Consider the following 283,842-nt stretch of genomic DNA (forward strand, 5'->3'; position numbering starts at 1 on the left):
ATCAACCCTCACATCTAGGTGCGGACTCACCCCTGGGCTTGGCTTTGTGTTTTGTTTCTTTAACTTTGTTTGGCTGTGCAGTGTCTACTGTCAGCTCAAACGGAGATGGACACAATTCTGAAATCCCGGAGCCAGGCCCTGTGGATTAACAGCTAACCCAGGCAGGTGTTTGGCTATTTATGAGACAAAGAAGAAATAATCCCCAGTGTAAAACCAGGTGCTACCAAAGGCCGGGGACTAAGCTGCCACGTAGAGGTGTGAGGTGAGGGGACAGCCTCGGACCTCCCAATGTCTCAGGTGGCTCAGGCTGGCTGAGGCCCCATCTGACCGCTGACTTTGCAGAATGTTCGGCTGCGCAGGGTGCTGAGATTGCGTCAAGAGTCCCGATATACGTCAATAAGATAATAGGGTATGGCATGCGTCCATAGATGTTTCTAGTAAATATTAGTAGGTTTATTCTCTCAGACTTTCATGTCACAGGTGCCACAGCTGAGCAAACACCCAAGTCAATACTTTCCAAACCGTGCCTTGTGCTAGCCTGGGTCTGCGGCTCGTATGGCTGCGGGACGCAGGAAGCACCCTGGGTTCCCTCTGATTGAGGCCCCCTGGGTCTCCACGCAGCAGTGCAGCATGCCCACAAGTAGCTAGAAAACAACCAGAACAACGGACGGACCAGCCTGGCCAAATGTTACCATCAGCCTTTGGAGGAAGGTGTGGGGAAGACTCTGCCTCCAAATTCCATCTTCTCAGCAAGTTCAATACCGCCCCTCAGTACTGCCTAGGTTCCCACCTTTGGAGGGTCAGACTTCTCAGGGCCTGAGTTTCCTCGCCTGCAAAACGGGGATTATGTTATAGTTATCCTTCAGCCACTCTGTCAGTAACAGGATGTCAGGCTGCAGAAGACTAGAATATTCTCGGGGGTATTCTTCATGCTGTAAAGTGTCTGATACTTGCAGAGTGCTCAAACATTGTAATCAACATGGATGGGTGACAACCAGTGAGGGGGCATCTAAGGCCAGCAATCCACTGTGCAGCTTGATGGGGGAGCCCAGAGTGGGAAGAGCCAGCAGGACCTGAAGGAGCTGGGAGGCCTGGGCAGAGGGCAAGGTCTGGGGCATTCGGGCTTGACCAGCACCCCCGACCTTGGCTGTGTGGTTGTCCGGATGAGACGTGGCACAGTGGGCTGAAGTCGGAATTTCAAGTCAACACCTGGTCCTGCCTGTGTTGGCCCATTTTGGATGCAGAAAAATACAGGCATAGGGATAACCATGTTAGCAGTCTTCTCGGTCCGATCAGACCCAGAAACTGTGTTTAATCGCAGCCGGCCTTGAGTTGCTGTGCACCCCAAGTGTACGAGCAGGTTGCACAGCGCTGGGTTCGAGCCGGGCTCTGTGCGCAGGCATTTACCCAGGCAACCCGATGGCGTCCTCATGTCTTCTTTCTCGGGCTTCATGGTAGCACACGGGTGGTCAGCGTGGTATTCCTTAGGCCTTTTTACACATTGGAAATATGTCATAATGATTTTGAAAAGGACGATGAGGCCTAGTCCCCACCAGCAGAGAGCAGCCAGTGCTTGACCACACAGCCTGGAGGAGAGGAACAGAGACTCCAAGAGAGAGGGGGCCACCAGCAACAGGGCGGCATTTCGGTTGTTTTTCCTAACTAGTCTTAAGACAAGTCTCTGAACAACTGGGAAGGGAGATAGTCCCCCCAGAGCACGGTGAATGGGGGAAGGAGGCCACTCAAGGATGAAGTTTAACCCAGATGGTCCCCAGGGCGAGAAAGGATGGCACAAGGTTCAGTTTGAGGACCTGTGGTGCTCTCTTGTGCTGGCCACAAGGCCCCTGGGGGCCGTGGGCCTGGCCCAGTGAGGGGCCTACAGAACTGGCTCCACCCACAGGCCCCCTGGGCAGCGCCCCCCATGTGTGGGGTGTCCCATAGGGACCATGCCGGGACGAGGTGAAGAGCAGGCAGGAGAGGTTGGTCGTCTGACCACGCAGAAGGGCTCCCTGCTCTCCGTAGTCAGGGCAGTCTTGTTCTTGCCTCTCTGCTTGGGCTGGTCTCTGGACAGTTCCACCAGTGCCGCATGCTGGCCACGTTCTCAGATTCTTCCCCACTCCGGTGGACTTAAAAATAATGATGTCCCGCTCAGGTTCTTTGTTTGAAAGGAACAAAAACTACCTCTGCGTAACTTGAGCAAAAGGGGGAATGGGTCACAGGAAACAGGACAACCAAAGGAGCGAAGAACCAGGCGTGGCAAGGGCAGGGAGCTGGGCTGGCCCTCCCTCGGGGTCTGGGGAAGGAAGGGTGGAGGCGTATTGGTCCACCTGCACTCGGTGCCTGAAGGGAGCCTGTAGGGGCATGTAAGGCTGAGTGAGTATATGGGTTTCTTTTTTCCTGTATCCTGTGTGCCTCCAAGCAAGACTCTGCTACTGTTAGAAGGGTCCTGGCTGTCTGGCATGTCACGTGCCAGCTCTGGCTGGAGGAGGGCTGGGCATCTCCCTGCCAGGCACAGAACCTGCCAGTCTGAGGCCATACCTCAAAAGGCAAGTGGGCGCATAACAGAAGATGGGTGCTGGGCTGAGACCCAGCAGGAACCGCACCCCCAGGCCGTCCGCTCCGCCTTGTTTTCTCCTCTGGCCATTTCCACAAGCCGTCCGCCTCCCTGGCAGATCCCAAACTCCAGGAGGACAAGGACATCTTCCTCCTCTTCTGTTTCCCTAGGAGGGGCAGGCAGGAGGGGACTCAGCACCATCCTGAACACTTAGGAGCTGCTTAATAACTAACTATGCAGGGAACTAAATTCAGTGAAATCAAAGAAAAATGGAAATGCAGAACGTTGTGAAGTACATTCTGGCTGTTAAAACATTTTGTACTCAAGGTGAAGTGGCAAGGATTAAATACAGGGGCGGGCAAATTAGGGTTAGTTACCATTGTGCGTACACAAAACAGTTGGTTCATAGGCGATTACATCTCTGTGTTACAGCTTTGTGTTTCGAGGCCACTTGATCCTGGACGCTCCTTTTTGCTCACCGTGACCTTTGCCCCCTCTGGGTTGGCTCCCTCCCTCTGGCATTGCCGAGGGATGGAATAATTCTGCCATTTACTGCCAAGACACTGCATCCAACAATGAGGGTTTTATTCAGAGATAAAGTTTGGAGAGAGGCTCGACAGATGCCAAATGCTAACTTCCATGTTTGAGAGAGGAAGAAATACACATCACAGCAGAGCTGTGTCTACGCGCTCAGCCTCCTGACGCTGGAGCCCTGCGTAGTTCCCTCCGGGACTGGAAGACCATGACTCATTGCCTGAGTCGAAGGCCGGGGGTGTTCTCCCAATCGTGAGCGCACTTCCTTTCTGAGACTGGGTGAGGGAGCCATGGTAACAAGGGCCATGCATTGTCTCCGAGAAAGCTTCACCGGGGGTGGCCCAGTGGCCAGCCTCCATGGGAGCTTCGTTCCCAACAGCCAAGAAGTGGGAACAGTCCACCAACTTGCCTACCACTGAGGAGAGAGTGAATGAAATGTCGTGTCCACACGAGGGAACAGTGCCCAGCCGTGAAACAGCGTGAAGTGCAGATGCGTGCTACCGTGTGGAGGAATTTTGCAAACATTCTGCTGAGTCAAAGGAGCCAGCTATAAGGAGTCCGTCTTGTGTGGTTCCTGTTATATGAAATGGCCGGAATAGGCGGATCCACAGGGACAGAAAATCGGTCAGGGTTTGCCAGGGGCTGGAGGGGCGCAGCTAGGAGTGACTACTGATGGGTCAGAGGTTTCTTGGGGAGTGACAAAAAGTCCCCAAGCTGATTGTGGTGTTGGTTGCACAACTCTGTGACTGTATTAACAGCTATTGAGTTGTATACTCTAAGATTCTATGCTATGGGATTTATTACATTGCCAACTTGTTTTAAAAGTTACACATTCTAACACACTACACAGATGTTGTAGGTGACCTCTGGCATGACTATTCAGTGTGTGATTCTTAAATTCAAAAATGATGGCACCAACCCAGATGAGGCAGGCCCGGCCTTTCTGAGACTCAGTCTACTCAGAGAAGCCAACATCCAAATGCCTGGAACAGGAGAGGGATGGTGGGCGCCTGGTACAGGAAAAGCACAAAGTGCAAGACAAAACGACAGAAGACAGAGCTGCAAATCCCACCTGCTCCTTCCTCCACTGAAGGAGATGAGCCTGGTGTGGTGGGAGGGAGGGGTCAGCAGGGATGACCCCCCGCTTTCCTGTGGGAGCCCTCTGAAGGCGCCCCACTGCATGGGTGGGCAGGCGGGGGAGCCAGGGCAGCTGTGCACCCCGGGGCACAGAAGGACTAAGGCACGGCCTGTATTGTCTAGGAACCTGTAGCCCCACAGGCAGGGATGCGGGGAGAGACTGGCACACAGAGCCAATGGCCTGTGGAAGGCAGCGGGGCACAGTTGCTGGGTCAAGTCCCCAGGATGGTGAGTGCAGCGGGAATGCCGTGTCCTGCTTCGGCTCTTTCTGGACTGTGCTCCTTACACCCCTGTGTGTGGGCAGCCGCCTGCTGGGCCTGCCCACGTGTGGCAGTTGGTAGTTTGGACCAGGGCTTAGGGATGAGACGACAGAGCTGCAGCCACTGTGAGCAAGGGCGCATCCCTGAGAGGAGTCACTCACACATGTCGTGTATGTCCACAATGCCCAGGAGGGGCACCGCAGAGAGGGGGAGCTGACACTATAGAAGTGAGTAGAGCAAGGGACAGGCATGAAGTCCCAGCCACTGGCAGCATCCACAGGTGGAGAGACGGGCGTCGGTCTCCAGCCAGGCTGCTGCGGTGGCGGCTCAGGTCCGGCGGACAGGAGGTCTGGCAGGGCTCCAAGCACGACCCATGGTGTAGCCCAGCTGAAGCACTGGGTGGTCAGAGCTCTGAGTTCTTATAGCCCATGAGGGGTGGGAGTCCCATTCATATCAGTGTCCAGACTTTTGGTGTGGGGTGTCCCAGGCCCCTCCTAAGGGCATTCCTGTTACCCTTCATCACCTCAGTTTTGACAGAGCACTTGACCTGTCATGGCTGCCAGTGATTCCACGTCGGATTGTCAAAGGTCTCCCAAAAGTCCCCTCTGTCCCTGCTCTATAGAGCCGGACACCTGCTGGGCAGTCAGTGACAGAGGCTGGAAGTCCTTCTCCAGGGTGTTCTGGCAAGGCGAGCGAGCACCGCCGACACTGCTGGGTGTGGACATCCACAGGCACCTGCACCAACTCCAACCACAGCTGCCGGAACAACTTTGACTAAAACAGGATGCAGCTGTCCCTGGGCTCCAAGTGGCCTCTGCCCCTCAGGGCTGAGGTTATCATCACCCTCATCGTAGCTACAGGGCATCTGGCACCAGGAGCACCTGGCATTTTCAGTTTCTCCAATGGGAGGAGCATTCGGCCTTATCGGTGGAGGATTCGCCAAATACAGGAAAGGAGATGAAGATCCAGGTGCACCCTGACCGGTGTGGCTCAGTTGGTTGGGCATCGTCCCATAGACTGAAAGGTTGCAGGTTTGATTCCTGGTCAGGGCACATGCCCGGGTTATTATGGTCCAGGTCCCCAGTTGGGTGCATGTCATAGGCAACCAATCAGTGTTTCTCTTGTGCAATGATGTTTCTCTCCCTCTCTTTCTCCCTCTCTTCCCACTCTCTCTAAAAACAAATAATTAAACTCTGTTGAAAAAAAAAAGAACCCAGGTGACCACAAAACTGGGCAAATGGCCATTCTGCCTCCTGTGAGTGTTAATTGTTTTTCCTACTCTCTCTGAGTTTGGTAATGGTCACCCAGGTGGTCATGGCTGAGCCAGCCACTCAACACAGTTGCTGAGGTCTCTGGCCAAGTGCAAGGGCCCCATTTCCTTGGAGAAGCTTCTCAGAGGTGTGTTCTGCAGCCGTGAGGACCGTTTTCTCCTGGGAAAAAGGGTTAGCTTGCCCGACTGCAGCAGAACAGGGGTTGCAACACAAGGACATTGTTAAAAAGATGTCCTTTTACAGCTTAAAAAAGAAATTTTCGTGGGGTGAGGACCAGTGTAATAATATCTGTCCTGCTCCTCCAGCAACAGACACATTCGAACCGCCCGGTCCGTGGTAGTTCATCAAAACATAAAATAGCTTCCTGGAATAGACGTTGCTGTCAGCCTCTTTCTGCTGACCACAGACTATTCTGGGCTGCATTTTGAAAACAAAACTCATTTATTAAAAGCTTGCAACAGGAGGCAGGACGGCTGGCTTGACTGCCTTGCTGTGGGGAGAGCCCCAGGACGTGACCCCAGGTCATGAGGGTGAGTCACCCTGGGAGTGCAGCAGTGGCCCGAAAGCTTGGTTCTCTTGTCTCTACTGTCCCACTGTGTCCCTCTTTGCCATATGACCCTGGGCAAGTCACTTGGCTTTAGTTTTCTTGTTGGTAAAGCAAAGCCGAACCCCTCAGGGGTCCTTGGATGGGTGGAAAATAATACCAACTGCAGCCACTTCACGGTGGAGCCGGAGCTGCCATCCCCGAGGAGCTGCCCTGCACGTCTTACTCCTCAGACCTTTGGAAGGTTTGAACTGGGCGAAAGAACCTTTGGACTGGCCGAGAGCAACTCCGAATTCCAAACAGCTGTGCCAAGTGAACAGGAAAGCGGACACTCCTGACCACCCGCCTGAAAATCACGGACCTTCTTTAGAATCCGCACGACCCTGTACAGCTGAAGAACCGCTTCACTGGCCCACACCCGTAGACACGCCCTCCATGGCTTATTAACACCAATAGAAAGGCTTCCTTCTGTTCAGGTAATAGTTTCCTTTCCCTTTCTTGTAAAAACTCCTCGCCCTCCCCCTCCAACTGGAACACTATTTGGAGTTCTGCCTGAATCACTGTTCCCAAATAGCAACTCATATGAACCTCATATAAATGCTTATTGCCTCTTACTCTGGCCTGTTTAGGTTAACATTGGTAAATAGCAGGAATCCGCGTGGGTCAGCCAGGAGGGGTGTTTGTTATCAGAGAACACAGCAGGGGAACTTCCTGTAACCTGAGGACAGAAGGCAGCCGGGCCTCAGGCAGCTGAAGAGAGTGATATTTCTTCAACTCGTGTTTCCTGATTTACCACTACAGGTTTCAGGCCCTGTTCAAGGCCCACAAGATCCAGTGATGAGCAAACCCACGGGATCACTGTTCTCGAGTTTATGGTGAACCAGTAAGCAAGTACATGTGACGCCTTGAAGATGTACGCCTTCAGGTACGCCTTGAAGATGACACTACAATATAGACACCAAGGCAGGCTCCTGCAGAGGAAATGACATTTAAGGACATTCCTAAGTGCAGGGAATGACAGAGGGCAAGAGTTCCAGGTGGACAGAGCAGCCTGTGAAAGCCTCAGGTGGGACTGAACATGCTTGCTGGAAGGCCAGTGTGCCCAGAGTCCCAGGAGCCAGAGCCCATGATCTGGGAAGGTCCAGGACGGAGGCTGGGGCCTGAAAGGCATCCTGGAATGGATTATCTCTGTCTCCATCTCTCGGCTTCTGGGTCTGCCTCACTCTTCTTCCTTCTGCAGACTGGCTTCCTCTGCTCCTCAGACCACATGGCAGAACAGCGCTGACCTGGAGTACCAAGTTCACTGCTAGGGTCTCACTGCCCAACGGGACCACTTCACTCAATTTCCAGGAAAAGAGTGGTCACAAGCACATCTCTGGTCCAATTAGCTATAGCCAAAAAACCACAGTAGCTGCTGGGAGGCCTGGCAATTCTCAGGACTTCATGGTAATAACAGGGCAGCCACCCCTAAATTATCTACCCCAGAAGCAGTCTCAAAGGTCGTAAGTTGATTTAAATCAGTCCTCAGACTTGATTGTGCATCAGAATCCACCAGAGAGCTTGTTAAACACACATGTGGCTGGACCCCTGACAGTTTCTGATTCGGTAGGTCTGGGCAGGTTCAGCCCATACATCTGCATTTGTAACGAGTTCTGATAATGCTTTAAATGCGTCGTTTCTCATAGTGAGGTCCACACCCGGGCTCTGCCAGTTTCTTCTACCTGCAGGTTCCAGAGTCGGGCGTGGAGAACGGGGCTTGGAGCCTGGCGTGCAACTCCAGCCTTCCGGACCCCTCTGCACCCTCAGGGTTTGAGAATCTCGAATTTAAAATCCATCAGACATGTCTTTGTTCCCAACCTGACTGGCAGAAAGAACAGATGATCAGCCAATAGACTTTGCTCAGCGTGCTAAATGTCTGGTTAATAAAGGTGTGATACTGAACCAAACAAACCAACCCTCCACTTTCACCAAAGAAAACGAGGGTTTCCCCAGCATAAGTAAATCCAGCCTCTGGGATGAGTAAGAGGCCTTTCTTCTGGGCATTTTCATCTCTTCCTGCAGGAGACCGGTCCGAATCATTGCGTGGCTGCTTTCTTAGGGTAGATAACGTCTGGAGAAAGTTTGGGGACCCTCCTTCCCAGCTCAGACTCGGGTCCCAGACAGCGACCCATCACCCTGCCCCGCTGAGTCGAAGGCTTACGGATCCGCCAATGAAAGGCCGATAAACTCCATGACCTCATCCATCCGCTCTCTCATTGGCCGCCGCCGCCGCCGCCGCCGCGCCGAGCCTGCCCCTTTCATTAGAGCTCTGGAAAGCTGCGCCGGCCCAGCCAGCTAGGCTGCGGGAGACAGAGTTCCTAACCCGGTCTGCTGGCCTTGCGGGCTTCTTCGCAGCTGGGAACTGCTCGCTGACACAGACCTGAGCGTTCCTTTCAACCTGCCGAAGTGCGGTACTGGTTTGCTGCGTGGACCTTAGCTGATGCGTTACGGGGCGGGGTTAGCTGGCGCCTTCGCCTTCCCGGTGCCTTCCTAAGTACCCGCAGATCACACTGACTTCCCACTTATTCTAACCATGCATTTAAGCGAGTTTCGTCTTGCTTCTCAGCGGATGAATTTCTCAAGCCTGACCTTACTGTGGAATGCTAGAGATCATCTCCCCCGCAACTAATTAACGTGGGAACTAACTGACGCCCAGGCAGGGAAGATGACTTTCACAAGGTCACACAGCAGGTGACAGAGATGAAAATCAGATCTGGCCTCCTCACTCCAACTTCAGAGTCTCATTCGTCGCTCCACACCCCGCCCCCCCATCAGTGGCCCAAGTGCGAAGAAGGGGGCTGCAGTCCAGGAACAGTGGCTTGTGGGAGAACCCACATACCAATGAGGGATCACCGGGGTTTCCTCGCATTCTAGCAGCTGCCCAAGTCTCACTTTGATCGAAGGGAATCATGAGTGGGAGCTCGGCAGCCTGCTGGAGCAGTGATCTCATTTTACAAATGAGAAAATTGCATGGTGTCTGGTCACGAGGCAGCTGGTGACGCAGAGGCAGGCCTTGACTCAGGCCTCCTCCTGCTCTTCTCACCCAGTGGTGACCTCCAGATGCCAAAGGAATGGAATGCCCAGGAGTCCCCAGGGAGAGAGGTCCTGCTCCGGGCTTGTACTGCAAGCATCTGATTTGAGAGCAAGAAAACAATCAGAAGTGTTTGCATGCTTCTGTGGCTGCCTAGCCAGTCAAATGATCTTTACTTTGTTCTTACTCAAAGGTATAAGTGGATATTATAAGCCACTTTTTGCCTCTCTGGAGGAAAGTAGGACAGGTGACATATAAGGTAACAGGAAAGTGTCCCCAGAACTCCGAGTGTGAAAAAACACTCAAGAAGGTAAGGGATTCCTATCACACAGGCTTAAACCCCAAAGCCCAGCTTGACTTTGCTATGGGGTCCAACCACTAGGAAAGGCAGGCATGCGTGCAGATGAGAAATGAAAATTCACGGAGCTGGTCCAGCCACATCCTGGGCAGGGTGGCACAGACATGTGGGTATTCTCAGCCCTGGAGTGGTGGTCTCAGGAATGGGACCAAGACAGCCCACAGAGCTCTTCCAGGTGACGACCTTCTTGGGACTTCCCCCTCTCTTGTTCCAAGTCCATGTTCAGCAAACAAGCTCCTAGCAACCACTTCCATTTTGCACGCATCCTGACGCTGGGATCGGGGTCTCTGGGTGTGGGACCCCAGGGGAACAGCTTCCATCATACATGAAGGTTGGCATGGAGTGTAAACAATGGTGTCTGATGAGCTTCATTAGTGGGAGTAGGGGAAGCACCCTGCAGCACCCACGTGTTTCTGGACTCGCAAAGCTGCAGGCTACCCTAGGAACAGACTCCCCTTGGGGCCAGCCAGCATCCTATACCTCGTTATCCCTTTCAAATGGCAACAGATGGTAAATTAGAAACACCAGTTCTGTGCCTGCACCCACACAGCTCAGCGAGGTTCCCGCTGGCTTGTCCATGCAGTGGGGACCACGGCTCCAGGCAGCAGCAGCTGACCCTTGGGAAGGAAGTCAGGAGCTCTTCAAGGGGGAGGGGCACAGAGCCATCTTAAGGCCCCCTCCGAAACCCTGCTCAGAACAACGGCCCTGATGCCACTTGTACAGACAGTAGCCTTGTTTATACAGGAATAAACCTGGGCACTGAAGATACAGACCTGGAGGGTGGATGACTCAAGTGTGGTCGAGTCATACAGAGAGGATCACGCACCAGAGAAAAGGAAGGAACCGCAGCTACGTGCAACAAAAACAAATCTAGGAACAGAGTGAGCAAAAGAGTAAGTTAAAGAACACGATGCCATCTGTAATATACATCTTTAGAAAGTGTGAAACCAAATAATAGCATGTGCAGGGCTATGTATTACACTCATATTACAAAGGATGGCAGAAAGTGAGTGTGGTGGGTGATAAAACTCCTTTTTTTAAAAAGCAAGGGTATCATAAACACAAAAATCAAGCTAGTGGTTAACTCTGGGATAGTCAGTCAGTTCCCTGGTGTCCATTGTATTATTCTATTACATGGGTGCCTCTTGATTACATATGTTTTTATAGGTATCAAATATTTCCTAATTAAAAATGATCCAAAGGTACTGCTATTGTCATTACTGTCATTGTCAAGGCCCAGGCCTGCAAGCCGTGGTGTGGTTTCCAGGTGCCCCCGAGACTGCTGCAGCCCCTGTCCACAGGGCCAGCTGCTCGCGGCTCACACGTGCCAGGCTCCGTGGCTCAGGCAGCCAGATGACAGGGCTGCTGCTTGGCATGCAGGGCTGATCAAAGGTTAGAAGTGACTGTCCTGTGAGTACATGGAGACCCCTGCCCTTTCCTGCTTCAGGATTTCTGTCTGCCCCTGAAAGCTGACCCATCTGCTTCAGAAGCTGACCCCCACTTCTCTGTGGGCCTGTCCACTGGGATGCTCAGGCCTGGAGTCCCCCTGTCCCACCCAGCCCCCTCCACCCCTGTCTGCTTATTCACCCATTCGACGAATATTTACTGAGCACCTACTATATGCCGGGTGCCATTCTCAGGGCTGGGATGCAGCAGTGAACAAAAACACACAAAAATCCCTGCCCATGTGGAGCTTACATCCCACGAGGGGAGAGAGGAAAGAAACACTAAGGCGATAAACATAAGTCAGGGGTGACAAGAAGAAAACCACAGCACATTGAGAGGTTGGGGAGTGAAGAGTTTATATAGCTGGTGAGGGAAGACCTTCCTGAGGATGTGGCCTTGGGGCAGAGACCTAATGAAAGGTGGGGAGGATGAGGTGGCTATCTGGGGAAGAGCCTTCCAGGCTGAGGGAGACACAGGGCAAAGGCTTTGGCCCTTCCTCTCACTGGTGTCTCCTCCCCCTGAGTCCCCCACCCCCCACGCCAGTGGTTTCTCTCAAACCCTCTCCCTCTCCGCTCACCTCTTCTGCTACTCTGGTTGTGCAGGGAGTCCAGGCTTTCGGGAAAGAGGGACAGGAGGTCTCCAGACCCCAGAGGTGCCCCCATTTGCACTGACCTTCACTCTGAGGCTGGAGTCTGGGTCTTGGGTCCCCAGCAAGCTAGCTTTTCTCAAGGAATACCCTGGGGCCATCTTTCACTCAGCTTGTTTCCTGCGGGGGCCACAGGGCTAGATCCGACTACAGGCTGTGACTTTTCTTTTCTTTTTTTTAAAATATATTTTATTGATTATACCATTACAGTTGTTCTATTTCACATCCTTGTCAAACCTGTAATACCAATGCCTGGGGAAAAAAGTGTTGGCTTAATTACTATTATTAGCATACATGACTTTCTACTCCCTGAGTACCACCTGCAGGTAAGCTCACCTGGAAAACAATTGGGGGAACTGCTCCTCATTCGATCACGTGGTTGTGGCAGCTGCCAGGGCACCCTGGGCAGGGGGTGGAGATCAAAGCCTTGCAAGTGTGGGAATGAACCCAGAGACTGAGAGGCCCCGTGCCCTGGCCCCGCACAGCGAGGGCTCAGAAAGTCCTTTCCCTCTGCTAGGTCAGGCTGACAATGTTTGTCTGCCTTTGCTCTCAACCCCTACCCCCAGCACCCTCAGCATTCAAGCATATGGTCTAAAAGTACTCGGGCGGGTGTCGGTCACTTCCGTGGTGGTCTGCAGTGAAGGTGGAAGCCTCAAATGTAGTCATATCCACGTATTTATTATTGTGTTAAACCCTAAAGGGAAATATTTGAAGGTTGATTCTAGATCCTAGAGGTCTCCATCTTCATCCATTCATTCGCTCTTTCGTGCACACTCCTGCACTGTGCCAGGCCCTGCGCTGAGTGGAAGGGGTACAGAAACACAGAATGACAGCTCACATGTCTTGCACTCTTAAGGCCTACCAACCCCATTTCAGTGTGTTGCCTGTGCTTCCTCATTTAATCCTCAACCAGCTCCATGTGGTGGGCATTGCAGAGGGGGAGCTGTAGGTATGGACAGCACGCAGAGGTTCGATGCCACTGCCTGGCCACTAGCTGAGCCAGGGTCCAAGCTCCACGCTGCCCTTGTGAAAGCACAGGCCTTGTTCTTGAATGAATCGGCTGGCTGGGCATAGAGATGGGCACCAATCACTTACACTGCAGTGTGGCAACTGAGGCGGCATAAGCAGGAGTCGTGACGCAGCGGGGTTTGCTGTGCGAAGGCCTATCACAGAGGAATCGCCGCTGCTGTGGGATCTCACAGGCTCTGCCAGACATCGAGCAGGCTTCCTGGGGGCCTTCGAGCTGAGTCTCAAAGAATGAGCAGGCGTTTCCCTCCTGGACTGGAGGGGAGAGAACATTCCAGGCAAACATCTGGAGGGACAGGCCTCTGTGCTACATTTAGCACAGAGGTGACCTGGGATGTAGTAGGTGACCACTTAACAGGACAGTCTAGAGGTCTGTGACATTTCTCCAGTGGAGGTTCCTTCTCCTCGCCTCCGTATATTCCCTTTTGGTGGAACCAAAGGGTCCCCTGCTGAAACTGACATTTCTTGGTGTTGGAGGTCCATCAGCTCAACTTCCATCACCTTGTTGGCCTTGGGGATGCCTTGGAGGTTATGCTGATCATGTCAGGAGGCATCTCATGGATGTCCCTTCTCACATCTCTCAATGTCTGAATGTCAGCGTCCTTATTGCTAGCCCTGGGTCCACAGCATCCGTTCTTTCCAAGAACAGCCAAGGGCTGCGGAGGAGGTAGGAGGTCACCCTGCCTGTGAGGACTCCTGGGGGCTCAGGGAAGGTGCAGAGGGGCAGGGGTGTTGCTGACGGGGACTTGGTGCTTCCTCGTACCTGGTGTTCCAGGCTGTCAGCTCCATCCTCAAATGGAGCAAGGCTCCACCACAGCAGGGGTTTTAGTTTCTGCTTAGTTCTCCACTATGTCATTGGCCCCTAAAATGGTGCCTGGGATGTAGTAGGTGACCACAACATAGTTCCCCAGTAGCCAAGAGAGAATGCATAGCTGGGACATCTGCCCCCAGCGCTCAGTCTGCAGGCCGAGACAAAGAAACCCCACTGGTGACTTTGCATTCTTCTCAGAGGGCAGCTCAGTGGGAGCTGGCCTCTGAGGGGGAGCGGTCTTTGCCTCGCTCAGTTCAACTCAACAGACATTTACGGAGCCCCTCCCCCGTAGGCGCTGCGTCTGTCTGAGATGGATGACTCTCAGAACACCCGGAGCTGTGTGGCGGTCAGCGCTGCCAGAGGCAGAGTGGGGGCTCACTAAAGGGCACCAGCCAACCCAGGCCCAGAGGGAGCTACTGGAAACCTGAGATGTCAGGACAAGCTCAGGCAGGCCTGCCCCTCACACCCGCTTCATACCAGGCCTCAAGCCACTACAAGCTAGCCCTGTGCGGTGACCTTCCCCCGGGTCACTGCCTTTTCCAGGCCTTGGGGTCCGCCCCACTCCCACTCCCAGTCTCTCCCTTCCTCCAACCCAGTACTCTCCCTCTGTCGCCTGGCCCCATCCTACCGGGATCCCCTAGCCCCCTACCCCGACCTTTCCTCCCTGCCTCCACCACCCCCGGGGCCCCCACCCCTTCCACCTCGGGGTCGACCCCAGTCCTCCCCAAGTCCCGCTGACGGGGCCTCTCTCACCCTCCCTGATCTCCCCTGAAACTCGCCGGTCCTCACGCCCCCCGGCTCGGGCCCCGCCTCCAGCCCCGACCCCCGCCCACGCTGCGGCTCCGGCCCCGGCCGGCAGGGGCCGCTCCTCGCGCCGACCCGGGAGCCGCCGCCGCCCGCCGCCGCCCGCCTCCCCGCCCCTTCCCAGCCGGCGCTCCCGTTACGCCGCGGAGCCGGGAGCCGGAGCCCGAGCCCGCGGCGGCGGCGGGCGGCGGCGAGGGGGCGCCCGGGCGACGGCGGCGCGGCTGCGGGGCCTGCGGGCTGGCGGGCCGGGCCGGGCCAGGCCGCGATGGCGACCAGGAAGGCGGGCTCGCGGCTGGAGACTGAGATCGAGCGCTGCCGCTCCGAGTGCCAGTGGGAGCGGATCCCCGAGCTCGTCAAGCAGCTGTCCGCCAAGCTCATCGCCAACGGTACGCGCCGGCCGGGGTGCGGGGGGGCGCCGCGGCCTCCGCGCGGTGGGCCGGGACCCCGAGGCGCGGCGCGGGGCACAGGCAGGGGCGCAGCTGGGCCGCGAGGGTGACGGGGCGCGGATGTGCGCGGGGCCAGGGCCTCGGGAGCCCGGGGTCCCTGGGAATCGCGTGGAGGGGCGTCCGGCGGGTGAGGGCTTGCGCCTGGCGCCCCAGACGCGGGCTTCTGTGCAGTCTGGTGCAGGGGGTCTCGAGGAGTCGCCTGCTGTACCTGGGTCCCAGGGCGTCAGGGGCCGGCCTTGGGGTTCTAAGAAGTTGGAGGTGCTGGGAAGGCTGCTTCCTGAGGACATGGGTATGAGTGTGTGGGGTTTCCAGGGTGTGTGTATGGTGTACCCTAGGAGTCAGGATGTATTTATAGGGGTGTTGAACAGAGACCCCTGGGAAATAGGGTTTGTAAACATATGGCGTTCAAGGGGCTCCAGGTGGAAGCACAGGCTTGGTGTGTGCGGGGGGCGGTGGTGGAGGGCGGGTTGAGATGTGTGTCCTGGGGTTCAGGGAGTGGGTTGTCCAAACGGTGGACCTAGGGAGGTCACCTTTAGGATTATAGGGCAAGCAGACTCAGGGGAGTCCAGATGGAGAATACTGTAGAGAAAGGCGGGAATGTGGTTGAAGAATGGTGGGAAGTGGGGTTGGGTGGGGGAGTCTCAGGGAGGCACTGAGTGGGAAACTGGGCCTGGAGTTAGCCCATGACCCCACTGGCTGAACTGGTTCTTGTACCCACTCAAATCTAAATTGCATCCAAAACTCCCATTTCAGAGTTCAGCTCCACGTGTCCCTATTTGTTTTGGAAGCAAGCATTGTTGATATTCGCTTGTCCTTTAGTGCCCGCCCAAACCACGGGCACCAGGGGGCTGGAGAGAGGGCAGAGGTTTTGTCTTGGCTCATCTCAGGCTTCCTGAGGCTGCGTGAGCACACGGCTGAACAAATGAATGAAAGAAAGAAAGAATGAATGAATGAATGACATTGCTCTAAGGAAGGACATCCGCGCACTATTTTCAACCTTCTCACCTCAAACTACCCAGAAATAGAGAGGGATGTCACATGTCTTCTCCAAGACTAGTTTATATTTGGGCCTTTTATGTTAATCGTGCCTTGAAATAAGGACTTGGTTTTACACACTCACAGCTGTGCTACCTATCACACTTGGGGCAGGCTTGTCCTGGGCGAATGCAGGTGCCATGGTCCCTCCAGGGACATGGAGGAAGCGCAGATCTCCCTGGGCTCAGCACAGAGGAAACACGTTTGAGGCGAAGGCACTTGGGCCCATGGCAGCTTGACCTTGCTCTCCCCGGAAGGCTCACTAGCTTTCCCTCCTACCTCTCCCCTCCTCACCTGCAGCATTTTCTCATTTCTTCTTGGCGTTTACGTTGTCGCTGCCCAGCTATGCGGGCATATAATACCTTCGGGGCAGGCTGGAGTTAGGATTAAATGGGTTCATGTGTGAGTCCCCTGGTTTTTCTTCCAGAGTCACTGGTTCCTGCTGTATTTACTCACCCATCCAACCAGTGCTGGCATGCCCACCTGTGCCAGGCACAGACCCGCTCCCACCCTGCTTCCCCTCCTCTGAGGAGACCGACAGTCTGCAAATATGGAAATCAGTAAACAGGGCAGTGTCAGGTAGTGAGTGTTTAAAGAAAACACTCACTGTGTTTGTGGGTTTGTACAATCGAGAAGGATGGGCAGCGAAAGAAGGGCAGCCCAGGGCACCGTGGGATGCGCGGCAGCTGGGTTTCAGTGGCACAGGTGCCTGTTACCTTCACAGCCCCCCTAGACTCTGCTCCCTTTCCGGGGTCTTGTCCCTGTGGCCTAAGCCACAGTCATTAATGGGTCTTGGGGGATAGCGAGTATGTGGGGCACTGTGGCTCCTGGGTCTGTGTGTAAGGCCGGTTTGTGGAAACTCACAAGAGATAGATTCCTGCCCCAGAGCCCACACGGTGAGCAGCGGCCAGTGGTGACAAACGGTTACCCAGGCTTCAAAAGGTTGAAGAGATTGCTCAGGAAGACTGGAAAAACAAAGAGCAAAGGAAAAATGGAAACAACACCGGAAGTACTGTGGCTTTCTTTTGGGGTTCAGAGAAGTGATCGAAGGAGGGTGTCTCCCCTCCCTCAGCTGATAGGGCCTCCCTTGAACCAACTGGTCGGTGGTAGGCCTTCCTCCTGGCTTCGGGGGCATGAGCTGCCCCGTAGACCCTCTTGGATGCACTAGACCTCAAGTTCCCGGCAAATTTGGAAAAGTTCTTTTTAAGATTTTATGTATTTATTTAGAGAGAAGGGAAGAGAGGGAGAGAAACATCAATCGGTTACCTCTCGTATGCACACCAACTGGGGACCAGGCCCACAGCCCAGGTGTGTGCCCTGCCTGGGAATCAAACCTGTGACCTTTTGCTTTGTGGGACAGCATCCAACACACTGGACCCTGCTGGCCAGGGGGAGATTTGGCAAAATTCTTAAGCTAAAGCATTTGCTGCTTACAATAAGGAAAGTGAGTTAATGTCGTGTTTGTCATACTAAGACAGTTGTTGCCTTGGAGGCAGCCACAGGCAGAAACGAGCATGCTCGGAAACCAGCCAGACCGGAGCCTGAGTCCCAGACCAGCCACTTCGTCACTCTGTGTCCTCGGCCAGTCCTTTAAACACTCTGAGCCTCAGTTTCCTCATCTTACAATGGGGATTAAAAGACTAACTTCGCAGGGCTTGTTACGAAGTTCAAAGGAGCTAATGACTCCCAGGGCTCGTCCCAGAGCCCGACACTGTGGTAGGCATGCCATTCATTCATCCATTTCACAATACTGAGTACTTGCTATGTGCTACCCTCTGTTTTAGGCACAGGGGATGTATCAGTGAACAAAATAGACAAAAATAATAAACACCCCTGCCCTCGTGAAGCCCACATTCCAGTTGAGAAGGGGCAGGGAGACAGACCTGAGCTCATTAACTAAAATGGACAGGATGGCAGGTGGGGGAGGGCCATGGAAGGATAAAGCGGGTGACGGGAGAGGGCTGTGGAGCAGGGTGGTGGGGGCACAGGGACAGCTAGTCCCACAGGGTGGCTGAGGACAGCTCCACTGGGAAGGCCGCACCCGAGATGACACCAAAGTTCCAGGGAGGGGACTTCAAAGGCAGAGGGGTGGTGGGGCCAGACCTCGTGGGGCCTCGTGGGGCCCGGTTAAGGCATCGGCTTTTCTCTGAGTGAGATGGGAGCCACTGAGGGCTCTGAGCTGAGGACTCCCAAATTCTCGGGGCCCCTGCTTGCAGCCCACGTGCCCCCGTTCCCCAGCGGCATCAGTTTCGTATGGAAAGGGAGCATGGCAGTCCCCCCTGTGAAGGGCGCTCAGTGGCAGTACTTCCAGAGCCTGCTGCTCTGGCCTGACTCCTTCCAGGTGAACGGGTGCAGACAGTTTAGCCAAGAGGTGGATAAGGAGGAAAAGGGCCAATGACCAACTGAAAAAAAAATCCAGATATTTGTTTTCTGCCTCATGCATAATCACCATTTTAACCTCGTCATCTCAGAAAAAGCAAAAATGTGTGTCAACAACATGCCAGGACCCTGGGAGTCCCCACGAGAAAGTGATCATGCAAGTTAAGGGTAGCAAAAAATGCCACTCACGTCTAGGCTGTTGCTGCCTGACATGAGGTCACCGTGGGCATTGCCCGAGAGCACGTGAGGAAGGCGACTCTCAGTCCCCACGCCAGACCTTCTGGGCCAGACACCGCAGCTTAGCAAGGTCCCCAGAAAAGTCATGGCCCAGGGCGGTCCCAGCTGCCCTCTCTCCCCAGAATGTCGCCCTCTAGCCTCCCAGCGGCGCGGTCCCCTGCTGTGGGAGGAAGAGTGGCGGTCTGGCACCGGGCCCTCGGTTGGTCTCTACCTACCGCTGGCCAGGCAGCCTGGAGCCTGTCCCTCAGCCTCTCAGAGCTTGCCTTTCCTCGAGGCACGACAGAATGGCTGTGAGGACCACGTGAGCTGATAGAGGCGGACTTTGGTGCATGTGAATGCTGGCGTCCACGCTCCAGCTGACTCGGTATAACGCCGGGCAAGGCGGCCACACCCCAGATACCACCTGGGTGGGAAGAAAGAGGAGGAGACCTAGGAATGACACACCTGAGCCTGTGCCTGGTCAAGACTCGTGTGCATGTTGGTGTTTTGGAGGCCTGTGCCAGCCCCAGAGGACAGCCACTCCTGGTCTGGGGCAGGGTCTCCTTCTCCGCCTTCCCCAGTTGTTGATCTTAGGCACAAGCTCAGCTGGTGAACCCAATTAGAACATTTGGGCCCCAGATGTAGTTTCTGCTTTAAGGAGTCTCCTCCCTTTGGATTAGGTGTGATTTTTGAGACATTTTAATTACCTCTTGGTGATGGGTCGGTAGGGAAATGGTGCCTGAATAAAGATGATTTCTGGGGCGACGTTTGGTTACAAAATGCATTTAGACCATTGAGCGGGAGTGAGGCTCTTGCATTTGCCCGTCGCTGATATTCCCAGTGGTGCTGTTGCCTGCAGCCCCATGGCTTCCCTCCTGGGGGCGGGCTGGGCTCCTGGGCCGCCCCAGGTCTAACTCAGGCCTCTGGACCCTCCCAAGGGGGTGGGAGTTAATGGTGGGCCAGCCCCAGGGTCTCCTTGGAAGCAAGGCTGAGGTTTAGCTGAGCATCTGCTCTGGGGTGAGAAGGTGGCGCTGTTGTTTAGAATGACGTCTTTGGACACTCGCGGGGTACTGCAGTCTGCTGGGAATCCAACTGCCCTCCACGGGAGGGAAGGACACCCAGACCCCAGTGGCCCTCCCTCCTGACCCTCCCAGGGCGGCCATCCTGCGTCCAAATACTCTGTCCTGTTGTCCTCTAAAAGTCATACTTGTGCGGCAGACCACATGTCCTGACTTCCGGATTCAAAACACTCGCTAATTCAACAGTAAACATGGATGGCCCAGTTGGGCATTGGAGCTTGTGGTCACTGTAGTCAGGACAGAAGTACCGTGGCCTTGTGGCTGCACAAGTGGGGCCAGGGCTGCTCGACTCCCCCCTACCCCCGGCCTCCTGTTTGGAGGAATTTCAGGCTCTGGCTGGGGAGGAAGGAAGATTTCTGCCATTCATTCCCCTGACCAGCCAACCTTCCCAGCTGTCCTGTCCTCCCTCACCCCGGTTGCTGGGGCCTCCTCCTGCTCACCTTGCTTATTGTCTTTTCACCTATGCTTGTGCCGTGAGGCTCTGGAGGCCTCTCTGTGGGTCAGAAGTCTACCCATCTGTCAAGGCCTGGTCCAGATTCTTCCCCGTTGTCCTTCCTTCATGGAAAAGGTTGTTTGCCTCAAGGAAGACAACCACACATTATTAGAACTGGCTGGGATGGGCGGGGTCCCGCTGCACAGCAGTTTTCAAAATGCACTCTCAAGGAACCCCTCTGGGGACATGCTTGTGGATCCTGGTGGCTGGACAGGTAGACTTCACTTACAGGAGCAGTGACACTTTTCCTTCAAGTCCCCTTTGAAGGGACAGTTAATGTGCTTAAAAGACACACTTGAAACCCACCAACCTAGTCCAGCCTCCCCATTCACAGATGGGGACACAGGCTCAGAGACGGAGGTATCTCCGGTAGAGCCACGGGCCAGCGAGGACAGGAACAGATGGAGCAGGTCAGGGCTCTAGCCTGGCATTCATTGCTCAGCTCGAAGTGTGGTGCTGCCGTCTCCTAACGAGAGTGACTTTACCCTGAGATACCCTATTCGTGCCATGGGGACACACGTCCAAATCCCTTTTCTGAAACCCGTGGGGCCAGATGTGTTTCAGATTGCACAGGTTTTCAGAATATGGTACCTGTGCTGGACAGTGTGTGATCCTCCAGGGGAGTCAGGACAGCGCCTCATAATCCAACACGTCAGTGTTTCTGCATCAACACATATAAACAGTCACTGCAAAAGGGGTAAATAGCCTACACATGGCGTGGTGTCGGTTCAGCGAGGTTTTGCTGCCCAGGGAGTTAATAGCAGCACAAACCAGCTTTTGGTGTTTAGAGATTTCTGGATTTTGGAAATTATGGGTAACGGATTGTGACCCTGTGGTGATAGTGCCCAATTTGTAGGGTGGCAGTAAGGACCCAGTGAAGAACGAAACTACAAACATCTACCTGAATGTGCTTAGCAGGCTGCTGCTTGCCCAGGGCAGCCCTCCTGCTTCTGGTGGCAATGGGTGTCGACTCCCATTTCCCAGTTCAGGGGTGTTCCCCCTCCCCCACATCGCCTACAGGGGCGTGTGCCCTGTCTCCTCACTAAGGCGGTCTCCTCACTAAGGTGGTCAGCCTCTACCAGACACGGACATGGTTCTGCTCCAACAAGCCCATGGGCTCATGACCCCTTCTCCGCGGGCGGGCTGTGTTGAGGTGGCCCACAGCCTTTCCGAGGCGGGGCCCTGGAGCAGCTGGAAGAGGCCTGAGGAGGTGAGTCAGAGGGCCTTGCAAAATGGGGAGAGGGCCGAAGTACAGGTGAGCACCCCATCCCTGAGAAGTGGCATCCTTCAGGGGCTGGTGTTTACTTTTGGGGCTGCAGGCATCCAGTGAGTTCCGGCCAGCCGGAGGCACCCTGGTTGTCAGTGCAGCATTCTCCACCTCCATCATCTTCCTCCTTCCGATTGAGCCCTGGGTTTGTTCATCTCTCAGCCCTGCTGTGTACCAGGTACCACGGGCCATACGCTTCACTGCAAGTGGGCTTTGGCCCCAGTGGGTCCACCCCCTTGCCTGTGATTTGTTGAAGCATGAGCATGTGACTTAGTTCTAGCCAATGAGACATCAAGGATATTTGCTGTAGAGGGGGGCTTCTGAGAAAGATTTCCTCATGCTTCAGAGTGACGTATACGTGTTTCAGGGGGAAGGAGAATGGTCTGTCTCCGCCCCCCCCCCGGGGGGCCCCCAGAGATTGTTCTGGTTTTTGAGGCCTGGAGCTGCAGTCATCTCAAGGGCACCCGGCCCAGGGGATGAGGCCAAGCCAGGGAGAGTGGAGCACAAAGACAAAAGAACGTGGGCCCTCATTGCATTGCTCACCTTCCCTGGACTTGCTGTTATAAGAGAGAGTAAGTGCCTTCTTGTTGAAGGCACGTTGAGTCGGGCGTTTGGCCATTACTTGCAGCTGAGGTCATTCTAACTGGCATACTTCTGTACTTATCGGGAGCACACCCCCCGCCTCCGGCCAGCTTTGCACTGGGCGCTCCCGCAGGATGACCCTTGCTCCTGACTCACGCTGACCTCACGTGGATGGATTCCTGCCCCTCTGGGTGACCTCATGCTTGGCAGAGGCTGGAGGGTTGCAGGCCCTTGACTTGTGTGAAAGCCAGTGTTTCCCATCGGAGGAGCCAGAAAGAGGGGAGAGGGTTCCTTGAGACCTCTGAGAACCGCCCCCATCAGCCGCCAGGACCAGCCCGAGCAGTGCCGGCAGCTGGATTAGGTTGGTGCAGTCGCAGGCCGCAGGAAACCTAATGGTGTGGCGACTGCTCCCGCCGCCCTCCGGGCTTGTCTGTCCCTGCTCATCAAGTGTGGCAGTGGGGGAGGTGCCAGAGCCGGCCAAACAGTTGGTTCCTGGTTGGTCTAGAGGCTGCGGGACCTGGAGTCCGAATCCCCACCCACTTCTCCCCCCAGGGCCCTCCTGCACATCACTAGTTCTTCCGGCTCCTTCGTTTTCCCACTGCATGGGTGTTACAGTGGGGCCAGCAGGGGAGGAGCAGGAGCAGCATTTCGGAGTCTCTGCTGTGTGCCAGGTCCTGAGCGTGAACGTGGACGTGGATCCCAGTCCACCATCACAGCGACTGCCTGAGGACTGGGGTCGGGCTCAGAACCCACACAGGGCATATGTGGACTGAGGCTCAGAGCTGTTCGTGGAGCCAGATTCTAGCTCTTTCTGTCTCACTCATCTTTTTCTGAACTTGCTCAGCCCCCGAATGAGGAAGGTGGCTTGTGAGAACCCCGACTGTCCCACCTCGGGACGCAGCAGGTCTGGGGTGGTGAAGGTGAAGGTGATGCCGCTGGCCCGTGGCCATGCTTTGGGGGCCTGGTCTCAGGGAGCCTGGATGTTGTGGCCCCCCCACAACCTCTCCTTTGGAGTGGTGACTCTCTGGGTCCCAGATGGGCTGGAAATCTGCATTTTTAAAGATTTTATTTATTATTTATTTTTAGAGAGGGGAAGGGAGGAGAAAGAGAGAGAGAGAAATATCAATGTGTGTTTGCCTCTCACATGGCCCCCACTGGGGACCTGGCCTACAACTCAGGCATGTGCCCTGACTGGGAATCGAACCAGTGACCCTTTGCTTTGCAGTCCACGCTCAACCCCTGAGCAGCTGAGCCACCTAGGGGCTGGTCAGCACTTCAACTTCCCAGGCTGGGCCCCAGCTTCTGCCTCAGGAGGTCTTGGTGGGTTGGTTCAGGAAGCAAGATTGTGAACTAGCTCTCAAATCATTGTGACGCAGGGGGTTCAAGGATCAGACTTGGCATCCATCATCCAAGGGGTGGGACAGAGCGTCACCCTGCAGCCGGAGGAGAACAATGACAGCATCGCTCACAAGACTGCCAGGGGGCTGAGGCAGGGTGGGCCTATGTGGCAGCGGGTAAGGCCCGGCAGAGAGCCAGGAGGGTGTTGGAAAAGCCAGGCTTAGGGTGACTCACACATCCTAGCTGACCTGAGACATACCTGGTCTTCACACTGGAAGCCCCACCCCCCAGGGACCCCTCAGCACTGTCAGGCGCATGGGGGGTTTTAGCAGAGGGGAAGGCAGGAGGAGGCAGTGGACTTTGCCATGTGAGACCCGGGTTTGATCCCACCTGCCACTTACTGCCTGTCCGGACTTGGGTAAATAAGTCACTTATCTTCTCTGAGCCTTACCCTTTATCTAGAAGGTGGTTTGGGGGAGCGAATGAGATAATGCAGTTTCTGGCAGCAGTGTTATCATCAGAAGCAGCCCAACTGAATCAGGAGTTTTGTGTGTGGGAGGAGGGTCCCAATACTCAGTCCTGTACAGGGGCAGAGGGAGCGGGCAGGATCTCACTCAGAACAATGTCAGCAAAGAGGGGCTGCGGGTGGGGCTGGGGTCCTGTTGTGCGGCCCGTGACTGAGGCCTGAAGCGGACGGCAGGGTCTTTGCTGGGTCACAGAACTGCCAAAGGCACAGCTGGGGCTGCAGCCAGGTCTGACAGACTCCCCGGGCCTCCTCTTGCGTCGTGCACTCAGCCCTTCAGTGAACCAGCGGTAGGATGTGGGGGGGCAGCAGTGTGCAGTGGGGACACAAAGATGAAGGAGACCGCATTGCTAACTCTCAAGCACCAATAGCACATTTGGCACACAGTAGGCACTCAAGTAATTGTTAAGTGAACAACTGGGCCTGTGCCTCGGAGGAGCTGAGTTGGATTCATTCACTCATCAAACGTCTACTGAGCACCTACTGTGTGCCAGCCCCCATCCTGAGGCCTGGGAAGGCCGAGATCGCTGAGACCATCTGTGCACTTGAATCTAGTACATAGAGTCCTGGCACGTGTGTGGTCAGGGCTGGAGTGGCGGAGGGACAAGGGCTGTGGAAGGCACATCCCCCCAGGGCTGGTCCCACATCTCAGTGTCTTGGAGTCATCTGGCGGTGACTGTCGCCCTACTTGCCGGGGCTCTGGGTGGATTCCGGCTGACGGATTGCTCTCTCCACTGATTGACTGCTGGCGACCTCACCCTGTTGCTTGTGCAACTGTAGGGTGGACGCTTGTGGAGCGGTCCTTCCCAGGGCAGGGTTCCGGGTCCCAACGCTGCCCCTCCTTGTCCCCTCTGCTCGCATGCAGCTGGCTCGGCCCCTGTGCCGTGAACCCTGGCTCCCTTGAGGACCTGCCGTGCCTGGCCTCACAGGGTCACCGCCTAGCAAGAAGCAGTGTTTTCCCTCACATTCACCAGCCCTGGGGGCTGTCCGGCCGGGGAGGGCATGCTGGCAGGGCAGCCACGCCCAGGGACCTGCAACAGCGCTGCTTTTCTTTCCCTGGCCCACCAGGCCGAGGGAGGCAGCCACGGATTTCTGGGCCTGGAGGCCTGGGCAAGTAGCTCTCCCAGGCCCTCCGCAGCTGTCCACTCGCCGTGGTAGCGCCCCCCGCCCCAGCCCCACCATGGACACACCGATTGTGTCCAGTGTCCCTTGTGCCCACAGTCTCACTTGGAGGAATTCCTCAGGCCCAGACCTCTGACACCCTGCTGAGTGTCCCTGGTGGTCTTTCCACACCGCTGTGCCGGGGCTCAGTGGTACCTGTCCCCCCTCAGACCATTCTTCTTGAGGGCAGGGACTGGACGGGGGCTTTGCCCTTTCAAGAAGTGTGTATTGATGCTGCGGGTGCTCATGTAACTTGTTTGCGTGGAGCCGACTTCCGGAAAGAGCCATTTCCAAGCCGTCTGGGCCGGCCTGATAACGTGGCCCCTGACCCGTCCGAGTCACTTCCTGTGCTTCTGAGCTCTGGGCACGGGCCAGACCCACTGCACGCTCATGACTTTCGAGTTACCTTTCTCTTCTTAGGCTCGGACTCCAGGGGAAGTGTGCGTGCGCATGCGCGTGCCCGTGTGTGTGGCCTGCACAGCAGATTTACTGTCTCTGTCCCACACTTTGCCCTCCTGACCTGGCCTTCCAGCTTCTGCATTATGTGTGGTCGCGGGGAGGAGGCATTGGCATGAAGCCTGGGCTCCAACTACCAAGGTTTTCTCAAAGTATCATTTCTGCCAACTTGTTTTGAGCTCTTTAATCTTTGACTTTTGTCGTCTTTGCCTTTCAGTCAGGAGTTTTCAAACAGCCAGGCCAGGCCCTCTGAACTGGGTCACAATCAAAACAAAGACAGTGGAGGGGGAGCCATGGGGCCCGGGGGTAGAAATGCCAAGGCCCGGGTCTCAGTCAGCAATCAAACCCCCGCCATGCACCAGAAACCCCAGGGAGGTGCCGAGTCTGCCGAGAGGAAGGTGCTTGGCTGGGCCCTGTCCGTGAAGGGGAGACGTACCTATTGACTCATTCCTGAAATCTGTAGGGAACACCCGCTGTGTGCCGAGCTGTGAGCACGAGGGGGTGGAGGTCGGAGAGCCAGGTGATAGATTACGAGGATTTCGGTTTTCACTGTGAGGGAGATGGGAGCCATTGGAGGGTTTTGAGGGGGAAGAGGCGACATGGTACGACTTACATTTTAAAGCAGGTGTGGGGACAACTGATGGCTGTTTTCTAGTTTTCTAGTTGAGGTAGGTGCCCCTCTCTTCTCCGTCCCGCTGGGTGTCAGTGCCTGTACCCTGGCCAAACCATCGCCGTGCCTGGCATGTGTGGCCCAGCAGCCGCATGCTCTGCAGAAGGCCTCCGCCTCGCTGGCCACTTGCACCTGGTGACCGATGATCTCCCGGGCTCTGCCACTCTCCCGGTGTGTTTGTACCCCCCCCTCCAGAATGTCTGCCTCAGATGTTCTTTTCTCTCCCGGGGCCTCTTACATCCGCTGGACGTCCTCCCCCCACCCTTGCTCAGGACCTCGCCTCATTCCTTGTTGAGGAAATAGAAACAATGAGGAAACCCGCTCGTTTCCGACCGCGGAGTCCGCCGCTCTCCTCCTGTCACTGCCTGGAGGTTTCCGTTCCTTTCCAGGGGCAGCAGCCCTTCCTCCTCCACTCAGAATCCCTGCTGCTCTGGCCTCCGCAGGACAGGGCTGCTGCAGCTGCTCTTCTCTCTCCTGAGTCGAGCCTCTGCCTCTGTCTCGTTCCTGGACCCCTCCCTTCAGGGGACACCAAGGCCTTAGCCCTTGCTGTTAGAAACCTTCCTTAACCTCACGTCGCTGTTTATTGCCCCATCTCTCTGTCCCTTTTCAGCAAAGCCTCTTGCAGAATCTGCAGGCCCCCCGTCCTGCTAGCTGGGCTTGTGTTGCTTGCACACCCCAGAGACTTCCAAAGCCAAGGTCACCCTCTGATGTTGCCTCTGTGTTGCCAAATCTGATGGCTGTTTGTTGTCTTTTCCTTCTTGATATTCCCATTGCTTTTAACCCACTCGACCTGTTTCTCTTTCCGGAGACTTTTTATTCTCGGTCTCTGTGACAGACACAGGCCTGGTTTTCTCTCCTTGGACCTTGCCGCTCAGTCTGCGCCGGCTTTGACCCGGACCCCCGTCCGCCGACTTGGTTTCTGGTGTGGACAGCAAATGTCAATGAAGTCGGTAAAAACAGAGCTCCTGCTTTCTCTCCTCCTCACCTCGGCAGACGGCCAAACGGTACCACCGCTTACTCTGCTGGGCAGCCTAACACCTATTCGCCTTTAGTCCCTCTCCCTTCCTCTTCCCTAGTGCATCAGTTTCCTGTTGGCAGGTCACGATTTGCTGGTTTAAGACAGCATGAGTTTGCTTTCCTCTTGGATGGTCTCACTGAGCTGAACTCGGGTGTCAGCACAGCTGTGTTCCTCCTGCCAGCTCTGTGTCCTGGCCTTTTCCAGCCTCGAGGGGGGTCCAACCTTTGGGCATCTCCGTGCCACCCTGGAGGAAGAAGAGTTGCCTCGGCCACACCTTAAATACATTGCAACACGTAATCACAACCACATCTCATCATGTTTTAAGTAAGTGTACAGTTTTGTGCTGGGCTGCATGCGGCCCGAGGGTTGCTGGTCGGGGCCCCGCTGCACCCGCCCAAGTTCATGGCCCCTCCTCCCTCTCTGAAGCAGTTTCATTTCCCCCTGTGTCTCTGCAACTGCCCCTGTGGCCTTCGCCACATCTTCTCTGACTCTGACCTTTCCACTTCCCTCCTCTGAGGACCAAAGTGCCCACCCAGATAACCCTCCCATCTCAAGATCCTGAACTTCGTTATAGCTGCAAAGTTCCTCTTGCCATGCAAGATGACATTTTTGCAGGTTCCAGCAGTTGGGACGTAGACATGTTTGGTGGGGGTACTAACTCTGTTCACTGCCCATCCAGGCCAGCCCGTCAGTGAGTCTTGTTTATTTTACCTCCAACTGCCCTCGCTGGGCCCTTTTCTTCCTTTGTCCAACGTTTCTGAACTCTCACCCTGTTGTCTAAGTGTCTGTCACCTCTCACCAGACTTCTGCTCTTGCCCCCCGCCCCCCGGCTTCAGCCTGAGTTCCTTCCTCACACAGCAGACAGGGAGCTTTTTAAAACCTAAATCGGTGTATTTTGTCCCCCTGCTTATGCCCACCCCCCCCTCCAGTGCAAGGCTTGCAGCTGCAGTTAGAATGAACACCGCGCTCTTCACCACAGTCGGCAAGAACACTGGTCTGCCCCGATTGGATCCCTCCACGCCAGCTTCCCTGGCCTCTTTGCTGGTCCTGGAACCCACCAGCTGGCTCCCACCCCAGGGCCCTCTGTGCGCCGGGTGAGGGGCTTCCTCCGCCATTCACTCACTGTCATCACCCAGGTCCCCTTGGAGACTCTCCCTGATCGGACCACCCCATCATCTCAGGCAGCCGCCCAGCCCTCCCTGTCAGTTTTAGTTCCCTGCACATCTCTGACCACCGTCAGGCCCTTTCCTGGTTTATCTCTTCGTCTCACCTGTCTGGGAACGTCAGTTCCATGTGGCAGAGACCTGCCTGGTCTCACTCACTGCTCAAGGTCCCTGGTGCACGCGCAGGTGCGGAAGGAATGTGGGCTGACCCATGAGTGTGCAGAGTGCTGTGAGGGTCGCTCAGGCCAGGAGAGCCAGGTGAAGCTTCTCCCAGGTGTCTCTGAAATGCAACTCAGATGATGCCTGGGCTTTTGGCAGGAGAAGGGAAGGAGGTGTAGCATGTCCTGGCAGGCACCCTCAGGTGAGACATGTGGCCAGTGGCCTGGGGAGGATGCTGAGGGCCTGGAGCATGGGTGAGGAGAGGCTGATGGCCCAGGGACAGCGGAGATGGACGGGGGGTAAGAACTGCAGACTTATGACTCCATCACTTGGTTCTGAGGTGACAGACCAGGTCATGTGAACCCCTGTGTGGGCGACCGGACCAGCCACTGCAGGCTCGGAGCACACCGCGCCACGGCCGTCTCTCTCTTTTGGATCACCTGGTAGTTTTGTGTAGTAACGGTATACATGGCAGTCATGCTCCAACGATGCAAAAGGGTGTATAATGACAAGTAGCGGCCTTCCTGCATCACCTGCGTGTCCTCGGGCCCTTCCACAGAAACAACCACTCTGAGGACTCTCCGGGGTCCTTTTAGAAATATGCCGTCCGTGTATCTGTATGTGTAGGAGGCAGTCTGTTGTTGGTTTTAGTTTTTACACACAATAATGATATACACCACACCCTGGTTTGTGTCTCTCTTTGAGGCTGTTACCTTCTGCTCTGTAAGAAACCACCAAAAACTGAGTGCCTTAACACAGCCACATTTTGTTATTTCTCATGGTTGTGGGCTTCTCAGGGCCTGCTTGTGTGTCCTCGGCCAGCTGTGGATCACCTCAATGACATTGCTGCCCGGCAGCCTCCTCGCCCCAGGCCAGCCCAAGCATGTTCTTGTGGTGGCCGCAGAGGAGGCTGAGGGAAGCAGAAGCAGACAAGCCCCTTCCCAGGTGCCACGTGCATCAGACCCGTGCTGTCCTGTGGATCGGAGCAGGTCCTGCTTTGGCTGCGCCCAGGGCCAGTACAAGGGCCGCAGGTGTGGAGTCAGGGAGGCTGACGGCCTGGGGCCATTAGCGCGGTCCAGCCATGTGGACTTGTGTTTTGACCTCTCCCCTCGGCTCGGCAGGCGCACTATGTCCCACCGCATGGGCTGCCCCACAGTCCGTGTGACAGGCCCTGGTTACTTCCGCCCTCTGCGTGCAGTAGACGGGCTGCGTGCAGCAAACATCCCTGCTGTCTCCTGTGTTCCGGAGTGCCTGCGTCTACAGGGCGAGTTGCTAAAACTGGAATTTCTGGGTCAGACGGCGCAGGCGCATAATTGTTTCACAGGTGCCGCTAAGTTGCCCTCTGTGGCCACTCACACCAGTTCATGTTCCTGCTAGCACCATCCGACGGGGCCTGTTTTCCGGCCAACACTCTTTGCGGAGCAAAGGGATGACCGGTACCAAACGATAAGTTACCTGTGACTTACAAGAAGCCAGATTACAGGGGGGTGGAGCTCCCCGAGGTCCTACGGAGACTAAGAAGCGGAAAACCTGGCTGTGGCTGTCTCTGCTGAGTAACAAAGGGGATGGCAGGACTGGCTCCTGCCTGAATGGGGTTTGTGTTTTTCCTCTTGGATGGCAGCGCCAGCAGGGACTGTTTGAATAGACCTAAATGCCTCTCTCTTGACATATAAACCGAGTTGTTGAGTTTTTTTCTCTCTTTGTATTGATATCAAGTACTCCCTGGAATAGAGTGGAAATGCTAGTTTTTTCTGCATCACACGATCAGATCTCTGTGTCAGCTGCTTATTTTGCAAGGGAAAGGACTGTGACGGAGGGGCAGTCACCTGAAGTGACAAAGGCCACAACCCATCCTTCCCTGGGGATCAGGAGGCCGAGGCCACCTGGGCTTTGAGCTGTGCCAGCCGCCAGGCTTATGGGATTGGGGCCTGTCGGCCTGGAGATGAACCCAGGGCCCAGGAGCCCCTGTGGGGGACTAAGTCCCACGCTGTCCTCGGGGGCGGTCTCCACCTGATCTCAGGCTTTATCTTGCTCCAGGTCCCTGGGGAACTGGTTTCTGCAGCCTCCCTTAACCCCCCCCAAATGTTTGTGGGATAGGTGAACACAGCCCTGCGCACCCTCTAGCCCCTCCTCCCTCCCGTCACTGGGAATCCCAGCAGTGGGGGCAGGAAAGAGATGGGGAACTGCCCGTCTGGCCCTGCAGCAGAAAGGCAAAGCTGCTTGGCTGGGCTCACATGGCTGGTTGGGAGGGAAACGGGCTCCATCTCTCGACAGTTCATGCCTGGCAGGCAGAGGAGACAGCTCAGGGAGATGGCATGGGCTCAAAGTCCAGCTCCAGGACAGACGGGCTCCGTGATCTTGGGCTCCGTGACCTTGGGCATGCCGCTGTGCCTCTCACGCCTGATTCCCTGCCCATGAGTTGGAGACCATAGTATCCCCTCCCTGGTGGTGTTCGGGTGACTAACAGCGTGGTGGAGACTGCTCAGCACGGCAGTTAGCCGGAGCTTGGGGTGGCTTGCTGTGAGTGCAGCACAGCGTTGGCAGCCTCCTACGGGAGGTCGCAGGCCTCCTACGTGCAGGGACCAGGTCTGGTGGGGCTTCCCGGCCCCACCAAATCCAACCTAACCACTCTGGGAAATAGTCCTAAATGAATGAAAATAACAGTAATGGAAACTAACCTTGATTCAGACCTGCTTTGTACTGTATGTGTTACAGGTGTTATCTCTAATCTTCTGGTAGCTGAGTGAGGAAACCAAGGCTCAGAGAGGTTAGGTAACTCTCCTCGTGCCACACAGCTAGTCAGCAAAGTTGCTGGGATTCAAGCCTAGGGCTGCCTGAGGCCAGAGCTCTTTCTCCTACATTGTACCGCTCGGCTTCTCCATTCTGGAAGGTGCATCCCGGCCCTGCCAGCCATCCTGCTGCTCTGCCCGCGGTGGTGGGACGCCCAGCTGTGCTGTGCTCCATGCCCGGTGGGTGAGCAGGCATGGAGTGAAGAGACTGTGACTGCGGTCTTTCCTGAGGCAGATTTCCCGTGGGAGCATCCTCTGTCCCCGGGGGACAGCGGAAACTCCCAAGGCCATCTGGGGCTGACCTCGTTTCTTACCCAGTTCTCAGGCATGGCTTTCCTCTGTTGCCTGATGTCCGAGGTCTTGAAAATTGTTTTTATTTAGAAATATATCCTGTCATGGTTTTGTGGTTGTTTCTGGTGGTAGGTTAAATTTGGTCTGTCATGGCTGGAAACCAAGAGTTACTTTATATTTAACTCTTTAATCCGTCTGAAATTACCTTTCTGTGTGCCCCGAGGTGTCTTTTCCCCTTGTGTCTCGCTGTCCTAGCAGGTGGCCAGGTGCACTGTGGGGCAAGAACAGCTGGTGACATGATGTCATTTTCCTTGGTTCCTGGTGGATTTTGCATGGGAGCCCGGGGGGTCCTGGGCAGGTATACCTGGGGCCGTGGAGTGTCGGGTGGGCCACCGAGCCGCCTAGGCGGTCAGGTCCGAGCCTCACAGCCCCTGCACAGTTGCTCTGGCCTGAGCCCCTTGGTGGTTTAAGACCTCTGCCCTGGGGGGTGGGAGAGTGTGTGGCAGGGCATTAGCCTTTTTGAAGGAGAGCAAAGAAAACAGTTTGTTTGAGAGATTAACTGGAACCTGGAACTTTCTTTTAAAACTTCAAAAATGACTTTGTGGCCACCATGGTGAATTTAAATTAGGCTATAAGCTCTTGGCTCGGAGCGTGCGGCTCCTTCCAGAAACGAGGAGCTGATCCTTGCCCACCGGCTGGGAACTCCCACCGCCATCCCCTCTTCCCCTCCCCGCCCTCGTGGTCCAGCTCCAACAAACCCCTTAGGAGTTCCCCCAAACCACCAGGCTGTGCCAAACCTTTGCATGTCCTGTTCCTTCCTCCTGGAATGCCTTTCCCCACACCTTCCACCTTGAGAACACACACACCTGTCATGTTCTCGGCAGAGGCCTTGCCTCCTCCTGTACCCACCCAGGACCACACGTGCCGTCATTGGAGCCCACACATGTTCGTTGGGTCTGGAGGACTAGACCCTCCATGAGGAAAGAGGCTGTGTCTCCTAATTCCTCCCGACCGAGCCTCCCCCAGGGCCCTCCCGGTTGTTCTGACAGTGCTCGGCTCCCTCCACACCTGGGCAGCCAGACTCTGGTGCGTTCCCCCAGGGTCAGGAGGTTACTTAGTTAAAAGGATGTAAATCCCACCCTGACCAGGTGGCTCAATTGGTTGGAGCATTGCCCTGTACACCAAAAGTTTGCGGGTTTGAATCCTGGTCAGGGTGCATACCTAGGTTTCGGGGTCAATCCCTAGTCAGGGTATGTATGTATGGTAAGCAACCAATCGACGTTTCCCTCTCACACCAATGTTCCTCTCTCACTTCCTCTTTCTCTGAAATCAATAAAAATACATGTCCACAGGGTGGATTTAGAAAGTAAAGGGTAAAAGGATGTAAATCCCACACACAGAATGCAATGGTCATGGATTTTGCACTCCCTTAACTACACTTTGGAGGTGCCAGTGTTGAAGCAGACTTGTTTCAGAGCCTGGGTGTGAAACCAACGAAACAAGAGAGGGGCGGAGTGGGGATCTCTCTCCACCAAGGCCCCCTGCGGGGTTGTGGGGAAACCTGTGAGCTCGTGAGCTCGAGGATGGGTGTGGGGAAGGTGTTCTCAGCCGGTGGTTCCCGGCTTGGAGCCTGTTTCGTGTGTGGGAGATCTAGTTAGGACTCCAGTTTGGCCCCTGAAACAAAGGCTAGAAGAACAGTGACTTGGACGTAAACAAGGGAGAAGTTGATGCTTCTGTTTCGTGTAACAATTGATTGGCGGCGGCGGCAGCAGCAGCCAGGGCGTGGCGGCAGCTCCCGGGTGTGGGAGGCCGAGGCTCCTCGTGTCGGTGGCTCTGCCGTCCTCAGTCGATGGCCTCTGTCTCATGGTCCAAGATGGATGCGCCATTGCCCCCCAGCACGCTGTGTTCCAGATAGTGGTGGGGTGAGGAGGCCCCAGAGGGCAAGCCCGTTCCCTCTGAGGGCACAGCATGGAAGCTGCATGTAACACTCCTGCTCTCTGACCAACGGCCATAACTTGGTAGCGTGCAGAGCCTAGCTCCTAGGGAGCCTGGGAGGTGTGGTCTGTACCTGGGCAGCCGTGTGCGCTAATAAGACTGGCAGGTTCTGCCACAGCTGGGGCCAGGCCTGACCCTGGAGGACGTGGCCCAGTGCCCAGCTAGTCTTCGACCTACCGCACCATTCACCAAGCACTGAGTCCGTGCCAGACACGGAAACAGACGCACACCAGCTCTTCTGTTGAGCCTCTCGGCACGGTCTAGAATGGGCAGACGGGTAGAGAATCACCTAGTTTGGGGTGATTGAGGTTCTTGGGGCAGCTGGGGGTGGCTTGGAAGGGGGCACGCGGGGGCAGACCAGAGCTGGAAGGACTGGTAGGTATGGAGTAAGTGATGGTGAGTGGCGCCCCCAGTGTTCCAAAGCATCCCAGATGCTCGAGGGGTGCATCGGGCTGGTGCAGGCGCAGAACTTGGCCAGGACCTGTTTTCTGCCTCGAGGCACGTGGACCTCATCCTGTGGGGCTTCGCGGAGTTGGGGGTGGGGGCTCGGTACCCAGTAAGTCCCCACCCTCTGCTCCTAGCCCAGTCTCCCATCTCTGTTTTCCTCATTGCACCCTGTTCTCCGCCACGGGGTTCTGTGGGCTTCCTATGCCTCAGCACCTTCCTTACGCTACGCCCTTCCCTCAGCCTGGTGTGCCCTTCCCTCTCCTGTTTGCCCGTCCACATTCTTCAAGGCCCCGTTGGGAGGTGCGGTCATTGCAGACACTGTGTTTTCCCCCTGGAACTCGTTAGCTCCAGTCCACATTCCTGCTGCGGTCGTGGTACTGTCCTGGTCTTATAAAAGGGGACATTGATGCACAAAGAGGGTGAATACTGTGCCCCCAACTCACAGCTAGAAAGAGGCAGCAGGTAGCAGGGGTCCTTTCTGCTTGCCCACCAGGGGATTCTGCTCAGGGCGGCCACGTTCAGGTGCGAGGTCGCAGGAGTCCGCAGTCACTCCGCCCTGGTGGTGAGCAGGGCAGGATAAGGGAGAAATGGGGACTAACAGGGCGTAATGTGGGATGAGGGGAGAGAGGAACCTCATCTTCGGCGCACAGTGGGGCTTCCCTGGACTTTCCCCCAGTGCTGAGGTTAAACCAGAGTGCCAAAGTCGCGGAGTGCCACACTGGAATTGAAATCTAGGACTCTGAACCTGTTGTATCTTATTTTTTTTGAAATTTAACTCCCCAGGAAAGAAATTCAGTGCCCACTGGTCATTTTACTAGTCAGAAGTTACCACCGGAAAGGTCCCTGTTTTCAAAGAAAACATACAGTTTTCTTTTCTAACAGCAATGCAGAATGGTTCCCCTCCATAGAAATAATTCTGATTAGAAAGATGAGGATTTTAAAATTATTCCGAGTCCTGTCATTCAGAAATCCCTGTCTTTTGCTCTGATGTAGCCATTCTCGGTGTCTTTCGAAGGACAGGGACAGGTAGAAAGGTAAGCCGCCACACCTCCATCTGCAGTGGTCTTGGTCCTGTCCCACACAACAGCTCTCGACCACCTGCAGTGCGGCACATTCGAGTCAAGCTGGGCTGTGGGTGCGCAGTCCACACCGGGTTTGGAAAACTTAACATGAGGAAAGAATGTAAACATTGCAATAATTTAGAGATATCAATTACTTGTTAAAACTGATAATATTTTGAATATATTCAGTTATATGGACTATACTATTAAAATTAATTTCAACTGTTTATTTTTAACATAGCTACTAAAATTTTTAAAATAATGCGTGGCTTGAAAATATTTCAATTGGACAGTAGCACTCTGTTTTTTAAAAAATTAGGTATTAATAAGGGTTCATGGGAAAAAAGAGAACCTTAAGGAATTGTCACGCTCCAAATAAACATTTCACCATGTGACGTCTTTTCTTAGAAGAGTCCTATCAAGTTTTAAAAATATTGGTGTCGTGTGTGTTTCTTTTAACCCATATTACAGGGTTTTGAAAGATGAGGACATGGCCCTCGGAGGCTTCTCCCAGTCTTCAATACGCTGTTGTTTTTGCATTGTGTTGGTTTGTAACAGTCAGATTCTGTCTGTAGCAGTAATGCTTGGAAGCATGTGGTGTTCTGTGTGTGTGAATGCCCTGAAACTCACCCATAGGCCTTTGCCTGCTGACCTCCACCCCTGAGCCCGAGACTTCTTTCTTAGCTGGATTGTAGTTCTTCTGGGAGAAAGCTGCTTATCGCCTTCGAGCCTGACTAGTGTCCCGCTGGGTCCAGTCCACCCAGGCTGCACTTCATGTCCCCGTGTCCTCTGCAGACATGGCTTCCTTGTCTTCTGGTGGCTGACTCTGCTGTGGGCCCTGCCTGATGTTCTCGGCAATTTGACTTTTCTTCTTGGACAATTGAAAAGTTCTTGAGTTCAGCAGCTTAACTGCCCAGTTTGGGCGTTGTTCAGCATCACCCAGGACCCTAGGTCTTAGCTCTAAAGGATTATTTTTGGCCTCCCAATGCACAGACAAAGGCGCTGCTAAGAACTGTTGAACATACTTACGGCAGCTTTGGGTTGCTGACCAGGGGACTTGGAAAGGCTCTCATTCCAGCTCTTGGCCTCTGGTGGACCTGCCCCTTGCCCCCGAATCTCAGTTAACTTTAGATGCACAAATGATAGACATACCTGTTGTTGTTGTTATTGCTGTTTCCCCCCCTAGGACCAGAATGTCCTTACTGGCCACTAACCGCAGCTGAGGTTCTTTTTCCTGCATCATGGTGGGAACTGCTAACATGGGTTTGAGGCGTCCCCCTTCAGACCTTTTAAAGCTGCTCTTACGTTCGGTACAATTACATTCTGTGCCATCACAGAAGTAGGTTGCCAACACAGTACAATTACGTTCTGTGCCATTACAGCTCAGGCTGGCGTATGAATTGTTTGGGTTTGTCCGGAGCAGCCTGGATGTGTGGATTCCAAAGAGCTGCTGCTGGAGGGAGCCTTTTACTCTGTTAACAAGCCAGCGCAGGCATCAGCAGTCATGGCTGCGAGTGCTGTGCTCTCAGGAATAAGGCTCCACGCCGCCACTCCCACACCCGCGTCTGCACGGCTTTGACTTTCAGACACAACCATACTGCCTGCATTCAGGGCATTTTGAGACAATCTCGTTTTAAGAGTCTAACTGTATAGGACATTCTACCTTTCGACATCCATGTGGAAGGTCGTGGAGCACAGAAGGCGAGGGGTTCCCCTGCATCACTCTCGGAAAAGACGCGGTCCTGGCTTTTGTATGTTTTATGAAGATCATACTAGGTAAATTGCAAGGCAACTTTGTGGTTTTTCTGCTGAACTGCAGCGCTCTCTGTGTTATTATGTATCCATCTCTACGTTCAGTAATTACGTGACAGAGGATGAGAGTGCCCGAGCCACCACTTGTTTGAGTACTTCCTTCTGGAACATTCTTTACTGATGAATGACCGCACTGTGGGATGGTGCCCACTGGACCCCATCGGAGGTTATGAGGTTCCCTTGCTGGGGGTGTGCAGCAAGGGGGTGGGTCCCGGCACAGAAACCAGCCCTCATCCCCATTTACCTTCTCACTTTGCTCTTCGTAGATGACATGGCAGAACTGCTCCTTGGGGAGTCGAAGCTGGAGCAGTACCTGAAGGAGCACCCCCTGCGGCAGGGCGCCAGCCCCCGGGGCCCCAGGCCCCAGCTGACTGAGGTCCGCAAGCACCTGACCGCCGCCCTGGACCGAGGGAACCTCAAGGTACTGTGGGTCCCTGGGGTGAGGGGAGCCTTGGGGAGTTGCTGGTCCCCCCTCACCTGAGCCGCATGGTTGCGGATGATGCCCAGGGACACCTGGGTGGTGTTCAGAGAGCATTTTACTGCCATGCTTCTCTTCCTGGACTCAGGCCAGCTCCCTGTGTGGTCCATGTATCAGCCCCCAGGCTGGCCGGACACCTCGTGGGGGCTTCCGGCTCAGGAGAGTCTCTCTGTTGAGAGTCTTCAGGGACATCTTATTTTGAAAAATGGCACTAATCTTCCCCAGGTGCTTGGAATCAGCATAGGTCATGTGTGACCCAGAGCTCGGCCTGACACCCTGTCCCACTATAGGAAAGAGGGTGACGTGGGGTGCCACTTACTGCACCATCTCCTGCCAAAAGCTGTGGTCCTTGAATGTCCCAGGCCGCTGTGGCGCAGAGTGGAGTGTGGTGTCACACCGGTGACAGCAGACTCGAGCCTTGGTTTGTGGGGGAGCTGGGACAGGAACTTCCCCTGCCTGGGTGACGACACTGGTCCCCCCACAGGAAAGCCGGCGTGCCACCGGTCCATACAGCTGCCCCATTTGTGCTCAGTGTGCGTCCCCCTCCCCAGTCTCCCCTTTCTCACTTCCTCTGGATCCCCTTCGCTCTCGCCTCCCCTTGCCCCGCCCCGCCTCCCCACCATCCTCTCCAACACTGCCTGTGTAGTCTCTGCCGCCTCCAAGAAATGCCTGGAAGTGGGGACCACGAGGCCAGGACAGCTGCTTGGCCACACTCTGCCTGCTTCCCTGTGTGCCGTCCACCCTCTCGCAGCTCTGGGTCACAGGACTCGTGCTCCTGTGAGCTGAGACATCGAGCCTTGTGTGGCTTAGGTTCTGAGGAGAAGGCCTGGGAGAGGGTGATGAATCTGTTTCCTTATATAGATGCCTGGGAGGCCTCTTCTGTCCCTGCTAGGCGAGGGGGCAGGGGCAGCCAGGAGCCTGAGGCTGGTGGGTGTGGCCTGGGGAAGCTGACCGCCAGAGGACAGTTGGAGCTGGCAGCCTCTGGGCAGGGAACCCAGGGCCAGTCACCTTAATGCAATGGAATGACTTGGGGAGGCCAGCTCGCCCCTGGAAAGAAAGCAAGCCCTGGTTTTTGCAGCAGTTGAGAAAGCCTCTCTCCTCGGGTAGTTTGGGATGCACTCCCGGCGCAGTGGCCACGACCCCCGAGGATGCCCATGGAAGCTTCCTTTTTGAGACAGGTGCTTTTAGGTTTTGTCCATAAAGCATTCCTTAGATTTTTGCCCCAGCCCAGCCCGGCCGCCTGAGGGGAGCCTCGGGTTTTTTGTTTTGTTTTGTTTCGCCACAACTTTTTTGAAATATAATTCACATGCCACATAATCTACCCATGAAAGTGTATGATTCGGTGGGTTTTAGACTATTCACTGAGTTGTGCAGCCTTCACCTGGATTTTAGAAAACTTTCTTCATCCCCCAAGGCAGCCCCCAACGGTTCCCAGGCTCCTCCCTCTCCCGCCCGCCCAGCCCGGGACCGCATTCTGCCTCTGTGGATTCCAGCGTTCTGGCCACTCCATGCACTCACCAGCCCTCTGTGCCCGGCTTTTTCACAGGGGCGAGTGTTTTTGAGGTCCACCCCTATTGCGGCTGTATTGGAGTTTCCCTCCTCACTATGGCCGAGTAATATTCCGCTGCGAGGCTCCCCGGCATTTGGCTCATGCGTCTCTAGCGGGCGGATGTTTGGGCTGTTTCCACCCCGGAGCTGCGGTGAGCAGTCTCGCTGTGAACACGCATGCGCGCCGGTTCTGCACGGGGCGCCCGGCTTGGCCGCTGGTAGCGGGGCCCCCAGGCAGCGTCCGCCGTCACACAGCGGGAAAAACGGGTCTCCTCTCCTTTTCCTTCTAGTCAGAGTTGCTGCAAGAATCCAATCTGATCCTGGCCAAGCTGAACTATGTGGAAGGAGATTACAAGGAAGCCCTCAACATTTACGCGCGGGTCGGCCTGGAGGACCTGCCGCTGGTGGCCGTCCCTCCCTACAGGCTGCGGCTGATGGCGGAGGCCTATGCTACCAAAGGTGAGAGCTGGCCGTCTGCCCCTGGGAGGGCAGTCCCCGGGGTCGTGCTGTTGGAGCCAGCAGAGCCTCCCCGGAGGCTGCGGTTTGACCCCTCGCCCTTGGCTGGTGATCAACTCCGACAGCCCCCAGCAAGGCCCCCCGGGGTGGGCCGCCCTACGCTCGCGTGGAATCATTTGAAGCCCAGCCACACAGGGTTTCTTCAGAGCCTGAGGTCTTTAGTTATCACTGGAGGAAGTGAAGAAAAAACGTTTCAGGAAAGTTTCCTGGTAATTAATATGCAACCGAAGCAGGGACTTTTCTTGGCATTTAAGATGCGGCAGAACATTTATAGGGATTCTTTTTATGTGGCCACTTGGCCACGTGGCTGACCACACGTTTATTCCTCGCCGCCACCCCTGTGCTCATGAAGGGCTAAGTGCTTGTCAGTCACCAGCGTTAAACCGTGTGCCCAGGGCTCGGGAGAGAAGGAAGGGCGACCACCACCCTAGCTGTGGTGAAGGAGTTTGTGACCTAATGGGAGAGAACGCAGCCCATGGAAAGAGAAATGACAGAGAGGCAGGACACACGTGTTATTTGACTTCTTCAAGTTGCCGCTTCCTCATCTGTGACCTGGGTATAACCACAGCCCCTTCATGGAGTCATGAAGATGACATTAAATAAGGTATGCAGGGCACGTAACTGACGCGGACGCCGGCCCACAGTGTCCACGGCGTCATGGATGAGACATGGGACAAAACACAGACTACTGAGTCCTGTGGAGGAAAAGGGACAGCTTGGCTACTCCCTCAAGGTGGGAGTGCCTTGGAGTGGCCTGGCCACTCTCTCAAGAGGAGAGGGCCGCCTGCTCTTGCCTAGACAGGCTTTTATTGGGTTCATTTTGCACAGGAGTACAGGTAAAGCTCATTAATCATTGTCAGGCAGTAAGGATCAAACGATAGATAGTGTACAAAGAACTACGAGGGTTTATTCTGAGTCAGGGTCTGTTAGCTAAAGGGCTACAAAACTTTGGGAAACAAACTCATTTCCTGCTTAGACCCTTATCGTTTAATTGAGAGCATTCTTAGTAAAGCAGGTCTCACAGGAGTTTACGTATTCTTTCTCAGGCCTGATCACCTGGGGAACCCGCCCTTACCAGCTCAGGGCTGCACCACCCTCTGTCACTGTTTCAGGCTTAAATCAGGCAGGGGAAGTGAGGCAGCCAAGAGATTAGGAGGCTTCTCGCAGACAGAAGGAGGACTCAGGCTATGTCAAAGCTGAGGGGTGAGGGTCCATCACCCTGTTTTGCTGTAGCCTCCCAAGTCCTTCTCTGGGGCCTCCACGTGATCATACCTGTCTTAGGTCATTCCCCCTTGGGGAATCTTACCCCTCATTGGCTAAGCGATCAAGCATTAGGGGGCAGTTATGGATGAAGTAAAAGGAGCAGAAGTGGCATTCCTGCCAGGGAGATAAGCTTTGTCTCCTTAGTGGCTCATTGTCCGAAGGTTGCTCACTCTGCCTTAGCCAATGGTGGGGTTACAGCTCCTGAAACCAGGCAGGGCAGTTCCCAACACTTAACACAATACCTGGCCCATACCAAATGCTTACTAAATGATATTTTAGAGTGTCAGCCCCAAACAAGGGAGCAAATGGTAAAAGCTGGGCGTGGGTCACAGCTTTTCTGAGGCGAGAGCACTGCAGGCCAGCAGGTCCAGAAGGCTTCCTGGAGGTAGAGAGACACTTCAGGCTTTGCTGAAGGCCAGGGCTGCAAGGACCTGGGTGGGCCAGGTGAGAGGCCTGTCCAAGAAGTGGACCACCTAAAACAGCTCCTTCCTTCCCGCCCCCTAATGTCCAAACCAGGCATCGTGACTGACTGCGGCTGACCCAGAGGCCGGGGGCCTAGGGTGGGGCGACCCTCCAGAACAGCAGTGAGCTGGCTGCGTGGGGAGTGCCAGCTGTCTCACTTGGCGTCCCATGCAGTGGTGAACAAAGACCCAGCTCGAGGCACACTGAAGAGCTTTGTGATGGCTGCGACGTAGTCCCCAAGTTGCCCGGGGAACCCTGAAGGCTGCCAGGTTCATCTCATTAATCTTGTTCATGTTCCCGTGGACTTCGAAAGGATGTGTCACTCTTGACAGGGCGTGCTGGCGGTATCACAGGCACAGTCCTTTCTCCAGGGGCTCTGAGAGTGCCTGGCCCGTGTCTGCCTCTGTCTGAGCCGTGCGGCGTGCTGGAGTCTGTGCCACATGGCTACCCTCTTCTCCTACTGATGCTCACTGAGCCACCTCCCGTGCCTTGGGCTTATGGGAGCTGTGCGTGCGTGTGTGTGTGTGTGTGTGTGTGTATGTGTGATTTCGGGCCAGGAATGATATTCTGCAAAGAGAGCAGAGCTTCCTCTGGCAGTTTCCAGTCACCTGATTGACGTGGGACCGGGTAGATCGTAGCCAGGAGTGGGTTTGCTAGTGAGGGCCGGGGGTGGCTCTGGGACGGCTCAGCATGGAGAGCTCGGGTCTTGGTATTGGCCCCGAGACAGCCTGTCTACAAGTGGTACTGCCAGCCTCCTCTTATGGCTGCAAAAGGAGCAGGAGGTACAGGAGACTTGGGCCCTGAGTCTGACCCTGGGTGATGTGTGGTTCTCAGTGGGTCCCTAACCATGGGGCTGAGGCACCTGGCTCTTGGGACACACTGGCTGGCTCATGGGAGACCCGACCCTGGCTAGTTTCTAACTTCTGTAAACACATGTGGAATCACACGTGTACAGGGAGAGGGCGGGGTCACTTTTGCCCAGAGGAAGTGGCCTACAGCCCCCAGGACCCCGGCTGCGAGGGCCTGGGCGGGCCAGGTGAGAGGCCACGTGCACTGATGGTTATGAGCACTCCCACCTCGGCCGGGTGCTGGCTGTGGGGCCTTGAACAAGTTCTTAACGTCTGTGTGCCTCCGTTTCCCCATCTCAGGCTCTCGTTGGGTTGTTGTAAAGATGACATGAGATGGTATATGTTGAATGCTTAGAACATAGTGAATGTGATGTAAATGTTAGCTTAAAACTTAAGTGTTTGGTGGGGGGAACACTACAAGTGACTTAAAATAGCAGAAAATTGCCCCTCCAGTTCACAGAAATGCCCACAGAAGGCCAGTTCTCTGAGGAGTTCAAGAGGCTCTTGGCTGAGCTCTGTGTCAGAATAATCTTGGTTTTCCTTGCTTCAGCAGGCCCCTGAGAATTTTTAAAGGGTGATTGCCAGCAAGGATCTGATGAGTGTCAATGTCCAAAGTACCATATTTTGCGTGTATAATGCACTCACAGGTATAATGCACACCCATGTTTTTGGCCCAAATTTTCAGGGAAAAATCTTTAATTTTAACTTTTCAATTCATTTTTTATTTATATTTAGAAAGAAAACTGATTATCGTATTCCAGGGCATTATTTTGCGTACAGATATTGTTATTGCTTTCTAGAGTTACACTTTTAACACATAAGCATAAGTAAAACAATTAAAAACATTTACATAGGTACAGAATTAGCAGTACCCATGTATAATGCGCATTCTTATCTTTTCCTTAAAAATTGGGGCAGGACAGTACGCATTATACGTGGCAAATTGTGGGTTCTTCTCAACCAGAAGTCATGAACGGCTGGCCTGCAGGCACTGGGTCAGGGGTTGTTTAGTGTGCTTGGGGTTTCCAGCGCTTCCGAATTAAACAGTGGCTAACGTTTCCAAATTGGAAACAGTTAACAATTTGGCTTTTTGTCTTCTTGGAAAGAGGGGAGAGCCATCCCTCCATTCTCCCAGGGCAGGACCAGGCTGGAGCTGAGTGCAGCTGCCCCTTGGGTGGCCATGCATCCCACCGGCCTCCCTCCCCTGGGCCACCCCTGTGGGTGGTGGCCTTGACCTGCACACGCTCGAGGGTCACCTAGACGTCTCCATGGTCTCCGGAGGCCTCACTTGCCCAGGGCTTTCAGCCAGACTGGTTCTTCCAGCCATGACTGGGAGCTCCTCCCCCTGCCAGGTGGTTAGCATAACTTCTGGGGAATCAGAAGCCACCATCGTTCAGTCACGGAGAACCTCCCGTGGGCCAGCCCCATGTTAGGGCTTTTCTATCTGGTTTGTCCTCCAATTCCCTAGGTGACAGACAGAGGAATGAGACTGGCGAGGTTACCAGGATGGATGCCAGGGCCTCCTCTGTGCCAGGAGCTGTGCCCTTTACTTGGGTATCTCAGCTGATTTTCACAAATCCCCTGTGAGGTGTTATTCTTTCCATTTTACAGATGAGGACACTGAGTACAGGGAAGGTAGGTAAGCTGCTGAGGGTGCTACAGCTGGGAAGTGGCAGAGGCAGAACCAGCCTCTGAGGCTGTCCCTGGGCCCATGCTCTCCTGCTGGGCACGGGCCGGGGCTGACTGGGTCGGAACAGGGTTCAGCTCCAGCATGTGTCCTGGTCACATGCTCTGTTGGCCGGTCCATCAGAGCTCACTGGGGCCAGGTCAGGACTCCTCAGACAGAAGGCAGTCAGGTTCCTGGAGAACATCCTAGATTTGCACTTACCCCCCTCTTCTCAGCCCCACCCCCCGGTTTCTCCACCGTGACTCCTTGCCCTTGGCCAGGTATCTTCCTGTAAGTTGTGTCTCTCAAGCTCAACAGGTCTTTCTTCTCTGAAGCCCTCTGGGATCCCCCAGTTGAGAGTGGGTCACGTTCAGGACCGTCATAGCCCAGAGTGGCAGTACTTGGGGATGAGGGGTGCCATTATCAGACACTCCTGCTAGAGAGTGAGTTCTTCCAAACTGCAGGCTGTCCCACCTTTTGGCATCTCTGCGCCACACTGGTAGAAGAAGACTTGTCTTGGGCCACACATTAAGTACATTGTGACACGTGATCACACAAAAATCTCATCATGTTTTAAGTAAGTTGACGGTTTTGTGTTGGGCTGCGTTCACAGCCATCCTGGGCCGCATGCGGCCTGTGGACCGCAGGTTGGCCACCCCTGTGAGGGAGAATGCTTCGTTTTGTCTGCTTGCCCTTGTCAGAACTTAGCACGTAAGTAGGGCTCAATTATTGAATGAAATGCATGAAACTTCCCTTGCTTGGATCTCTGCTGAGGTGCCCATTGTGTAATTCAGGTGATTCTGGGTGTCTTTGCTTTCGCCTGTCCTGGTCAGATGTGGGTGGGGTTTTTTTGTCTGTAGATGACATTCTGAACATATTTTGATGATTCAGAGTCATCTCTGCCAATCACGGGACACCTGTAAGAGCATGATGACATCTCACTGTGACCGCACCTGACGTGGGTCCCTGTCCTAAAGGTGGCATGTTTTGACCATGTCCATCCCCGGGGAGCTCCTAAGTGGATCTCAGTCCCCGCCCCCTCCAGCCCCCAACTCCTTCCTCCGTCTCTTAAACTGAAGTAGAGAAACAGAGAATGGGAATAGAAGAAATGGAGAGACTCTAGCTTCCGGTAAAACTGGGTTAACCAGATGAGTAGAGACCTTTGCTCTGGGGTACAGGAGACAGCAAATGGATCTTCAGATACTGAGTGCCACAGACATTCTTTCCCAAATGAGGAGGCTTGGCTTGGATATGTTGGACACAAGGCCACTGTCTGTTTTGGGACCTAGGTCTACTGGACATGGGGTAACTTTCCACAGCTAGGACAGTGGGAGCTGGAAGTGGTTTGCCTTCCTAGAGATGGCCTTTGTGCATGCCTTGGTGTGCGCCCTGTCGTGACAAAGAGACTGGAGTGCACTGGCTGCAGTGTGAGGGGCGTCCTGCAACGGTCCACCTGGTCGAGGCTGGCGGGGCAGCTGTGGTCTCTGAGGCTCCTGCCCCGCCCCCTGCACCTGCCGGGTGCAGTCCCCGTCTGTGCTATCGAAGCCGGGTTGCTGGGGTGTTGCAGCTCATGGAAAGAGGAAGAGAGCAAGTCCAGGATCAGCGGGAGTGACACACATAAGATCCGGTGGCCGTTCATGGGTGAGAAATTACTGCAGGGCTGCAGCCACCAGGAGCCTCTGTTCACAACTTAGTGTATTTTTCTATTCTGACCCTATGTGTGAATTTTTAACATAAAAATGTGATTATACCACACACACTGCTCTGTGGCCTGCTTTTTCCACTTCACTGCAGATCATAACACTTTCCGTGACAAAAGACACATTTGTGTATCGTTGCAGCATGTCATCGTGTGGGTGAGCGGTGACATTGAACTCAAAGCCTCTATTTTGGGGCATGTAGGTTCTTGTCAGCTTTTCACTGTCACACTTGAGTCTGTGACCCAGCCTGTCCTCTGTGCCTGTTCCTGTGCTTTCCCTTAGAGGGCTCCGCAGGGGCGGGGTTTCTGGGTGGGCGGAGCTTCTGGGTGGGCGGGGCAGGGAGGGTTTCCAGGCTGCCCTGCTCATTGGCTCTACCTGTGCGCTTTCCTGGCGTGTGGGGCCATCTGCCTCTCACTCCCGCCCACACGGAGTGGCATCCCTCCGATCTGAAAGGGAGCATTTATTCTTCAGTTTTTTGTTGAGTATGGGCCATTTGGAAGATGAAGAAAAACATAAAGCAGGAAATAAAATCAGCCTCCATGCTGCCTTTTGAGCTAGTCAACCACTTTTAAAGATATAGATAGATATAAATATCTGCATGTACCATCTGTATATGTCTATATATACCTTTATAGATTTAAATTGTATTTTAAATATTTAAATATATCTATGTATTTAAATTATATAAGTATAATATATTTCCATTATATATCTAAATACATCTATATATTTAATTTATAAATATGTAAAGATATATAATACTTTACCCGTGGTTAGAATTATTCTGTGTATATCATTTTACATTCTACTTCTTCACTGTGTGTGTCCATATGTGTGCACAATTATTCTTCTGTGTCATCAGATAATTTCGAAACCACTTGCATGATTGCACAGTGGGTGCCTTGTGGATATTTTTGAATCAGTTACCCATGGAACGAATGTGTTATTTCAGTTTCTTGTGTTACCAATATACTCCAGCCTTTTTTAAAAAGGATTTAATTTACTTACTTTTAGAGAGAGGGAGAAAGAGAGGGAGAGAAAGATCCATGTGCAAGAGAAACGCCTATCGGTTGCCTCTGGTGCACCCCCTTGGGGGACCTGGCCCACAACTCAGGCGCGTGCCCTGACCGGGAATCCAGCCTCTCTGTTCGCAGGCCAGCACTCAGTCCACTGAGCCGCACCAGCCTGGGCTCTAAAGCTTTCTTTAAAAAAAGCTTTATTGAGATATTCACACACCATAAAGTAAAACCCTGTACAGTGTACAGTTCAGCGTTTTTCAGCGTATTCAGAGCGGTGCAGCCATCACCGTAATCCACTTTAGCGCATTGTCATCGCCCCAGAGAGAAGCTGTGCCCATCGGCAGTCCCTCCCATCACCTGATGGGCGTCCCAGCCCTCGCCAACCGCCGATCTAGTTTCTGTCTCTGTGGGTCTGCCTGCTCTAGACACGCTGTGTAAATGGAGTCACAGAGTCCGTGACATTCTCTGTCTGGCTGCTGTCACTTAGCATCAAGTGTCCAGGTTTCCTACATGTTGCAGCTTGTCTCTTTCCTTTTCGTGGCAGAATAATATTCTACCGTGTGGACATGCCACGTTTTATTAGACCTGCACCAGGCAACGGGAATGGGATTGTTTCTACTTTCTGGCGATTGTCACTCATGCTGCTGGGAACATTTGTGTACCAAGTTTGGAGTTGGTGTGTGCTTTCATTTCTCTTGGTTATGTACCTGGGAGTGGAATTACCGGGTCACGTGATAACTCTGTGTTTAACTTTCTGAGGAGCTACAGGCTGTTTTCCAAAGTGGCGGCACTGTTCTGAAGGTTCCAGTTTCTCCACAACCTTGTCAGCATTTAATTGAATTTGATCTTTTGATTACAGTCATCCTAGTGTGTGTGTGTGAAGTGGTGTCTGATCGTGGTTCTTATTTTTGTTTCCTTAATGACTGATGAAGTTGAACAGTTTTTCATGTGCTTATTGGCAGTTTCTATATCTCCTTGGAGAAAAGTCTATTCAGATCTTGTGCCCACTGTTTAATTGGGTGATTTGTTCTCTGTTATTGAGTTATACTAGTTCTTATAGAATCTAGATACAAGTCCCTTTGTAGACACGTGTTTTTCAAAATATTTTCTCTTATTCTGTGAGTTGTCTTTTTACTTTCTTGATGGTGTCCTTTGAAACACAAACATTTTTTGCTTTTATTTATTCCATTTTTCAATTTTTTTATGGCTTTGGTGCTTTTGGTATTGTATCTAAGAAATTATTCCCTAATCAAGGTGACAAAGATTTATTCCTGTTTTCTTTGACTCTTACATTTAGGTCTATGTCTCCTTTAAGTTCATTTTTGTATCTAATGTGGGGGAGGGGCCCCACTTCATTCTGTTTTGCATGTGGATACTCAGTTATCCCAGCACCACTTGTGGAAAAGACTATTTTTCCACACTGAATTGTCTTGACACCTTTGTTGGAGTCAAGTGAACATGAATATGGACAGAAGAGTCACCTCTGGACCTCGGTCCTGTCCCACTGGTCTGTATGCTGCCCTATGGTAACACCCCGTCATCGCGGTCGCTGTAGCTTTGGAGGGAAGTTTGAGACTGGGAAGGGTGAGTCCTCCAGCTTTGTTCGTTTTTTTTAAAAGGTTATTTTGACTTTAATGGGGCCCTTATGTTTCCATGTAAATTTTAGTATTGAATGGTCAATTACTGCAAAAAATAAGCTTGCTGGGAGTTCAATAAGGATTATGGTAAATATGTAGATCAATTTGGAGAGTTTGGCCATCTCAACAGTATTAGGCCTCATCCATGAATGTGGGTGTCTTTATTCATTTCTTTTTTAAAAGATTTTTAAAATTTATTTATCTTTAGAGGGGAAGGGAAGGAGAGAGGAATAGAAATATCAGTGTATGGTTGCCTTCGTGCATCTCCTGCTGGGAACTGGCCTGCAACCCAGGCATGTGCCCTGACTGAGAATCGAACCGCGATCCTTTGGTTCAGAGGCCCTCGCTCAGTCCACTGAGCTACACCAGCCAGGGCTGTCTTTATTCATTTCTTTAAAAAAAAATGTTTTGTAGTTTTCAGTGTATGAGTCTTATATTCCTTTTGTTAAATTTATTCCTAAATAATTTATTCTCTTTGATGCTGTCATAGTGAAATCTTTTAATTAATTTCACTTTTAAATTGTTCATTGCTAGTATGCGACAGATTTTTTATATTGTTCTTTTATCCTATAACCTTGCTGGCCTCATTAGCTCCAATAATTTTTTGTAGATTCTTTAGGGTTTTCTGTATATAAGATCATGTCATCTGCAAATAGGATTGTTGTCCTTCTTCCTTTCATTTCTTTTCGTTGCCTTGTCGCATTGGCCAGAACCTGCAGCATGACATTGAATGGAGATGCCCAGAGCAGAGGTCTTCGTCTCAGGGCGAAAGTGCTCAGCCTTTCACTAGTGAATACGGTGTTGGCTGTGGGCTTTTCATTAAGGGACTTCATTGGGTTGAAGAGGTTCTTTTATGTGTCTAGTTTTTTGTGTGTGTTTTTGTCATGAAAGAGTGTTAGATTTTGTTAGATGCTTTTTCTACTGAGATAACCATGTCATTTTTGTCCTTTATTTTTCTACTGTGGTGTATTATATCTTTTGATTTTCATATGTTAAACCAGCCTTATATTTCTGGGATGGATCCCACTTGGCCAGGGTAGGTAATCCTTCTTATCTGTTGTTGCTGGCTTGGTGTGCTAATATTTGGTTGAGGGTTTTACTTCTCTGCTCATAGTGGAGATGGGTGTATTTGCCTTGTGATGTCTTTCTCTGGTTTGGGCACCAAGGTATTGCTGGTGTCACAGAATGAGCTGTGACAAGTTTCCTCCTCTTCTACTTGTTGGAAGAGTTTGTGCAGGATCGATGCTGATTCGTTAAACATTTGGTAGGACTCACCAATAGTCCATCTGAGCCCGGGCTTTTCTTTGTAGGAAGGTGTTTTGTTTGTTTGTTTTGTTTTTAGTTACTAATTCCATCTCTTGCCGCTCTGTTCCTTTAATAGAGTTTAATAGCCTTTACTCTCCACTTTCTTCTACAGGGCACCTTTCCACTGGAGCCCTGAGCCGTCTAGTCACGGCAAAGTGTCCTGGTCAGAGAGCATTTAGGGCGGACGGCCTTGAGGACTGGCCCTGTTTTCCTCTACAGTGATACCTTCAGCAGCAGCGCAGCCCGTGTTAGAAAGGAAGCTCAGTAGAGTCGAAGGGAAGCAGCATTTCCTACATTTGCAATTGACCGACAAAGTCAGCCTGGCGGAAGCGTCCTTTTTGTTCTGAAGGAAACTGCCAGCCACTGCCAGGTGTTAAGCAGGCGCACTTAATTAAATTTATAAGTGAGAAAGATATTTCTGCGCAGAGTGGAGAATAGAAGGAATTAAAGATGATGGGGCTGGAGACTGACTGGGGAGGTGAGCTGGCTTTGGGCCCTTCCCCTCCATTGTTGTGCATCTCAGGAGGTCTGACTGGTTCCGGCCCAAGCCACTCGCTTCTGCCTGGGTGGGGCCGGCAGGAAGCCCCGGCAGGAAATTGGAGGGCTGGAGGGGCAGGAATCCGGGCTATTTCTCCTTCTTTACCCCGGGCAGCACCTGTGACCTCAATTTGCTCTCTTCAGTTGCTCCAGCCTCGGTCAGACAAACCTCCACGGGGGTTTCAGCTTCCTTGACGAGCCTCTGCGGGCTTCTGTTTCCCCGCCCAGTGGCTCCGGCTCCTGGGCTCTCGCAACTCCGCCTCCTTCCTTTGTCCTTTCCAACCCCAGGAGTGTTAGTGGCCTCCTGCTGTTGCAGAATTCTGGGGTGCGATGCCATCCTCTGTGTCTTCTCATCTGTTTCATCCCCAATGCAGACAATTCCATACATTGCCTCCTTTATTTGAAAGAACTAGATTGATTGCTTTGTCCTAGCTGGTTGCAGTAGGCCGTGGGGAGAGTCTGTGATGGAGAGTTGGTGTGGGAAGGTGGTTGAGGGAGGAACTGAGACGACTGAGATGCTCTGTGTAGCTCACTGAACAGGCAAGGAACGATGTAGTTAAACCAGGTAAGGAGTATGGGACCTGATGCTGGGCAGGAGCTGAACATGATGATACCTCTGTGGCCACAAGAGGGCGTGATCAGGGAAACATTCTAGTTCTGGGGCTGCTGCTCTGCCTAAGGGTCTCTAGGTGATTGGTTGTTTGGCTTCAGGATTCAGGAACTGGTCGTGTGTAGATTTGGATACGACCCAGGGGTGGCTGAAGCTCACCCAGAGAACCACAGGGAGTGAGGAAGGCCAGAACCAAGGCCAGGACTCTGGGCTCATGAAGGGGAGGGGGGACAATGACACAAAGCGTTCCCCTGGGGACCACTTGGAACAAGATACACAAACATTTGAATGTTTGTGGCAGACTTCTATTCTTAAGCAAGTTGAGGTTAAAATGCGGTGAAGTCAGTAACAGGCAGTGGCTTGGATGCTAGAACCAGTTGTTCTGAGGTTTAACCTAACCATGGACAAATCCACACTGGGGTAATCCTGAGTAAACCCCCTCCACCACAAAAGGCATCTTTTCCCTTAGTGTGGAAGCTCAGGTTCCCAGGGAGCCCTCCTGCTAACCACACAAGTCTCCGCATGGCCATACACTTCTCTAGATTTCGTAGTCTATGTCCTGCTCTGTGCCACCCACGCTCTGGTCCAGGCTGCCTGCCGGCGTGCCCACACACCTCCCTGCCCTCAGCACCACCAGGCCCATTCCCCACCTCTGCCTGTCTTCTCTCATCCAGCCTGGAGTCCTCTCCTCTTCCCTGTGAGCGGCCCACCCTCAGTGACATCTCGGTAACCACTTCTCCAGCTCCGTTGTCCCCTGAATCCCTCCTTCTTCTGACCCACCTCTATTTCTAGTTGGTACCATCCAACTTCGCGCTCAGTCTTTGTTCAATTATTTCATACCTGTCCCTTGCCTCTCTCAGTCTAGACTGTATAATTGATTCATTAAACCAGCAACTAAGTGCGTGCCTGCCCTGGGCTGGGCTCCAGGGCCATGTCTCATCTCTGCTGCTTGCTCCATGTTCCTGCATTCACACCAGGGGCCGTGCCTGCCACACAGGGTGTGTGGGGGGTGGTTCTCAGACACCTTCCACCGGCATCCAGGGGCAAGCTATCGAAGATACACTGTGTCTAAGCAACACACAAGTTGCTTACGGAGAAGTGCAATGTTTCAGTGTATTCTGAAATCCTCTCATTTTTAGATGAAAATACATTTTGCTTTGGGCCTATTATGAAACAAATAATCTTGTCTCCATCTCTTTTCTTCCCACACTCGGCTTCAGGGTGGTCATGCCAATTTGTGGACTGTCTTTTAGCTTGTTTGGTTCTGAAGAGACATCTCCTGGGGCTCATTTTCTTTGAAAGCCAGAGACTCCTTGGACCTCCTTAATATAATTTTCTCCCCTGCATTGTGGGCCAGCTGCTGTATTTTTCACTCTTAGGATTTGGGCCCTCACTTCTGGCATCTGCTTGGGGCCAGGTTATAAAAAAAGTCACCTGGCCCAGACTCCTGTCTAATATTTTAAAACCAGGACTCGTGACTCCTCGTACAGTGCTCATCTGCCACCTCCCGTAACTCAGCTGCTTTCATTTTCGGATCATGCCTGGTGTTCATTTTCTTCCCCCAAATGTTCCCAATGCTTCGGGAATGAAACCGTATTCACACTTGGAAATCTGGGCGCTCTCTGGGGGCGGGAGCGGAGCACAGACTGCTCTGTGCAGAAGGAGGGTGTCGCTCTCCCGGCCGCCCCCCCAGTCAGTCTGGCTGGTGCGAAGGAGCAGGAAGCGGGACTGGGCGGGGCCGGTCCTCCAGGGCCTTGACCCCGCGAGTCAAACCGACCAGGGCACAGCACAGCCTTGCAGGGGAGAGAGAACTCATGCTTGTTGAGCTCCTACTATGTGCCAGGTTCTGGAGAAATAGTAGTAAATTATAAATAATTACAGCGTTAAAAAATTCCTTGTAAACACCTTCTAAACACTTGCCCCTTAACACCCTTAACCCTCACAAGGACCCCGAGAGGGAAGGGCTGGACTCCCCAGTCCACTGGGGGAGGGAAGGGTGGACCCCCTGTTTTAGCCCTGGTGCTTTTTCTCCTTCCTGTCAAGGGCTTGCTGCATGACCCAGGCCGGCATACCATTCGTACCATTTTTGTAGAAACTCGCAGGTGCCCGGACTGCTGAGGCCACTGAAACAGGCCAAGGCGACCCCGGGGTGCTGCGAGATGCCTTGGTTTCTGACCAGTGGCTCCCAGAACCAGCATGCGCATCGCAGGAGGTCTTGGAAAACGTCTTCTGCCTTGACAGCACCCAGACTTCTTACTTAAACAGCAGGGTTCTTTGGGGTTCTGGGCACGTTCAGACACTGGAATTCCACAGAAGGCCTCGGAGCAAGTCCCGCGGTAGAAGCTCTGCCTTGGGCCGCACCACCTGGGCCTTGCCTCCTGGAGCCCTCCGAGGCCGTCCCCGCGGTGCCAGCCGTGGCCGCCAGGGGGCGCAGGAGCCCGTCGCCTGCGTCCTGGCGCAGGCGCGCAGCCGCCCCAGGCACCTCTGTCTTGCACTCTCCTCCAGTCTAGGGCGTCTTCCTTCTGCGTGTGCTCATCACTCCTAGGCCCTGAAATGTCAGAGATTTGGAGGGAAAAGGTGAACCTGACACATGGCTTTATTAACCTTGGATCAGTGGGCCTTGTAAGGGAGTCCGGGGCCGTTTCTAGAGAGCTGTGCCTTCCCCAAGCGTTTACACACCGCCTGGCTGTCTCTTCCAGGCCCGGGCGAGCGTCTGCAGTGTGCGCGTTTACCCTCTGCGAGCGCTTTGAAGCGAGGCAATAGAACATTCGGTGCAGCGATCACTTGGGAAGGGGAAGGATTTCCAAGTGTGTTTTACTGGTGGTGGAGCTTTGGTAGCAGGTGACGGCTTGCTTTTCACCATGGACCAGACAACCCGCGGTGATAAGAACTGTAGGAGCCCAAAGGGGGCGGGGGTTCCCGCAGCATTGCTGGTAGATGAATGTTCAGGCCTTGAAGTGACACAATCTAATTCTGTCACGACCTATACAAACTGGAGATATGCTAATGACCATGACCTTCTAGGGTTCCTGAGACAGGACAGACTAGTAACCGCTGCCTCCTCTAGCGCAGGGGCGTGCTCCAGTCTGGGGGGCGCTGCGTCCCAGCTCTGTGGGCCCGCAGTGAAACCCCCTGAGCCTGAATTTCCTCCTTAGAGTGAGAGGAGGAGGGAAGATAGCGAATCCGATTTTTTCCCCTTTAGAAGTAGCTTGCTTATTTATTTATTTATCTATTTATTTGGATGCCTTGAGATTTCTTCAGGTGCAGTGAAAAAAACTAGTTTTATTGAAAAGTGCAGGAGTGGAGGGAATGGGGTGCTAGAGGTGGGGCCAGGGGACAGCTTTCGGAGTAGGGGGAAGGGCAGTGAAGCCCGGGCCCCTGCGACCTGCTGTGTGAGCTGCCCTGGGCTTCCACCCAGGGACCTCTCAGCCCCCTCCCACCTGGAACCAGCAGCTCTGTGAGGGGTGGGAGGCCGATGCTGTGCTGCATGGCCGCTCATCTCAGGTTGCTAGTCAAATCTTCCTGTTTATATTTAGATGGTGTAAGAAGAGTCAGAGCCCTTTTCCTGCCTCTGACCCACATTCATATTTAATGTCGGTTGTGTGAGTCGACTCCTCGTGGGGTCTCTGTCTGGCAAGCAGAGACTCAAAGAGCCCAAGGGGAGTTTGGGGGCTGGAGCCTCTGTCCTCAGTTCTCCCGTGACACCGTGTCTGCTTCAGCGATGTCCTCTTCACATTGTTTTGAAACCTTCTTTCTCTTCCATTCTGCTGGAGGTGGAGCTTCTGTAGAAGCCTGGTCCTGCTCTGTGAGGCGTGGCGCCCAACAGAGCACCACAGGGCACTGCAGAGAACTCGTTGAATAGAGAAAGGACAGGCACACCGCACTTTGCACCCACGGGATCGCCTTGGGTGATGAAAGGAACTCGAGCCAAGACCCAAGTGTACAGGGCCCTGTGTGTAATGGAGGCTGAGGGCCTGTGCTCCGGTGTTAACCATGAGGAATTCAGAGTGGTGGGGTTAGGGATGATGGTTATTTTCTTCTCTGTATTTTCTGTATTTTTGGACACCTGTCAAAAAAATTGAGAATTGTCATCGTCCCCAGGAAAGGTGCTTGTTAATAGTAGTAGCTGCTGTTTATCAAGTACCTGTTTATTGTATGCCAGGCACTGAGCTGAGCCTCAGAATAACCCACTGGAGCAAATGCTGTTACTCTCATTTGCTTGACGTGGAAACAGAGGCTCCAAGATGCTGAGTAGCCTGCTCAGAGCCGCAGAGCTACTGAAGGGAGAAGCCAGGGTTGGAGTCCAGGTACATCTACTCAAAAGTCCATGCAGTTTCACTTCTTAATGTTTTTCCCAGCAGTTGGGGAGTTAGATGATAGATAGGATTTTGGGCACAAAGATGAAAAATAATAAAACGATGGATAATAAAACATAGGCTTACCTTATGACCTACCAATTCCATTCTATGTTTACATCTCAGTTAATGGAAAATATACATCCACCTCAAAACCAATACATGAATATCTATAGTAACATTCTTTATAATATTCAAACAGTTTAAATAACCAAATGTCTATCAACTGACGAATGGATAGATAAAATGTATTATATTCACACAATGGAATATTATTCAACAATAAAAAGGAATGGGTGTTTGGAACTAGACAGAGAAGGCATTGCACAGTGTTCTAAGCACCCTGCCTTTTACATACAAAGCTGTGGACGAGGAACCAGGGAGCCCGGCTCCAGAACCCACATTCTCAGCGCTGCTGTACGTCTGAAGACAGACAGACAAACCAGAGACATGGGAGAGAGTGTCACGCAAAGGCTAAGAGCTAAACTCAGGAGTCATGGTGTCTGGGTGGAGTTCGCACTCTGCCACTTACTGGTTGTGTAATCACGGGTGAGTCACTTAACAGCTCAGAGCCCTGTTCCCTCATCTCGAACATGGTGGTGACAGCAAGTCCTCCCTCATTCTTGTGATGGGTGGAAGAATTGTGTCAAACTCTCAGAACAGTGTCTGGCGTGCGGCTAGCACCCACGACACGCTATTACTATTACGAGGTTACTAAGCAGAGACTTAAAGAGCATACATTCAAACTGCACACTCTCCTTCAGTGAGCATTTCAGGTTGAATAAGCATCTCATTTGCTCACAGGACTGTGGAAGGGACATTGAAAGATCACATGCTCCAGCAGGCGAATGTCTAATTCAGGCCCTGGCACGCTTTTCTTTTGAGTGACAGTGTGTGTGTGTGTGTACACATGCACAAGAGAGCAATTGGTGAATGCACCGAGGAGGCCCAACCATGGCTCCCAGGCCAGGGACCAGCAGCAAGCACACAAGCTCTGGATAGACAGGGACGTCTCGGGACGTCAGGGCAGCCACAGCATCCTGCCCCTGCCCCCTCAGCATGTGGAGGTTTCCATCGCTGTCCCCTCTCTGTGCCCCGCAGGGTCTTGTCCGCTCGCTGAGTTGAGTCCATCCAACACCCATGGGAGGGGGGCCACTCTCAGCAAGAACGCGGGCCGGCCACCTGGGGTGGCCTGTGCCAGCACTGTGCTTTGAGGATCTTGAATCCCTCTTTTGAGTTTCTTTTCAGCCTTGGAAATTGAGATCCCTGGAAATTGTCCTGATGCGTTTGAAGCTCACACCGCAGGGCTGGGTCATCAGAGACAGGGTGTAATAATAAAGTTTTCCTGGTGTTTCTAGTTGTAAGCTCCCTGTGTGTTACACTGTGGCGCATAGTTCACGCGATTGCACTGTGCAGCCTTCGTTGTGTTGCGTAAGTTCATAAGGAATGAATTCCATGTTCATTTTAATGCGATTATAAAATCGAAATATTTGTTTTGGTGCCTACTCTTCTTTTTATTTATTTATTTTTAGAGAGGGGAAGGGAGGGAGAAAGAGAGGAAGAGAAACATCAATGTGTGGTTGCCTCTTGCATGCCCCCTACTGGGGGCCTGGCCCACAACCCAGGCATGTGCGCTAGCTGGGAATCGAACCCATGACCCTCTGGTTCACAGGCCAGCACTCAATCCACTGAGCCACACTAGCCAGGGCTTGTTAATCTTCTAAAGTTGTACAGCTCAAGATGGCATCCCTGGAGCTCAACCCCGGGGAGCACAGACTCGGAGAGGGAAGCCGCCCTCCGTGAGATTGCCTGGGGTGGTGCGGCTCCTGCCGGAAGGAAAGTTGCTGCCCTCGGGCTCTGATTTCTCTACCTTTACAACTCAAAACTCATTTGTATCATCTTCGCTGCTATTCAGGCAGCGAATGTGCTGTCAGCGGCTGGGTGAGTGCAGGGTATTGTGAACAGGGCTTTGTAGTCACACAGACCAGGGGTCCAAACTTGGCTCTATCACCTCCTAGCTGTGGAGCCTTAAGTTCAGTCCTATCTACAAGGTGCCATTAACACCTCCCTTGCAGGGTGGCTGTGGGGATTATAAATGGTGCCTGTCAAACTTGAGTATAGTGCTGGGTGCTGAGTAAGGCCTTGATGAATGTACCTTTTATATTATTGAAGTGGTTTGGTCTTATGTAGCCGGACCAGGCTCCTGGCTGAGGGGTCCTGAAAGAGCTGTGGATTTTTTTTTTGGCAATAAGCTGTATAGCACTCCACTTCCTCAGCCAAAGCCCCAGGGACAGACAGCCCTCCTTTTAATCCAGAGGATGGGAGTTTGATGTGGAGGGAACGGGGTGGAGTCCAGTGCCCTGGGCTATGTTCTGTAAGCCACACCCAGATAGAACACTGCTGAAGTGAAGCGCGCTCAGATTTTAAACTCCCCAGGGTCCTCAGCCTGCCCCTCAGCTGCCTGGTGCCCCTCCGAGCAGCTGATGCCCCACTTGTCTCCTGGCATCAGTATCTTTGCTTCCACACCGCACCCTGCATCAGGATCAGCAGTCCTGTTTCCTTTTAAAATGTTACCTTGGGCAGGACGCATTTGCCCCAGCTCCTGGCTCCCTTACAACTTCCAGTGCTGGCTGCCGTGCAGACCCAGGGCAAGTCACTCAGCTGTTCTGGGACTTTCTTTTCCCACAACGTTGGAAGGCGGCAGTAGCCGTGCCACAGGCCCAGAGCAGCTGATGCGTGCAGGAGAGCACCCAAAGCCGTCAGGTGTGAGCTAAATGATTTTCTTATCCCTCAGTTACTTAAAACGTGTTGCCCTTCACTGAAAGCACCTTTCGGAAGTGACTCCCCGGGGGGGTCCCCTCCTGTGGCAGGGGGGCCACTCAGCAGCCCCTAAACCACAGCCAGTGCCCGGCCACTTTTTTGAGCCATGCTTTGAAGTTGGCCTTGATGACTGCACAGGAAGCACCGAATTTCTCTTTGTTCTGGGTGTGCACATCTTACTGAGATGTTCATTCGGTATTGCTGTCGTACCAGGTATTTATTCAGTCCGGTGCTTGCTTTTTTGTCATGCATTTCTCTGGGAAAAAGGAAGTAACTAAAAACATTACTGATGATAGCTTTCCAAACTGACCAGGCGTCACCTCACGTTTTAATGAGGGCTGATTTGGGCCGTGACCTTAGGACTCTGCTTCTCAGACACCATTGATCTGACCCCAGACCCTTGAAATTTTACAGTCCACCCCAGAGGGTCCTGTAAGCAGCTTTTGACAGAGAACTAGATATTCTGGAACTGAACTGCAAGGCCACGAGTCCCTGGTGAACCAAGACTCGTCTGTTCTCCGAGATGTGCCCCAGAGGCCCATGGGATGAGAGTCACAGCATTTGTGGGGAGGAACAAGGTTTACCGTGAAGACTCTCCTACCCGAGGATGGACTCCTTGCCGGGGGCCCATTTGCCAGCAGAGACCTTGGGTGCCCACATATCCGCCCACTTAAAACCCAAACCCACCAGTCTCTCCTCAGTGGAGGGTTAAGTTTTATAGGTCATTTAATGTTCATACTGACCATGAATGGTCACAGATTGCAGCCCCAGATGACTGGGTTTCAGTAACTCAGAATTCAAAATACACCTGATAGTCAAACCGTTTTCAATTGGATTTGGCTTTCCTTTGATTCAGTGGGCTTGGCAGGCCCCAGGGGCCCCTGGTCATCTCAGTGAGTCTCAGTGGCCCAAGGCGAGCTGCAGTGGCACCAGAGTGCCTTCCTCCCTGGCCCTCCGACACACTGGAGAATTTGTTTTCTTTATGTTAAATCTCTGATACTGATTTGTGCATTCTTTGGTTGCTTCTCATGTAGCAGAAGGCAGATTGTGAAACAATTACCTCTTTGTTGTTGTCTGGTAGTTACAATTTTGCACAAAGCAGAACTTAGAGCCCAGGTGGGTGCTTCAGTCAGGTGCTTGCTTTTGAGTGGTTCTGGAGTTGTTCTACAAAACGGTGAATTTGTTCAGTTGATCGTGTGTGCTTCACAGAAAATTTCAAGAGGTTGTAACAGACTTCACACTGGAGAGGCTGCTTAGTGATTTTGGTTGCAGCTGCACAAACAATTTTGGCTCCAAGTGGGAAGGAAATTAAACCCCTAAGACTAGAGGGACATTAAAACAGTTATTGCAACTGTGTTCCTTATGCTCAAAAAGTTTAGTAGAGGCGTGGAAGTTAAAGACAGACCCAAATCATGTTTCTGGAGAGGAAAACGATACCGATGTGATGAAAGGCAGATTAGACATTGAAGACGAGGTGGGTGAACTTGAAGACCCAGCGGCAGAAACCGGCGACGTGACACCAAGAACAAGGAGGTGGTGTGAGCAAGCTGCGGAACAGCTTCCAGTGGCCTAATGGGTGTCACCGGAGTCCCCTCGGGAAGGAGGAGAGCTGACAGAAGTAGTTTAATGAGTAACGCCTGCACACTCTTCAGATTTTATGAAAACTATAGGCCCTTAGATCCAGGAAACTCAGCAGAGCTGAAGCACAAGAAACACCGAGGAGACTAAACCAACGCACTTCGTCACCTGAACCGCTCACTATACCAGTGGCGAAAGAAAATCTTAACAGCAGCCAGGAACAAAGCGCGTTGCGGGCGGGTGGACAACTGTGTGGGTGGGGGCAGGTGAGACTGCCGTGGGGCGGGCGTTTCAAGTGGCGGGCGGCAGAGGAAGCAAGCTGCCCACTCCGAATTCCATAGTCAGCGAACGTATTTCTCAACAAGGAAGGCCCAATAAAACCACGTGGGCTGGGGTTTATAACCTGCGTAACGGTAAAAGGTACAGGGTAAGAGAGTAAAGACCGGGAAGAGGGATGGAAGTAATGCAACTATAAAGGTGCTGTGCCATGTGTGAAATGATGTCACGTCGTTGGAAGGAGGCTGTTGAGTGACACCGTCCGAACAGCCACTGACAGGCCTGAGACTTCAGCGAATGAGGGACAAGTAGACAGCGGGTCGACAGGACAGAGGCGCCTTGGGACAGCACAGTCGCTTTGTCAGGAAGGCGTGTTTGTCTAGCTGGGCCTTAGGACCGTATGCTCACTGCACAATTCACAGTTGTGTTTCTTGGTGTTTTACCTAATTGAGTTGAAAACTGTGTTTGCACAAAGACCTGCACGTGAATGTTTGTAGCAGTTTTATTCACGTTTGTCCCAACTCTGATGCAGAGCAGATGCCTTTTAATAGACTAATGGGGAAATGGAGTATTATTTAGCAACAAAAAGAAATGAGCCGTGAGGCCACCGAAGGACATGAGGGACCTTACGTCGGTGTAGCTCAGTGCAAAGAAGCCACTCTGAAAGGGGTTCGTGCTGTGTGACTCCAATTCTGTGACATTCCGGAAGAGGCAGAACTACGAGGCAGTAGAAAAGCTAGTGGTCGCCAGGGGCTCGGAGGAGGGGTGGAGAGATAAAGAGGTGAGCAGGGCACGTTTTTGCAACAGCAGACTTACCGTGCACAAGGCAATAATGGTGGATATTTGATTGACATCATTAAAACATTTGTCAAAACTCACGGACCTGCACAACATAAAGAGTGAACCCAGATGTAAATTATGCACTTGATAAAAAAAATTAAATAAAAACAACAATAATACTGAAACATTGAAAACAATGTGTAGTTTGTTGCATTTCAATCTTATCCCTGTGAAGCTGTTAACCGTATCTGGATCTGTGACGGAGCCACACCCTCCGTGACCGAGTGGTGACCTCTGAGCTCGCACGCGGCCCTGCGTTTCTGGCTCCGGGGGCACAGAAGAGGTTTCTCCTCCTCCCAGACAGTGAGGTGTCCCCTGCCTTTGTCCACAGTCTGGAGGGACTTGCTGTTGGAGAGCAACTTGGATGAGGCCGTGGGCAAAATGATGCACGGGGGGCTTTGGGCCATTTTCTGGTGTGTTTAGAGTGCCACCCGATTTCTGGTGTGGTGGCCACTGAAAGTCAGCAGCAGCCTTGATGGTCGTTGCTGGGGCGGCCAAAGGCCTGGCTTCTGATTCCCGTGGTGCCAGGAACTGACTGCAGGTTTCAGGCTGGTCACTTACTTTATTTACCACGGCAGACCTCGGCGTCTTCCTCGGCAGGACTCTCCCATTACAGACCCCGTTTCCTCCTCACACTTCCACAAGGAGTGGAACACGTGGGGCCTGCGTATGTGTGCATCCGAGGGCCCTCGATGCAGCCGAAGCCCTGTCGCGTGTGGAGGCCCCGGAAGCCCCCCCGTGCAGAGTTCCCGCTGCCTCCCGTTGTGGTAGAACCCGAGTCCCCCTTGCTCGGGGCCGGATGCCCAGGGCAGGGTTGGAGGTGGCGCTGGGTTCCAGGAGCAGCCGCTCCCCTCAGCATTGAGAATTGTTCAGCCTTTCCACCATCCCAGCCCTGACGTCTCTCTTGCTTAAGAGTACCTCCCCCACCTGCAAAGAGATGCCCACAAAGCGAAGTTCCGGGGCTTTTCTTGGCCCAGAACTGAGAAATGGCTGCCCTCCACCCCCCACTCTAAGGCTGAGGGCTAGAAGGTTTTCTAGTAACTGAGCCTTCTGAGAGTATCTAGTTTTTTTTTATTCACACTTGGAGATAGAAAATATTTCTTAGCTAGTATTGTTCTGTGAGCCTAACTTTGCTTACCGTAAAAATTCTTTCAGGACCTTGGGACATAATTGATAAAGAAGCCCAGTTGGGTCTGAATGAGGTCACAGCGACCGAGTTCCCAGCCCAGATATCAGAAGCCAAACGGCTCAGTGGTGCCTCTTCGGCCGTAACTTGGATGCTCTTTTCTGGCTCCACTTTGATGTTCTCTTTGTCCTTGAAGAGAGAGGGGGCGGAGAATCCGCTTCTCTGACAGTGTGTGGTCTCCGGGGACCGCTCTCTGGCCCTCCAGAGCAACATTTTAAAAGTCAAGCCCGTGAAAAGCAACTCACCCAGTTTTTGTGTTTAATTTTTCCCAGGACTTTGTTTAGAGAAGTTGCCCGTTTCCTCTTCTACCAGTAACCTCCACGTGGACCGGGAGCAGGATGTCGTCACCTGCTATGAGAAGGCCGGGGACATCGCGCTCCTGTACCTCCAAGAGATAGAAAGGGTGAGCGTGGACCGTGTGTTTGTGCCCGTGGTTAATTTTTTAAAAATCTCAAATCCAATTCTAGAGAACCGTGGACACCCTCTGAAAACCTGCTGCCTGTCTGTCCCCCGGGGACGCAGCTTCCCTCACTCTCTGTGATGCCGAGGGGAATCCTGTGGGGATCAAGGGGCCTGGGAAGCAGGCCAGTGTTGGGAAGCGTTTCAGCAGCCTCGGAGCAGACCCAGAGCCTGCACCTGTGTATCCCCCTTAGCACCCGAAGCTGACTGATTGTTCCTGCTCTGTTTTGCAAAACGGGTCAATCTTCGTTTGTACTTGCGTGGACCATCTGTACAGCTGGGTGTGGGGGGGCTTCACCTCAGTGTGACGCCAGAGATCTGCTGGGGACCCTCGACTGCCCTGCTTGAAGCAGGCGGTGGATCCCCCGAGGCCATCTGGGACGGTTCCTCCCATCGGCCACCCGTGTGCCTCTGGTGAGGGAGATGGAACCCAGTGGCAGACAGGAGGGCCCCCTGAGCAGAGAGTGAGTGAACAAGAGACCAGAGCTCACACCCTCGGGCCCAGGACGAGGGAGGCAGGATGGGGCCGTGTCCCTGGTCTGTTTAGAAGAGTCTCTGTCGGCCCTTTAAAACTCGGCACTGCTCCGCCCCAGCTTCCCCACCTGGAAAAGGAGATTAGCTGTAGTTCCTATTTCACAGCATTCTTGTGGGGATTATAAAAGGTCAGGTAAACAAGGCACAGAGCCTGGGGTTCTTGACAAATGTCACTTGTTTTTACTCAATAGCTCCCAGCCATCTCTGCCCCCAGCAGAGTGTTCTAGAGTTCTAACCAAGGCCTGACAGTGACATCCCCCCTTCAGACCCTGAGACGCATCCTGGGAGGTATTTTGAAATGATGGGAAGTCCCGTGAGGCTGAAAGTGATCTCAGCCCCATTCCCATCAGGTGTATGGGCTCTGCGTCTCCGTGAGGGTAGAGTGAAGAGCAAGAGCGGCTACCAAAGTCTTGTCAGGTTTTGTTATTTAATAACATACAGACCAGAAGTGATTTTTAAAATATGTCTTTGTATGTTAATGTATGTGATGAGGGTCGGAACTGCCTTGTGAGAAGTAGGGAGATGATGTGTCCTGGCCTGCACCAGCATGGGCTGCAAATCATGGCTCGTCGTGTCTGGGAGCTCACAAGCTCTGTCCAGAAGAAACCCAGCCACGTAACATGAAAAATAGAGACATTTACTGAAGAAGACACAAGAAACATTGTACACAGGACAGTGATGCCTCAGTGCCCTTCCAAGTAGGCACCTTGGGACCTCACACAGTTCTCCCGGTCACCATCGGCTGTCCCATCATATTTTCCTGAGTCTTATCAGTGGTCTGAAATCTTTTTCCTTTCAAAGGTGATTGTAGTTTTGGGAAAAGCCAGAAGTCACAGGGTGCCAAATCTGGGCTGTAGAGGGGCCGAGTCACCTGGTGATTTGATGTTTCACAAAAAAACTCTGCACGAGACGTGATACATAAGCAGGCGTATTGTTGTGATGAAGCTGCCAGTCACCAGTTGCCCATAGCTGCAGCCTTCTGAATCATCCAAATAGCTTCTGTGGAGGAATGTTCAAACTTGAAAATTTGATGCAGATTTGTGGCTCTAGTTACTTGGTTATTTTGAATGCAACAGCCACACAGTGCACACGCTCACTCAACGGTGTCTACCACCCCCACTGACTAGTACAGTGAAGTCGTCATTGTTCATGCATGTGCATTCCAGTCCCCTCGGCGCCCGGTTTCACCTGTTCTCGTTATATTAACAGTGGCTGGACTTTTCCCAGATGGGCCTTGCCAGAATGGCCTATCTGCAGGCCGCCATGAGAAAGGAATCTTTCGTCATTCAGAATTTAGGTCAGGGTCTCCAGAGAAGTGACCGTGCTTTCAAAACCCACATTACTTCCGCTGTCGGCTTCCGCCATTGCTGGTGCTCGGCAGTGGGGAAACCCGTGCACCCCAACTAAGCTTCTCTTGTCTCCCCTCCAGCCCCCGCCACTTGGGGGCCCTTGTTTTGCACCCCACTGCTCAACAGTTGTCCGGCCCTGTCGTGCTGAGTCTGCCTTTTCGGGCTGGGAGGGAGACAGGTGGACTCTGGCAGATCTGGGCCCCTGCCTGTTGTGTGCCTTCTATAACCACCTGCTTGCCAGCAGGTTCTTCAGCCAGATTGTCAAAGATACAATCATAGGACGTAAGACAGAGATTTTTGTGGGTTTGGGGAAAGTGATCCTGGGGTGTTAGGTTCTGAGAAGGAAGTGGAGGCCCAGAAAGGGAGCGCCTAGGGCGCAGAGGAGTTTGGGGCCAACACTGGAATTGGATCCCAGCCCTTTCCTGACGGAGTCCAGCCCTCGCCCGCTTCCCTGCCCCAGGCCACTGGAGGTCCCCACACCCTTATACATGGACAGTGCTCCATGGGTGTTTCCCCAGGCCGACCAGAGCTCCAAGTGGCAGGGGGGGCGCCACCTCGGCCCACGGTCGGTCTCCGGATGCCCTCACATCTCTGGCTCGGGTTTTCCTGCCTGCGTTTTCCTTTGTGGGAGACCACTTGGAGCCCTCCCCCCTAGATCCAGCAAGTCGAGATGTTAGCAATGAGAGAGACTGAGTGAATCCAACGTCAGTTCTGACTGTAGTAGGTATTTAAGAAATATGTGTTGATTGATAAGGAGTCTGGGGGGAAAATGCCCCTCCTTAAGTGCCCGTGGGGCAGGTGAAAGTTCAGGGGTTCTGAGGCGAGAGAATGGGTGCTATGCAGAGGAAACCTCTTGGACTTAAACAAAAAAAATTTTGAACTTAAACGACTTTTAAAAGTATGCTAAATTAAAAACTGAAATTTTAAGGAACTAGAACCTGAACTAAGTCCAAGACCAGGGCAAGCTCAGGCCTCGATTCTCCAGGTGGGCGGCCCTCTTCAGTGGGAGCGCCAGCCGCCAGGACCTCTGGGCACTTTGTTTATTAGCGTTGGCTCTTAACTTCTTGCACGAGTAAGGATAAGATTTGGGGAGAACTCGGGAGGACAGTGGCTTTCGCCATCGGGGACCACCACATCCGATTTCTGCGGCGGCCCCACTCTGCGTTTCCCTAAGAGTGAAGTGCATGTCACTGTTCAATGATGTTCAAGTTGTTTGCTTCCTGCGGAGCAGCAACCCTCAGAGAGGGAGATGACCTTGGCCTCCCCGCAAGCCGACTTATTGACCTGTGGGAGGCAGCAGAGCACGGCTGTCAGGCGACTGCTGGCGACTGCTGGTGTTGGGATCCCGGTCCTGCCACCTCTTAGCTGTGTGACCTTGGGCTGTGCTGCCAACCTCTCTGTGCTGCCTCAGGACCCTCGTTAGTAAAAGAGCAATGCCAACGGGTAGGCCGTGGTAGTCAGGATGAAGTGGCCATGCACTGCCCCGTGCGCCCGTGGTTGGCACACAGTTGGCGTTTGTCCCGTAGTCATTCTCTGTCCCTGTGTCACCTGGCAGTCGAATCTTTCCTGACCTTAGAAGATTTCGGATGTGCAGGTAAAAATCTGGAAAGTTGTAAACACATTGTTTTATGTAAAATGTTGAAGAATTTTCAGGGGAATGTTAATGGGGGGACTTTTTCAAGAAAGTGTTGCTTTCTTTTTCTTGGGCAGAAGACAATGGGACATTTTGCCCAGAGTCCCTGTGTGATGTCTGGGCTCTGCACCCCTGTTCACCTCTGATCGTGTGGCCTTGGCCCAGTCCTTTGTTTCAGCTTTTGTTTTCTGGGTGGGCTTCACACTGCCCGGCCTTCTGGGGCTAGAGAACCAGCGAGTCTCCAGTGTCTTCTAGCGAGCCCGCCAGGAGCTCCCCTGTGCCATTCTTCCCTGGTTCCAAACCAGGGCAGAGGCAGGGCCGGGGAAGACGTGAGCACACGCAAGCAGTGCACATTAACTATTTGTGCAGTGTCGTCCTTGTCCCCGAGGCATCTACTGATAATTTTCTCTGATAATTTGTCCTCTGAAGGGGAATAAAAGGCCCCTCTAACACTGTGCCCATTAAATAATTTAATCAAACCAATCAGATTGGAGCAGATAGAATTCGAAAGGCTGTGGGATGGCCTTGATTAGTTTATCTTGAGGTGGTGGCGTTCTGCCAGCGCTAAATAACGTTATCTGCCCCGCAAGGAGCTTCTAGTGGTGCAAGGACAGGAATAAAGATGACTTCATCCTTGAATATTATAATGTGAGCTCTGCTTTTGGCAAATGAAATCATGCTGCCCCTGTCCTTTGCGCGCATCCGCCAGCCAGCTGGTGATGGCTTTCTTGAGCCAGAGCAGTGCCAGGGTGGAACTTTACCCTCTGCTGACAGTCCATTCCTTTACACCCTCTTTTAGACAGGGAGGCAGTGCTAACTTATGGGCCGTCCACAGACTCGTTCTGGGCTGTTCAGCACTGGAGTTTGGAAAGAAACACCCAGCCCCGCCCCGGGCCAGGCCCCACCTCACCCCGATATCCTCTGCTCGGGGGTCAGCGTGGTCACCCCTAGTTTGTGGAGCCCGCCCAGCGGGAAGGATCCCAGGTTGCGGACTCAGAACTGGAGGAGGTGAAGGTTCTGTTGTGTGTGGGATTCAGACCAGAGGCCCTGCCACGGAAAAGCACTCCGGTGCTGTGACGGGAGAGCCAGGGCGCGACTCTGGAGGTCCACGTGGCCGTGCCCCGGCTTTACATGTGAGATGCTAGGAAAAGGGCAGATTCTCCCTTCCCGTCCCCGCCCCGCTCGAGCCACAGCCACAGGCCGCAGTTGGCAGGCTGACACAGCGTACCTGGAGGAAGGACACCTCCATAGAGAAACATCCAGAAGCCGGCTGGCTGGGCGTGCGCTCGGACGCAGGCCTGCCAGCCTGGGAGCCAGAATGGGAGTCTACGACCTACTTAAACCCGCGTTGTAAACAGTAGTTTATTTTAATTTTTGTGTTTCCTCAGTCAGCCTCTGGCCTCATAATTTTACAGCATTAAAGTGTTTTTAATCTGTTTTAGTTTTCACTCAACATTATGTCAGAGCCTTAAAGTGTTTCCCAGGCTATGCCCTATTCCATCAGGGGATGGTCTCTGTGGTGTGATTGACCCACTGGCAGGCAGCACCTGTTCCCAGCACCACTGCCACACCCACTCCTTCAGGTGGCCTTTGCCTTGTTCCTTAAGGTCAAGGTCCCCTCAGTGGGGGCGTTTTTAGATGCTCCTGTTGCTACGTAATGTGCCTCATTGCTTTCTATAAGTCCTACTGCCCTCCTCCACCCTTGGCCATCCAGGAGGGCAGTGGATTTTTTGCTAGATCGACAGGCTTGCTGTTGTATAAAATAGCAACTACTTCGCTGATTTGCTCGGTGAAAACGGTACCTTGCAGTTATAGTTTGCATTTCTTTGACAATCAGACAGGTTGGATTTTTTTCATCTATTTGTTTACTAGTTATCTTTTACCCTTTTTATTACAACATTATAAGATGTAATTTACATACCATAGAATTCACCCTTTGAAAGTGTACATTCCAGTGGTTTTTAATATATTCACAGGGCTGTGCAGCCATCGCCAGTATTAATTCCAGGACATTTTTGCCACCCCAAAGGAGACCCCATGCCTGCTCACCTGCAGTCCCCCTCCCCCCCCCCCGTCTCCATCAATTTGCGTGTTTGGGGTGTGTCAGACACGCAGCACTGCACAGCTGGCACCATCCCCGCCCCCTGCAGAATGGCTTCTGGGCTTGGCCTCAGGGTCTGAACATTCACCCTGTTGCAGCGTGCACCGTCCTTCAGCCCTTTCATGGTCAAATAACGTGACCGCCATGTGGATACACTGCACGGTGTTTCTCCAGTAGTTGTTTTTGTCCTTTAATTCTTTGGCTGTTGTAAAATGTTGCTGTAGTTCACATACAAGATTCCGTGTGGACAAATGTTTTCACTCTCTTGGGTATATACTTAGTAGCAGGTTTGCTGGGTTAGATGGTAACTTTATGTTTAACCTTGTTATGCTTCTTTTTCATCTGTTTATACTTTCTGTTCAATTTTGGGATGTAGCAGGGATTTTTACAATGTGAATAAAGTCTTTATACCATAAATAGGTTAACTCTTTATCATTTTTACTCAGAATGTTTTCCCAATCAGTAATTTTTCATTTTAAGTTGCTCATAAATTTTAAATCTGTACACATTTGAACCTAATTATATTTTTGTCATATTTTTTTGATTGTTTTAAAGATGAAATTTGGGATAACCCCCTTCTAGGATTTAAAGAGTTTTTAACCATTTTCCATGTTTTTAAAAATAACTTTTCATTTCCAGATCTTCTGGGGATTTACCTTGGTGTATGGTATCAGGCATGACTCATGTTCTCCCCAAATTTCAGAGCCGCTTTAAGATGATCTTACATCTCTTTTTCATATTTTCCGTCGTATACTTTAAGTCATTCAAAAACGTGTTAATACAACAGTAACTTCCGGCTTTCCTATTTTGTTCTGCCATCTTATATTGCACCAATAGGACTCTGTTTAATAAGAACTTTTTAATGATGGGTTTTAACATCTGAAAGGAGTAGTAACTGCTTATTCGTGTTTTCAGAATATCTTCTGCCCGTGTCTGTGGGCACCTCTAAATGAATTTTAGAGTGATTTTGTTGAGTTCTAATTTGCTTACACAAACAGTTATTGAGCTTCTGTGTTCTGCGCCCCGTGCTTACTTACACGGTGAGTAAGCCACAGAGAAAGTCCCAGGGAAACGGGGTCTCATGGGGACCCAGGGGCGGACACCCAGAGGGCACTGTGAGCCCAGACAAGGTTTTTGGACCGGTGTGGAAGTTTAGGGCTGGTTCCTGGAAGAGAGGATACCTGAGCTGTCGTATCTTGCAGGCTGACAAAGATAGGGTCATTGACCACAACACTGAACTCCTCTACAAGAATAGGGTTGATTCTTTTTATTCTTGCGAGAGCATGGATGTATGGCAGAAGGATGGTGTTCGCTGGGGTTTCTTCCTTTCTGGTATTTTCCATCTTATCTCTCTCATGTCCTATCTCCAGACTTTCTAAAACAATGTCAAAAAATAAAGGTGGTAGAAAATGTTCTTCTTTTGTTCCTACTTGAAGAGAATGCTTTCATATATCTCCATTAAAGATTATTGTGTTCATATTCTCACTAAATGTCTCATTTGCAACTTACCACAATCATGTGAGCTATATATCATTATCCCATTGTACAGAGGAGGAGAATGAAGGTCTGAGAGGTCAAAGGAATTCTCCAAAGTTCACTGGTGGTGAGGGGGTCAGAACCAGATCTTGAACCTGGGTCCTTTGATCTGAGATATCTGGCCCCTGCTCCCTTGCTTCCAGGCTTCCTCAGCCGTGGGGGCTGTGGGCACACCGAAGCAGGCCACGCTTGTTCAGGATGCTTGTTGGCATCGTCCCGTGGGGAAGTGTTTATCCACAGAACAGGTGGCGGCTTGACCGCCGCCGAACAGTGTTCCTGCTCAGGCCCGTGTTCGAGGCACTTGGTGGAGGAGGGATTAATTCCAAGATGCTTGGGCTTTGGAGCAGCCCTGAACTGAGCTGTTCCCTCTGCCTCCCCACTTGCATCTTTCCCATTAATAACCTAAAGCTCCATCCTGGCAGCCGTGACCCCTTGTCCACTGGGCTCTGTTCTGCAAGCAGACACAGACTGATAGGACAAAGCGGGAGGAGCTAGCGTGCACAGTCAGGTGGACCTGAGTATCAGCACCAGCCCTAAATCCCTAGCCATGTGATTCGGGCAACTCCCTCCGTGGAGCGCGGTCTGAGTGTCCCCTTCAGTGAAGAGAGGACAATGGTGTGTGTCCCCAGGGGGTTCTGTGGGAGGGTACATGAGATAACCGCGGTACCTACGTAGTGCCAAGTGCCACAGTGGGTTGTTTCTGGTTGCTTTCCTCCTGCATTTCTGATTGGCCTTGCAGACTCATTCGTTCATTCATTTACTGCACATTTCATTCATTTAAAACATGCGTTGAAAGTTTTCCCTGCAAAAGACTCTACTGCAGTAGACATTGGGTGTGTTAGTAAATGACAGAGAGGTGGCCCTGTCTCGTGACAGTTGTGGCGCCATGGAGGCCAACAACCAGTGATCAAGTTAAAACCACACTGGTAAATGCAGGGCAGGTGTAGACTGGGACATTCTACTGAGAGGGAACCACAGAGGAAGGCCTCCTTCATGTCGTGGGGACAGTGCAGGTGGGAAGGTGACGGTCAAGTCGACACCTGAGAGATGAGAAAGAACTCAAGTAACATGACCCAGAGTGTGTTATAAAAATGTATTCAGGCCCTAACCGGTGTGGCTCAGTTGGCCGGGCGTTGTCCCGCAAAGTGAAAGGTCGCCGGTTTGATTCCCCATCAGGGCACATGCCTGGGTTGTTGGTTTGGTTCCTGATCAGGGCGCATTCAGGAGGCAACTGATTGATGTTTCTCTCTTACATCGAGGTTTCTCTCCCTCTCTTTCTCCCCACCTTCCCCTCTTTCTAAAACCAAATAAAATATTTTTCAAATATATAAAAATGTTATTTGGGCTGCTTGTGGAGAGTGACAGGGAAGGAAAGGAGCCGGAGAGGACATGGAGACCCCGTTTAGGAGGCTGTTGTAAAGTCTAACAGCAAGCGACAGTAGCTTCAGTGAAATAATGGCCCTGGAAACGGACAGATGCGGACATGTCTGAGAGCCAGTTTGGACACACCTGGTAAGAGATTAGGTGTTAGAGCGTCGGGGTGTTTGCGCTCACACCCCAATGTCTGACTTGGGCAGCTGGGTGGACGACCTTATCTATTAAATGGGTGATAGTGGAGACTTCAGTCTTGAGCTCAACCTAGACCCCTAGAGCGTAACGATGCTCCAGGTTGTCCTGGGGCGGGTGGGAGTTGGAGGCACTGGTCCGAGGAGGTGTTCTGGGCACTAGGAGGGCAATGCCCAGAACGGGGCCCTTGAGGGCGAGCCCTGTCCCCAGGGCACTGGGATTAATGACCTCAAAGCGCAAAGGCTAGGGAAGGAAATGGCTGTATATTGTTATAAGGTGTTTGTATGTGAATTGGTATAATATTTTTGAAGACTGTGATAGACTGTGACAAACTAAAGAGCTATATTGTAAACCCTAGGACAACCACTAAAAATAGGGAAAAAAAGATAATCATTTGATAGTGGAAATAAAATGGAATCCTCAATTTAGAAAAGGCAGAATGAGAGAGAAAAAAGGAACAAAGAACATATCAAACAATGAAAAACAACTAGAAAGACGGTTCTGACCATGTGAATAATTACTTTAAATGTAAATGGTCTAAACACCCCACTTATAAGGCAGAGATTTTCAGATTGGACAAAAAAGCAGGACCTAACTATATACTAACTTCCAGAAAACCATTTAAATATTAATATATAGGTAGGCGAAAAGTAAAAATGCATACTATGCAAACAAAAGTCAAAACAAAATTAGAATGGCTGTATTATTATATCAGAAAGTAGAATTAGGAACAAGGAATTAGTGCAGGAGATAAAGGGAGATATGAGATAATAGAAGGAGTCCATTCATCAGTAAGACGTTGTAATCTTAAAACTGTGTGTACCTAAAAATAGAGCTTCAAGATATATAAAAGAAAATGTACAAAAGTATTTATAACATTAAATGCTTACGTTAGAAAGGAAGAAAATCTCAAAATCTCATTTAGTCTGTAGGACGTGCTAAAACCACGCTCTGTCCCTGTCTTCATTTTACCACTGAGAAAACTGAGGTATGGGGAGACTGGGACTCGCCCAGAGCAGCGGCCCGACTCGGGCACCTTGCTTTCTACTACCGATCTGAATCTGTAGACTGAGAGTTCCTTCTGTGTGCTAAGCAGACCGGGCACAGAGGGATGGAAGGCAAGACAACTCCTCGTAGATTTTCTAGACTTCGGGGGAAAAGCAGATTGCTCTTTGCTGATTGTGTACACAGGGAGAGCAGTAGGCCGGCGCCTGAGTTCTCCACAGTGGCTCTCAGCATTAGGAGGCTGGGAGGTCATCGGCAGGGCTCTGAGGGAGAGGAAGTGGGAGGCCCAAGGGGCCCACCCCAGGCAGGCTCCGAGCAGGAAAAGTGAGACAGGCTTCTCGAACGTGCGAGAACTTGGCCTGTAGCTCCCATGAGCCCTTCTGGGCAATGTTCTAGCAACCAAGAATCAATTCAAAATAAAGAATTTAAGAAGCGGAGAGTGCATTTTCATATAGAACTGATGCAAAAAACAGTTACAGGGTGGAACCTTGGGAGACTTGGCAATATAAAAAGGAATATAACAAAACTAGGAAGTTGGGGAGAAGACAAAATAGTAACATGAAGTACGAATATGTCAATCTCCTCATCTTTACTATGAATCTGGAGGTACTGTGTAAAGTTGAAATGCATTGGTAAAAGAAGCACCCACTTTCTCTTCTTGCTCTCTTTCCCTACACACACCCACACACACATAATAAATACGAAAATTTTTTAACTTTAGAGAGACCTCTTATGAACTATGTGGGGGAAAAAGTCCCCATTTTTCTGAAGTTGAATGATTACTTTGGTCACACCTTCATTTCTTCTAGCAACTTTAATTAAAATTAAATGTAATGGTTTACATTTAAAACTGACGTAGAGCGCAATCTCAGTTTCTGGAAAATGATTTTCACTTCCCTCTCCTCTTGATACACACGCATACAGAAATATCTGGAATAGAGTTTAGCCGATGTTAACTGGTTACTTCTGTGGTGGAATTTTAAGATGATTTATAACTTTCTTTTTGTCCTGTACTGAGTTGTTTGGCTTTAAAATAATCATGGCACTCTTTGAAATTAAAAACTATTTTCAAAAGCACATGAAGGGTAGTTTTTAAAGGTTTCAGACTTGGACTCACAAATGGAGATGCCCAGGAAGTAGTTCCATATGTGAGCCTGGAATTCAGAAGGGAAGTCTGGACTACAGACTATCAGTGTGGGAGTTGGCAGCATGTAGATGCTTTTAAAATTTTATTTATTTACTTTTAGACAGAGGAGAAGGGAGGGAGAAAAAGGGAGAGAAACATTGATGTGTGAGAGAAACATCAGTTACTTCTCGCATGCCCCCACCTGGGGACCCGGCCTGCAGCCAAGCTGGTCGTCCCTGGTCGGGGCGACCAGGAATCAAGCTGGCAACCTTTCCGTTTGCAGGACAGTGCCCAACCCCCTGAGCCACACTAGCCATGATAGCATATAGATGATTTTTGAAGCTCAGAGGAGTGAGTGAGATCTTCTTTGGACACGTGCTCAAGGACCCTGCTCCATGCACCTCCATCACTTAGAGAGTGAGGAGGGAGGGCCCTGCATTAAAGACAAAAACGCTCCAGCTCTCTGGAGGGAGAAGGAACACCTACTTCTTAGCACCTGCAGAGCCAAGTGCTAAGTCATGAAGCAGCCAGGCAGCTTTGGTGAGATGCTGGGATGCAGTTCAAATGCAAGGGTCGCCCACCTGGATTTCACTCCAGAACCTATTGTTCATTGAGTGCCCGCTACTTTTCTTTTCCCCAGATCTTGTGAGTTAGAGAACTAGCAATTGCTTCAACTCCTTTTGGGGAATAATTTCAAGACCCCTAGAATATTTGGGGTTTGACTAATGAACCCTTGAGCCCTTGAAGGGTCCTTGAAGAGCTGCTGACTTTCAGCAAATGTGGACAGCGTTTGGAGAGCCCTTGTATGGTGTTTAATGGGCCACAGTAGGTTTCTGTTTGCTTTATTTGACTTGTGACTTTAAAGGGAGTAGCCTGTGGAACAGTCGATACATGTGCAGACTTCACTGTAACCCACTCAACTTGCAAGCCTTTCTCCTGATTAGTTGGGAGTCTTTCTTTCAAGGCTAAATATTGAAATTTTTGAAACCTTGTTACCTGGTGACAAGAGGTCAAGTGTGGGAGACCAGAAGTTTAGGCTGTTTGTCTCAGCTCCTCCCCTGAGAACAAGTGACTGCCGGCTCAGTCCTCAGGCCTCACTTCAGTAGCCTGGAGGGTTGGTCGTCCCTGGTTAATTGTAGGCCAGGCCAATCATGGCGCTTCTCAGGTCTTTTGGGAGCTCATCAAGCTCTTGCAGGGCTGAAGCCGCAGCCTGCCAGTCAGTGGCCTTGGCCTTCGGTGGATGATGACTATTTCTGCCTACTGCTGCCTATTTCTGCCTGGTGCTGGGACCTGCTGCTGTCTTGCGCAGCCTCTCTGTCAACATCCTGGCATTTAGCAGCGCCACTCCGGCCCTGGTGCTTCTCCTGGCACCACACGTGCATCAGCGCCCTCCACTCCTCGGCCTCTGGTGCCAGGAAGGCCACACGTGCCCCAGGTTGCTTGGTTGCTTCCCGTCTCAGAAAAGTCGTTCTCTCTGCTCTCCTGATCCTGGCACGTCTGCACCGGGGCCTTTGCACTGACATCTGTTTGCATAAGGAAGTCCATTTGTCAAGCTGTGCAGTACATTTAGCAATAGGGTTGGAAGGAAGTAGACTTGGATGTGAATCTGATTAGTTTTCCGATTTTCTCCCCTTCTAGGTAATACTCACTAATATTCAGAACAGAAGCCCTAAGCCCGGCCCTGCTCCCCACGATCAAGAACTAGGCTTTTTCCTAGAAACAGGACTTCAGAGAGCCCATGTCCTCTATTTCAAAAATGGGTAAGCCTTCTTCACTTTTTCTAAAGAAGGAGAATAGAAAGCTTTGTAGTACTGTCTTCAGTTTATTTATTTTAACAAAACAATTTTAAATACAAACTATAATTGGGATTTTTTAAAAAAGAACCTAGGCTCACTCTTCTTCCCGCCATCCGGCTCTATCACTTTCTCATGAGATTTGAAGGTGGGAGGCAGGAAGGGGGGTCCTGTGTGAGGAGGCCCAAGACCAGAGGGGGGATCTGATGGGAACCAAGCTTCATGCTACCCTTCCCCTTGGGAATGGTACTGTACAGGCCCCCCCGCAACCCCCGGGTTGGGGGGGAAAAGTAATGAATTGGAAACCTGTCACACGGGATCACCCTCCTTGGAATAGCTGACCAGTTCAGAGGCTTGGATTTGCCAAGTCTCGACGGTACTTTGATGAGAGGGAGTGTGGCCACGACGTCCCACGAGGACCTCTTCTACTTGAGCTGCCCGTGCAGAGGGTTTAAGAGAGGCCCGAGGCCCGAATGTAAGGGACAGAGCTCGATAACGCACTTGATGTTTGGTTTCCTTTTTGTGTTGTCTGATGAGCAGTGCCACCGCTCTGTTCCAAGTCTCCTCAGCTGTTCCTTGTTTTGTGCTGCAGGATAGATGTGTATGAAGACCAACAGTAGGTATCCGGTCCCCCGGAGCTCCTCCTGGGCTGTGCATGGGGGCCTTCGAGGCCCGGTACCTTCCCCTAGGACTCGGGTCCCAGCCTTTGGACAAATGAACAGTGGAGTCGCTCCCTCTTCATTGTTACGAGCTTCAAACCTTGGGGCGCAGCTCGGGGGAGTGGGATTTCATCTTGCTGGGGCGCATACTTATTTTTCAGATCCTTCTTAAACTGTGGACAAGGCCTGTTTTGCTCCAAAGGCCACTGGTCCAGATTGGCATGGTCACAGCTAACACCCCAAGGTTTGGAATGGCTCGGTGGCTTTGGCACAACGATGTGCTCAAATTTGATCTCAGCCGACACCGACTGAGATCGTCTGAGTGATGTTGCATGTTCCCTGAGCTGAATTTTGAGTTCTCTTTTCCTTGCTGTTTTAAATGGAAGTGGGAGGGAACGTGGACCATTTCCCAATGGTCTGTTTCTTCTCCCTTTCACAATAAAAGGCACCCATCACAGAGGATGCCCCCAAGCACTGCTGTCCCTCCCTCTCACCTGTAGTGTGTGCGGCTGCTATGCAAGTCCCGAAACAAGAATGAGCTCCCTGGGGGCTGTCGGGGGTGCTGCATCGGCTCCTTCTGTTGAAAACACCCCGTGTGAGATTAAAAAGGGTGGGCTGGGCGGCACACCCTCACCTGTGACAGCTGTCTGCTGAGGAGGGAGAAGCAGGGCCCCCCGGGCTCTGACCACCTGCTGCGAGACGCTGGCCGCCCACCGAAGTCCAGCTGAAGAACGATGATGACGAGAGCTTTAGTGCTTATCACTAGATGGTGGATTCCGTGCCGGGAATTGCTTACCGCCTCATTTCTCATTTTATCCAAGTTCAAGGAGAGTTGCACCGACATGGCCACCGTCCTGTCGCCCTTCTCTCCGGGCTCTAAAGACCAGGGGTGACATCAGCTTGGCTGTTCTGCAGGGTCTTTGCGCACTGCAGCATCTGAAGCCTGGGCTTCTCAGCAGGAGATTGCTCTCGGGGTGGTGAAGGCAGAGGCCAGCTTTGAGACCACAAGATGTGGATGCAGGGAGAGAAATCTGTGGGAGGTTTTGGACAAGCCAAGTGCCATCAGGGTTCCTCAGGGCCCGAGAGCCACACACCGGGTCATTTGTCAGGGGGCACCCACAGTCAGCGTCTCTGTGGTGCCAGTGGAGGCACACGGAGGTGGCTGCTGTCCCTGAGTACCTGTGGCTTCCATAGCCCCACTTCTGATGCACCTGCCCCTTGGTTGTCTCATTTCTTTTCTGTTTTCTGCATTTTAAAGACACACATCTGCACCCTGATTGGTGTGGCTCGGTGGGTTGGGCGTTGTCCTCCAACCCAGAAGTTGCTGGTTTGATTCCCGGTCAAGGCATGTACCTGGGTTGTGGGTCAAGTCCCAGGCTGGGGGTGTCTGAGAGGCAACCTTCTCTCTCACATCAATGTTTCTCTTCCTCTCTTTCTCCTTCCCTTTGCCTCTCTCTAAAGAATAAATAAATAAACTCTTTTTAAAACGTAGGCATCTGGGATGGTACAGTGGGCGCAGTTTGGCCTTCAGGGGCAGGGAAGTGCAGTCAAGGGGAGTTCTGCAGTAAGAGGTAGAAATTGATAAAGCACTTCTCTTTTTTTGTTAGAAATATACTTAAAGATATTCAGCTTTGGGGGCGTCATCCCTGAGGACTTAATGAGTTACAGAAACCACTTTTATTCCTTTATAATTCTCCATCTTTGTCAAGAGCGAGTGCCAGACTGGTGCCCTTGAACCTCTTCCAGAGAGAACCTGAGCCCCGGACCGCTTCCTGGGCCCCTCCAAGCCCCTTAGATCCCAGTGACACTTTTATGTACCGAGCACCTTTCCTTCAATGTCCTTACCCCTCACAGGCGCATCTCGTTGTGCGCACTGCCACCCGTGTGGTTGGCGGTACAAATCCCATTGCCCCCATTTACACACAGGGACCTGGCTCCCAACTTCTGCCTTCAGGCCTTTTAGCACTACACCTCCGTGGGTGAAATACACCCCTCTGTGTGGAGGGGCTCAGTGGACCCTCAGACAGTGGCCTTGGCCAGCGCCCTGCCTCTCTGTGAGGGTGCACCCGGCCCCTAGGATGAGGCCTGGCCAGGGATGCTTCCCGGCCGCTGGCTGCCTGGGGTATCCTCATCACGCCCTTCCTCCTGCCTCATCTACAGCGTGTTGCACATCGCCGGCTTCTTCTCCTCGCCTCCCCCTCTTCCTCTCCCTCTCTCCTCTCCCTCTCTCCTCCCTCTCACCCTCGGTCCACTCTCTGACTGCCACCCAGCCCCACGTGTCCCTGGGTGCGGTCTGACCTGGAACGCACCCTCTTCTGTTTCACAGCTGTGTCTCTCGTCCCCGTGGGCGGCAGCGACAAGCTGGTTAAGGATGAAAAAACCTGCTGAGCTGCTGCAGAGGGTGAGATCACAGAGCCTCAGCCTCAGGGCACCAGGACGGCGCCGCCGGGGTTCGCAGGGCCCTGAGCCAGAGGGCCCGATTGGGAACCAGCCCTTCCTCCTCTCCTCTGTCTGTAAAATAGGGCTCATCCACCTACACAAGTACTGTGCTCAGGCGCAGATAAGAAAATGCTTGTGGAAGCTCTGGGGAAGGAAGCAGCAGGCAGACAGCCAGTGTAAGTGGCCATTTCCCACCGTGGCGATGCCCGGCTGACTTTCCAGCTGGATGCAGGACCGGGTGAAGGTCAGGCTCCCACTGACGTGGAAGTTCACGGAGCAGGCACCCCATTACTCACATGATGGCTGAGCCTCACGCCAACAGCATTTTCCAGGAACAGCCCATTGCCACTGCCATTTAAGAGAGTTCTGCTGACGCAGACAGTCAGCTTGGGTGACACCCAGTCACCGACGGCCGTCCGTGTTCCAGACGAGGAGGCCTGCTGACTGCCCCGACGCGGGAGCACTGGGTGTTCCCTGGGCAGGGGAACAGCCTCAGCGTGGGGCTCCCTCGGCCTGTGGAGGCAGAGAGATGTCACCCGCCCCCACACCCTGCCCCTCCTTGCGTTGTTGCAGCCAGAACTGCCAGGGAAGCCACCTAAGTGGCATCTGGATGCCACTTTCTTCCTGCACTGTCACTTCCTTGGGAGGCCTGGCCCATCACCCTGTTACTAAGCAGGCGCTCCCCACTGTTTGCTCTCACTGCATCCGTTCATTTTCCCGTACTCACCACAATTTGTAATTACACACATTGCTGAGCTTGTTTATTATCTGTCCCCCTCACTAGGCTGTACCGTCTTCCCCAAGAACCTGGGCTGAGTTTCTCGGGTTCACCAGTGAAGTACCAAGTGCAGTTCAGGCACGTAGCAAACTCAGCCAACACCTGTGGGGTGCTGACCTGACCTGCCGCACCTGGGCCCTGTGCCGAGAGGCCTGCGTGCCTGTGGGGTGTAAGGGGGCCGCTCTGGCTGGAGTGGGGGTTGTTACGGAAATCTCGTGGATTCCTTGAGAATTGGTTAGATGGAGTGGGGACATGGCGAGCATCAGATTTGGAAATGGGGATGTCTAGGGGTTACCTTTGGATGCGCTGTGTTTGAGATGCCTGTGAGACAGACACGTGTCTGAGCGGATTTGCCAACCGGGAAGATACATGAGCACAGAGGGAGGGTAGAGCTTGACCTCTGAATTGGGAGTGTCACCAGTTGGTTATATATAAAGCCCTGGACTGGTGAGGTCAGTGAGGGACAGAGGGTAGGGGGAGAAGCAAAGACAGCCCAGGACCCGGAATCAGATGTGGACTAAAGGGGAGGAACCAGTGGAGCCGCTGCCTGGGGCAGGAGGGCCACCCTCGGGGTGCAGGGCCAGCTGCTTCCGGCCCAGTCACTGCCTTTGGTCGGGGAAACAGTAAATGAGGCGATAGGATTCACTCGGTGTCACACAGCTGGTCAGTGGCCCAGCTGGCACCTGCGCCTCTTTCTCCGACACCCAGTCTGGGTTTCTCACGACTCGGGCCATGCTGCCCACACCCTGTTAAGACTCTTCTCAAAGTGGAGTACCTGACTGAGCGAAGGAGAATACAGTGTTACACTTGGAAAATAAGGACTGTAAAAAGTTGGTGTAGTTGTAACTGTTGTGTAATAAAAAGTGTCAGCCAGTTTTCTGTTTGGTTTAAATGCATGGTAGGTCTGCATTTAATGTCATCAAAACTTTACTGTGGGAACAAAGGCGTCTTTGTCCACTTTAATTACGAAACTCTAAGGCCACTCGAAGTGATGAATTATGGGCGACAGGTAATTTCTTGGGTGTACTTCTTAAGTACTAGTACTTAATGAGCGTTAAGAGTCCTGTGCCATCCAAGAGCTTTGTCGGTGTTCACCGAGGTGAGTGTGTCTGATTTTAAAGAAAAATCAGTTGGCTTTAGCAGAAGAACTGAAGGTCATGCCAGGGATCCAAAGCGCAGGGAGTGTGGGGTGGGATGGATGGGGTGTGACATCTGTGCACTCTATTGTGCGCTCCCCACCTGACGTTCATTTCCTTCCACTACCGAGTGTTGGACCCTCTTTACTCACTTTACCCCGCCCCCCCCAGGGTCATTTTCAACATAAGCAGTGTTTCCTAGTAACATAACTGACATTTTATCTGTATTAGGTTTCCAGGGAAATGGAACTGGAAAGTTAGCCTAAGGTCAAATTCTCAAGCAGGAGAAGAAAGTAATTTGTTGTCCCTTTGTCCACATTGTGTATTTTCTTACCCAGCTCGTTCACTGTCTTCCATCCCTGGAACACAAGTCCCACTTGGGTAGGGATTTTGTCTGTTTTGTTGGGGGAGGGACCTTGAGCAGTGCCTGGTATATAGTTGTATGTGGAGGGGTGAATGACTGACTGAACTTTTCACTTTCAGCTGAGGTGGCTCTGGCTCACAGATGCCTAGCAGTTGAGTGTTTTCTTTAAAATCAGTTAATGAAACTCCCACTTGCTGATAGCTCCATTGGTTTATTGAGCACTGTGCTCGGTGCTGGGGATACAGGGATGAACAGAATCACCTGGGCCGGCTCCTGGAAGCTGCTGCTCCGATGTCGGCTCCTTGGTGGCAAAGAGGGAAGTGCTCGTTGACCGTCTGCGTTAGGGTTCCCTGCACACGCCGTCCTTCTGTTAAAAGAGGGTGAAGGGGGCCAGGTGTCGGATGGTTCCCTTGATCTCAGCATGAAATGATATGTTTTCTGGGTCTGCCCTCCCCCGAGGTCGGGGGAGGGGTGCTATGGGCACGTCTGGGCTGGTCCCAGAGCCCCCACAGCAAGGAGGCATGTTTCCGTCTCTGTGGTTTGCTGGTTTGAGGACATTTGCTCCCAGGCCTTCCAGACCCACCTTTTAAAAATAAAATAACGCCGCTCTTCGCGGGCTGAACAAACTGGACGCCGAAGCGCAGGAGGAGAGTGTGTCTGTGTGGCCTTTGCAGGCCGCCCTCAAGGGCAGACCGTGGAAACGACGCGCACGCTTGTGTTGGGAAAGAGGAGTCCACATCCTGTCTGGTCCGGGAGGAAGCCAGAGCTCGCCCTCGAGGGCTGTGGGGAGATTCCTTGGTAATCTAGTGGCATCTGGGTGCAGAGCAGGCCCTGCTGCCCCCGCCCTGGGGAGGAGAGAGCCGGCAGAGTCCCGCCCCGTTCTGGCTCGCGGTTCTCCCTGGCTGCGGTGGCAAATGCAGTAACACCTCACAGGAGGGCAGTGGGGGTGGAGGCCCCAGCTCTTTCCAAGGGATACTTCTTACCTGTTTCTTTTTATTTTTTAAAGATTTTGGGTTTTTTAATCGTTTTTCTCTCCTTTTTGTTTTCCAGAGGTGTTTTTGGTTAACTCTTAGAGAGAGATTGAGCTAAAGCCCAGAAAGTTACTGAGACATTTTTGGAGAATTTCTGGCTTTTTAAAAAGGAAACACTATCATCTTCTACTGACAATTAGAGGGGCCCCTGGTTCTCCTACAGACCTGCCTTTGCACACTGTTCGTGCAGAGCTGTCTGCGTAATCTGTACGTCAGCAAGGAAATACGCAATCAACTTGTGTGCGCTCACAGCAAGATCTTGCATTGAATTACAAGGTTTAAAAAGTTAATGAAGCCCTGGCTGGTGTGGCTCAGTGCACTGAGTACAGGCCTGTGAACCAAAGGGTCGCTAGTTCGATTCCCAGTCAGGGCACATGCCTGGGTTGCAGGCCAGTTCCCAGCAGGGGACTCATGAGAGACAACCATACATTGATGTTTCTGTCCCTCTCTTTTTCCCTCCTTTCCCCTCTTTCTAAAATAAATAAAATCTTTAAAAAATAAAAATAAAGTTAATGAATTAGTTTTTAAATTGATGTTTGGTTTTTCCACCTTCCTCTCTATTTTAGATTTGAAGTTTTACTTTTCAAGTCACAGGAGACTTTGGTGGTAATTCCCCAGGCCTCACACAAATGCACTGCATCTTTCTGCCGGCTCTTCCCACAGCACCTCCCTGCGGCAGGTGCTCGGTTGGTGGGTGTGGCAGCTGGTTCTCCTTTCGGTCTGGCAAATTAGAGTCAGAAGCAGCAATCTCTGCATGTTGGAACCCAGGAGTTAAAATATCAGAAAGAATCCAACGCTGTGTTTCTTCCCAAAAATACCCAGAAAAAATCTTTAGGCACACTTGGTAAAATCTCTAAATTACAGATTATTTTTTTAAAGGTGCAGTTTTATTGTTTTTCAAGTACATTTTGAGTTCGTTAAGAAAAAACAACAAAAAGTTATTGCCTACTCAGTTCCATGGATGTTTATCGAGAGGCTGCGAGGGGCCAGTCCCCAGGGTGAGCTCTGGAGGTAGGAGATGAGCACAGAGTGTTCTTTGGGCTCCAGGGAAGACAAGGGTGTAGGTGGTAAGTAAGTGTAACACCCGTTGAAAAGCTGGAGCCTGAAAGATGGGAAGTGGGGGGTGGGGAGGAGGAAGAAGCTACTTGCCTGGCTGAGCCCATCAAGTTTTTTGGGAGAATTGACATTTGAACTTGGTCTTTGAGGGAAGGGTGAGATTCACCCTACGGCAGGCGTGAGATTTTCGTGTTTTGGGGAGGGCCGAGGGCGGGGGTGGCAGTCATGGTGGAGTGCCAGATCTACCAGACCAGAGCCACGGCACGGGCTCTGGAGAGTGGGCTGCAGAGTGGGCGTGGTCCAGTGGTCAAAGAGCGCTGGCTCTGGCTCCGGCTCCCTTTCACATTTACCGTGACCTTGGCGACTTACTGGACCGGTGCTTCGGTGTTCTCAGTTGTGAACTGGGGATAATAATAGAACCTACTTCAGAGTGTTGTTCGGGGATTAAGTGACTTAGTAATTATAGTGTGCTTGGACAGTGTCTGGCACATGGTGCGCACCATGACGGGCCAGATGAATAAATAAATAAAACCCTGCCGAGTGAAGGTTTGGCCAGCTCCCTGGACAGAAAGGGAAGAATTGGCACTTGAACTCTAGGAAGATGATAACCACAGTGGCAGCGTGGTTTTGGATCTTCACGTATATCCACATAAAAAAGACACAGCAACAAGCCCTGGCTGGAGTAGCTTAGGAGATCGAGTGTTGGGCTGTGAACCAAAGGGTCGCAGGTTCAATTCCCAGTCAGGGCACATGCCTGGGTTGCAGGCCAGGGCCCCAGTGGGGGCCACGTGAGTCCAACCACACGTTGATGTTTCTCTCCCTGTCTTTCTCCATCCCTTCCCCTCTCTCTAAAAATAAATAAAAATTTAAAAAGACACGGTAACCAGAGAGGAAAACCAGAAACCCATGGACACCATTTACAGCAAAACTAGATGGCAGGGTATACTCAAGAATCCCAAAGGACAGGCTGGTGAGGACCAGCCGCCAGCAGCTACAGACTGGCAGGCACTTTGCATTTGTGTGCTGAGGCCGGGGGCGTCCGAAGGACCTGAGAGCGGCAAGTATTTATTGGAATATTGGGAAGTCCCTCCGGCAGCTGGAAATGAGAGGCACTTGCCAAGTCAGGCCCACGGGGCTGGAGCAGCCTGGCCCTGCTGACCAGGAGGGCGCTGTGCTGGGACCGGCCCCATGAGAGTGGATGGAAATGGAGCAAGAAGTGACAAAAAAGAAGGAAGACAGAGGTCAAGTGGGGGGAGGGGAGATAGCCAGGAATTACTGGAAAGCAAGCTGCTATATGTGTTTTTGGCCACTTTATTCAGGTATAATTTACATATCAAAAATTCCCAGGTGGCAAACACACAGTTTTGTTGTTTTTAATAAGGTGATACAGCAGTGCGGTCACCAGAACAGTTCGGTTTGGGAACAGCTCATCACCCCGAGAGGTCTTTACACCTGCGCCCTGGGAAGTCACTCCTCTGCTCTTTGTCTCTCTAGATTTGCATTTTGTCGGAATTTTATGTAAACGAAATCACAGCATCTGTAGTCCCTTGTGTCTTGCTTCTTCAACTTAGTAAGATGTTTTTGAGGTTCACCAACATTGTAGCATGTCTCAATAGGTCCTTCCTTTTTATGGTGAAGTAGTTATTTCCTTGTATGGATATTCCATGTTTTATTTGCCCATTCACTAATGGACGAACATTTGGGTAGCTGTTGTAAATAATGCTGCTACGAACATTTGTGAACAAATCTTTCTACAGACATTTGTTTTCGTTTCCCTTGGATGGAATCATAGGAGTGGAATCGATGGGTCATACGATAAGTTTCTATTTAGCTTTTTAAGAAACTGCCAAACTGTTTTCCAGAGTGGCTGTACCATGTTACATTTATGAGTTCCAGTTTCGTTCCATTCTCTTCGGTACCTGGTATTGTCAGTTTTTCAATTAGAGCTAATATGGGGGGTTTGTGGTGGTGCATCACTGTCGTTTTCATTTGCATTTCTCTGATGAGTCACGATGCTTGGTAACTTGGTATGTGCCCGCTAGGCATTCGCACATCTTCTGTGTTGAAACATCCGTTGGAGTATTTTGCCCTGTTTTCTGTTGGATTGTCATTATCAAGTTATGAGTTCTTTATACATTATGGATGCAAGTTCTGTACCAAATACAGCATTTGCAAGTATGTTCTGCCAGTTTATGGCTTGTATTTATTTTTTAATGGTGTCATTTTAAAGAGGAAAAGTTCACTTTAAGGAAATCCAATTTTTCCATTTTTCTTTTTATGGATTTTCCTTTTGGTGTCATAAGCAAGAAATTTTTACCTGATCTGAGACCTCAGAGATTTCCTTTTATGTTTTTTCCTACAAGTTTTATAGTTTTAACTTTTTTTTAAAAGATTTTATTTATTTATTTATCTTTTAGAGGGGAAGGAGAGAGGGAGAGAAACATCAATGTATGGTTGCCTTTCATGTGTCCCCTGCTGGAAGTTGGCCTGCAGGGAACTGGCCTGCAACCCAGGCATGTGCCCTGACTGGGAATCGAACCGCGATCCTCTGGTTCGCAGGCCCGCGCTCAATCCACTGAGCTACACCAGCCAGGGCCTTATAGTTTTAACTTTTTTTACATGTGGGTCTCTAATCTATTTTGAGTTAATAATTGTGTATGGCATGAGGTAAGGATCCGAGTTACTTTTTGGGGGCATCTAGCTACCAGTTGTCCAAGCACCATTTGTTGAGAAGTGTTCACCTTCCCTGTTAAATTTCCTTGACATATTAGTAAAAAATTAACTAACTGAACATAAATGTAAAGATTTATTCCTGGAGTCTCTGTTTGGTTTTATTAATTTATGTGTCTGTTCTTAAGCCAATGCCCTACTGTCCTGAATATATAGCTTGATAGCAGGTTTTAAAATTAGATAGTGCAAATCTTCTAACTTTGTTCTTTTTCAAAATTATTGTGGCTATTTTCAGTCCTTAACATTTTTATATATGTTTTAGAATCATCTTGCCGATTTCTACTGAACACAGCCCTCCGGGATTTTGATGAGGACTTCCCTGCAATCGGTCGGTCTCTAGATCAGTTTAGGGAGAATTGTCTTATTAACCGCAGGGAGTCTTCCAGTCTGAGATCTCTCTAGTTAGATCTTTAATTTCTCTCAAAAATGTTTATAGCTTTTATTTTATGGGTTTTTAATTTTTTGTTAAATTTTCGATGAGTATTTTACTCATTTTATTCTATTATAAATTGAGTTGTTGTCTTCATTTTCAGATTATTTTTTTGCTAGTATAAGAAATACTGGTTGTTTTTTTAAAATATGGATATTGTGTCCTGCAACCTTGCTAAACTTACTAATTAGTTCTTGCAGTTTTTAGAAAGATCACTTGGGAGTTTTACACATGGGATCCTGTCATCTGTGAATAGAAGCAGTTTACTTCCTCCTTTCCTCACGGGTCTTTTATGTCTACCTATTGCCCCATTGCACCTTCAAGCACCTCCGATACCATACTAAATGCAGGTGGGGAGAGCAGGCACCTTAATCCTACCCCCGCCTGCTCTCAGCGAGAGAGCATTCAGCCTTTCGCCAGGAGCTGTCAGGTGAGCTGTAAGCCCTTCAGAGATGCCACTCTGTCTCTGGGGACATGTCCTCCCTTGCAGGCTGTCTGTTCCGATATTGCTGTAGCCCCTCCAGCTTCCTCGAGGTTCCTGTGTGCATAGCGTGTCTTTTTTATCCTTTTACCTTCCACCTCTTTGAGTCTCTGAATTAAAGCATCTCGTCTGTCTGCTACAGTGTGCAGTTGGATCTTACTTTTTTACCCCGTGTAAAACTTGTTGCCTTTTCATCAGAGTGTTTAATCCATTCACATTCCCTACAACTGTCCGTGTGGTTGGCTTTGCATCTGCCGTTTTGCTCTTTGCTTTTCATGTGTCTCATGTCTTTTTTGAGTCTTTGTTCCTCCCTGTTACCCTCTTTTGTGTTAAAAAATACTTTTGGGGTATTGCATTTTAATTCTTCTGATGATTTTTTTACCTGTATTTTAAAAAAATGTTTTATGGTGATTTCTCTATGAATTACAGGGTACATCTGAAATGGTCACAGTCTGCCTCAGGTTAATACTGACTTAATTTCAGTAAAGTATATAACGCGGCTCTAATGTAGCTTCATTCCCTCCCTTCTCTGTGCTGTGAATGTCTGTATGTTATAGACACCACAATGCAGTGTCATAATTATTCCCTTACATTAGTACAATCATATTTGTTAGAAATTAAAAGAAAGCATTTTAAAATCTTGTATTTGTACAATATTTATGTTTACCCACATATTAACACCTCTGGTACTCTTGTTAATTTATTACGGTGGATTTGATTGGGTCATGGGTTCGATTTCCTATCAGGGCACATACCCGGGTTGCGGGTTCGGCCCCTGGTCAGGGTGCGTACAAGAGGCAACTTTTCTTTCTCTTTCTCCCTTCCTTCCCCTCTAAAAAAAAAAAAATAGAAGGAGCATGCTGATAGTGTATGCAGGAGATAAGTTTTTGACTCTCCAGAAATCATAACAGTGATGATATTATTAGTATTGCTATTCTGAAACATTTCGTGTAACACAGAATAGAGAAAATGAATTCTTCTAGAATGCTGTAATTCTGTTATCCCCTGTGTCCTTGAGAACCAATACTTTTCATATGGGAGAAAGACAAAAGAGATTTAAGATAGAAAACCTCTGAATTCCTGAATCTGAATGATTGTATCGGAAATATCAGTAGGATGTGATTGGTATCTGTGTGTCTGTCTGTACATGTATGTATGAGGGCACGTCTGTGTACACACATGGTGCGGCAGACGTCGGGTTACTGTTGTGAGTACACAAAACAGTGTGTTCTTGTATTGTTATTTATTAATTATGGTATTGCTTTCCATACAAACACCTGTAAACCTACTTTTGCCTCACCCTGTATATACGTGTATATGTGTGTGTGTGTATGTGCAAGAGAGGAGACAGAGAGGAGGAGGGGGCGGGAGGGAGGCCTGACTCAGCGGCAGGGACTGTGCCCAGCGCCTGGACTCTGATGCTGAAGAACCTTTTTTCAGTGAAAGAAACCTGGATCCTGCTCTGGAGTAGGAAGTAAAGGAGACGAGCCTGGAACACCTTTGCACACCAGACTGCAAGGAAGCTACCAAGGATTTCCAGGGCCACATTAAAACAATTCAGGCCAAATACGGGACAGTTCGAATTTCAAGAAGCGTAAAAAGTGCAACAGACTCATCAAACATGTTTAAATTCATGAGTTGTGTCTTAGTATCTAGCCAAGTAAATAAAAAGAACCAAATATTCATCCTACTTTGCTATATGAACTAGAAAACCAAATATTAGATAAACCAAACACCTCCCTCTAAAATGATCCCAGCCAGTAAATGAAAATGCCGTGAGAGAACTAGCATGTTGCCATTTTGTTATCTTGCAGCGAGTTAATGTGCTTGACCACCGAGCACTGAGGGCTGCTAAGGTGACAGAGCGGTCACCAGACATGACATGCCTCCTGAGGGATGAGCACGCCACTGGCCAAGCCCGGCAAAGGGGCCGAAACTGAAGTGGCCACTCCCCCAAATCCAGCTGCCGCCTGCAAGCAATGCGGAGGCCAGAGGGGAGTGCCAGGCCGCACCTCGGCCGTGCCCTCTTCCAGCCCACGGGGAGCTCTGCAGCTGGAACAGCTCAGCCTCTTTAACCGGCAGATTCTAAGGAAAAGAAAGAGGTAGAAAGGGAACCTGTGGATTAAAAGAGATTTTAAAGATTCAACATGTAAGAAAAAAAATATGGGCAAGATGAAACTCTGCATGCTGGAGCGATTGAGCCATAAGGAGATGGAATGAAGCAATTCCAAACAGCCCATTACTTTTGGGTGGAGGGCGGGGCCTGTTAAGTGCAATGGGGTGAGTGATAATGGTTTTTTTAAAAACTTGGATGGTAATTACAAGGACGTTTGCCTTATAATACTTCCCTAAACAATATGTTTGTTTTTTATGGCTTTCTGTATCTATATTTTATACAGTGTAAAAAGGATAAAAAAGAATGGTGGGGGCAATAAAGGATGGGACAGAGCAATGCCCAGCAGAGGGCAGGAGGCATCCCTGCATGGGAACCAAGGGGTCTCTGTGCCAGTCCTGGCACCCCGAGGCCTCTCTGGGACTCAGTTTCCCTCTCTGAGGTTGAAGACAGTGACAATGCCCAGCGTGCCTCACCAGGTTGTGGGGAAACTGCCTGGAGCAATGGGCTGGTTGGTGGCCTGGAACTAGTTAGTGTCGTCTCAGCAGAAGGTGATGACGGGGCTCTCATTTCCTGAGCAATGATGCTGCCTCATGTGGTCCCCGCAGCAGCCCTGCGGGCCCGGGGCTGTGGCTGGGTCTTCCTACTCCACCCTCGCATGTGAGCACCCAGACTGTGGCCGGAAGGGGCCGGACGTCGTAGGCGACTCTCTGGATGACAGCATAAAATAACTTGTAGTTTATCTTGCAGGTTTGTTAGTAAGTGCCTGCTCTTGTGGATGACTTGAAGGGGCTTGGACATAGCCCCTGCCCCCAGACAGATTCAGCATTCACCCCACAGATCCATTTGCCCTGCTCAGGTGCCAAGCAGTGCTTTTTTGTGTAGATGGTGCGAAGGTATAGTCGAGCCTGCCAAGGGACTGGTTGTGAATTTTCACTGGGAAGGGCCAAAATAAAAGCAGCCAGGATGAAAGAATTTGATTGAGAAGCTTGTTCTAACCGCTTGCGCACACACCCATTTCTCTGTCATCAGCGTTTTGTCTGGCACTCGGTCTGCTGTCTCTTTGTCATCCACCCCCACTGGCAGGGGCCGAGGGTCCCTTCCTCCTTCAGAGCCCCTGCAGTGTGGCCCATCTGGCCCTCCGTCTTCCACCTTCTCTTGCTGCGCCCCTGCCCCTGCGATGTTTTTGTTTGGTGTCACAGGAGTTAGTCACAGTTTCCAGCTTGTCTGCGGGCTTCTGCGTGACAGGGTCATCTTCAGCTTTTCTGGGCACCGGACTCAGGGCCTGGGTTCAGTCGCCAGCTCTTCTCTTTGTGGGCTGTAGGACGGTCACGGGCATGTTAGATCATTTCTCTGAGCCTTTGCTTTCTCACTCATAAAACGACTTGTTAACTGAGAGGAAAAGTTTGACGTAGTACGTAATAGAAAACAGTTCTGATTTTGCACTCTTTTCTGCTAAACCAGAGATGCACAAACATACCAGTGGCTGCTCTTTGGCTTCTGCCCAACAAATGTTTATCTGTGGAGTGGAGGGCCAGATGGCGGGTGGTGGGAGGCAGCGGGTGGCGGGGCAATGGGACGTTTGACATCTTTTTGAGCACTGGGCCAGCAGCTTTCCAGGCGTCCTCTTGCCGGGCGTTGGGGGTGGGCATCAGTCCCGCCGTGCAGACGAGGGCACAGGCTGCGCAGGGTGAGGTCTGCTGCCCTTGCTCTTGCCCTCCCCAGTGGGTGCCTAGCATCCCCCAGTGTGTGTGCCCTTTGCTATGTGTCCACGTGTCTCACATTCCGTCTCCCTTCCTCCTCCTCTTCTCACCTTCACTCTCGACCTTTGCCCTTTTCTTCTTTTTATTCCCAACTTACAGCTCTTTCCCAGGCTCCAGCACGTTACCGAGCGTGACTCACAAGAATGTGTGAGAATGGCACCATGCTACCTCCAGCCAAGCCATACTGCTTTGTAGGGATACAAACAATGTTGGAGGCTTTTATTTACCAATTTCCCAGCCAAGCCTCTTCTTTCCCAATTGAGTGGCCTGGTTTGGATTAGGACCCCACAGGCAGGCCTGGGCCTGAGCCCCACCCTGGGGGTTGCCCCACTCCCAGCCTCTCCTCACCCACCCCTGCTGCCAGCTGGGTTCCTGAAGCCATTTGGACCTGTGACCCCTGTGTTTAAAGGTCTTCAAAGAGTAACAGCAACAAACAACTCCCTTGGACATTTTTAGTCATAGCTTTTGAAATATTGTCCCCAGAGGTGGTTTTGGAAATGCATATCGAAATGGAAGTGAACATTGTGCTCTTACCCTTGCCCTTGACCCTCAGCTCAAGAGCGGTGGTACGTGTAGAAGGACTGTCTTCCCCTTAGTGTCCTTTCTGCCCTTCTCCGTCTCCACAGCCCAGTTGGCTAGACAAACAGGACAGTTGGAAGTCCTTTCATCTACGTGACATTGCTGCTATGAACAGGTTAATTTGGAGTCATCGTGGTAGCAGACCGTCTGGACCTCTTAGACTGGGTCTTTCTTCCACTTGATTGTTGACTTTTAAAATGAATATGGAACTGGCCTGGTGCTCATCCTGCCCCGTGTGATTCTGTCCCTGCTTATGAGGCAGGTCATCTGGAGCCCCTGCGTCACACTACGTGTGCCTGTCTCCCTCTTGGGCTGGGGCTGGGGCACACGTGTTTCTCAGGGGCAGTAAGTTATGTTGCCGCTTAGCTCTCTCTCGTCAGCTCCGTATCACACTCTCATGGAGCTTTGGCTGTTCGGCCACCCACACAACCAGTGGGAGCCACTGACACCACTCTGGTGGCTCAGCCACCCAAGTTCACGTGTTCGAGTGTGGCCTGGCTCTGTTGACTGACCAGAACGTCACCAGTGTCAGCTCTGTTGACTGAGGTAGGACAAGGAGGATTCGGTGGCTGGCACCCTCAGTCCCTCCACGCGCCAGTGTCGCACTCGGCCCCAGGGCCTGTGATGGAGACTCTGTACTCCTCCCCAAGGACACTGGCACTCTCGGGAGATGTCACCACCATTTCCTGGGAGAAGGGCCACAGGGTCCCACCGAAGGAGCACTTTTCTATCCTCATCTGACACCAGTTGTCTTTTGTTATTGGGGACACGATAGGCTTTCAATAAATAGCAAAGTGATGGAATGAGTCCAACTGGGGAACACCTTTTATTTTTCCTTTAGAATTAAATGACCCCAAAGAAGTAAAACAGATTTCATCTGCTGTAAACTGACTGGAAGATAGAGTCTAGCATTCCCAAACTGAGCAACGGCCACGTTTTGAGGATACTAGTAGTAACGATGGCAAACCCCAAAAGCACTTACTACAGGTATTAACTCATTGAATTCTTGCAGCCAGTTTGTGAGGCGGGTACATCTGTTATTGCCATTTTACAGATGAGAACACTGAGGTGCGGGCATTTTCCCCAAGACCAACAGCTGGTGAGTCACAAAGCGTGGAAGTGAGGCCATACGGTCTGGCTGCAGAGGCCCTGTTCGGTTTTGTCTAAATATAGGTTTGTACACGGGGATATAGGTTTCCAGGTGAATGCTCTGAAGGGCAGCCCACCCTTATATGCTAGATCCTGGCTTTGTTGAAACTATTTCATTAGACGAAGGAGTCCAACTGTGTCCCATGCTGTTGGGCTTCCAGGGCTCAGCCAAGCGTCATCCCACGCCCACAAGGAGGTGTTGGTTGGCTGGCCCACTGTCACCTCCCCTGTGCACAGTAGGTCCTCACCATGTATTTTGTGAATGAGGATAGATATCCTTTGACTCGTTCCAAAAGGTGGAGGGGAGGAAGGACATGAGGCCCGGCGAGCCTGTCTAGATTTCTTCTTCCTCAGAGACTCGGGGTTTGGGTGAGCGGGAAGGCACAGGCAGAGGGTGCATTGTTCTCTGACCTGAGCCCCTGGGGCAGTTTGTCCAGCTGTCATCCCTAGGCCTTCCACATGCCATGTCAGAAGGACCCACGCACATGTCCCTGTCTGACCCCCAGCAGGCTCTTGGTGCCCCTTTGGACCCATACGTCTGCTGCCCAGGGGCGGGGCCTGCCTGTGAGCTGCCTGCGGCCGGTTGGCCAACCCCAGCGCCCGGTTTCCTCGCCTTTGGTCACGAGGAAGCCTCCGTTGCTGAGGTAGTCAAAAAAAAATGTTGTTAAGCCTAGTACAACTCTCATTAGGTTTGAAATGAGAGTTCCGGAAGCTTTGCCTGTTTGTCCACATCCCAGAGTGGACGGTTGTCACACCCTCCACTACCATATCTAGGCTGCAGCTGGCTCGCCCCGAGGATCAGAGCGAGTCCTTGCTAACGAGGCCAAGGTTGTGGGTTTGATCCCTGGCCCCCGAGTGCAGCAAGCCATCTGTCTTCACAAATGCATGTCACTGGATACGAGTGAAGAGTGTGTACACAGCGAACAGGAGCCGGAACCCATTCTGGGAAAAACAGCTCCCTGATGGCCAGCCAGAAGTGTCCTTTTGGACTGTGAAGGATGTCTTTTTCTTCTCCCACTTCCCAGGACGGGATATCTGGTTTTCATTTCAGACTTTTCCAAAGAGATGATACTAATGGTTACATAAATGCAGGGGAGGCGGCTCCCAAGCTTGAAAACTAAGAGAAAAAGACCTGGAGATGTGTGATAGATCCTATTTTTCTAGAGTTTTCTGTGTGGACAAAGTGCAGAATCCCGATAGGCCTATCTCACACTGTGAGACTTGTCTGCTTTACTCATTGCCTTGGTTACTAAGGAAACTCTTCAGCGAAGAGAACGGGAAAGGGATTTCAGAACATATGGCTGGGCTCACTCTCTTCTTTTGGGGGGTGGTGCACAGCTTACCAAGTGTCACTGGGTGCCCGGCTGGCTCTGTGAGGCGGTTGGGATGTGGAGAGGCAGGTGGGCCTGTGCTCCCGAGAGGGTCACGGTTTGGTGGGAGGACATACACAGACACAGAACTCAGTGTGTGGAGGGCCACGTGGGCGCCAAGTCCGTGCAGACCAGCGGGCAGCAGGCGGACGAGTGCCTCCTTCCTGGAGAAGCTGGGAGCGGTTCCCAAGGGTAGCCTTTTCTCCGGGTCTTGAAGGATGGCTTAAAGCGCCTTCGGAAACTTTCCCTGAAATGCTTCCCTGAAGTGTCTGGACAATCCTCATTATCCACGTGGCTGCCTGGAAGCTGTCACTTGGTACAGGGGGCACCCATGCTGCAGAGCCACCGAGGACAGAGGAGTTGTATTCTGTTGAAGCGGGTGCTTGTCTGTACTGCCTGCCAGTCATACGCGGTGAGAGAGAAGGGGACGAGAACGGGTGGGAAATGTGTCCCCTGTGGTCCTGGTTCCTGAGCGTGTAGTAGTTCTGAATTTCACTCATTCCATGAATGCTGATGGGGCACTCTCTGTGTGCCAGCCTCCGTTTGAGGGACGTGGGACATGCCGGTGAGCAAAGCAAAGGGCTTGGTCCTTGAGGCACTTACGTTCTTATGGGGGATGTGAAGCCATCTAAGCTCCCCGAGGCAGGGGTGGTGGCCTTGGTTCACCAGTGTCTCCTTGGGGACAGGCCTGGCACTTGATACCATAATCATGCAAGAAGCCAGAGGATCTTAGCTCTAAAAGACCTATTGTGTTGACATGTTCTGTCACTAACCTCCAGTTATAAAGTTCTCAATCACAAAGAAGGGAAAAAATACTGAACATAACTCTCAGAGGATACCTTTTTCTTATTACCTGGGTATATGACATCCAGCACAAAAAGCATTTTGCTCATGTCAGAACGTTGAGTCTGCGTACCAGTGACTGCAGGCCCGGGCCAAAGTCTGAGGCCGGAGATGACTCAGAAGGATAAGTTAAGGGGCAGAATTGTATTTTCCCATTGTACTCCCAAGAAATGACAAGAGAAAACGCAAAACACTGTCTTGAGTTTGCTGTTGAAGCATCCACCCATCAGGAGGTGACGTGGTTCTCAGTCTCTGAGTTTCCCACTTCGAGTTGGATTTCGGGGCTCTGGCTTCCTTCCCATGTGCATTTCCCCCTTGGTGTGCCGGCACAGAAGTCCAGGTGACAGTGTTCAAACTCTGAGACTGTGGCTCAGAGTCGTAGGACGGAGCCAGGCACCTCCATAGGCTTGTACATGGAATGTAAATTGCAGGGCCCAGGGGCAAGAGGCAAGCCGCGTGCTGGCACGTGCTGGTGAGTGGCGCCGTCCCAGGTCCGCAGGAAGTCATGCTTTTGCACTGACCTAAGGGCCAGCAGACAAGCCCTGGGAGGAAGAGATCAGATGAAACCTGATGGAAAAGGGAAAAGAGAAAAGAAGTGGCAGTGGGTCAAGGGGGAAGAAGAATGTGCTGCCATGGCAAGTGAGTGGGCTTTCCTGGCAGAGGTGGAGGAGAAGGCTGCCTAGCTTTGCACAGAGCAAGGCAGGGACACTGGCCTGAGCTCTCCCTCCTGGGGGGGGGGCGGGGGGGCGGCAGGCAGCCATGTTGGAAAGGGAAAGCATGATTTCGCCTGTTTGTCAGGCTGGTGCTCAGGGACTGGCTGACCCTTTCTCCTCGGCCATGGCCGAGCTGCTTGGGAATCATCTGGCCCAGGCAGGAGTGCACCCAGCTCAGGAAGCTGGCCGAAGCAGGGTGCAGGAAGTGAACCCTGAGTTCCGACGGCTTGCCGAAGCACCCGCTGCTCGCTTGGAGAATGGTTCACCCTAATGAATTCTGACATCATGCTGCCCTGCCAAGGGTGGTGGAACGGAATGAATGACCTCATGTCAAGGGTCCGTGGAAACCCTCCAAACCAGGGAGACCCTGCGGCTCTCTCTCTCCATTTCAGAGTGGGGGTTTTAAGCAGCAGTTCCTTCCAGAGAGTTGATAGATCTCAAGATTTTCAGGATAAACTAATAGTTCAGAGACTCAAAAGCAGTCACGTGGCTTTTGTTTATTCCCCTCAAATTGGGTTATTTCATAGCATTTAGAATGTAATTCTTGCAGGTTAATTTCCTTTTTTATTCCTTTCTATCATGATGATCCATCCAGATTTTAAAAAGTTTTTTATTCCGCCATCAACAGTGAAAATGCTTGGTTGAATAAAATTATGTGGCTAAAAATGAACGGTGTAGGTGTCAATGAGAATTGCATGTTTTTGCTTTGGGGATACTCTTTATTTTTCTCATACTTAAAATGCACAGGCTTTCACCTTCAGTTCCTCCTTCCTCCTGCTGTCACATCAGTCTGTGGTTGGACAGCCAGCCCTGCGGCCGTCCCCATGGCTCCACGGGCCCCGTGACCGGCTCAGCCCCGGGTCTGCCGAGACAGGCCTCCTCGGTTACTAGGGACCCTTTGTTTACAAGCAGGATGCCTCCCAGTTTGTGGGAGAATTTGCTTCTGAATCCTAACTCTCTCCAGAAATAAACTAGAAACGTTCGAGGAAAACTTGTATCTGCTTCCAATAAACTAGAAACAGTTCGAAAAAACTTGTATCTGCTTCCAAGGTAATGTCGGTGCTTTGGGAATACGCCCTCAGTTGCAGCTGGCTTTGCGTTAGGGTGTGTGGGCATCCCTTCCGTCCCAGAGAGTTCCCCCAGTCGTCCACCAGAGGGCCTCGGTCCTGCATGGGAGAAGCCACCCTGCGCCTTTGAGGGGAGGTGAATTCCTCTGTGGTTTCTCTTTAAGGTAGCAGAGGCAGCAGCCTTGGACACTAGCCTGCTTTACCTGGGCCAATGGACTTTCTTTTCTAGTTGTGAGCTCGTTGCTGGGAATATCTCATTAACTGTGATCACTGGAATGCATGAACTTTGTACTGTGTATGTATATTAAGTAATTTGCATATTAATGATACAAAACAGAGACCTGAGCTTTTGCATTCATATTTTGTTCTTTCTCCTAGAGTTGCACTTCAGCCTGAGAATTTACATTTCTTTTGCCCAAGAGGGTGACCGAGCTCCCGGCTCACCCTCTTACTCGGTCTGTGAACCTAAGCAAGCCATGTCACTTCTGTGCCACAAGGACTGGCTGGTGGCGGGTCATTTATAGCTAGAAGATTCGGTGCTTCTGTGCCTGGATAAGTAACTCCTTCCAGTTCCTATCTTGGAGCCTCCCCTGAGCTACAGGATTTGGATTCGAAACTGCCCGTTCAAACCCCTTTTCCAGCCCTTGAAACCTGGGTCTCCAGTCATGTTGCCTCCACCCCACTCGTTGCGTGCAGGTCGGAATGCCGTTCCTGTCATACATCACACATTGCAGGAGCTTAATCTGTGATCCTGGAACGAAATTAGACCACTCCGTCCTACCGTCCATGTGTTAGCTGTCACCGTTTCCTTCCCCCCTTGCTACTGAAGAGAGCTGAGCTTCCGTCCAGAGCAAATGTGCTTTGTTGCCTGAGAGCCAGGTCCCATAAAAACCAATGAAGGGAAAAGCAAAGCAGATTGCATGTCCCAGGGCCTGTTACCTAATTTTTATTCACGTCGCTGTTAGATTTCCTTCAGCGCTGCCTGGTGTCCTGAGTACAAGCTTCTCTTTTTATGCCGTTGTAAAGCTCTCTGGTCTGCCATCACCCGATCCGTGTGGGTGGGAGAAATGTGGGAGTATTTGTGTGCCTGTGCCAATAAACTCTCACCTAGGTTCTGGGGCTGTTCTTGTGAATGAGAGCTCTGGGATGTCGTGTTGGTATAAGAGACGAATTAATAGCCCTTGCGAGTGTTTGTAACATACAGAACCCACATTCAATTTGATTTAATACCTTTGTGCAATTTAAAATGTCATCCAAGAAGCGAGCCAAATGCCTAGAGCACCTGCCACAGCCTGCAGGGCTGGCTGACAGGTTTGCACCGGCTGACCCGCTCCGCGGCGCTCTGGAAAGATGAGATGCGTCCTAATGAGCAGGTTATAAATATCCCCGAGTTATGTCATAGGTGGTAGCAGCGCTCGATGTAAAGGGACCAGTGCGGAAGTGCCACCGGCTGAGCCTCCGGCTTTCAGAGAGGACAAGTGGGGCTTGGATATGTCGACCAGGATGTTACCAAAGAATCATTTGTCCCCTAACGAAATGTGTCAGCAAACATGTCTCTGGGAGGCAGGCAGGGCAGAAGACGAGAGGTGTCCGGAGCACAGCCAGGCAGCTCAGGCTCCGTGTTCATACCATTGCTGGCAGAAGGGGCCTTCGAGCCTTGCTTCTCTGCAGGGTTGGGGCAGGAGGGGTGGGGTGATGGGTTTGCGGGGCGGTGATTTGTGGTCTCAAAGATGGGGGTGGTTGTTTGGTGGAGCCCCTCGATTTTCACACCTTTGACCTCTGTCTTACCCATACAAGTTACAAGAGGCCTTCCCCTACATTGCCGGCAGTGCCCTGGGGATATTCCTCTTCCCCGTTTGCCAGAAAAGACAGCTTCAGTGCCACGGAACAGAGCGGGAGAACCCTACAGCCACTGTAGGGGTGAAGCTAGACTCTTGCAAGATATCTTGCTTTGGGGGCTGGTGGGGGCCGCCTCACAATTGACTTTCCAATTTTTGTTTTCTTGAGAAAATTTGGTTGTGGAAGCAGAAAATTTCATCAGTCCCAGGTCAAATTTTTCAGATTTGAACAAAGATGGACAGACGCATTCAGAATCATTGTTTGCTTAAAATCTAGCCAACAGCTTTTCTGTAGACAAAATGCATGGAGCTATGTGTATAAAATATTTAATATGAATGCGCAGCAGATGGAAACCCTGTCAATTCTGTGTGCACACAGGAACTTGACAAGAGGAGTCGGGAGATTCAGAGAGCTACTCAGAGCGGTCGAAACGAGAACGACTCAAAACCTGCGGATGGTGAGTGTATTGAAGGAGTGTTCTCTCTCTCTCTCTCTCTCTCTCTCATATATATATTATTTAGATATAGTTTACAGCCCTGGCTGGTGTGGCTTAGTGGTTTGAGTGGGGGCCTGCAAACCGAAGGGTCGCCGGTTTGATGCCCAGTCAGGGCACATGCCTGGGTTGTGGGCCAGGTCCCCAGTGAGGGCTTGTAAGAGGCAACCATACACTGATGTTTCTCTCCCTCTCTTTCTCCCTTCCCCTCCCTACAAATGAATGAGTAAGATCTTTTTAAAAAAGATATAGTTTAAATACCATACAATTCACCCATTTGCAGTCAGTGCTTTTTAGTCTATGCACAGGTTTGTTCAGCCGTCACTAATATTTAATTCAAAACATTTCATTGCCCTGAAAAGAAACTGCACACCCATTAGTAGTCAGTCTCCGTTCTCCTCATACCCAGCTCCCGGCAATCACTGGTTTGCTTTCCGTCTCTATGGATTTGTCTGTTTTGGGTGTTTCCTGTACATGGAATTAGACAGTATGTGTTCTTTTTTGTGACTGGCTTCCTTTACTTTGGATTATGTTTTTTAAGGTTCATCCATGTTGAAGCCTGCATCGGTATTTCTTTCATTTTTGTTACTACCAAATAATATTCCATTGTACAGATATAAGACATTTTAGTTATCTATTTATTAGCTGATGGGCATTTGCCTTGTTTCACATTTTGGCTGTTATGAATAATGTGCTGTGAACATTCTTACACAAGTTCTTACGTGGGTTTGTGTGTTTATTGTTCTTGGGCGTGTACCTGAGAGGGGGACTGCTGGGTTCTATGGTAACTCTATTTTTAACATTTGGAGGGATTGCCAGATTGTTTTCCAGAATGGTTGCACCGTTGTACATTCTCGCCAGAAGTTACGAAGATGCAATTTTTTCTCATCCTCGACAGCTTTTGTCATTATCTGTCTTTTCAGCTGTAGCCATCCTAGTGGGTGTGAAGTCTCATCAGGGTTTTGACTTACCTTTCTCTGATGGCTACTGTTGCTGGGCATCTTTGCAGTTGCCCCTCAGTGGTGCTCTCTGTGGAAACATCAGAAACGGGTCCTGTGAGGCAGGTAGACCTAAGCCCTCCCGGACGCCGTTGCTGACGATTCATACAGACCCGCACAGAGCAACGCAGATCAGACCCTGAGCTGTGCCTGCTTGTTCAACTAATGATACTCACTCTGAAACTTAGAAGAGAAATATAAAGCCCAGGTAAATAAACTGGTTGATCACCAGCTTGGCTCTCCTGTTGAGCTCTCCCTCCTCCCTGTCGCACCTTCCGCTTTCCCCTGGGGAGTGTTCCTTAACTGCACCTTCATAGCTTGCCCTTCAGAGCCCCGGCCAGTGCCTGAGTGTTTGGGTGAAGGCCTGGTGCTAACTGGACGCCAGCAAATCCACCTGTCACCGGTGATGTAGCAACCCCATGTGAGACTGCAGTGTCTTTTGTCACTGGTGCTGTGGCCCTCCCTTTCTGGTGGGTCCTTTGAATGCTGTGGGACAGTATGCGGTTGGACAAGGCAAGTGCTTGCCGTGGAACACGAGGCTCTACCTTCCTTTTGGTGTGTCCAGAGTTTTGATTGCAGACGTACAACTCAGGGGGCCAGGTGGCTGAGCCACAGGCTGTCCTCGAATTACGGGGAGGGGTGGTGAGAGAAGATGGGTTTCTCACACACACACACACGCACACACAGCTCACTTGGTCTTCAGCATTTATGTACATTTTGATGTGATTTATAGATAACTTAAGAAGTGCAAACAAGTCGAAATTTTTACCCACGTTTTTGCAAAACGTGGGTAAAAATTGTTGTCTTTTTCCTCAAATTGATCCACTCCCAACATTCCATATAACTTCTCAACTAGTCAGTAAGAACAGCGTCTTCCAAGCTTTGGAAGCACCGTGTAAGTAACTGATTATACGAGGTCTGTCCCGAAAAAGTCCAGCCACTGTTAACATAATGAGTGACGGTTTGCTTGACATCTGTGTAACCTGGCAGCTGAGGGAAGCGGACTGGATGCACACGCATGAACAATGACAGCCTCACTCTGCTAGTCACTGGGACAGTGGACACCACTGAGTGAGCATGTGCACTGTGTGGCCGTCGCATTCAAAATGACTGAGTGAGTACAGCAATGAATCTACATTACATTTTGCGTTAAGCTTGAACATCCCTCCACGGAAACTATTTGGGTGATTCAGAAGACCGCAGCTGTGGGCAACCGGTGGTTGGCAGCTTCAACTCAACAACGCACCCACTCATGCATCACGTCTCATGCAGAGTTTTGTGACAAAGCATCAAATCACCCAGGTGACTCAACCTCCCGACAGCCCAGATTTGGCACCCCGTGACTTCTGGCTTTCCCCCAAACTAAAATAATCTTTGAAAGGGAAGGGATTTTAGACCATTGATGAGATTCAGGAAAATACGACGGGGCAGCTGATGGTGACTGGGAGAACTGTGTGAGGTCCCAAGGTGCCTACTTTGAAGGGGACTGAGGCGTCATTGTCCTATGTACAATGTTTCTTGTGTCTTGTATCTTCTTCAATAAATGTCTCTAGTTTTTGTGTTACATGGCTGGATACCTTCTGGACAGACCTCATGCTGGCAAATGTTCTTATAATTATTTTAAAAGCACATTGAAAAAGCCAGGCTTTCAAAATTGCTTAAATACGGATCACTTGTTCATACTGTTGACTCTCAAAAATATGTATTGATTCATTAAGGAAACGGATGCTTTTTTTCTCATTAAAAGGAAGGAATGTACTGAATACGCTGTAGGGATCTGCCTGCTGCTTACTTCAGTGTTGTTTTTCAGAATTAGAGAGTATCTTTCATTGTAAGATTTATGATTTTTGAATCAGTATATTTGAACTTATAAAAATCCTGTAAGGCAGGATTCTGAATAGACACACGTTAGGAAGGAAGACAGGTTTCTCGATGTTTTCATTCTTTTTCCTGAGAATTATAGTGAAGAGGCTCCTTCAGTCCGGGTGGCCTGGAGCTGCCCTGGACGTTCTCGGCCAGTGACTGGCCGGTGCTCCTGTTCGGGGGAGAGCAGACCTTTGACCCGACCATCCCGGGTGGTAGTCCTCACCTGGTCTAGGTTAGACTGTTTTCAGTCCTTTGAGTGCTCAGCCAAAGGCGTGTGTCAGAGTTCTCGGAGGAAACTTAAACACGTACAGGGGCAAATGTAGGTTTACAGTTGTGCGTATGGAAAATAAGTAATTAATTGATGATTACACAAGAATAAACTGTGTTTTGGGTATTCACAACTGCAAACCTACTTTTGTGCCCTACCCCCCACCCCCAACACACACACACACACACACCCCTTTGCCCGATTCAGAAACGGCAGCCGGGGCTTTCTGGGGCAGGACTGGGGACCGTACCGTTGTAGTTTCCACAGCGATTCTCTGCCCCTCCTCATTGAGAAGCACTTTCTGGGTCTTACTTACAGTGCCCTTGGCTCCCACTGGGTACCAGAAAGCTGCTCCAGCGAGCGCCATTCCTCAGACAGTGTTTTCATCAGTCTTACTCACCATGAGATTCTTTTTAAAATGGCCAATAACTGCAGATTTGTGACATTCTTATGCAATGGAACAGTTGCTTTGTCAAACTCAATCTGGTGTGAGAGTGTGGCAGAGAAGGATTTCAAAGTACATCTACAGCAGCCTCACTCCTGAGTAAATGCTCCAAAGAATTGAAAGCAGGTGTTCAAACAAAAACTTGGGCACCAATGGTCATGGCCGTGCTATTCACAGCAGCCAGAAGATGGACACAGTCAAATGTCCATCAGCCGGTGACCCAATAAGCAAAATGTGTCACACCTGTGCAACAGGCCTCATTAGCCACACAGCGAAGGGAGGTGCTGACACCTGCTACAGCATAGACGAGCCTTGGAAACACTAGGCCATGCAGCGGACGGTTCCATTTGCAGGAAGGTGCCCCAAACAGATCCATGGAGACAGAGAGCAGGTCAGTTGTTCCCAGGGTCTGGAAGGGCGAGCCACGGGGAGTGACCACTTAACAGGGGTTAGGGCTTCCCCTGGGGATGGTGGGCATGTTCTGCAACGAGATAGCGCTGAGGGTTGCTCACCATCGTGAACGGACTAGATGCCATAGGCGTATACACTTTAAATGACTAAAGTTGTGAACTTTGTGTTGGGTGAATTTTACTACAGTTTAAAATGTGTACGAAAAGTGCATTTCATGACCAAGTTTGTACATAGAGTTTTGAGTCTTCTTTCGGGCCCCCTTTGCTCCTTTCTTTCCTTTAATTCTAAATTCATTTGATAGTTACCAGCAGTTTTTAAGCATTTAAACTGCCACCTAAATGAAACCTTAGTATAAAAATTAAAAGGTATGTTAGCTACTGGTGGTCTTGCTGATAATTTCTCCTATTTAGTCTTCCTTCCTGAACCTCACTAGAGCCTTCAACAAATGCAAGCAAGCATCCTAGGTAATCGGTAGGGCGCTGATGAGGCGATGCCTTGATAACCTGCACTCGCACCAAAGCCTCATTTGAAGCGTCTTTCTGGAAGGTTAGTGCCCTGAGGGGAAACAGTTTCACCTGTCATGTGCTGTCTGCTAGTGGACAAGCACACTAACTGTGCAAGGCAGAAATTTTTATAATTTTAGAATCTCTCCATATCCAGAAAATGAAGGTCCTCATTCAGTTTTTGGCCTTTGACAATTTCCCCTTTAACACTTTTTCCCCCTCAGCTATCATGGGTGGAGGTGATTGTTGCCATTTGACGCTTGCAGGAGAAGTCATTAGCTTCCATGACTGCGGTGAGGTCAAAATGGGACTCTCACGGAAGGTTTAGGAAAACAATTCGGGACACGTTTGGGTCCTGGAAATTGGGTTCTTATGAGATCTTTACCAATGGCTCAGTTGGGGATGATAGGAGTGATTTAATTTCACATTTTTATAGACAGTTAAAGCCAATGGGTCTTACTTGAGAATAATCCAGAAAATTTGCCTTTACACAGTGATTCCTAGGAACCACTAAGCTAGTGATTGGGTTGCACTGAGGTTTCCTTGTGTTTTGAGAGATTTCACTCGGATGAAAGGCAGCAAAGTTCTCTGCTGGAGCGTATTTATTTTAAAAGGCTCCTTCTCGGGGGGAAGGCCAGCACTCACCTGGGGGCACCTGCCCCTTGAAGCTTCCTTCTGCCACTTCCAGCCGATTGGGTGGGGCTGGGCCACCTGAGGAGCAGGGCTCATGATTTCAGGGGGATTCCCTCCCTCCCTCCCTTCCTTCCTTCCTTCCTTCCTTCTCTTTTTGTTTTACCTTTCCTCTTTTTTGTCACTGGCAATGCACTGAATATGCATCAATCCACAAAATACTTCTTGGTGGATGCCACACGCCCCTCCCCCAGGCATCACACACAGGCCTGTCCCAGGCAGGGGAGTTACAGAGTTTGGAGAAGCACAGGAGCCTGCATCTAACTCGGGGAAAAAAGCGGTGCCTGGCCAGCTCTGAAAGAAGGTCTTGTTCGGTCAGCAGCCACAGTCCCCACTTGGCCTTCTGTATTGCACAGGCCCGTGGCCCCCAAGAACAGGGCTCCCGGGTGCCGAGTCCCTGAGTGGGGCCATGTAGGATGGTGCCCATGGCACTCCAGGAAGGAAGACGTCCTAAACGCTACACTGGGCATCATCTTACCATCAGTGAAGAGGTTTTTTCCGGGGATTACATCACCTAGGTTGAGTACTGGCCTTTTTTTTGGCCCAATTTGGGCTTTGGCAGCCATGATTTGGGAGGTGATGAAAATATTTGCAGCTCGCCTATTATTTATAAGGGCTTTTGGAAAAGAGCTGAATTAGTTTCAGTTGCTCCGATGTGAAACATGTTTAGTGTCCCCAAGTGCAACTGAGGACAGTGACATTTGAACGGCATGCGCTTGCGTTTTGAAATTGTTCATCTCTTAGTGTGTCATGTCTTTTTTCTTTTTTGCCATCAACTGACATAATTTCATCCAAAAAATTTAACTATGAGTCTTGGAAGTGTGCAGAACACGAAATGATGACGGGAAAATACTTCTCAGATGAGTGCATGGATGAATGAGTGAGTGGATGAGTGGACAGCGCAGCCTCGGTTCACGGCCACGCCTCTGCCCTCTGTGTTCCCAGACAATCGCGAGGCAGCTGGCGGAGATCCTGTTGCGGGGCATGTGCGAGCAGAGCTACTGGAACCCTCTGGAGGACCCGCCGTGCCAGTCACCTCTGGACGACCCTCTCCGGAAAGGAGCAAACTCAAAAACCTACACCCTCACTCGGAAAGCCCGCGTCTACTCAGGAGAGAAGTATGAGAGTAGATGTCCCCATTTATGGGTCAGGAGGTGGGAGGGGAACTTTGGGAAAATTCCAGGATGAGTAGAAGTTCAAGGGGAGATTCTGTTTTCCCCTGAAAGAAAACCAGATGAACAACTTCGTTTACCAACTTAAGAGCCATACCTCGTGACTTCTCACACTTTCAGTAAGAATCTGTGCACTGGTGGGGACGTTTTAAGTAGAAAAATGCTCTCATCTCAGCCGTCACTGTCGGGCTTTGGGATTCTCAGCCCATTTATGAGAAGAGCCGCAGCATTATATTAACTCAGCAGCCAATGACAAAGCTGTTTGTAAGCCAGAGTGAACCTTTTTTCCTTTCTTCAATTCCTTGGTCCTTTTCTTTTAAAAAAAATTGTTTTAAACTGAATTAGCTATATGAGGGAGAGTTAAATAGTGTGCAAGTGATTGGAAGACCATGTCTCTTTGGAACTTCTTAGTTATTTTAGGCTTTAAATTTGGGACTTGACTAGGACCAAGGGAGTCTCGGTAGGCTCTTCCCATGTGTCACCTGCAAATAGAGATTCGTTTTACTTCCTTCTACCCCAGACACCTTTTATTTCATTTTCTTCCCTAATTGCCCTGACGAGGACCTCCCAGACACTGTTGAATAGAAGTGACGAGTGGCCATCCTTGGGTTGTACCTGATCCTAGGAAAGGAAAAGCATCCCATCTTTCACCGCAAAGTGTGACGTTGGCTGTGGGTTTGCATAGATGTCCTTTGCCAGACAGAGGGAGGTCCCTGCTATTACTGATCTTGGTGTTGTTGTTTTTTGTCAGGAAAGGGTGTTTATGTTAATCAAGTACCTTTTCTGCATCTATTGAGATACTTCTGTGGGTTTTGTCTTTTATTCTCTTGATGTGATATATTAAATTAATTGATTTTCTGAGGTTAAGCCAACCCTGCATTTTCAGGTGAATCCCACTGGTTGTGGTACATACTCTTTCTTATGTAAAGCCAGGCTTGACTTGCTAATATTGTTGAGGACTTTTGCATCCATATTCACAAAATACATTGCTTTGTAGATTTCATGTGAGGTCTTTGTCTAGTTTTGTATTAGGGTAATGCTGGCCTCACACAATGCATTGGGGAATATTTCTTTATCTTCTACTTTTTGAGAGAGTTTGTGGAGAATTGATATTAATTGTTTCTAAAATGGGGTAGAATTCACTAGTGAACCTGTCTGTTCCTGCACTTTTGTTCATGGGAAGATTTTCAGTACTTCTTTAATCTCTTTACTTGTTATAGGTCTATTCAGACTTTCTATTTCGTCTTGAGTCAGTTCTGGTAGTTTTTGTCTTTCTAGAACTTTGCTCATTTCATCTAAATTATCTAATTTGCTGGTGTACAGTTATGCATAGTGTTGTCTTGTAATTTTTTTTTATTTCTGTAAAGTTGGTGTGGTCAAGTCCTTTCTTGCATTCCTCGTTTTATAATTTGAGTCTTCTCTCTCTTTCTGGGTCACTGTAACTAAAAACTTTTGTCAAATTTTATTGATCTTTTTGAAGAACCAACTTTTGGTTTTGTTGATTTTCTTTTTGTGTGTACATACTCTCTGTTTCATTAAGTTCCTTATCACCATCAATTTTTAACTTTCTAGTTTTGCATGTTCACAATCCTTCTTCTGGTTTATTAGTAAAAAGAGAAAACCTGTTGGGTTATACCTGTCTTGGGGCTTCAGTGTACCCCAGGAATGACTATCTGATCAGTCAGTTCTCTCTGGAAAAAGAATTGTCACAAATCCAGTTGAGTACAAAGCAAACTTGAGGGGGCAGGGTCCTTCCAGCTCCAACACACCACAAGGAGCAACAATTGGTGATAACAGAATACAACTGAAAAGCAAGCTCTAAACAAGCTCTGCCAGGAAGTCCCACCCCCGTCACTGGTACCTGGATGTGAAGGGGACACAGGGTGCTCGTTCTCTCCCCATCTTGAGTTTTGAAAAGAAGTTAAATGTTGACCATCCTAGAGAGAAAAGAGGGGAGGAGTCACATGCCATGGACCTCTTTACTTCCTTTCTTCTAGGTCTTTCTGTGAAAAATGTTATTGACTTTTGTTCCCTTATTTTTTTAAGTAAGCTTTTTATTGATACATACATTGAGAAAAACACACAAATCAAAAGTATAAAACATGACACTGGTAATCGGGATGCTCACAGAAATTGCTGAGTGTGGTCGCAAAATAGAGGAAGAAGTGAAGGCTATGCAAAGTGAAATAAAAACATACAGGGAACCAACAGTGAAGGGAAGGAAACCAGGACTCAAATCAGCAATTTGGACCAGAAGGAAGAAGTAAACATTCAACCAGAACAGAATGAAGAAATAAGAATTCAGAAAAATGAGGAGAGGCCTAGGAACCTCCAGGACAATTTTAAATGTTTAAACACCCAAATCATAGGGGTGCGAGAGGAGAGGAGGAAGAACAAGAAATTGAAAACTTATTTGAACAAATAATGAAAGAGAACTTTCCCAATCTGGCAAAGGAAATAGACTTGCAGGAAGTCCAGGAAGCTCAGAGAGTCCCAAAGAAGTTGGACCCAAGGAAGCACACACCAAGGCACATCATAATTACATTACCCAAGATTAAAGAGAAGGAGAGAATCTTAAAAGCAGTGAGAGAAAAGGAGACAGTTACCTACAAAGGAGTTCCCATCAGACTGTCAGCGGATTTCTCAAAAGAAACCTTACAGGCAAGAGGGGACTGGAAAGAAGTATTCCAAGTCATGAAAGGCAAGGACCTACATCCAAGATTGCTCTATCGAGCAAAGCTTTCCTTTAGAATGGAAGGGCAGATAAAGTGCTTCTCAGATAAGGTCAAGTTCAAGGAGTTCATCATCACCAAGCCCTTATTATAGGAAATGTTAAAGGAACTTATCTAAGAAAAAGAAGATGACCCAACATATGAACAGTAAAATGACAACAAACTCACAACTATCAGCAACTGAACATAAAACAAAAACAAAATAAGCAAACAACTAGAACAGGAGCAGAATCACAAAAATGGAGATCACATGGAGGGTCATCAGTGGGGTGGGGAAGAGGAGAGAATGGGAGAAAAGGTACAGGGAGTGAGAAGCATAAACAGTAGGTACAAAATAGACAGGGGGAGGTTAAGAATAGGATAGGAAATGGAGAAGCCAAAGAACTTATATGTACGACCCATGGATGTGAACTAAGGTGGGGTTGGGGAAGGCTGGTGGGAGGGGGAGTGCAGGGCAGAGGGGAATAAAGGGGAGAAAAAATGGGATAACTATAATAGCATAGTCAATAAGTTATTTTTAAAAAGTATAAAATATGAAGTTTTACCAAGTGAACACATGCATGTGATTAGCGTTTGGATCAAGAAGCAGACATCGCCAGACCCGAGATCCCTCTCAGCGCCCTCTCCCGACATCCACCCCGCCCACCCCCACCCCCACCCAACAGAGACTCGGCCCTGACTGACAGCACGATGATTAGCCTGGCCCATTTTTGAAATTGTACAAATGGAATCATACATTAACACGTTTTTGTTTCACTTCTTTTGTCTAACGTGTTTGGGAGATTTACCTACATTCTTGCACGTAGTGAGAGTCTGTTTTCGTTGCTGCATAGTATTCCCTTGTAGTAAGTAACACAGTCCAGTCTGTTGACCTAGTGTACCTGCAATGGGCTTTTGAGTTGTTTCTCATGTGGGGCCAACAGGAGTGGTGCTATGAGCATTTGCACACATTTGTTGGTGCACAGGCACACGCATGTCCATCAGGCATATTTCCCTTTCATTGGATCTCTCCTTGTAAAAAGTATGTGAGATGGCTTAGATAATTTAAGGCATGTTTGACTTCAAAATTAGCACAGATTAAAGAACGCAATTAAAAGTCACTCTTGTGCCAGGAAGTGAATGATGAGATTTGTTGAAAGCTCGGAGTGCTGAACTTTTCGTGGGCCTAGGAGGAGAAAGGAACGATTGTGGAGTACTAACTCTAGGTGTGAATCTCCCAGCTACCAGTGCAGTGGTCTTGGGTGGAACGAAGACACTGTTTAAAGTGCAAAGATGAGGGATGACAGGTCAGGTCCGTGATGGCAGAGCAAAGCTGGGTGATCGGCCCGCTGTGCTGCGGCGGCCGCCCTCTCCTCGGCTCCAGTGCACACAGCCCATCCTCGAGGTGGGGGGGGGGGGTCCTGTCCTCTCAGCAGGAACACAGAAGCCCTTGTGCAAGGCCGAGTGCTCTGTAGGATTCACCCAGTCCAGTCACAGCACAGCTCCGCAGACGGAGGCTGATCCAAGTGCAGGGCCCTTTCCTCTTTGTCATGGGGCGGGTTGCGACCAAATGTGCAGACAAATAGGGGAAGAATTATGTAGAGGCCTGGGTCATCTTCAGATTGGACCAGCTGACCCCCCATAGTCTGGAGGCACTTTCAATGCTCAATTTGAATCCTTCTCTTCTCTCGGAACTCTTGTCCTTCCCCTCAGACCTGGGACTGGCAGTGTTTTCTGCCTGGGCGTGTTTAACAAACAGGGTAACCTGGGGAAGGGGTGGGGCTACAGCTTTCACTGGCATTGATTCTGCAGCTCTTGTCTGCCTGGCTGTGGGTCAGAGGCTGTACTTCCCCAGGAACTCCCCAGTGGTGGCATAGCCAGGCATATCGAAGTGATAAAGACACCATTACGGGCCTTGGAGTTGATGTCATTATTTACAAGTGAACTTTCTTGTGGGTGAGAGACGCTCAAGGCCCTCCTCACACCTAAGCAGTCTACTTTGACTCCTGGATGGTGCCCTTGACCTTAGGACATCCAACAGATCATCAGCTATATAATGGCTAAAGGTGACAGATGAAATGCGGTTGGAAAGAGTTGCATTAATTTCTTTTGTACTATTGCTTCCACCACATACCGTGGTGTTCTCACCTGTCAGGAAAGAATTTAAGAAAGGGCGGTTATTATCTGAGAGCCTTGGCAAGGTCACGATTGCTGTTTAGAGATGACGATCCTCGCCCTGGTGCCCTGTGTCTTCTGTAGAGCCAAATAACCTGTTGGTCAGTTGCTCAAAAGCATGAAAAGCAGTACCTTCCCTACAGGTCAGCCCGTGAGTTGGCCCGTGGCCACGATGAGACAGCAGCCCTCCCTTCCTGCGTCCTGCGCTGGCTCGTCCTCCGCCAGCCCCCCAGTCCCACTCACAGGAGCTTGTCCTCGCTGCCCGCTGATCCCCATTTTCCTCCTGTCTCTTTGCCTCCCCCCTCTACCCTTTAATCAGCTTCCTGTGGGTCAGAGACCCAGTTTTCCAACTCCACAAGGCTGAGGTCTGAGTGCCCTGGGACTTCACCCAAGCTCTTGGGCCCCACGAGGGGAACGCCACAAAAGGGGAGTCCCCAACAATTCCGACTTTGAGCCCTGAGCTCCATACTCACCTGAATAGGGAAGAGGGAAGGAATGCCCAGAAATGGGTCCAGAGAATCAGTCATTATTGAGGGGGCATGCCAGTGTGTAGTTTTTTTCCAGCATGTCTCTTAAAACTACCCCTTCTCCCTCCCCACACTCACCTCCCCCTGCCAGCCCTGAGAGCTTGGCAGAGCTCCTGAGTCTCATCTTGCCTGGAAGGGAAGAGGAAGTGGAATTAAAATCAATGTGCTACCAGTTAGCAGCTCTGGTGAAAATAACACAACCTTGCATTTAAGCAGTCTGGATGGATGGCTCTGGTGGAATTGGGAGAGTGTCCATGGACTGAGTTGGCTGGTATTAAGTCACAGTGAACATGGGCACTCTCTCTCTCTCTCTCTTCAATTGGTCTGGACCATGCAGATCTGGCTGGCCGTGAAAACAATGGTTACTGGTCCTGTTTTCTTGTACGGTCCCAGTTGCATGTACGCACAAGCCAGGATATTGGGAAATGATGGCTGGGTGGGCTCACTCACACACGCACGCATGCACACACACATGAGCACCCTTGATTCAAAGCCTGTAGGGTCTATTTGTGAATTTAAGGGGAAAGAAGTGTCCCATCTTCTCAAAGCTCAGATCCACTCAAGCTGCCTCTTTAAGTTGCTGCTGATTCCAGAATCTCACTCCTTGAGTACAGGCCAGCCTTTTTCTAAAATTATAGCCCTTCAAGAGCAATAGGAAGAATTCCATAGGCAGTTTTCTTTCCTCCAGGGAAGTCATAGAGTTGTAAAAGGAGCACTAGGCACTGTGCTTTTTCTGTCTTGCCTTTCGTGGTCCTTTGATACGATGTAAAAGTTGCCAGCGCTGCAAAGACAGCAAGTACTTACAATAATTTGGAAAACTTTTTTCGTTTTGCCATTTTGGGGAGAAATCGTTTCATCTCTTGAATTAAATGATTGCAATATTAACCCTGGGAAGATGTAAATTCAGTCTTTATTTAGCCCTCTCCAAAACGCCCAGAAGGCTCTTGTAAGCAGGTTCATTTTTATCACGCTCACTCCTCTCCTGCAGCGTGAAAAAGAGTTGAGTTCGGCCCAATTGGGGAAAACACGATTCTACTCAAAGGATTCTGCAGCTTCAGAACAGGGAAAAAATCACTGTGTTTTAAAATGCTTAAAGCATATAGAGCATGGATATTTGGGTCGTGTTTGGTTTTTATTGTTCTCTAAGCCCGAGCGATATTGAGCTTAAAAAAAAAATCCAAAATGTTAGAGTTCAGCCAAATTCCGTAAAATTGATGAATAAGACAGCTGGCCCTTGCTACCTCATAAGAAACATGTGGTCAAGTGAAATAGCTCTCAACATTCTTACAGTATTCTAGAAATTACTCAAACTCCGAAACTGCTTCTAATCTCTCATCTAAAGGACAGGGTTAAGATATTCGAGTTAACAAGAAAGAAGTAAGAAGAGTGGTGTTGACTGAAATGTCTGCGATTCCCACCTCCATGACAGGTGTAGGGGAAAGCTGGCGTTGTTAAGATAATGTCAGTTAATACCAATCTAAATTTCTGCGTCTGTAAGAAGTGTGTATGTTATTTGGGCGTTTAAATTGGTTTTTACAGCTTTGCTTCACTCTGTTGCCTGCTATTAAAATGCATAGTTAGCATGTATACATCCTATAGATTACCATAGAAATAAGCCAGTTAATTTAAGTGTTTAGATTAGACTACTTCTCAAGGGCTCTATATGAAAACCTTGAAGCTTTTAGCATTTTGCTCTGCTGATAGTCAAGTACTTTGTGTCATTTTGAAATTGCCGCTTATTAAAGTTGATTTTCTTTATATAGCATTTTTTGTCCTCAAGAAAATACTGAAGAAGCCCTGTTATTACTGCTGATTAGTGAGTCTATGGTAAGTAGATGTGTTTTTCCTTTTTCTTCCCCCGTTGCTGTAATCCCTTTTTTATGTGGCTACTCCATCGGTGTAACGATTCTTTTCCTGGGGAGGAAAATGGAGAGTTCCCCGGGTGGGAAAAAACAGTAGAGGTTTTAAAGGGGGGATGTTTCTTGGTTCTCGCACTGGGCAGCATATTCCTGGGTTGCCCTGGAGCTGGGACAAGCTTCTCGTCCCTTAGCAGCGAGCAGGCATCTGAGTTTGTTCCTCTGTCCATCAGGTATTGCTGAAACACTCACAGGAGTATATGCCATAGGCAGACTACAGCCAAAATGGCCACTGAAGGGGCCTCACGAAGGAAAGAGGCCCCCTTTACGAGCCTTCTCGATTTGCCTTGGTGGGAGGGAGAATCTGGGGAGAAATCACCTGTGTGTGTGTGAACCTATGGTGTGTGTGGCAGGAGCCAGATGGCATTGCCCCGACCTCATGTGCAGGTCCCTTTGCTGAGCCCCCGCCTGCTCCCTGGGCATTGCCCGGCCCGGGCCGCAGGGGTTCGCCGTTACCTGGCTCTGCTCCTGGAAGGGCGTTTGTGCCAGGCCACTACATTCCTCTAAAATGTTTTCTTAGTGTTTAGCCAGGTTATCAAATGGAGGTCTAGACACACAGCATTTAATGGGTTTCCGCTCTGCGTATCCTTAGGCGTGACAGCCCTGCCTTGAAACTTGCAGGAGTGAATTGTGTTACAGTGGTTAGTGCCTTGGCCAGTCGGCATGCGGGTGGAACATGTGGGTGGGGAACATGTGGGTGGGGCAGGTCGAACATGTGGGTGGAACATGTGGGTGGGGCAGGCGGCTGGAACTCGGAAGGACCTAGAGGCCCTGGTGTCCATTTATTCGTTTTTCACAGGAGGAACCCGAGGCCCCAGGCAGGCACAGCAGATTTGTTGTGCGGCGGTCTCCCCAGGAGATCATACAGTCCCCTCCCACGTCTCCCGCCCCACCGGGCAGGCGGGAGGACAGAGGAGGAGAAAAAGGAGCCCTAGAAGAAGTGTGTCCCTTCGCCGAGGGAGGGGCGGGCCGGGCGAGCTCGGTTTTCTCGTCCAGTGGAATGGCCCGGAGATGTTTACAGGAATGAGGCTGCTTGAGTTTCCACTTCTTTCACTTGGAAGCGCTTTGACGTCATTGGCCCTCCTTCCTCTGAAGGAAACAGGTTGCCCGGTTGGCTCATCTTTCCTCAACCGTCAGCTGGTCACTTAGCACGGTGTCACTTACATTCTCTGTTCTGCCTTGGTGTGTTTGGGGGAGGCACGTATGTGAGCAGGCCGGCCCTGACACTCAGCGACTTCTTCATCCAGGCGGGTCTCGCTGCGTTTGGGCATCAGTGCTCCAATAGGGCCGCTCATGGCGGCCTCCCCACTGACATCCCCGCATGCAGCGTGGACTCCTCACCACTCGGCAGTTAGGTTTCCTTTGGGCGAACCCGGCTGGTTACATTGTGAAAGTTCTGCAAGCGTGGTGACCACACCTCTCAGATTCCTTGGACAGTTGACTGAAAATACCGAGTTCTGTTGTCAGAACACGTGCTCCTGTTTGGAGTTTGGAAACCTCGGCCCCCTGTCTAAACCGTAGTGCCGTGGGAATGGTGGCTCCGTCTCTCCTGCTCCTCCACTGGAGTGACAGGAACTGATGAACCTCAGCGCTGAGATCCCTTTGAGTTAGTCAGATTCGGCTCCGTGGTATTTAACTTCCAGAAAAATCTCTTCATGGGCTGCTGAAATCTGATGACAACAGTAAATATGAAGGATGAGCTTCCCAGCTGAAATGATTACATTCTGTCTGTAAATCATTCCATGATTGGACAGGTAGAAACTGAAGTTAAGTTGCCTTCGGAAGCCCTTTTATTCCTTGACTCATTGATTGATTTTTCAGTTTTCAGACAGAAAAAGAAGATGCTCAGCTGGTGTTTGGGAGAACTGCGTTCTTTGTTGGTTCTGACGTTAACGTAGAAGTATGAATTTGCCCACAGCCTCTGCACCTACAAGAGCTCACTGGGCATTGGACTGCTTTCTCCAGCCAAACCAGGCTTCCCTGGGAGAAAGGCGTTAATGAGACCAAGACCACGTTTGTGCAACCAACACTGACACTGTATTCCGGATATTTATTATCTGTGGGTCTGCTTGACGTGCTACAATGAATCTTTTTAATCAGAAAATTCCCATAGACTTTCTCTAAACATTAAGAGAGATACATTTGGCATAACGTGAAGATTTCTTTGAAGTACTATTTTGTATACTTCTCTTCTAGGCGTCTGTCTCGACATGGAACATGTATAGCAGATAAATGGAAGGAGACCACTTACAGCAATCCCTGTTTCCCTGGCGTTGGCTTAAAAGCCTCTCCTGACAGGGAAAACGTAGAATGAAATCTTCAAAAGCAGGCTTATTTCCATGAGAGATGACTCACTTTGTAGGAAGTGGCCTGTCTTATACATTCTTATTTGTCCTCTGACATTTAAGAACATGGAGTCTTAAAGTGAGCGGGTACTGGTGGGGGGCTAGAAGCCAGTGCCTTGGACTCTCGGAAAGAAAGCGTTTCGTCGCGTTAGTGAGAGAGAAGGGTGTGCGTAGCCTTTCTGAACGTCAGGCCGGAAGATAAACATCAGCCTGCTGGGACAGGTGACCCTGATGCCGCATGGCACCACTTTCACGGGAAAAACTGAGGGTCTCTTTCTCTGCCCCTGGGGACGAATAGATCTGGAGGCTTCGGTTAATTAGCAGGGGGAAAAAGACAGGCAAAATCTGACTCTGCTGGTTCTGAATTCCCTATCAGGGAGAAAAGGAAAACGAGCTGGCGCTCAGAGTCTCTGACGCATGCGTGCTGTCTGGAGGAGTCTGTGGGGGAATCACACTGTGGCTTCTGGGTCGATGAGACTGATAAGCCTGGCCGTGCCTGCTGTGTGTCTCCGCTAAGCAGCGCAGACATGACACAGACAAGGTGTTCTCTTGAGCCCTCCGTGGTGATGTCTTTGAAGCAGAAGTCAGTTTGCTCCCTGCTGTCGCCTGTACATCTGTTTTGTGCTTCCCTAAACAAGATCGATCCGTCTTTGTAGTCTGTTCCAGTGAAGATGCCGTACAGGGATTCGAGTGTTGCTTTGGTGGTGGAGGGAGAGTGTGGCATGTCTCTGTAGGACGGAGGGAACCTGATGACACCCTCTGGTGATGGGAAGTGTGCGGCCGGGAGTTGTCTCCCACCCTATCGTGTAGAGCAGGGGCGGGACCAGCACGTGAGGAGCGGCAGGGCCCGACCTGACAGAGCGTTCTGCTACCAGAACACAGCTGTGCCTTCCCTGAGGCCGCCCTGGAGCCTGAGCCCAGGGGAACTCGCCCTGCTGTGTGCGGGCCCCTGCACCCTCCTGCCCACTGGTGCACCTGTCTGCAAGATCACACCTCCAGGCCTCCACTGTTTGGAGAACACCTTGTACCACATGCTGTGGTGCTCTGGGGATTTCAAACAAACAACTAGAGGTGACAGGCCCCTTACGCGTTCCCGCCCCAGCCTCCAAACCGCCTGCAAGCTGGTAGGGGCAGGGGGGCCTCCTAGATGGCTTCTCTGCACAAGGAGGTGGCTGCGTGTGCGGGCTGGCTCACCATCTGCTTGTCTCTTCCATGCTGTTTCCAGGCCAACCGGGACGCTGTGCTGAGCAGGATCCCCGAGCACAGGAGCGACCGCCTCATCAGCCTGCAGAGCGCCTCCGTGGTCTATGACCTGCTGACCATCGCCCTGGGGAGGCGGGGCCAGTACGAGATGCTGTCAGAGGTATGGCCCTCCAGTCTGGATGACCTCCAGGCAGCGGGTGGTGCAGCGGGGCTCTGCCCTGGCCCCCACTCTGTTACTGGCAGCCACGTGACTTTGGGCTTAGCTTCGGTTTCCTGCTCTGTGAAATGGACACAGGGCTGAGTGGTTAGGTGGTGGAATTCACTGCCTGGTCACTTCCTACCAGGGGTCCAAACACCGCCTGGCCATGGGTGTGCGTGTGAGGGAAGGCAAGCATTCCTCTAGCAGTTTCTCTTTTGGTGTAATTTCCACCATAACCCAACATCTCTCATCTGTGGTACCACTTCCCGTATAAAGTAGGTTGTATGTTATTTGACGTGTCAAGGTGCGGCTCCCACTGGAGTGGCTTGTCAGGCCCAGGGCACGGCTGGGCGCGCGGCATGGGCTTTACTGTCAACAGTGCCTTTGTTGAGGGCCTTGTGCCGTTCAGAGGAGACCCCAGGCGAGTGCAGATCTGGTGCAAGGTGCTGTCACCTCCTTCTCTCCATTCCCAAGAAACCTTTTGGGGGGCAGAGCTTGACCGTGGTTTCACAGTGAGAAGAGTCGAGTTCATCTGGGGTCATGGTTATGCATAATTGAGTTGCTGCCCAGAATACCCGACTCCACAATGGCGGGGGTTAAATACGTAACAAGATCACGTTATCTTTCCTTCAATGGCGTGAAAAGAAAGAAAGAAAACAGCTCCTTTTGTTAAATACACTTTTCCGTGTTATTGATCCTTCTTTTTCTAAATTTACACGCACGGCAACAGCCTCTGGGCCTCCCTGACAGGGAGGGATACTCAGTGACAGACCTGCTGAGATCAGATACGCGTCGACTCACCCCCCGCCCGCCGGAGCAGCGCCACCTTAGGCAGGAGTCCCGGGAGCAGATGAGCCTGCATGGCTCGGATCTTTTTTTAGTCTTTGGCTTGGTGACTATACAGGGCAGTAGTTACTCATTCTTCAAAAAAAGCCCCTCACAATCCGGCGAGATAAGGCAATATGTCCTGATGTCCCTGTCACACCCAGTACACCCCACCCTCCCTGGGACTTGGCCCAGGCTTGGGATTGGCCTAGATTCATCACCACTGCAGGTGCTTTGGTTTCCTGGGACCCTCGCCCTCTGGCCAGCCTGGTTCCTGTCCACTCTGCCTGCCACGGAGCCCACCAGCGGGGACGGTGCCACCGGCCCAGGGTGGAGTTCATTGGAGGTGAACTTCTCCCCTCCAGATGAACCACTAAACACCTCTTTGGGCCCAGGCTGTGTGGTTTGTGTGTCTGCTTCCACCCCATCCTGCGGCAACCTCGCCTTTCCCCAGCTCCAAGTGGGCCTGCATCTGAAACAGGTGTGAGCGGCCTGAGGTGGCTGACTTGGCCGCAGGCCAGATGACGCCCGCCCACGGACTTCTCGTCATGCCATGAATGACTCCAGGGGGACGGCTGTCACCTTAGCAGCATTCCTCTGCTGGCCAGCCGCTCCCTGGCATGTGTTTCCTCCTGGCACGAAAGGCTGGGACCTTGTTTTCACCCAGATGACTTTCATCTTGATGTCACATTTAGCTTCCATCTTGTGCTGATGACCTGACGCCTGAGTCCCCAGGTAGCCTGGGGGGTTGTCGGAGCCTCTGCAATTGGGAATTTCATGGCGTGACTCCCATTGAGGATGATGGCGACATTGCCAGAGGCTCCCTGGAAGGTGCTGGAGCAGAGGGTGGGGGATGGGGAATTTATCGCTGGCTGTCCCTTGAAGCCTTTTGAGTTTTGTGCCATATCTGTGCTTTATCTATTGAAAATATAGGTCAGTTGATAAAATAGAGGGTGTGCATATCTGCTACACATGCGTTTACAGCCCCCCTCTTCGGGGCCAGGGCCGTGATTCAGGCTGGGACAGGTGCGCCAGACCCGGGCCCTGCCTGAGAGCAGTCCCCCTGTGTCCACTGACCGCCCCGTCTGCAGGGAGGCAGCCAGGCAGCAGGCCGCTGCCAGCCGGTGTGGCTGGTGCTGGGGCGGGCTCCCACCGAGTCCGCCTCAGTTGTGAGGGTCTGAGTACTTGGCTCTGCCTTTCTTGCTATTTCTACTTAGTATTGCAGCTGGAACTTTTCCCAGCCAAACAGTTGATGGCCCCTTCGTCTTGGCTCTTAAAAGTCACACAGCAGGTGTCATAGGCAAAAGGTTCTGATTGGGAAGGCTCGCCACCCTGGGCCAGGCACGGGCCTTCTCTCCCTCGGTCTCAGGCCACAGCTTCCTTACAATGTCCTCCTCCCCACATTTGCTGGGCTTTTCTTCTTCCCTTTCCTTTTTTACCCGCCTTTCCATTTTCTCAAGACTTCAGATTAAAAGGCTAAGTGGCCTTATAAGAATCCATATAATGTATATATAGCCATTTAAGTGTCCAATTCAGTGGCATTTAGTACATTCCCACTATTCTGCAACCTCCCCCTATATCAAATTCTAAAATGTACTCATCTCCCTGAAAGGAAACCCCATCCCTGTTAGGTAATTGTTCTCCATTCCTCCACCCCCCAGTTCCTGCCAGCCATCAATCTGCGTCCGGCCTGTGTGGATTTGCCTAATTTGGGGATTCCATGTAAATAGAATCATCCAGAGTATGACCCTTTGAGTCTGGCTTCTTTCACTAAGAACAAGGTTCATCCGTGTTGTGGCGTGAGTCAGTGCGCCGTTCCTGTTTATGGTTGAAAAACAGGACTGCATGGGATGGATTTGTCACAGTCTGCTCACCTGTTCAACTGGTCGACAGGCTTTCGGCCTGGTGTGTGATGCCGCCCTGGAGGGTGAGTGGAGTTCCAGCTTCTTGTATCACTTCCCCGGGCCCCTTGGCTGTCTTTTTCCCTGTCTCATCTCCTGTGTCCTCACCGATCTTTCTAAAACCCAGGATGGCCTGCGTCCTTCTGTTAAACACTTGATGGCTCTTCCCTTGCCCCCTTTTTTCTCTTTTTATTTTGTTTTACTTTTTAGCCCATAATGAAGTTGACTTCATTGTTTATGTTTTTGCCACATGCAGCAGACTCTCAGAGCCCTGAAGAACCAAGCAATACATACAAATTTGGAAAAGAAAGTAAAAGTCACTTGGAACCCCCCTCTCCCGAGATAGTTAACTACCTGTTGGCATTTCAGAAACCATTTTTTCATGTATCTTTTAATGAATGTAAATTCATGTAAGTTTCAGGGGATGGGATAGTCCATGTTTTATTGTGGATATTCCCAATCATTGTTCTCACTCCCATCGGTACCCCGTCCCCTCCCTGCCTCCGTTACCCCGCAGCCTCGGCCAGCGAGCTCCCGAGCCCTGGGCACAGCCCTAGCGAGCTTGGATCTGTGCCCTCCATCTGCTGTTTGCCAGTTGTGTGATCCTGGGAGTTACCAACCCCTTATGCCTCGGGTCTTCCTCCTGTAAACCAGGGACAATGGTCACTCCTGTCTCGTTACTATGGGATTATTCGCTAATCCACGCAAAGTGCTCAGAGCACAGCACACAGAGCTCGGCGAACGGTGTGCTTCTGCACAGTCCCTGCCACCGCATGCAGGGGGCTGCAGCCCTGGGAGGCAACGGCATCCAAAACAGGCCCCATGCATTCTAACGAGCTCCAGTCTAATTCAGGTGGCCACATGGAAACGCATGGAAAGATGACTAAGTGGGCCCTTGAACAACATGGGTTTGGACTACGGGGTCCACTTACATGTGGGTTTTTAAGAATAAATACCTGTACTGCTTTCCGCCTGAGGTTGGGAGACCGCAGATGTGGAGAGCCAACTGTATGCATTAATCTACGCTGTTTCACAGAAGGGACTTGAGCATCCATGGATTTTGGAGTCCACAAGGTGTTCTGGAACCAATTCCCACAGATACCGAGAGACAGCTAAGTCTGGGTGGAGTCAGAAGCTTTGTGTAGATTTTCAACTGCATCCCCGCATTGTTTAAGGGTCAGCCAGAATAGTGAAGGCTGGGTAGCACCAGGCACGTTACTTGCAGCGGAGTTTGCAGGTCAGGGTGTCAGACAGAGGCTGTGAACAGCTGGTGCATGAGCTGGCTCTTCGAGGCCTGATGGGAATTCCAGAGTGTAAGAGCGAGGGACACCCTTCATCATCGAGATCATGGAGGTCTAAGAGCATTTGGCCTGGCCAGGGGTCGGGGGGCGTAGGAGAAGAACCCCCTCTTCTTGGGGAGAAGTAGGAGAGACAGAGGATGAAAACATCATCAGACACCCAGGGTCTTGGCGCCCACACCCTGGGCCCCTTGCTGATGTGGTCAGACCCCATTGCCCCTTGGCTGGCCTGGAGCAGGCCCTTTGCCTCGACAACACTGCACAGGTCTTCCTTTACATGGGCAGACCTGTGAACAGAAGGCTAACAACCGCAGGGCCACGGTGAGAGAGGAGGCCTCGCCTCCTTCTTGCCATGCACTCCTTCCCCCTCTTCTCCCCAGCCAGCGTCCACACTTCCACATCAGGGCATGCGTGCTTCTCCCACCACCCTACTTCCCCTTGGCTGACCTGAGCCCCGAGGTGCTCTGCACCAAAGGGGACAGGGTGGCGGTGCCTCTGCTCTGGTTCCTAGCTTGTCTCCTCATCTTACACCCTGCTGTCATTGACACCTTCGGGTGGGTCATGCAGTGCTGTGCAGAACCAGGCTTTCAACACCTGTGCTCACAGGAGGAGCAGAGCCACCTTTGCAAGGAAACCATCTTCTGTCTCTTCCTGCAGTTGCATCTGTTCAGGACGGAAGGCCCCTTTCCCATCTCATGACTGGCCGTGCTCGTGTCTGCCCACCTAACGCCGTTCTTTCCTCGGGGCACTGTCCAGCCACTGTCCAGCCAGAGACAGCAGGCAGCGCTGTACGAAGGGAATTCAATCCAGAGGTTTATCGCGTCCTCATTCTGACAGGTTTCAATAGCAGCACGATGTTTACCGTTGCACCGGGGCTGTGAGCTTTTGTGTTTTTTAAAAAAGACTAATTGTGAGCTCTGCTGAAAGGTTTGTGTAGGAAGGAACCCTTTTTCCCCCCTTCAATTTAGACAGCAGCACTAGTTGGCATGACAACCGCACTATTAAAAGTAAAGCCCCAAGCCAGCTTCGCTTGTTTTTTAGAATGGACCCAAGCTGCTCAGCAGGTTTGGTTCTTAAATTTGACTGTTAGTGGGCTCCATTTTGACAGAATGTCATGGGGTCCCTGTAGAAAGGGTGCCTGTGCCCCCCGTACATAAACATGGCGGCTGTAAAGGCAAAAGTGGTATTTTTGTCTTTCTGGTTGAACTTGCATCCGTTTGTTTATGATGAATCTTGGTAGCGTTGTAGCTCTGTGGGTGGAGCCGTCTGGCTAGTGCTTGCTTGGACCGAAGGGACATTTTTACATCCCCAACCCAAACATGTATTTAATCAGGGAGCACAGCGAAAAGCACTTGGACGGCCAAGTCTGCTTCCCGGGCCCACCGTTTGTTGGTGTGCATCAGAGTTTGGTGTTTCATGCAGCCCCACTTGTACTATAGAAACCCAGCCTTGACCTTGATGCTCCAGTCCCTGGAAGGCATCAGTGTGGCCTAACACAAATGGACCGCAGAATTCTGAGAAATCAGGGTACAGTCTTTGGTTCAGGGTACGTGCTCCGCAAAAACCTGCTGAAGAAACCGGTGCTTCAGGCCACGTACCTCCTCATCCTGCACCTACTTCTTGGGTTTTCGAGAGAAACTCAAGGCCGTTTAGCTGGGACACAGGCAGTGGAGGAAGTAGTGGGTGTATATTGGGGCAGAGCATCTGACAAATCTCAACATGGGTCCAGCACTGGGGGTCAGCCCAGCAGGAACCAGCTACGGCATTTTCTCGTGACAGGTCTATCTCCGAAGGACTCAGCTGCTGCCGTGGCCACCGGTGCCCACCATCCCGCCATGTGAAAGCGGGCTTTGAATTAAGCATCATTGTTGTCTTCTTAGGGTCCTCAATAAAAAAATTATTTTCACTCAAAAAAATTTCAATATGCCATTTTAACCTTTTTAAATTATATAATTCAGTGGTATTAATTTCATTCACAGTGTTGTGTAACATCACGCTTGTTTCCAAATTTCCCATCACCTCAAGTAGAAACCCTTCACCCATTAAGCAGGAGCCCCCCACACCGCCTCCCCCGGTGGTCTCCGACTGTGCAATACTTGCTTTTGTGTCTGGCTTGTTTCACCAGCCCTGTGTTCTCAATGTTCTGCTGCTAACACATCCAATAGCACGTTTTCTACTGAGTTCCCACTTTGGCAGAATAATATTTTTTGTGTGCATAAGTCACATTTTGTTTATCCACTTATCTGTTTATCCACAAATAAATATGTGGATTATTTCCACCTTTTGGCTGTTGTGAATAATGCTGTAGTGAACACTGGCACACACATATCTGAGTTCCAGTGTTTGGTTCTTTGGGGGGTATACACACACACACACTCACTCACACAAGAGTGTAATTGCTGGGTCATATGGTCATTCTGTTTCACTTTTTGAGGAACTACCGAACTGTTGGGGGTGGTTTTGGTGTTGTTTTTTTTTTAAAGCAGCTGCCCTATTTTATACTCCCAGCAGCAAGGCACAAGGCGTCCAACTTCTCCATATTCTCACCACCACCAATGAGAATACTTGTTAACACCAACAATACTTGTTATTTTCTTTCTGTTGTTTTGCCATAATAGCCGCATTCTAGTAGCTGTGGAGTGGTCTCTCGTTGTGGGTTTGGTTTGCTCTTCCCTAGTGACTAACGAAGTTGAGTATCTTTTCATGTGCTTATTGGCCGTTTGGCCCTTTGGATATTATGGTTGGAGAAATGTCTGTACAAGACCAGCCCATTTTTAAATTGGGTTTTTTGTTGTTGTTGTTGTTGAGTTGCAGGAGCTCTTTCTTTATTGTGGCTAATAAACCCTTGGCAGATACACTACCTGCAGACATTGTCTCCCGTTCTGAAGTTTGTCTTCTCATTTTTTGATGGTGTTATCTGATGCACAAAAGTTTTTAGATCTGATGAAGTCCAATATATCCATTTTTTTCCTTTGATGCCTATGTTACTGGTGTCATATCTAAGAATCTGTTGCCACTTTCAGAGTCATGAAGATTCATTCCTTTGGTTTTTTGTAAGGATTTTATGATTTTTGCTCTTCTATTTAGGTTGTCATTTTGAGCTAATTTTTGTTTGTGGTGTCAGTAGGGGTGCACCTTCATTCTTTTGCACGCGGAAATCGAGCTGCTCTAACATTTGTTCAGACTGTCCTTCCCCGTTGGATGGGCTTGTCGGAATCAGTTGGCCACAGGCGGAGGGTTTATGTCCGTGCTCAGAGTCCTATGTCGTCGCTCTGCGTGTCTGTCCCACACTGGTTTGGTTGCTGTATCTTTGCCGTGAGTTTTGAAATCGAGAAGTGTGGGTTCTCCAACTTCCTCCTTTTCAAGATGGTTTAGCCTATCCTGGGCTGCTTGCGGTTCCACGAGAGTTTGAGGATTGGCTTCTGCTTCTGCAAAAAGGGCCGTTGGGATTTTGACGGAGGTTGTGTTGGATCTCTAGGTCGCTTAGGACAGTGTCTCGGGTTTTGATATCAGGTTCAGTTTGAATTCTCAGTTCTCCTGCTTTCCGTGCCAAGTATGGACTTGAGGGTGTTCTTCTACTTCCCTTGGGGGGGGAGGTGTAAGAGGACTACCTCTACGGGCTATTGTGATGGTAAAGGAGATAATGTATGCAAAGTGTTACTGTTCTCATTGGTGGTGTTGATAATCTGCTTTCTAAAGTAAAAATCCACCCTGTAACAACCCTGTCAGATGACCCCAGACCCTGAGTAGCGTCCTTCATTGCACAGTGGAGTAATTCAGTGTTGGAGCCAGGCGTATCTGGGTTCAAATCCTAATGCTGTGCTTTACTAGCTGTGCAACTTTGGGAAAGATACTTGGGCACTCTGTGCTTCCACCCCCGAGACTGATGGGTGTGAAGAGCCAGCACAGCTCGTAGACAGTGCAAACCATTCCGTCCGTCAGAAGGGGGTCATCAGAAGATGTGTCCTTGTAACTTTCACCTGCTCTGTCTCTTCGGAACCGTGAGGCCCATCAGTCCTGCCTCAGAAAGTCAGCCTGGGGGTTGCAAGCCTTTCTAAAAAGGGCCAGATACTAAATACTTAGTCTTTGAGAACCAAGGAGCAAAACCAAGGATATCGTGTAGATATAACGAGAGAGGAGACAAGTCTCCACAAAAATTTTATTGACTATATTAGCATGTGATAATGGCTACAGTTTTTCTAAGGTAGGTGCATTAATGAGAATGGGGTTGTTTGGGGGTAGTATTTTATTTAATTTGGATTCAAAGTTAGTGTTTCCTCTCTTCCAACTGATGTCCAGTGCCCACCTATAAATGACTCCTAGCTGTTGGACCCTGAATGCGCAGCAGGTGGGACTTGGCCCCCAGGCCACAGGGCGCCTCCCGTGGCATCACCTCTGGGTGTTTTGCATTTCACTGCACTCCCCACAGTGCTTCATTGTTTGTCCGTGACCACCCTTAAAGCACACTCAAGAGAATGGACCCTAACACTCGGGCCATGCTGATTCCTTTGTTCAAGCATTCACGAGCACCTACGCTGTACAGGGCACCCCCCGACCCCGGACTGCTACACCCAGGGCTCCTCCCTCCCCTCCCTCAGTCCTCGCATGGGCGGACAAGGCAGCAGCTGTGGTTGAAGGTTAAACTGGGTGCCCCGAGCTGGAGGGAGACAGCCTTAAGCAGACAAAGATCGAAAGGTGAGAGGTAGTGGGAGAGGGAGGAGGTACAGGAATGAAATGTCCGTGTCTTGAATTTAGGGATTCATTCTGCAAGAACGACAGAGAACCCGCTGTCTCCACCAAACTGCAGGTGGAGTGTGCAGTGTGCAGGGCCCCGGAGACCCTGTGCTCGCTGTGCAGACTCGCTCTGGTGGCCTCGCGCAGTGGGGCGGGGCACGTGCTGGAGGGTGGCGCCCGCATCCAGGTCTGCAGTGGAGTCTGTGGCCTTTGAAGAGCAGCGTCCTTCTCTGCACCTCCACTGTGGCCAGAGGCGATGGTGGCCTTCAGTTTAGGCACTCGTCAGAGTAATAAAGCTTTGAGACTCCTCGCTTGGGGCGGTATCGCGGTTTTAAAGCAGAAGGAGAAATGGGAGCGGGGCATGGATGTGGGGTTTGCTCTGTTTTATTTTTACTTTAAGGGGAGAGACATCTGAGCAAGGTTCGATGGGCACCATCTGTGTTTTCTCAAACCCTGGGTTGGCAGGAGCTCATGCTGGTAGCTGAGAGTCCCAGAAGCGCGCGTCTTAGAAGCCTGGCCTAGACTCTAGGCCTTTATGGCTTAGCTCTCTCCAATTCCACTTTAACTGACGCTTTTCAGAAATGTTTTAGTTTGTTTAGTTAACTCGGAGATCCGGGCTCTGAACCCATTACTATGAGATCCGGGTTCTGTGTGGCCCTGGGCAGGCCCAGTCTCCCGTCTGGCTCTTCGTTTCCTTGTCCATAAAGTAGAAATGGGTCCAGATGATCTCCAAGGTTTCAGCACACTCTCTGATTCTGTCTGGTTGTGCCTGTGGGTCTCAGATGACAGTCCCAAGTGTCTGAGTTGCTGAATTTCTCACTGCCAAAAGTAAAGACACAAAATGTTATCTGTATACCATGAGAAAATAAAAACCATTGTTTCACAACTGCAAAGAAGTCCATGTATTAGCCGATGTGAGTGCAAAGGACGCAGAAAAGAAACTCCTCCTCCGAGTCCATTGGCGGATCTGTGTTCGGACAACTCCGGATGCAGCCAGCCTGTCCGTGGAGGCGGCTCGTGCAGGCAGCTCACTGTGTTGTTTGTTCTGGTTTAACGATGACTTTTAGAAGCTCCAGGCCACATTTGAGGTGAAATCTGATTTCTTTTCTCCCTGGCCCCTCCTCCGTGGGTTTTTGGATGCGGACTCTCACTCCCGAATTCCGAAAATAGACTCTGGCTTCTCCTTGCTGTGGTATGGTACAGCTGTCGCTGCCTTGCGCCCGGGGCGTGTGATTGGGCTTTGCGGACCAGGGAGGTGATTGCTAAACCCCGTTCTTGTGTTGGAGGAGCGGCCCCCTCCTGCTGTCCCTCAGAGATGGCTGGCACGTGAAGACCCGAGGTGAAAGCCTGGGAAGGATACGTTTTTGCTACCGAAGGAAGCGTTTTTGCAAGGGACATTTTGACTTCCACTCGAGTGATTAGGATGCCATTTAGATCCTGGTTATTGTCCTACCAAAACATCCATGGTATTGAGTGAATGTCCCCTGGGCTTTGAAGAGGTGGCGGCAGCCCCGGGATGGCAGCGAATGGGCCGATCCTTCCTGGTAGAAACAATACAACTGCCAAACCCATCTTCCTTTCTGGTAAGGGGGGTGATCTGAGGTGTCACCTGCTGTTTTGCGTGGGTGACTCAGGGACCAGCAGACCTGGACTGGACACTGCGTGCCTCTCTCCAGGCCCACGCTGCCGTCTCTTCACTGGACACCACAAGTGAAAAAGGCCAGAACCGACTCTCACCTCTCCCACTCTCCCTCTGCCCTCTGCTGGCTCCCCGTCCCCCCCCCACCGCCCAGGGCGCCCCATCCTCCCCTGCCCTCCCTGTTCAGGTAGAAGCCCAAACCTTGCGGGATCTGCTGCTGCTTCGTTTCATGAAAACATCATCAACAGTGACGCATTTATAGCTTTCATTTTGTGCCAGACACTCTTCGAAGCATTTCACGCACATTTTAAAAATTACTGCCCGTGGCCCCATAACCACCCTGTGGCTGGAGGGTGAGGAGACTGGTGGGCCTGGGGCAGTGTGGCCCCTTAGCCACAGGGCTGCTGTCCTCGGCCCGTGTCTACCTCCGCTGTCCCCTTCCCAGCCCCCAGCCATGCCGGTCCCGGGGAGTTGGAGCAGCCTGGTAAATGCCCTCAACGTGCACTAAACACCTGTGTCTGTTTTTCCTTTTTATTGAATTTATTGGAGTGACATCGGTTAATAGAATTATGTAGGTTTCAGTGTCTGTGTCTTCCTTAAAGTCCATTTCATCAACACTTCTTTGGGGTTGGAACCAATTATTAAAGTGCAAATGTTCTTCTTTTTATTGTACAGCGTATATGCTTTTCCCAGTCTCCCCACTCTGTTAAACCTGGAGATTTTTACTCTGTCACACGCAGCTGTGCTTAAGGTGCTTAAAAGGGAGTCAAACGGAACTGGGGTGAGCAGGCACCCCGTCTAGGGGGTGGAAGTTGTGGACAGCAGATGCCCGAGCCCTGTTTTCCTCAGCGTCCTCCTTTGGTCTTTGGGAGAGGCCTCGGTGTGACCTGGGCACACTGACCCGAGCTGCGTGGGAGTTACATAATGGTGATGTTTGCAGGAACGTAGGGAGGACATGTTATGTATCGAGTAGTGCGCTTGGCATCGGGATTTCGGGAGCATCTGGAGCTGCCTGGGCGCTTTCTCGGAGGCAGCACGTCACTGTGTGTGAGATGCCAAGAACCCACAGGGAGGCAGAGCCTCCCCCAAGATGCCAGAGCCCAGGCTCCTCGGAGCTGTGGGGGGAGGGGAGGAGGGCCAGTTTGTAACTGTTGACTTGTAGCCCTTCGCACCCTGTGTGACACCCCTGGGCTAATGGCGGGGGGGGGGGGGTTTGTCACAGGGATGAGAAGGAGGCCCGAGCTGGGAGGGGGTCTGTGAGAGATGCGGCAGTGAGTGTCGAGGAAGTGCATGACCCATGTAAACTGAGTGCCTTTGACGTGGGCTGGGGACGAGGCATCCCCAGCTGCGGTGGGGCTGGAGGGGATTGTGGGATTGTGAAGTTTCTTGACAACTCTGCAAGCTGGAAAGGTCTCAGTCCTAGGTAGCCTCAGGGGTCCCGAAAAGGAGCAAGGGCCCCATTAGCAGTGAAATATCTTGCTGGATCTCAAAATAGTTCAGGCAACTGGTGACAGTTTTAGGGGCCTCTGATTTAGCTGTGCTTGCTTCATGCAGCGTGGGTGGGCCTGGTACAGTAGGTGTGAGCGGCCTGGCACGGCCACTGAATGTGGTGCTCATAGCTCCGCCCACAGCCAGACAGGCTCCGCCCACAGCCTGGATTCTGATCCAGCTCCTCAGGGAGGGAAGCCGTGGAGACCTTGCGGAGCCTCACGGGGGTCTGTGCTCCAGTCTCTTCATCTGTGAATGGAGGAACACAGTAGTCCTGCTTCTGACTCGAAGTCCAAGATCATGGCTCCCACAGGGTCGCTGTCTGGTGAAGGCCCACCTCTGGGATGCAGGCTGCCAGCATCTCCCCGAGTGCTCAGGAGGGAACAAAGGGTCTGCCTCTCATCCTTTGTACTAACACTAGTCCTTGTGGGGGCTCTGCCCTCGCCACGCAGTGACCTCCCAAAGGCCCCACCTTCTAACACTGTCACGTGGGGTCAGGTCTCTACATAGGATCTTTGGGGGGTCACAAACCTTCCCGTCCACACCACTCGTTAAGGGAAAAAGTGACAAACATGCTCTTATCTGGTTCTGGGAGGTTGTGCGCTGTTCCTGAGGACCTCAGCTGGGGTCCTTTTCTAAAACGAAGTAACATTTTGTAAAACAAATAACTATTTCTGGCATGGTGCTTTATACACTTGCATTTTTACCCAGGTGTCCTTTGTCCATATTCCTGACAACACTTCCCCCTTCCCCCCCATTATGCCCCACGGACAAAGCCAAGGGGGGTAGGATCAAGGGAGGGAGGTGGGGATGCCTGGGGGCGGGGAATGGAGACAACTGTACTCAAACAACAAAAATTAATGAATAAATAAATTTCATAGCTAAAAAAATAAATTGGAATATTTATACATTAAATATGGGTAAAGTAATAGGTATTATGCAGTTTTCTTTCTTAATATAAGAATGTTAAGTTTTTTTAAAAAGAGGTTAACCTTTTTTTAGCCCTTACAAGCCTATGTCTGAGGTACTATCCTTCTGTGTATTAACGAATCATGCTTATGTGTATTAACTAGCTTAGCCTTCTTGATAATGCTACATTAATTACTATTATATTGCCCATTTTACAGGGAGGAATCTAGGTATAGAATGGTTAATTGGCTTGTCCAGATTCACACATTTCATCTGCAGCAGCATTGCCTACATTATTTCCAGCTACTAGATTATTTCTACTGAAGTTGTCAATTCCCTGCTCTGGAAGATTCTTAGGCAGAAACTAAGGGTTTGTTAGAAGAGGGGCCTGAAGCACTCAGCTGGGTGTACGTACTTTCAGGGCCTTGGTTGTAAGTAATGGAGCTGACTAGTTAGGCAGAAAAGAGGTCTACTGAGGCCTGCGGCTCCGCGGGTCCACAGAAGGCTGAAACATGGGTGTGAGCGGAAGCCGAGGGGGCCAGGCCCCTGCCCCAGTTTGTTCTGGAGGGCCTCTACCAACCCCGCCGCATCTGTGGCCCCCCAGGCCTGGCCACGGGGAATAATGCTGAGGGTCTCGTCCAACCTCACTACTCCGGGGGCAAAGGGCTGGCAGGGGCACCTGAGTGGCACCTCCTCGGGTCAGGTGACACTCCAAGCGTTCTCCTCCCTTCACCCTTCCTGCAAAGTAGAGAGGCTGCTTCCCTTCTACCTAGGGTGCCTGTGCCCCTGAAATAAGAAGTCAGAAGAGATTTGTGGTGATAGGCAGCCAAAATGACAAATGTCCTCTCCCTTGGGGACCTCACCTGGGTGCTGCCCAAGTTCCCTTGTAGCCTCTGAGTCAGCTGTTTAGGAAGGCTGGTGTTTTCCTGTAACACCTGGAATGAAGCTTCCTGGACGTGTTTTTCCCTGAGTATGATGACTATGTTAGCCTTTGGCACAAAGGAAAACAAGGATGCGCACTTCTTTGTATCATGTAGCTTCTGACTCAGAACAGACTTTCAGCTGCTGAACTCCATTCGTTTATCAGGAAAACAGTTGATGTTTATCATTCCTCTTTGCAAAAGGAGAAAAAAACGTTTTGACATTTCATAAACATCTAAATGTTTCTGAGTGTCTATGTGAATACTCAGTGGCTGTACTGCACCGAATTGGTTGAACAGAACCGTCGGAACCAACCTGTTTTTGATCATCCTCTCCTACCCCTTCTCTCCACCTGCCCTTCCCTTTGCCGAATCTCTGGCAACGTGATTACTGTTCTTCTCTCTCCTTCATCATCCCTTGCTCCCTTCCCTGAATCAGTTTCTAAGTACTGTTGGCTTTTCATTGCTCAGTGTTCTGTCCATAACACCTACCTCCCCCACTGATTCCCAGCCCCTACCACCCCACAGCTGGATTAGGCATCCCCCCACTACCCCAGCTTGATCTTTCCTGGAAGCTGCTCTAGGATTTTCCCACACTGTGCTTCTTAAAGGCATAGGAGCAGGATCCTCTTGCTTACCAACAAAGCAGAGCAGTTATGAGGGCTCTGGGGCCAGGTTCACGGTCCAGCGCTGCCACGCAGTGTCTGTGGTAGTGAGAGGTGGACCCGGATGTAACCAACAAACTTACGGTGACTTAACCAAGTAGGCGTTTACTTTGTCCCCCACGACGAGAAGGCTGGCGAGAGGCCACAGCGTCTCATGGCATGAGGGGCCCAGCTCTTTCTCTCTTTCTGCTCAGTCATTCCAGAGAATGGCTGTCCCACCCTGGATAGTGATGACTTTCGGAGCACAGAGGAGGGCGACCCAAAGCTGGGGTGGACAGGGAGATGGGACAACTTTGACAACGAGCTGCCACAGCCCAGGCCGGTCTTCCAGCCTGACCTCTCCCTCCCTGCCATGCACTGTGGCTGCATTTGTACCGGCCCCCTCACCGTCGCCAAGTGAGGGCACACCCTGTCACCCATACCTGTGCTTCCTGGAGCGCCATTTCCAAGTCGTAGCTGAGGTTTCCATTCTCATGAGTCGAGGCCCAGCTCAAACGCATTCCTCCAAGATGCCCTTCCCGAGTCCCGTCACCACTGTCCTGTAGTGCTTGCGTCTTCCACCCTGGGGGCACTTGTCCGGTGGGGCCCTGTGTTCGAGCGATTTGTGCACTTGCCACTTTGCTTGTGCTGGATGAAAAGCTGCTGGAGGCCCTGGGTCATCCCAGCCAACGACGGGTGGTCCGGGCTTCCAGTGTGAGGCATCCTCCCCTGTGGGGACTCCCAGGAGGGATCTGGTGGGGGATCAGGTTTGAGCAATGAAGGATCTAGTGGGTCTCACCTCGATGCACATACACACAAACCCGCACGTGGCCAGTGGGCCTAGCGGTTCTCAGATGTTTGCATCTGTCGTTCTTTCCAAACCAGTGCCTGGAAAGAGCCATGAAGTTTGCCTTTGAGGAGTTCCACCTCTGGTACCAGTTCGCTCTGTCGCTCATGGCTGCTGGAAAAGTGAGTCCCCCTCTGTGGCGTGCAGTTTTGCACATCGGGGCTCAGTGCCTTCGCATTGCAAGGGGTCACGTACCACCTCTCAGAAGTCTAAACCAACTGAATCTGCCCTCTGGTCCTTTGTAAATGAGCATTCACGTTTAATTATTTGGGGGTCAGCATAGACACACCATTGAGAAGAATTATGAAATACTTGCCTTTTTGTGCCCTTGGTAACTTCACCATGGTGATATGGGGCTAAAACTCAGGCTAGTTTCTTCCCACCCAAGCCTTTCCCTCATTTGGGAGTGCAGACTTATTCCCGGAGGGGAAGTCGTTTAGTTCTCTTTAGCAATTTGGGATGTTAGGCGGCATGTGGTATTAGCTGCAAGTGTCAGCTTTGGAGTCCACCTGCTGGAGTTACGGTCTGGGCTCTGTGACTAGGTCACTTAGTACCTCAGCTTCCTCTTCAGTAAAATGTGGTCATAATGGGACCTGCCTCAAGGAATGGTGATCCGGTAAGTGAGATGACGCCCACTGGGTGCCCAGTGTAGTACCCCCCACGTAGCACATACCCAGTGAAGATATTTGGACCATTTAGCGAGTCTGCCATTTAGTAAATTGTTAAGTCTGTGATGTAAGATTATTTGGGCTAAGTGGAGATATATTTATTATAGTATGCTATAAATTGGACCGTTTACTTTTTACAATAACAGGAGCCTCCGCCATCTTTGTTTTTAGCTTATTTTTACACTGGCTACCCAAGTAGGGGAGAAAATGTAGGTGATTCCCGGGAAGCATTCCCACTTGTCTGAACCCACCGTCACTTAGGGGCCCCGAGCTCTGGTGGTTGCTGGCCCCAGGCGCCCCCCGCATGGGTGGCGGCTCCAAGGTGGAAAACCTCATTAAGAGGGCAGCTAACGCAGCACCCCTGGGGGGAGGTGTTAGTGTTTGGTTCTGCCCAGCATTGCGAGTTTCACAGAAATAATCTCCTCCGCCCAGTCTGCCCGTGCTGTGAAGGTGCTGAAGGAGTGCATCCGGCTGAAGCCCGACGACGCCACCATCCCCCTCCTGGCCGCCAAGCTGTGCATGGGCTCCCTTCACTGGGTGAGTACGGTGGGCTCCATGCAGGGCAGGGCTGCAGGGCTGCACGCTCCGGCTGCACCCACACAGGGCTGTCCATGCCCTAGGCCCCTGGCCTCCTCAGGCTTCACGCGCCGCCCGCAGGACGGTGAGAATCAGCGTGTGCCAGGGCCCCAGGTTGGCCCAGTCCCTGGCACCGGGCTTCAGAAGCAGAAGTGATAAGGCAGAACTGGCGCCCACGCTCAGGTGCATCGCCATGGGGAGGCGACGTGGGGCTGCGAGGTGTGTGCCGCTCGCATGTAAGCCCACCCGCCTTTCTCCGCTCCACTGCCTTCCATCTGCCTTCCTCCTCAGGTGGTCTGGTCCAGGTCCGAACCTGGGAGCAGCCCCGTGGGTGACAGTGTTGGTGCCCTTCAAACATATGCCATCTCCTTCTCAATGGAAAGTAGAAAAGTGAGACCGATTACTGAGAGGGGTTTTAGTTTCTTTTCTCTGACTTTATATCAAGATTAGTGATAAGAAGAATTGTCCCAAAAGACAGAAGGACCTTGCTAAGGCTTTTTTTTTTTTATCATGGTGGTCCTTGCTGTTAGTGTGTCCCTCCCCCGGGGGCAAAAGTAAGCCTTGTGAAGAAAGGGTTCTGCCTTTGTTCAATTTTATTTGGTAAAATGTGAGAGAAAGAAGACACTTTGGAAGAGCAGGCTGTCGCCGGAAACAGGCAGCAGCGAAGGCAGCGACGTGTGGCCTGCGCAGGTTTTGCTGGTTTGGAGCCAGGAGGCCGCCAGCGCAGGAGCAGGGTGGATAGGGCGGCGCCCCCCTCCCCACCCCCCTCCTTGGTCTGGAACCGCTGGTCTCCAGCCGTGACCCTGGGCGCACTGCCTAGCCGGGGCGCTGTTCCGGGCGGTGGCACATCTGTCTCCAACGCCTGAGGTGAACCCACTCTTTTTTTTTCCCCAAAGATGAAAGCAACACATCTCTTCTGTTTATATTTTTTCCATTTTTATTATTAAAACTTCCAAACACCACAGAAGTAAGGAGAGTAATGAACGCCCATGCCCTGTTCCTCCAACTTTAAAAGCATCAGCATTCGCCATACTTCCAAGGAACGAGCCCTATTATTTTTGCCTCTGATCACTGTGGGAAAGGCCTGGGTGTGGGTGTAGTTTGTAGGTGCACATTCTCTCTGGCATCTGCTGATGCCAGGTCCACGTGCTGTGCGTTGTGAAATAAAGAGATGGAGTTTTGACATTCTTAACAGGCTGTGGGAAACAGAATCCAAGTCTAAATGGATTCATTATGTTAAAAAAAATGCGTGACCCAAACACAAAACATTTCAAAAACTTTATTATTTACATGTACGGGGTGGACAAAAGGAGGTTTACAGTTGTGAGGGCACAACACAGAGTTTATTCTTGTGTTATTACTTATTGATTATTTATTTGTGCTACGACTGTAAACCTACTGTTGCCCACCCCTGTATCTAAAATGCAACTTCTGAGTGCCTTGCACAACCCGACTGCAGAGCCAGTAGTAAAAGGGAAGATCAGACAGGTAGGAGCCCTGCCAGGTGTGAAAGTGACTTCGGAAAAGAGGACAAAAAGAAAACTGTCAGGAGAAGAGGCAAGGTAGGAGTCCGAGGACTGTTAGGCTGTGACTCAGAAAATGGAATGGTGGCCAGAGTGGGACTGGGAGACCTGGGAGTTGTTTTCACGGTGACTCACAGGAGTCTGCTTTTGGCAGCCGGTGGTCGTGGTAACTCATGTTAGAAACTCTGCAGGTTGTTCATTGTTTTTCATCTGTCTGGTTTTTCAGTTGGAAGAGGCTGAGAAGTTTGCCAAAACAGTCGTCGATGTGGGAGAGAAGACATCCGAGTTCAAGGCCAAAGGCTACTTAGCTCTGGGGCTCACGTACAGTCTGCAGGCCACTGATGGTGAGCAAGGCCCCACCCCGTAGGGGCCGTGGATGGGGGCTGGGCTGCCCATCTGTGCGGCAGGGCTCCCACCGCTCCCTCCGTCCCTGGGGGCGTATACACTGGGTGGTTCTGCTGTGCTGTCCCGCGGGGCCCTGCTGCTGTGTCCTTGTTGCTTGGACTGCCTAGAGAATGGGAGGCAAGGGACCAAGGCCTTGCACCAGGGCTCCCAGCCTCTCTTCCAGGTGCAGGGGGCTGGTGGTGCACAGGTGGCCAGCTGGCAGGTGCAGGGCATCTGCCATGAGGTGCAAGGTGAGCGGGGAGCCCTGAGAACCGATTCACCTGACCCAGCCTGTGCCTGCCTGTGCCCCAGCACTTGGTTGGGTTGTCCTGGAGCGAAAGGACGTTGGGTCTTCGGCACAGGAATGCAGCCGAGTCCAGGGCCAGCCACTTCCCGGAAGCTCCCCCCGGTTGGTCAGCATCCGCCCCTTCTCCAGGTGTACACTCTAATTCGCAGATATGCCCGCGTGCAGTGCGACAGTGCCCCAGACACCCTGGCAGTGATAGCACACGTCTTGGATACACTTAGGGTTTTGGTGGCCAGGCTCTGGCTAAAAAATGTTTCCTACACTTCATGAAGTTTTCAGTGATGTTTGCAGAAAGCATAAACCGATAAATTGTTTTTTCAGGACTCTATTATTCCTTTAAAATTTATTGTTGAATATGAAATATTCAGGGTGGAGCCCCCACCCTGCTCAGGAGCCGGAGTCCAGCGCCATCGTGGGGCTCTTCGTGCACCCCTCCCGCTCGGGCCCCGGGGAGAAAATACTGTCCCGACTTTTCAATGGCACTCACTTACTTCCTTTGTCTGTATAGTTATAGCATTTTTACATGTTACCCCAAATTTTTCTTTCCTCTGCTTTAAAATCTCAAATGCCCTGAACAAGTGTTGCCTATTCGTTGATTTTTAATAATAGATTTTTGCAAACATTTTATGCACACATGAGATACTGGCAATACCCAGCACATTATTGTACGTATAGTAGGCTTTCAGTGGAGTGTGAATTTAATGCCATATATTTATCTGTATAGATTCTTAGTTTGGACTCTACCCCTAATTAGCCCTGTTACCCTGGGAGAGTCGCTTGACCCTGTTGGGCCTCACTGTGCATCCGTGACTCAGTTGGGCCCCTCTGTAGTCCCCTCTGGCTGGGCGGGTCCTGTTCTGTGAGCCACGGGTTACAGGCACAGCCAGCTCTCTGGGGCAGCCTTCGACCACCCTCAGTGTGGTGTCGGGATGGGGTCTGCCACAGCGCAGCTAGTGGTTAAGGGCCTCCTCCCGTTCCAGCCATAAACAGGTTCCTCCGGGACTTTTTCACACGCCCCAGTAAAACGTGCCCTTTCAGTTCCCACGACAGACTCCAAGGGATCCAGACTCACATGCTGTCCACTGGGGAAGTGTTGGCTCACAGCAAGGTAGCCTCACACCGTGGAGCCGATTTTCCCGTTTCAGCGTTGGGTCTGCCCGGTCGATCCCTGTGTTCATATCCAGATATTGAGGGTCCTGTCATTGCACCATGTGACTTAAACTGGCCTTTCCAGGCGTCAAGCTAGTGCCCTGGGCCAAGGATCATAGCTCCTCTGTGCCAGAAGCACCTCTGAAGGCCATCCGGTCCAACCCCACTGGGCCTTGATTATCTTCTCTGCCATTGGGTAGAGCCAGGCTTCACCCACGCCTGCACTCGAGAAAACAGACATCATCCCCTCTGGACTTCCGGAATGGTCTTTGAAAGATGGCCCCCTACGTCTGAGGGCACTAAGAGTGGCCATGCTATTCACGCTGTCCCCTTGACGTCATTCCTTGTGTTCCTAACAAGTACCAGGGCCTCGGCTTCCATGGTGCCTGGGATAGAACTGGGCTCACAGGCACCCAGAATCTGTTGCTTATAACCCAACTTTATGTATAGTTTTTGTGATAGGTTTTGTATGTGTTCAAAACTCCCTGAACTTCCATGGCCCTGACCAGCTGAACCCTTTTCACAGCTTCGTTGCGAGGGATGCAGGAGGTCCTGCAGAAAAAGGCGCTCCTTGCATTTCAGAGGTGAGTGGGAGTCCGTCTTTTTGCTCGGCTGCACAGAATGACACCACAGTATGATAAGTAGAAAAGGCAGAGATATTTATAAAGATTATGTAAACAGTGTTTCACCCCTGGGAGTGTTCACTGATGATACAATATCAGAACTCGCTGCATCGTCTGTTGCCATGTTACTCTGTATTCTTGATCTGCTCCTCCACTGGGCACATTTTATCAGTTCCTAATAAAGCAGTTCAGCTCCAAGAAGATAGATACTTTGTACGTCTAGGGAGATGATTCCTTTTATTAAAGACATTTGTCACCATCTAGAAAAGGGATCATTTCTTTCCAGCTTTTTTTTTAACCTGTCAAGTTGCAGATTAAGAAATGAAAAGGCCAGATTTTAGGACAGTCTCTGAAATACTCCACGACAGTCAGGCCAGCCCGTCCCCTCCAGCCTGGCCACACTGCACGATGCTTTGTGCTCATCTGCGTCCGCGCACCTCTCATGAAATTCAGAGAATGCTTTATAACCAGCGAGCGCTTGAGTGTCATAGTGTTTGTTCACATTCCTTATGTAACCTCATCCTCACCCCTCCCCATTCAGCAGACAGGGCAAGGAGCATGCTCACTGCAGGTGAGGGACCACCCTGCAGGGCTGGGAAGAGTTGCCAGAGTCACATCTCTCTTGAATGGTCAGGGTAGGCCCAGGGTTTCCTGACTCTCAGCCAGCCATTCTGGTGCCTGCCGCACCACATTGCCCTCATTTCATTCTTATTGCAGCTATAATAAATCACTGCAATGAATCATTGCCTGGAAGTACAGGCCCATGATGTCAAATCTCTAATTGCTATTGACCCTTTCACTACAAAGACATCTGAGTCACATTGCTTTCTTGGAGTGGTGTTAGGAACTTAGTTACTTGCACCCAAGTGTCACAAGGACGTCTCAATACCTAAGAACCTTTGTCGGATCTCCCTCCTAGAACTGGGTTGCCCACAGCTTTGCTGCTGCCTGCGCGGTCCTCTTTTCATGACCTCGCTCTCCTGTGGTTCCAGTCAGTCTGAACTCTTTCATCTCATTTCCGTGTCCCACCAGGCCGGCCAATGGCACCTTGCCTTGCCAGGCCCAGACTAGGTGACGACAGAGAAGGCACCAACTGACTTCTGCAGATGGGGCTCCTGCCTCTGTGCCGAGCCCCTGCCGGCTTCTTCAGGGTGGGAGTGTGGAAAGCGTTTCCATTTCAAGCGATTGGGAGCTTTCGACTCTCCAGTCCCACTTTGTCACACACACCCAGGAATGCCTAAGGAAGCGGTCATTGGGTCTCTTTCGCTTACGTCTGCGCACCTTACCAGCTCTGTGGAAACAGCCGTGGCGGTGGGCTGCCCCGAGGCTTCGGAATTTGTGGCTGCGGGTTCTGTAACAGCTGTCCCATTGGCCTGAATTCCTTTTTGTTCCTTCGACTTAGGCTTTTTAGCTTGGAATTCAAAGAGATTTTTAAAACATTAGTTCATGCGGGAATGAAGAGTAATAAAATCCTACTCACCTATGTGATTTGCTGTGGAAGGCTAAACTACATTAGTATTTGTGCGAAATAAAGAATATTTTTCAAAGAAATAAAATTATTTTGTTTCGAGTACACATTAACTAGGACTGTTCTAGTGCATTGTAGACTTAATCTGTAAGGAAAGATTTTAAGTAAATATGAATGATTTGTATTGCTCCCTAAATGTAAATGAATATTTAAAAACCACTTGAATGAGAAGTACTTTTTTTTCACCATGTATTTAAATTCCCTCCCCACAATGCTATTTATACTATTGTTTGGCAATTTTTGTTTAAAAAGAAAAAAAGTGCCAATGTAGATGTAAAAATTAACTCAATTTTTCTAGAGTCGGAATTCAGAAAGGTTCACAGAGGCTTTTAAGGCCCCCCACTTGCGTTTCTGCATTGTAATATTGAGGCCCTCAACTGTTTGCACAGAAACGCAACCCGAGCAGCAGGACAAATTCATCTGTCCCATTCAAAAAAAAGAAACACGTGTGCATGGCTTCCTAAAGATGCCGAACTGATCTGGGGGCCGCCCCTGTGCATGCTCGCACCCACAGCGAGAAGCCTGTAGGCAGTGGCAGAGAGCACGCTGCAGAGACGTGGTGCCCAGCACGCAGACATCTGGGCTGCTCCGTGAGAAAGAGGCAGTGTGTGTTGTTTGTGGTTGTTCCTAGGTGTGATGCGCAATCTCACATCCTTGTCCTCTCTCCCTGTGGCTCGAATTTAAGCCTGAATGTAGTGCGATTTGTGTGTAGGGAATGACCCCCCCCTCCCAGTTTGTCAGGAAGGTGTAGTGTCCTGGACCCTGGGACTTTCAGGGCCAAGTCCAGGGAAATCCTGGGCAGAGCAGGACATGCTGGCCATCCTGTGGGTGTCACTAACAGGATGTTCCCAAATAGTAGATCTGACCAGGTTTGCATAGGTTTTTTTTTTTTTTTACCTGAGCAATACACCCACCACACATCTGCTGTAATCTAGACCAAGGGGGCTTCCAGGAGAATGGACCAAACGAGGCAGCAGGGTGACAGAGTGGAGAGTCCAGGCCTCAGAGCGTCACTTCTAGCTCTGTCTCTTTCGCTGGATGGTCTTGGACCAGATGCTTAATAGTAGATGCTTTCTAAGTTGTAGTTATTGTTGTTGCAAAGTGTGTCTCTTACTGACCAGGGTCAAAAATGATCAGCTTTTTCTATAGTGTTGGTTCAGTTCTGGAGCACATTGGAGAGTCTGGGAGAGCATTGGGGTGGACCTCAAGGTGTCCTGGGTTGTAGACAGGTGGTCTGGGAGGCCTATCCCCAGCTCTGCAGCAGCAGCCTGGCACGCCTCTCGGGGGGCCCCGCTCCAACTGCATTGTAATGGCCACCGTGGGTCTCCCCAGGTTCTGGTGGTAGAAGGGATGTTCCTCAAGGAAAGGCACCTACGTGCTTTGTCTCCCCAGCAGTTGGCACAGGCATCACATAGGGACCCAATAATGTGGGCTGGTGGGTAGATGAATGGATGGATGGGCAGAGGGATGGATGGATGGGTGGATGGATGGATGGATGGGTGAGTAGACAGAGGATAGATGGGTGGCCTGGTGACCCATCTAACAATTCTTTACTTATGAACAAGAAATTAAATTCGTTGGTATGGAGCTGCTTTGACGAGGGAAGCTCTTAGTGAGCACCCCTGTGGTTTTTCTTAGCAGCACCACCAGATGCCCGCTGTATGGGGATGGGGTTTATGGGCTGCGTTGTATTCACGTGCAGAGCTCAGCAGGCTCATAGTTCTCAAGAACATGGATTACTTCCCTCTCTCACGCACCGCTCAGCTACACCCGTCGAGCGGTCAGCAGTGGGCACACCACAGAATCACCACAGTGGTTCTGCCACGGGAAGCACCGCTGCCGAGTTGTTCTGCACAACGGAAGCCGGTGTTCGAGAGTCTCAGGCGGTTGACACCATGCACTTTTTCTCGTTTCGCTGGGCATTCTTATTTGCTTTCCCAAGCTAAAGTGGTCAGTTTAACTTATTTGCCAAATTACAAAAATGAGATTTTTGAGACATCTGTGTTTCAGTTGTGCTTCATTAGAAAATCTGACTGTTGGATACCCATCATTAGCCAAGTTTGCAGTTCTTCAGATGTTGCCCTAACCCACCCCGAAAGGCCAAGGTCTCTAGCACTTGGGTTGGTCTCTTCAGTGCTGTGGCTAACAGTTAACAATCATTTGCTGATGCCAGGGTGGGGCCTGGGGTCCGAACCATTACCCGGAACCCACCAGACCATTGCCGGCTTTGTACTCGGCTGGTGTTGAGTAGAGTCAACCACGGATCTGATTTAACCTCACTTGTGCAAAATCTAAACTGGGCTGAGAAAACGATAGCTCAGAGGAATTCTTTTTTGACGGTTGTAGAAACCTGGCCTTTTGGTAATTATGAAAGAAATGAGATAAAATAAAGAATGCTAAATAAGTCACTGTCTCTTTATAACTGATTTTGTACTCGTTTTCCCTGAATGACGGGAGAGACAGAAACCGTGACATCCCAATCCTATTTCCTACCAGCACCAAAGGGAAAAAGTCTTTGATGTACAAATTCATGGGAAAACCAATACTGATGCAACAGTAAAAACTGGAGCATGCTGGCAGGAACGAGACGTCTGAAAGGGCAATGCAGGCAAACAGCCTGAGCCTCTTCCCCAAAGGTGAGGGGAGTCCCTAGACTGTGTCTCGAGCCAGAGTCACTGGTGAGGTAACCAGGGAGGCGACTTGAGGTGCTTTGCTCTCAAGAGCAGTGAAAGGACAGAGACCCGCCTTGCTCCCTCCTGTCCGCCCACCTACGGTTCTGCATTTGCACGGACAGTGTCCCGGGTCGTGGGACTTGGGGTGTTTTCCAAGGTAGACACGTGGAAGACTTTGTAGTGTTTGTCCCCACAGCAGACGGACACTTCCATGAGGAGGCCTCACTAGTGGAGAGAGCCATCCTCGGCATGTTCGCTGCCGCTGGCTCCCTAGTGATGTGGCTTGCTTCTTTACCCTGAATTTGCTTTCTGCTGCTAGAAGACTTCCTTTAATCACAGAATGTTGACAGAACAGCGGGAAGGTTTGTTTACTATCTGGGCCCTACCGTTTTTAATTAGTCTGCTCCAATGTGCCTTTTAAAGAAAGTATAAGTTTGTTTTCTCTTCCCTCCAGACTTTCAGCACAGAATATGTTACATACGGTCTCGTTTTGAGTTGCTCCTGGTGAACTATGATTGGCTTTCACATAAAAGCAAGAATAACCCCATTTGCAGATCACCAGGAGGCCAGCACAGCCTCTTCCCATCTGGCGTCCAAGGCCAGTCAGTAAAACCAAACCCAGAGCTGAGCCTCAGCCTGACGCGCCCGACTTACACAGCCGCAGTTTGCAAGGTGCATGGCACCTGGCAGCTTCAGAGGACTGAATGAGGAGCCTGTAGTTAGTCCATCAATAACCAAAACCTCGTTTTACAAGCAAAGCCGGGTCTTGATTTTCAGGTCGTTCCTCTGAAATTCAGAAATTTGGATGAAGTAGCAAAGTTAAGGCCAAGCCAAAACTTATGCAAAGCAGCTGTCACGTTAGCAAGTGCACCTCCCAGCGTGACGTGAGGGCCTCTTCTGCTCGGTGTGCCAGGGGTCAGAGCTCGGGGCCTGCGGATTCTCTGCCTGCGGCTCCTGCTCAAAGCTGGCGTCACTGGCTGCCCCTTCAGAGGCAAGCATGAAGCATGCTTCTGTGTCATACCTACGTGCAGAAAAGGGAGAACGCGTCGCATTTGTTAGTGAACAAAGGCGGAGAGTTGAAATGAAACAGTCAGTAGTTAAATATGTGGCCTTGGTGTAAAAATGCAAATGTGAATGCCTGTTTGAGACCCTCCCCCTCGTGCTAATGGCCGTCACTGCTTTTTCAGGGCCCACAGTCTGTCACCTACCGACCACCAAGCAGCTTTCTACCTGGCTCTGCAGCTCGCCATCTCCAGACAGGTCGGTTTCTCGAATGTTTCCTGCATTGGGTGCATGCTCTTCTTGGTCCGGCTCCTTCGACGCCTCAGTCTGAGCTAGTAGCTGGTCCTTCACTCCCCCGAGGCTGGCCTGGAGCTGGGGGCCCTCCCCACGGGATGCAGTGAAGACCCTGGTGTTCTGGTCAGTTTGAGTGCCGGCTGTGAAGACATGCCAGGCTCTGCTTTGGAAGGTTCAGTCCCTGGATCTGAGGGCCCACCTGGGGTCGGACGGCAACATGGGTGCAGCGCTGGGTGCATACTCTGAACCTGGGAGTCATCTGAGAGCCCGTGTCCTCTGCCAGCAGAGCCCAGTGCTGAACTCTCAGCATCATGGGAATTTAGTCACTGGTTGGGGCTTGGGTGCCATTCAGGTATCAATGCTTGACAGGAAGATGCCAGGAGACAAAGACAAAAGACACCATTTCCTCTAAACTGGTAGAAGGTAGCCACAATTCCACATAGTGGCTCCTTGAAATAGGAGAGTTGACAAAGTTCTTAGAGAAGGGACAGAGTTCGCTGGCCTTCATCTTTTCTTTGGCAGCTTCCAGAAGCTGCCTTTGCCATTCGCATCCCCTCCCGTCCCCTCCCAGCTGTTCTGGAGACTTTGGCCACATGTCTGCCTGCCCACCAGGTGCAAGACACTGGTGGTAACCCCAGCACATTCCTGAGTGCTGACTGGAGGGTGAGCGGAAGGTCACTTCCCCAGACATGCCATTCCCCTGGCAGCCCAGGCGGTAGGCATGCATCTGACTTCCCGGAGCGGTGGCTCCCACTGGGGACCCAGGGGCTGAGGAGACCCAGCTCCCTTTTCTGTAAAGGTCCTCTCACCTGGCATGGTGTGGCTCACAGCTGGGCTGAGCGTGGGCTGCTGCTGCAACAGCTGAGGGCTAGGAGCTGGCCACCTGGCCTGTCTCCCCACCAGGCCCTTCTCTCCCCTCCTCTGCAGAGCCTCTCCCTGCGGTGGCCTGCACTTCTCTCTTGCCCAGCTCTCCTGGTCAGTGTCTTTCTCGCTAGACTTGAGATTCAGCGGGGGCAGGAACCTGTGTCCATCATCATCGCTACTTTACTGGACAGTTGGAAGGAACACTGTCGACAGGTGGTAGGCACTCAGGGATACTCACTGCATGAAGAAACCAGCTCTGAATTCCTTCGAGTCAGCTCTCCCTTCAGGACATTTTTGAGCCCTGGACCACTGTGTCCCTGATTGCTTTGGTCATCCCTGCACATTGGTGCCATGGGTGTCCCCTGCCCTTTGGCCCTCCCCACACTGCCAGGCTGGGTGCTGTTCGCACCGTCCGTGCTCACCCTGAGGGGTGACCCTTGTGGGTGTGAGCGCCCGTTGTGGGCATGCAGCACGACAGCACCAGACCTCAGCATTTCCCTGCTGACCACGGGCAAGGGGCCTGCGGCCCTCTTTCTTTAGAGCCAATGCCATTGGACTGGGAGCAGAGGGTGGGAGAGGAATGGGAACCCCTAGCGCCACATTCGTCTCAGGAGGTCAATGGCTGGGTGACCTTGCTCAGGTCATTTCATCTCTGGGCTCAGCTTCCTCCCAAAAAGGAAGGTTTGGGCAGACGATCTCCCTTCTAGATAATCTCCCTTGGCTGCAAGCAGAGAGCCCCCATAGCCAGCATTTGTAATTAAATCCATCAAAAATGGCATTTCAGAAGGGGGGAAAAGCAAAAGTTGTGGCTTCCTGCTCAGGAGTGAGTTTCTGAGGGTTTAGGAAGAAGCAGGAGGGCTGAGAGGGCGCCAGCAGAGGGGTCCCAGGGCCAGCGGTGCAGGGACCAGCTTCAGTCCCGAGCTCTCTTTCCAAACCCAGCGTCAAATCCCACTTCTCCCTAGTTACTGCTAAACCCGCGTGGAAACTCGGGTGTTCATTGTTCATTATGTGTGCGTTTTCCCATCCATCGTGAAGAAAGACGGTCGTACACGGAAGGGTAAGGCTGTGTCTGGTCCTGCTTGAGTTTAACGTGGCATCGCCATGTGTTTCTTGGGTGGAGTGTCTGGGTTGTAGTTTGGGAAGGTGTGGGGTTTCTGTTTGCTTGCCTGTTTATCCCTGATGTCTGATGGGGAACCCGGGCAAAGGGCCTTGGACGGGACCACAGGAAAGCTCTGAGCGCTTTCAGGACTCCAGCACTTCAGTGTCGGTCATGCTTTAAACACTGAGAACAGCTCAGCCGGGGCAGTTTCATTTCACTAAAAAACTCTGGCGATTTCTCTGCGCCCCCATTTGGTGAAATTGTCTCAAGCGGGGTCAAAATGAGATCCATTTGGTGGGAAAAAACAAAGGGTTCACGTGGGGAAAAGAAAAGATTTGGTGTTGGCAGTTACACAGAGGAGAGAATCACTTCACAGATCCGACCGGGGCCTGAAGGCAGCGCCCAAGCTCCCGCTCGCCGTGAACCTCCCGGCACTTTCACAGAGGCTGGGCCTAAACCCAGAGTTCACCCCCGACCCCCCTCCTGGGTGAAACGACTCTTGAGGGTTCCAGAGAAGCAGATACTGAAATGGTGGCCATGTGTGGGCGTGTGTGTGTTTCAAAACTCGTCCTGGCTGTGTTTTCAACCAGATACCAGAGGCTCTGGGGTACGTGCGCCAGGCACTGCAGCTGCAAGGCGACGACGCCAACGCCCTGCACCTGCTGGCCCTGCTGCTGTCCGCGCAGAAGCACCACCACGACGCCCTGAACATCGTGGACATGGCCCTGAGCGAGTACCCGGAAAATTTCATGTGAGTGCGCCCCGCTTCTGTTTTTCCTGACTCAGGGGTTACTGAATTTACTCCTACACCAACTCCCTTCTCCCTAATCTCAGTCCTCCACAGACGCCCTGAGGACAAATAGTACAAAATTCCCTGCACTCGTTGTGTTTTCATGATATTTAGAAACGGATGTGCAGTTGACTCTTGACTGATGCGGAGGTTAGGGGCGCCGGCCCCCAGCACAGTTGGAGACCCAGGGAGAACTTCTGAGTCCCCAAAAGCTTAGCTGCTAACAGCCTACTGATGAGAGAAGCCTTCTCCCTAAATATAAATGGTCGATTACACATTTTTGTATGCCACATGTAATATGTACTGCGTTCTTACAATAAAGTCAGCTAGAGAAAAGAAAGTGTTATTAAGAAGGAGAAAATAGCTTTCTTTACAGTGTTTATTGAAGAAAACCTGTGTAGAAGTGGACCCATGCACCTCAAACCCGTGTTGTTCGAGGGTCGGCTGTAGTCTGCGAGCTCGTCCCTGTCAACTTAAAACTCTCAATCCATTTGTGCACTGGTACTCTTGGCGCGCACAGGGTGATCTCAGATGGTGGTGGATGAACACTTTTATTTTAATAGTTATATATTTTTTAGATGTGCATTAGAAAAGTATAACTGCATATCAAAGTATGATTTGATATTTCCCTCTGAGAAATTATCACTCAGAGGGAGACTAAGAATTGTTTTAATGAGGTGCATTGAAGTCAGTTAAAAGAAAAATATTAAGAAAATATTGATCGATACACCTGGGAATGGCAAACGTTACAGCGAGCGAACTCCCGGGACTGAAACTTGGGGAAACACAGGGCTTTAGAGCTTGTTGGTCCTGCACTTAGTTAGCGAGCGAACTCCCGGGACTGAAACTTGGGGAAACACAGGGCTTTAGAGCTTGTTGGTCCTGCACTTAGTTACCCAGGGCTTCTGCTAGTTTCAGGGGATTGTTACATTTTGGCAACTTTGACCAGGATAAGCTGACCTCTTTCTGCCTTGGTTTTATTCTCTAGGAAATGGAATTCCTTAAATCAGTCAATCAATATTTGTACGTAACATAAGAACTGTCATTATCAACGGCCCTGTGCTCGAATTATCTGCTTACCTTTCTCTTTCCTTGAAATCCCAGCATTCAGGCTTGCCGGTTAGGCTTTGCTGAGAAGACATTGTCTTTTGGACTACTCGGCTGCTATTTTGTACTCGGTGGAGTAGCTAGGTAACTGGTACACAGTGGCGAGTAAACAGTCCTGCATGCCAGGCAGGTTCTAATTGTCTAAGTGGCAGGGTCAGTATTGGGGCAGGGGCTGGGGGGGTGGGGCAGGCGGACGCAGCAGGGGCAGCGGGAACAGGAGGAGAGGGGTGGAATGGAGCCCGGGGCCCCCACTGGCTCTCTGCACTTCCATGAAATAAGTGCAATCACAAATTTTAAGTGGATCCTCTTAGTCACGGGCATGATTTCTCATCACCTCAGTGTGTTTTTGATCAGTGAGTTTCAGCGGCTCTCCTTGGAAAATCAGTTCACACATTTCCATTACAAACATGTCTTTGTCTCCCAGTGAAAAGAGCACTTCTCTTCCCCCAGCGAGAAAATTCTCATTATAATCCGGGAGACTCTGAGGAGAGATTTCTTTTGTAGGTTCAGCTACTTATGCAGAGTGAATGAAAGAGGTTTGCTTGGGTGTTTGCTTCTTGCAGATCTCAAACTTGCTCTTTTGCACACCAAGTGTATGTCTGGCTCTTATCGAAGCCCCTTCACCCGGGGAACCTTGAAGCAGTGAAAGCACTTTAAAAAAAACCTGCGGTCCTCTACCCAGCAGTAGAGTACCGCCTGATGCAATTAAATTCCGTTTCATCAATATTTATAAAGCAGCCTTCCCTGCCTCCCACCCCCCCACCCCCCACACCTTCCTAAGATGTGAGACAACACATGTGGCGCCTGCATACACAGCCTGGGGTGTCATCCAGAGCCGGCTTGTTCAACTAACAGCCATACCACATTGTAAGCAGTAAACAGTGGTGGCTAGTATGGCAGTGCCTCCAAGTGACAGCAGCTGACAGCCTTTTCCAGCGATATAGGAACAGCAGTGGGGATATTTGAGGAATGCAAGCCTGTTATTCTAATGTGAAGCTGTGAGCTCAAAAAAGCAAAGCATATGTCAGCAGGTCTGAGAGCAGCCGATGACTTGTTTGCTTTTTAAATATTTGTATTTCTTCCTTTGTGATGAGAAACTTCTTCCTGAGAACGCTTGATTAAAAGTGGGGCCGGATGCAGTCAGCAGATCCCATGTGCTGTCCCCAACCTGGGTAAAACATTCCAGTGCCAGCCTAGACAAGATTATGTGGGCACCTGTCGCGTAGTATTCCCCTTTGGCTTGTGACAGGCTTGTCTCCGGCAGAACCGCAGACTCTCAGAAGCCAGGAATGCCTCATGTTCCTTGTGTCCCGTCCCCCCCCCCCCCGAGCCATACCTGCCACAGACCAAGTGCGTAATTGACGTGTGGTCAGCACCTGCCTCAGGTGTGTCTGACCCTCAGCCCATGAGCTGTGTGTGGCCCAGGATGGCTGTGAATGCGGCCCAACACAAGCTCGTCAATTTACTTAAAACATTATAAGATTATTTTGTGATTATGTGTGGTCCAAGACAACTCTTCTTCTTCCACTGTGGCCCAGAGATGTGAGAAGGTCAGACACCCCCATGTGAACTCTTTCCCACTGGTCAACTGCTCTACCCAGAGTTGGCCCCGCCAGCCTCTCAGCCTGGTGCAGAGAATTACAGAACTTTCTGGTCCCCGTTAAAGCTTCTCCAGGTACTTAAATACCAACTTTGATCATTTCGCGTTAGCAGCAAGGATGGACACAGAGAGGCCAGAACTGCCAGGGCGTGTGCTGTCTCAGCCAGAGCATTTAAGGCTTTGGGATCGATGCCTTCGTTGTAATCATTACGTGGCAGTCACTCCATTACTCATAGGAATTTACTATGATTGTTATTACTAGTACAGTGCTCTCAAATGCGGTGTTTTAGAATCTTTTAAAATTGCTATTAAATATTAAGAAAAGACTATTTGTTAAACATATTTAAAATAATAATGCTACTAATATATGTATAGCCCTTCTTTGTCTAAGAGAAAGAGCATGAATACAGCCTGTGAGTTGCCTGTGTGTCCCTTCCTGTCCCCTTACCTCTCGCCTCCCTGTCCACCACCATTCCGAATTGTGCACTGAGCAGTGACCTGTGCGCTACTGGTTCTGTGAGTGCCATGTATGTTTGTACTCCTGAATAAGGAAAATTTTAGTTCTGCATGTTTACAATTTTAAATGGAATCGTCCTGAAAGTCTCTGCGTACTGCTTGCTTTCATTGCTTAACATTATGTTCAGAGTTTCGTCCGTAGTGCATACAGCAGCAATTTATTCATTTATGCTTATGAATAGCTTTTATTGTATAAGTATACCAAGATTTATTTTTCTAGTCTGCTCTCAGTGGGTACGTGGGTTGTTTTCAGCTGTTATGAACAATGAATGCTGCTGTAAACATTCTCGCTCACATACCCCGATGCCCATGAGTAAGCGTTTCTTTAAGTGTACACCCAGGATGAAATTGTCGGGTCATAGGATATGTGTAAAATCTTCAGTTTTATCCAACAACCCCCAACTGTTTTCCAAAACACTGTGGCAGTGCCACAGTGCACTCCCACCAGCAGGGCCTGGGGACCCACGTGGCTGCAGCACCAACCCTGGGTGTCCTCAGACTTACTTTTGGTCGTGTACTTGCTGGTTAGTGGTGTCCCGCTGTGCGTTGAGGTTGTGTGTCCTTGTTGGTGAGGCTGGACACCTGTTCTTTGGTCTATTGGTCATTTAGCTTCTCTCCTCGTGAAGCACGTGTAGAGGTCTTTTTTCTGATTGGATTGCCTTTCTCATACTAGTTTGTAAGATTTCTTTATAGATTATGGTTACATGTGCTTTTTTCGTTGTTGTTGGTTAAATGTGTTGCAAACATCTCCCAATCTGTGCTTACTCTTTGCTTTCTCTTACTGACATCCTCTGATGAACAGGAGTTACTGATTTAAAAGTAGCTGAATCCCTCAGTTATGTTTCCATGGATGGTTCTCCGGTGCCTCGTTAGAGACCTGGGCTGCCTCCAGGATCACGGAGATAGGCCCCTAACCTGCCTTCTAGAAGCTCGAGCTGTCTCCCCAGTGAAAGTGGGGAGTTCGCCTGGAGTTGACCGCTCCACCCGTGTGCAGTGTGAGCGATCCGATGTCATTTTCTTCCCGTGTGATACCCGGTTGTCCCGGCACGCCATGTTGGACAGATTCCTCTCCCTCTTGCTCCACCGTGCCACTTTTGTCTTGCATGTCTACACATGTGGGATCCTGCCCGTGTCCGAGCTTTCTGCTTGGTTCCACTGGCCACTGTGCCTGCCACTGTGTGTGACCTTGCTTTCATCACCCTGCCACTTTGTGCTCCGCGGGGCTGTCCCACCCGGGGCGGCAGTCCGTGGGCCGGGGCTTTGACCAGGCCCTCACAGACTTTGTGTTTCTGCCGTGGAGAGTCCTTTTTAGGTGAAATGCTGGGATGAGAACTGGTGGTTTGTTGCTTTTTGTCTTTGGAAAATGCGTCAGGTAATACTGTACTTGTGGCAGCTTTGAGAGTTTGAGAGTAACTGCAGTGTGTCACTCCGGTTCAGCAAGCCCCACGGTGGCTGCCAGGGCTCTGCCAGGGCTGACTTCTTGTCCTGAAATAAACAGAGGTTGTGCACTTTTCTTAATGACACATTTTTAGTTGGTTTTAACTTTACTCTTTCCTACTTAAAAAGAATATCTACAGGTCCCTCTTCATGTGCTCGAAGGGAGGGTATCAGGTCAATAGCCCACTTAAGAAACCACCATGTTACCACAAAGTGCAAGACAGTAGTTTTGGAAACCTCTGAAGGGTACGAATACCAGGGGCGTCATTATGGGTGTTCGGACAACTCTTCCGAGCGTGTTTCCTGCTGCAGACGTGACTCCGTCGTATCCCGAGTGCTGAAACTGACGCTCAGTCACCTGACCGGAAGACCGGAACCTCGTCCACAACATCTTCTCTGTGTGGGGTCTTCTGCCCTGCATGTGTGAAGGCAGACTCTGTGAAACAATCACACTTCTTTTACACCAGCAGGCGTGAACTCCATGGAAAGAAGTGAACATACATAACATTCACTCACTCACTCACGTAGCAATCATGGTCACTAGATTTACACATGGCTTTGTTTCCTGTCAGCACTTAACATGTTCCAAGTAGTTTAATCAACCTCAGAACCATGGTAGGTAGTATTATCCCCATTTTACAGATAAGGAAACTGAGGCACAGAGAGGGTAAGTAATCTGTCCAAGATTATGCCACTAGTTCATGCACCTAGAAAATGGTGGAGTCGTGATTTGAACCCGGGCTGTCTGGCCTCCGCCTCCACGTCTGTGCTCTCAACCTGCACCTTCGAAGCACTCAGCTCCCACCACAGCACAAGCACAGTGCTGGGCGCTGGGGACACCGCTGCTGCCACCAGTGAGAGGCAGATGGTGCGTGCTCTGTCCGAACCACCCGCGCAGGTGAGCGAGGCTGTCCTGCTCTCCCTGTTAATCTCAGCAACAAACTGGAAAACATGGTGGGCATCACCCTTCACTTGAGTGGACTCTCCATCTACGTCTGGTTTAAAAAAGTTACTCGGCAGGTACGGCATCACGTCTTCCTCGCTCTGCCGCACACACACTCCCGCAGAGCAACTCCACTGGAGTCGGAACAGACTGGGGGTGTTGCGGTGCAGTGACTACTGTGGGGCCGGGGTTGACGAGGACGTGGAGAAAACGGAGGTTCTGTGCTCTGCTGGCGGGACTGTGAAGTGGTGCCACAGGGGGAAGACATTCCCCCAAGGAATTAACAACACGTTGTTGTATGACCCATCAATTCCACGTCTGAGTCAATGCTCCAAAGAATTGAACGCAGGAACTCGAACAGCTACTGCCCACTTACGTCCATCGCGGTGTTACTCACACGGCGGAAGCAGCCCACGTGTCCACTGAGCAGTGAGGGATCAGCAGGACATGGGGTCTGCATTCAGTGGAATATTGTTCAGCCCTGAAAAGGAAGGGAATGCCGACACACGGAGGAACTGAGAGGCCGTAATGCTAAGTGGAGTAAACCAATCACAAAAGGACAAAAACTTACTCGTATGTGAGGTTCCCAGAATAATCAGAATCCCAGGGGCAGGAAGTGGCCAGGGGCCGGTGGAAGGAGTCGGGGTTACTGTTTGATGAAGACAGAGTTTCAGTTTTGCAAGATGGAAAATGTCCTGGAGGTGGGTGGTGGGGATGGCTACACACCAGTGTGAATGTACTTAATGCCACTGAGCTGTCCACTTACAAATGGTAAATTTTACGTATTTTACCGTAGTTGGTTTTTAATCGGCTTTCTGGTCTCTCCTTATTGACCTGCATGGTGGTAGAGGGTTTGCAGCATTCTTGGGAAGTTGAAAATAGATGGTGAGGTCCCTTTCCACCTTGGGGTTCTGTGGCCCTGGATGGTGAAGCCACAGTTCTTCCAGAGGGGACTTCCTGACGCAGGCAGCAGACTCACGCCACACCAGCCCAATCGTGTGATCTTCCTGGGAGGTTTGGGGCCTATGGTGTTGCCCTCAGTAAATGTAGGTGCTTGACTCCACACAACCCCCGCCAAAAGTCAATGAAAAGTCGCCCTGACTGATGTGGCTCCCAGTGGGATAGGCGTGGTCTGCAAACCAAAAGATCGCCCGTTTGACTCCCAGTCAGGGCACATGCCTGGGTTGAGGGCCAGGGTCCTGACTGGGGATGTGCAGGGGGCAACCGATTGTTTCTCTTGCACATCAATGTTTCTCTCCCCCTTTCTTCCTCCCTTTCCCTCTCTCTAAAAATAAATAGTCTTTTTTTTTTAAATCAATGACTTAGAAACAGAAACACGTGTTTAAGAGACAAGGGCAGAGGAACTGGAAAGAGAAAATAGAGGAAAAATATATTTGAAGCCGAGGTGGTTCAGGAGAGGATCCTTCTTTCTCTGGGGCCAGGGTAGCCGTGACCTCAGTTAGGAGCTGCTGCTGGCCCATGTCCCCGTGACAAGTATAGGTGTGCGTGTGGCTATTTGTCCCCAGTGTAAAGTCCACACAGGAAATCCCAGGCCCAGGAGACCTGGCAGCCGGCCCGGGGAGGAGACCAGGCTTGGGCAGCCATGTCAAAGCTCCCCTCCCAAGCGGTGGCGTGCAGGAGGTTCACTTACTTCGGCCCTCGTAAATGTCATGCAGCAGCTCAAAGCAGGCAGCGGCATCCTCAGACTTCGCACAGGGCGTCTCCTGTGAGCCTCTGGGCGCCCAGCTCAGGACCCGGCGTGCTGTGGACACCGGTTCCTGTCTGTGCGCTGCCTGGGTAACACTGACGGCCCCACACATGCATCCACCTGCGTTCCTTCCCTTGTGCACTTCGGTGTTTCCTGGGCCCTGTCACACCAGTGATAGAAAGGTGGTGTCGACCTACCGTGAGGGCCTCTCGCAGAGCGTCTGCTAGTGGTGGCCCAGCCCGCTGTGCGGAAACGTCAGACAGCGCGAAGGCAGGTGAATGGATGTCAGGTCATTCGTAGCAGTCTTTTGCAGTTTACGGTAAAGTTTACTATTTACAAATAAACCAGAGCATCAGAGAGCAAGGGAAAGAAGAGAATCTCCAACTCTGTCCGATTATTACTCTCATGGGAACCCTGACCTGAGAACAGCTGGCGGGATCCATGGCCCAGCGGGAGGTGATTAGACTCACAGTCCTTTGAGCATCCCCCCGAGTTCACAGCTGGGGAGTACCCCACTTTCTGCCAAGAGTGAGCCCAGGGAGGAAAGCACCGTTCCCGCCTCCGCGTGGTCCACAGAGCCTTGTGCAGGGTTACTTTAGAGGTGCTGAGTGCCCCAGAAGCAGCAAAGATCATCACCGTGGCCAGAGTCCCCCCCACCATTGGGGGTAGGGCTCCCTGTTAGCACTTAGCCCCCCATGAACGGAGGTCCTGTCCCTAGTGTCCCTTGGCATCACTGAGACAAGCCGAGCTTTTCATGACGGCCCGAGTGAGGACACACGGGAGGTTGAGACAGAGAAGGTGGGGCTCGTGCAACAAGCCGGGATTCACAGCCGCAGGCTTCTGGGGCAGGGACTCAGGGCCCCACTCGGCCCCCTGGGCCAGAGAGAAGTTCTGTCTGTCTTGGGTCCCGAGGAGCTGGTCCAGCTCCGCAGCACCTGCGGTGTCTTCCTCCCTGACCCCTTCCTCCCTGCAGGTGGGAGGAGCCATTCCTCTCTCACAGAACTTCATTGGTCCCTTCTAGTCTAGACGCCTTCCCTTCCAGGTCTGGGTGAGGGCGAGGGTCCCATCTTTTTGACACCCACCATGGCTGCCGAAATGGGCCCCAGTGTCTCATTTGTTCACTTGGGCTCCCAGCCTCAAACTTGGGAATGTGGGGAAACCAGGGCCAAGAGAGCTGGGCCAGAAGCAGAGACAGGGACACATGCCCAAGAGATGGCCTCAGGGCGGTGGCAGAGTAGTAGACCCTCTTGGGTTCACCACCGCTCTCCGTTTGGAGACAACCAGTGGCTGTGTGGTCAGGAAGGACGGCGATTTCTTCTTACAGCCCGCAGTCTGATGGGAAGGCTCGCTACCAGGCCCACCGTGTTCACCATCCCACTCACAGCCCCAGGGCAGCTGTCTGCCCTGCACTCACTTCCCACCCTCAGCCCCCAGCCCCTCCACTCCGAGAGCCCCTGAGAACCCGCCCTGGCCCCCGGGGCTGGTGCCTTGTTGCTCTGTGGATGGTGCTGCATGCAGTGGCTGTCCTCATAGAGGCGCCACACTCGGGCACGGGAGCAGGTCCCCACAGCAGGGCAGTGTGACTCCCCAGTGTTTTCTGTTCAGCCTACCTGTCTGGGTCACTTCCAGCTGAGTGCCGGCTCAGGGATGGTAATCGGATTACTAGTTGAAGCAGGAGCAAAGAACAAGCAAAACTGGGGTTTCTTGAGGTGATTTATTTCAGCTAAATTTGTCAGTTGTTTGTTCTAAAAATATCGCTGGAAGGATGGGGGAGTATTCCAGATTGTTGACACTTTGACTGAAATGAGAAACGAAATGTAACTGATACGGGATCTTACAGGAGCTCCTGCCTGTCAGAAAGAGGAGAGCAGGAGGCACAGCCGAACCCTCTGGGACCGCGGGGACCGTCCTGGCACCCGCCACTCACGAGCAGCCTCCCAGCTGAGGACGAGNTCGCTTCCAGCTGAGTGCCAGCTCAGGGACGGTAATCGGATTACTAGTTGAAGCAGGAGCAAAAAACAAGCCAAACTGGGGTTTCTTGAGGTGATTTATTTCAGCTAAATTTGTCAGTTGTTTGTTCTAAAAATATCGCTGGAAGGATGGGGGAGTATTCCAGATTGTTGACACTTTGACTGAAATGAGAAACGAAATGTAACTGATACGGGATCTTACAGGAGCTCCTGCCTGTCAGAAAGAGGAGAGCAGGAGGCACAGCCGAACCCTCTGGGACCGCGGGGACCGTCCTGGCACCCGCCACTCACGAGCAGCCTCCCAGCTGAGGACGAGGGACTGCTAAGTTCTGCTGAGACAGGTCTGCTCCTGGCACCTTCTTTGCTAAGTGCGTGGGGTAGCGATCTCCCCAGCAACCAGCAGATCTGAGAGCCTGGGCTGGGGTGACAGTGACAGTGACAGCAAGGCCATCGTGGAAGAAATGCTGAGCAACCTGCCCAGACTTACCAGCACATCGTACCTCACCTCCCTCTTGAGTAACCGTGGTCAGACTTCTAGAACTCCCTCAGTGGTTCAGAGTTCCCAGGCAGACGTTGCCAGTGCGCCACCAGGGTCAGTTACGCACCAGGGCTTTGTCCCTGAGAGGGCGGGGACAAGAAGAGCCCTGCTCGTCACACTCTGCTTTGGTGGCTCTGTTGCTAAACTGACCAGGACTCAGTGTGGGCTTTGGGGGTTTGTAAAGGGAACCGGGTACTGAGACTCGATCCCTGAGAAGCCTGGAGACCAGGGGTTTCCATCTAGGGGCCCGTGAGCCGAACCTGCTGGCAGAGGTCTCTTAGGTCTGTGCATATTTTGAAGATGCTCAGACCTGGTTACTTTTGCAGTGTGCTGGCCCAATGCCAAAGGCTCCCTGGTCCCGAGGAGCGCCCAGCACAGAAGTGACTGCTCCACACTCTGCAGGCCCCGGAGGTGCCCTCTGTGCGGGTGTCAGTGGCGCCCCTCCCTGCAGACACGCAGGGAGGGCCTGGACAGGCTACAGCGCAGCCGTCGGAAAGCCAGCCAGGGCCTCCCTCCAGAAAGAATGGGAGTGTTCTCTTCAGGAGCACAGGTGGGGTGCCCTTTGTTTGTGACCTTAATGTAAGTGGTTGATCAGAATTCCCACTGAATTTAAGAAAGGAATACTTCCAAAATTCTTGTGGGAAAGAAAGACATACATGTCTTCCTGAGTGTAGGGACTATGGGAATTCTTTCCTGGAGGTCTTTTAAAAAAATCACACCATCGAAGGTTAGGACAGAGAGTTAGGAACTGGTTAGGAACCTGCATGGTGCTTCTTCAACTGCGGTTTGCACACAGATTGCCAGGAACCTTGTCCCAGACGACCCCCTGCATCTAGAGTGGGCGGGAATCTGCACTGCTCACCAGTTCCCTGGGGCGCCTGCCCTGCACTGCACCCTGAGCAGCAAACCATTACAGGCCCTCTCAAGGCTTTTTCCAGCTTTTGGCTGATGGAAAAGATCCGTGTGTTTTTAAATAAGCCAGTGAAGAGCATGTCAGTACAGCAATGAGGGAAACCAGACCATCCAAGAAACCATGTTTTCTTTGTAACAGATGAGCAGGCAGAGCGTTCCTCTGGGTGACATTTATTCATTCACCTTTAGTGAGACCTGAAGCAGCATTTGTGGTCTCGTGGGAGCATCACATGAGCTGGCTGCCCACCCCCCTGTGCCTTCCAGCCGTTGTCAGAGGGTCCTCAGGGTGCTCTGGGCTCTGGGGCTTGCACAGCTGTAAACCTGGTGCCGTTGGCTTGCCTGCTGGTCTCGGGACCCTGTTCTGCTGTGTCAGGCCAGGCAGCTCACAGGCCGGTGAAGGCACTGATTTTCGGTGACAGTGATCCAGCCTGGGGTCCGAGGCTGCTCTTTGCAGAGAGCAACACCTTCTGCCATCTGGCTGCTTGGAAAACCCAGCCAGGAGAGCAGAGACTCCGGGGCCAGCACACAGTAGGCCATCCGAAATGTTGGTAACCGTGAACTGAGATGGATTTCCTTCACGAAAGCCACACTGTCACCTGGAAGAAACCCCTCACTCCCCTCTGAAGAGTTGGTTAGGTGTATCCAGTAACACACCTGTCTCTGCCAGGCAATGGGCCGCTTCTCCGTCCTGTCAGACTTTGTTCCCAGGTGACTCACCTGGCTTCCAGTTTCTATCTCTCTCCTCCTCGTCACCATGCGCCTCAGCACAGCCCTTTCATTTCCCTGACCACTCTGACCCAGGGCTGCCAAACCGCCTTCTTGAGGTAGAATTTTATTTCAACATGCTTGCCCCGCCCCACCTATTATTCCACTTACCTGGTGAAAGGTGCTCACCGCCCTCTGGGTGTTTGGCAGCCACGCCCCTGCAGCTCTCAGGTCAGGCTCCCCGGAACTGAGAGTCGGGGACAGTGGTCCGGGCCCCCATGGCAGAGCCCACACGCTCTGCTGTACAGCTGTTTTGCACACCTGCCTAAATCCATCAGACAAAGAGCAGGTTCCTGGCGTGCTGAGCCCAAAGGCGACCACGCGCACACGCAGATCGGCGCAGAGTACCGAGCGTTCAAGGTTCTTGTGATTTCACTTCTGAGTCAGGTGCCTCGAGTACAGCATTCACAGCACTGCTAATTAGTGAGGGTTTTGTGTTTTAATGCGCTTGTTTCTTCCTACTTGCCCTTAATGAGTGTGTTTTTTATACTGCCAAATCAGATTGGAGGGAATTGTTGCTCTAGTGTTTCTCTACACTTTTCTACCTTTTTTTTCCTTTGGAGGTCTTCATGAGAAAGCTTTGCGAGACGTATTAGAGTTCAGAATTTGGAGATCTCTACCCTTTTAGCTCCATCTCAGTCCCCACGCTTCAGTCCGAGCGTGCAGACACCACGGCTGAGCTCCCCGCGGACGCCACACCTCCCTGCCTGGGCTCCGGTGCTCCACCTGCCAGCCCGGACCCCCCCTCCACCACCACCCCCCCCCCNACCCCCCCCCCCCCCCCCGGCCGCCCCAGCGCCTCTCCCACCTCGACTGGGAAAGTCCCACTTCTTCTCTGGCATCGTCATGGCCCCCAGACAGAATCTGTCTCCTTCCTTTTGCGCCGCCCAAGAGCTTTATTCAGGCGTTCATCCTCTGGCTGGTGAATATAACACAAGGCTGTGAGCTTTTGGGAAGAAGATTCCGTTTCTTATTCCTCTTTGGAGCTTCAGTGGCTTACTGGGCACTTTAAAAGTGATGGACAAAAGGATGAACAAGTTTGTGATCAGGCCCTGACATATAGGGAGTCACCTGCACAGGTGTGGGGGGAGCAAACAGAGCGTGAGAGTAGTTTCTGCACATGAGGCACGAGATGAAGAAGGGGGTAGATTCTGCCTGGGGACAGGGGTCACAGGAGGTGTCAGACAATGAGACGCTCACAGGCGCAGTGGGAGGGGCGCTGGCGGGGGGCCTTCCCGGCAGGCAGGTGGTCACCATGCGCATGGGCAGGGAGAAGCGAGGTCGACATGAGCTCAGGAGTGGCGTCTGGAGTTGGGATGCGGAGTGGGGCCCAGAGTAGAGCTAAACTAGAATGATGGGCTGGAGGTGAGTGCGGGTGGTCGGGACAGGGCATCAGGAAGGTCTTCCTGGGCTGATCATTAGACATGAAACCTGGCTCTGAGAAGGGGACGCTTGGATACACTCCCTAAGGTGCCCAGTGATGTCACAAGGCCACGTGGCCCAGAGCTGCACCTGGACCGTGATGAATTCTCCCTAATCTCTGTCCTAAGCCAAACATGGCTTTATTTGAAGAATCCTCTCACTCTGGCTGGTGTGGCTCAGTGGGTTAAACGCTGGCCTGCAGACCAAAAGGTTGTTGGTTTCACTAACAAGGGGCGTATTTTGTACCACGTTTCACTCCACACCGCAGCTAACACGGGGCGGTGAGTGTCTGGGCGGCGGGTTAGAAAGTGTCAGGGCCGTGAGTGTCTTCGCTTATCTCAAGGCGGTGAGTGTCTGGCGGCGGGTTAGAAAGTGCTGCGAGTCCTGAGTGTCAGCCGTGTGCCGTGGTGATCGTGAGTCCTTCTCCTGGGGTTCTCGTTCGGTGCCTTGGAGTCTCGGGTTTGTGTGTCTGTGCCACCAGTGACCCACACGGTGGACTGGGGCGAGGGCCGCACTCCCCACCTGACTTGCAGGGTTGTCATAGGGATCAGGGGTTAAATGTTTCCAATGCCCGGCAGCTGCTGCTGTTACTATGTCACTTGTCCTGACGGCAGAAGGTTCCCGGCTATGGCTTACTACTCCACAGTAGCATTCCTTCTGGAATTGGATTTCCCTTTGGAAACAGATAGCTCCTGTTACCTAAGACTGGCTTCAGGAAAACGGTGCTCTTCGACCTGAGTCTTGAAAGATGAGCAGATGCTTTAAAAGAAGTGGATGGAAAAGGCATTCCAGGTGGAAGAAAGGGCATGTGCAGAGACCCAGGGACGTGAAGAAGGGTGACACATGGAAGAAGGTGCCCGTGGCAGGAGTGGGGAGGGTGCAGGACAGGCAGTGGGCACACCGAGCGTAAGCACGTGGGCGGGAGCCGGGAAACGGAAGGCGTCGTGTGAGGTATGAGGCGGGGGCTGTCAATGACAGCCCCACTGATACTTCTGCAAGGTTCTCCTCGTCTTCATTAATTTCCTGTAAGTTTTCAATGAGTCTCTAAACAAAACAATTTTTAATGAGGTTAGTGAACTTTGAGCCAGGGACAGGGTATAGGAGTAGACCGTTTTCCCAGCAGGTGACTTCTTAACTCAGAGAAACACCTGAATCCATGGTTGGACTTTGGTGGGGGGGCGGGGGGGGTGGCCACCTAACGGTCTTGCCTGACACAAGCTGCTTCCCTCTCTGAGCCATCGACAGCTCCACGTAGGGAAATGCCGTCAGTGCTGGTTTGCCCCAAGCATTTCCATAACTTGCTCTGGTTCTTGCCTCGGGGGTCCCCCAGTGGATGGAGTCTCTGACACCTTTGGGCATGTGCTGCAGCAAATGAACCCTAATCATCATTTGCATCCTCTCCATGTCTGTGCTAAGGTAGCGCACACCCAGCCTGAGGTTTTCCAGCAGTCTTCAAATGAGCGAGTTTGGCAAATAGGATGACGAGGGTCCCTTGTTTCCCTGTAGGCATTGTCTCGGCCTCGCACACGAGCTGAGGGTTGGGGGAGGGTGGCAAGGTGACAAGGAGCAGTCTCTCTCAGGCGGTGTCCTGGTGCCCTGCCTTCATTCCTCGGCTTTGCCTCCCCTGCCTGGGCTTCTGGCCTCCTTTCTCTGCCGTGCTCGTTCCTGCTGTTCCTCTTCTTCCCTTCCCGTCATTTGTGCTCAGAGCCCCACCATTGTTCTTCCTGTCTGGTTCCCTTAAACCCAGCCCACACCTTTTCAGTTCCACATCCTCAGTCAAGTGTTTGAAAGCTGTTATTTCATGTTAATTAGAAATTCTTTTTCTAGCCAAGAAGGCTGGCACAGAACTGTTCGCCCAAGCTGAGGCTTAGGATGGGTGCTGGCATCCGGGACAGCGCATCACTCCTCATCACTCTTAGAGCCTCAGCAATGCCTGTGCAGGGAGACCCTCCCCACCTGCTCGAAGCCCGAGCTGGGCTGAGCCGGAGTAGCTGGGGCTGCCTCCCACAGAACGTCACCACAGTCCCGGGCGGGGTTCCCCTGGCCCAAACCACGCAGCAACCAGCCCTCACCCAGGGGCACCACTGGCCTCCGGTAGGTCTCCACCAGAAGTGGACAGGGGACCCTTTGGCAGCTTCTCCTTCCGTGGTAACACATTGACCCCAGTTTGGTGGGGGATTCCAGTGGAAAAGATCAACCCCCTGTGAGCTCATAAAGACATCAGCAGATGATAGCTCTGGCTCCTTAACACGCCCTCCAGACACCCTGAGTGCCCTCCTGCCTTGTAGGTGGTCCGGGAAAGGCCTCAGGGAACTTCCAGGAGAAGCTTTTGAGCAGAAGCCGAGTGCTCTCCTCCTCACGCCTCAGCTCACTTTCTGTGCCACTTGTGGGTCAGAGACCTCGTCCCTCCCCTCACCTGGCTCGTCGTTGCCTCAGCAGGTGTCTGCAATCCTGGGCTTGAGGACACTGCCACCCCGACCCCCTGGGAGCCCCGAGCGGCCCCTTGGGTTTCCTGGGTTCCATCCAGAGGGCGTGGGTGGGGCGGACTCATCCCCGAGCCTGGGCAGCGGCCGGTTAGCACCAGCCTCACTCCGTCTCAGGACCATGGGGAAAAAAGAGACTTTTCTCCTCCAAAGTGCCTTCCAACAAGGCCGTTACACGGTGTGCGGTCGAGGAATTCTCCTTCGTGTCTAAGTCAAGTCACTAGAAACGCATTTCTCTATCTTCTGTGTCTTACAGAGAAAGTAGTCGGTGAGCAAATGCTGACTGAAGGCTGGCTGACCGCCAAGCACAGCCCTGGGCACTGTGGGAGTGAAGCCCGGGAGAGGGGTTGGGGCTCCTTTATGGAAAGGGAGGTGAACACCCGCTCCTGAGCAGGGGTGTTACAAAGAGGACTGGGATCTCGTTTGCAAGGTGCCAAGCCCATGCCGGGCAGGTGGGAGGCCTTTGGGGAACAGGAACTCCTCCCCTCCTTTTCTCCTTATGAACAGCCCACGCCAGCTAGTCTGGTGCATGCAGAGCAGAGACCGTCAAGGGGTGCAAGCGGCATCGGTGGAAGAGGACTAATTTGAGGGGGTGGCCCTAGGTGAATTTAGGAAGAGCTAAGGAGCAACGTGGACCAGGAGAGACCAAGGCTGAGGACCTGGCCTGTATGTTCGTGGTGCTGGGAGGGAAACACAGCCTGTGGGCAGGAGTGAAGGGCCCTTCAGGCGAGACGCACGGAATGGGAAAGTGAAGGAGAAGTGGCTGGGGGCGGAGCGCCGTAAAGGACTCCATGCGGGATGTCAACTTCTTGTTGCAGACCATAAGGACTCCCTGTTGTTTCTTAAGCGAGGAAGGAAAGTTGTCTTTGGAGGCCTATATGAGGCAGGTTCATAGAACCGGTCAAGTCCAGGGACAGGAAGTCCACTGGACCCAAGGAAGTCCACACACCAAGGAAGGTGTGTGGACCCAAGACAGGGCTTGCACGGGAGAGTGGTGGAGAGCCCCGGACCAAGGGAGCCGATGTCTGCAGAGGGACATAAGCAGATTTGGGGGTGGGGTAATGTGGGCGTTGGGGGCCAGGAGAGAGGGAAGGGGCTGAGGTTAGCACTCAGAAGGTCTGGGTGGAGGGGCAAGACATCAGTGGCAACAAACACAGGGACAAGGTGGTGGTTTTGGAGGAAGCTGGTGAAGTCCTGGCCCCTATCGAGCAGGGCCGGGGAAGACTTGAGAGGGGAGGGTGTTGGCCAGGCACCCCTTCCTCCTGTGCCCTCAGTTCCGGATTTTCACGGGTTATGAGATCCGTTCACCCGCATGTGATGAGGGTTGTCGTGGGAGGTTACTTGCAGGTATTTACAGCAACTGAGTCCATCTCCTGTGTAATTTTGTAAGTAAATCAAGGTTAAGCTTTCAATGAATTTTTGAAGTTTCACAGAGAAATTGGTGTTGTCCTTTAAAAGCGTGCTCTTAACGGAATCCCTGTGTGCTGAATAAAATGAGCCACGCGGAAGCACTTCACTGACTACCACCTGTCGGGTGCTTGCGCCTGCCTTCGTGGTGAGACTTGGGCAAAGCCCCAGGCTGAGCTGGGAGTTCTGGAGCCCTTGCTCCTGCTTCCACGGCTTCCCGTGGTCAGGGGAAGCCTGGGAAGCCTTGGACGCCTGACTGCGAGTGAGTGCGGTAGCTTCCACCCCTGAGCCAGGCCACTCGGTTCTCTTCAGTGGAGGCCGTCTGGTGTGAGTGTGCTGTCTCCTCCTCTGTGTCCCCACCGTAGACTGCTGTTTTCCAAGGTGAAGCTGGAGTCGCTCTGCCGGGGCCCGGATGAGGCGCTCCTCACCTGCAAGCACATGCTACAGATATGGAAGTCCTGCTACAACCTGACCAATCCCAGGTAAGGGCCTGCAGGGCCTGGCGCGTGTGGTGTCCGCACGGGTCCCTGCCCACCTGTGCCGTCTCTGACTGGCATTGAGCAGGCACTTATTCTGTCACCCCGGTGCCCTTCCAGGTCCCCAGATATAGCAGATGATAGTGGGGGAGCCTCCTGTGCTCCAGCTTTAAAGGGATTATTCTCCCGGTTGCTGATGAAGCCACTGAATCCTGGGTTTCTTTTGCTCTTGTAGCCACGGCGACATACTAGGTTCAGCTCACAGTTGATGCCTATCTGACAATGTATGAATAGACTGGTCAGTGATACAGGGTCTAGCACAAATAACACCCCTTGTTTTGCTACAAAATCTTTTATTGCAAGATCATAAGCATGTAACTCTATAACATAACAATATCACACTCAAGCACACCATGCGGCATTTTAGGTGAAATGTTCAGACTAAAACTGTGAAGCATTACCCCCATATTATCACCCCGCCACCCACATTGAAGTGGGCTTTGCTTCTGCCGGACCTGTATGTTCCAGATCAGATTCTTACAGGAGTATTTAAAAGGCCTGCATGGACAGTGGGGCCACCGCCTGCCGAGGAGAGCAGAGATTGCTATTGGCATGAAAGTCGTGTTTTCAAGAAATTAAAGTCATGACTCAAACAGGAATTAAGCCTGCATCAAAGATTTTATGTATTTCATTAACTAAAGAGGGGATTGGTCAAATGTTAAGGCCAGTCCCAAGAAGAATTTGAAAAACAGATATGCTGAAATGAATTTGCAGATAAATGCAAAAACAATGTCCTATTGGACAATAAAATGTATTTGAGGTTATCTTTTCTCTATGGCAGAAAGAGTATCTTGGCCGGATGAAGTTCATTCGCCTTGTCATGTTCCTGCCCCCAACCCCCACCCTCCTCCCTGCAGAGCCGTGGCAAGGCCTGGACAGGCCGGGCCAGTGCAAGGGGCCCACCCTGCAGAGGCAGACACTCTGAGGAGGGTGGGCTGTCGACCCCCAGCAGGCCACCGAAAGACGCCTGGTGGCCCGTTGTGGCCATTTTCAAGTCTCGGGCCATATGTGTGGAGTGTGAGTGTGCCCCACCCGGCAGAGGAAGCTTGGCGATGCGATGGGCTGTAATGGGTGAATTCCAATAGCTGCTCGTTCGTTCAGAAGATGTTTCAAGCTCACAGAAAGCAAGATGTATGGGCAGCCCCCATTATGCTCTTAAAAGTCAGGAACCTAAAAATGTATAAAACCCCAATCCTAAATGTGTGATAAGTGTGTGGTTTGCCCAGCCCAGCCCACCAGCAGGCACGCACGTGATCTGGCGGCCATGGTCTGCCACCGCGGTCTGCCACCGCTGGTCCCGGGGACAGAAAAGGCAGGATGGGCCATGGGGAAGCAGCCAAGGGCAGGTGGAATTCCATGTGAGATTTTGTTTTACAAAAGTTTCTGTAGTTAAAAAAAAGAAGGTCAAGATCAGGACCCTGTGGAGAGGATGGGTCCTTGTGAACTGACATTAACAGAGATGACCACAGGCCCATGGGCCGTGTAGCTAGCAGGGAGGGCGCGTGTTCTGGGAAGCCACATGACCCTGTGCACAGCTGGGGCGCAAGAATTGGACCAGAGTTCCCTTCCTGACTGTAGCCCATGGCGCAGCACCGCCTTCCTCTTGATGAAAAGATGATCTTCCCTTTTGTGGGCATGTTCTGAAAATAAAGATCATTTTAATTTTAAAAAGATTCTACTTTTCTGGGTCTTTAGGCAGAAATAGAAAATGCTCGTTTTTATGTTCCCCAAAGCCCCTTCCTTCCAGCTTGTCAGAAGCAGCGGGCTTGGGGAGTGTCTGCCGCCAGCCCAGCCAACAGGCGATGCGCCCCGGCCGGTGGCTGCGGCCCAGGCTGGAGCGCGTTCCTTTGCCTGTGCCCCCTTTAGAGATGAGAACAGAAACCCATCAGCTTTCACGTTGCCAGCTTTCCCTCAGTTCTCCACACCTCACCCACCTCCCCACATTTCCTCCCACTTAGCAACCAAGAATATTGAATGTGAGGAGAAAAAAATAGCAGAATTGGAAAGCTTTTTAAAAATACTTACCCAAATGCCTGGGCTGTGTCCCTGCTTCCTCCGTTTCCTGAAGGATCTCTCAGGGCCAGAGTAGGGAGGCACCTTGGCTGCAGGCTCACTGTGGGTAGGGGGTGGGTTTAGGGGGACCCGTCACAAAACTGCTCCCTCCAGCTGCTCCTTCTTCCAGCTGCTCCTCTCCCCAGCTGCTCCTCCCCCCAGCTACTCTGAAAGCCTTGAGGAAAGGGGTGGTAATCCTGTGGCACCTTATTAAGGATATTCCTGTTCGTTTGTTTTAACTTTATTTTCTCTGGGATATAAATACATGTTTCTCCTGTAGCCCATACCATTGTGCAAATTTAGACATCCCAAGAACAGTCCAGAAGACATGACCCTGGCAACAGAATAAAGCCTCGGGGTCAGGGGACTGTGTTGTGACCAGGGACAGCACATGTCGCAGTCCTCCACGTAAGGGCAGCTCTGGGCCCAGCAGCCCTGGATCTGCAATCAGGTCACATGAGTTTTAGAAAAGGGTAGAATCGCATGAGAAGTATTCCTGCTTAAAAAAGAAAAAAGAAAAAAATCGGAGCAGCAAGCTCAGTCTGGGCAGGAGGCGATGAGTTGCCACCTGGAGAAGGTCCACGCCGACTTCCCAGCTCAGGGCGCCCTTGTTTTGGAGCCTGATCAGTTGAGAGGGAAGGGGGGCCCTTTGCTTGACCTGCCAGCTTCCCATGGCTCCCCTGCCCGCACCCCAGCTCCATGCTGAGGCCGGCACAGACCTTCCGAGCACAGAGGAAGACACAGGCAGGACCAGGGCCAGACTGAGAACAGACCCAGCTTCATGTTCTCTGCAGCTCGGCCCTCCTCTTCCTTTTGCTTGAAGGAAGATCTCTAGGGGCAGGTCACTGCGCCGAGCCTTAGGCAGCTTCAAAGAGCATTCCACCTGCCGTCTGAGAGCAAAATGGTGGGTGGCATTCTCTCGAGTGTACGTTTGGAAAGGCGTCTGTCATTTCAGCAGCCTGGATTTTTTCCCTAGGTCTGCAATTTCGCTTATATTTAGGATAGAAATCTGTCTCATGTTTTGTCTTCTTGGTCTTAGTAGTCTCTGGGGCCCCCTCCACTTGTGCGTTTTCCCTCAGCCACTCAACACAGTGTGACTTCTGAGCAGAGAGCCTCCGCAGAAGGCCCCAGCAGCCTCCCCAGGCTGAACCTCGCAACATTCAGCCGGCCGTGGTGGCAGGCCTGCCTGAGCAGCGCTGCCCCAGGCCGTCTCTGTGACCTTCGGCCCTGGGCTGTTAGCCTTGCTGGGTAACTACTGTGCTTCCCATTTCATAGAAAATAAAAGGGAAGCTAAACAAGACTAAACTTGCCCAAGCTTTCCCAGTTAAGTAAGTAGTGAAGCTCTGAGTCAGACCCAGGTCTGTCCAATGTGAGAGCCCCCTCCACTGTGCATGCCGCCTCTGCTGACAGCCGGCTGCTTTTGTTTTTATTCTTTCTTGTTAATCACTTCTTTCCCCCTCTTGTTGCTGCCCCTTGGACCATCTCCATCATGCAGCCATCAGATTGGAAGAAAAATTTTTTCCTTCCTGATTCTCAGTTCAATCACTTACTAATGAGTAGCATTTAAAGTTGCAATATTCAGATTTTTTTGGTAATATTTTTGTAATATTTACATTAAAAACACACGAATAGACCAATGCTAGAAATATTTAGTCAGTAATGTGATTAATGAAAATTTGTGTGTACTTTTATATTATCTTCTGCTCAAAGACATTTACTGTTTCTTAGTTGCAGGAATATTTATTAGAACAGTTTCCAAAAAACACATACCCAGTGATGTAGTTAAGTATAGGCTGACGAGTCTGCTGTACTGAAGCAAGTTCCCTTCTGTTTCCTGTGGATTTCTCCAACTCCATCACTGAACCTGGAAATTGCAGCCTGCAAACCACATTACGTTTCCTACCAAATCTTGTTTGTACCACTTCTAGTAACAGCTGCTGCAACAAGGAAGGAGACTGTGTCCTTTTATTATAGAATTTGAACTTCTTAACAAAAAAAAATATATCACTCTTAGAGCCCCCAGATTGATAAAAATGGATTCAAAGAAAAGCATGAAGGATTCAAACTTGAAAAGACAGATAAGCTTTTTGGAGCTTCTTTGATGGAATATCATGATAGAGGAAAAAAGAATTGTCTTTGCTCCCAAGCTTCTTAGAATGTAAGAAAACAAAAACAAGAGTCAGTATGAGCCAAGGTCCCTTAGCTGAGTTTCGTCCCTGTTGGTCCCCATTCCCCTCCCCCACTGTGTAGGAGCAGGCTGGGTGGGGGGATTTGGTGCAAGGACCAGGCAGGGGTGTGGCCTGGAGGCTGGCCCCAGCTCCTGCTGGGTCCCCTCTGAGACGCCCCTTCTTCTGCTCCGGTATCACTGGATGGGGCTGCAGCTCCAGCTCTGCTGGAAACCAACCAGCACATTGTGCGACCCCCGACCTCCCGTCCTCCTCTGTTAAACAGGGCACGCAATCCGTCTTATAGACCTGGTCTGGGACCCGAACAAGGCCATAGCTCTGATCGACCCTTGAAGAGTAGGGGCCAGGGGTTCTCGGGGACACTCAACTCCGGCTGTGCATCAGAAGCTTCTGGGGAGCTTTGAGACATGTCGACTGCGCCAGAAACTCTGGTGTTTTTGTTCTGGAGTAGGGCCTGGGCATCAGAGTTTTCCAGAAGTGCCTGCGGTGACGTCCCTGTGCAGCAAGGGCCTCGAGGCACTGGCGTCAAGTGTCCTCAGTTCACAGGCCCTTCGAGGAGGGTGTGTGTGGGCTGGATGCCAGTCACTCTCCCTATAAAGTGGACGGAGAGCTGAGCTTCTCATTTTTTATTTTTATATTTCATAATGATTAAAAAAGAGGCTAAAATTAGCAAGGGTCTGTGGGTGTGGTTTAAGCACTGTTCCTGACATTGAATGCTGAAATCAATCCCAGCCAAAGCCGAGCCAGGAAGCGGGGCACTTTGTAATAGACGTACAGGTGCAGAAGAATGTCAAAACACGCACCCAGAGGTGTTCCTGCATTTCAGGAGTCGGTATTGGTTGATTCTGCTTCCTCCCACCCACCCTGCAAATGACTGACATTTGGAGCTGTTGTTTTGCAGTGACTCCGGACGTGGGAGCAGCCTCTTAGACAGAACCATTGCAGACAGACGACAGCTTAACACAATCACTTTGCCAGACTTCAGCGACCCGGAGACAGGTGAGAATAAAGAGCCAGAGGGGATGGAACGGTGCAAAGGCCAGTGTGAAGCCTGTGTCCCCAGTGACAGGGAACAAAGATGGCCAGGGACCGGGGCTGGGAAAGAGCTCACACAAATCGGTTCAGCTCTCAATTGAGGTGCATTTTCTCCTATGTCTTTTTCAAGTTTGTTCATAGTGGGGGAAGGAATATTACATGCCCAACACAGCTCTTTGAAATCTTTCTATTTTTTCCCCTTGCTCTTAGAGCCTAAAACTCGAAACTAAAATTAGATTGTTCCCATCTCCATCAAGCTTCCTCTGCTTTGCTGTTTCTCCCTCTCGCTTAGATTTCAGACCTAGCTGAAATCCAGGTTCTGATTTCTAATCCGTTGCACCTATGGACACATACATCCAGCAAAAGACCCTGAAGGGAGGCAGGTGGGCTCTGAGCTTCCGAGGGTACTGTCCCCACAGGGAAGCCTGCAGCACTTTCTGCCTCTGAGCAGATGTCTACCCGCCTTAATTGTTTGCCTTCTCACATTTGCCTAAGCACCGAGGAGTAAACACACCTCTAATGTTCAGTACTCCAAATGAGCAATTCTAGTAGTGATACCGACTGTTGAGCGTCAGTTTGGAAAACTCAGCGGAACCACCAAACATACAGAAATTTGCTTCACGTTGAGCCTCAAAGGTGGTTCCACTTGGAACCTGGGTCTGCTGCTCCTCCTGCTACCCCGCAGGGGACTGTGTGAGGCTCCGTCCTGGTCTGGGTGGGCCTGGTCTCGTATGGGCTGGCTGTTTCAGAGGGGCCTCCAGGCTCTGCTGCCCTCATGCCAGGTCCAAGCTCCTGACCAAGCCTTTCATGCCACATCCCACTGACTACAGATGGTGGCAGAAATAAGTGAGGCCCTTGTTCTCCGTTCTCCCCTCTGCCCTGGGGAACATTTTCCCAAAGCCCTCAGGGGTTCCCTTCTTCAGGTTAAAGCTCGGGCACCATAGTGTCCAAGTGAGGTGTGTCTGTGTGGCACAGTCAGGGTCATGACCCCCTTGTCCTTCGTGGTGTTCACACCCCACTTTCACTCTGGGCACCCAGGGGTCTGGGCTGCCGGTGCGGGCACCCTGGAACAAGCAGAGAAAACCACAGCTTCCCAGGCACTGGCCAGTGGCCGCTGGGTTGCTGCTGCTGCTGCTGCACCACCCATAGGGGTCCCTCCAGGCCCCCCTTGCCTGGCCCTGCCCCCAGGGCCCCACAGAGGCAGTTTCCACACCACCAGTCACTCACCCAAGGGACAGGGAGTCCAAACAACGGAGGCCACATTAGGCCTTGTTGACTGTGGCCTGGCCGCCGATGACAGTAAAACACGCTGAAATGATCCTTCAAGTCAGAGATAGAAAAATTAGGAAGGCCCACCTAAAAATGGAAAGGTGCCTCCATCTCATTAAATAGCCCACAGTCGTCAGCTCAGCAGCAGGGCGGGAGGGCCCGTGCACTCTTACTCGTGCGCCTGTGTTGGCGGCCTGTCTCCTGTGCCACCCCAGACCTTAGCTCCAGGTCAGAAGGTCGACGGAGAAGGTTCGCTCCCATCCCTGCCCCCACACCTTCCCTCTCCCTAAAGGTAACCATTTCTGTTACTTTATTTGTTTACCCTTGCGGTGTTTCTTCATGCGGATAAGGGTAGATGTTATTTCCCATGTCCCCAGACATTAAAATGGCCCAGTGCGTGTGCTGTGCGGGCCCCTGACATCTCCTGCTTCACGGTGCCTCCATCTGCAGACAGGGTCCTCACTCTCCCACGACGCACAGATTCCCATTCCACACTGACCATGCACATGGCCACAGCCATCTCCTTCTTCTGTCATGGTCCCCAGTTCACAGGTCGCTAAGGAGGCTGGCGAATTTCAAATGCCCAGCGCAGCACCGCTGCCTTAGGGGAGCAACTGGGCTTTGGGGACAAAGAGAATAGGGAGGCATCAGACATAAAAACGGCTCTGACTTTAAACAGAAGTGACTCGGAGATCAGCTGTGTTTGGAGAGAGCCTGACCCTGGCAGGGGACAGCTTGTCAACAGCCTCGGTCCCTGCTACCCCCAGGGCCTCGCTGCTTTTCTGAATTCCCTAATTTGGAGGGCTGGGCCTCTGCCACAAGCAAAGCCGGAGGGTGTTGCCTCCTCGAGGGCGCGGGATCCTGCTGATTCCGAAACACCCGCTGTGCACGTGGGTCCTTTGTGAAGCCATGGGCCTCTTAAGTCACTTATTTTTATGTTTCAGAACTAAAATTTAGTTCCTATTTCTTTATTTTATTTCCTATTGTGGGAAATACTCAACTATACCAGACTACAGATATAATATAACGAATCCCCTTATACCTCACCGCCAGCCTTCAGCAATTAGTACTCTTTTCTCATCCGCCTCTCCCGTTCCCGATTAGTTTTTGTAGAGTATTTTAAAGCAAATTCCAGACATCACACTTCACCTGTTAAAATTTCAGTATATATGTCATACAGGTATGAACTTTTACAGACTATAACCTCAGTGCCATTGTTCTACCTCTGGGTCATTGTAAAGTGCAGGCTCAGTGTTCTTGACCTTGGAAGAGGTTCATTAGTTGGCATATGGTTTCTGCCTCTGAAGCCGTCCACATGCAGTTCTGTGGAGTCAGGTCAGGGGACCCATGTCTGGGAGCACGGACAGGCCCGGTCCACTGTGGCCAATCGTGTGGACGGTGGTTTTATTGGGTGGGTGTGGCCAGCTGAACAAGCCCCCCTCAAAGACCATGATTTCTCTTCTAATATCACCCCGGCTCTCCTTCCCCCAAACCTGTCATTGAATGGTCCCAGCCATTGAAAAAGAAGAATCAAATGGGTGACAGTCACAACCCTGAAGCTGTGAACCACTGCCTTTTCTTTGGAATAAGTCGGTAGTTCCTTAAATAGAGGATGAAAAAAGGTTTTTTTTGTCCTTTGGCCTCTAAAACAGGATGCAGAGTCAGGGGATTTATCTTTAATTGTTGGTAGATGTGACCAGATGCCTACCCAGAGCAAAATAACCCTGTTAACTTGAAAGCCTGGGTCATTGCGCCCCGGAAAACTCTGAGTGTCACTGCGGTGGTCTCCCCGTCACTGTGGCTCTCTCCAGCTGTAAGACAGGAAGGTGCAGTCCTAGCTCCCTTTCCAAGTGCCCGGCCGGCACCACCAGCCACGGGCCAGCTTAGACAGCCCAGCCCTCCAGGGCCCTATGGCTCTGGGGCCGCAACCTGTGGTTGCACACAGTGTGTCTGCATCCAGGAAAACACAAATGAACTCTATGCCAGTGCTTCTCAGAGCAAACATGTCGAGGAAAAGTCGAGTTCTAACACTTTTCGGCTGAAAAGCGGACACTGTCCACCAGAACGTCCAGGGTGTCGTAGGTTAAAGACGTGTCCTTCCCACTGGGCGGTACTGCTGAATCTGGGCCCAGGTAAAGCTGCCCTATTTGTGTTCCATGGTGTCATTGCAGAAGAATTGAATGACTAGTGGGGAAATAGCAAACTTGTTTTCTTTAGAAAACACTTGTATCCTCTTGTCAAGTAGAGGAATGACTGTGTATTACATGACCTCATTTTCTTTGCAGCTTATGTGAGTATATTAAAAGCTAGCTTATTTTTCTTTTGTGTTTCTAAAGTTTTTTTTGCTTTTGTCCTTTTTTTTTCTCTTTCACCTTTTTAGTGTCAGATTCCTCCTCCTCCTCCTGTTCTCTTTCAAGAACCGAATCTCCTCTCCACCTGTTTGTGTCTTCTCATCTCCATTCTCATCCCAAACCCGATACCTCTGTGTGGCCCCCAGCCGCGCGCTCATTCAGTGACCCCGGTCCCCGCCAGGAGCCCTCTCTGTGTAAACATGGTTTATGGCTTTTCCGTTCTCGTTCTATCTGCTTTGTTTGCCTGGCGTTTCCTTCTCTGATAATCTTCCTAACTGATAAGCTGGATAGGAAACTCCATCAAATTTATCTGAGGGGAAAAATCCTGCTAATTTGAAAATCCAAAAGCTGTTCAGGGCAGGAAGAGATATTGGCCGCCCAAGTTCCAGCCTTCTCTTTGAAAAGTAAAGGAAACCTGTTTTAAGCAGAATTTATAAAACTTTTCTAGAATATTGTTTCTAGCTCTCAGGTACTTCTGTGCTTTCCTGGAGTTGATATAAATGCATTAAAGTTCTACTGCTTTTTAAAGAGGTAAATTAGCCCTGGCTGCTGTGGCTCAGTGGATTGGGTGCCAGCCTGCAAACCAAAGTGCTGCTGGTTTGATTCCCAGTCAGGGCACAGGCCTGGGTTGGGGGCCAGGTCCCCAGTAGCAGGCTTGTGAGAAGCAACCACACATTGATGTTTCTCTCTTTCTCCCTCCCTTTCTCTAGAAAGAAATAAATGAAATATTTAACAAAATGAAAAATAAGGCAAAATAGAACAATCAGCAAATAATTTATCCTAAATATTTCTGATTTTCAATTTAGAAATTAATTCAACAAGTATACAGTAGTCAAGCCAGTTCTCTGGAGATAGTGGTCAAATATGCCCCTTAACTATGCAGTTCTGGAACTTTACTGTGCGTTAAAATCACACTAAGAGCTTTGAAAAGTGCAGGGTGGACCCCCTGGGCCCCACCCCAGAGTTTAGGACTGGGCAGGCCTGAGGCGGGGCCCAGGGGTCGGCATTTACAAAACGCCCCGTGGTCCCAGTGCTGGCGGGCCATCCACTGCACTTTGAAAACCAAGTCTGTACGTAATTTTCCATGTGCAAGCAAGGAAGATGTCGGGTTTATGTCATGAAACTATGCAGAAAAATTGAACAGTGTTTTGATCTAATTCTGTGTTTCAATAATGCAGAAATTTGAATGTTTTAGGGTGTCTGGGAACCTGGCAATAACAAAAAATGCCTTTATTAAAATGAAATGGTGGTTGATAAAGTCCTTAAATGGGACCTGATGTGGATCTCACCAGGAGAGTCCACCCTTGTTGTCTTCAACTCATTTATTTAATGTGCATTATCAGCAGCACCAGGAAGTTTAATCTCGGCATCCATGACTTACAAGGGCTTATCTTATTATCAGCAGCACCAGGAAGTTTAATCTCGGCATCCATGACTTACAAGGGCTTATCTTCGTTCCAAACGCTCAGTTATAGGATGAACAAAAAGCTCCTAAGGGGGAACTACTGCCAGAAAGAACAGCCCCCCACCCCCCCACCCCCCACCCCCGGCAATGTGCTCATCTCTCCACGGCTAACCCGTGTGTTACACACACACAGTCGGGGCAGAAATGAGGCTCACACCTGAAATCAGACATCCAGGCCAAGGTACCAGCCTTGCTTGTCTGCACGCTGGGCTTTCAGAACGTGCTTCAGTGTCAGTCTCAGCTTTATGAAGTGGAAGACGAAGATAATGCTTAAGGTGTCTATGTTTTTTTTAATCCTCACCCAAGGATATGTTTATTGATTTTAGAGAGGAAAGGAGAGAGAGAGATCAGTGTGAGGGAGAAATGTCAATCAGTTGCCTCCCATACCAGGGATCGAACCCTCACCCTAGGTATGTGCCCTGACCGGGAATCAAACCTACAGCCTTTTGATGCATGGGGACGATGCCCCAGCCAACTGAGCAACCCAGCCAGGGCTATTTATGTTGTGTTTAATCCATTTCTTAAAATAGATTTTCCCCCTTAAAACAATGCCTTGGGGCAATTGCCAACTTCAGTTTTTCCATAAGAATTGTTTTTTACATTGACTTTTGCTCAGGTTTTTTGCCATAAAATGGGATCTTACTGCTCTCGAATACAGAATGCTCCCACTGCCTCAACCACCCCTTCACTCCTTCACACAACAAACCCACAGACCTCCCCACCCTGCCTGCGTTCATCACACTGCACCCCAAGGCCCCCGTGTTCCTTTAAATCCGTCAGATGGAGGTCCCGTCTCGTCCAGTGAGGCACCTTTGTGTTGATTCATGAGTACGATGTTAGGGCAATGAGCACCACCCATTGGGCTTTCTGCTCGCTGCGTACGTCCCAGACAGGCTCGGTTGCTCATTTTTTGAGAGGCTCTGAGTCATCGCCCATCCTTGGGGAGTAGCCAGCCAGGAACCAGGTGTCTTCACAAAGACCAAAGCACCCAGGTCTTATTTATTCACCCCCTCGGGTACAGTGTTTAGTTAGAGGAGGAAACATACCTTGTGTTAGTGACAGGTGTAGGATTTCCTGATTAACATCATTCGTTAAGGTCTGTTTAATCGTTCAATTAAAGTCTGTTCATTAGGACAGACAGCCACAACCTGAATTTTACAAATTTCTCCCTCCAACCCTTTGACTTCGCAGAAAGGAAAACTAGCCAAACCCTACAAACCCTTGGAATCATAATCAGGGTTAATGTGTGGAAAGATCTGAAAACTGCTTGTTTGATTATTTTTCCCTTCCCTTTGGAATTTCCTGCCCTGGAAACAGAACACATTACAGGAACCAGCCAGCTTTCGTGTGCTGGTTGAGGCTTCAATGTAGAGGAGAAGGTCCAGTTGGCCTTTCTTTGGTTAAAAAAAAAAAATTGTTAGTGGAAAAATATGTGTCATTCTTGAGTTGAAATCTGATTCCCGACTGCCAGACTTACAGTTGGAAGGTTATTAGAACTCTGTTTGCTTTTTTAGCCTTAATTTTGATTTTCCAAATGTTTTGTTTCTTGGTTTTAATTTTCGGTTTGATTTGTTGTTCCAAGGCAACTCTCCAGAAGTATACTTTCATGGTTTTCCCTCCCTTTTTTCAGTTAGTAAGTAGTTTACCAATCTATCAACCTTTCGGAGGGTCTCAGGGTCACGCTGCCCTCCATCCCGGAATGTGTGTTGTGGCTGCTGGTTGCTGAGCTGATGTGGACGTTCGGCTGCCGCCTGCTTGCCCACTCCGCCACCCGGGGCTCCCTCGCCTGCGATCCTGAGGCTTCCGCTGCTGCCGGGCTCTCCATGCGGAGGAGGCAGTACTTGTCTGGGGAGGACCACAGAGGAAGGCAGTGCAGGAAAAAATGCCCCAGGAAGGGTGTGGGCAGGTGGGTCGGCAGCTCCCCCACCCCCTGCACTGGTGTGGCTGGGAAGCGGGAGACACCCAGCGCCCCCAGGGCAGGCCATCCGTAAAACTGGGGTAGAGGAAACCAGTTGAATCTTGAAATTCCTTTCCCCGTTCCACCATTTTTAGAAAAGCAATTCTATAATTAATTTTCCTAAAGTAAGCTAAACAGACATCATAAAACTTAAACTACTTCTACCAAAATTTAAAGGAGACTAAGCAATTCCCCGAGCACAGGACTGGCGTCTTGGGTGGTGTTCCTTTAAGGCCTTAGTGAATTGCAGCATTTCCCAAAGGCTGTTCTTAGACCACTGAGTCTCCCTGGTCGAATGTTCTCAGAGACTCACAGTTCTCATTAGCACGTGAAAGGCTCTGAGACGTCCCACAGTTTTAAAAAGTTGAAGGCGCCTTGGGCTGTGACCCAGGCTCCCCAGCTGACTTCCTCTTTGTTTACAGTCTTAGGAAAGTGAATCCTGCTTGTGGCAAATACGCCCTCGGGGAGGCGATTTTTCCCCTGAAATCTAGCTTGACCTAAAGTCCATGATAGAAAACAAATGTTTGGTGTTGTCCTCGCATTAGGGTTCTGCGGGGCAGGGAGAAAAAAGGTTTCACTGCCAGGATCCTTTCAGTATCAGGCCACTGGGATCCATGCAAACAGTGTGGTTTTTAGAAAGTGAGGCTACACTAAAATCCTCACGTAGCCCCCATCAGTTAAAGTGGGCTTCTGTTTGTTTGTGAGTGTCGATAGATTCATACAAGGGACTTGTATTTTCTGCTTCCCGTAGAAACAGCTCCAGCTGTTTCCCCAAGGCCAGAAAACCAGGGTCTAAGAGCCAGCTCTGCCCAGGAACACAGGCTCCTTGCAGTCAGCGCCCCTGGGCCTTAGTGCCCCCTCTGTAAAGAGGGAGGGTGGCTAGCCCCCTGCACTCCCAGAATTCCATGGTGTGCCAGTAGCCAGGCCTGATCCCAGCCTCAGCCAGGTGCCCCTGTCCCCGAGTTGCAGCCCGGGCAGGGACAGCTCCCCGAGGGCAGCCGCCCAGGGCCCTGTCCACACTGCCGCTGCCCGTCGCTCCTTAGCACTCCAGACCCTTGCGCCCCCGACTCAGGTGCTCTAGCAGTCGCCACTTTGAGAAAAATGTGTGCGGATGTTTGACACCCCTCCCCCAAAACGCGCTAAAATCGAGAATGCCAACATGGGTTCCTGGCTCAGTTTTTCATCTCGCCGATCCTGGTGGCGAGTCTGCGGCTCTCTTCGGAGACACGTAACCAGGAGGAGAGAATAAACAGGTTAGAGACCAAGCACGCCTCTCAACAGAAACAAGGTTGAGAAATAAATTCAAGGCAGTAGACTTTTTTCTCTCTTTGATGGCTAGCGTTTTATTCTTGAGTTTGCATTTTCTAACACTCAAAACATGTGATTATGACCAGGAAGTGACTAGTCGGGCGGCGTGTTGCACCCGTGCTCTCGCCTGATAAAATTAAGTAGCTTTTAAAAATCTCTCTATGAAAAGCCTCCCCTGTGGCTGACTGCGCTGCATTTGAGGCGTGGCCATTTTGGAAGTTCAGCCCTAACAATTCAAATATAAACCTTTTCTTGCTAGTCTAATTAGAGTCTCCTCCATTAGTTCAGCGGCGCCTTTCCTTAAACAAGATCCAGTGGAAGTTCGGGAGATTGACAAGTCAACAGTAAATGGCTCTCAGACAGGAGTTGAGGAGCATGTGTCCAGGAATTAGAATATGTCCCAGCCCCAGGAGGCTGCCTGCCTTCAGAGACAAACACAGCCTTCCCTAGGCAGGAGGGCACTTCTGTCCAGAGACACAGCCTTGGGAACAGGCAGCACACGGGGAGGGTTCGAAGGAGATAAGGCATCTGCCCAGTGTGGCCCTCCGGCAGGTACCGTCTCCCGCCCAGGGCCAGGGCGCAGCTCCCTGGCAGCTGGTGTCTTCCTTACATGCGCGTGAACGGCATCCCCCCACGCTTCCGTGTGACCGCCTGGCCTTGCCAGCACTGCCAGCAGCCTGCCGGGCCACCCCTGCATGCCTGCTGGTGACCACGTACCCCAGCCTTCCCCTGCCTTGGTGTGATCCTTCCCCAGAGCTTTCCCTGGGAGGAACCTTCCCTTTCAGGAGAAGACACGTTTTGTCAGGTTTAGTGTGTTGATGATTCTGTTAAAGTCGTTGGGAAATTGTGTCGTCTGGGAGCACTGGGTAGGGCGGTCCCGGCTTACTTGGCTGTCTTAATCTCTGTTACCCTCAGTGAAAAAGGAAATTGTCTGCTAGCACCACCGAGGGCCCCAATCAGAGGGACCCACAGCGGGAGGCCTCGCTGCCAGTGGGAAGTGGGTAGGACCAGGCAGTTGCCCGTAAAGCAGCTCCAGCCCCATGTCCCCGTCACATTAGTGGTCACACTACCAGGAAGGGGAGGTAGCAGCCTTCAGAATTAGAAATGTGGAAGGGAGGTCCGTGACATTGTAGGTCGAGGAGGCCACCACCCCAGATCCACCTCCTTGGGTAGACAGGACTCCCTCCCTCCAGCAGAGATGGAAATTGTCCTGATGCCCACAGGGTGGTGGTGAGGGGCCAGCCTGTTTAATGTTTTTTTTTAAAAGGGCTACAGAGAAAACGCACCTAATTTGAGGGCTAAAGTGAGCGTGGACTCTCCCTGTCCTCCCCCTGCCAAAAGTAGGAGAGAATCACCACGAGCTCCTCTGCCGCCACCCCCTTAGGCCCCAGGACGCCCTGGCTCCTGGAGCTCGGGCGCCCAGGCGCAGGTGGGGGAGGCTCGCCGGGCTGCCAGCAGCCTGCAGCGTCGGACACACGTGCTCTGAAGCCTGGTCTCGAGAAACGGATTCTTTTCCTGGTAAAAAAGAAAATGTTTCAGCACAGCTCTCTGGCACAATGCTTAGTCATTCAGATTGCTCCTCGGTAGTCAGGGCCTTGAAGAGGTGAATTGCTGCCTTGTTTCCTTCTTATTTTAATGGACTGGGGACACAGCTTCTAAGAACTGGGGGCTGAATAGACTTTCTTGACAGATACCGTGGAATCACTCCAGGACTGAGGGAAAATAAACAGAGAGATTTGTGAGCACGCCGTTACAGAGCAGCTCATGTCTATGAGGAGCAGACGCGGGGAGGCAGGTTGCTGCTGGGGCGTCAGGCGGAGGGCACGTGGGTGAGGGGCAGAGAGGGGACTTGGGGCGGGGCCACGTGCTCCGTCACGGTCCCATGTTCGTGCACATGAGCCTCTTGAGTCAGGTCTGGGGCGGAGAAGCACAGAGCAGCCAGAATCCTGAGCACACGTGGGAAGTGTGTCTACTGAGGTGCCTTTGGTGGAGGATCTGTCTGCATGTAATGTAACAGTTGTGCCTTGTTTCTGGACCGTGACGCTTGCCAGTCACTAGGGAGGCAGGGATCCATCTGAGATCTAGCTTATCGTCCACATGCTGTGCAGCCAGGAGGAGAGCGGGCAGGCCGACATCCTTCAGGTGGCAGCCCCTCACTAGTGCCCCCACAACAGACAGTCCAGGGGACAGCTGGACTGTAAGTCCACACCATGCGTTCGGTGACCCCGCTGGTGAGGATACGGGGGCAGCGAACATAACCAAGCCACGAGATTTATTATGCCTTTGGTGTAACAGCGTGACTGCCTCCGACACCCCTTCCATGGGGGACTTGAACGGGGAGCCGCGGCCCCTGTGGGTCTGCCACACTTCAGGTCTGTGGGAGATGCACTGCAGGTGCGGGCTGCTTCGGAGAGAAGGATCTGCGTACAGCCTTCCACTGCAAAGGCAATTTGAGCTGACAGCTCCCAGTGTCCCACTTGTGACAGGGTTTCTCAACAGGCTTCGGCATTTGATAGGAGCGTGGGTCAGACATGCTTGGGAGGCGTTCAGAGCTTGCCTCACAGCTCCCGGAGGTCAGTGGCCTTGGTTTCTGGTCCTCTTGGCCCATGGGGCAGGGCTTCTGGGCCACAGTTCCTGGGCCCACGCCTTGCCTCCCCCGCCTACCCCACCACACACACACACGATGGTCCACGGGGAGCCCAGAAGAACACCCTGGATGTGGGGATCAGAGCAGCTCTTTAAGCGGCACTCTGCCTTCATAGCAGGCGTCTGAGATGACATTTCCTCCTGGGTATCTGTCTGGGTGAGGGAAGAAAACGCAGTCGGCTCGAAGAAACGCAGATCTCCTCAGCTGCGGGGCCTCTCAGCCCCCAGGGTCACCGCACAGACAAGCAGTGCTGGTCCCCGTCAGACCCGGTTACCAGCAAGCTCATGTCTCCAGGTTCGGATTTCAGTTTAGGGGCACGTCCTGTGTCCCCCCCCCTCCCCATTCCTTCTTCAGGCCTCACTTGCAGACTCCCCTCAGGCCACTTCTACTCTGGGGAGACAGACAAGCGCAGCTTTAAAAACCTGGGGTTAGACTGGCCCTTCTACTTGTTCACACACGTAAACCAGAATTCACTGTTTTGACATGGACTGTTTCAGTCTTAGGAGATAGCAAGACACAGTTATTTTGATTATATTTTGATGTTTTTAATCAGATATATCCATTCTGATTCCTAATGATGTTAAGCCCTTTTTCTCCCCTCTAGATTCTAATCCAATGGAAGGATTTGATGTGCTGTGTCATTTCCAGGAATGGCAGGTGTTAACTATTAAATAGTGTTACCATTATTGTTAGTCCCCTACCGTTACTAATAAGCATCTGAATGCCCTGATACCCAACCCTGGCTCAGAGCATTAGAATGTCGCCCAGGCCCGATGGCTGCCTTTGTGCCCTGTGCAGACGGAGGGATTGGCCAGGAAGGGAAAAATCACTTCCGGTGAAGCTCTGTTACGCTCCGTATTTCAGTGGGGTAGTGCAGCTGCGGGGGGTGGTCACTCAGCGAGGTGCACCACTGTCCTGTCCAGCCCCGGGTGCTGGAGAAGCCACACTGAGGAGCCCTTTGAGACAAGGAAGGTCTGACCCCTTACTGGGGAAGGAGAGTAGAGCATCCGAAAGAGGGGACCACTCTTCGAAACTGCGCCCAGCGACCTGTCTGCTGACGGCCGCATCCACTCGCTCATTCTGCGAGCACCTGCCGTGGGCCTGACGTTGTGAGCCCCTGAAAACGCCGAAGTGGAAGGCAGGTTCCTGTCTTCCCGAGCTGCACCCAGTCCAGTGGGAGAGACAGTTGCGTCAACTGGAACGTAAGACAGTGGGACCTGGACATTGGTCACCGCAGCCACGGGGCCCAGCTGCTTACAGGGCAGTGATGGGAGAGAGGCAGAGCTCCCAGCAGCCCTCCTGGGGGAGGGGCTGTCAGGGCTGGATTTAAAGGCTAGCCCCGGAATCAGGCCAGTGCTTGCCGGTTTTGCGCTCTGTTGTCTGTGACTTGGGGGAAGTTATGTGACCTCATTCCACCCCAATTTTGCCACAAGGAATTGTTTAAAGAGTGATATAATATATACGAAGTGCTAATCACAGTGCCGGAAACGTGGAACGTCCTCTACAGTGGATAACTGCCACTGTCATTGTCATCATCATCACTGTCATTGTCGTCATCGTCATATGCCAGACCTTGTTCACAGTGAATCGTATTTTTATGAGAAGAATTTATTAACTTAATTGTATATAGATACCACAAAGGAAGGAACTTTGGCAAAAGTTCTGATTAGTTCATCTGTGGACCAAACAAATGAAACAGTTCGTCCAAAAAGCAAAATTCGTCCCCTCCAGAAGTCATTAAATTCTCGTAGCAAAGAAGCCATAGAACCTGGTGAAAAACTTGCAGAATTTTTCTAGAACAGTCATTCGTTGTTATTTTGAAATGAGTCAATGATGAACTGTTTTACACGTATCTCAGTTTGGTTTCTAATGTGGTAAACACCCACAGACAGAACCCACGTCAGCAGGATCTCCCCAGGGGTCTCCACAACATTTCAGAGTCTAAGGGATTGTGAGACCAAGAAGCTTGAGGAAGCCTGCGCCCCCAGATTGCTGAGCGACAGGGAAGCGGCAGAGCCTGGGCTGGTTGGGGCGCATAGACTCTGCCTTCAAGCTTTTCTTGACTGAAGGTAGTAGCAGCCACTGCCTGTCCCCCGGGTCAGGGGGCCTCCGCCTCAGCGGCACCTCAGCACCCCACACGTGGTTGACAGACGCTTGGCCCCACCTCTGGGGTCAGTGAGTCCATTGGTCTGGGACGCATCTGTGGCATCATGACTTGAAACCCCCCAGATCATTTCTCGTGAAGCCACAGTCGAGAACCAGGTGTTCAGGGTGGCCCGTGAGAAGGTGAACCAGCCTGGCAGTGTCAGAACATAGCAACCATGGCCTCCTTATTGAACTGACAGTTGCTGTTACAATCTCAGGGAAATCGCAGCAAGTCCTTGTTATCACAGTTAAAATATTATTTTTTCCATAACAAGGTTAACAAAAGAAGACCCAAGAAAAAACTAATAGCGTGTTAATCAAAGTTGCTGCTGTGATTTTTTTGTAAGCAGTCAGACATGCTCTGTCGGAGCCAGGCCAACGTTCCGTGGCACTTCATCAGGCCCCCGCCTCAGGGCAGCGCTCGCTGGTGTCCTCTTCCCGGGCCTCGGCCTCCTCCCCTCGTGTGGCGGCACGCACAGGGGAGGGCTCAGCGGTCCTTTCCCGGGTGCTGTCCTCCATCTTGTCCCCTTGCAGGACATCTGTTCCTTCTCAAATGTCCACTGAGACTTTGCTCTGTGCCAAACGGATCCTTAAAGTTTGGAACCTTGGGCAGGTTCCCAGGGGCGGACGTGTTTGACAGGACCGAATGTCAAGGACAGTCTGACATGGGCCCCCTGTGCTCATGGAGGTTTTTGTCGGGACCAACGTCAAGGGCCTGTTGGCACAGACCAGATGTCCCCTGGACACTTGGCCCTGTCCAAATGCCCACAGACGGCCAGTCCTCACGGGCACCGTCTGTGTGCCGATGGGCTACAGACGGCAGATTCCCTGTCTGGTTTCCATCGCCTCCCGGGACCCTGCACCAGACCCCCACCAAAGGACTTGAGTGTCTGTAGTGAAGTCCGTGTCTCCTTCCTGCCGGAGGAGTCAGAGCACAGCATGGGAGGCCAGTCTCCCCCCGCACACGCTCCGAGAGTGAGTAAAGCACAGCACAGCGCAGGGCCCCGCAGAAAGCATTTTCATGCTCCCAACTCCGTACGACTGACTCGACTTCTCTATCAGCATTGGTGTCATATAGTGTCACTGTTTGAAACATGATGGGTTGGCAGTCACCCCTAGCGATGTTTATCTTCTCAGTGAATTTTGTGGGGAGTTATAAATCATGAATGTTGCTGGTGCAAATAGATATCAAGAGTTTTCCATTGTAAATAACTGAGACTCCTGCTCTGACTTCTGAAACCATACCGTGCACAGTGACTGTTGGAGAGAGGCGGGGACCGAGCCCCTGCTTAAGGAGGTGGCTCCCGGGCGTCGGGACCTCCTGAAGGTCAGCATGAAGGGAAGGAGTCATCTAACTCACTTGACCCCTGAATGGAAGTCCTTTTACCGGACCCTTTGTGCTCATTCTCCTCCCTCCTCACCTTTCAGGGCAGCAGGGTCCACACGAGAGTCAGGCAGGCACAGCCTCCGAGCCCCGGGCGTCCTTGCAATACAAACTGCCCCCACTGGCCTAACGATAGCCTCCATAGTAGATATCTGCTCAGACATGGGGCAAAAGGTGCTCTTTCTGTAGTGAAGCCATGTTCTAGAGTATGGTTTCAAATCTAGGGGTGTTGCCCACCTCCTGGAAGTTGCTAGGTGTGTCTGGAAATGGTCCCCATCTGCTCCAAAGGTTACCCCAGGAGACGAGTGCAGTGCCTTCCTCCGCCCCCATCACTGCTGGGGTTAGGCTCTCACGGGGGTGCCTTGTAAGGGCACTGTGTAGTCCTCGTTTGCGCCATGCTTAACGGGTGTGTCGCACGCAGCTGTGTCCTAGCCATGGCCCTCCCTGCCCCGAGCCCTCACAGCATACAGACTGAGCTTCCGGAGCTTAGCATGAGCTCTGGTGGTTGACTCAGGGATCAGCTAAAGCACAGGACTGAAAGTAAGGTTCCAGCTGTCGTGGTTGTGTTCCTTCATGGACAGTAAAACTCAGAAATGTCATGGGGAAGGGGTATGTGTGCGTCTTGAGCTCCTTGTCTGTGTGTGGGAGGGTGGGTGGGAAGTTGGTTGGGCCCACCCTTTTGTTTCTGATGCCGTCTTCTCGAAAACCCCTCACAGGCTCCATCCATGCCACGTCGGTGGCGGCCTCCCGCGTGGAGCAGGCGCTGTCCGAAGTGGCCTCGTCGCTGCAGAGCAGTGCCCCCAAGCAGGGCCCACTGCACCCCTGGATGACGCTGGCACAGATCTGGCTCCACGCAGGTACCGCCCCGCCCTCGGACTGGGACCCCACCCACCCGCAACCTGTGAGGGCCCTTGCCTCTCTAGCCCACAGCCCCTCATCTGGAGAGACCAGAGCCTTTGCAGTCACACCAAAAGATACCTGCAGCAGTTCCCACCCCCAGCCGCTGAGGACGTGTTCCTGTGCCCCAGAAGATACCTAAAACTTGAGCCCTCTATGCGCTGTGGGTCTCCCTTTTCACAGACACCTGTGATCGAGTTCAGTTTGTAAGTTCAGCGTAGTGAGAGATTAGCAGCCATCACTAATAATGAAGTAGAAGCACTTTGCGACTTCCCCTGGTGGATCGGGACTGCGGGCATCACTACCGCACTTTGGGGAGTCACTACCCCACTTTGGGGCGGTTGCTAAGTAAACTATCCAGGTGGCTTGAGCACACGAGCTCAATACTGCAACAATCCATTCGATAGCCAAGGTGGTTACTAAGTGACTGATGGGCATGTCTTAGGTAGAGGGTGGACACACTGGACAAAGGGTGATTCTTGGCCCCAGTGGGACAGAGCAGGACAGTGCAAGCTTTTGTCATGGTACTCAGGGTGGCATGATATTTAAAACTTAATGAATGGCTTATTTTTGGAATTTTCCATCTGATATTTTTGGACAACAGCTGATCGTGGGCAACTGAAACCACACAAAGTAGAACCGCACATAAGGGGACCTGGTGTTCTTCTCTGCAGGACCCATGGGTTACTGGGTGGCTCCCATCCCTCCCCGGCCTCCATGCCCTGACCCAGAGCCTGGTACACAGCAGGCGTCCAGGAAAGATCTTCCACACTGGGCTCTAAGGGTCGCAGGGAGCTTGCCATACGAAGTGCAAGGCTTGGGCTGCAAAAGGGGCCGGAGAGCTGCGCCCCAGACTTTCTCTGCGGGAGACAGCACAGCATGGTGTCCCAGACCAGGAAGTCTGGACGTCCTGCAGGCTCGGAGGGAAGTCCCAGCTCTGTGACTCAGCAGCTGCATAGATTTGAGTCGATGGCTTCCTCTCAGCCTCAGTTTCCTCATCTGTACAGTGGGGTTAACAGCACCTGTCTCCAAGGGCTGGTGAGCACAGTGCCTGGCACAACCCAGCAGTGAATTCTCGGAGAGCCTGGGGGAGGGGCCAGGCGTGTTGATGACACAGGTGTCTTAATCAAAGCCGGGGGAGGGCAGTGTTTCTGGTGTCCCTGCTCCCCACTCTGATGGCATTCCCGGGGATCCCCAGGGAGGGGGCAGGTGCCACACCTGCTGAAGCAGAAACTGGCCCAGGAAGCAGGGACGAAGCCCCACCTGAGTTTCACATGGCTGCTTTTGGAAAAAGCAGTAGTTGGAAATCCCCAAATAAATCCAGCATGCAGGCAATTTTAGCAGTAAGAATCCCACTCTACAGAGACTGCAAACAAATGATGGCTGTTGATTTACTTATATTTTAATATAAAAGGTAACTTCTGTTCCTCATGGTTTATCATTCAATCTACAAGATTCTAGCAGGGCCTTCCAAGGCCTGACCTTCGGGGCATATAGTAAAAGCCCACATTTGGCTGGGAAAGTGCTTATTATCCCCCATTTTATGCCTTTGTTATGCCTTTTCTGCCAGGGGGCCACCTGTTTACGCCGTTTCTGCCAGGCTAATTGTATGATGTTCATCCCTGTTTGGTGCCATTGGCAGATCTTTGTACAGGAAAGTGCAGTTGGTTCTGCCTGGCTCTGGCATGTCACAGAGGCGAGCTCAGCCAGCCTCTGAAGTATGCGCATCTCTAATTGAGCCATAACAGCGGCTGTAAATTTAAAAATTATGTCCTTTCAAGCAGGAGCACAAGTAAGGGGCGATTCATGAGTGTGCTGACTGCTCTTCCACAGCCAGCTCTGGGCTCTCTCAGGCCCTTGAGTGGGGCTGTTGGGCAGCGGGCGCAGCAAGGACCCTCTCCACCGCTGTCCTACAGAAAGGCCCCCTCCCCCGTCCAGGCGCCTGTCCTATTCAGCAGCCTTCATGAGCAGAGACTGCAGGACACAGGGAAGAAAGGAGTATGGGCTAGTGTTGGGCCAGGAGAGACCGGCTGAACCTGCAGGGCCAGTGCGGGGGTGAGGTTGTCCTTCCCACGGGCCACGAAGTCCAGGTTTGAAGGGCCGATGGGGGGGGGAACCGGAAGAGCTGAAGGTGAGGCCTCAAGGCTGGAATGAGCTCTCTTGACCTCGCAGGCACCGCTTCTCTCGCTTGGTTCTCGAAAAAGCCGATGGCCTGAGTCCCAGGACAGCGTTACCCTGGGGCTCGCCGCCCTCACTCAGGTGTCCAGGCTCTGTCCCTCATGGCATGGCGCGGCTGGCCAGGGCTCTGGGCAGGAAACTCTGTAGCCGCTTATTGGGGCACTGAGGAACAGCTTGGAGCTGTCCTTGAACTTTCATATGAATCGTGTAACATCCATTTGTCACTGCCGTAGTCCACAGGGCAGTACAGCTCCGGTTGCTCGTTTGCCGTTCTGCGTGTTGGCGACATTGCTCTTGTGGAAAACAGATGCCGGATCCGCCTTACTCTGGGCACAACATGCAGAGTGCTGGTGTGTGTACAGTGAGCACTGCATGTAACATGGGCGAATGGGCTGGGTTAGGATCTCTATAGGGTTTGTGCCGCATGGACTCAAAGCAGTGACTTTGCTAGAGTCAACAATTAGAATTGTATCATGTAGTCCCAGGGTCTTTGAAGAGGTCGATTCCAAAGGAATTCACCAATCAGCCCCACGGAAGGGTGAAGTTTTAGTGCACGCGGTTTGGGCTCCACTGCTCTGAGCGGTGGACTGAAAGTGAGCCCCTTCTCGCGACAGCTGATGGAAACTGGGTAACATCTGCGTCCATTATCAGCTCTAGCAGTTCCACCCAATTCTGCAAGGTTTTGAGGAAACCGGTTAGATCAGGGTTTCACATCCAAGGCCATGGTGCCCCTGGGGCATCTGTGGGTCTGTCCTCTCGTGGTTTGCTCCGGTGAGTGTAGGGGAAACGTGTGAGGGGAGGAGCCATGGCCTCAACCCAGGTTTGAGACTCACAGGGAGGGGACTCTGAGGTGACCTCAGGTTTCCACCCAATTGTGTGAGAGGTGCCCTGGGCTGCATGCATGTGTATCTGAATGGCAAAGGTATCACATATAGGACACCTGACCATTCATTCGCTCTGGGAGGGAACAAGCCAGAGGCCACTGGGGAGCACAGACCCAGGTGGACAGGGATGCTTAGTGCAGGGTCCTTCCCTTCCCATGTGGTGGGACCCACAGCCCGGGCACCCTCTGCACCCTCTTCCCTCAGCACCTCGTCCTCCTGTCCTGGACCCCTCAGACCCCAAAACCTCAGACTCTGCCAGAATCCCTGGTGGCAGGCCCACATGGGTTGTGCGCGTTTTTCCCCCTGGTCTGTTTGCACCCGTGTAACCATTTTACTTCAATGCTTTTCGAATAAATAATGAATGTGCTGCATGCAGCACGCAGCAGAAGACACAGAGTGAGAAGGCTCCCTCCCGTCTCCAGCCCGTCACCACCCCCCGCGGGCACCCAGTCCCAGGAGTCTGCGTGCCTTCCCGAGGTGCCGCACGCTCAGGGGCACCTACTAGGTCTTTGCTGACCTAACAGGTGGAAATGGAATCTCAGCGGCCCGGTTGTGGTGGCTGCCCGCTGATCTTAGGTTCTGAGCTTGTCTTTCTGACTTGTAAGCACTTATTACATGTCACAGAAAGTTGCCTTGTGTTTGTGATGTGTGCCAAAAGTACAGCTCGCCATTTCAGTTTTGTTTCTGTTTCTTGTCCTTTTTTTCCCCCAGTTTTAAAAAAATACATCTGTTGAACTTTTTCTTATGATCTCTGGGCTTCCTGTGATACTTAGAAAGCAACTGCCTGTCCTGTGGTCTCTTTTCCTGGAAGTTCCAAGTGTCTTCCAGTGCAATTTGTACATTCATCGTCTCACAGAGAAGGTCAGGGGGTTCCTTCCCGTGTTTTGCACGAGGGGAAGCCTAGGCTACATAGAAACTAGAGCCCGGCAGCGAGAGTCTGGAGGCCAGAGACAGGGGCCGTGCAGAGCATCTGATGTTTATTACACCTTGAGACGCCTCTGCTCCCAACTTCTTCTTCAGAATGCAAGCCTCGTGTTGCCGTCGGAGAGGCATGCGTTCCAGAGTGGAGCCAGGGCCTTTCCCAAGCCAGGCCGCTTCTCCGTGCCCATCTTTCAATTTCCACATTGGGATGGCAGCTAAAAATGACTTTGCAGTAGGTGGTTAATTTCTGCTTGTTACTTACTAATAATTATAGCTTTCACTTTGGCACCTCTCACAGTCGAAACCAACAGCTATTCTTAGATGTGCAAGATCAGATTTTCTGATTTCTGCTGGGAATTTAAAGCTGTGACACTCTCACAGATTCCTTGGCCCTGGCCGGTCCCCTTTCCCCTTCCCACTCCCAGGCTCCTCCCAGCCACCAGGAGGCCACACCAGCAGAGCAGAGAGATAACCCTGTGGCCTGGCCCCCCAGGGCGAGGAGACAGCTCCCAGATGGGTGGGGTGTTGTCACCGCACAGGGAGCACCTGTGGGAGGGAGCACTCGGTCCCCAGGGCCATGCCCGCGGATGCAGTGTCATCCTTGATCAGCTAACCCCCCGGCCTACCTCTTCTTTTGCCCAGGGGTGGGTCATCATTAATGGTCTGCAACTTGCAGGTGTAACATTTATCAAGGACGGTGCGTGTGTCAGACATCATTCCATGAGCTTCATACGTCTTAACTCGTTCAGTTCTCATGAGAGCCATATGGGGCATAAATAGCCTGTTCATCCCATTTTGCAGATTGAGAAACTGAGACACAGCTGTCATTTGCCTAGGGTTACAGGGCTACCAATAGGGGAAAGGCCTAAGTCCAGACCACCCAGTGTGGGCCCAGAACCCCAGCTCCCACCTGGGGGGGCACGCAGCTCTGGGACACTGTGTCCTTGAGCACCTGTTTTCATCACATCGGAGCTATGCTCTGGGATGCGATGGTCATGGAGACAGGTGGTGGCCCACACAGTGCACAGATGCTACACAGAGCCAGGGCAGGAGACGCCATTCCCATGGTGCCAGGTGCTGTGAGGGGCAGAGCGGGTGCCTGTGAGAACTGCTAGCAGAGGTCCTCCCCCCAAGGGAGCCAGCGAGGGCCCAAGCATCAGGAGCAGAGACCCGAAGGCTGATGAGCACGGTCAGGACGATGGCGGGGGCCCCGGGACAGCACGTGCCAGGCCTGCTGGTCACCTGAGCTCTGAGTGGTAGGGAAATGGCAGCAGCCTCAGGTGAGGCAGGGTCTTGCCAAGTCTTTTAATTTAATCCTAAAAGCATGGACAAGCTGTGGAGGGCCTCCCAGCCGGAGGGTGGAAGGATAAGAGGGAGGTTTTCGAAGGCCCCTCCCCTTCAGTGCGGAGAATGAGTGCAAACAGTGAAGCGGGAGCAGGAGGAGCAGCGGGGCAGGTGGCAGCATCGGCCCACGAGAGAAAGGAGAGCGGCCTGGGGGAGGCGTGCAACCGGCGGGGTGGAGGGACGCAGATGCTGGGAGGCGCTGAGAGAGAACGGATAGGTCTTGTGAAGGGTTAGATTGGGGGGCGGGTGAAAGAAAAGGAGCCCCTGCGTTTGGGGCTCCAGTCAGCGGGTGACTGGCGGTTCCATTTTTTTGTGGTGAGAAGCCTGGGTGAAGAGCCAATATGTGGGGTCAGCAGGGCAGGGCAGCGAAGCCGCGTCCTGCTTGAACTTGGAAGTGTCAGGTGCCTGAGAACATGCAAGTGACAGTGTCAGGCAGGTNAGGTGAGGCAGGGTCTTGCCAAGTCTTTTAACTTAATCCTAAAAGCATGGACAAGCTGTGGAGGGCCTCCCAGCCGGAGAGTGGACGGATAAGAGGGAGGTTTTCGAAGGCCCCTCCCCTTCAGTGCGGAGAACGAGTGCAGACAGTGAAGCAGGAGCAGGAGGAGCAGCGGGGCAGGTGGTGGCATCGGCCCACGAGAGAGAGGAGAGCGGCCTGGGGGAGGCGTGCAACCGGCGGGGTGGAGGGACGCGGATGCTGGGAGGCGCTGAGAGAGAACGGATAGGACTTGTGAAGGGTTAGATTGGGGGGCGGGTGAAAGAAAAGGAGCCCCTGCGTTTGGGGCTCCAGTCAGCGGGTGACTGGCGGTTCCATTTTTTTGTGGTGAGAAGCCTGGGTGAAGAGCCAATATGTGGGGTCAGCAGGGCAGGGCAGCGAAGCCGCGTCCTGCTTGAACTTGGAAGTGTCAGGTGCCTGAGAACATGCAAGTGACAGTGTCAGGCAGGTGCTGGATATTCAAGCCCATGCTTCAGATTTGGGCTGGAAACAGAAATGGGGGAGGAGTTAAAGCTGGGGGTGGGGTGTGATGAGAGTGGCTAGGAAGAGAACCTCGATGGAGCGGGGAAAGGGCTGGAACAGAGACCTGAGTCCTGCCCCCCAACACTGAAAATCTTGTGAGGGTGAGGAAAGGTCGAAGAAGTGGGAGGGAGTGGTCAGCTGGGCAGTGGAGGGGGGACCAGGAGAGGCAGCAGGTGGCTGCCAAAGGGCACACAGAGGTGCCTGTGCTGCAGTGGAGCGTGAGGGCTCTGGACTGGGACAGGGGAGTCCCAGCCGCAGCGTGGTGCCCACAGCAGGTGATGTGGGCAGGTTATTCCTGGTCCCTCTGAGCCCCGGCGCTCTGCTCTGCAAAGCAAGAACAGTTGTCACAGTTGCACAACTGTGCACAGTGAGTGCCCCGAGGGTAGCAAGCACTTACCATCTATTCAAATAATTATTTGCAAGTAGGAAACACCATTGAGAAACTGAGTCCAGTGGGGGCAAAAGCATTTGTTGGATGCGGTGTGCGGCTGTTGTTGGGGACTGTGACAGGACAGGTTTGTGGCGTGGTGGCGATGGAGCCACAGATGTGGGCTGCAGAGTGAGCGGCAAGTGAGGAGAGGAGGGTCGGGGCACACGTCTTGCCAGAAGAGCCCGGCGGAGCAGAGCGGGGGTGGGAGGGGTAGCTGGGGAGGACCGTGGGGGAAGCGGTGGGCCCTGAAGCCTGTTGATTGCCGATGGGGATGGCGCAGTCAAGACTGAGACCCTTGTCATCCAGAAGAGAGAGAGGACGTGTGAAGGCAGGAGAAGGAAAGAGAGAGGTGGGGCCCAGGGCACAGGCGGAGAGTCGGCCCTCAGAACAGAGGGGGCAGTGTGGACGGGGGCAGCGGCACTGAAGGGTTGAGGTCAGCTCAGCTGGCTGTCTTCTCTTTGACTAATGAGTCAAGGTCAGCCAAGGAGCAGGGGCCAGGGGACTGGGGAAGGGGTTGAGGAATCTGGAGACCATCTGGGCCAAGGCCTGGAGGGGATAAAGTGTATAGTGATGTAGCCAGAAGGTGAGGAGATAGTCCCGGCGTCCCACCGAGCTCCTGGTGAAGGGACCACACTGCACAGATCAAGCTGTCTGCAGACTCAGAAATGGTTGTCAGCCATGCAGCCACCACCCTGAAGGAGGCACTTGGCCAAGCCCTCGGTAAGGACAGGCCCTACATGGCGCTCCTCACAGGGACTGCAGACCCCGGCTCAGGACCTGGCCCAAGAAGCTGAGGTAGGACTGTCGCATGAAAACGACCACCAACCCCCCTCACTTTCTGAGTCCCCAGAGAGTAAAGGACAGTTCCAGTGAGGGCTGATGGGGAGGAAGGCCTCCCCCGGGGCCTCCATGGGAGGGTGACCGGAGGCTCCTCTGGACACATGACCCCAACACACAACGCCTTTCCTCTTTGGCTGGAGTGCTCATTTAGATATGAAAGAGTACCTGCTGCTCCTGGCGGGCACCTGTGTTCCACTGGGGACTGTTCTGCCCCCGGACAGGCACTGTCACTGTCGCAGAACCAAGTGGCCAAGATTTGTTTCCCAAGCAAAAGTCACTGCCCTACAGGGGAGTAGGATTTGGGGTAAAGGAAATGGTTTTTAGGGGTCAGGGATTTTGCTGGCCGAGCCCCCTGCCTGCCTGCTTGCCAGTAGGCTTGACCTGCAAAGCTGGGGAGGACCTGATGGGACACCAGTCTTCCCTTCTTCCCTACCTGCCAGATCTCAGGTGGAATGGCAGGTGTGATGGCACCCACACTGCGCTCAGCCTTTCAGTACTGTTTCTTTGTGTGAGAAAAGGTGTCCCCTCTGGTTAGATGGACCCCAGGGAGCAGGCAAGGCCAGCCAACGGCAGGCACCTTTGTGAGAAGAAGAGGTTCCTCGCATTCCTGGGACAGATGCAGTCCTGTGCCGGGCGCACAGCCCGCCAGTGGCTCCCGGGCTGGATTCGGCCCCACTCTGCCCAGTGCCTCTGCACAACACAACCCTGAGCCCCAGGCGTACTCATAGGGGGGCCACCTCTCAACCTAGCGGTGAACTTCCCCCGTCAGGAGCACCTCTTCACCTCCAGGAAGAAGTAATCCCCCTCAGATCACGTTTTCAGTTTGGTTGAAAGAGCAATTTCAGAAAGCCCACTGTACAAGCCCTCTGTACCATGCAGAAGTGGCACCAACTTGACCCTGGCCCTCCAGGACCACGGCATCCAGTGGGCAAGCTGTGTATACACACAGGTCATGTAGTGGAGGCAGCCTGGGGGCAGGACTTCCCACAGCACCCAGGGCGCTGGAGGGGTGGTTTACCCCAGGGTGCCTGGGGAAGTCGTGCCGGGTGGGGATGGGCGGAGCCCAGAGAGAGCAGTGGTGGATCTTCAACCGAGGGCCCTCGGGAAAGGCACTTGGAGCAGAAGGAGCAGCTCAAGCAGCGGCGTGGAGGCCAGACCCTGAGTTGGACCAAGAGGGGTGGAATTGGAAAGGTGGCAGGGCCCCACCTTTAAATGCTGAGCAGACACACAGCTTACCTTCACCTGCAGTAGGGAACCACTGAAGGTTGGCAAGCAGAGGAGGGGACTTATTTGCAGCATTTTTCATAGTAACCTGATGATAAGGACAAGCCAAGGGGGCTAGCCAGAGTGCGGGCTGAGCTCTCAGAATGAGGTAGAAATGTCCGAGACCCTGCGTAGCCCCTGACCTTTGGTTCACCGACGGCTGCCAGCGGCCATGACCAAGTCTTCGTCCTGTGACCCTTCAGCAAGGGACCTTTCAGAGCTTCCCGGCAGTGCAGGCCTAACATCACACTCTGGTGGGTTTTGGGGGGAAGCCGGCTGGTTCACAGGCCCTCTGCTGACTTATTTTTTCAACTTGAATTTAGCCCCTGGGCGAGGGGCCCAGGAAGCTTCATTTGCTGCTGCTCCTGCGGCCTCTGATGTGGGTCGCCGTCCCAGGCCACAGAAGCAGCCTCCTCTGACCTTGTTCAGTGTTCATTCATCTATGAACTTCTCTAAGCAACTGCTAAGTGCCAGGGCCTGTACTAAGGGACGCAGAGATGACCGTGGCCAGGGGTTGCTCATTGTTCTAGTGGAAAAAGACAATAAGTGATCATATTTTGGAGGCTTTAGGGAAGTATGAATAATACTCTGCTCTACCTCCTGAGTTCTCAACCAGTTAAGGCACAGAGGAGGCGAGGGAGAGCAAACTCCCAGCTGCGTTGCTAGGGCGGCTGAACTGGAGGGCGGTTTGACTTTGGCCCCAGTTGGGCTCCCTGACGTATCACAGCGGAGTCGAAGTCACCCATCCCAAATTGCCGGCCTCCCTGTGCAGGGGGCAGAGCCCAGGGTTGTGCCGGGAAGAGCAAACCAAGAACGCAGACAGCCCAGGCACCAGGCACTGGACAAAGAGGCCTGAGGGGCCACCGTGGGCAAGCCCACATCCTTCTTCCAAATGCATCAAGTTGATGGGACTGGAGGGAGTCCACGGTGTGGCTGTGGCTGATGGGCCCCTGACAGAAACAAGAAGCGAAATCAGAGCATCTCCTGGCAAAGGCAATGTGTCCAGGGGGTGATGGCGAGGCCATGCAAACACAGAGTGGGGAGTTGCTGACCCTGTGGGATCAGGGATGGATGCCATCGGTCCATCTTCTGGGGAAATGTCGGTCCTCATTTGAGCCACAGACTCCCAGGAAGACAGGCTCCTGAGCAGCACGAACTCATTGTAAACCCCTGGAGGGACCAGGCCTCTTAGCGCCCCACCCCCAGTGCAGAAGACAGGATTGATGTCGGAGCCCCCACTGAGGTTTCACTGATGGACCTTAGACGAGGCGCCTGTTAAGATGGCCGGTCCTCAGGAAGGACGAGTAGCTACAGGTGCACCCTGCCTGGTTGCGCTTCACAGACACTGTGATTTTTACAAACTGAAGATAAGACCCTCCACCGGCAAGAAGATTATGGCTCCCTGCAGGCTCAGATGACCGTTAGCATTGGCTTAGCAATAAAGCACTTTTTAATTAAGGCATGCACATTGTTTTTTAGACATAATGCTGTTGCATACTGTCTATGTATGCAGCATACATAGACTAAAAGACTACACTGTGGTGGAAACATAACTTTATGTGCACTGGGAAACTCAAGAACTCGTGTGACTGGCTTTACTGGGACATTCTCTTTATTGCGACACCCACTCTGTACAGTCGGGCAGGACCCAGCTCGTGGTGCCCCCGAGCTGTGCTTGTGTTCTGGGCCCTTGTCTCAGAGGAGCCCTGGTAAAATGGAGAGGCTAGACTTGCACCTCCCAAGTCCACTGACTCGGCCACATAGAGCTGCGGGGCTTGGGTGGGTCATTTTGCCTCTCGCCCTTTAGTTTCCTCACTTTGCTGTCTCAGAGGGGTGAGGCCCCACTAAGCATGATCCTTACCCTTTTCATTCCCCCTGCACTGCAGGCTTCCTCCTCTTGGTGAGTCTGCTGCCCTTGCAGAGTCGTGGGCCAGCATTAGGCCCCCTTGACCAGTGAACAGGCCCAGGAAGGCTGACCGCCCTGCCCAAGGCCACACACAAGGGCCAGGTACAGGGACTGAATCCTCAATGTTCTCATGACAACATGGCTTACAATCTGGGTGCCCTAGAGCCCTGGGGTCCCCAGTGGTGCCTCCGAGGCCAGGAGAGGGGGCCAAGCCAAAAGGAGGGCAAGCTGCCCACTCTGTTTTTTTTAAAGATTTTATTTTTAGAGAGAGGGGAAGGGAGGGAGAGAAACATCAGTTGGTTGCCTCCCACACACCCCCAGCCCGGGAGCTGGCCCACAGCCCATGCACGTGCCCTAGTGGGAGTTGAACTGGCTACCACTTGTTTGCAGGACGCCCAGCACAGTGAGCCACACCAGGCAGGGTGCTCCCTGCTCTGAGTATCTCTTTGGAGAAAGGAGGCTCCACTGGGGAAAATGGCTTGCAAATTGCTGTGGTACCTTGTGTCCTGTGCCTTTCCATTTGAACTTAAAATGAGGCACTCACAAGCAGCGCAGGCCTTTGTCTGCCCCATCGACCTCAGAGCACAAACCTCACTGGTGACAGGGGTTTCCTCCTGCAACTTCTATGCCACTGGAGACGTCCCTGGGAGCCTGGATCTTTCTCCCCCTTCTGATGGTGAGTCTTCCATTCCCCAACATGTGCAGGGAGTGGAAGCTCAGACCTGTGGCCGATGGAGATGCAGCGGTCAGGGAGGTCCTCAGTCCCGTAGGGACCCTCCAAGATTAGGCCAGCACACACACTGTTGTGCTGGTCTGAGGCTCCCCCGGCCTTGACTCTTGGTGTGAAAATTCTGGAAGTATTTAGCCCCCACCCTCTCAAGTTGGCCTTTTAAAAATTCCCAGTGACCTATCTAGAAGGAGAGACCCGGTGTGTCTCACCCACCCACAGACCGCTCTGGGCCCTGTGGATCTTGGAAATGAACTCACCCCCAAAGTGGAAGCAAGGCAGGAGCAAGGGTTCAGCAAGAGGAGCATCTGCACGGCTCCCCGTGTTGCCGCCACGCCCAGGGAGCTCAGACCCACAGTGGGTGCTCCTCCGACCCTTTCTGGCAAGAGCATGGAGAGACTCCTGTTATGGGAGGACATCGGCTGGCCCTGCAGTGTCACGAGGACGGCCCTCGTGTCCCAGGAGGGCAGGTTTTGCCTAGGCCCAAACCAAAGGGCAGGTCCCAGTTATCTTTGTCTCCATGGAGCCCGTGTGCCATGAACACTAGTGGGTCCTGGGTGCCGGGGCCTCTGCAGCGTGTGCAGCAGGTGTGTGGCCGGCCTGGTCACCTTAGGGCTGCGGAGGCTGTGTTCCGATGGCCTGAGTTTTCATCTCTCCTCCCCTGGCCAGCCCATCATCTCTGTGCTGCTGCTGCTGAGGGGAGGCTGATGGACAGAGGACCTGATAGTAGGGGTCACGGGGCTGGGATGAGTCTGTACCCTGGCGAGACTGTACCCTCTTGGGCTTTCCTATGGCCTCCAGAGTCAGCACTGATGGGAATGTGGCTGCCAGGGACCTGAAGGTGCTGGGAGAGGGGCGGGCCAGTCACGGTCAGAATGTCAGCCGCATCAGCACAGGCCACAGCCCTGTGACACCACCTGGGCCTTTCCCGCCTCCAGGCCTGAAGCTGGAGGTGGGGGCACAGAAGGGTAGGTCCGCAGCAGAGCCTGCTGTCAGCAGCAGACCTGAGACCCCTCACAAAAAGCACTGGGGACACAGCCACAGAGAGGCACAAGGCTGGGCCCCCATCTGAGGGGGGCGGTCCGAGATGGTGCCCAGGAATGGTGGCAGCTGAGCTGGGCCTTAACGGGAGGCTGCAGCAGGGCTGGGGGCGGTGGGGGGCATCACAGGAGAACAGACCAAAGCATGCGTGGGCACAGCAGTGCTCTCCACAGGAGAGCTCAGGGTGCCGGGACAGAAGGAACCCCCCTCCGTGAGGGCGGGGGAGGCGGTCCCTGAGGGCTCAGCATGCTTGGCCAAGGGGTCTGGGTGTTATTTTGGTGCTGGGCCAGCACTGTTCTCTGTAGAGGTCAAGAGCGCACACTCTAGGCCAGGCTCAAGCCAGGCTCCGCCCCAGCCTGCCCCAGGACTGCGGGCAAGTTCCTCTGCTTCTCTGTGCCTCAGTCTCCACACGTGTACAATGGGGCAAAATAACAGTGCCCGTAGGACCGCTGTGCAGATAGGAGGAGAAATGAGAGCCCCCCTTGCGCAAAGCCCCCGTTTCCTGAAATCCAGTCACTGTTATCACTGCTGTCATTCGTTCCTTCCTTCACCGCTTCCCGAGTCCTGCTGTGCACCTTGCACGGCTGTGACCACTGGGGACACGGCAGCGAACAGCACGTGGGATGGACGGCTTATGACCTAGAGGAACAGTAATGAGACAAGGTAAACCTGTCCGTTGGCACAGGGAGGGGAAGTAAGCAGGGCAGGTGGGGAGCAACGGGAAGAACCTGAAGGAAGGCGTGCTCGTCTGCCAGGGGCAACCCCTCAGAGCTCTGCCTCGGGGGCCGGTCTTGCAGCAGCTGTGAGGGGCAGAGGGCGGAGGCCAGGGGCTCAAGGAGCCCTTGCCTCCAGGACACACTTCATTGGGTACGCAAGGAAAATGGTGAAACTTTTCTGTTTTTATTGTGTTGTCGTTGTTCTAGCTCTGTTTTCGTGTGTGTTGTATTCTGCACAATGCATTAATGTGTGTGTAAGTAATTACCAGGGGTGGAGGCCAGCAGTCAAGGCCCAGATGGGTGAGGAAGGGGCTGGCCTGGAGGTAGAAGGGGTCAGAGGTCTCAGGCACAGCGGCCGCCTGAGCAGGGCCCAGGGCAGTGGTCTGCACAGACACAGCTGAGGTGGGGAGGGTAGCCCGACAGCCAGGCCCTGGGACGGTGATGGAGGAGAGGTGCCTGCATGTCCCTGAGACACAGATGGGCGGCGTTTGGACATGCGCGATGGGCTCTTCCAGGGAGGCCTGGGCTGCAGGGCAATTGAGGACCCTCCGTGTGAAGCAGGGCAAGTTGAGGCCTGAGATTGGAGGACAGGCCATTTTCCTACAGTCTTGAAAGCGACAGCTCGGTTTTCCCCAGGCTTTGTTGACGGGATACAGTCAACAGTCTCCAGGGCGCAGCAGCTGCCTGGCTGGCAGGCAGGGTCACCGTTCAGGTTCATGCCCATAGACATGTGAGTCCCAGCCGGCTGCCCTTGCCACACCTCTGGTGTCAGGAGAACAGGCCGGAGGGCAGGGCCGTTGCCCTCGGAGGAGCTGTGTGCCTCCAGTTGGCTTCTCCGTGAGCTCACTCTGGCCTTTTCCGGTGGCTGTCAGAGCCCAGGGCAGGTGTCCCAGGCACCAGGTGTTCTAGGTGGGCCCCAAGGATGGGTGTCCTGGTCGGGGGCGGGGAGGGTGGGGAACCCACACAGGCCTCACTCCCCTCTTGGTGGTAACATGTGTCCCCTTCAGGGCCTCACTGTGTGAGAGACGAGTCCATGTGCAACTGTGGGCATGAAGGACTGTCAGCCTGCAGCCGTTCCCACTCAAGAGGGAGATTGGCCGGCTCTGGACCCAGTATATTCCTGATGGGCCCCTGCCAGACTCGGGTGGGGGTGGGGGCATGTAAACGTCCCCAGCCAGAGTCGCAGTCACTCACAGGGCCTCCCTCCGAGGGTCCGTGGCGCCGGAATCACCTGCCTCTGCCTCCTCCCCCACAGCGGAGGTCTACATTGGCATCGGGAAGCCTGCGGAAGCCACGGCCTGCACCCAGGAAGCTGCCAACCTCTTCCCCATGTCCCACAATGTCCTGTACATGAGGGGCCAGGTTGCCGAGCTGCGAGGCAATGTCGATGAAGCCCGGCGGTGGTACGAAGAAGCCTTGTCCATCAGCCCCACCCACGTGAAGAGCATGCAGCGACTGGTGAGTCTGAGAGTGGTGGGACCCCCACTCTTGGCAGGGGCTCCCCCTGGAAGCAGCAAGTAGCTCATGACCCTTAAACCCTATTCTGGTTCCTAAGGCCAGTGCACCTAGCCAGCGGGCACCGCTCCTGCTGTGGTCGACATAAATGGAGCCCCAAGGAGCTGGCAGGGCCCAGCCTGAGCGGCTCTGCCCGGCAGCCCTGTGCGGCGGGGGCAAGGTCAAGGCAGTGGTCCCCGGCCACCAGTCCAAGCCTCCCTGTGGCTCTGGGCACCGTCTTTCTCGTCTCGGTCTCTGCACTGCTTTTAGCAGCCACCTTGTGGGGGGGTCCACCCCCCGGGGAGACTTTAGTACAAAAGTCAGAGCCTTTTACAGACTGGGGGCTCTTTTACCTGAGGGAGCTGGAGACTCCAGCTTGTCTCTGAGGCCATTGGCTAGTAGGGCACCCTGTCATCCTGTCTGGAGGTGGGGACAGGTTGGACATGTCCCACCAGAAGGACACAGGCAAGTCTGCAGTGTCCACAGTGTGGGAGTGGAAGGCTGGCTCTGCAGAGCTGCACACACATTGCTCCCTGGACGGCCAGGCCAGGAGCCTGGGGCTGCCCCGCTGCTCCGCCCCATCCCTTGCCTAGGACTACCTACGTGATTACCTCCGTTTCCATGGGGGCGGCAGACTGACCGCTCTGGGGGGTCTGTCCTGTTAAGAACACACACCGACCGTGGCTGCTACAGGGCCATCGGTCTGCTCTTCCTGCGAGAGTTGGAATTGAAAGGCAGGCAGACGTTAACCAGGCCCTTGGAGCTGGTGGGAAGCCGCCTGCTTTCTCAGGGTCTGTGTGCCAGGCTGAGGCTCTGAGTCCTTGTTTCATTCTGAGCGGTGGGACATCTGTGATTTAATGAACCACAGGAAAGGAAAGCCTTGTAATGAAGCAGAGCTGCCCTCTGTGTTGCCGCCCATGGGAGCCCAGGGTCCGTCATCAGTGGTGTGTAATTCTGAAGAGGGAGCACTAGACAAGGAGTCCAGGGGACAGAGTTGCGTCTGGCCCAGTGGCGTCAATGGCTCACTCTTTTAATGTTGGGAAAAGTCCGTGAGTTCTGGGCCCGGTTTCCTTTCTGTGAAATGAAAACATTCGACTAGATCGGCTGAGGTTCTGTCAGGCGTTAAGAGGTTATGGTTCTGTAACTGATACGTAAAATGTTGCCTGGAGGGTCTCAAAGCCTTCGTTCTCTTGCCGTTTCTCACAGTGACATTGTGACATGTAGAGGGGGCTGAGCAGCAGCTACTGGTTCTCGGCGGGAGAATGCCCAGGCCCCGAGCCCCGGGCACCATGGGAAGGGCATGTGCTTCCGGGTCAGATCTGGGTCCAACGCAGCCCCAGTCCCCGCTCCTGGGACACCTGGGACTCGGTGCTTGACCTCCAGGAGCCTCAGTGGCTCTGGGAATTGGGCCGTGACTTACCCCATTCACTGGTGAGAACAGGAGATGATCCACATTACAAGTCTAGCAGAGTTCCTGGCACCTAGTAGGTGTTCATTTGGTAGAACACTGACGACAACCATTTTCAGTTTTAAAAATAAAGCAGATTTTGTAATAATTACAGCTACTTAATTTTTTCAGCTTCCCTTCATGAGCATCCTGTAGCTCAAGACAGCTGTATAATTTTACACATTCCCCAAAGCTCCAAGTTGGTTTGATCAGAAATATTTTAATTTGTGTCTCACTATTGCAAGAGGCATTTGGAGGAGCTTCTGGGACCCCAGTGCTCTTTCCAGAGCCTCGCAGAAAAGGCGCCGTCATTGCTGTGTCCCCAGCATTTAGATGAAAAAGAGGCAGCATATGTCCACCCCGGGGCCCATGAATTATTCAGGGAGGTGTTTCTGCTCCATGCCCAAGGGGAACACACGAGACAAGATCGCGTAGGAAAATCGCACCAGGAGTTTTCTGTTTCACCTTGGGAGCTCGTCGGGACACCCGAGCCCCCTGACAAATGCCAGGCGCCCTCCTGTGAGAAAGGAGCCGCCCGCAGCGGGCCCAGCGCAGGAGGGCTGGGGAGGGAGGGCCTTCTCTGGGCTCAGAGACAGGAGCTGCTTTGGAGGTCTCACCCGGAGAAAAGAGTAAAAATGATAAACTCTTAACACTTTTCTCAGTGCATCCTGCTATATTCAGAACTCTCCAGACCGGAGGCAGGCGGAGACCAGCAAGCGCGCGCGTTCTGAGGAGTTCAGGTTCCTGAAGTCCGAAACCGCCCTGGGGGCTGGGATTGGGGTGACTCCCACAGGGCAGCTTGGAGGGCTCCTTCCTGGTGACCTCTGGAGCAGCAGGAGCTGGACTGTGGACTCCCAGCCTGCCCTGTGGAGGGACAGCCCCGGAACTCCAGCCCTCGCTCTTGCTCCCGACCCGGGGCCTCTCGGGAGAGCTGGGTTTCTCTAGCTTCGGACGGAGGAAGGGAGGAAGGTAGCCTGGGGGGGACAGGCTCCAGGCCACCCTGGCCTGGGCTGGAATCCCAGTTCCATTGCTCACTAGCTTTGCGACCTTAGGAAGTCACTCACTGTCTCCATGCCTCAGTTTCCTCAGCTGCATAAATGGGGAAAATGAGAACGCCAGGCACAAAGTAAGCATGGAAACTGAAAGTCACTTACTGAGTCGCAGAAGACCCTGCCTGGCCGTGGTGGACACCAGACTCTTTGGTCAGCCCCTGAGCGCGAGAAAGGGGCCCCGCAGTGAGGTCAGAAGCTGCCTCTGTTACCAGACCCAGGCCTCGGGAAGAGCCAGGGCCCTAGGCCTCCATGGCACAGAGGTACTGTTGACACTTGCCCGGCTCTCAGGGAGAAGGGAGTGCCAGTGACAGGTGGGCCGGGATGCCTTCCCCCGCCGGGTCAGGGCGAGACTCAGAAGGTCAAGGCTGGAAGGGGTTTGAAGAATGTGAGCTCTGGATGCCACCAAAGAACCAACCAAGGAGGTCCCAGGGGAAGGAACCGCAGGAACCTGCTGTGGTTCACAGAAAAACTCGGGGGAAGGAAGTGTGTCTGCGTGGTCACAGGTGCCCACAGGGGAGGAGGGGAGCAGCGGGGGTGGCTGGACGGGTGGTCCAGAAGGAAGGAAGCCCCACATCTGCACAGGTGGAGACCCGGCGGCTCCCGGTGACAGCAGCGAGTGTGATCGGACAGAAGCTCGGGCTTGTTCCGTAAAGAACAATCACTCGCTCACATCCGGGGCTGTAAGAGGCACCATGTGCCGGCTTGCCCGGCTCAGCTTGAGAGGTACAACTGAGGCAGGAATGCAGATCCGCTGATGTCGTTTAAAAGCGGGAATGATTCGCAGACAGATGGAGTCATCGAGGCTAATAGGGTGTCGGACTCGACAAATGTGAATTAAACCCCGATGGAAACTGATAAGTTTCCAGCCGTTTCAGCCTTCACATATGTGTTTAAGTCCACATACAGAGAGAAGGGAGGAGAGAAATAACGTGATTAATGTTAATAATGAGTTAGCACAAGACGAGAGAGGCGGCGAGCTGAGTGTGGGCAGGTGCAGGGCCCGGGGAGCCGAAGGGATGAGGAATAGAAAGCAGTGTTGACTGGGGAAACTCATCAACCGAGGAGACTTTTTCCAGAAAATCTGCAGGAGTATTTTCATATCATTAGTGAACAAGCGTATACATTTGCATGTAGCTGTGTGTTATGTTGAAAAGCCTTTAGCTCCCAGTATCCAGAATGGATGAATGAGGCCAAGGGCAGCATTTTCCCCACCAGTTTTTCTGTGACCTGGAGTGGGGGAGGGGAGGGACATGGCGGGGGGCAGGGAGCTCCCTGGGGACACGAGGCAGAGAGCGCAGCATCCCTGGGTGACGCTGCCCTGGCCAAGGACAGACTCGGAGACTCAGGGTAGCTGAGGACAGAGTTACCAGGACAGGCACAGCCTCTGCACACAGGGACATCTGCCTGTACTCTGATAAAGTCAGCCCAGGCCTTCAGGGTGGCATGTGAGGTGCAAGGGGAGCGGAGGGACGACTGTGGAGGGGGGTCCATAAGGCTGGAAGGGAAAAGCATTGCTGAGAAATAAATCTCTCCTGTGGCCTATGAGCGCGATGCTGCAGACTCCCGGCTGACAGGTGGAGAAAGGTGTGAAACAGAAGCAGATGGTGGGGTCATCGGGGTTTGGTGGCGTGGACAGCTTGTGGAGAGAGAGAGGCAGACATGCCTGAAGCAGCTGTGAAGGGGACGAGCGCAGAAAAGTGTGGGAGGGGGCGGCAGACCCCCACCCTGGCTGACCAGCCCCCCTAGTGGGGAAGGAGTTGAGCGGATGTGTGAACCTGAGGGGCGGCCTTCAGCTAAGGCGAACCTGGTGCAGCTTACACAGACACCAGGGTGTCCCGGGGCCCATGTGGGAGATGTGAGAGATTGAACGCACGAGGGGCCACCGCCCCTTGAATGACGAGTTCCCGAGGCAAGGTGGGGGCCAGGAAAGGGAAGACAGCCATGTCATGCACGGGTGGGTGACTCGAAGACTGGGGAGGTGGCGAGTCCCACCCTGTTGGTGGAGCTCCCTGAAGAAAGGGGACGATGGTCAGGTTGAGGGACATTGGAGGTGATGGGTTAGGCCCAGGCAGCCTGCCCGAGGCGTGTGGCTGAGGCCTGCCTGCCCCAGCTCGGGGAGGGGGGTTGGGGGCTGCAGAAGGGAGACCGCAGCGAGGCTGCTCAGTGTTGAGGTTGCCCTAGGGGCCAATCGGATCACAGAGGGAGCTTTCTGTGCGGAGCATGATGGGTCCAAACCTGCTGGTTTGTCCTCTGTTGGTGGGCGGCAAGACAGGAGAGCCCCTGGCTCCAGCCCACGCCGCTCCAGCCTGGCATGCAGGCGTCCTCGAGGCCTTTCTCCCCGATCTCGTGTTTTCCGAAACATCAGAAGGCTGACGTCCAGCGTGAACACTTTGGGACTGGTGCTGTGGCTCTGCTCCAAGGGCGTGCATGGGCAGCAAAGGCTGCCAGAGAGAATGCGGAAGCCGCTTGAAAAGTGCGTTTCATTAACGAGCTGCCCACCACCTGGGGGGAGGGGGCGTTGGGAACGTGTCCTAGGGATTGTTGCTGCATTTTAGGTGGTTCCATCACCCCTAACATTTGACCCCGATGTTGGGCCCTGTTGACTCATCACAACAAGCAGTGTCACTAACGGCATTGCCCTGAGAAGGCTGCACTCCCTTCCGACAGCTTCAGACTCCCTCCGTTTGCTGCAAGACAAGGCTCCCCCCCGCTGTGCCTGGCAGGCCAGAGGCCCAGCAGGGGGTTGTCGAGCTGAGGGGGAGGTGGGCCTGGCTTGCCCAAGGCTGCTTGCCCTGCAGACGACAGAACTTCAGTGTTTTTCTGTCTCCCATTTTTTGAAAGTGTCCATCTTTTTAATGAGATTTGGGCGACATTGCTTGTGTCTCATTTTATTAGTTAAGAGCATGTTTTCCAATTTGTGCCTTTGTTGGATGCAGCCTGAGACTAGTGTCTGTGTGTCTGTCTGATTTATCCCTCAGTCCAGTTAGGGGAAGCTGGGGCCGCAGGCAGCCCAGGGCACAGGCATGGCAGGGTTATACAGCTTTCCCTTGGAAAAAGCAGTCTGGAAGGGGGGCCTGTGATCCCCTCGCAACTCTGGATGAGACCCAGGTACAATTAAGCTAATGAAACGGAATGGAGATCCCCTTCCCCTTTCAAACGCTGATCTTTAGAAGTGGATCTCTTTCATCCAAAGTATCAGTTTTCTCTGGGAGCATGGAAACAATGATTGGCAGGAAACGCAACTTGACCATAGTCTACTGAGAAGGCTCTTTCATCTAGTAATTGTATTCTATTTTCTTTCAGGATGCAAAAATGCTTTTAAAATTAAGAACAGCTCTTTTCTTTAAAGAAAGACTTGTGAACTGTTTAGACACCCACCCTTCTTGCACAACGGCGCGCTGGCCAATGGCGCTCCTTGGCGCGTGGACAGGCCCTGGTTTCTCTGCCGCCTGTGCTGTGGTGCGGACTCGGACCCGCGGTGCCTCTGGCTCAGCAGTGCGTTCGCTGCACGCCTGGGCCTTTCTTCTTCGTCGCACCCCTCTCTCTCCTTTTAATGGCGCCTTAGCTCTTTTGATAGCTTGAGGCCCTTGTAAGAATTATTCATTCTTGGCACGAAAACATAATTTTGACCTCTACAAAGAAATCTGAAATCTCTGATGTGTTTGGTTTCATGGTTTGAGGTACAGTGGAGAATTTCTTTTTTACTGACGGAAAACTGCCCTTGGTGACTTGTCCCAGGTCCCCTGGCAAGCTAAGAGCAGCACCAGAGGGACGGGAAGACACTGAGGCTGGGTGTCAGTAGAGTCCTTGAGGAGTCTCAGCTCGAGTGACAAGACAGGCAGCACAGAGGTTAAGGGCGAGGCCCCGGAGCCGGCCTGCCCAGGGGCAAGTGTCAGCTTTGCAGCTCACCGACCGTGTGGCTGGAGATGAGGACCGGACCTACCCCTTGCTCAGCTGGGAAACGGGGGGTAATGACCGCGCCCTCCCTGTGGTGCTGTTGCTCAGGGTAAACGAGTGAGTACAGGCTGCAGGGCCCTCTGCAAACCCCCGCTGTGGATACCCCTGCCGTCCTCCCAGTCCTGCTGAACCGTGCTGTCACCCCCTGTCATTTAGGTCACACCTGTGGCAGAAGCCCATCTGTAACTTTTGGACAATGAGCGAGACATCTCCTTTATAAATGAGCCCGCTGTGACTGTGGCTTTTCTTCTGATCGAACATGACCAAATTTGAGCAATTAGAGGAGCCGAAATAAGAATGTGTCATCCGTGGCATGTGGTTGGGCAAAAACGTAGTACTTTTACGTGTCAGTGTGGCTTCCTGACTGTTTCCGTGGGGCCCAGGGCCCAGGCTGCGGAGGTGGAAAGAACCGGCGGAGGCCCCAGCATGACTTGTCCGGCGGACACCCAGAGCATCCTGGGCTCAGAGGGGAGGCCGACCAGCCGGACCGGGGCTGCTGAGGCAGGACCCGGGCTGGGCCCCCAACCTGGGTGGCAGGAAGGGCAGGGCCTGCCCTGGAGCCCAGCCCAGGTGTCTCCCTCCCTCTGCTGGAACACTTGTCACACCAGCGTGGAGCCGTCCTGCTCACGGTCTGTCTGCCTGCTCCGTGGGTGGAGGGAAGGCGCCACGCCTGAGACAGTGCAGTGGTCTGTGGGCAAAGCAGGACAGGGGAGGGAGAGATGGAGAACAATGGCTATAAGGGAACTCGACCTTGACGGCTGTCTTTACTCCTTTTTCACCAACGAATCCCCCAAGCACTGGGCGTTGTCTCCCTGGAAGAGATTCTGAGCAGGCGTCAGTGGGATGTGCAGGTTTTGAACAGCCAGGTTAACTGTTTCTTTGTGTCTTGGCCTTGGCACCGTCCCTTCTGGCCGTGAGTGCAGGAGGTTGTGTCGGGCCTGGCTCGAGGAGGCAGCCATGCGGTTTCCCGGGAGGCCAGGCAGAACTTCAGAGAACCTTCCAGGGCAGTGGGGTCCCGGTGTATTGCAGGCCAGGTCTCAGAAAGGACATGTGGGGCTGCCAATAAGGACTCCAGGTGTGCTTGGCAGGTGGTCTTCCGATCTTGGTCCCAACTCAGGGAGCCTCTTCTCCAGCCCCGAACCCAGAGGACAGCAGCTTCCCTGGTTCCCACAGCACCAAGATGTCTGTGCTTTCACAGCCAGATTGAGGGGGGGGCACTCCCCTGGGGAGGGGGAGGGAGCCACATAGCTCTAACCAGGTTTCCATAGTTCCTGCAGTCTCTTTGGGGTGGAGAGGACAACAGGAGCAAGAACAAGCCAGGACTGAGCCCTCCGAAGCTGGGTCAGAGGTTGACCCCAGGGGAGAGGTCATCTGAGCACGAGGAGGTATTGGGAATCACTGGGGGAAGAACCAGGTAAACAAGAGGTTTTCTAGGAGGCGAGCTCTGCCCTCCTACCCTTTCAGAACTGTGTGTTTTTACCTTGCGACACCCTCTGGTTGTTGGGCATGTGTGTCTGCCCGAGAGCAAAAGGAGCATCGCTGGGACTGGGGAGAGGCCGCTGTGCGTGCACATGACCCCCCCAAAGTCCACGGCCGGGTTCGTGCCAATCCCTCCCCCGAAGCAACACCCCTTCCCCAAACAGTGTCATTATTTGACGCACGGACAGTCTCTGCAGACACTTTCTGCTTGGGTTTTACATTCTTCCCGCCCCCGCAGTGTTGCCCCAGCCCCGCCTGGCCCGGGCGCTGTGGCAACAGGCCCCCCCTGCTTCCCCGAGGACTGAAATCCCAGACTCAGAAGCAACACGGCCCCGCACAGGCAGCGAAGTGCAGGCCACATCACTAGGTGTTCCTGTGCTGCAGCTTGGGGGAGAAATTAGTGCTGTGTTGATTTCTGTTTTCTGTTTCTGAGTCTCAGATGACTAATTACAGGCAGTGCAGTTCAGTGTCTCATTAGTAATTATGCTCTAGAATTATTTGAAATCTGACATACTCTATGCAAACCATTTATTCTTAGAAATTCTGCCCTATCATTCCAGTGCACCTGATTTGACATTTCGCTTCCGCTGCCTTCCTGCCTTGCCACAGTCACTGCTCCTGGCTGGGGTCAGGTCATCTGCTCCAAGTGTCCACTGATCAGCTCTCTGGCTCCACAACGGACCTGGTTCCAGAGAGCTCCACCCAGGCCCTGGAGGGGAGCAGTGGGCATTCCCACTGTCCTTGGGGATTGAAGGGATTGGAGGGCTCCCACTCTGTGTCTTGAGGTCCAGCAGCACTTACTGAGCTTGTCTCCTCTGTGTTTCGCTCCCAGCTGGAGTAGAGTCTTGGTCTCTCCTCTGGCCTCTGACCTTGTCTGGAAGTGTCTCTCCCTCCCTGCCGTGTAGCGTCCCTTCTCACAGCTGCCCGAGCCCCAGATATTCCTGGATTGCCCGCTTCAGCCCTGATTCTGAGCCCAGTTGGGTGCAGCAGTTTCCAGGGTGGCCTGTGGCACCCCCCTGTTACCAAGGGGGTGGGGTGAAGGCTTGCTTAGGAGGAAGGAATGACAAATGTTGCAATGACAAATGTACCTGGAATCACCAAGTCTCAAACCCTCAGGTTCCAGGGAAGTCGTGACTTGGAGCCAAGGCCAGCCCTTCCCCCCTGCACAGAGCCACCGGAGCCTGCTCTGGGGCCCTGTCCTCAGAAACCCCCAGGCATGTCTGGGGAGGCTTGGCAAGAACATGGGTGCTGCTCCCTAAAGAGGAAGGTGCAGGTGTGCAGAGGGCCACCCGGGGACATTGAGTGAAAGCCTTGCCCCTCTGGTGCTTCCCCGGGCCTCCGAGGGAGAGAACCGACCACAGTCTGAGCACCCCAACTGGCTGTCCAGCCTGGGCCCCAGTGTCCCAGAGGTGCCACATCTCCGGGAGCTTCAGGAAGGCCCCGTGAGAGCCCCAGAGCTCTGTGCCCGGAAGCCGACTCCCCGGCACGCGGCCTCTTCGCCGGTGGGGTGCGGACCCCGTGAGGTGACGTGTGCGAGAGGCGTGGAGCCCAGCTCTGCGCCGGGTGCTGGGCTGGGTCCTGAGAGCACGAGCACGCTGCCCCCCCCCCACCCCCCCGAGTCCTGAGAGTACGCATGTGTGAGTCCCTACGAGGGAAGTCACGGGGACTCACAGGCAGATGTGCTGGGCAGGCAATCTGCCCTCGGGGGTGGGAGACGGAAAAGGCCCCGCAGAACGCGCGACCTGGGGGCCAGGCTCGGCAGCTGGGTGGAGATGCGGCCCCTTCCCCAGGTGGAGCACAGGTGGCCTTTGAACACCGTCTGTTGGGAGTCGGGACGTGGGCCGGGTAGTAGGTGGTCCGGAGGCGCCACTGCTTTGGTGGGTGTGATATAGTTGGGTGGTTAGAGAAGAAAATGTCCCTGTTTGTTTGGTTTTTTTTAGAGATTCCTGCCGAAGTATTGGGGGGTGAAATTTTACAATGCCTATAATTTACTTTAAAACACCAACCCCTGCCCTGCAAATAGACACAGCAAGTACGAAAAACGTTAGCGGTTATTGAACACAGGTGATGTTGATCGTATTAGCCTTTCCGCTTCTCTTCAGGTTTGAAATTTTGCACAATAGTGTTGGAGATAAACAGTCACATGATTAGGTTTACGTTTTGGAGAGATTATTCTCCACAGTGAGGGGTGCGCAAGGTGGAAGCTGAGCAACGCCACGACGCAGCTAACAGCACACAGTCCAGGGCAGGGGCCGCTGAGCAGGCAGACTCGGGACTGGGGGCTCCGCGGGGCATTGGAAGGTCCCAGGCTGACTCTCAGACACTGCTTCTGGTGCCCGGAAGGGTGAGGTGTCTTCACCAGCAATGACCAGACGTGGGGAGGAGGATGCGGGTCTGGGTCCCTTTAAGGAAGAGCTGCCCTGGGCATGTGGCTCGGGGTCCGGAGGTTGGGCCGCGTCTGGGGCTGGAGCCATGGTTGGGGGGCAGCGGCCTGCAGGTGGTAGCTGAAGGTGTGGGAGGCCTTGAGACCACATGGGGTGTGACCCACAGAGAGGAAGAGAGAGAGGGCCTGGGCGGAACCCAAGGAGCGCCGACATCTGCGGAGAGGAGAGAAATTTACTGACGAGGATACATAGGTACTGGCAGTTTGCACGCAGTTTCCACGGCTGGCCCCACTGGAGCAGGGGTTGGGCCTGGGAACCTTGCAGGGGCACGCACACCCCTGGGGGTCTGGCCTTGCCAAGAGGTCAGTCTTGATTGAATCCGGAACTGAAAGGCTGGCTGGTGTCCTTTCAAGTGAAGCAGAAACAACGGACCGCTCCCCCAGGGCCGCCCGCAGGGCCTGATGCTGCCTGTGTCTCTCTCCATAAAGACCGGAGGGAAGCGTCCGTCCTGCGTGTGGGGCAACAGCCTCCCGCTGCAGGCAGCGCGTCCCCCGTGGCTTCTCCCAGCCTCTGCAGAGGGCAGGGCATCCAGACAGATGCTCGGGGCTGGAACCGACGCTCCCTGTGGGGACCTCCCAGGACAAGCGAGAAGCAGAATCGGCTTCTTCCGAAGACAACATGCGGTTTTTCCAGGCCCTTCCAAGCCAGGCAGGTCAATTGAGTTATAATTGGCTCTCTAATTAGAACTCCCACAAGCTGTTAAGTTCTTTACCTGCTGCCTAGCATCTTACCCCAAGGTGACAAACCTGTTTCTGCCTTGGGAAAGATTAGGGAAAGCTGGCCACAATCTTATCTTTCCTGCTGGCAGCAGTCCCCTTCAGCCACCCCAAGACACCTACACCTGCCCGCGAGTAGGACAAGGGACACGGAGCAGTTTACCAGTTTAAAATTGGCTGTGGGGAAACCAGGCTCACTGAGTGATCTTTTGGAGACTGAATGGGGGAAGACCAAGCCCCCATTGCCATTGTCCCAATGTCGGAGGTGTCCTGAGGGTATTTCAGTGGTACTTTACGTGTCCCCAAGTTGAGTTGCTGGGTGACAAAATAAGGCACATCTCTTTCCTCTGGTTCTCTGTCCTCAACCCTGAAAACAGTGTTGTTGTGTGGACTCCCCTCAGCCACCAAGACAGCAGTGTGCTTTGGCCCCCAGGCCGGGCGTCCTTTGTCACCAGCACCACCAGCATGACCTGTGGGCTCCACTGGGCTGATGCCTCCTGCCGCTAAGACAGGTACAGGCAGTGCTGGCCAGGTCCAAAAGCCTCTCTGCTCATCAGTCCCCAGATCCGTCTATGGTGACACCATGGGCAGCTTGGAATCAGCCATGGTGCAGTATTTACACCATGGAAACTGGCGAGCACTACACATCGGGGCTTTTTTATTTTTTTCAGAAAGTCAGTTTGCCAGCACACCAGTGGACTCACAGATGCACATGATTTAACGAGGGAAGGCCGGGGGGCAGGGGACTTAGAGAAGAACACAGTGTCCCTGACTCGGGACTTCTGGGGTGGAGGGTGCTCATGGCACGGGTACATTGGAGCTCACCTTGCCACTCTAGGGGGACACAGAAGAGCTGAGCGGAGGCCCTGGGGTGAAAGAACGAGACTCCGAGTTGCCCGGGCAGGTGGCACAGAGGGTGTGTCACGTTTAAACTCTAGCTCTGCCCTCCATTGTCAATGGTGTGACGGCGGCCCGCTACCACGGGGCTGTTGTGTGGGTGGAGGGCCGCTCTGAGCCCCTACCCAGCACATGGGCTCAACCTGGCAGCCACCAGTGCTGTGCCTTTCACTCTCCCATGGCAGGTGGCTGTGAGAGTCACCTGTGCAGCGTGAGGCTCCCCAGAGGCCGTGCGGGGTGGACATTGGGTCTACCCCGTGGCCGTGCCCTTCCCCATTCTTTGGGAGAAGGAAAAGGCTCACTTCTCAGCAAAGCATTCCAATCGGAGAGCAGGGGGGTGCCCAGGTGGGTCGCAGGAAGGCTGAGACCCAATGTCCTCAGCTCCTGGGGCAGGCAGGGCCCCCACACAGGGCACTACTGGCTGCCACCCTCTGTGGACCCCGGTGATGGGTGCTGCGTCCCTCTTCCTAAGTCCACACTGTGTGAGAGTCACATGAGCCTGACCTCAGGAGCAGTATTCCTAGTGGCTCTGACTTACTCTTCCAGTTTCCTCCATCTCCCTCCAAGTGGCTGCTGCAGCCCCTCAGGGATCCATTTCGGGGCTTCCTGCACGGGCACCTGGCCTGCAGCAGGCTCCCTGCTCCTTTTTAGCGGCGGCCCATTGAACGGCAGGCGGCGGGCACACACACCCGCTCAGCCCCAGCGCCTCTGCTCAGAGGAGAGGCACATCCCTGCGCTCTTTTCCTCAGCGCTGGTGGGCACGTGTGGGGAAATGGCTCTGATCTTGACGTGATTTGCTCCATGTTGCAAGTGGCTCAACTGTATAGGAGAAGAAAGTGCCAGGCTCCACCTCTGTTCCATTTCCGAAGTGGCCACAGGGTTCCCAGTGGCAGCTGCCCTAGCCCTGGGACAAGGTGGCGGCGGACAGCGTGGGAGGGCAGCAGGCCTGGGAAGAAAGTTTGTGACAAAAGCCCAGGAGTGAAAGTCCACGTTTCTAAGCAAACGGCCTGTTTTCCTTTTCCCCCACTAAAACGCAGTGCCATGGGCGTGAGTGGCGAGCGATCGGGTGGAGCAGGGTCCTGTCCCTGGAGCCCCCACCCACCTTCCTGCCTGGATTCCATGCTGTGGAAGTCCCTCTTCCACCCCAGAAGTCCCTCTTGTTATTTGTGGGGAAAATTTTCGAAGGCTTACCAATTCCCATTCTCTCTCCATCACAAAGTATCTTATCATTTCTATCTGTTCCTGTTTAAAATGGAAAAATGGTTGGTGCCAGACCCCAGCAGGGAGGGGGACGGTAACTCGCCAAAATGACTGCATTCCCGGTGGCAGGTAGTGAATCACCCACCTTTGTGTGGTGGGCCTGCCGGTGGCGGGCCACAGGGCAGGCCTGAGTTCTCCCGGCCAGGCCATCTCACCGGAAACCCTGGAGTGTGCTTCTGCTTTCAGTGGCTGGTGATAGATAGTCAGGCCTAACTACTGTCCCTCTCATCCCTCTTTGTCCCATCTGAGGACAGGTTGACACAGAGGCCTGATCAGGGTCTGTCGGGGTCATTTGAAGGGATCCAGCCTTGGACCTCAGGAGGGGGTCGAGGTGTCCAGGACCCTCCTACTCTCGGCTGCTCCCAGGAAGCCCCACAGCTCAGCTCTGTGGAAGTCAAGAGTGAGTGGTTTTTCTGACCGTGGAGAACCTCTGCTGCCCCCACCACCAAGCGTGTCCCTGCCAGCCTTGGAGGAGCTAGGGACGTGCTTGGTCTTCCAGCCTGTGGAAGCCAGGTCCCAGGGCCCCAGGGGACAGCTGAGCCTGCACAGGGCCCCTTTGCTCACAGCCTCCCAGAGGCCCGCACCCCTCCAGCCGGGCTTCTCGGGCCTGGGGTGGAGCGCCTGCTGTCTGCGCACACAGTCTCAGGGCAGCCTCCCCTGGGCCCTGGCTCCCGAGGGGGATTGGCACCAGGCTTTCCACTGCGTGGGCAGCTCGGCCGTGGGGAGTAGCGACTTCCAGGCCACCTCCAACTGTTGTTTCTGCTGGACTTGTTGTTGATGGGGAAGGTGGATAAAAATAAACAAGTCACCTGGGGAGAAATATAAATAATCAACAGGAGGCTCTTCTGTTACCTGTGGAAAGTGTTAGCACCCGCAGAAAACACGGGCTGGGTGTGGCGGGTCGCCCGGCACCAGGGCCAAACTGGGGCTTTCTCTCTGCTGAGAGCTGGGAGCTAATATTCCTGTTTGCACTGAGCCCCTGAGCTAATGCTGACCGCAGTAACAAAGCTTTGCGATTTAAATGGCAGACTGGGGGAGGGGCCCCTGCAGATTCCCCGGGAATGTTGCCAAGAACAGTCTCAGGCTTCAGAGTTAGGAGGACACCCAGCATCCCCACACTTTTCTGGGACCAGAGGCTTCCTCCTGTTTCCCCTTCGCCCCTCGCCAGGCCTCCTGCCCAGCCTGCGCTGCTCGGGGCACCCTGAGGTTCCTTCTCACTGGCGTCCTTTGGTGTGGCCTGGGACTTGCTCGGCCGACGTTTCTGTTGCTTCAGTGAGGTCATGCCCTGTGCAGCACTCAGGAAGAGCTCATGCCGGGTGTGTTTCTGGGTGCGTTCTCCAACCCCCAAATGCCTGGCCTCCGGCCCCGGGCACGGGATATCTCATCAGCCTGTGGGACTGGTGTCCCAGGATGCTGCCTGCAGCAACATGGGAAGCCCAGGCACTGGGAGGTGGATAAAAGTGATTCAACTGCCAGGGCTGGGGCCAAGGACAGGGCAGGCACTGGGGATGGAAAGAGGGATCAGCTCCCCGCACCCCACTCTGTTTTCCAGGGGAAAGCAGGTGCCCCCTTGGTCTGCCAGTGCTGAGGTCAGAGGCGCTCAGGCCCCTCTGTGCTGAGGCGAGGCCATCCTTCTGTTGTTAACGCCGGCGCTCCCTCTCTTCCCCGATTAGCCCCATCTCCATGCCGTTGAGTCTGAGGGAGAGTGAGAGGACTCGGTTCTAGGCAGCTGGGTTGGAGTCGGCCGGGAGATTGCCGAGGGTGCCCCATCTCTGCTTTGGAGTTTGACCAGTTGCCTAAATGGCATCGTCTTCCAGGGGTCTGTCCTCAGAGGAGCACAGCAGGCAGAATGGTGCTGGGGGGCGGCCACCAGGGCGGGGAGCAGGCTGCCCGTCCCACCCTGCCCTGTGCAGCAGCATCCAGGCTGCGGAGGGACTGCTGTTTGTGTTCCCCTCCAGGCCCCCATCAGAGGGTGCTGGGTGGGCGGGCCTTCTTCACACCAGCCCCTCCCCGGTCAGGTCCTCCAGCGGTCACCCAGGTCTGGAGAGCCCACAGTCTGCAGCGGCCACACAGAACTGAGCAGGAGAGTCCCATCCACAGGGCTCCCCAGACCCCTTGGCAGCGCAGCGTGAGCTGTGGGTTCCAGGGACAGCTCGCCAGCGAAGCCCTCTTAGAATCATCTCTGAGGCCCCTAAATGCCCAACTCCCTTTCCAGGGACCCTGGTGTCATGACGTGGAGCAGAGAGCCCTGAGGGGTCCCCAGGACACCTGGGCTCTGAGCCGGGTCCTCACTTCCCAGATGTGGCGGCCAAGGAGCCTGCCCCACCCCATTGGAGTAAAAGCTGGGAGCGCGCCTCCCTGGGAAGAGCCAGACGCGCAGGCCGCACGTCTGCCCACAGGGAGCTCCAGAGGCAGGGACGACAGCTCCCACTGGGGTGGCAGCTCCCCCTCTGTAGCTATGTGGCCATGAGCTTGTCACCTGACTCTGACCTTCAGCCTTCTCATTTGTTTAAAAGGGGGGCTGGGGTGGGAGCATCTCGTTCTCTCTTTCGGAATGTCCTCTTAGCCTCCTTCCAAGGCCTGTCTCTGCTCCAGACCCTGGGCCTCCCCACGTGAAAGGCAGCCCTGCCCAGGTCACAGAGTCCACCTGGGGCAGGAACCACGGCAGACTAACCCCTCCAGGCCCGAGAGGGCAAGGAACCTGGTTGCAGTGACAGCCTGTGCCACTGAGCGCCTGTGCCCAGCTCGGTGCTCGGTACGGTGATGCCAGAATGTGCACAGGTACTCGACAAAAGTACCCGTGGAAGGAAGGAAATAACAGACATACCTGTGGTTGTAGCAGAGTGAAGGGGCCCCCAGTCGGAATCCTGGGACCCGGGCGCTGGCCCCAGCTCACCCTGTGATCTTGGCAGAGTGCCTTCCTGCTCAGGTGCCCCGTTTCCAGCCTGTGAAACAAGAAGGCTGGCCCTTCTAGGAATGGTCCTGTGTCCTCCTCTGCCACCGCTGACCACCCTTCGGGTGCCACTGCAGAGAGGGCACAGGTTCTGGGGCATCGGTCCTGAGAAGCTACCGGCGGGCTGGCTGTGGTCCCTCCCCTAAATGTCCTCCTGATCCCCAGTGATAGTTTTCCAAAAGCCAGCACAGCCTGTGCATATTTCAACCCTGATGCTGAAGCAGCCCGTTTCAAAGAAATTAGGCCAGAGGAGACCTGGGGCCCAGGAGCCTGAGTCCATGAGAGGTGAGCTCGAAGCCAGACTGGCCCCATCCTTGCTGTTGGTGTTTTCTGCCTGGCAGCCCATCGCTCTGCTAATTGCAGAATGAGATCCTCTAGAACATTCCAAACTACCCTGGAAGAAAGCAGCTTTAAAAGATTCTGCAAGTCAGATGCTTTTTTAAAAAAGAAAAGGAAAAGCCGTATTCACATTTTCCTGGGCTTGCTGCCCCTTCATCCAGACCCCAAGTGAGGTCTCCTGCAGACCCTGTTAAGCAGCAGGACTCGGTGAGGTTGGGGAGGAGGTGGGAGCTCGGCACCTGCAGTTTCTCTGGAACCCTGGAGCAAGAGGAGGGGTGAACCAGGTTGTTCTGGAAACTTCTGAGCCCCAAGGGCTGTCAGGTAAAAAAACAAAGGGCCTTTTCTTCACGACCCCAGAAGACTCCGCAAAGTCAAATGGTGGGAATTAGATGAAAGGGCTAATTGGGGCTCCGCATTTTTTAAAAGATTATTTATTTATTTATTTTTAGAAAGGGGAAGGGAGGGAGAAAGTGAGGGAGAGAAACATTGATGTGTGAGAGAAGAGAAACAACTCTAGGCTACCTCTCGCACAGCCCCATCTGGGGACCTGGCCCGCAGTCCAGGCATGTGCCCTGACTGGGAATGTAACTGGCAGTCCACAGAGTGACACCCAACCCATTGAGCCACACCAGTCCTGGTGGGCTCCTCATTTTTAATCAGCTGTTCACTCTGCCCAGGGAAGTGGTGAGCTCCCCGTCACTGGAGGGTACAAGCAAGAGCAGTAAGCTGCCTGTCAGAGACGGCAGCAGGGGCTTATGTGTCACAGAGCAGAGTCCCAAGCCCCCCTCCTAAGCCCAAGGATTTCTGCTTCCAGAGCTAGTGGGCTGCTGGCTGAGAAAAATAAGAGGTTTTTAAAACATCGAGCTTTATTTGCATCTGAGTCAAGTTCAATGCTGGAAAGGTCTGGTCCCCAGAAGGCACATTTCTTCAAATAAAACAGCTGACCTGGAAAGGGGGCCCCGTGAGAGCGCAGCCTCCTGCAGCCATCGGAGGCCCTGAGTGAGCAAAGGTGTGAGTGGGAGGAGGCAGGGGAGGGGCCAGGGGTCTTTCCCCCTCCCTTCTGGAATTCTCAGCACCAGTTCACAGCTTGCCTCCAAGACCAGTCTCTTCGGTGCCCAGGCTCCTGCCCCACCCTGCCCCAGGCTTGCCTACTACCTGACCCTCTGCCCCCGACACTCTGCCTGCTGTGGGTGCTTGGGCTACAGGCCCTGGGGTACCACACCCCCACGTTTGCCTGAGGACCCTGGGGCATTCGGTTTAGTAACTTGGCAGAGGAGTGAGGGAAGGAGCTGCCCCGTGCGTGTGTAGTTCTGACAAGTGAGCAAGGAGAGTGGGAGGCGTGGAGGACAGAGGCTTCAGGGAGGCCAGGAGGTTTCCCTGTAATGTCTCCAGCCCCATCATGGCAGCTGCCTTGGGGGCTGGCTCCACTCACCCCTCTGGAGTCCTTCTCCATCCAGACCAGCCTTGGTCGAAAGGAGCTGCTCCTCGATGTAGCAACTCCAGTGCCTGGCCTGTCGCCAGGAGCCACTCAGTGGCATTTTCCCTCCTCTCCTGCGCCCCCTCACACTCTTTGGTCCAGGTCCCCAGAACAGGACTCCAGCAGCCCTTTGTTGCTCTGAAGGTCAGTGTTCTGTCCCCCTCTCCCCACCCCCCAGGACCAGGGGCAGCTGGATGGGACTTGGCAACCAGCAGGTGCTGGCTGTGGCAGCCACATGTTGCTGGAGAGAGAGCCACAGCATGCGTACCAGGACACCCTACTGTGTGGCGGCTCAGAGGGTAGGCTGTCAGGAATGGCCAGCGGGGCCTTTGGGGAAACCGTGTCAAATTGAGTAAAAAGGCCAAAAGGAAAAGCCCAGCCCCACACCAATCCCTACCTGGATCTTCTGACCTGCTGAGAAGAAAGTGGAGTCATGCTGACTCCCAGGGGACTTTTCTCCAGGACAACCTTGACTCGCTCTTGACTGACCTAGTGGAAGAGGCTGAGCTACAGACGTGCAGGGCTGTGGACACCCTCGGCCTCAACCGGGACACCTCAGCTCTGCCTCCCTTGGAGCTCTAGACCTGGTGAGGCAGGCCCTCCATGGTGGGCGTGGTTGGCCGGGGCACCCACACTCGGCCCCTGGCAAGCCCGTGCAATTTTTAAGTACTCGAAACAAACAGAGTGAGACACAAAGCAGAGTCCAGTGTGGACCAGACCTCCCCCAGAGCTGCTGGCGTCCAGGTGGAGAAACTGGGCACTGCCCCCTCCCATCTGCCTGTGTCTCCAGCTCCTTTTCAAGGCATTGCTGCAAAGCAGGGCGGGGCTCGGGGCTGCCCCTCAGCTGCGCCCACAAACCGCCCTGCTCGAACTGGAACTGCCGGTGCCCCTGGTGCTTGCCGGAGGAGAATGGCGGCCGGGGGAGGCGGGGCTGCCCTGAGCTTCGAGGTCCCATAGCTGCTCCAAGGAAATCCTTTCAAAGCCATGTCTCCTGTGGTCTTCTCAGAGTGGCGCTGGTTTGCAATCTATTAATGTTCTGATTTAAAAGAAGCTGTTTCTGAGAACACCACCTCTGCCAGCCTCCTTCTCTCTGATCCACTGCAGCCTCAGGAAGGAAAATGCAAATACTGGACAGAAGTGGTGGCCGCACTGTGCTGGGTGTTCTTGCGTTTCAGCCAAGGCAGACTGTCAGGCCAGCCGACCAATCTACCGCCTCTGGGAGGGGGCAGGAGCTCATGTGGGGTCCCTGTTCCCTCTTGGGTTCTGGAAGCCACTCTAGAGGGCCTGGTAGTCTTCCAGAAAGCTCTCCATGAGAGCTTATCCAAGCATGCCCATAGACCCTGGCAGGATAAACAGAGAGCGGTTGGGGTTGAGCCCCGAAACTCCGAGCCCTTGCCACATGCCAGCACCTCTCCTCCCGACACCTTCAAGGGCCAGTCTCATTCTGCCCTCCTCAGGGCTCCGTTCTTCTCTGGCCCTGGGTGTCCTCGTGTGTGAGAGCGTGTTGGACCAGAGAGTCAGTAGGTGGGCTCTGGAGTGTGCTGGGGAGCTGAGTCCAACCTGTGGTGTGTGAGCAAAGAGCCCGAAGGGGGGCCGTGGCAACACCGGGGGCTCCTGTGGGAACAGAGCAGTTCTCCCGTGGGGCTGCTGCCTAGCGACTGCCCACCCGCGAGGCGTCAGGCCCAGCGGTGCAGAGAGGACCGCAGCTCGCCCACCCCACCCCTCCAGGTCCTCGCAGCAAAGCCTCGTGGAGGAGCAGAGCTGGAGAGGAGCCGCCTGGGTGGCTGTGGCGCCTACCGCAGCACGGGTGGGAAGCACTTTTTAATCAGTAAAGCATGCGATATGTTGGTTATAGTCCCTTGAGCTCTGAAGATTAACTGGGCCTGGTAGGCCCATGCATTGGTCCTGCAGGTTAATTTGTGGTTTTGAAGGAGCCCCTGGCAGCTCTGCCTGAGACCCCACTGCCATCCCCACAATGGCGTGGTGCCGTAGCTTCTGCCCCAGGGTGGGACAGAAAGGTCCTTAAGTGCTCCAGTCCCTACCTGGGCCAGGTGGGGCCCCACAGCGTCTGAGAGCCAGAAGCCAAGCCCAGAGTAGGGCCGCCTCGGAGAGGGGCCCACGCAGCCAGGGTTTGCAGTAGCAGCCAGGCCCAGCGAGGAAAGCTGGAGGGAGCGGTTCATCTGCATTTTCCTGCGGAATATTTGATTTCCGGACGGCTGTGCTGGGGAATGAGCAGCATCCACAGCTTAAGACCAGAGCTGAGCTGTGTGATTTCTTTTCAGTGGTGGCCTGGCTTTGGGAAGGCGCTTTCTTGCACAGTGTTATCTCCCTGACCCCTAGAGGGACAAGCAGCGGTCTGTGGCATGCCCTTGAGCCCAGAAGGGCTGGCTTGGCACTTGGGCAGAGCACCATGGGGACATCTGAAACCTCCCACCGGGGCTTTTGTCCTACGGCCCCACTGCTAGACTGAGCCAGGGCTCAACGTGTCCCCCAGAGCCGGGCTGCAGCAGGACGCCTGGGGCACGACAGCCTGCATGGGGCTCCGGCACTGCCACCCTCGGTATGTGGCAACGTGCTTGGTCCTTGGGCATCATCGTCACACCCAGAGACAAAGACGTACGTGAGGGAGGGGCTGATTGCCCTCAAACTAGCCAAGTCCATTTTGTCTCATTAGAAATAACGGTTCAATTTAATCTCTCCTTTCCAATTTGATGCAGCACCAAGATCGCAATGTACAAAACACCTGATTATAATAATTACAAGCTAAGCTTGGGAGGTGGCCTTCATGTGTGTCCGAACAAAGGGACTGAGAAGCTGCCTCCTCAGGGACGCCCCCTCCTGGGAGGCCAGCCTCTCCCAGCTCCCGCTGCCTCTCCCACCAAAGCTCCAGAAACACTAGGGTCGGGAGAGGCGGAAGCGCATTCTCTCCAAGGAAGGAGGGCAGGCCTCATGCTAAGAGCACACTTGTTCGAGCTCAGGTCTCAGCTCTGCCACTTGTACCTGCAGGGGTGTCTTAGGCAGGCCTTAGAGGGGAGCGAGGGGGGCTCTTGCCTGCCCCTGGCATAGCCCAGCGCCTGGCATCTCACAATTGCTTGGTCCTCAGGGTTTTCATTGTGCCCTGAGCTTTGAGAGCAAGCCTGCTTCTTGCCTTCTTCTGCATCCTTGACACATGGCTGAGATCTGAGCAGCCAGTTGGTTAGTTTGGGGATTGTGATATGGGGGGAGGGCAGGTTATTGTGGTCATGAAATATGTCATCCGTAGAAACCTCTGTCTCCTGCCAGCCCGGAGGGCTGGGAACGGAGCCGTGTGCCTCTGGGTAGCACTGCTGAAGGGGCCTGTGTCACTTGGGCCCTCGGCTGAACGGGGATGGTCAGGGCTTTGGGCAGATGGGCTAGGACAGATGGCCCTCCAGTGGGGGGCTAGGGCTAGGATGCCTATAGTTGTGGCGGGGCTGGGGGCTGCATCCTGCACATCTCCTTGGGTTGTCAGACCAGCCAGGCTGAACCAAGGAGCTCATGTGGGAGAATGCTGGGTCCAGCTGCTGCTGAGAATAGTTAGTTCAGTGCCAACCTCAGGAGCTGCACCTTTGATCTCTGGAGAGGAGAGGAAGCAGGGCCTGTAGAACTGGAAAGGATGTCAGGGTTCCGGTACCTGACAGCATCTCAAAGCCAGGGAAGGCCTCTCGCACAACAGAGGGCCTTGGGTGGTGAGTCAGTCCTGGCGGCCAGCTCTTCTAGGTCTCGGCTCACCTCTGGCCACCCTGCCAGCACCGCAGGCAGCAGACATGGCCCCGCCGCAGCCTGTTCCAGTTGCTCTTGCTTTGTGATGGGTTTCTGAGCTGCTCTTGGCTCGCTGGGGGTTGGGGAATAGGCTGATTTTTCACTTGCTTGCCGAGCCGGATCTGGCGGCCCTGGCGAGTCTGGCTGCCTCCTTGAGCAGCTCCAGCTTTCAGAATTAGTTCCACTAAGCAGATTGCTTGGGATGCTTCAAGGTCATCTGGAAATGTCAGCCCATTCCCCTATCTGGCATATAAGTTCAGGTACAGGCTGAAAATTTCCAGGCCCACGAGAACCCTAGAACCTAGAGAACCCCAGAGACTCTTAGCTGCCCAACGCTGAGGGTCATGGGTTGGGTTAGCCCTTTGGCTAGTTCTCTGCAAGCCGTTGGGGGAGGCTAGACTCCCCTCCTGCCATATACCCTGTGGTAAGCTGCACCCAGGTCCAGTGGCCTGCCTTTTTCTCAGCGAAACTCCCAGCAAAAGGACTGGAGTCCTTGTCTCCACACCAGCAGGGTGGGGGCAGGTCATGGCAGCTCAGAGGGCTGACGCTGGGGTCTCATGCGGCCAAGGCCCTGCTCCTCCTGGGTTTGCACATCTCCTGGGCCCGCTTGCTGGCTAGCAAGACCCCCCAGTCCTTTGGCATGTGTGGCCACCCCAGGCCACAAGGTTATAGGCAGCCTGTGGGTACCAGAGGGGAGCAAGGAGCCCTCCCGGTCCTGGTGCAAATCTACAGGATGCTCCCAGGAAGCAGACCTGAGCTGCAGAAAAGCTGTGCCCTAGAGCACAGTGACTGCAAAGGGGTGACACAGTCCGTGGTCAGAGAGATGAAAGGGAAGCCACAGCAGGCAGAGGCCCATCTGCTGTGGCTCAGATGTAACTGGGTTAGTACCTGAGGGGCCCCGGGCTTGTCTCTTAAAGCGGCAGGCAGCAGTGAACTGGAGGGGAGACCCAGTGGGGAGAACAGGGACTTTGGCCTCAGGCAGACCTGGGCTGGCCTGCAGCTCCACACTTCTTGGGCCTGTGACCTTGGGCAAGACACCTGGCCTTTCTGAACCTTGTCTCCTTGAATCAAAAGTGGCAGTCATGTGAAATGAGCCAAGAATAAGGGCCCAGCACAGTGCCTGACCTAAATTATAGTCTCTACCTGCAGCCGAGTAACCTAAGAGGCCTCTTTGTGTCTTAACACCTGGCTTGTCCCCCGTCACCCATGTGCCAAACACATGCAGTGTGTTTCTCCCTGTTCTGCAGAAAAAAACTTGGTGTGTGTTCAATACTATAGATGCACTGAGAAAGCCGAGCCTTCTAGGGACAGGGCGGGGCTCCTTTCTCAGTCTTTTCGTGCTGCCCCCACTGCCCCCTCCAACCCTCACTTCCCCGATGGGGCATTGGGACGTTCCGGAGTGGACTGCCACGACTGATCGCCTGCCCTTGGAGAACAGAAGCAGGAACTCCTTGGCCTTCACATCCTGTCGATTGCAGCCTGGGAAGGTGGCCTCCCAATCTTTCCACTTGACCTTCACACTGGAAGCGAGGGTGTCAAGCTCTCAGATTTTCTCAAAAGGACCAGAGTGGGAAAAGCACCCCCGCCATGTGGGCTCCTCCCACGGGCATTTCAGGAGGGCCCCAGGAGGTAGGAGGTGCGGCTCTAGCCCAGCACAGCAGCCAGCTTCGTGCCTGGGGTGGAGGGGAGCACGTAGGCCCTGGGAGCCAGTGCGGACTCACCTGTGGGATGGGAGAGGGGCGCCTAGTGTGTGGGCTGCTCCTCCCCTGCACCAGAGGTGCTCCTTGACTGTGGGCTCTACACCAGGTGCCCGTGTGAAACTGCTGTGGGGGTCCCCAGATGAATCACATGAACTAAGAGTAGGCACTTAGCACAGTGCCTGGTGTGTCATGGCCACCGTGAAAGCATTTGCTACTGTGATCAGTATTAACGGTCATCCTGCAAGAAGCCCCGTTCTCGGTAGACAGTCACTCATCCCCTTGGGGGGTTGGACAGAGGAGAGGGGGCTGTGAGGAGACCCCATGATGCGGATGGGGAAGCTGTTCTGTGCGATGGCCTTGTGTGCAGACTGGTAGAGCTAGGAGGCACCTGCTAGTGGGCCCGGCACTGCTGGCCCTGCCTGGCCTCGGGAAGGCCGCTGAGACCCAGCGACTCACACTGCAGAGCCTGAAGGCTGTGCCGTCTGTGGCGGGAGCAAGGCTGTGTCATCTGTCTGCAGGAGCCAAGGTGAATCCTCTTGGTGAGCACTAACTTCCGGCCACCACTCTAGCTCTGAAGCTTCAGGAAGGGGGTCACCCCCTGGCTGGTCACAGCCACCCTCTCAGAGCCCTCTGCTCTGGAAGAACCAACCCAGGGCCTGGTCCCTGCCCCCTCCCCAGATGGGGGAACTGCTGATGTTTTCTTTCAGTCTTCCTCTCGGAGAGGGGAGAGCTGACCTTGAAGTCTGCATGCCCTGGTCAGGGGAAGGCAGCCTCTGTCTGCCCAAGGCCGCCTCTACCTGCTTGCTCCCGGAGGCTCCCCGAGTGGCCTGCCCCACCCGGAGCTGGGTGTGTGGAGGAAGCCCCTCTCCCCGCCGCCAACAGCGTCACACACACGGCCTCCTTGCCCATGCCCCGCCTTCCTCCCATTGCTCATCTCCCAGGCCAGAGCTCTTCAGAGTGCACCCCACCTGGTCCCTCGGCACCCGTGGGGCCTGCTGCCGGTGGCTGCTGCCATGGCCGGCCCCTGGCAGGCACGTGTGTGCCCCGGCACGGGCTGGCTTTACTCTGAGAGCCGACCCACTGGCCCTTGACCTTGGCAAAGTACAGGCATGAGGACATTGGGGATGACTCATCCATGCCATCTGAGCCACAAAAAGGAAGTACAAGGTGTTTACTGGGAGATTCAGGGTGAGATTTACCACATTCCCAGGTGAAAAGACCAAACACTTACAGATGTTAGGCTTCTCTTGGAGAAGGCTCCTGTCTCCTGTAGTGATTCACCACGTGACGAAGGCGGAGTCTCACAAGAGTGAAGGGGAGGGTTGCCGTGGTTGGCCGTGGATAATACGCACCCATGTGTTTGGCCCATACTTTCAGGAAAAAAACTTTCCTTTTAATTTTTAATTCAGTTTTTTTATTATGTATATTTAGATACTTGTATTTTTTGTATTATAAAGGAATTGTAGCATTTATTTTTTAACATAATTATGGTACAAGAAATTTTATGTAACAAATAATTACAAAACTAGAGTTACACTTCTAACACACAAGCATAAACAAAAGAATCAAAAACATTTATATAGGTATGGAATTAGTACTACCCACGTACAGTGAGCATCCTTATTTTCCCCTCAAAAATTTGGGCAAAAAAGTGCACATTATACATGGTGAGATACAATAGCAAGTTTTATGTCCAGCAAAGTAGAAGAAATGCCCTGAGATCTCTGTCTGCCAAGGTGAAGAAGACCATTCCACAGAGAAAGGTCACAATGAATGGAATCGATCCTGAGTCAGTTCTTTGAAAGGTAACGTTCTGGACTCTGAAGATAGATTAGATAGACAGATAGCCAAAGATCAATGAATTCAATTTAAAAAGCTAAAAATGTGTGTTCAAAGGAAAAAAATCTCAAATAAAAACAGACTAGACAATGATGATAGATGAATACCCATCTTCTAAAAGGCTTATAAACAAAGTCACAGAAGCAGTTGACATCAATTGTTATTGAAGAAACGTGGGGTTCAATAAGGAGGGACATTCTGCACTTGCAAAATCAGCCAAAATAAAGAATAATGTTAGTGGAGGGGGGGGCCACCGACCACTGAAACTGTTGATGGCCCAAAAAGTGACGTGACCCTTAGAGGGTACAAATTATTTGGAGAACCCTCAGAAAAGTCACATTCCCTGATCCAATAATGCCAATTTGAGGAAATTGGCCCTAAAAGAAGAAGCTCTAAGTTGTTGTCAAGCTGGTCCCGCTGGGCCTCATCCAGGGCCTCTGTGAGAGCCCGGAGTGGGCTCTCGGCCCCTCCCGTTGTCCCGCCCTCCCCCAGCGGTTTCTTTTTGTCTGTTTATACCCAGAATGTATGAGTGTTCTCAGTAAGGTGCCATTTAACCAAAGATTTCCAGAGCTAAAGATTTGAAATTACTAATCTAACAGTGAAGAAGGCCTGACTGGTGTGGCTCAGTGGGTTGGGCCTCATTCTGCAAAGTGAAAGGTTCGATTCCCAGTCAGCACACATGCGGGGGTTGCGGCTGGTTCCCCACCCCCAAGTTGGCCCATGTGTAAGAGGCAACCGATCAGTGTTTCCCTCACGACTCAGTGTTTCTCTCCCTCTCTTTCTCTGTCCCTCGCTCTAAGAATAAATAATTTTTTTAAAGTGAAGAGGCACTATCTGGAAAGATGTCCGTCTCTAGGAATTTATAATAGCTGAGAGACTGAATACAGCCTAAACATCACCCCCATAAAGGAGAGACTGAGTCGAGGGTGTGCCGAGTGCACGGACAAGCACAAACGCATTGTTTTGGGAGTGTGCAACTCGGAAACGTGGTTACGATAAAACATCTGGGGACAGACACATACCCTGTGCTTGAAACTGAAAAGCGACAGCTGTGCCTGGCTGAGCCTGGGGTGGGCAGGGGTCATCGAGACTAGGGACTTTGTTAGAATAGGGGACTGGGAGCTGGTTTTGCATAGTTCTGTTCTCATTGTTATGATAACGGTGCCACAAATGGCATTTCTTTAGGTTAAGGGAAAAAAAAGAGGAGGCCCTTCTTTGCAGGCAGGTGCTCGCTGGTGCACACAGCCAGCTCACTGACTGTGCCGTTCCGACCAGCTCACTCCTGGGCGTTCAGTGTGCAGATGAACTGTGTGAAGTTGCCATATTTATCATTCAAAACTGGCTGACTGTCAGCAACTTCATCTGGGCCAAGTGACTATTCTGACTCTTGCCCCTGAGTGCAGGAAGAACTTGAACTTCCTATGCGCCCAGCCTGAAGGAGCTCCATGCTACCTCCAAGGCACTTGTCGACACTCAGGAACAGACAGGAGCCCAGAGCTATAGACCCTTTCTGACTGTCTGTCTGTCTGTCTGTCTGTCTGACACCCACAGGCCCTGATCCTACATCAGCTGGGCCGCTACAGTTTAGCGGAGAAGATTCTTCGTGATGCAGTGCAGGTGAACTCCACGGCCCACGAGGTCTGGAACGGGCTGGGCGAGGTCCTGCAAGCTCAGGGCAACGACACAGCAGCCACCGAGTGCTTCCTGACGGCCTTGGAGCTGGAGGCCAGCAGCCCCGCTGTGCCCTTCACCATCATCCCCCGAGTGCTCTGAGCCCATGGTGCCGCAAGGGGACGGGTCCGCCACACCGAGGCCCCGGGAGAATGCGCGCCAGGCCACCGTGGACGAACCAAACAAGCCCCCTGTCACCGAGCCCCGACCCCCGCGTTTCTGTTGTTCCCGCCAGCCCAGCGATCATTTCTGAATCTACTGACATCGTTCAAAATGGATTACGTGCCATATTCTGTTAGTCGACATCTGAGTTTTGAGTAACATGATGATTATGGAATTAATCAGCAAATGTAGAAGAATATATTCCAAGTTAAAATTCAGTGGCAGAACAGATTATTTTTATCCGAGCTATAAAGGAAGCGGTTCCCTCCCCACCACCACGCCTGCCCCACCCGTGGCCCGGAAACCAAATGTGAATCCCATTCTCCCACCTCAGTGCTAGTCCAAGCCAGGACACCAGCTGACAGTTTCTTGGTTTTGTTGTCGATAATTGTACCATGTGATCAATTACCGTCCTCACTTAGAACAAAGCCTGAGTCCAAGAATATTTATATTTTACCAATATATGCCTGTTACAAGAGAAGGAAATATGAGTTATTTAAGTTTAACTTTTTTATGTGAATTCAGAGTTTATTTATCAATGGAAATATGTACAAAGAAGCTTCAAATGGAATATTTACCGACATTCCTTATACATGACAGACACTTGGCTAAATGGGAAGATGATGTTAATAATAAAACGATTTTTAAATGGACCGGTGGCCAGTATTGTTAGTGAAAGCGCCCAGACCCGACAGAGCTTGAGGCTCCGTTCCCGGGGCAGGGAGCCGTCTGCTCCGGGGGCCACTCTGGGTGGGTCAGCCCTTGCGCCCCGCAGGAGGCTCCACCCTCATTCTAGCATGGGAAGTCGCCTCTTTCAACTCGCCCCCGTTATCTGGGACTGAAGCATGTGACTCAGGCCTGGCCAGTCCATATCTGGCATTCACTGGCCTTCCCCCCACCCCACCCCCGGCCTTAGTCCCAGCCCAGTGGCCCTTTCCCAGCTCCCCGCAGCATAGCCAGTACTGGCCGGATGAACAGAAGGCTCAGCTGAAGGCCACCCCATGCCCACCATCCCCCTCTTCCATACCTCCCTGCCCCCCAAGCACCCCCAGGGCATCCTCGCGGCACTCAGCTGTTTCCGCGTGTCCACCGGACCCCCCCTGGGTCTTCTCTCACAGCCTGCAGGGTGGCCGTTGTCCAATGCAGGGGCACCAACCACGCTGGAGCGTTGGGATCAGTGCTCTCAGGCCTTGAGCAAGGTGGCCTCTTGGTGGCCACTTGGTGGCCAGGCAGCTCTTGCCACTCCCCATGCCTCTTCCTCAGCCCCCACCCCATCTCTAGTTCCTCTCTCTGCCCCTGTGTCTGAAAGCAGCGCACACATGGGCAAAAGCCCCTGAGACCTTGCTCAGGGCCTGTCTCAGGAAGTCAGCGGTGGGCAGGCCACACTGAGCCGGGGGGACCCCATGTGACCCCCACTACCCCCACACAGAAGCAGACAGGCTGGTCCTCACGGGGCTGACCCTCAGAGCTCCCGCTCCTGCTGCCAGCCTTCCTCTCCTCCCACTCTCACGGTCACTTCATTTCCTGCTGCCCCACCCACGCTCAGCCAGATGGGACCAGGAAAAGGACATCCTGTGAATATCTCAGGCAAAGATCTCCTCCGGAAGGCCTTTGGGGGCCAGGCCAAGGACCCCCGTCCTCAAGGCAATACCCTGAGGGGCCCTTTCCCAGTCTGCACCTACCCAGGGGCAACCCTCACCGAGACGCTGTCCCCCGCTGGGCCTCAGGCCTGCCTTCTGGGCTGAGACATGAGCCAGCAAGCAGCTGAACGAGTTGAGAGTTTCCAGGAGGGAAACACCACCCCACAGGGCCACCACGTGTGGCCTCAGAGCCAGGCTTCGAGAGGACCACTCCCGAAGGCTCAGACCCTGAGCAGGGATGGGCGGGTGCAGGGTGCCTTCTGCAGGTCTGTTTGGAGCCAGGAGCTCCAGATCTCAATCCAGCTGCCCAGAGCCACCACATCCCTCCCTGCCTCCCCCATATTCTGCTGGGTGACCCCTGACCCTCTGAGGACAATAGGGTTTCCTGGTGACCAGTGTGTTATGGGTCACTCCAATCTGGCTGGAAGCCCAGCTCTGCCTGGTCACGTCACCTCCAGTGAAAAAGGGCTTCCACCTCCTCTCTCACAGTGGAGGTGACACATCCCCTCACAGCGCTGTTGGGGATCTGTCAGGCCCAGGGGTTCCCCGCAAGGACCTGCCAGGGGAGAGCGGCCCAGGGACCCACCAAGAAGCTCCAGAGCCAGGCAGGAGGGGGCGTGCTGGCTCTCTTCTCCCTCCTCCCACACGCAACTATTTGCAGCAGAGCTCATTCGAAGCCACTTGGAGACTCCCACTGCACTTCATTCATTCGCTCCTCTCCACGTGGGGGAATCAGCGAGGGGACTGGGCTTGGGTCCTGCCCTGCCCACCGTGCCAGCCAGGCAGGGGTACAGCTTATAACCTTCCTCACCTTTGCCTTCTGGGCCTCGGAGGATTGTCCTCAGGTCCTGGGTGCAGCCGTGAGGAAGGAGCTGGGACCCAGCCCTGCCCACGTGCACCGCGGGCAGCTCACGTCTGCAGCTGGGCTTCCGCTGCAGAGCCCGCTGGCTGGAACTTGAATCTGGGCCTGGACACCCACTCTCCGCAGGACTTTGGGGGGCTCACTCGTTCTGTGCCTCAGTTCCCTCATTTGTGAAATGGGCAAACCAACGTGGCTGCGAAGATTCAGAGCATGTGAAAGACAAACAGGGCCTGGCAGCACGTGCTTAGCCGGGGGCGGGAGGGGGGGAGCGGGGGGGAGGGGCCTCTCTGGGCATTACCTGATTCCCAGTGTGTTTATGATTACTTTCAGCTAGAGCCAAGCCTTGCCCTCCCACGCAGCACCTGGGAAGGTGCAGCTGCCAGGAAGGCGGACCCTCCCCACAAGCTCCCTGGAGGCTTCCTGGGCACCCAGCCTGGTATGAAACCCAGCGGTAACTAGGCCTTGCTGCTTCTGTTAGTGCCCACGTATCAAGTACCTCCTGCGGCCAGACACAGGGCCCCTGGCCTTGGGGAGACAGACAGCAGACAGAAGTGTAAATAAATAATTACCAGATGGACTGAGCTTCTGGAGCAAGTTTTAAGTGGTGGGGCAGGGAGGGGGAGGTTGGGAGGGGGCTCTGCTAATTCAGAAAAGCATTCTCTAAGCTGAAAATATTAACCAACTTTACAACCTCTTGAGGTTGGGTTTTTTTTTTTAAATATGGTTGTTCAAAGGCAACCAAGTCAGTTTTTACAAATATTTTTGTTTAGCCAATAGTGGCCTTAAAAACAATAAAATTAAATAAGAAAAGTTAAATAGCCCCTATGTGGAAATAAAGCTAGTTGACCCACAACTCTGCCTTTAAAAAACAAATAACGAGCAGCTGTCTCTCACCTTCTGTGATTATAAAACACGTGCCCACTGTCTTCGTTTCCTGTGGCTGCCGTAACTGCCACGAGCTTAGTGGCTTCGCATAACGTGCGTTCACTAGCGTTCTGCAAGTCAGAATCCTGACAGGGCCTCACGGGGCAAAGATCAAGGTGTCAGGCCTCCTTCCGGCAGGGCGGGTGGAGAGGAGAATCTGTCCCTGGCCTTTCCCAGCTTCCAGGGGCTGTCCTGAGTTCCCAGTTCATGGCCCCTTCTCCCTCTTCAAAGGTAGTAGCGAGTCACTCTGATCTCTGAGTGTCCCTGTCCCATGTCCCTGTCCCTGTCCCTGTCCCTATCCCCTGTCCTTCTCCGACCCTTACTTTTGCCTCCCTCTTTCACATGTAAAGACCTGTGACCAGGGCCCAGCTGGTCGGTTTGAATGGCCAGACGCTGTCTGCTGGCTCCGGGTAGAGGCCAATCAGCGGCAGCAGTGGGGGCCGTGCTGTGGGCTCCTCCCCCACAGCTCGCCTAGCCAGCTGGTGCCCCAGCGAGGTGTGCCGCAGACAGATGGTACCTTTAGCAGGTGCGCCTTCGAGGCTGGGTGTGCTCCCAGCTCGCTGGCATCTTGGGCACCGAAAGGTCCTCTCGAGCTGGCACAACAGGATTTTGATGGCAGGATTCAGGGTTCAGCTTCCCTTCTGGACGGATCAGGCAACCTAGTCCTCAACAAGGCATCCGGACCCAGAACTAGCTGAGTCTTTGGGCTACTCCTGCGGGGGCAGAAGCTGCTGAGTCGGTTCACAGAGGGGCCTGGACAATACCACTGGCCAATTCACACTAACTGTGGGTTAGTCCACATGTTAACAGCCTAACTCCAAAACAGCCATTTCTCACATGCACCCTTATTTTGTAGGTGGGAAAACTGAGACTCGGGGTGATGAGACATAACCTGTGTTCGTTGTACCCACGATCCATTCCATCATCTGATTCCACGGCCCCTCCGCCGCCACCCTGCAGGAACTGGGACAAAAACCATGCACGTTTTTAATGTCCTTGATATGTATCAATATATGGCTCTTCCACTTGACATTCACGCCTGTGGCGTGTGACCGTGCCTGCTCACTATGGGGCCCTAGTTCCTAAGTGGCCACTTGAAGGGTCATTTGCAGCCAGCTGAAGCCCCAAATGCAGCTGCCCCAGCCTTCCTGCTGCGTGGCCAGCCTGGGGGCTGGGGAGGGTGTCCGGTGCTCACAGCAGGGGAGAGTGGGGTTGTCTGCCCTTTGGCATCACGCATTCTCGCCTGCCTGGGTTGTGCAGGTAAGTGGGAGGTGGCCGGTGTCCTGCATGGCTGTCTACGCCGTCCATAAAAGACACCTTATCCCTTACAGAGGTCCTTATCGTTCCGTCAACATGCCTCACCTACCAATAAACGTGGAGGGAGTGCTGACTCTGGGCCAGGACGTCCTTCCAGGTCTCCGCCCTGGACCAGGGCGCCAAAGCCACTTGCCCTCTGGTCGAAAGTGTGATCCCAAGTGAGTCACCTCCTCTAGATTCCTCGTCTGTAGCAAGGGTAAGAATGGGTTTGGCTAAATGGTCCCCGATCCTCTGTAATTTTAAGGATTGCCAAATTCAGGGAGTATTGGGCCCTCCCCCAGATGCACAGCAGTAGGAGTTGGGGGTTAAGCGAACTGTCAGCGGGAGGTGCCTGGCCTAGGAGATGCTCCGGTAAAAGTGAGGCTGGGGAGCTTCGACACTTGAGTGTGGGCTGGACTCAGCGACTCGCCTCCGGTGAGTAGAGTTAGGAAAGGGGGGACGTCACAGCATCATAGCAGAGGACACTGGCAGACGCCACCCTAACCAGTGGCCAAGGGCAGCACCAGGAGCCGGTCCTATGGAGGGCATGGACCTGCAAGGCTGGGATGAGGAGGTTCTTCGTCTCTGTGGTCTTCTTCCCCAAAGCCTGCAGTCCAGCTCCCATCATGAGAAAACAGCAGAAAGACCAAACTGGAGGGAGTTTCTACAAAACACCTGCCCAAGGCTCCTGGAAACCATCAAAGGTGTGTAAAACAAGGAAGGTCTGAGACACGGACACCAGCCGAGGGGCCAGTGGAGGCAGGACAACCAAGCGTGGTGGGGTGCAGTTCCCGAGACGGCGAGTGCCCCGAGACAGGAAAGGGATGCGAGCATTGTAAAGCCGGTCAGCGGAGTAAATAAAGCCTAGAGCTTAGTAATGATGCGCCAGCTGGTTCCTTGGCTGTGGCCTTGGCTGTGGCCGTGGAACAGGTGGCCAGGGACGACCAAGGGTTAATATACCAGGGAAACTGAGTGAGAGGTGAAGGTCTGTATGCTCTTTAAACGTTCCAGTAAATCCAAACTTACTCCAAAGTGAAGAGTTTATTTGTTAAGACCGTGAAGTCTGGGCGAAGGAGCAGGTGAGGGGACGTTCACCATCATCAGTCGGGAGAGAAACGCAAAGGAAAACTGGCCCCTGGGGCGGCTGTGGCCAAAGAGGCTGACAATGGCAGGTGCTGCTCAGGACATGGGGAAACGGTTCCTTTTCCTGGGCGTGCTTGTTTGGGTTTTCTTTTTTTTTTTCTTTCTTTTTAGCTTCTTTATTGTCCTGTTACAGTTGTCCCCCACTGCTCCATGTGTTCCCCGTTACTGTCCCCTGCCCTGCCCAACCCCCACCTCCCACATTCAGTCCTCTCCTCCACCTCCACTGTCCTTGTCCCTGGGTCCCTCACACCTGAGAAACGACTCCTTGTGTATTGCTGGTGGGAATGCACCATGGTGTGGCCACGTCGGAAAAGTCGGGCCGTTTCTTAGAAAGTGGAACGTGCAGTCACCCAGCAGCCCCTCTCCTAGGTGCTGACCCCACAGCAAAGGGCCCCGCTGTCCACACAAAGGCTGGTGCGGGGCAGCTCAGAGCTGCCTGTTCCTGACGGCCAAGAACTGGAAACAGCCCCCGTCCGTCCACCAGCTGGTGATGGACGGGGAGCCGAGTGGCGGTGTGCTCACGTGTGGGACACCGTGCCATAAAAAGGAACAAGCTATTGCTCTGCACAACGACATGGGTGGATTTCAAAATTAGGATGATGAGTTAAAGAAGCCAGTCAAAAAAGAGAGAGAGAGAGAAGATACCGTAGGATTCCATTTACAGAAAACTCTGGAAAATGCCAACTAATCTGCAGTGACAGAAAGCAGACTCCTGGCTGCCAAGGGCGGGTGGTGGGGGGGAGGCGGGAGACTAAGGAGGGTGGAGGTGGAGGTGGGCAGGGGGGAGGCTGCGAACGGAGCGAGGAACCAGCTGGGGAGGATGGGTGTGCTCACTCAGAATTGTGGGGGTGGCTTCATGGATGTCTGCGTATGTCCAAACACGTCCAGTTGTACGCTTTAAATATGTGCCGTTGCTGATGTGCCGATCGATTGTCCCTCAATAAAGCTGTCTGTTTGAAGGACGGGGACGAGGCCTCAGTCTCCCAGCTGTAATGTGGGGTGATCATGTGTCCCACACCCCCAGAAAGCCCAGGCCGAGGCTGAGGTGAGCCCGGCCCGAGCCCTGAGCCCCTGAGCCCAGGGCTGGCCAGCTGCAGGGCCCTGGTCACCGCCCCTGCAGTGAGGGGGGGACAATGGAGGGCCTTTCCCATGGTGGGGAATCCACTCCCTCCGTCTCTTTTTCTCTCCCTGAAGTAGAAGAAACGCATGATGCTGCATGTACTTTGGGGATTTTTCAACACAATTGTCTAAAAATAGCCTGGGCCACCACAGCCCGATTCCTTTTTAGGAAGGGTTTCGGCATCCCAGCCTGTCCTGGCAGCTGGCTCAGGAAGTGGCGGCTTGGCCAAGGGGAGCCTGGGGCAAGGGCCATGGACCAGGGCCACTGGGACCCTCCCCTTGCTCAGGCCAGGCCCACTCCCCGTCACCCACCTCCGGGGAGCCGGGCAGCTGGGAGCACAGCCGCATCCTCGCTTCTCCGTGGGTGTTGACACCCCCTGGGCTGGGCCCAGAGCCCAGTGCATTCCAGGGCCCTGCCACAGCGCCCTGCATGGCTTCTCAGTGCCTCAGTTTCCCCATCTGAGAAGTGAAGTGCTCTACTACCTTGCCCCGCCCCCCTCTTGAGCTGGGCTGTGCCTGCTGGTCTGAGGGTGTAGCGTGGCTTTGGAAACTACACGCCTGCCCTTCTCTGTGGCGGAGCGGACAGGTCAGGCATGGGAAGGCCACCTCCCAACCGAGGGCCCCCCTGAGCCAGGTACCAAGCCCCAGCACCCTTCCTCTTCTCGGGGTGCAGGTCTGAGCACACCCTGTGCTAGGAGGGCCATCAGAGTGATGTCACCCCAGGACAGGTGGCAGTACCCAGGCGTCCTAGCTACACTTCGTGAGTAACAGCTCTCACACCAACGTGAGGAAGCTGTGCTCACATTATGTCACACCCTGTACTGTAAGTCCCCAAATTCTTAGGTTGAAGTCCTAACCCTTGGTAAGCATCTCAGCACTCGACTGCATTTGGAGATGGGGCTTTAACGAGGTGATAGGTTTTATCAGGTCAGGTGGGTGGGCCCAGATCCAGTGTGACTGGTGGATTTGGGAAGCAGGAGAAGGAAGTGACAACACAGTCCCACGCAGAGGAAGACCACGAGAGGACCCAGGGAGAAGGTAGTGAGAAGGTAGCCGTCCACAAGGGACCTGCCAGCACCTGCAGCTCAGGCGCCCAGCCTCTGGACTTGGGAGGAGACAAGCGTCTGGCTTGAAGTCCGCCCGAGCAGACTAGTCTGTGCCGTTACAGAGGCGAAGGCCTGGGCGTTGGAGACGTTCAGAAGCTTGTTCAGGCTCGTGTGGCTGACTTGGAGCCAGGACTGTCTGTCCCCCAGGCCAGGGCCTCTGGAAAGAAGAGCATCACTGTCCCCAGGGGGGGGGGGGTGCTCAGACCTGTGGGGACTGTGAGGGCAGCTTGCCAAGCACTCTCTCACAGAGCCACTGGCTCCCCAGGGGTCAGGGCAGGAGGGGCCGTGAGATGGACGCAGCAGACGGACCCTCCACCTGCCCGATGGGTCTCAGCTGACCAAGGTGGGGTCAGAGCCCGTGCCCAGGGCCCTTCCCCCTGCCACATCCTGGGGCTCTCTGGTCCCGAGCTTTGCAGGGCACATGCTCTGTCTCTGCTGGGGGACCCCGTCTGGATACACCCCTCCGCTCAGCTGTCCCACCGCACCCCAGGAGGACAGACTATAGGTGAGCCAGGAGACCGGGGGACAGCAGCATCCCAGAGTCCATCAGGACCGAGAAGAATGTGTTGTGCAGGCCCTGCGCCCACAGGCAGAGGTGACGGGGGTGGGGGAGGGGAAGAGTCCAAGTGTGGAGCCGGCAGGTCTAGGGGGAGCTCCCCTTCACTGTTATGCTAAGGATGAAACACGTAAAGTGCCCCCATTTCCTCACCTATGAAACGGAGCCGGAGCCGGCGCTTCCTGACTCACAGCAGATTTAACCACGGCCTGCTTCTCCTTCCTCCCACCTCCTGCAGAGCTGAGGGCTGGATGTTCATAGGCCTCAGGTTCTCATGCACACACAGCAACACACGCCCCTGCTTGCACACCCAGGCATGTACCAGGCACACGTACTTCCCTGACAGCACAGAGAAATGAAGGGGGGCTGGGTTGTGACTCCCCAACACCCCAGCTACCAGTCTCCTCTCGGCTGGCTGCCAGGCTGCCTCCTTGTGGGCTGCTGTTGCCCTGGCAACCAACCAGGCTCAGGGTCTGGAGCCAAAGACCAGCTCCCCCTCACCCAGTGCAAGGAGGGGTCCCTGTGTGGGTGTGCTGAGCCTCAGCTTTTACAGAGAGGACAGGAGGGCAGTGGGGCACATGGAGCCCAACTGTGGCTGCCAGAAAGGACAGGACTGGGCTGGCACTCGAAGAGGTCTGTCCTGCCCTAACCCCACCCCCCAAAACCCCCCACAGCTTCCTCGTGGGACAGGTGAAGATGCAGGCTCTCAGAGCAGAAATTCCAGAAGCCTGTGGCTGTCCCAGAAAGAGCGGAAATCGTGGCAGGAGCTGGGGCCATGTCCTCGGTCACCATCACGCCCAGCAGGGGCCAGGCGCCTGGAGGAAGCAGCCCCTGCTCTTGCATCTGGTGGCTTCCCCTCCCACCACCCTGCCTGGTTTTCCTGGAGAGAGCCCACGCTATGCTCCCCTGGCCCTTTCCAAATGCCCTACCTGGCCTCTGCACCCTCACAGACACCCCACCTGACCTCGCACACAGCGGGGCTCCCACCTGGGAGTGCTGCTGTTTCTGAAACAACAGTGGTAGGTGTTCATCATCTGCCTTAAACTGCGCTTATCGGACTGGTGCACTGTCCTAAGTGTGCTGCGCACACTGCCCCAGCCCCTTCCGTTTCCTCTGTGGGCAGGCAGGGGCGGGTATCAGCCAGCCTGCATCTCGGTCCAGCTCCAGGTATGCTGCAGGAGAGCCCAGGCCCTGGGGGGTGGGCAGTGAGTTGGGGATTGTGTCCATTTCTCTCAGTCCTCATCAGAGGTCATGGCCAAAGGTGATAGAACCAGACAGCCTGGGTTTGAGTCCAGACTCCGCTGAGTGTCAGCTCTGTGCCTTGGGTCTGACCCTTGCCCTCCCAGCTTACTCCTGTATAAACAGCAGGGTCATAAAGGTACTGAATGTATCAGTTTGTTGTAACAAAACAAATAGGATCAGTATTGAAAGCTCAGAGTGCTAGGCCCCATGAGCAGCAGTCAGTTCAGCAGGGCACGATGCAGGGAGAAGCAGGGGATTTATACTCCAGCCACTGTCCCACCAGAGGGCCTGCTCTGGGCCTCAGTTTCCCCAACTGGAGGCTGAGAGGGTGAGGCTCTTGAAAGACACTGCACTTACGGCTGTGATTTCTCCTTAGGCCAGATGCAAGACAGGCATGGGGACCACAGGGAACACGGGAACAGCTCAAGGTAACCCACCTATTCTGTGTTGCTGGGCAGGTCTCCACCCTTCCCAGACCTCGGGCAGTCACCTGCCCTGTGGAATGCTCAGGATGGTACTGTCCTCAGCAGGCCCTTCGCACTGGGGCCAGCTCTGTGCCAGGCCCCCAAGGCCCCCGGACCTGCAGGGTGGCTATCCCCAGGAGGCTGGACGCTCATTCAAGGTCTCCACTGGAGTGCGCTGGGCTCTGCCGGACTGCCAGGCCTGAGGACAAACACTCCTCTTCTGCCTCCTTCCCTGGCTTCCCCCTGTCCCCCGACCCCCATCCCCAGATGTTCTCCGTAGTTCCTGGGAGAGGGCCAGTGGCCCTGGTGTGTGACAGTGTTTGGCTTTAGCCTGTCAGAAGAGCAATTTTTTCCTCTTCTTGTCTGTACTTTCTTTTAATGACTTTTTGGATCAGCGCCCAAGCAAGCTGGATCGAAGACTCCTGGGGGTTGCAGGACAGGACAGCGTGTTTGCTGTGAGAAGGTCGTGGGGGTGACACCTGCAGGCTAGTCTGACCCTCAGGGGCTGGAGGGGTGGGTAGACCCAGGGGGCGGACTGGCCTGAGCTCTAGGTTGGGGCAGAGGGCCAGAATGCCCTTCTGCCAAAGATGCAGCCAAGGTGAGGGCAGGAACAAGGTGCCCTTCAGCGGCAGGTGAGCACTGGCAGCTTTCCCTGCCTGCTTGCTGTGCCTGGGCAACCTCCACTGGAACTTGAGGTCCCCGTGGAGCCGCATCTTCAGAACAACCTGAAAATCTGCTCCGAAAGGGAAGCGGGGAGGAGCCCCACCCTGCCCCCTAGCCTGGCCCAGCTGGAGAAGCCTGGGAAATACCTCTTGTTTGGGGGTCTTGTTTTAGAGTCCTGGTATCCGAGGGAAGGAGTGCTGTCCTCAGAGCTCCCATTGCACCAAAGCTGGCCCCTGAAGATGCCAAGAGGGGGAAGGGGGAGCCTGGAAAATAAGACTGCTGGTGGTAGCCGGGGGGCAGCCCAGGGGTGAGGCCCAGGCCCGTGGTAAACAGCAGGGAGGTGGCTCACCCCTGGGAGCCGTTCTGGTGCTGCTGTTGATGTTTTGGAGAAAGGAGCAGGAGGCACCACTGCAGAGGCCCCAGGGCCCCGGAGAGCCGAGGGGAGCTGTGACACGGGGCCTCCCCACTGGAGCCCCAGAGTCTGGGAGAGCCCATGTGACTGGCCCTTGTGACTGTGCATGGACACACCCTCCAGCCACATTTGAACATGCCCTGCACACCCCCTACACACCCATGCACACACAGCCCTCCAACACCCAGACACAGTGTGAGGCCAGCACATGGTACAGCAGAAAATCTGATTCAAGTCCCATTCTCACCATGTCTTGGTTCAGGACTTTGGCATAGCCTGTAACCCCTCTGAGCCTCAGTGTCCCCATCTGCCAGGCAGGGCCGGCACCCTTACACTCCCTCTGAGTCATCTCGAGACTTGACATAGCATCAGTGTAGTTAACCATCGTATTCTCCCCTCTTGGCGAGGCCCAGGGCCTGTCCCACGGGTCTGAGCCAAGTCACGGGAGCCGGACTTGAACCCCATTCTGACCCCGAGTGTCACAGGCACACATACTTCGCAGATCCATCCACGCATGCCCATGGGTGTCGGTGACTGCCAGCACACACAGCACACGCACTCAAAGCTGTGACAATGGTCGCCATGCTCGATGCTCTACACGTGCTCACACCGAGCAAGTCACACCTCCCTGCCTCCCGGATGTGTTTGGTTACAAATATTCTAGTCCAGCTAAAAGCACAAGGACTGCGACTGCTTATGGAACAAGGACCCTGAGCGCAACAGGCTTCAGGGGGCCTGCGGGCTTGGTGAGGTCATCGAGTGCCCAGGTTCTTTTCCTCTGTCTGCCCTCCAGCCTCCGTGTTTAACCGGGTACCACATGATTACAGGATGGCTGCTGCAGCTCTGGACATCGTGTCTGCATTCCAGTGTGAAAGTAGGGGAACGGTGGCCTAAGAAAACTCTCCTTCCACACCTGTCTCTTTTACAAAGAAGCAAAAGCTCTCTCAGATGTCCTTCCTCTCCCTCCTTCCAGACTTTCCCCTCTATTTCATTGCTCGGAACTGGGTCAGGGGCTGCCTAGAGCTGCAAGGGAGGCTGGGAAGAAAGAACCTGACAAAGGGGCACGGGACCATTGATCAGTGAGGCAAGATTTATCCCTGGCCTGGCTCTCTGCTGTTTTTTGGACCAAACTGGGATTCTTGTGGCCAGGAAGACGGGTGGAAGGGCCATTTAAAATGTCTGGCACTTGTGCCATGTGGCCATGCGCTCCATTCTCCATCCATCCTCCAGGGGGCGATGTGAGGATGGAAGACACCCAAGGCACAGGGGTTTGAACTCCCTGGGGCAGGAGGAAAGGGGCCCCAAAAGTTAGTGCCTCTGTACCCATAAAGGCAGCAAGCCCAGCCAAGAAACAGGCCTGCCAAAGACAGCTTACTGGGAGCCAGAGGGGGCCACTTTCCTGACTGTTCCCACCCCATGCGCCAGACACATGGTCATAACGCCCTGTGTCCCCCAGACCCCGACATCAAATGCTGCGGTTCTCTGCCAGTTTCCTCCCACCACGACGCACCTGCTGGCTGCGCTCCCACAGGGTCCCAAACCTCACCAGCCCTCACCAAACATCGTCTGCCTGTGTGTGATGACGTCACGGGGCTCCCTGGGATCTCCTAACTTCGGAAACACGTGAAGATGCTGGGCCCCTCTGCATGGATCCCAGGACACCAGGGGCCACCTGGAGCCAAGAAGCCCTGAAGTGGTGGCACTTTATGAAGGCTCTTTGTCGAGGGGCCAGCAGGCCGCCAGGCACCATCCGGAATAAGAGGGAATCTGCTTCAGTGAACAGAGCCTGGGGGTGGAGCGCCATAGCTGAGCTCTGGGACTCAGGCGCTGGGTCTGCTCCTTCCTCTCCAGACACCTGTGGCGATTCTTGTCCGAGACGCAAGTCCCTTTCTGCTTTTGTCTGAATGCCTCCTCCTCGGGGTTCTGCTGATGCCCGGGACCCCCGTGAGCTCTGGTCCGGCCGTGGGCTCTGGGAAGGGGCCCTTCCTGAGGTGAAGCCCCTGTCAGTGTGTGTACAACGTATGGGACCACCGAACCTGAGAACACTCTGGCCAGGCCCAGGGGGCAGCTGTCATGAGGCTCCCTCCCAACTGGAACAGTTTCTCGCTTCACCTTCAGCCCCGTGGCTCCCTGTCCATTAGGGCTGTCTTCACCCCCAAGTGCTGGCGGAGGGAGGTGACAGAAACCCATCCCAGCCAGAGTCTGAGCTGTGCAAGCCCTGGCTCACAACTTGCAGCAGGACCCCCTCCACTGGCGGTCTCTTCCCTGCAGATCGAGAGGAACGCCACCCGCAGCACCCTTCCTGCTGCCGTTTGAGAATCCAACTCCCAGAAGAGCGTCCGGGTGTTAAGGGATGTGGAGCTACATCTGTCTGGGCGGCCCTTCCCTCCGGGCGAGCCAGTGCTGAGGAAGGCTGGGCGTGAAGGACGTGTGAGCAGCAACTGGAGGGGAGCGAGTCCCCACCAAGTGTGGGGCCAGTTGCACTGGCTCCCTGCGTGCATGGTGGGGTGCGGGCCGTGGTCTGAAAAGTTTACTAACGTTTGCTTCACTGGAAGGGTTTCGTTCTTTTCATCATGGCAACGTGGGGACCAGTGCCGGGGCAGGGGTGAAGACTTAATGGGGCTCTCGGCCCCCTGGGCAGGGACCAGGTGTGCTGCTCTCTGGGGGCTCCCCTTCTCCCCAGGAGGAGGGGCAGGGGCCGGGCCAGGCAGGCAGGTTCCCCATGTGGCTGCCACCAACTGCTGAAGCATTTTTGGGCGCCTCGCCCGAGCTGGAGCAGCGGACGCCCTGCCCCGGGGGCGAGTCTGACCGCCACGTAGGTCCCTGTGGCGCCCTGGTTCCCAAACACGGACACCACTTGGCGGTGTCAGTCTGGAGACATTTGGGGTTGTTATGACTGGCAGAGGGTATTGCTGGCTTCTGGTGGGTCATGGCCAAGAATGCTGCCAAAAATCCTGCCATGCACAGGACAGCCCTGCCACTTAGAATGATCCAGCCCCAAATGTCAGCGGTATGTCTCTGGACAAGCAGAGGAGTGGCCAGAGCGCAGAGTGGAGCATGGGACCGCCTAGAGTTGTATGACGGCACCTGGCAAAATCCCTGTGGTGCCCCATCGAGCTGCTGTGGACACCTCCAGAGAGGGGCACTGGTGGGGAGAGCCTGCTGACCACAGGAGGATGCCGTCCCCTCCTCAGGCTCCCCGAGTCCCAGCAGGCACAGGGGGACCAGCTCTCATGGCAGGTCATGGAGTGGCCTGGCCCCGAGGGACTGGAAGAGACGAGGCCACAGCTGCAGCCCTGGCAGGCAGGCCTCCAGCAGGAAGCACGTGCTCACGTGTGAGCGTCCGGCTGCCTCCTCGGGCCCGACCCTGCCTTTCCAAGTCTTTCCTGCTCGGCGTGACCAATGAAGAGAGGGCAGTGGTACCAGGTCAGGGCCCGAGCCTCCCCCAGCTCCCTGGCGCCTTCCAAATAGAATCACGCTCCGCATCCGGCCTTCTGGTCGTGATGACTCACTCTCCACCGGCTTTTCTAGCTGCCCTTCACCCTTGCCGCTCCGTCCCCTGGACTCTGGGGCCTGGCTGCACAGGGCGCCCTTCCATGCCCGCAGTTCCTGCCTCCCAGGAGGTTTCCTGACCCCACAGAGGATCCCCACTTTAAGTCGCTCTGTGCCCTGGTCCAGACACAGAAAGTGAGGTCTCCGTGTTTCCATTAAGCACATCCTGCCTTTGAACTTGAAACTAAAGAAAATAGTTTTGCCTCTGGTTGGTGTGGCTCAGTGGACTGAGTGCTGGCCTGGGAACCAAGGGGTCACCAGTTCAATTCCCAGTCAGGGCACATGCCTGGTTTGTGGGCTAAGTCCCCAGTAGGGGGCGCACGAGAGGCAACCACACATTGATGTTTCTCTCCCCCTTGTTCTCCCTCCCTTCCCCTCTGTCTAAAAGTAAGAAAACCTTAAAAAAAAGAAGAAGAAAAAAAAGATAGTTTTGGTAAGTTTTTTAAAAATAACTTTATACATGTTTGTTTGTATTTCAGTATAAATGATACCAAAAGAGTATAAAAGCTCCCTTAAAAGCAAACAGCTGCTGACGTTCTGGTGAGCATCCTTACATACACCTTTCGATGTGCGTTCACACCTACAAATCTGTGTTCGCAATTTCACATAAGTGGAATTTCTTTGTGTCAACTGGCACGTGACCTGCTCTTCCCTCCCTCAGCGAGACGAGTGGAACTTTCCATGAGCAGGAGGGCACCTCCGCCCTATCTAATCTAATCTAATTGCTAGGCGGTATTCCAGGAATAGGTGGGATACAGTCTAATCATTCTATACCCTGTTACGGGACATTTAGATTTATTTCCAGTCTTTTTGTTTTCACAAACAATTCTTTGATGAATCTCTTCCATCAGAGAAGTGTAGAGCTCTCTGCCTCCCTGCCTAATTATTTCTTTACCTCTGGAATTGGTGAGTACATTTAAAACTGGGGTGTCTCCCTACAAAGCAAAAGGTGAGGGAGATCACTGCCCATTTCCCCGATGAGGACAGTGGGGCCCGGGGACGTTTGCGTCAGCGGTCAAGGTCAGTGAGTGGCAGAGTGTCCGTTCCTGAAGGAGCCCACTTCCCCACACTCCTGCCAACACGGGGGGAGACCTGTCTAATCTTCTGAGAATCTGATGGCGGGGGAAAATCTCCTTGTTGTTTTTCTTTTTAGTTTTGGTACTCGTAAGGTCAATTTCAAGTGTCTATCGTGTCTATCGGTCACTTGTTTAGTGAATCCTGTCACGCATTATTTTTTCATGTCTTTTCCTCCTTTTCAGCCAGGCCTTTCACCTTTTCCTTGAGTTGTAGCGATGCTCTACATGCTACACAAATCAGCCCTCTGTCATTACCGGCCGTATCCTGCCATCCTTCACACTGTGCGGGCCTATAGGGAGAGGGCGCACCGAGCACTCCAACCCCACGCCCGCCCCCTGGCACAGGGGCCAGGGCCTGGCACAGAGGAGGCTTCCAGTGGTGGGGTGTCACATCACTCAGGGGCTCTGGGGGCCTGAGCACTGGATTGGGGTCCAACCCATTCACCACAGACTCCTGGTCTGCCCTTGGCCTGAAACAGCGATTCCCTCTGTCTGCGTAGGGGTATGGTTTATAGAATGGACCTTCATCTTGCTCGATATCCAGGAGGCTGGCCAGGTGAGGCAGTTGGGCTCTAGTAGCCCCCTGTGACAAATGAGAAATCAGAGGTTCAAAGCAGCCTGGTAAATTGCCTGAGGTTCCACAGCCAAGGCTGACATTGAACCCTAGGTCCAGAGGCTCACTGTGCTCCATCTCTGACCAACCAGCCTGAAGGGCAGCACCGGAGCCCCCCACACAACAGACCTTGTACCCACCCCAGTCACCTGCCAGGCCTGCCTCCCATGGCCTCCCAGCTGAGCTGCACTGGGAGGGGAGGGAGCCAAGGGAGGCCGGGCGGCACAAGGGCCCCTTTGTGCCCGTTGCTAGGGCCTGGCTGTATTTACTCAGCCGGGTAAACAGGAGGTGCCTAGAGGCCCGCGCTGTTATGACAACTTAACCAGCACGCTCTTTCCTTCCTGAACCGGGCTGGGGGTGATTCCCCACCTCGGAGGGGCTTCCCCAGGGCAGAGCCAGGGTGCCCTCTCGACAGGGGGGGGGGGCTGGGGGACGCCAGAGGTCACTCAGCTCAGCACCTCAAGGCTCAGATCTGAGACAGAGACATTGAGGCCCAGGAGTGGGTGTTGCCCAGGGCCAAGGTCACAGAGGAGGGGCCAGCGCAGACAGGCCTAGCAGCTGAGGTTCCGTCCTCTGCACAGAGCCGAGCTGGGGGGTGTCCCCTGTCCCTCACACAATGGTCGTCAGCGTTTGGCTCTGTCCCAGCTCCTCACCACCTCCCCACTCTTGGTGAAAGAACATCCAAACCTAGAGAAACATTTTATACAAATGTATTGGAGCCAAATTTTTGAGGACATGCCCAGAAGCAGGATCTCCACGGATGGAGAAAACGCTCTGCAGCGAGGCAGTTGTGCCGTTTCTTTTATGCATTAGAATCAAAGGAGCAGCCCTAAGGAAGAAACGTGAAGCCCGTTGGGGCTAGATGAAGGGGGCAGGAGGAGCAAAGTGCAGGAGCACACACTCCTTCCACACTGGCGGGGGCACAACCGTGAGTAAGTGGTGTTCACAGCACACGGCGATGGTGTGTGGGGAACAGCCCACAAGGAGGACCACAGCGAGGTTGCTCTGCAGGCCCCCCACCCCCCCACCCCGCTCCTGTGCAGGTGGGTGTGCCCTGAGGGGCTAGAAAAGATCACTCTGAGGTCTCACAGGTATGCGATCCTAAAAGCACAAAGACAAAAGACAGGCTCACGTCGTGGAAAGAGTGTCCTTTGCTAAGGAAGCTACATGTCTAGCACGTGAGGAGCCGCCCAGTCTGCCCAGTTCAGAATTTATGGTCAGGCCCGCCGGTGCTTACTTTTGGTCACTGAGCACGTCAGGCCTGCCCCATGGCTGCCCTGAGCTCGCCAGGTTTGCCTTTGCACCCACACCGCTGTCCCTGAGGTGCGTCAGGGGAGGGAACACGGCAGAGCACTCACCCCGCAGCCCAGGGACCAGGACCCTGGAGGTGGAGGGCAGCCCACCCGAGGGCACGTGAGAGGCTCTGTCTCTGTGACCAAACAAGCGCACCTCGAGAATAAGAATCACAGTGTTATTCATCAGGCTTGCAATTCATAAATTATCACTCTTAACCCCCCTCCCAGGGCACTATCAGAGTGGAAGCCACGAGCTAGTTATAGGATTTCTTTGGGGATTTACAGAGGATTCTAACGAACTTCCTGCAGCCCTGCAGACAACCCAGTTATGTCAAAAGCTGTCACCTCCTTCGGGGAGAATGTCAAAGGGTGGCCGCTGCGGCCTGTGCACCAGAGGCCTCCCAAGGTGAGAGGCCCAGCCCAAGGTGGCCAGCGGCCAGCGGCCAGGGCTGTGGTGTGACCTTCAGGCAGCGCCGCCCTCCCTGGCTCCCTTCCTCTGGGGGCGGGGCGAGCCGCACCCTAGGTGCCACCTCTCCTGGCCTGAGGTCCCTGCTCAGCCTCACCTCACCCAGGGAGCCGGGAGGGCTGGGGACAAGGAGAGCTCTTGAAGAGAGATTTCCAGGGACACCATGGCCTTAAGCAGGCCTCCTGCCAGGCTGAGAGCTCCTCCTGGCCTGAGCCCCATCCTTACCACCCACCCACAGCACCCCGCAATCCATACACAAAGGCCCTGGGAACCCCAGCTGGCAGGACACTCACACAGGGAACCCTTTGAGGAACTGAGTGGATTTCCTCAAAGGTGGGGGTGGGCTGTCCTGGGGAAGTCTCCCCACCCAGGGCTACCCTACGCTGGCCAACAGCCCCCAGCCCAGGGCCAGGCCTTGGGAGCTGGGCCCCGAGTTCTTTAAAGGAGCCCCCCAAGCTCACCACCAGGGAGAAAAGTCAGAGCCCACCGAACAGCCTGGACTTCCAGGAAAACACCAGTGCTGGGCTCTTCGGGGTCATTGTGCTGCCCCAGAGCATCAGTCCCGGCCCTGGATGGGTGTGGGCGGTGCATGTCGGGTGAAATCTGCGTGGAACGGGTGCTGTCAGCCGTCTTGGAAGGAACGTCCACAAAAGGAGAGAGTCTAGGCAAGGGTTGCCTCCTCTGCCCAGACGCGCATCTCCAGCCCCAGCCTGATGGGGTCCTGGAGGTGGGCGCGCTTTCCCGGGGTACATGCAGCTGGGAGTCCAAGGCGAGCTGGGCCTCCCGGTCATGCCGCTGCTGGTGGGGGTGGCAGCAGGAGCCCAGAGCAGTGAGCAGTTTCTGGGACAATCAGGATCAAGGGCAACGGCCCAGGAGCCCTCGGCCTCAGGGCAGGGGCATCTGTTCCGGCCACTCTCCAGAGGGGAGCAGCCTGCAGAAGGTCGTGTCTGGTGCCTCCCGGGGCCTGGAGGCCAACAGCAGTGACCCCAGCAGGGAGCCATGACTAGGAGACAGAGTCTCAGCAGACTCCAGAAGAGACAGCCTACCTACTCCGCTGCCTGCCCAGGAGAAGCTTCTAGAAAGCCCAAGGAAACAGACATACTGAAAGTGGGGCTGGCTTCCGCGAGGGGTCGGGGCCACGTCGAGTGCCAGATCAGCGAGGCAGAGTGCGCAGGAGTTACAGACACCACCTCGGCATCGGCTCTCCCAGTGCTCAAATCGCCTCCAACGCCTGGTGGCTTCCGACGACGTGTCATACCGCACCCCACAGCTCTGGAGTTGGCCGGGTCTCGCTTGGAGTCTCTCGGGGGGACAGTGGCAGGGGCTGCAGTCATTTCAAAGACTTCCTCGCTGACTCGTCACATGGTCGAGGCTGGGTGTCAGCTGGGACCGAAGCCAGGGCCTCTGTGTGCCTTAGGCTTCCTCGCACCATGGTGACCGGGCTCCCAGGTGAACATTCCAGAAGAACCAGACTGAGTCTTGTCACCTTTTCTGACACAGTTTTGGAAGGCACATAGTGTCACTTCCAACATAGTCACAGGCCGCCCGAGATTCAGGGGGAGAGGGCACAGACCCCACACTCTAAGGGAAGAGTGTCAGCCGGGCTGTCAGAACAGCCAGGGGGTGGGAGGTGTGGTGGCAGCCATCTTTGAGAAATGCAACCTGCTTTAAAAAAAAAGGAAAAACGCAACCCGCCATCTTCAGTTACTATTTATTGAACATCTACTGTGCGAGGCACCCCACCAAATCTGGGGATGGGGGGTACAGCAGTGAGCCAGAGACAAAGTGGAGCTAACAGTCTAGTTATTAGAGAAGGCAGACCATTAGCCAAATAAACAGGTACATTGGAATGCAGATGAAGCTCAGGTAGGTGTTGGAGGGGGGACAGCAATGGGGATGGAGTGCTGGGGCGTGCAGAGGGTAGGGGATGGGGGCACAGGAGAGCTGCCCTTGGGAGGCCTGAGACAGACCAGCCAGAGAAGAGGCACTGGGGGAAGAGTTGGGGGGGAGGGGGGCTCAGGAAGCAGCTGGAGGGAGAGGTGGGGGAGGCAGCAGGACCGGGATGTTCAGGGTTGCCCATCTTTGTGGGGACTTTGGCTTTGCTCCTCGGGGAGTGGGAGACACAGAGGAGCCATGAGGAGTTTTGAGCTGAAGCGGAGGACTTCTCCTCCAAGAGCAGGACTAGGAATCCAAAGGACACCCGGCCTAATCCCCTCAAGCCCTAGCCTCAGCTCGCACACCTCTACTAATGGGGAGCTCACCACCTTATTGTTGATGGGTTTTGTCTTGTCATGAATGAAATTCAACCTCCTTGCAGCTCCCCTCACTATGGCCTGCCTCTGGGACCACTGAGTGGGCCCTCTCCTACCCTCAGTGTTTTAAGAGGGAATGTCTAACTCTCCAAAGTTTCTCCTCCCTCAACCCCACCGAGTTCTTCACTAATCCACATATACCCCAACCTCTGGAATGCTCACCATACTGGGCATTAACGTCTGTCTTTTTTCTAAATAGGGATTAGCAAAATAGAACCCAAGAGCCAAATCAGGCCCTCAGCCTATTTTTGTAAATAAAGTTTTATTGGAACACACCCACACCCATTGGTTTACTATCGTCTATGGCTGCTTTGTGCAAAGTGGAGTTGCTGCCCTAGAGATGGTATGACCCACAAGTTTAAAATATATACTGTCTGGCCCTTCACAGGAAACGTTTTCTGACCTCTGTTCCGGCTGTGCATGCCTCAGCGCACACTCTGGCCGAGAGGCTGAAGCAGACAGCAAGGGGCTAGGCTCGAGGCAAAGAAGCCCCCTAGACTAGACCCTGAAGACGCCAGGTAATAAAGACCCAGCGTGCAGCATCGCTGCACTGTTGCTGCACATTTGTACAACTCACACACCAATTTACACAAATGCACATTTAAAAATTAGACGTGTATCTAGTCCTTTGCAAAGGTTCCTAGGACGTGTCTCTGGTCGAGGACATACAGATCTCTGCAGGACAGAGCCTCCCACCTCACCTGGACGGAGCGCCTCCACCTGGCCTGAGAGGAGAGCAGCATCTGGGGACTGGGAGCAGCGGGCAGTGTCCCAAGGTACAGTGGAAAACCACGGCTTCTTGGCTCTGAAAAAGAACCACCTCAAAAACCGCGGCAGGCTTGGGGCCCACAGAGGGCTGAGTGTCCAAGGCTGGCCGCAGGGACAGGCCATGGTCTGCACCAGAGAACAGGCAAGCCCACACCCCGCCAGCCAGGCCGGCCTCCCTAGGGAACTTGGACTCCGCCCGGACTTTGCAGAACAGGCATTTTTTCCAGGCACTATGGTCATGAAACGTGAAAAGAAAGCACTGACTTGTTCTCCAGGAAGAAAGGGAGAAAAAGAAAACACGAAGAACATTGCTGTTTCAAAAATACATGCTTTGTCCTTAGGGTGCCTTAAAATAAAAATAAAGCAGCAGGACTTACAGAATTAAATGAAGAGGCTGAGAAGAACCGAAGTCTTTAGCTCTCCTTAAGAGGACCTTGCAGAATCGGTGCCCCTCAGTAAACTAAATTCTGTGACCTCTCTGACCCCTTCTGCCCTGGGTCCTGGGGTCCACAACTGCGTGGTAGAAACCCCAAGCCCCTCCCCTCGGGGGGCTTCGAGAAGTCTCGATGAGAAGGTGAAGGCGCAAGTTCCAGCTGGTTACCTCCAGCATGGGGCTGAGCATGGAAGGAGGAAGGAGCAAATGACACCCCAGGCACAGCCCTCCTGGGTCACCTCCACCCACTCTGGGATGCGGGGGTGCCAGACCATGTGTGGGAACCGCAGGGGTCCAAGCACCTTCTAGAAACTTCATAATGAAGTCTGTGGGGAAGAACTAAGAAAGACGTCAATGAGGGCTACTCAGGAGGACAACCTGGGGACACAGGCAGAAGTTCAGCCTTTGGACCTTGACCGCAAAGGACTGCAGGGGGTGGGGGCAGAGGGGTCCCAGCTCCTCCAAACTCAGCCTTGCTCTGGGGGCAATGGGGAGCACCCTGGCCTCCAGGCTCACCTTCCCTGAGGGTCCTCAGGACACCCAGACACTCTCGAATGTCGCCCACACGGTTTCTGTGTCGCAGCCCTGGCAGGGTGCCTGGAAGCGGGCACGAACCAGATCCAGCTTCTTCCTGCTCAGGCATGTGCCCGAGGTCACGTTCCGGGGGGAAGGGCAGCTGCCCCCCATCAGACCTCCTCAGCCTCAGCCTTCTGTTGAGTTCATTTCCTCTTCTCATTTGTTCCGTGAAAACACTCTCCGCGGGTTAGTGGCCAGGCTGGCCCTGCTCAGAGTGAGCCTCCGGGGAGAGGAGCCGAGCAAATGAAAGAGTGGAATGCAGAGCCTGGAGGGAGTGGGAAGAGCTGGGCTCAAGGCAGGTTAGCTCAGCACCTGGCTGTGACCTAGGCAGGCCACTTACACCCTCTCAGCTCCATTTCCTCTGACGCGCCCTTGAAACTATTGAACTAACTGACATCTAGCATTCTAGTTTTTCCTAATGAGCACACATAGACGATGAGTTTATTGTCCAAGGTCTCATGTACCCATGCAGGCCGCTGGGCAAGTTTCAGGGACCACCTGGGAGCCCCAGATTGCCTTGTGAGGAAGCTGACTAGCTCAAGTGGTACAAAACGGTCACATATATTTATGAATCACGTCTAAGCACTCATCCGTCCTTCCATTCCTCCCCCCATCTTCTCTTACATTCTTTGTTCCCTTCTAATACTTCCATCCCTCTAGCCAATCATTGACTTATACATTCATCTCCCATCACTTCATCTTTTCCTGTTTCCTTTCTTCCTTCCATTCATTTATTGCACCCAACTATTTCTTTATCCATTCATCCTTTCCCTCTTCCTTTCTTCCATATTTCCCTCATCCTTTCTATCCTCTCTTCAATCTTCCCACCCATTTACTTTCCAACTATCCAATCAATCATCCAATAATTCAACCAATAATTCATCCAACCAACCGCCCATCCATTGTTTCCTTACTTCCGTTCATCCATTTATCCAACTACTTTTTTCATCCTTCTGTTTGTCCACCCATCTTTTCTATCAGTCAATACATTCATTGGTTACAAATGTATGAACATCTGGTTGAGCTAGATACTGCTTCCATTTAAATGCTCACATTTATGATCCTATTCTAGAAATATTTCATAAGGAAGAGAGACACCCAAATACATAAGGCACAACATGAGAAATGTTTATGGGAAGTCGTGCAAGTTGAGGGGGACCGTCAACTCTGGGGTGGTTAGTGCCAGTTTCCCTGGATGTTTCTGAGTGATGAGAGGGATGAACTTTTATCCTGCAGACAAGGGAGGCCCCTGCACGTTCCAGGGCAGGGGGTGGCGCGTGCAAAGGCCCAGGGCCCGAGAGAGAGTATGGCAGTTCCCGAACCACAAAGGGGACAGCAGGAAGAGGGGAGTATGGAGAGAGAAGAGGCAGGAGAGATAAATAGGGGTCCAGATTCCAAGGGCCATGAAGGCCCTGGTGAGGAATTTGGACTCTGTCCTGAGAACAATGAGGCGCCCTGGAAAAGAGTGCCTGTCTGCAGTGGGGCACTAGAGTGGTGTGGGCATGGGAGTGGGTGACAGACCAGTTGGGAGGTCACCCTGGGGGCAGGAAGGAAGACGCATTCTGGCTAAGGCGATGGCTTCGGGTGGAAAGAAGGGGTGGAGCTGTGAGTTGTTTAAGAGGTAGCAGGTGATGGACCGAAGATGAGGGTGGGAGGCTGAGGAGGGATTCCTAGCAGAATCAGAGGCAGGGGTACAGAGCTGGGAATGTGTGAGCGGGCGATGACTTTGGGTTGAGTCATGGAGAGTCTGAACAATCACCCTGAAGGAGGGTCCAGCGGCCGGGATATGCACAGATAAAACCCCGCCCGAGGTGGTCTTTGCTCCTACCTGCTTATCTGGTCTCTATTGCTGCCCTCAGACCAAGGCTGGCGCTCACTCACTCACTCATTCATTCATTCACTTACTCATAGGCCCTAGAATACACAGCCAGGCTACCATCGAGTTCCCTGGCTTCCTGGGGGCAGCATTTTTCTGATAGGGACTGCCACAGAACAGCTTAGGCGTCTAAGAGGAGAAGCAGCCTGCCCAGGGGTTAGCAGTCAGCAGGCGGCCAGGTTGGAGCAGAAGCTGAGACTCTGAGGAGCTGCTGGGCAGGGGAGTGGAACCGAGGGCTGCCGGCTCAGCTCTGCAGAAAGACCAAGGACATTCCAGGCCTGTCTCAGAGTCTGGGTGACTCAGCAAATGGCTTTTCTGCTGCAGCCCAGAGAGACGAGAGGACCCAATAAGACAGCCAGGTGTCTGTGGCCAGAGCTTCCGCTGCCCCTCAGGAGACCGCTGGGTTTCCTCTCCCTCTTCCTACTGGAAACTGTCTCCCCCACCCCTCAGCCCCTCCTGTCTCTGCTGCTTCCTGCTCCCAATCTTACGTTCCCACCACAGGATCCCTGGGTCACCCGGTGGCTGCCTCTTTCCTTAGCCAGACCCCAGACCTCCAGCTGCATTTGCCCTGGACTCTCTGTAAGGTCTGAGAAGTCTCATTTGGCCACCACGTGGCCTGCATTACCTTCTCTGTAAAAGAGGGCCCCCTGAGCTTGAGGACTGGAGCGGGCTTCGTGACCCACGGCAGACCAGAGCGGAAGCCGAGGCCAGAATACCCTCAGGCTCCAACCACGATAATAGATGCTCACTCCACGTCTAAATCCTTTCTAAGTACTATCCCACCTTATCTTCACAACAAGTCTGCACAGTAGGCCCCATTGCCGTCCTCCTTGTCAGCAGATGAGGAAACTGAAACACAAAGAGGTTAAGTAGATTATCCAAGGTCACGCGGCTGCTAAGTACTGGCCTGGATTTGAACCCAGACTCTGGCTCCAGTCTCCACATGCTTCTACACTCAAGGCCATGTTCTCCCTCAAGGCTCCCTCTTAGGCACTGCCTTTGAAATAAGGAGCAAGGTCACACTAGCTATGGAGGAGAGGGATAGGGCAGGAGGGAGGCATGGTTAGCACGGAGAAATGGCCTGGGGACACAGGACGGGTGAGATTCTTGGCACCCCTTCCCCACCTCTTAGGACTTAACTCAAGGGTCTGCGTCCTGGTTCAGCACCACCCCCGTCCCCAGGCTTCTAGAGCGCAGGGGAGCACCTCTCTCACAGGTGATTACCGCACGGCATCCAGCACCTTCTCCGCACCAGGCGCCGGGCTGCATATCAGACATACCCTTTCACTGAATGCTCCCAGCCCTGTCGTACTTGGCGTGGCTGGGCTGGGGCCTCGGGGGCAGGACTCGAGTCCACCCAAGCACTTGAGAGAAAGAGAGCACTTGGGGGGAACCCCCAGGGGTCCGGGGGAAACCTGCTCTCACAGAAGGTTGTATGCAGACGCCAGGAAGAACCCATGTCTCTCCCTTGTGCTCAGAGGCTGTGGCATCTCTTATTAACATCCCTCTCCATGTGCCGGAGGCCCCTGGACAGAGAACGGCTCAGTGCAGGAAGAACTCTCTCGGTGAGGACTGTTCAGGCACAGGCGGGCTGCCCTGGCAGAGCGTGGGGATGGGCAGGCAGTGGTGGGAATGTGAGCAGGAGTGCACACTCTGATCGGGGCCCCGTCGGTGTTTGAAGGGCCCCACCCCATTTGGGCCGCTTGGCTGCGAAATCCGGAATCACATTTCCAAACGCCTCCTCCATGCCTCCCCTGGGATGTCCAATGAACACTTTGAAGAGAGCCCATTTGAAACTGAGCCCTTGTCTGTCCCTGGAAACCTGCTCCTCCACAGCTGTCCCCATCTACGACGCTGCTGGCAACGCCACCCTTCCAGCTGCTCAGACCCGACGGCAGCCCTCCAAGACGCCTTTCCCTCCCCTCCCCATTCCATCCTTCCGCAAATCCCTTGGTGCTCCCTCCAGACTACCCAGAATCCACTGCCCCAACTGCCAACCTGGTGCGAGTCTCCACCGCCTCTCACTTGGGTAACGGCGGGGCCCCTCTAGCCAGCCCCCTCCCTCCACAGTCCCTTCTGAACATAGTCGGAGCATTTCCTTCCTCTGCTCGAAAGCCTGCCCTGGCTCTCACCCCACTCAGAGCAGAGGTTGGTCATCCCAACGGCTCCTCACGATCTGGGCCCCGTCACCTATTCCCCCAGTGCCACCGGACTGGTCCCCGTCTCGTGGCCTCTGCGCTGGCAGCCCCTTGGCCTAGAGCCTCTTTCCCAAAATGGCTGCTAGGCCAGGACCCTCCTCCCCTTCACGTCTTTGCTCTGGGTCACTTTTATGGTAAGCCCCACTCTGACTTCCATATTTAAAGTTGCAACTGTCTCTCCCCCCCACCCAGCACATTCTGGTTGCTCTCAATCCTTCTCACCCTGCCAGTCTCTCTCTTTCTTTCTTTCTTTCTTTCTTTCTTTCTTTCTTTCTTTCTTTCTTTCTTCCTTCCTTCCTTCCTTCCTTCCTTCCTTGCACCACTGACCACTTTTGATGTACAACATAATTTTAAGTTACTTTATTATTTATTATCTGTCTCTATCCACTAGACTGTAAGCTCCCTGGGAGCAGTGATTCCTCCTCCTGCTCCTCCTGCTCCTGTATCCCAACCCTCTAGAACAGTGACTGCTCCAACAGCGTCCCCTCCGTGAACACCACGGTGGGGAGAGGGGCTTCAAGTCAGGAGCCAGGGCCCTGGGGACGCCTCTGGCAGCTGGCCAGGGAGCATAGGGTCTCCCCTCAGACTGGCCTGAGGTGTCCAGGCAGACTCAGCCCAGTTTCTCTCTTCACCAGCCTGTCCCCCCTCCCCCACTCTCACACAAACCCTGCAGGGTGACCCTGGAGGCCTGGGGCATGCCCAAAATCTCCTGAATTGCACTGAACTTTAGGTCCACTCGGGGTTTGGGGAGGAAGGGGGAAGAAGTCTTTTTCTCTTAGTATTTGTCACCTCTGACAAATTATATAATTTACTTATTTATTATGTTGTGTTTCTAAGTGTATTCTTTATTATTCAACTTATTCTCAGAAGGCTTTCTGATCCTGAGTGGCTGAGAAGCACTTGTCTCAGTTATCCTGCCACCCATCTTGTGGCCGGTGGAGTTCCTGGGCTTCCGGACCTAGAAGTAGCTCGCCAGGCTCCCCCTGGGTCTGTAACTCATTTGGAGCCGTGACCGAGGGTACCTGGACCTCAGCCAGCCCTCCAGACTCTCCTGCCTCCTTTCCAACCTGGCAGCTCCCAACACCCCCCCCCCCCCCCGACTCCACCCTTCCTCCCCGCAGGCCTAGCCCGAGCTGTCTGTGCTTCTCAGGGTTAGCCGGGCAAGGGGGCGGTGAGGCGGCTGCGGTGCTCTCCGTGGTCCTGAACCACCTCGCTGGTCCCCGCTACTGCCGAGGCTGTTTCTTTGGGAAGTAAAGGGGAGTGGAAGGGACTTGGGTGGATCCCTCCCCCTCCAGATTACACTTGTCTTTCGGAGAACTCTACTCCTGCTCCTTTTGCTCATATTAAACCTTCTTCTCTTTGAAGTCTTCTCTGCGTTGTCACCTCCTCAAGGAAGCCTTCTTGGACTCTGCGAAGCTGAGGGTGGTCCCCTCCTCTGTGTTCACGTGGTGTCCCACACTCCCCACACTCCGCCCCATCACTCAGTTATAAGCTCCTAGTCTGCCTCCCACACTGCTGTATCCCTAACACATGAGTAATGAGAATAAGTTCTGGTCGGACAAACGAGTGAACTAATGAATAAAATGAAAGAGTAGAAGACAGTCCACGGAAGGAATGTCCTCGTGGTTTGTTCCTACCTTTGGACTAAGCCAGGACATCTGTACCAGGCTCTCTGCACAAGGAACATGGGGAAAAACGAGAGGTTGGCGTGGCCCTTTCCCTAAGGAACCCGTGACAGGGGGAGGGGTTAATAGTGGCTAATGACCTAGGCCCCATTTTCCACATGGGAAGACTGAGGCTCAGAGAAGCGATGAAATTCTATAAACACAACTCTAGTTATTGTTTATGTTCCTGAGTAATGAAAACACTGGGCTAAATCTGTTTAAGGGAGTTTTCCAGCTCCAGATTTCATGGGAAATTAGGACCATGAGCTTAGTCTCCACTCTTTGGGGCCACCAAGATGGCACAAGGAAACCCCTTTGCTTCCAATGAATGGTTTTGTTGTCCAAGTCCTCTGATCAGAAACGGGGTGGGAGGCCCCTTCTTTCTAAGATCTGGATGCTCAGCAACGACAAGAGATGCCAAACTGCAGGACGGTCAAGGCCCATGGGAAGGGGTAAGTGACATGGCCCAGCCTGACCTCAGTCTAGTCAGTGTCCACAGCTGCCAAGACAGTCCACATCCCACCTGCTGGTGGGTCACAGGACCTGGGGGTAATTCCATTGTCACCAACCAGGGGACCTTCACCTGTAGGGTTCTAAGGGGTGGGGACTAATAAGACCCGAGCTAATGTCAGTTTTCACTTCTTGGAACTACCCCACATACCCATCACACAACCACGCAAGTTCATGTCTCTGCCTCAGGGGCAGTCAAAGCCTGGGTTCTACAAGGCTTTAGTAATCAAAACTGGGCTATGATGAGCATAACTGCTCAATAAAGGCACTTGCTGAAGAGACAAAGATTTTGAAAACATGGAGTACATAAGAAACGAAGGAGCTGGGTAGATCAAAGGCAGATTGTTGGTTAAACCAGGACCTACCAACACCTGAAAGGGGCACTTGGCTTCCTGCTGGGAACAGGCTCCGTCAGCTGGGGAAGGAGGGGAGGGAATGGGTGAAGTAAGGAGCCAAGGTGGGGACACGGGACCCTGTCAGGGAAGGCTAAAAACTAGCTTTGTGGCCTTCTCACTTTGGATGGAAATCGGGGCTTTGGGGAAAGGAGCAAACGCAGCACCCCAACAAATTCTACCTACCACTGCATGTAGGGGGAGGAGAGAAAGCCAGTGGGACCCTGCCCGGGTTCCCATTGTTTTCCTGCACCCCTTTGGCTCCCAGCAGCTGGCCTGTCATCTGGGACTGGTCTGCCATGTAGCTAGTCCCATCTGGGGTGTCCTCACGTGCAGGGTGCCTGCTGGACTCAGCTGAGCCCAAGAGAGAGACGCCAGGAGGCCTGTGCAACCTTGGGCTGGTCACCTCTCTGGCCCACTGTCCCACCTACAAACTGGAAGGGACTAGATATTCTCTGAGGGTCCTTGGAGCCTGTCATACCAGTGTCCCCACCCTAGCTGCAGTGGGGGGGTGGGGCTGGATCTCCATGGAGAGGCCGAGCTGGCCCAGAATCCTGGCAGCAGTGTAGGGCCGCCCACGCACAGGCAGGCAGGCGGGAGGCAGGGTGCTGCAGCCTGGTTGCCAAGCGCAGAGAACTTTCAATTGGGTCCAGGTTTCCATCACCATGGCAACTGCTAGGGGGTGGAAGCAGAATGCCTCAAAATTCCAGGGAGAATACATGGGGGAGGGAAGAACAAGCAAGGGAGCCCTGAGCAGACCCTGAGTGGACAAGGCCAGCACCCAAGTGGGTCCCACTTTTATCTCTGTCTTCTTCTTTCCTCCCCCCACCCATCTCCCTCTTCTGATGTTGCCCTCTGTATCCTGTTCTCCTTTCCCTGGGTCTCTCTCTCCCTGCTCCCCTCCCTGAGCCCTTGCTCTCTGGAGCAGCGGCTAACGGCTAACATTTCCTTAGCACATACTATACATTCATATATCAGGCACCGTTCCATGTGTTTTACATGGGTGAACTCATTCGATTCTCCCACCCCTGTGGGGTAGATGCTATAATCATCCCATTTTACAGATGGGGAAGTGGAGGCCCAGGGAGGTTGGATGACTTGCCCAGCTCACATAGTTAATGATAGACTCAGGAGTCTGGCTGGACTTTAGTGACTGAAGCTCAGCCTCTATGGTACTTGGAAGATCTCCTTCATCAGAGAAATTCCAGAAGCTGCTGATAAAATGAGGGTGGGAGGATATGGGCACAGGTGGCAAATGTCCATGCTCTGGAGACTCCACAGTGCCTTCCCACTCTCCCCTCCCCTCTGCTATCATACCCAGCCTCCTGATTGAGGCTGGGGCCAGGGCAGTGCCAACTGCCCACACCTCCCGGGCACCACTGTTGTCTGAGTCCTGAAGCCCTGGCTGGCCAGTGCTTGCTCTCTCAGACCCAAGGAAGGCTTTTGGCCTGCGCATGGCTTTGGGAAGTCCAGGAGACCAGAAACCCAGGGGCCATTCCCAGCACCAACTCCTTCCTCCAGCATGCCTTGGGAAGCGAGCCTGACCAGGATGCCTGGTCTATGCCACGCCGTGATCCTGCAAGGGAATTACTCAGAATTCCCAGCTATGTTTGCTGTTTGCCTCAAAACCTCCCAGGCGATGGTGAAGCACTAGTGGGAGATCATGTATAAAGATATTGTGAAAGCAGCAAACATAGCAACCCAGCCACCCCTTGGTGTGACCTCCCTGGTGAGCCACTCTGCCAAGACTTATGCAGACCAGAGCAAACTGGGGACTGGGAAAGAACTGCTTGAGCTCTGGGGACAGGGACTCCCCTAATCATGGCTTTAAAGGGTCGGCCTCCTTCCAGGCTGCCTGTGCTTGCTCCTCACTCCCTCATGGCATCTGCACCTTGCAGCTCAGGCTCCTCTGCTCACCACCTTTGGTGTGACTTTTATCTTCTGCTCCCTCTACTTTTGCCCCACACTCTCTCCAAATCCTTCTTCACATGCCCGAGAGAGCGCACGAGAGAAGGAGAGAGAGAGAGATCCAGCCTGGGACTCTGGCGCCCTGATTGTGCAGAGATCTCCCTCCAGGCCATCCCATTGGCTGCTCATCAGGTTACCAATTGGCTGCTCTGAGTCTTGTGCTCCCCCCACCCCCCCAACCGTCCAATTGCCTATGGCCGGTGAGACCAAGTTCCGTGTTACTGAATATTATGGCTGAAACAGTGGATGCCCTTCCGCGTCGTTTAAGCCATTTGGAATTGAGCAGCCACTGCACTCACTTGGAGTTGGGCCTCGTGCCCTTGATGCTGAGTTAGTTGCTTCTCTGCTTCTGAATGGCCAGTTGAGATGGGGTTTCTGTTACTCTCAGCCAAAACCTTCTGGCTTGCACCCCATTTCATAGGTTTATTGCAAGATTGAGTGAGTCAGACCTGTTCAAGGTTAGTCGTGACTTGGCAGAAGTGAGGTAGGGGACCCAGGATGTTGCCCCAAGAAATCTACAGGTCCCATTTCTGTCCATGAGCTTCCTTCCAGGAGCCCAGCCACTGGAAGTGACATGGAGGCTTGCATTTCAATCTGCAGTCATTGGTGGCTATGACCTGCCCGCGAGATGCCTCTGCTGCAAAGGACCAGTGAAATTAAGTCATCCACTCTCCTCCCAGCACTTTGGCCACAGGGAGGCACAAACCAGGCTCTGAATCCTCAGCCCTGGGCCAGGGGCTCCATTCAAGGAGCCAGATTTTCATCACCCATGTGGGTGAGGGTGCCTGTCTGCAGCCAGAGGCCTCCCCAGGCCCCACAGGACTTCACCACAAGTTCCAATCAAGCCAGCCCTACCAATGTCCCCTGGACTCCTGGAGCCTCATGATCAAAGAGACTATGGCTGCATCTCCAGCTTATAATTTAGGCCTCAATATGTGGGCAGGATGTACTAGCTCAGTACTGGGTACCAGGAAGGGTGGGAAAACAGGGCCGGCAAGAGAGGCAGAGAACTTCCAGAGCAAGACTGAGCATCACAGAACACCCAGCCCAACGCCCCCACTGTTCAGCTTCTGCTTGCACACCTCTGAGGACGCAGAACCATCCTTTGTTTGTTGTCCAGGGTCCTCTTTGGCACGAGTGAAAATAGCCTCATTACGGTTATCCCTCTGGGACCACTGAGTGAACATGAGTACTCTGCGCACTTTATTCCATCCAGTTCTCTTTCAGATCCATATATGCCCCTACCTCCAAGACCCTCACCATCCAGTCATTTTATGTCTGTCTTTTTTCTAAAGGAGGGGTTGGCAAACTACTGTGCAAGGGCCAAAGCTGGCCCACTGCTTGCTTTTATAAATAAAGTTTTATTAGAACACAGTCACATTCGTTTGTTTACTACTGTCAGTGGCTGCTTTTTTGCTCCAAAGGCCAAGTTGCATAGTTGAAATAGAAGCTTGAAACACATCCTACATGGCCCTTTACAGAAAGAGTTTCCTGACCTGCCTTGCAAAGCATTAATGGTGCCCTAAAGAACACAAGAGACAGCAGGTATGGACCTCCATACCTGCAGCGTGGACACTTCCCTCCCCCCGCCACCTTGGTGTCTGTGTGTGACTGCTTGGGGCAGCTTCAGACGCTGTCGGGTTCCAGCCACCAGGGCTCCAAGAGTATGGGCTCCAAGAGAAACCATGCCGACAAAAATGCCCAGGTCACTTTGGCATAGCCTGGTGTTAAGACCTGTCGCCAAGACAAGCTCCTTCCACCCTTGAAGTTTGCAGGACTTGGCTCATTTCCTTGTGTTGCTTTGTCCTAACCTCTTGCCTTATAGAGACTATTTTGAACCATGAGTCTCTCATTCGTCCATGAGTTAGGCTCCCCAGTTTGAGTTTTCCATATCTTCTTTTAGTTCCCTTTCTGTGTGCTTATCCAAAGAGGTGATCTTAAAACAGCCCCGTTGTATTATTGATTTATTTACAGATAAGGAAACTGAGGCACAGAGAGCTTGCCCATCACACTGGTAAGTGGCAAAACCAGGAGCTTCATGATCCCAGGGATCATGAGGTCTGTTGTACGTCACTACAGACCTCCTTTCTGGGTCGTTATTGATCTACTACGTATCAATACTCCTTAAGCATCAACTTGCTATGACCCATCTCTACCTATAATTTGTAAGTTTTCATTTTACCATATTATCAGTAAAGTAAGGATATTTGGGGGTGTTTTGTCAATATTTGGTGGATTTCTGTTCTCAAGGATTGCTGCCCATCTTTCAGAGAATAGAATGGAAGAACAGAAGGGACTTTGGATATCAACTAATTCTCTTTTCTTGCAGATGGCAAAATGGAGGCCCAGAAAAGTGACTGGTCCAAATGACAGAGTGAATTGGTGCTAGACCCAGGAGTAGGGCACTTTTTCCATGACACCCTGATTATTCAGACTGTGTATTAGTTAGTGTAGGCTAACTGCTGTGACAAATAGGCCTCAATGTGTGACAGATCACAGCAACCAAAGTTATTTCTGCTCATACCAGTCTGGGTAGGTATCGAGGGTGATTGGTCAGCTGTCCCCCTCCCTGTCCTTCAGACCCAGGCCCCTTCTGTCTTGTGGTGTTACTATCCAGTCGGGCCCTGTCATAGTCCCCCTTCCAGGTGACAGAAGGAACAGAGCCCTGGCGCAGTCAGAAAAACTCGACTTCTACTTTACTGAAATCCCAGACAATTTTTTTTTCTGGCTTTCCTGATCCCCTCTTGCTGCCCTCGATCCATCCCTCCAGACCTCAGCCTCATCTTGGCCCTTTGCGTGCCGTGCTCAGCCCCTCTGCCCATCCAGGAAGGGGCAGCTATGGAGTCAGGGCTGGCCATGTGGGGGAAGCTGCAGTCCAAGTCCCCAGGCAGAGAGAGGCTGGGGCCGTGGAGCAGCTGGTGTGCATCCAGTCATCCATTCTGCAAGGAGGAAACGGCAGGGTGGGGGTGGGGGCCTGTTTCCTCCATCCTGTGGCAGGAGAGAACAGGAAGCAGCAGCTGGCAAGTTCACAATTGGAGTCTGCCCACACAGAATCACAAATCCTTCTCTCTGCATTTAAATGTGCCTGGTGCCTCGGTGTAAAAAGCTGTTCCTGCCCTGAGGAGAACTGATCAGGCTAAGGGGTCCCCTAAGAGGTGGCCATCTTTGTCACTGCCTCTGTTGTGGCTGAATGACCTTGCGAACCTCTGGCCCCAGTGTTTACCATTCCACGTCCATGAGGCCCCTTTCCAGCTCGTTGTTTTCTGGGCATCTTTGGTGGTGAAGTCTGGGTTCTCACTCCTAGCATTCAAGGTCTCTCCTGTCTGACCCACCCCCATCTCCTCTCTCCCTACACCTTCTCAAGCCGTGCTCTTTCCCAAGGCAGCATGGCCACACAGGTCTCTGGGATCATGAAGCTCCTGGTTCTGCCATTTACCAGTGTTATGGGCAAGCTCTCTGTGCCTCAGTTTCCTTATCTGTAAATAGATCAATAACACGTAGTTAGCAAGGACATTGTATGGATTAAGTGAAATGAAGGTATGTTGAAGGGCCTAGTGCAATGCTCCGTAAACATCCATCTTCTCCGTGTCTTTTCCCCTCTCACCTGGGTTCCCGGGGCTTCCTCTTCCTCTAGTCAGCGGCCACTTACACCTCAAGTTCTACCTTCTGCATCTTCCAATGACTCCTGGAGGCAGACCTTCCCTGACCAAGCCATTCCCCAAGTGTCCTCTTTGCTAATTAATGGAAAGGAGTCACGTATCTGTAACCAGAATAAAATGTGGGGCTCCTTGTGAGTCAGTCTCTGCATGAAGTTGCACTCAAAACCTAGCAACCGGAAGTACTTTTGAAAGACATTTCGATCTTTACTCTTGATTCTTGAAAAACAAATTCATAACCCACAGCAGGCTTCTCAGAAGTCCCCTCGCAACTCTCAAGTTCATGCACAACCCGAAGTGGCAGCCTATAGTTTTCCTTCCATTCTCTTCCCATCTAGTTCTTTCTTTAAATATATTTTATTGATTATGCTATTACAGTTGTCTCATTTTTTTCTCCCCTTCATTCCCCTCTGCCCTGTACCTCTCTCCCACCATCATTCCCCCACCTTAGTTCATGTCCATGGGTCGTACATGTAAGTTCTTTGGCTTCTCCATTTCCCATACTATTCTTAACCTCCCCCTATCTATTTTATACTTGCCATTTATTCTTCTTATTCCCCGTACCTTTCCCCCCATTCTCCTACCTCTCCCTTCTCGCTGAAAACCCTCCATGTGGTCTCTATTTCTGTGAATCTATTCCTGTTCTAGTTGTTTGCTTAGTTCATTTTTTTTTAGGTTCAGTTGTTGATAGTTGTGTTTGTTGTCACTTTACTGTTTGTATTTTTGATCATCTTCTTTTTCTTAGATAAGTACCTTTAGTATTTCATATAAGGGCTTGGTAATGATGAACTCCTTTAACTTGACCTTATCTGGGAAGCACTTTTTCTGCCCTTCTATTCTAAATGATAGCTTTGGTGGATAAAGTAATCTTGGGTGTAGGTCCTTGCCTTTCATGACTTTAAATACTTCTTTCCAGCTCCTTCTTGCCTGCAAGGTTTCTTTTGAGAAATCAGCTGACAGTCTGATGGGAACTCCTTTGTAGGTAACTGTCTCCTTTTCTCTTGCTGTTTTTAAGATTCTCTCCTTATCTTTAATCTTGGCTAATGTAATTATGATGTGCCTTAGTGTGTGCTTCCTTGGGTCCAACTTCCTTGGGATTCTCTGAGCTTCCTGGATTTCCTGGAAGTCTGTTTCCTTTGCCAGATTAAGGAAGCTCTTCTTCATTAGTTGTTCAAATAAGTTTTCAATTTCTTGCTCGTCCTCTTCTCCTTCTGGCACCCCAATGATTTGAATGTTAGAATGCTTAAAGGTGTTCTGGAGGTTCCTAAGCCTCTCCTCACTTTTTTGAACTCTTGTTTCTTCATTCTGTTCTGGTTGAATGCTTATTTCTTCCTTCTGCTCCAAATTGAGATTTGAGTCTCGGTTTCCTTCCCTTCACTGTTGGTTCCTGTGCATTTTCCTTTACTTCACTTTGCACAGCCTTCACTCCTTCCTGTATTTTGCGACCATACTCAGCCATCTCTGTGAGCATCCTGATTACCAGTGTTTTGAACTCTGCATCTGATAGGTTGGCTGTCTCTCCATGACTTGGTTATATTATTTCTGGAGCTTTGGTCTGTTCTTTCATCTGGGTAATTTTTTAAACTCCTGGCACACCTGTTATGTAGCAAGGGGCAAAGCCTTAGGTATTTGCCAGGGTGGGGCCACCCACTTAGCTGCACTGTGGCACTGTGTGTGGGGAGGGTCCAAGAGGGAACAACGCTGCTTGCTCAGCTGGGCTGGCTTTGAGTAAATTCCCCTGCTGCCCAGAAGCAAATTGGACCCTTCTGGTGCTGATTTCCAGGTGGGTGGTTTTGTGTATGTTCTAGGACCCTGTGGGTCACTCCCAACTTTTGTTTGAGGCTGGGAGTTTCTCCTGCGGCCTCAACCCCCACAGGTTTTTTCAGTCAGAGGTTTTGAAGCTTCATTTCCCTGCACTGGAACCCCAGGTTGTGCGGTCTGCCTTGCTCCCCAGTTGTTCCTCCCAGTTTGTCTGCACACAAATGTGGGACCACCTTGTCTGCCAGCCGCTGCCTGGCTGTAAGTCCTCTCTGCCCAGCTGCCCATCTCCACCCCTCCAATTTGTCTTTTCTTCTTTAATTCCTTGGTTGTCAGACTTGCCATACAGTTTGATTTTCTGGCAGTTATGGTTATTTTTTGTTTCTAAATTTGTTGTCCTTCTTTTGGTTGTACGAAGAGGAACAGTGTATCTACGTATGCCTCCATCTTAGCTGGAAGTCACATCTCTAGTTCTTTATTGCACATTACTGGGTGGGGAAGGGGAGCACGAACATTTACAGGTTAATATATCTTGTCCTCCTCATGTGTGTTTGGGTTTCCAATGGGTATCCCCCTCGTCTAATTGTAACTCCAAGAGAAAAAGATTGTGGGCTTGGGGGTTGACTCTATATTTTATAGCATTTCAAACAGACAGAAAATTTTCAAAAAAAATTCAAATAATACAAGGTTTTCCTTTATATCCTTGACCCAACTCTCTCTCTCTCTCTCTCTCTCTCTCTCTCTCTCTATATATATATATATATATATATATATATATATATATATGGAGATATATACACACATATAATATTGTAATGTTTATATGTATATTTTATATATAACCAAAATTTTTTTCTGAAATCATTTGCCACTAAGTCACAGATATCATGCTCCTGTATCTCTAAATACTTGAATGTGAATTTTCTAGAAAAAATGGTTATAAAAATCAGGAAATTAAACATTCCAGCAATACACTATTATCCATTCCACAGTCCATATTAGAATTTCATCAATTGCCTCAATAATGTCCTTTATATAATGGTTCTTTTATTTTCCCAGTCCAAGTTCTACCCCAGGGTCTTGAATTGCTTTTAGTTGTCATATTTCTTTAGGAGGAAATATTTCATGTTGTATGTTCTTGTTCCTGAATCCTTACCCCTACCCAGCAGTGCTTAGCACAATGCTGTAAAGTAAATAGCAATTGAATTGGAAACAAAAGGTTTAACAGTAACACTTGCAGCTTCTCACACCCTATGGCACATGCTCTTGGTTATGTACCCAACAGTCATTCCTTTAAGTTGGTGGATGTGGCAGCCGTTGGATGGGAAGAAGTGAGAGTGAGTGAATAGATGGGAGATGGATAGGAGGGTGGGCAAATGGGTGGGTAAGGAATAGTTGGACAGAGAGATGGAAGGATGGGTGACAGATTGGTGGGTGGATGGGATGAGGTATTCGGAGAGAGAAGTAGAGCAATCAGTGAATTTGTGAATGGATAATGAATGGTTGAACACTTGAATGGTTAAATGGAGGCGTTTTGTGGCTTGATGCTATTTGTACCCAAGTTCTCTCTGAAGGATGAAGTACTCAGATGGGAATCAGAAGGCCTTGGTTCAGGTCCTGCCTCCCACCTCCCACGAGCTGGGACTCTTGGAGAGCTCCTTCCCCACCTCAGCAGCATCCTTTGTGAAACAAGCTTCCTGGACTAGCTGGCTTTTTTAATGTCTTCCAGTTTGGACCAATTCCTAGCTCAGAAACATTAAGCAATTTCCCCAAGGGCATGGAGCCATTGCATGGTGGAGCCCAGGTTTGAATCTGGGCTCTCTGGCTCTAAACTATTCTGCTTCGTTGCTGCTATTGGAGCATCAGAAGGAAAGCTGGAAGGCCAGCCAGGGGCTCCTTGTTGCCCGTACCCAGCCCCATCCCCCATCCCCCCAAGCCTACATCCCAGCCAGTCGCTCTGAGGCCTTGCACCAGGATGCACCTGGGCTTGTTACACATATTCTGCCTCACCCAGAGCCCAAGGGATGACGCAGGTGGCATTTCCACAGGCCCCTCCCTGCTCTCTTTCCTTCCAGCTCAGCCTTTCCATTCTCAGTCCCCAGAGCCCTTTGTCAGCCCCTCACCCCCACTCTCTGCAAGACTTCCTGCCTCTTTCAAGCACCGCAGGAACTCGGGAGAGCTGCTGCAGCTCCAAGACCTGGCCCCGTTCCAGCCCCTGCATGGGAGTTTAGCACCTACCCACACAGACAGGAATGGGGCTCTGCTGCCCCGGATGCCAGCGACTCGCAATTCTCAAGGTCCTTTCAGGTAAGTATCACTTGTCTCCTGGATCCTACAGCAGGAGGCCCAGTGGGTGCTGAAGAGGACAGCAAACAGGGGCGTCAAAAATAAGTGAAGAAAAACAAAACATTCTAGAAAGATTTTTATATATAACACAGTAAAAACACTATCAAAGTAATAGTCATGAAAAAAATCAGAACTCAACTGGACTATAGTATTTCTAGTAATATTTTAATTTTGTCTGATGGAGGCATAACAGGGTGCAGCCAAGAGCGGGGGGCCCAAATAGGAATTGGTAATGGGGTCCAGAACTCAAGTGTCCAAGAAATATTAGAAAAAAATATATAAGATGTCCTCACCCCCACCAGTCTGAGCTGGGGGATGGGACACATGGAGCAGGGCCATTCAGAGCTGTGTTACATAGCAACTGTTTTGCAGATAACCTCTAGAATGGCCATTTAAAATATCTATAACCTTTAACTGGTTTCATAGATATGTTAAATAGCTGTGGCCATGCTTTGAGCCATGGAAGTGACTTCCACCCAAGATGTAACTGGGAGGCAACTCCCTCTGGTTACAGTGCCTGCATGAGAGCTTGGAGATCATTGACTCCACACCATGGGGCCACATCCGCCCGGACTCACTAAGGTAGCCCAGAAAAGCTGGAAGAAAACAGGAATGCTGGCAGGTGTAACTGATTGTAGGAGGAGTCGGAAATGAGGCTGCAGAGGAAGATTGGCTCAGGGATATAAACCCAGGCAGGGCAGCCATACTGGTGAGAACCACACAGCTTTGGCAGAGTGGGGACCCTGCGGCTTTGGGATGCTCCCTTCTGCCATGTGGCTTAGGAAGCAGGAGAGACTTTGCCTGGAATAAAAGGAGTGAAAGGACTCTTGCTGGTGGGCCATGAGAAGGTGCCACGTGGTTTTGGATTAACTAAAGATCATGGTGGCAACACAGCTGATGGTGCCAGGAGCCCAAATCACAGACTTCTACTTCTTTTCCTGAGATACAGTACCCCAGACTAGGGCAGAGGGAGAAGGAAGGACTGTGTGCGTCTGTGGGTATTCTAAAAGGACTTTCATATTTTAATGAAGACATTAAGTCACTACTAAGTGTGTATAGCTTTTAAATAAATAATGCCTTTCCTTTCACAAATCTCTGGCATTGAGAGACTTCTTTCCTCTTGCGGCAGGCATAGCAAACCTGGTGGTGGGGAGTCCTTTTGGTGATAGGATATCATTCACTCACACACACACCCCCAGTCTGTTCTATAACAGTGGTGGTCCCAAGAATTCCTTTCATATATACTGCCTTGGAAAGTTTTAATGGGGCCCTGCCTGTGGGGAGTTTGGGGCTTCGAGGTTGGCTGGGCTGAGCTGACCAAGACAGGAGAGCTGAGGCCTGGGCCCCTGATTTGGGCATCTGGGGAGTCCACCGACACAAATGCCACATGGAACTTCAGAGAAGCTATAGGGCTGCCTCTCCTGACCTCAGGTCCCTGCAGCCCCCCTTGCCTAAGCCCACTTCCAGGTCAGGAGTGGCTTCCCCTACTCCCAGTACTGTTCTCTGAGCCAGAGCAAAGGTCAGGGGCAGGGGTGGGGAGGAGAGGGTGCGATTTTTCCAAGGTCACATAGCCAGTTCCAGACAGAGCCGAGACTTGAAATTTAAGTGGTAGGAAATGAAGGGCCATGTAACTTACGTCTTTTGTACCATTGCAAAAATAGGAGCCTTTACTAAGAGCTGTCCCTGGCAGTGGCCCAAAGTTGTAGCTAGGCCAACAGTTGGCTTTGAGACTTAGAGTTGAGCAAAAAGGTTAATGTGGTATCACCACACCCCTTTGCAGACACTGGCCAGTTCTCTATTAGAACATGTGTTTGGTGCATCTGCACGCTGCCTTCTCATTCTTCACTCAAACCAGCAACCTTTGCTGAGACACGTAAACAAAGAATTCACAGCCCAGTGTATGACTGGGACAGGGTTTATGCTGAGTACTGGGAACACAGAGAGAGCATGACTCGTTAGTTTTGCCGAGGAGGCTGGAGATAGTTTCACCAGGGAGCCGGCATTGCGAGCTGGGTCATGAAGACAGAAAACCGAGAGGAAGAAGGCCTGCCTATGTAGCACGGTACTAACTAGGGTAAGGGTAGTTGCTGTAACAAGCAAACCCTGAAATGGCCAGTGGGCCAAACATGGCAGTTTATTATTTATTCATGTAGAGTCCCAAACTGTGTCTCCGATTAGCAGGTGGCTCTCTTCCACATGGCGACTCAGGACCTCAGCCTCCTTCCAGGTGGCAGCTTCACCTGGCTTGTCTGTGTCGAACTAGCAGGAGGAAAAAGAACAGAGACAATTACATGGGGGGAGCGTGCTATAGGCCTTTCCTGGAAGTGGCATCATTCAGATGCCTTGTCATCAGCTAACATACGGACAGGCACATGGGCACAACTAACTGCAAGGAAGTGTGGAAATGTTATTTAAGTCTGTGCCCAAAATAAGGAATGAGTTTGGTGAGGAGCTCCAACCAACACTTGACAATTGTGCTATCTCTTTAATGGTGTCACCCCTATCCACAGTCCTGTGAGGGAAGGTGTGATTATTATTGCCTTTTACAAATGAGAAAGATGAGTTGTTGAAAGACTCTGCAATTGACCCAAAACCACAGAGCTGGGAAGTGGCTGAGCTGTGATTCAATACCAGGTTGGTCTGTGGGTGTCCACTGCTCACTTTCCTAATTGTTGGGAACTGCCCTGCCTGGTTTCAGAAGCTGTAACCACCACCACCCCCAACTCAAAACATGGCTAAGGCTGAGTGAGAGACCTTGGGACCCTAAGCCACTAAAGAGACAAAGCTTATCCCCCTGGTAGGGGCTGCACCTCTGACCCATTTCTCTTCACCCTGCTGGCCCCCAGTGCGTGACCAGTTAGCCAATGACAGGAAAGATTCCTCAAGGGATAGATGACCTAAGATAGGCATGGTCATGAGGGGGCCCTCAGCAAAGGACTTGGGGGGCTATGGAGAAAGGGGATGATGGACCCCCACCCCTCAGCTTTGACATAGCCCGAGTCCTCATTCTGTCTGCAAGAGGTCTCCTAATCTCTTGGCTGCCTTGCTTCCCCTGCCTGATTTAAGTCTGAAACAATGCTGGAGGTGGGTGCGGTCCTGTGCCTGAAGGGGTGGGTTCCCCAGGGCGATCAGGCCTAAGAAAGAATGAATAAAATCCTGTGAAACCTGCTTTGCTAATACCCTCAATTTAAACGATAAGGGTCCAAGCATGAAATGAGTTTGTTCTCCAAAGGTTTATGGCCCTTTAGCTATTTGACCCTGACTCAAAATAGGCCCTCAGAGTTCTTTGAATTTTATCTACTTGACCATTACTGCCTGACAATGATTGATGAGTTTTCCATATAGGCCCTGTATTTCTATGCAAATTAAAGCCAATAGAAGCCTATCAAGGCAAGGGTCAGCGAGCTCTCCCCTTGAGAGACTGGCCGTGCCATCCCTTTTCCTCCACAGGACTCGTTAGTCCGTGTGAATTTGTCTCATCTCAGTCATAATGCCACGGACACTGTGGATTGGAGTCTGCATCACCTAATACCACCAAGCTTCATCTATTCCCAAGGAGGAGAAAGAAACAGAGACAAACATGAGGGTGAACAGAGGAGACAGAGAAATCAATGGAAGTTGAGGCAAAGGAAGAAGAGGGGGCATAGTCTGAAGATAATAGCACCAGTGTGGTGAAAGGTGAAAAGAAATATGCAAAGTGAAGTTCACGAGAACATTTGTCGTTCCTGCTGTCACCCAAGGATAGGCCGTGGCTACTTCACTGGGATTTATGAAGAGGCCCCACTAATCTCTCATATGACACAGATAGAAAACTCCTAAATAAAATATTAGCCAACAAACAAAAATATGAGCAAACAAACCAACACCACATTAAAAAAATAGGACACTGTGATTATTTAACATGCATTGGGAATATTTTGTTACACAGCATAATTGTGGCAATAGCTACCTAATATACCAAAGAACAAAGAACTTGTTTGGTATGCTGAAGCAGCTACTAAAAGACCTTTTAATTCAGCTCCACGGTTAACTATCTGTGGGATCTTTAACCTGCAAAAGATTCAGGGGCTGGCCCTATCAAATCTCTCTGCTTATTTGGGACCTACAAGCCCAGCTGGGCCCACTATTCCTGTGATCACTCCAGCCAACGACCACCCATGCCAATTACTCTGTAAACGTTGGCCCACCACGTGACAGGTAGGCAGGGTCCATTTAGAAAAATTGTAAGCCCTTCAGTGCATTTGTTTATTTGATCTCATAAAATCAAGCTTAGAATTTCAACCACGTGTAATAGTTAACACGGATCGCCTGTTTTGAATTTACTCTACATGGAGCGTTTTGGAGAACTGTTTCTGTTTCTGAGCATGTATTTATTTAACCAAATAATTATCTGTGGATATTTTTAAATGTTTATTTGGTCAACCAAAGATTAATCTGTGTAAAAATGGCTGAATCATGTGTAAGGACTCTGGAAAGCCGTAGAAGAAATGCTAACAAACATTAGCAAAGCAAAACAAACAAACAAACAATTTTCGGTGCACAAGCTCCTTTGTTGGAGTCCAGAAAGACAGTATTAGAATTTTTTTCTTTAAATCTTATGTAACAGTCAGGAGAGAAATGCAGCTCTATGAATGTCTCATTTGCAATTTAACCTCTGGGTTGTCCTGTGGCCACTGTGTGGAGGAGTTAACGACAGTGACTCTCTCATCAGCTTTGGAATGCTAGTAGCCTGGGTTTGCCCAGACGACTGGGTTTGCAGACTCTCTGTTTTTCATTACATCAGCTCTCATCAAGCGGACAGATGGCTTTCAGAGACTCCTGCAAAGAATCTACAGGCTGGCGATAGTATTAAACATGTGAGCTCAGGAGAAAAACAAGCAAGGGGCCATGCCGGCCCTCTTCCCTTCTGAGGACAACCCTTACTTTCAGCTGCACTGAGATAAAACCAGGGATGAATCTGACCAGCAATTGCCCCTTGTCCCCCATTTGAAATTCTCAAGGAGATCATCTGAAGAGTGGGTTTATTTCTCTCATTGTGAATGAGGCCCCTGCACTAAGTCTCCACTGGGCCTGAGATGTTAACTCCTGGTGGCAGTGTTTAAACATAATTGATAGGCACTTCAGTGTACCCATTTCAAGGGATGCCTGTTTAGAAATCCTGGCTGGTAAGGTGCATGGTCAGAAAGTTTGGAAGCTACCTGATGGTCCAGGTGGACATACAACATCAGAGAATGAGAAGAATGGCCAGCGCTGAGACCAGGACAGGCTACTTGGCTGAGGGTCACTTCCTAGCAGCTTTGCTTAACCTCTCTGTGCTTCCAGTTCCTGTGAAATGTGGCTAAGGATTGTGCCTACTTCACAGGGCTATTATAAGGATTTGATGAGTCACTAACACCTAAAGCAGACATGGCTCATAGTAAAAGTTCCCTACGAGTTTGTTGAATAAGTTGCAAAATCCTGCAGGATGTTCAGTAGAAACACCGACCATGAATAAACAATGTGCCAGGTGTGAGCTGTTGGGATCAAGAGTTGAACACAATGGCAAATGGAGACAAATGCCAGGTTGGGTGTGGCTACTGGAATCACAACCCTTGGGCCTCCCTCCCATGGGACGCACATGACATCATCTATTCTGTCAAGCCCCGCATCGGCTCCTGGGATAAGAGATGAAAAAAACTCAGATGCTGCTGGAGCACCTAGCCTGATGTTGGAGACAATGATGCCACCAGTCATGGTGACACCGTGAGACAGAGACTGGGACCAGTAGAGCAAGCCTTTCCTTGGAGTCTGCTTCTGTCCCTCTGGCAGGGGGAACTCTCCCGCTGGCCTGGGCTCCCTCCCCTGTCCTCCTCCTGGGGCTCAGGGCATCGGCCCCCAGAGCAACCAGGGCCCCTGAGGGAGAGCCCTCATCGGAGCAACTGAAGTCACAAGTGGGGCCAGCCAACCCGTGAGAGCCCACCTAGAGTCAGATGAAGGTGGTCAGTCCCCAGGAGCAAGGGGCACAGGGAACAATGGCGCTCCAGTGCACCCGCCTGGGCTTTCCAACGTGAGAATCTATTATTTATCCAAGTGGTGTGGGCTGGAAGTCAATTTGTTGTACAAGAGCCCAGAGGGAGGGCAGGGTGGACTGTTCTATCCATCAAAATAACTAATAACTAAGCAAATATAATAATAGAGTGGAATTGATTTTGTACATTGCAGGTGGTTTTAGGTGGCCCGTGGGCTGGGACAATGTGAGTCAAAGGCTGGAGTGGGCACCGGGCCCACAGAGAACTGAGATCCTAAGAAGCTGGGATAGGAGGGGAAGGAGGTTGTGAACAGAAAATGGGAGGGCCCCAGGCTGCTCTGCCCACCTCCTGTCCAGAGCTTGTAGGTGGCGGTTACTTGGGCCTCCACCCAGCTTGTCACAAGTTTAGTCTGGGGCCACACGTTAGTAGCTGCTCATCAACAGGGATCTTGCAGAGGGGCTGGGGTTCCCTGTGGGGTGGCCAGACAGGCCCAGGGACACTCCAACTACAAAGCCCTCCAGATGCATCTTCAGGGCCTGTCTTGGGGTTCTGTTCTGGCGGTGACACCCTTGTGTTCCCAGTGGCCAACCCTGGGCCTGGCTCAGAGCAGGGGCACGTCAGATATTTGATGAGATGAACAAATAATCAAATACATGCTGGCTCAGAAGCGAGAGGGGCAGCATGGTGAAGGGGTTAATCACACAGCCTGCCAGGGCTCCCTCATTGCCTAGATGCATGGCCCTGGATATATTATTTAATCTTGCTGTGCCTCAGTTTCCTCATCTATAAAATGGGATGGAGCATTAAACAAGTTACTAGAATAGAAGTCTAGAAAAGTGCCTGGCACACAGTAAGCACTAGCTATTACGATCAGCAGGAGGACCACAGAACCCGGGTGCATGGCATACCTCAGACATTTCTACCACCTGCCCATGGCCCACATGCCAGGTGTCACCATGCCCTGCCCAGGTATCCTCCATGACAGCCCTCAGGCTTCACCCACTTCCCTGCCCCTCACCCCTCCTCCAAACCTTCAGGCCTCTGGGCCACCTCCTTCCATCTCAGTGGCCTTGAATATCAGCCAGGGATGGGAGAGATCACCTAAGTCCCTTCCACTCAGACCTCAGCATTGTATCACCTGGGAGCTCCTGCGAAAACCAGACATCCCAACCCCACCTCAGACCTACTGGATCTGAACAGGCACTTAAACGTGATTCTCGGGGTCCTGTGGGCCCATTAAATCCAGAGAAGCACCCAGAATGGTTCTCAACCCTGGCTGTGTGCCAGCCTCACCTGGGAGCAGTCGAGTCAGAATCACTGGGGTGGCACGTGGCCATTGGTCACCTTCACAAGGCTTCCAGGGTGAAGAACTCTGACTGGACAAAGCCCCTCCCTCCACGGAAAGGCCGAGCAGGCTCTGATCTAGCCTGGGGTGAGCTGGGGGCAGAACCAGGCTTCCTCCCTCCCAGGTGACAGCATGACAGTGTTGAGAGCTCAGCCCCCGTCCTGTGCCACGTGGGAATGCTCATGGATGAGATGCCGTCCTGGCCCTCAAGTGCTCCTGGTCCAGAGAGGGAGATGCTTTGTAAAGAGCCAGCAACAAGGCTGTGGGAGCAGGGCTGGGGTCCGGGTGCTGACTCAGGGGCACAGGGGAGGGAGCGAAGGACCTGCCCAAGGAGGCCTGCAAGGGAGGGATCGGGGGTGTTTCAGGGCCTGGTCTTGAGAAGCTGGGGGGCGGGCACGTGCCTGAAAGGAGGAACAGCACTGCCAAAGCGTGGGTCCACTGGGGCTCCTGGGCAAGCGTGGGGACCAGTGAGAAGCTCCGAGGGCTGAGGCCCAGAATGTTCGGAGCACGCAGGTTGGTGAGAGATGAGGATGGAGATGCAGTCAAAGAGAATGAGCCTAGAACGCCGAGGAGAGACGTCTCAGCTTCATCCTGAGGGCAACACACCAGTGCCGGTAGATGGTGCGGGGACAGGACCACACTTGACTTTGCAGATCACTGGTGGCAGAGGGGAGAAGGGATGAGAAGGGACAGGCCAGGAAGAGGACAAGCTATACTGTTTTCCACAGGGGCTGCACCATTTTACATTCCCACCCCCACCCCCGAAACAAGGGTTTCGATTTCTTTGCATCCTCGCCAACACTTGTTTTTCGTTTTTTTTGATAGTAGCCACCTTCTTGGGGACAAAGCTGTACCTCTCTATAATTTTGAATTGCATTTCCCTAATGATTAGTGATGCTGAGCGTCTTGTCACATGCTTGTTGACCATCTGTATATTTTTTATTTTTATTTTTTCCATTTGTTTATTTTCTTTGAAGAGAGAAAGGGTCTCTTGAGTGTGTGTGTGTAGGTTATAAGAGGGACTGGCAGACACTTCTGGAAATAACATCGAAGAGGTCAAGCGAATTGAATTACAGGAGCCTGTAAGAAGCAGAGTCCAAAGTATTCTTGAATTTGAAGCCACCTGTGGGTTTTAGGTGAGGGAGGAAGGGACCGATGCCGGGTGTTGTTTCAGTGACCCCTGCATGGTGACCAGCCGTCCCTACTCATCAAAGACACCAAGACCATCCAGATTGAAGGGAGAGCAGGCGTAGGTGCCCCTTCTCACAGGGAGGAGTGTCAAGGTCGCACTGCGGACCCGCACGTGGGGTGGGAGGCATTGTGAACCATCTCCGGAAACGTCGGCCTGGCATGGGAGGGGCCCTTCCTCTTCAGCACCGGCAGGGGGGGTTGCCTTCTCTTTCGTAGCAGTTTCGGCCTGTTCAGGAGGCTCTCCCTGTCTTGTAATTGGGATACGCAGTGTGCACCTAAATTATTTATGGAAATCAACTATATCTTTGGTGGAAAATGTCCAAGGAAACACTGAAGCATTGAACTAATTAGTTAATGTAATTGAAACGAAGGGAATGGTCCAGACTCTAAGTACGACTCAACAAGGAGGAGAAATGGATTTTTCAGTGGGAGCTGGTGCTGTCCCCATGGCTATCCCAAACTACTGGTTTTATGCGCCATTCATTTAGCAACATTTCCTGAGTGTTTACCAGGTGCCAGGTATGGCAGTAGGTCCAGGTTGAAGAAGCAAATGACCCAGCTTCCACCTGCAGGGCACTTAAACTCAGCAGCAGAGATGACCCCAAAAATGTGGACAATGATGTGCTATGCACTCTGTTGGAGAAATGCAAGAGGTACGCCGGAAACACGGGGGCGGTCGGGCTCAAGGTCATCCTCGGGCTGCGTTTTGAAGGAGTGTAAGTGAACTGAGAACCCGGGGGGCAAAACAAGACAGGGACATTCTGGTTAATTCTGGACTATTGTTGAGCATGGGCCTGACTCATAGGCCAAAAGATTATACACACACACACACACACACATTTATGGTTTCCTGTGTCTCACTATAGCCTTAAAATGAGCAACAGCAAGTCAGAAACCCATCAGAAACCAATTATACAGCAACATGGGAGAAACGCAAGTGTCCACTGATAGGTGAATGGATACGTAAGATGCAGTGTATATACAGCACGTAATAGAACATTATTCCGCCTTACAAAGGTAGGAAATGCTGATATACACTACAACATGGATGAACCTTGAGGACATTACGCAAAGTAAAACAAGCCAATCACAAAAAGACAAATACTGTGTGACTCTACGTATATACAGTACCTAGAACAGTCAGAACTAGAAACAGCAGTGTAGCGAGCACCGAGGGCTCGGGAGAGTGGAGAGGAAGTGGGTGACGGGTATAAAGTTTTGGCTGCCCCAGATGGGAAGAGTGCTGGAGATGGGTGATGGTTTCACAACACCGTAAACGCGTCCATTCCCACTGAACTGCAAACTTAAAAATGGTCAGGGAGGTAAATTGTGTGTTACCTGTATTTCCTGTAGAAAAAATTGGGGAGAATAAGGAGTGAACATTTCCATCAACTCACACTGATCTAGGGGTCTCTCTGTTCATAACTCACCACGCCTCACTCCCCCCCAAACCTCTACTCAGGCTGTGCCCATGGCCTGAAGGCCTTCTCCGTGGCTTTTCAGCTAGTCCCCGTCATTTGTCATTTGTCAGTGAAGGTTAGGCAGGGCTGCTCTCCAGCTGGTTTCAGCTGGTATGCACTCATATGGCTGGACTGCTGGTTAATAAGATATTAAAACCCTTGCATAGTGGTTGGTGAAGCTGCTGCAAGTCCTCCTGCTGTCCCCAAACCCTTCTTCTCCTGCTCTGTCACCGTGCCCAGAGTCTTGTCTGATGGGTCAGTGCCCTTGCCATTCTGGCTAAATATTTTTAGTATCACCCCAGCAATTAGGTTCAGCTGCATGTAACAGAAAAAAGGGAGATTTAAGATAGAAGTTTATATCTCTCACACCAAAAAAGTAAAGAGACAGGCAGTCCAGGGATACTCGAGTGGCTTCACTATGTCATCAGAAACCTAGGCTCCTATCGTATTCCATCATCCTCAGGGCACATTTTCTATCTGCAAGGTCAACTCACACTCCACAATGGATGCTGGAGCGCCAACCATCACATCAGCAGTTCAGATCAGCAGAAGAAAAAGGTGGGGATAAAGGGACTCTCCTCCCAGCTGAGTTAGATCCTTTAATCAACCTTTCAAAAGTGCTACAAAACACTGTGCTTTCATTTCTTTGGCCAGAATTTAGTCACATGGCCATATTTAGCAGCAAAGAAGGCTGGGTAATGTAGTTTCAGCTTTGCTATTAAGGAAAAGGGGGAGAATGATTACTGAGGGGCAGTTGGCAGTTTCTGATTCTCTTATTCTTCCAGATTCCTCTTTGGCACAAGCTCCCTGGATATCTCACATCATACATCATCAGAATGACACAGTTTATATTCGCTGTTAAATACTCAGGGGTTTATGCAAAAATAATAGTAGTAGTAGTAGTTACCATTCAAGGGGCCCTGCAATGTACCGGGCACTAGGAAGCTGACTGGCCTTATCTAATTCAATCCTCACAAAAGCCCTATGAAGCAGGTATTAACTGTCATCACCCCCAGCTTGAAGGTAAGGAAACCGAGGCCCAACTGGGGCTTAAATACTTGCCTGAGGCCACAAAGCTATTAAGAGGTGGAGTCGGGTTTGATTTGTGAACTTATTAAAACAAGGACCCATGCCACCTAAAGCACCCAGCAATGGTGAGAAGACATTAAAAACAAACATTTTATAAAGCCTGTTAGTTGGTCAAGTGATTAACTCAGCATCGAGATAGAAACAGGAACCAGAAAGGGACTTAATGGAATGATCTGGGTCTTCTCCATATGTGGAACCTGCAGGCCTAGAAATAGGCACCAGAGCAAGGCTGGGGCTCCGAGAGGTGGAGGATTCACTGCGGCCATGGAACAAAGAGAGCCAAAGCCAGGGCCTGCCTCTGGGCCCACCGCCGGCTCTTCTGACCACCATTCCTCGGAGATAATTTATTCTCCAGGAGTGGCTGCAGGGTGGGGCGTGGGGTGCCTTCTTCTGCCAGAAGAATTTCCATTTGATGCCCAGTCTACAGCTTGTTTGGATTCTTTTAACTTTGTGTTACTTATTGAGCAACGAAAATGTTAATGACACCATCTTCTGTAGTGCAAACACGCTGAGCATTTGCTATAAGTGACAGTAAATTATTATTATTACCATTATTATTCGGTCAACAGAAATCATTCATGCAGCTACCACTGCCTCTGAGAGTAGCTTTCAGCTTTTTTCACAACAGCCCTTCAGATTTCGGGGCCAGCCTAGGACGCCGCTTTCCCAGGGCGGAGACTCCTGAACAGTGGGTTTGCACCAGTCCTTTTGCTCAAAGAAATGTTTTTATTATGAAAAATGTCAACCATCTACCCAAGGTTTTGCTTGGACCATAAGGAATTGCCATTTTGAAGGTCAGAATGATCAAAGTCAGCAGTTTCAAATGACTCAAATTTAAAAGTAGAGGATGATGACCCCGTGTGCCCGGCATCACCTAACCGCACCTACCGGCTCAGGGTCACGTCCTCCAAACCTCCACGTCCTCCTCTCCACCATGGGTCCTTTCAAATGCACGCCAGACAACTTATTATTTCATTCACGACGATTTCAGTATGTATTCCTCAACCATTAAAAACTTTTTAAGAATATTCCCCAAACAAATTTAACACCCTTCAAAAGTTAAAAATCATTCACTGGCATCGTTAAATACCCAGCCAGTGTTCAAATTTCCCCAAAGGTCTCATGAGAATCTTAGTTTTTGTCATTTTTTAGTTTGTTGGTGAGAATCAGGAGCCAAATAAAGTCCATATGTTATCATTGGCTGATATTTCTCTTGAGCTTCTCTGTTAACTTGTAAGTTCCCCTTCTGTCTCACTTGGGCTTCTTTTTCCTTTTATTCTTTTTTTCATGCAGTCTTTTGTTGAAAAGACCTGTAGTGCTTTCCCTACAGACAAAATCGGGCTGCGTCCCTGTAACTGACAGTTACCTCCGTCCAGAGGCTCAACAAGATTCAGGTTTGATTTTGGCAGGAATACTTCCTAGGTGCCTTGGTCTTCCATGAGAAAGAACAGCGTTTCCAGCTCTCTATCGTTTTATGATGTTAGCTGTCATTGAGGATCGCTGCCCAGCTTCATCGTATTCTAAATGGTTGTAAATTGGCCTTGTCGACAGACAGGCAGCATGTTCAGTTAAAGACTCCCCTTGTCCTCCTATTCCCCCCATTCCTGTCTGTGTTGTTTGAGAGAGAGTGATGGGGCTGGCTGCTATACTTCCTGCCCACCTTTTCTCTCTTCTCCCCACCTCCCAACCCTGCTGGAGGCACACCATTAATGGAAAGCTAGGGAATCAGGAGAATTGAGCTTGGGCCTAGCCCTGCAGATACCAGCCTCCAAGGTTGCTAGGATACCCGGCTCCCAGTGCCTCCTCAATCACATCCTTCTAGAGCAGCTCAGACACCGGATGGGCTGGTGTGCAGCACCACGGCACCCAAAAGACAGGCCTGCCAGGAAGAGGCAGGCCCCGGCCCCACCCAGAGCTCCATGGAGCTGGGAAAATGTCTCTTCAAAAGCATCTATCTCTACATGGAGATTAATTCTGACCACCCATGGTGAAAGCCGATCTAAATTTTCAAAAGTCCCCAGTCCTATCCTCCCCTGATTCTTGCATTTTTAAAAGATTTTATTTATTTGATTTTAGAGAGAGGGGAAGGGAGGGAGAAAGAAAGGGAGAGAAATATCACTGTGTGAGAGATAGATACTTGAATCAGTTGCTTCCTGCATGCCCCCAAACAGGACCTGCTCTGCAACCCAGTCATTCATGTGCCGGGGAATCGAACCCATGATCCTTCAGTTCTCAGGCCAGTGCTCAATCCACTGAGCCACAACAGCCAGGGCTGATACTTGCATTTGTTTTGCAACATACCCTTCTAAATATAATTTAGAACATATAATATGAATGAATGAATGAATACTGGCCCTCTCATTGGCCCCTGTCTTCCTGGTTCAACAAAGGGCCGCATCCTCATCCTCAAAGCAGCCTTTAGACTCCCAGGCAGCCTCAGACGCAGACACTCCCTCCCTGTGCTCACACTCGCAGATGTTGTTGCAATGATCTGTTAAAGTGCCTGTTTCTCCACTGGACCTCATTCTCCTCTGTACCCCTAGCACTTAGCACAGTGCCTCGCATACTTCAGTTTGGATGCCTACGTGAAACTGATCTGCTTGCATGCCTCTGGAGACAGGGAGCTCACTATCACAAGACTGTTCATTCTGGGCAGCTTCAAAGCTCTTCTGTATGCACAGTTGAAATCTGTCTACCAGAAACCTCTCCCTGGGACCCTTGGTGAGCCTGCCAGTGCCACGCTGAGCAAGCCAGTGATCTCAGTCACAAGACTACCCTCAGAGTTGGATCTCTTTCCTTTCCACTAGGCAACATCCACCATGAAACAGTGGGAAATGGGTCAGAAATTCATGTTCTAAGGTACTAAAAGTTTGACCCCATAGAAGTGTCCCTAATATTAGAGGTGTTGGGCCTATTAAGGACATACACATCTGCACCTTCTCCCTGGTCCCACTGGGATAGCAACCCCTCACCCCCACCCTGGGGTCCTAAGTCATGGGGCACAGACATGGATGCCTGAGAGCTTGAGTGGAGGGTACAGGTTGGGCCCACTGGTTTCCTGGGTGTGGGGGTATCCATCCCACCCTTTCCTGGGGCAGGTTAGGGTACCCCAAGGCCTAGAGGAGGCAGGTTAGGGTACCCCTGTGCCAGAGGAGGCACAGTTTTCTCAAGGTCAGAGAATCTGTGCAAACCTCTAGCTACAGCCAAGAGAGATTCAGGTGCGGGCAGGCAGGCCAAGAAAAGAGGCAGCCGTGTGCCAGCCTCAAATGCCACAGCTGACCTGACATGAGCCAGGTCAGGTCAGGTCAGACTCACTCTGATATAGGAGCCTCCATCCCTGGGGCGGCAGAGAAACTGAAATTCTCGGTGACATCTCAGGACCCAACTCCTCAAATCTGAGCAAGAGATTCTCCCCATCATCACTCAGGCCTGCTGACAACGGTTCAGCAGAGCCGTCTGGCCCTGGCAAACCTGTCCCAGAGCGCCGAGGGGCGGGGACGGGAGGAAGGCTCCTGCCAAAGACTGCCGGTCAGGCTGGCGAGCTAGAACCAGGCACAACAGTGGGGGCTGGCTGTTCATTCTCCCGGCATCGAACTCGGGGCTCTGCAGCCCACCCGCCTGGGTGCGAATTTTGTCTTCCGCGCTCCCCAGTTCTCCTCACCCAGCCTCAACGGGAGTTAATGATTTACAATATGAATAGAATAATATGTAGGGCTTAGCACAGCGTCTCCCTTTTGGGAACACTCAGTTACCGCTACCCATTATTACACGTGTCCACATCCTGCCAGGCGCTTCGGACGAAAAGGAGAGCAAGCCAGACAAGACCCCTGCCCCCCAGGGCTCGGAGGACATTCAAATGAGTGAATGTGTGGCGCTGGTGGAACCGGAGCAGAGCGCAGTCCCCGGGAGTTCTGTAAAGTGGCGGCAGTGGGGGAGAATGCAGAGCAGGACCCTCTCCTCTGGCACGTAAGGAAGCTGACGCCTGGTAACACCGCGCCTCTCCTCTAGGTTGCGGCTGAGCCTGGGCCTCCTGCTCCGTCTGGCCCCGCGCTCCGCCCCACAGGTGCCTTCTCTGCAAACCTGGAACCAGAGTTTTGGGAGCCGGGGCGCAGAGAGGCCCATTGTCAAGGTAGGGATGCGGGGCCAAGGAGACTTTGTTGCCAACCAATGGGAGCCCACAGTGATGATGTAATTCCCTAGCTCCACCGTCATTGGCTGTCTTTCCTGACCCTCCAGAACCTGCTCTGGGGCTGTGCCTTTTCGCCGCGGGAGGCTTTTCCGCAGAAGGGTTCCTAAGTGGGGGGTTGGGAGGGAATTCGGGGACTGAGGACTGAGTCGGGAGCCCTGGTCCCACCCTGAGCAGATCAGGGACTGGCAGCTGCTCTCTGCTGCCTTTACCGAGCCCAAAGTTCTTGGGGAAACGTGCGGAGTGGGTTTAAACACCCCCACTCCATCACCTCCTGGGGCAGCGCAAGGGTCTTTTCGTCTGTGGCCTGCAAATCCCAGGAGAGTTTGGAGAAGACCTGGGCACCAGCCCAGGCAGCCCGGGAGACAGCTGGGTGCCGGGAGGAAGGGGGGGCTAGGCTGAGAGTGTGGGGCGGAGGCGGGGGGCAATGGTGGGAGGAGGGGCCTGGGCTCAGCGGAAATAAAACAAGAGATTCGGATACTTAGGACGTTCTGGGGACATACGGTGAATTACAGGTCTCAGTCCAAAATGTGCCACCTGCTACCGGGAGCTGCCCAGCATCTGCCTTTGCCTTGGAAATCACTTGCTCTGGGGGCGGGGGGCGGGGGGTGGGGATCATTCAAATGGCCCGAGGGAAGGGGACTGGGGGAGTTGGACCAAAGCAGCCTTTACATCACTGAAGAGGGGAATGAGACACGGTATTAGACACTCGTGGGGAGACCCTCAAAACCTTCCCTGCTCCCTTCTTGTCCTCTGCCCCTTAGACCCCAACCAGTGTCCGGGAGCAAGGGCCCTGCCCCTCCTCCACCCTGTGGGGTAATTACTCTTCTTATGTCCCATTTTACAGGAGAGGAAACTGAGGCACAGAGAAGTGAAGTGACAGAAAGCCGGGACCTGACTCAGGGCTGCCTGACTCCAACTCTAGAGCTCTGCAGCTCGCACAGGTGGCCCCCAGAGGGACCCAGACTGAGGGGTGGGCTCCAACCTGGGCATGGAGTGCAGCAGTGGGAGTCCCAGGATAGGGAGCCTGCTGGATGGGGAAGGGGGGAGGGGAGACTCTGCCTCGTAAACCCACTTCCAGCCGCAGCCACAGAGTCAAGGCAGAAGGACCCTATCTTCACTCCGGACAGCAGGGCAGAGGCCCAGGACCACTCACTTCCCCCACCCAAATGCACTTCCTGGTGCACAGAGTCAGTAGGGCCTCCCAGCACCCCCCTTCTCAGAACTCCATCCCTGGCCCTCCAGCCCTGGTCTGAACTAGCCCACCTTCTATTTGTGCCTTTTGCCAGAGGTGGGTATGCACAGAGCACCCTCGCCGGGCCTGAGACCTGGGTTCCAATCCAGCCTTGTTAGCTGGGGGATGTGGGCATGCTCTTGGAGTCTCTCTGGGCCTCCCTCGAGCTCCTGGGGCACATGCCCACACAGGTAGGTGCCAAGGCCTCCTGGCACGTGGGCAGACCTTGCACAGGCAGCCTCCTTCCTTTTTCAGACACACATCTTCAGGGGGTAAAAGACCACAACTGGAGGCTGAGGACCAGGGAAGGATCACAGAGCTCCCCTAGATTCCTGTCCCTCCCTCGGCACAGGAAGTCACTGAGCCTTCTCGCCAAGGTCAGGGCCAGGACCGGGGCTGGCTCTCCAGACTCCCAGCTCAGGCTCTTCCCTGCCACTGTGGTGTGGACTCGCTGACCAGGGACTCCTTAACAAGCGGTCAGGGGAGGGCCAGGGCAGGCTGGAAGGGGGGAGGGGCAACACTTATCCAGAGCTGAGAGTGGGAGGGAGGAGGAAGGACCCTCTCCCTCTCCCTAAGGGCTTCTCTTTCTTCTCTGAGGGTTAGTCTGCTCTCTAACCCCAGGCCTCTGAGCAGCTTTGAGACAGAAGTGGGAGTAGTGAGGAGAGACCATATATAGAGGAGGGAGGAGAAAGACCCATGAGTGTAGTTATGGAGGGATGGCATTAGGGTCCTGAGACGGCATGGAGGAGCTCACCACCCTCCCAGTCACCATACCAGGTGGCCTTGTGTGTGGCTCCACTTCCCTCACCCTCAGAAAGGAGCGGAAGGGAGGAAGGAGGCGCTTGGCTCTGGCAGGGGGAGGTTTACAGGGGAGGCAAGGCCGTGCTGCGCGGTGTGATGGGACTGCTGGCCTGGGGTGCCACTGTGAGTCCAGCCATGAACTTGCTCTTTGCTCTCTCTGGGCTCCAGGCTCCATATTCCCACAATAAGGGGATAGACTACAAAGTTTCAAGGGTGTCTTTCAGCTCCAATCCTGGAGACCCTGGCAGAGGAAGGTGCACATCTAAGGCACTCCAACCTCAGTGGTCCTGGCTCCACTTTCCTGTGGCATCAAAGCCAGCTGTAAGGTCTGCCTGCCCAACAACTCCAGGGGTGGACCGTGAGCAAGCCCATACGGCCAAGGATACAAAGAACACACAGAAAGTATCCCGGTCTACTCAGGCCGTTGTGAGACAATACCATAGACCAGGTGGCTTGTACACAAAGGACACTTAATTCTCGGTTCCGGAGGCTGGAAGTCTGAAGTCAGGGTGCCAGCCTGGTCAGATTCTAGTAATCTCACGTGGCAGAGAGGGTGAGAGAGCTCCGTGGGGTGTCTTTTGTAATGAATGGGCCCTAATCCCATTCATCAGGGCTCCACCCTGAGGCCACCGGTGGGCAGGGCTGAGGTGCAGGTTCCAGGAGTTTCTGGAAGTTCTTGCTCAGCGTTGGAAACGCACCATCCTGTGAGAGAACCTTCCACGAGGCTCCACCAGGAATGTGGAGGCAGCCTTTTGATAGGACTTTCAAACGCCTGGCCACTGGCAAACTGGAAAAAAACAGGCAGAGGAAACCTCCCACTAGGCAGGCCTGTTTGCCAGTGAACCCGGCTGATGTCCAGCCACCAGCTCATCAGAGAGCAGTCAGGCTGGTGGCCTGTCGGCTGGGTGATCCAGCGGTGATCCACCATTCACCAGCCGTCCAGGTCAACCTGCCCTGGAGGCCCCAGTGCTCTCGGCTGCAGGGTACCTTGCATCCTCCTTCAAACGGGAAGTTCTGGGCACTTCCCCATCCCCATGCACTTCCTCTGAGTCTTGGTCTTTTTATTCTCTCTGCCTTTACTGAGCACATTGTCAGTTCTCTGGTGACACACGAATGCTGCGTAACAAACCACAAAACCTAATGGCTTCAGGGTATACCTTTCTTTAGCCTGTGAGTCTGTGGGGCAGCAGGGGCAGCTCTGATCTTGGCTGGTCTCACTCGCAAGTCTGTGTCTGCAGTCAACCGGCAGATGAGCCATGGATTGGACTCTCCCGCATGCCAGGGCCTCAGCTGGGACAACTGAGTGACTTGCCTCTGCTCCACGTGGTGTCTCATCCTCCAAGAGGCTAGCCCAGGCTACTCCCACTGAGGCAGCCAGGGTCTGAGAGGGAGTCGCAGCACAAAAGGCCCCTGAGGGCCTGGGCTGAGGACGGACACACTTCTACTGCATTCTACCAAACGAAGGAAGTACCAAGGGCACCTCAGATTCGGGGGTAGAAGAAGATACAAAGTCTCACTGCAAAGAGCATGGGCCCAGGGAGGCCATTCGCTGGGGCCGTCAGTGCCATCAGCGACGAATGCCATCTCTCACTCTTCCCTCCACCCATGGGCCTATTTCCTGTCCTTCCAGGCCCTTCTTAGTTTAGTTGTTTGGAGCTTTGCTTGAATGTCCCCGTCCCCATCTACTCCAGACTAAATGAAGTGCTGGCTTCTCTTTGCCCCCTAACATTTTTTTGGTGCCTGTCGTAAAGCCTGCAGGTCTGTCCCCAAGTTTGCGGGCTGATTTACCCAGCTGCCGTCACTGCCAGGCACACAGCCCAGAGCCCACAAGCTGTGCCGGAGTCCCCTCCACACCTCAAAGCCAGGAATGACAGTAGGTAGGGGTGAGAGCTGGGAGGCCAGCCTGGTGCAGACGCTCTGTGGGTCCCGAGCAGCCCACCCTCCTCGGAGCCAGCAGGATGCTCTCAGAGACACCCCCACCTCCGATGGACCTGTGTGACCTTGGGCAACTCGATTCCTCTCTGAGCCTCTGTAATCCCCACCCCCCAGAGTGGCTAGAAGAGAGGGTGGCTGCCAGTGGATGGGCAGCAGGGCAGCAGCAGGCCACCCTGCGGGTAGTGGCAGCTTCCTGTCTCCTGGCCTGTTTTCCCCAGCCTGATGCAGACCCAGGCAGTGACTCCCTCTCTGCACTGTCCGGCTGGGTTCCCACCGGCTCAGCGCCCGCTCATGCGCATTTGTCCCTATCAACACACACAGCCTGGCTAACAGAGAATCACGCATGCCCACTCCCCTCCAGTCTGTCCAGCTGCCTCTCATCCTGTCAGCTCCCCTCGCAGCCTCTTACCTCTCCCCAGTGGAGGCCTGTGCAGAAATGCCCAACCAGGCCATCAGGGCCTTCCCCAGGGATGTCTCCAGAACCCAGAGGCAGCGGGGAGGCTCCTGGAGGGCAGTCCCCAGCAGCACACCGCCGCGTGCCCGCCACGGAGCGCTTCTCCCGGAGCCTCTCCAGCAGCGGGCGCTCCGCCAGAGCTTCAGGCGGCATCGTGACTTGGAGAAGAGGGTCTCAGGCTGGGCCAGACGATGCTCTGCTGCCCACCCTCCCCCTGGGTTTCTATTCCTGCCTCTGTTTCTTCTATTTCTGAGGCAGCGCTGTGTCTGGCCCCCAGCCCTCCCTAGTACGTGCCATCCCTCCAGCCCCGAGCCTGTGAAATCCTGGCTACAAAAATAATGAGTGTGCAGCGAGCGGAGCGGGGGCTCCGTGCTGAAGAGGGCAAGAGCGGGATCAGAGTCAGACAGCCTTAGAACACGCCCGGCGCCTGGTGTCGCAGCTACTGGGAACAGGGCTGGTGCTCAGAAGGCGGCACCAAGCAGAAGAGGAACTAAAGGCCTGGGGTCAAGATCCGCGCAGGGGTCTGGGCCTAGCCTGGCTCCCTGGCACCCTGGCTGAGTGACCTTCGGTCAGGCATTCAGGCACTCTGAGCCTCAGTTTCCTTATCCTTTACATTTCCTGTAGAATGGGGATGAAATCAGTGATTATCCCGCCAATTGTCGCAAGGCTTCCATGAGGTCTGCTTGCATTTCCAACAATCTCTATCTCATCTAGTATTTGGCCTGGAAATCTCTGTCCAAGTCGGAAAGTTCATTAGATAAATTTCTATTTCCAAAGTTACTACAGACAAGGGTTTAAACGGCTCATCACGGTGGGAAGGAGTTGCTGTTTTCCCAGGCCCCGGCGGCAGCCTCCTTACTATTTTTCTAGCTTTCCCCAGTCGTTCACTCATTCTCACCGCCCAGCTCCCCAAACCAGTTCCGTGCGTGGTTTGTTCTGTTATGGCGACACCCTACTTCTGGGGACCAGCTTATGTATCCGTTCGATATTGCTACATAACAAAATATCCCGAATCCCAGTGGCTTGAGATGACAATCATTTGTTATTTCCCACAGGTTCGTGGGTTAGGAAGGGGTCAGGAAGGGGTGGGCCAGTCCAGGCTGAACTTCACTGGCTACGTGAGCCTCAGCTGGGCCGACTGATGAGTCTGCAGTTGGCTGGGGAGCAGCTGAGCCAGGCTGCGCTCAGGTGGGGACAGCTCTGCTCCGTGGGTCCCTCAGCCTCCTCCCAGGACCTGTGGAGGTCTGGCTTGGGTGCGTCCGTCTGAAGGCAATGGGAGTAGCATGTGAGAGCAAACTCAACTCTGCAAACCCTGTCCAAGTGTCTGCCTGAGCCTCATCGGCTCTCATCCCACTGGCCAGAGCATGGGGCTGAGTGAAGGGTCAGGAAGTACCTTCCGCCCACAGTAGGAGGGCACTGTGACGTCACCCAGCAAAGAGCATGGGCGCAGGGAGGCAGGACACTTTGGGGGCATGGATGCGCCTGCTGCTTGGTCAAAGATGAACAGTCGTTCACTTCCGATTCTTTGCATCTGCTTTTTCCTCTTCC

At 52.7% G+C, this 283,842-nt stretch overlaps 1 protein-coding gene across 6 annotated transcripts; it reads left to right on the top strand.

Moving 5' to 3' along the window:
- Positions 1-14,671: 14,671 nt before the first annotated feature.
- TTC7B (tetratricopeptide repeat domain 7B) lies at positions 14,672-224,358 on the top strand. Of its 6 annotated transcripts, none has more exons than XM_037031805.1 (22): positions 14,672-14,847; positions 37,108-37,262; positions 39,158-39,326; positions 61,758-61,888; positions 74,433-74,554; positions 75,180-75,203; positions 97,506-97,584; positions 103,747-103,919; positions 111,150-111,213; positions 114,873-115,010; positions 130,293-130,376; positions 131,355-131,459; positions 133,248-133,365; positions 135,388-135,445; positions 140,872-140,944; positions 143,534-143,694; positions 160,907-161,023; positions 166,217-166,314; positions 170,000-170,164; positions 181,593-181,733; positions 196,294-196,496; positions 223,424-224,358. In XM_037031805.1, the coding sequence occupies exons 1-22, from the start codon at positions 14,727-14,729 to the stop codon at positions 223,643-223,645; spliced, it is 2,721 nt and encodes a 906-aa protein (XP_036887700.1). In that variant the 5' UTR covers positions 14,672-14,726; the 3' UTR covers positions 223,646-224,358. The 6 variants fall into 6 exon arrangements, with proteins under 6 accessions (XP_036887700.1, XP_036887701.1, XP_036887702.1 ...); XM_037031807.1 differs by lacking the exon at positions 170,000-170,164 and adding an exon at positions 173,018-173,068 and having other exon boundaries at positions 14,673-14,847; XM_037031806.1 differs by lacking the exon at positions 75,180-75,203.
- Positions 224,359-283,842: the final 59,484 nt, after the last annotated feature.

The sequence above is a fragment of the Sturnira hondurensis genome, unplaced genomic scaffold (assembly GCF_014824575.4).
Source record: "Sturnira hondurensis isolate 20B ecotype Veracruz unplaced genomic scaffold, ASM1482457v3 Scaffold0021143, whole genome shotgun sequence".
In the NCBI taxonomy this organism is placed as follows: Eukaryota; Metazoa; Chordata; class Mammalia; order Chiroptera; family Phyllostomidae; genus Sturnira; species Sturnira hondurensis.

Excerpts from the sequence above, each read along its gene's own strand:
- TTC7B (XM_037031805.1), top strand. The coding sequence starts at position 14,727 with ATGGCGACCAGGAAGGCGGGCTCGCGGCTGGAGACTGAGATCGAGCGC. Across the intron at positions 103,920-111,149 it reads CGCGTCTACTCAGGAGAGAA|CATTTTTTGTCCTCAAGAAA; the intron begins GTATGAGAGTAG and ends TTCTTTATATAG. Across the intron at positions 143,695-160,906 it reads GAGTACCCGGAAAATTTCAT|ACTGCTGTTTTCCAAGGTGA; the intron begins GTGAGTGCGCCC and ends TCCCCACCGTAG.